Source organism: Plectropomus leopardus, chromosome 14, assembly GCF_026936395.1.
Source record: "Plectropomus leopardus strain MGB_pleo_1.0 chromosome 14, ASM2693639v1, whole genome shotgun sequence".
NCBI lineage: Eukaryota > Metazoa > Chordata > Actinopteri > Perciformes > Serranidae > Plectropomus > Plectropomus leopardus.
The window spans coordinates 34715810-35004167 of record NC_142189.1 but is presented as its reverse complement, the minus strand read 5'-3'; the positions used below and the strand labels follow the sequence as shown (position 1 = coordinate 35004167).

General features: G+C 39.9%; 3 protein-coding genes and 1 pseudogene across 3 annotated transcripts; 1 reads left to right on the top strand and 3 right to left on the bottom strand.

Annotated features, from left to right (window-relative positions):
• The first annotated feature begins 62873 nt into the window (after positions 1 to 62873).
• LOC121953201 (neurexin-3a) lies at positions 62874 to 232603 on the top strand. The gene is made up of 20 exons (XM_088087962.1): positions 62874 to 63027; positions 69099 to 69400; positions 78105 to 78266; positions 113825 to 114118; positions 118819 to 118966; positions 119366 to 119749; positions 134286 to 134489; positions 136487 to 136513; positions 151097 to 151216; positions 151500 to 151620; positions 152349 to 152609; positions 160716 to 160906; positions 170195 to 170368; positions 180883 to 181002; positions 184426 to 184607; positions 190052 to 190223; positions 201199 to 201288; positions 202152 to 202459; positions 206347 to 206437; positions 230478 to 232603. The coding sequence occupies exons 1-20, from the start codon at positions 62874 to 62876 to the stop codon at positions 230780 to 230782; spliced, it is 3810 nt and encodes a 1269-aa protein (XP_087944088.1). The 3' UTR covers positions 230783 to 232603.
• LOC148187575 (uncharacterized) lies at positions 212536 to 223204 on the bottom strand (annotated as a pseudogene).
• A 21892-nt stretch (positions 232604 to 254495) lies between the features above and the next one.
• Positions 254496 to 255983, bottom strand: LOC148187574 (uncharacterized). Its single transcript, XM_088087961.1, has 3 exons — positions 255215 to 255983; positions 254805 to 254939; positions 254496 to 254644 (listed from the first exon to the last, which is right to left on the bottom strand). Exons 1-3 carry the CDS (start codon positions 255303 to 255305, stop codon positions 254496 to 254498), a joined length of 375 nt encoding a protein of 124 aa, XP_087944087.1. The 5' UTR covers positions 255306 to 255983.
• On the bottom strand, positions 255469 to 273929 carry LOC148187573 (uncharacterized). The gene is made up of 6 exons (XM_088087960.1): positions 273514 to 273929; positions 273089 to 273245; positions 272494 to 272586; positions 272075 to 272383; positions 255789 to 255847; positions 255469 to 255472 (listed from the first exon to the last, which is right to left on the bottom strand). The coding sequence occupies exons 1-6, from the start codon at positions 273927 to 273929 to the stop codon at positions 255469 to 255471; spliced, it is 1038 nt and encodes a 345-aa protein (XP_087944086.1).
• Between the last annotated feature and the right edge of the window lie 14429 nt (positions 273930 to 288358).

Sequence of the window (288358 nt, the reverse complement as noted above, 5' to 3'; positions counted from 1 at the left end):
AGTAATGATAATAAAATATTATGCAAGTAACAAAAATCTTATCCCCCAGAATAGTTGTAATATTGAGCTACTTCTGTATGTCACAAAAATACCAGTATACATAGGCTATTCATATTTGGATTATATTGGAAGGAGCATGGCTTATACTATAAACTGGTTGAAATTGTCCTGTCTGTTTCATAGTTTTCTCATACACAAGTGAACACCATGAACCTGAATTTAAAATAATAAATCGGAATTTGTATTTCAACCCCACCTTTAAAATAGGAAACATAAGTTTACACTGAGATTTATTAAAAGCTGTAAATGTTAAAGGTCTAGGTGGAAATCAATAGTAAAAACAGAACAGCTAGTCAGTAAAAAATTACAAGTAAGAATTGTACTGGGCCATATTTATGATGGTATATCACTGTCAATAATCGCAAACAGAATATCCCTCCTCACATGCTCGAAAATGATATGCACGTGCATAGAATTAAGAACGCACGTGAGCGAAAAAGAAGATCCACAGGCGCAAATACGATCCGAGGGCACAGAACCATGTTTGCACACAAAATATCTCTGCTTACTAAAGCAACATTGCAGCCTGAGAGGAGAAAACCATGTTTTGAGCATGTGCAGAATCTGAACAACCGCTGGCAATGCTCTACTGCTCTTGAGTTTCACCTGCTTGCTGGCAAGTGTTTTTTCTTTTTGACAGTCAGTGGGCGTATTTTTGACAGTGAGAGGCCAGGCTCAGTCATAGTAGTAGCCCTGAATAATGAATTAAACTAAATAATAATAATTTAGAAATAATAATAAATTATATAATATATATATAATTATAATCTAAATAATTAAAAAAACAATAAAAGTTAGTTTACCGTCTTTTCTGATTGTCTGTTGTGATCTGGGCAAGGTCAGTGCCACTGAAAGGGGATATTTATCGTAATATTTATCCAAAAACATCAGATATAATATTTCACTCTACTATCAATACTTTCCTAATCAAAAGTACATTTTAAGTTGGCCATGTTTTACTCATGGTAAGCGCACACTATCATAATATTATCATCACTGTGAATATAAGAGCATCGCTATATAAACTGTACTGTATATTGTCATATCCACCTCATGTTCATGATTCTCTTTCATTTTATAATTATTCCAACACTCTTTGCACTGTGAACCACTGCACCATTGTATTACTATATAATTGTGTCAATTGTTACACTTACCTTTGTTCAGCTATAGTCGTTTTTTTAGCTGTATGCCTGTTTCTGTGTACACTGAAAAAGTAGAGTCAAATATCATATATGTGTGCATTCACACTTACTAAGCCACTGAAGCTGATACTGAAAGTAAGGTTTTTAGCGCACAGCTTTTACTTGTTGTAGAGGATTTTCACAGTGTATTAGTATGTGTAGTTAAGTAAAGGATCTGAATACTCCTTCCCACACAGCTCACATCCTAATTTTATCTTAAGTTAATGCATTTACTTAAACATGCATAACATCTGAGTATCAATGAATGCCAGTAACTGCTCAAGAAATTATTTTCATCAGTTATGTAAAAACACAAGAGAACCAGTTGCATTCCACAAAACATTATATTTTAATATGTCACTGGTGAGTTTAGATACATTTTCTTGAATGAGCAGAAAATTCAACTTTCTGAGAGAGAGAGAGAGATGGCAGAAAGCAGGCCAGGAAAGGCACACACGTGGTCAAAGTAACTATTTTATTCTTCCACCAGCTGCTTTTACAGCAAGGTCCATTTCATAGTTAAATTATGCTGTCAGAAAAGACCACAGCTGAAGTCTGGTGATGAATGAGTTTTCTAAACCTCAGCCCTGAAGCCCTGAAGCCTTGCAGCCCTGCACTGAGGTCCTGTCTGTTCCTCCACCTAGGTGGTGGTGACAGATGCAGTTCTGCTGTCACCACTGCTGACAAACCTCAGACTGGACACACAGACACACACAGACACACACACACACATACACACACACACACACACACAAACATATACACACACAAGTCATGATATAGTTGAAATATCCCAAGGCCAGGTCATGGGGGCAACAGGCTAAGCAGAGCACTCCATGGATCCCTCTCCCCAGCAACGCTTTCTAGTTCCTTCTGTGGGAGACCCCGAGGCGTTCCCAGGCGAGATATGTAATCCCTCCAGCGTGTTCTGGGTCTGCCCCTGGCCTCCTACTAGTAGGACGTGCCTGGAACACCTTCAGCAGCGCCCAGGAGGCATGCTGATCAGATGCCCAACCTCCTCAACTGGCCCCTTTCCACGTGAAGGAAAGGGTCTCTAAGGCTGAGCCCAGCCACCCTCCAGAGGAAGCTCATCTCGCCTCTTGTATCCATGATCTCATTCTTTCGGTCACTACCCAGAACTCATGACCATAGGTGAGGGTCAGAACATAGATGGGGCCTTCCGGCTCAGCTCCTTCTTTACCACAACAGTCCAATGTACCTCTGGCATCACTGCGGATGCCGGACCAAACGGTCTGTCCATCTCATGCTCCGTTCTACCCTTACTCTTGAACAAGACCACAAGATACTTGAACTCCTTCACTTGGGGCAGCAGCTCACTCCCCACCCAGAGGGAACAGTCCATCGTTTTCCGGCAGAGAACCATGGCCTCAAACTGCCCCAGTTCATGCTGGAGGTGGGGCCCCCCGGCCGTGCCAATCTTTAGCGTTGCAAACTTGTTCTAGGGATGTGGAACGTTACCTCTCTGGCAGAGAAGGAGCCGGAGCTGGTGCGGGAGGTTGAGCGCTACCAACTAGATATATTCGGGCTCACCTCCACTCACAGCACTGGCTGTGGAACCATACTCAGGAGAGGGACTGGACTCTTGCCCTTCGCCCAGTTGCCCAGGGTGAGAGTATACGTGGTTGTGGGGATACTCACAAGCTCCCAGCTGAGCGCCGCTGTGTTGGACTTTACCCCAGGGAATGAGAGTGTCGCCTCAATGCAACTGAGAGGAGGAGGTTTCTGACTGTCGTGTGTGTGTATGCACCCAACGTCAGTTCAGAGTACCCGGCCTTCTTAGAGTCTCTGGGTGGTGCGCTGGAAAGGGAGATCTTTCCCCTGACTCCTCCGGAGGAACTTTTCGTGCATCCCGGGGGAGGTTGTGGACATGCGGCATTGTACAGGCGGCAGGAGCTGTGGTCAGAAGGTCGTCATTGCCTGTCGTGGCGGCAACCGAAGACCTGCTGGTGGACACCAGTGGTGAAGGAGGCCATCAGGCTGAAGAAGGAGGCCTTCTGGCCTTTGTTGGCCCGTGGGTCCCCAGAAACAGCAGACAGGTACCGGTTGGCCAGAAGTGGCAGATTAGGAGGTCACCAAAGCAAAAACTTGGGTGTAGGAGGAGTTTGAGGAGGCCATGGAGGAGGACTTTTGGTTGGCCTCAAGGAAGTTCAATCAAGAGAAAATCATGAGACGTCTCCTAAAGGGGAAGTAGGGCTTGTCTCAGTCTGTCCTCAGCAGGAGAAGAGAACTGCTGATCTGGACTGGGGATATTGTCAGACGATGGACACTTTGAGGAACTCTTAAACCCTGCCTTCACATCCTCTGTGGAGGAGGCAGAGTCTTAAGACTTGGGAGAACCTTCAACCATATCCCTGGCAGAGATCACTGAGGTAGTAAAAAAACTCCTCGGTGGCAAGGCACCTGGTGTAGATGAGATTCGCCCTGAGATGCTGAAGGTTTTGGACATTGTAGGGCTGTCTTGGCTGACACGCCTGTTCACTGTTGCGTGGAGGTTGGGTATAGTGCGTGTGGAGTGGCAGTCTAGGATGGTGGTCCCCATATTCAAAAAAGGGGACCAGAGGGTGTGCTCCAATTATTGTGGTATCACACTACTTAGCCTCCCAGGGAAAGTTTACTCCAGGGTGCTGGAAAGGAGGCGCCATCCGATTGTCAAACCTTGGATAGTTGAAATACAAACTATTAAACTCTCTTGCAGACCTATCAGTGCTTTTGGTAGAATATATCATTGCATAAATTTTACAGAAACAGCATTATGTCAGCAGCTATAACCGATACAATAAAAAGAAAAACAACCAAAGCTGGCTACATAAAAGAATCATACCAGGTCTGCGTATGCACTAAAATGTTTCAAAATGCAGTCATTTCATTAACTTACCTGTGTGCATGCCTCAGGATCACTGATGAATTTGGCTCAATACTTGAACTATCCCTGTGTGATATTCATACTATTGGGAGCTTCATGACCCACACGACTTCCGCATTCTAACGACCAATCAAAAAAGACGGTAAACTAACCAATTAGTCAGGGCTACTGCAACTGGACCCGCCCTCTCACTGTCAAAAAATATGCCCACTGACTGTCAATTAAAAAAAAGCACTCGCCAGCAGAGATATTCTGTGTGCAAGTATGGTTCTGTGCGCTCGCATCATATTTTCACGTGCAGATCTCTTTTGTGCACAAGCGAGCTTGAGTCTGTGCGCGGATCTCCTTTTTGCTCGCACCTGAGCTTGATTCTGTGTGCACAGATCTCACTTCCACACACGCGAGCAGGGATATTCTGCTCGCGATTATTGACAGTGATATGCCTTCATACATACTGCATGATTTTTTTTAAAAACTGGAAGATGTGTACTGGGTTAGGTTTGTTCAAAAATAAGGGGGAGAATATTAACTCTGATCTTTACGCATATATTGATTCTCTGTACTGGACCAAGTTTGCAATTATGGCTTTCTGCGTAGTCAACAAGCCCAAACTGAGATAATGCTATTTATTTAGACTATGCAGAGCCATACTGACCCATACAGGACTCATCTGTTGATTGGGTGGTTGTCTTTAAAAACTATGTAGACTTTTTCAATGGCACTGTCTGATTTATAAAGCTATTCTTGGCCTACTTCCAGCATATTTAGCAACTGCCAATTTTCCTGATCGAAATCCATTGACTGGATTTAGCTGCCTTATCTGACATTTCCCTCACTGTCTTCCTCAAACTCTGTCCCTGCACTCCCAGTTCCCCCAGGAGTGAGACAGCTGATCCTGCTACAAATCCCCTACATCCCACTTCAACTGGGCGAACCCTAGCTTTCCATCCTTTCTGCTCAGCTTCTGCCTGTAAGTCTGTGTACCTCAGTTTCTTCCTTTCACAGGCTTCTTCCACTGAGGCTTCCCAAGAGACTGTTAGCTCAATTAAATAAACAATCCTTTGACTCACTAACCACAGCACTATGTCAGGCCTGAAATTAGTACAGACTATTTCCTGGGGAATAACAAGCTTTCCTCCTAAATCTACCTGCATTTCCCAACCACAAGGTACTTCTAGGCAGCCACACCCCTGCCTCCTCCCTAACTTACTGCCTCTATGTTTCTCCCAGGCCCCCAGGGATTGCGCCACACTCTGCAGCAAAATTTTCAGAGTGGCCCAGAAAGACTTTTCCCCATTTGCTTAACATTGGGAAAGAGACCTCCTTAAATCACTGGATATTTTTTTTTGAGACATGTCAACTTTTCAGAACACATTTTTTAATAGCCATAATTAAACACATTAAGTCCTAAAGACGTAAAATGCGCCATTTTGTTGATTATGTCAGCAAGTATACCGGCCCTGTGACAAACTCATTTTGCAGCTCGACAAAATATGTCTTAAGATTGTATTACCTGAACACAATGGGCATGATGAGTCGCCATTTACCCAAAACTTCAGGTCTTGGGGGGATCAGAAATCTAATGCGGTTCTCCTCCATACTCCACAGGTCCCTCCAGCTAAACTCTCTACAGCCTCTCTACACTTTTCCAATTCAACCACTGTCCCTGCTTAGCCTGAGGCACTGCCTTAGCACCCCTTACAGTCTCCTCCTGCCTATGTACCTGTCCCACTACCAACTTTCTTCTATCCTTGGGGCCTGCTGTATTCCACACCAGTTTGCCTGGCCCAAGCCACAAGCCTCCCCGGCCAAATTGAACATTACCCACTATCTCTGCATGTCTAAGAGCAGCCGCTGCGTCCTGAACTGGCACTCTTGGGTTCCATTTTCTCCCCTTGGATGGATTTGGAACCATGCTCCTAACTATTACGTCCTTACTCCCGGCTAACAATGGCTCTGCCCTGACCTTGGTGCACTTAAACTCCTCTGTTATGCTAGATACTGGCATCGGAAGTATCCCTTTCCCATACAATGCCACACTACTTAGACACCTAGGAGAGCCTAACCACTGCCTAATATATGAGCTAACCAACCTTTCCATTCTCTCCATGACAGATACTGGGACTTCATAGACTGACAGTGGCCACATTAACCTAGGAAATAACCCAAACTGCAAACACCACAACTTCAACTTTCCTGGGAGCCCTGACTCATCTATTCTATCTAATTCTTAAGCAACATCTTTTCTAAATTGCACAACCTGCTCATCATCATTCAAATCCACATTGTGCCACCTACCTAGGCTCTTCACTGACTTTTCCGTAATTGTTGGAATTTCCTCATCATCTATGATAAATTTCCTATCATTTAATTTCCCTCTACATCATGAAATACTTCTAGACTAAATTGGCTTGGTCTTAATGTGGGCCAGCATTAAGATCTTGAGGTTCTTATTTACCTTCTCTAATAGCCTCTTTTTACATGGCACTGTTCTAGTTACTAGTGTCAAGTCATCCATGTAAGCCCTAATTGGTGGAAGACACATCCCATTCTGCCATCTCTCTCCACCTACAACGCACTTGAGAGCCCTGATGATTACTTCTATTGCCATTGTAAATGCTATTGGCAAAATTGTACACCCTGCCATAATACCTATCTCTAGCCTCTGCCAGCCTTTTGTGTCTGCCATACTAAACACAATCTAATGTCCTGAAAATAGGCTTTCACTAAGTTGACAACTATTCCCTAAGATATTCAAAAGCACTCCAAATAAGGCTATGTGGCTGAACCAAACAATCTACAAATACTACATGCAGGTCTCTTTTCTTTGTCTTAGCTGCCTGAATCTGGTGCCAGATCATGCTAGTATGCTCTAAGCACCCTGCAAAACCTGGTATACCTGCCTTCTGCACCATTGAGTCTTTTAAGCCATTCCTTTCTAAGTAACCATCTAACCTCTGTACTACCACACTAAAAAAAAAGTTAGTACACATGTCTGGCCTGGCAAAAAATTTCGTATTTTGGTGGTTTTGAAAACGGGCATGGCAAAATGGCTCCACAGCGCCCCCTAACAGGGCAGCGTCAATGGCCGGTTTCACCTACAATAACATTAAATTAAATGAAATATGGTATATTTATGTATCATGCCCAGGCATGCAAAAAAGCCTTTTGGACCCACCCCCAAGCCCCACAGGAAGTCAGCCATTTTGAATTTTGTGCTCAGTTTTGGCGATTTCGGGCCTCGTGCCTTTGCCATCTTGTCCTACAGGATTAATCCGATCAACTTCAAATGTGTGCCCATTCTCAGCCCCTTGATGATTAAAAGTTATCACAAGTCCATGCAAACCTTTTACAGTTTTCCTGTTACGTGGTGTATAATTTTGATGTCTCGCCATAAAACAGGAAATTGTTTAACTTTGTCCGATCTGCCTGAAACCTCATAGATTTTAGGGTCCAGCTCTGAACACATCTGTGTGACAATTTTCACTAGTCGTAATAGCGCCACCTACAGGCAACAGGAAGTAAGCCTAGAGGAACAATTATCATTGGATTTACATGATATTTACATGGTTTGTCTATCAATGATGTACACCAAGATGACATGGAAATTGTGTCCCCTCCACAACCACCTACTGGCCGCTGGAAGTACTACACCATGTGAAATATCTCACTCCAGGGTCCGAACTCTCTGCATGCATTATCTGACTTTCACAGATATAAGTGACTGTGTCAGTCAGAGTCCCGCAAGGAACCCCGACATGCATGGGGGTGCAAGGGCCCTTTCATCGCTGCTTGCAGCTTTAATTTCATTTTGTGTTCTTTTTGTGTTTTATATTGCTTGTTTTTGGAGTTGCTTATTTTAGTTCTATGTTGTCTGTCTGTAACTTTTATTGCTGCCTTTCTTGGCAAGGACACTCTTGACGAGAAGATTTGTAATCTCAAGAGGTTTTTCTGGTTAAAAAAAATTAAGTAGGACTCACCTTAACGAGTAAAATATTCTTAATTTGTAAATATATATAGGCATTTGTGGAGGTTTGCATGGATGAATCAAAGTTCAGAGATAGAAGTGAGTATCAAGTATTTGTATTATACATGTATGATTCACTGTACTCAATATATAATATCAACAAACTATTTAAATATAACAGAGGATATAGAATGTACAGCATACTAAAAGCTTGACATGTTATTCGGACCAAAGCTGCTCTTGGCAAGCTGTTTACACCCGAGCTGTTCATGCAGTCCCATACTGTGCCGTGCCCCTTGCTGGCAGAGATCACATGCCAACAAACAGCAGTGGCAACAAAAACAACAGACCCAGACAAAACAAAAAGGGCACTGACAAACCACACTCTTAATTTGTCCACCAAGTCCTTCCCTAGGACTCATCTCTTCTTCCATCTTTTCTTTTTTTCTTGACTACATAATCTAATAATTCGACTGCTAATGCTCAAAATTACCATTCTTAGGTATTTGAGGGTAATTGAAGCAATTTGTTGGTTTACTTTTTTAAATAGAGATATTACATAATAACCCTGACAAGGGTATGTGAAATCTTATCAAACTGAAATATTCCACCTTAAGGCAACAATGAATAATATATGTTGTGGTATTGGTATTACTTTAAGGGTTCTAGTATTGATATTGGTATTGTAATTTTTTTTAACAATATCCAGCCCTGGTATGCACCATCACACCCAGTTCACAAAATAATTCTGCCTGTTGGATAATTGATATTATTAATCATAATGTAATCATTTGTAATGTAAGGCAGATGGTTGCAGATAATTACAAATTGATGCTTTTGAAACAATAACACTAACTGCATGACGGCAGCTGTGAATAGCAATGACATCAGTCTTGTGTTTGGACCCTCTTTAGCTCCGTTTATACCTTAATGATATAAAATGGCAAGTTTAAACACATTCTGAATGCATCATTCAAAATCTGATTTTTCTACAGTTCCTGTCACTATTTTATGAAATGTTTAGCTGACATCACCACAAAAAAAAAAAAATCCATCAGTTTTTCAATTGATTATTGGAACAGTGTAGCTGTGTCTGTCTGTAAGTGTGCAAGTGTGAATGAGTGTGTGGTAGAAAGGATCAATGTTTCCTGGTGAGCAACGATGAACTCACTCATTGGGTAATGAATTGTGGCAGCATTATGCAAGTAGTATGCTAATCAGCCAATCTGATTTGATTGCAATACAGAGGTGTGCACTCTCACTAACCTTGAGGAGACATTGATAATCAGGAGATGATGAGCCCTGGGAATTCTCTCCTTCTAATTGTGAACATCTCTCTCCCTATCTCTCTCTCTGTATGTCTCTCTCTAACTCATACACAGACATACAGACAGACACACACATACAAACACTAATACACAGATACTAAAGTCAGTGCAGTGGAATAACGCAGGTGTATAAAGCTTGCTCATGGGAAAGCCTATTACTTTTAGAGCCTGGTTGATGCCATATTTTTAAAGGGGTGGGGGGGAATGACTGAGCTGAATGAGTTTTAGGTGGCAGGACTGTATAAGGTAATCAGTATGACACTAAAACACAATTATGAGGACTTTTAAGTAGTACTTTCTGACTGGCTGAAGTATCTGGTGATTATGAAGATTATAATAGTGAATTAGGGTTTTGCTGTCAGTTAGCAAGTGAGCTCACCCAACCTACACTTTGTAAATAAAAGTTATAATAAAAAAAAATTAAAAAATCACTGCAACTGATTCTGCTACTGTATCAACTTATTACACATTATGTCCACCACTTATACCCCTTTTCCACCAAAATTTGTGTGGGTTTTTTTTTAACACGGGTAAAGATGGACTGTATTTTGTGGTAGATCGCACAGGTAAGAGGGCTAAAATTAGCACGTACATCTGAGTGTTGTATTTCCCTCAATGCCAATCAGAGTCTGAGCTGATAAATACCCTTCACAGTTGCAGAGTCATTTGATGTGAATGTCAATTGTTACCTTTCCTATTACACATTAAAGCCAGATGTAGGAGGTGTTAGTCTTTTTTGTGCAGTGCCAAAGGGGCTTTATAAAACTATATAATACTTGTTATAAGTTGTCATGCATAATATCTTATGAATGTGCTTATAATGCATTTGAGACATGGACTTTATAGAAAGTGTTACTGAAACATTTAAAATGATCCCTTAAATTTGCCTCATAAAGAATTGGAGCAAGAACAGAAACTAGAAAAAATAGCAAGAAGCTTTGACTGATGTAGGAGGTGTTAGTCTTTTTTTTGCAGTGCCAAAGGGACTTTATAAAACTATATAATACTTGTTATAAGTTGTCATGCATAATATCTTATGAATGTGCTTATAATGCATTTGAGACATGGACTTTATAGAAAGTGTTACTGAAACATTTAAAATGATCCCTTAAATTTGCCTCATAAAGAATTGGAGCAAGAACAGAAACTAGAAAAAATAGCAAGAAGCTTTGACTGTGTACCTCCTCATGCTAAGTAAATTTTAAGATCAGTATATGCATTACTGAGCTACATAGGCCACACACTGTGTCTGTGTTGTCTACATGAACTACATACTATCGCTACTAGGCTTACATACTGCATAGCATCAGATGTTTACAAAATAGTTAATACTTCACTATAGTCAGGCCTTTTTCCATGTGCCCTGAAAACTGCAGTAATTAGACCTCTTTTAAAGAAACTGAGTCTGGATGCCTCAGTTATGAATAACTACAGGCCTATATCAAACCTGAGAAATTATATATATTGAAAAAAAAATCTGAGGTGTTTGGGACCAAGTACAATAACTTCAGTTTTGTCTGAATTTAACATCAGGAGATTCCAGCTCATCCAGGCTTTTATGTCATTAAGACATGCTTATAATCTAGATAACTGATCAGTTTCATCTGGCTTCATAGACAGATACAGTTGCTATCATCGGCATATGATATGCAACATATGTGATTTCTAATAATGTTGCCTAGGGTAAGCATATATGGTGAAAAAGATTGGTCCTTAGTATGCATGGAGGACTGACCATTAATATGAAAAAAGTGAGCGCAATCTGATAGTAATATATAGATAGAAGTATATTTTAAACTAGTTTAGCGCTGTTCAAGTGTTCCAGTCTGTAAAATAAGATTTGATGGTCAGTGGTGTCAAATGCAGCACTGACATCTAATAGGATTAATACATGAGCCCTTTATCAGAGGCAATCAATAATTCATTAGTAATTTTTACAAGCCGTCTTTGTATTATGATGCACTCTAAATTCTAACTGAAAATCCTCAAATAAACTGTTTTCTTGGAGAAAGTCACAAAGTTGAGCTACTTCCTCAAAGATTTTAGAAATAAGGGGAAGATATTGGTCTATAATTTGCTAAAACCTCTGGATCGAGAATGGGCTTCTTTAGAAGGGGTTTAATTACAGCTACTTTAAAGGACTCTGCTACACAGCATGTCAATAAAGACACATTGATTTAAAGTCATTCCCAGTAATGGGAAAAGTTGAGTCAATTAAGGGTAAAACTTAAAAGTCGCCTAGTTGGGATGGGGTCTAACAGGCAGGTTAATGGTTTGGATGCAGAAATAGTAGTAATAGCAGTAGTTTTGGTAGTAGTATAGTAGTAGTAAAGTGACTGATTGACTCTTTTGATTGGCCTTCAAGCTATTGAGTATGAATATCTGCAGGTTTAGGTTCAGGTTCCTTTATTTGTAACCATAGGTAAATTTGGTTTACAGTATAGAGTGAAAGGCATCCATTTGACACAGTTTTCAGACACCACTGACAACATACAAGATAAAACATCAAAAGATAAAACAATTTAAGTGCCCCAGTGCTAGATCAAAATGTTAAATATGTCATACATACCAATAAAAACATGAAACTATAAAAACCAAACCATCAAATAAAAACAATCTAAAAACAAATATGTATATGTAAATATGCAAATATATAAATCATAAACACAGGCTCCAAAATGATCTTGCGCAATTTGCAATTTTGCAATCTTCCAACAGCTTGTTCACAAGTGTGATGGCAGTCAGAACAAAACTGTTTTTATATCACTTAGTTTTACACCTTGGGACTAAAAACCTCTTCCCACAGGGGAGAAGCTGAAACTCACTGTGCAGAGGATGCAGTTCATCATTTAAAATTGGCATTGTCTAACCGCTGTAACTGTCTGGTATACAGGGATGCCAAGTTCAGCTGGGGCTCACTGATCAGCTTACTTGACCATTTCACAATCTGATTGAAAGAGTTCCAGTTCTGTGTGGAAGTAGAGCAGTTTCCTCAGACAGTGGGGTCGCTGGTGTCTTTTTTTAAACACAGCTGCACAGTTTTCCTCAAAGTTCAATTTTGAGTCAACGACAGTCCAGAGATATCTGTAAGAGTCCACACATTGCACTGACTGGCCATTAATGGTTGTGACATCATGGGTGTGAGCATGTTTTCGAAAATCAATAATCATATCTTTCGTTTTGACTATGTTCAACTAAAGATATGATTCCTGGCACCACTTCACAAAATCCTCAATAATCGGGCCATTGCCACTTTCATTATTCTGGAGCAGACTTACAACAACAGAGTCATCTGCATACTTTACAATGGTTCTGTTCTCATATTTGCTGTGACACATGTTTGTGTAGAGGATGAATAAAAGGGGTGTAAGCACACATCATTGTGGGGAGCCAGTAGAGGAGCAGAGCTGATCAGACAAGACTCCATTCACCCTCACTCTCTGTATCCTCTTTGTTAAAAAGTCAAGAATCCGACCCACAAGATTAGTGTTCAAATTAAATTGTTCTAACAGCCGATTGGCCAAAATGTGGGGTTGAATAGTGTTAAAAGCAGAGAAGTCAACAAAAAGAAGTTGACCATGCCCTCCAAGTGTTTTAAAAGCAAGTGAAGCAAAGTAGCCATGGCATTCTCTACTCTTCTGTGTGGCCTTTATGCAAATTGCACAGGGTCAAGTGCATGCTCAGATTTCCCCAAGATTTCCAACCTCACCAATGTTTCATCACAATTGATGTGAGAGCAATTGGTCTTAAATCATTAAGCGTTTCAGGGCCGCTGAATTTAGGGATTGGGACTACAACAGCATCCGTAATAATTAATGATAATAATAATAACTTTCCATCAAAGTGTTGTACAGGTATTTTAAAACAGATGTTAAGACAAATTAACACACAGACTAAACAACTGAGACACATAGTGCGGATACCTGTGATATAGGTGTTTTGTCTTAATGCTGCTGCTAATGGTTCGATAAAAAGTGCAAATAGTGAAGGTGAAAGCAGACATCCTTGCCTGGTGCTTTATTTATAGAGTGTGAAGTTTTGTGAGATGAAATTGTTGGTAATGGTTGATGCCTTCAGTTTATTATATAATGTTTCAATCCAATTTATAAATGACTGTCCATAACCAAATTTTGTCAGTTTTAATGAGAAATGTCCAGTTTACCTTGTCAAATGGTTTTTCGGCATCAAGTGAGAGGATTGTGGCTTTGGAGTTGTTCTGGTTAGTGATATTTATCAGATTTAGAAGATGGAGTGTGTTATTTAATGAATGTCTGCTTTTGATAAATCGTGTTTGATCTGGGTGAATTAAAGTTGAGATAACTGATTCAATTCAGGCTGCAAGAGCTTAACTGATGATTTTGATATTGGTGTTTATTAGAGAGATGGGTCTGTAACTTGTGCAGTGAGCTGGGTCCTTATTTATATAATAAAGGATGGATTTGTTCTTTCTAATCTTGTCTGCCATTCTGGTGAATAGTGGTGATAATATTTGCCAGAAGTCTTTATAAAATTCAGTGGGAAATCCGTCTAGTCTAGGGGCTTTATTGTTTGACATTTTTTTAGTGCTTTTTCGTATTCTATGGATGTTAATTTTCTCTGTTGGATCTTTGATGTTTGAGATGAGTGATTTTTCCTTATTTCATTTAAGTTGATTTGCTAAATATTTGCTGGATTTGTCATTCTGTTCAAAATGGTTATATCTTAGTCTTAATAACATGAATGTCCAGTTGGAATTTGGCTTGTCTTATTTCTGTAAATGTTTTTTCTTTGGAGTTGGCTGCATAGGAATTATGTCATTGTTTGATTTTGTCTTCCAATTTGTTTTCTGCTTCTTCTTTCTTTTTTTATATGTTGAGTATGAGATGATTTTTCCTCTTAATACTGCTTTAGCTGTTTCCCAGATGAGTATTGGTGATGCATTGGCTGAGTCGTTTGTTTCCATAAATAATGTCCATTCTTTCTTGAGGTATGAGTCGAATTCTTTGTCTTGGTGTAGGGATGTGTTAAATCGCCATCTTGGGTTAGTTTTGGTTTCTGGTTTTTTGTGCATTATGAAGCTAATTGGGACATGGTCAGATATGATTACTGAGTGAATTGTGGGGTCTGAGATATCTGCTATGGAGGAGTTTCTTGTTAGGAAAGAATCTATTAGTGAAAATGACTAATCGACTGGGGAGAAGTAAGCGCATTCCTTAGCTAAGGAATTGTATGATGCCATCAGCAGCAACATCACCAAGCAACCAGATGAAATTTTCATAGTAGCTGGTGATTTTAATCAAACAGAACTTAAATCTGCTTTACCTAAATTCTACCAGCATGTCCAGGGGGTATTCCAGAAAGGAAGTTCAACAAACTCTGAATCTAACCCTGAACTCTGAGTTGACTTACTCCGAGACGGAAAACTCTGAGTATTCGGTTCCAGAACAGCTGATCTGAATTAGTTCAACTAACTCGGTGTATGTTCACCCGGATTTCAGTGCATGCACGACTTTAATAAAAACCCATCATCAATGGAGCCCCAACACCTCGATTTACCATGGCAACCGCTGAGAAATAGATATCAAGCTACTTTACCCCATTGGAACTAGAGGTCCTCATGGCATCTTATCGCTGCTTATGGCAAATATGAGCCCATTTTAGAAAGAAAAGTAACACAGCTACAGCAGCTAAGGAGAGAAAAGCAGCATGGGAGAAAATCGCTGCTGTGTCATTTGTGTCAATGCGTAAGTTTGAATGCACGTGCCGATTGACTTAACATTAACGGCACTTTATTAAAATTGTGGCATGCAGGTGAAAAAGTGGTGGATTGAATACATTTACATGTATTACATATGTGAGGCCATGCTGCCTGACGAGCTGAACAAATTTTATGCTTGCTTTGACCTCCTCAAATTTACAGCTGCTGTAAGTCGACTCCACCTCCAGAGGACCAGCCACTCTCAGTGACCACAGCAGATATGAGAAAACTCCTGCTGAGAGTGAATATAAACAAGTCTGGTGGCCCCGACAACATTCCTGGACGCGTACTTAAAACTTGTGCTGATCAGCTAGTTAATGTTATGACTGGCATTTTTAACCTCTCACTTTCACAAGATACCATTTCCTCCTGCTTCAAGACAGCCAGTCTGCTCTTAATGCTCTGCTAGTCTTAATGACTACTGCCCTGTGGTTCTTACCCCCTTTCTGATTAAGTGCTTTGAGAAACTGGTTCTCCGGCACATCAAAGACTGTCATCCTTGACCCTCACCAGTATGCTTTCAGAACAAACAGATACACAGAGACTGCCATATCTACTGCTCTTCACTCACCTAGAAAAAAAGAACAGCTACATCAGGATGCTACATCAGGATGCTGTTTGCACCGAACGGTGCGAGGACCCTCTTGAAACTGAAGGAATTCTTATTAGGGCCCGCGCACCGAACAGTACGAGGACCCTCTTGAAACTGAAGGAATTATTATTATTATTATTATTATTATTATTATTATTATTATTATTATTATTATTATATATTTTTCACTCAAATGAATTGCTGTTTTGAGGGCTTTAACATATTCAAAAAGTCATGAAACTTTGCAGACTTATCAGGTCTGGTGAAAAATTTGATATTTTATTTTGCTGTGAATTGTCCAATATGACCCAAACGTCACATTTTTGATAGGAGCCCCGACCTGAACATATCTATATGACAGTTTTAAATGATAATAAGAGTGCCACCTATTGGCAGAGGAAAGGCAAAGTTTTACACTAAGACATCCAGCCCCTAGCAGGTTGACTCAATAGATCTCAATATGTTTTCAAAAAACATTTTGATGATGCTTGAAAATGAATATTGTGAGTTTTCGTTGAAAACTGTGATGGGGTGGACAATTTTGATGTTTCGACATGACATCACAAACTGTTGTAACTTCACCCCAGATGGTCAGATCTTTACAAAATTTCACAGATTTGATAAGAGTCTACGCCTGAAGACATCTGCAGTGCAATTTTGAATCATAGTCATAATGCTACCTATTAGTAGCAGGAAGTTCCTTTTTTTACTCTTTGATTTCCCCCCGTAACAGGTTAACTCAATTCACCTTGTTTTCAATAAGAATACTGTAAAGACCTTCATGATGCACAGAAATTAAACTTTTGAGTTTTCATCAAACGCTGTTGCCCAAGGTTATGCATTATTCGCCATAAAACTGGAAGAACTTTTTGAGGGGCAAGACATGAACCAAAACTCACCAAAGGTGGCACACACATCAGAAGATGATTTTTTTTTGGACTGGTTCCAAAATGGCTCTGAAGTGCCCCCACCAGATTTCATCGAAACAGCCCCTGTGGTACATTTCACCTAGAGCTACGGAACTTAGGAGGCATGTGTACCACCCCAAGACCTAAAAAAAGGCCTCTTTGACCCATACCCTAAACCCAACAGGAAGTCTGCCATTTTGAATTGAATGTGCAATTTTGGCGTATTTTTGGCCGTTTTCAGGGGTCGTCATTTTTTGATCTTCTACAGATTTCATCCAATTGACTTCAAATTTTACACATCCTCTCAGAAGGCCTGGGACACCAAAAGTTATTCAAATTGTGAGTTTTTGTCACACCTTGTGGGCGTTACTGGGCCAAACATTTCGATGTCTCACCATTAACTAGGATGTAAACAGGAAGTGGTTTATAACTCTGAGGGACATAGTCCAGTCTGCACCAAACTGACTGATGACAGTCTCGCCTATGTCTGTAAGGCTATGTATATAAGGTAAGGTATGTCTGTTCCTTCAAGGTCCTCCCAAACAGCTTTAGTGCTGTCTCATAGATTCTCCAAAGCTGTGCCTGAAATCACTTCCTTGTGCACTCATCCACTAATCCCTTGAAAAGGAACACTTAATACTTTGCTCAGTAAGCAGTAAATTCAAATTTTAGACGTATGATCATTTTGTAACATTACTGACAGCTGTAGAGTCGCACAGTTGAATGGCATTGTGGGACTTTGAGTGTATATACATTACAAGAACATTGGCACCGGACAGAAACAGGTCCTTGGCCCACCACGACATCCTCCGTCCCTGGATCTTCAAATGGGATATGGAAAAACTCCCCCTGAAAAAAGCCCTGTACATCTTGCTTAGCCACATATTTTTATTCTTCTGTTGCATTTTCCTGTTGTGATGCATTCACATCATCTGCTGGACTGTCCTTTGTCCCATCTACTCTGGCATTGCCATTGCATGTGTGTAAAGGTGCAATATGGAAATGTGTCTGAATGTTGTGCATGTGTAAGTCACTGGCAGTGCCTTAAAAGTTAATTTACTGGGAACCAAATATGAAATAGGCTAAACTGTGTGGGCAGTGTTAAGGTTTAAGATGTGTTGTGTAGAATGTGTTGTGTATGATAAGTGCATGATTTCTCACAGCATGTGTTCAAGTCCAGAGTTAATTTCTCAGAGCAGTGTATAGACTCTGATGGGATGATATTTTGTGATGACTTCTGAAGGACGGAGTCACTGGTTGAAGCTTCAATCAGCACACATTTAATAAAAGTAAAAGTATAAATAAACAATTATGATTACAATTACAGTGAACATGAGTACAATAATCCAGTACAATATAAATGAAGATGAATACAAAGATGAATACAAATATAAATACAATGACAAACTAAGACGAAGACTACAACGAAGACAAGTACAACGAAAACGAGTGCCGGGGTCAGCCCAGACAGAGACAAGGCTAATTGCGGACTAACTGACACAGAACATAGAAAGCTGGCTGACACCGATCACGTAGAAAGGCAGTAGTATTTATACAATGCTGTGACATAGATGGTGGTATCAGTTACTAACATGTCAGGTACTAGACGTCTTTTGAGGAATGAGGCATGTATTTGTGTTGCTAAATTTACTGGCACTGGTAGAGCTCAGGTATCCATGGTCAAACATAACTTGCAGGCACTAAGACTTTGCCATATATAGGCAGGTATTTACTTGAGGTGATACACAGTTCTAAACTACCAATAGAGGATGCATAATCAGAAAAATACATACTAACAGACACGAAACTCATTATCATCTCACCAATTTATGTTTTCAAACCGTAACTAGTAGAGAATAAAAATCAGAAAGTCTTGACTCTTATAAAGGACTATCTTAAAATACTTAATGCTTAATGCAAAACATGGGCATGAACATAAGCATCTCCTATAGAATCTCTTCTTTTGTGTCCATGATGTTCAAACTCAGTCTTCAGAAGCCACAGCAGCATTTATTTGCCAAAAAATGCAGCTGAAAACAGTTGCAAAGCTATGCTGTATTGTCACACAGACCCACAATTTGAATAGTAGCCAGTTTAGCTGAAGATGTCAACCCCAATAGTCCAATTGCCCCAGAGCAAACACATTTCGGCTGCAGAACGCTCCCTTGACGACATTTCAAAGGAGAGGTTGTGGGGGTGGGTGAGTGAGAATATGCTTCAGGGGAAGAAAAACATGGTGTCGATCTGGGAAACGATTAAATCCACATTCCTACCAACAACATGACTCCCACCACCACCACCACCACCACCACTCCCCACCCCCAGAGGGAAATGACATGGGTAGCGGGACAAAATGAAAGACGGAGGGAGAGAGAGATGGAGAAGGAAAGAGAGAGATTATGTGCGAGAATGTGCTGGTTATCTTAATTAAATGGAAGTGCATTTTATCCTCCTCCTATTGATTTCTGCCAGGGGCAGTGTGTGTATTTCAAAGGGAAAGTCTGCTCTGTAATGCTGGTTTAGAGGCTGTATTTTTTACTCATGGCTGATATGACTATTGCAACAAACTACTGAGATAGTCATCAAAAGGAACAACAAAGCTGAGCACTGAGAAACAATGTATAGCTGCCGACTCAATTTGGCTCAGGCCTCAATGCTGCATAGCCCATGTACAAATAGATGATGTATGATATACATGACAGAGGAAAAGAGAGGAGCAGGTACCATGTGTATATGTGTGTGTGTGTGTGTGTGTGTGTGTGTGTGTGTGTGTGTGTATAAGTATTGTATTTGCCAGCGCCAGTACCATCCCAGTGACAGCAGCCAGGCCACACAGGTCGCAGATAGAAAGCAATTCCGTTTGATTTCCCTTCTCTCCACTTCTGTCCTCCTTCCATTCAATTTGATTTTGGAAAGTTAATGTTACAGTTTTGTCAAGTGCACTGTGCTCCAGGCAACACTGCTTATGTGTATCTTTTGTAATTTAAGTGACCTGCTTTCTAGCAGGGACTTTTCCCATTACTGGGAATGACATTTCATTTAGACTCCATCATTCATCTTTCCCATTTAAAGCCCCAACTCTCTCTCTCCTTCTCTTTTTCAGTAGTTCCTTTCTTTCTCCTGTACCTCTCTGCCTTTTCCCTTCATCACTCCCTCACTTTTACCTCCTGTTTATGTTTTACACCTGTATTGTTTTACAGTAGTTATAGTTTGTGGTCCATCTCTCACTCTCTCTGTTTACATGTTTGACACTACATAGAGAAGTGTTTCTGTTACTACCCTCATAAATCAAAATAATTGAAACTATTATGAGAAAAGCAACAACTCCTCATATATACAGTTCATGTGAGAAGCTGGAAACACAAAATGTTTTTGGCATGAAAAATGATTTACACAATGAAAGACTTGCTTGCCAATTAGTCTTTTTAAGTAATCGACTAATTTTTTCAGCTACGCTATATTTTCAGGTTTTTGCTTTGTGCTCAAAAATCTTAATTTGTAAAGTCTATCTAATAATAGTAGTGGATAAAAACATTTCCCTCTGAAGTGTAGTGGAGTAGAAGTGGAAAGTGGCATGAGATAAAGATACTCCAGTAATGTAAAAGTATCCTCAGATTTGTAAAAGTATCCTCAGATTTGTACTTAAGTACAGTACTTAATTACAGTTCAGGACTAGTCAGCAGAGAGATGCACAGTAAGTGATATTACAGTAATTGGAATCAACAGACTGAATATAGCCGTATCCATTTAGCCCTGAAATTTCATAGTTATAGTCATTATAATTCCTCATAAAACCCATTTTATCATTTGATTAAATTACATTAATGCATTTCTTAAATGTTCCTCAAATATAAAACTTATTTGTACTTGTGTTGGACAACAATTTGTGGACTGTAAAAGCAATTAAAAGTAAAAGCAAAAAAAGTAAGAGAACATTTGTTTGTATAGTTTGCATGAGGCCCGTTGTATCTCAGTCTGTCAATATATTTGTAATTAATTCTGACAAACCCTGTTGTAAATTCTTCCCTGCCATGCTGGGAAAGAAAATATCTCTGAGTGATCAGACAATGACTCACACTCGCTATCACCCTGTGAGATCTGGAGACTTCCCCTCAGAAACCTATGCTTAATGTCAGAGACGTTACAGTCCTTTCTCTAACGATGCAGTGTGTTTGTGTGTGTTCTTTTGAGTTGATGATTTCTTTGGTGTATATTAACTCACACTTTCAGGGACAAGTTGAAAAAGAAACAGACACAAACAATGAAATTTACATGTTATATACACTCATATGCTTCCTCTAGGCAACATAATTAGAAAACATTCCTTAAATTTCCATTGTTATGCTGATGATACGCAATTATATCTATCTATGAAACCAGATGAAACTGATCAGCTATCTAGACTTCAAACATGTCTTAAGGATGTAAAAGCCTGGATGAGCCGTAATTTCCTGATGTTGAATTCAGACAAAACTGAAGTTATTGTTCTTGGCCCAAAACACCTCAGAAGCTCCTTTTCCAACAATTTAATTTCTCTAGATGGCATTACCCTGGCCTCTAGCACAACTGTAAGGAACCTCGGAGTTTTATTTGACCAGGATTTATCCTTTGCCTCCCATATAAAACAAACTTCAAGGACGGCTTTCTTTCACTTGCGTAACATCGCAAAAATTAGACATATCCGATCACAAACAGATGCTGAAAAATTAGTACATGCATTTGTCACCTCTAGGCTGGATTACTGTAATTCCCTATTATTTGGTTGCCCAAACAAATCTCTTAGGTCTCTCCAACTGGTGCAGAACGCTGCTGCTCGTGTTTTAACGGGAAGCAAGAAAAGGGATCATATTTCTCCTGTTTTAGCTTCTTTGCACTGGCTCCCTGTGAAATCCAGGATTGAATTTAAAATCCTCCTCCTTACTTATAAAGCTCTAAATGGTCAGGCTCCATCCTATCTGTCACAGCTCATAGTTCCTTACCAACCCTCAAGATCACTGCGCTCTGAAAACACAGGGTTACTTGTGATTCCCAAAATTTCCAAAAGTAGGTTAGGAACCAGAGCCTTCAGTTACCATGCTCCTCTCCTATGGAACCATCTTCCATTTTCGGTCAGGGAGGCAGACACCGTTTCAACTTTTAAGGGTAGACTTAAGACCTTCCTCTTTGATAAAGCTTATAATTAGGGCTGGCTCAGGTTGCCTGGTCCAGCCCATAGTTAAACTGACATAGGTTTAACCTGCCGGGGACTTCCTCTGCTACGCTGAGCTCCTTTTCTCCTCTCAATGCTGCCATCAGAAATCATGCATGTCTGTTTACTGCATTGCCATGTGCAAGCTTAACTTAGCTCTGTGATAGCCATGTGGTACTCTCACCACCTGGGGCTCGCGATTACAGAGCCTGGGTCTGTTGAACTGCACTACGCTAATCCCATTGCCTCTCGGGAGCGTTCCTGCTCCCTTGTTTCCTAGTTTCCCTGGATCCTGGCCGTAACCTTGACTGTGCCTGACCGTGGTGATAGCTGTGCTGATGCTGCGACCCTGCCTTTGGTTGTGCTCGTGCTGTGGCTGTACTGATTCTGTGCCCCCCGCTCGCCCTGATCATGGTCTGGTCCTGGTTGCGCCGATGCTGTGATCTTGCCTTTGGACAACTCCCTTTCACATATGCATGAGACTGTTATCATCTCTATCAACATCATCATAGAGAGCAATTACTAATTTCACACCTACCATTATTGTAATATGACATGCATCTGTTTCTATTATTCTGTGCCCCCCCCCCTCTCTTTCTCTTTCTTTTTTGCCATGATTGTATTTCACTTGCTATTTACGACATCTATTGCTCGTCTGTCCGTCCTGGAAGAGGGATCCCTCACTATCCTCTACCGCTCTTCCTGAGGTTTCTTCCTCTTTTTTTTCCCCGTTACAGGGGTTCTTTTTGGGGAGTTTTTCCTTGGGTGATGTGAGGGTCTAAGGGCAGAGGGATGTCGTACACTGTAAAGCCCTCTGAGGCAAACCTTGTTTTGTGATAATGGGCTATATAAATAAAACTGACTTGACTTGACTTGACTCAAGTCTGAAATGCACACTGCACAAACAGGGCCCGAGCAGTAGAGTTTTGGTGCCTTACTCAAGGGCACCTCAGCAGTGCCCAGCTACCAGTCAATGCCCCATACTTTGTCTGTCCTGGCTCTTGAATCGGCGACCTTTCGCTTCCCAAGCAAGACCCTGCAGCCTGAGCTAATGCTACTCCCTTCTACAAATTTCCCTTTTGACTTGGCCTTTAACTTCAGAACTTTAGACTTAATTTGGACCTGCTCCTAAAAGACAGCTTTGATGTTGTGAAAGTCAGCATTACTTGAAGCAACATTATGTACCAATTCATTTCAGTGCACTTTGGCGCCCCTCTGTGTGCACCACTGTTGCAAAACACACGCAAACAACATGCATTTATTGACAAGCTGAGGGTGTTGTGCTGACGTGCTCTGTGATCGAATAGCATTTCCCACAAGCTTATGCAAGCCCCTCCTTTGTTATTTTTTAGGGCGTAAGGGGTGGTGCATAAGGGTAAGGCATTTAAAAAAAAATCACTGGGAAGGGACTTGTGTTTTTTATTTTGACTTAGGTGAGGGATATACAATGTCAAAATGTAGCATTTTCCTTTAATTTAAAAATTTTAAATACTCAGGTAGGGTGGTTGATTTGGAAAAAACATGTAGCTTTTATAGAGGTCACACATAGTGATGGGGAAACAGTCTTCTCCACAACACCGGCAACGATGTAAGAGGCCAATCATGTCGATCAACAAGGTACAGTAATATCATCAGACTTTTCTTGCAGTGCAACAGTCAAAGTCTGAAAAAAAAAAAAAAAACACCACCCTAAACTCTAACAAGTAGCATGCATAATGTTCTGCTGCTAACATCAGGCTGGGACATGCTACCTGCTAAACCTTTATTATCAAAACATAACAACTTCGGGTGTTCAGTTGGTAGAGTAGGTGACCCATGTACAAAGGCTCTATCCTTGCCACAGCGGCCACAGGTTCAAGTCCGCCTTGGCCCTTTGCTGCATGTCATCCCTTCTCTCTCCCTCCCCCTATCACACTATATCTGTCCTATCAAATAAAGGCATTGAAAAACACCAAAAAATATATCTTAAAAAAACAACTTGATAACTATGATAACAACAACAATAAAATGCAACAAATAAAACACAAAGTAACAAGTATATTACTCATTTGTCCAACAGCAAAACAGTCAGCTTGGTGTTGGACTTGCAGCCTACTGTTCGCAACTGTCTTTACTGCACACAAAATCATTTAGCAAAATGCATACAGATGCATTGGAGCAAAGTGGCTTCTTTTTAGCTTAAGGCTGGTGTGTGCTGTACTTTTGCCGTGTGACATGAAGTTGTACGCACTTCGCCAGAGACCTACGGACCGCTGGCCAATTTCCACAGCGCTGAAAGCAGGTGACTTGTCGCTGTGGAAAAGTCTGAGTGGAAAAGACACCATTCTCCCTGTCAAGTCAAGTCAAGTCAATTTTTTATAGAGCCCATTATCACAAAACGTGGTTTGCCTCAGAGGGCTTTACCAGTGTATGACACCCCTCTGCCCTTAGACCCTCACATCACCCAAGGAAAAACTCCCGAAAATGAACCCCTGTAACGGGGGGAAAAAAAAGGAAGAAACCTCAGGAAGAGCAGTAGAGGATGATGAGGGATCCCTCTTCCAGGACGGACAGACGAGCAATAGATGTCGTAGAAATGAAATACAATCATGGCAAAAAAGGAAAGAGAAAGACAGAGGGGGAGAGAGGCACAGCAATAATAGAAACAGATGCATGTCATATTACAATAACGGTAGTTGTGAAATTATTAATTGCACTCTATGATGATGTTGAGGGTGATGATAACAGTCTCATGCATATACTGATAGGGAGGTGTCCAAAGGCAAGATCACAACATTGGCGCAACCAGGACCAGACCACAATCAGGGCGAGCGGGGGGCACAGTATCAGTACAGCCACAGCACAAGCACAAACAAAGGCAGGGTCACAGCACCAGCACAGCTATCACCACGGTCAGGCACAGTCAAGGTTACGGCCAGGATCCAGGAAAACTAGGAAACAAGGGAACAGGAATGCTCCCGAGAGGCAACAGGATTAGCGTAGTGCAGTTCAACAGACCCAGACTCTGTAATCACGAGCCCCAGGTAGCAAGAGTACCACATGGCTATCACATTGAGAGAATGGCATTGAGAGAAGGAAAAGGAGCTCAGCGTATCAGAGGAAGTCCCTCGGCAGGTTAAACCTATGTCAGCCTAACTATGGGCTGGTCCAGGCAACCTGAGCCAGCCCTAATTATAAGCCTTATCAAAGAGGAAGGTCTTAAGTCTACCCTTAAAAGCTGAAACGGTGTCTGCCTCCCTGACCGAAACTGGAAGATGGTTCCATAGGAGAGGAGCGTGGTAGCTGAAGGCTCTGGTTCCTATCCTACTTTTGGAAACTTTGGGAACCACAAGTAACCCTGCATTTTCAGAGCGCAGAGATCTTAAGGGTTGGTAAGGAACAATGAGCTGTGACAGATAGGACGGAGCCTGACCATTTAGAGCTTTGTAAGTAAGGAGGAGGATTTTAAATTCAATCCTGGATTTCACAGGGAGCCAGTGCAAAGAAGCTAAAACAGGAGAAATATGATGCCTTTTCTTGCCTCCCGATAAAACACGAGCAGAAGCGTTCTGCACCAGTTGGAGAGACCTAAGAGATTTGTTGGGGCAACCAAATAATAGGGAGTTACAGTAATCCAGCCTAGAGGTGACAAATACATGTACTAATTTTTCAGCACCTGTTTGGGAGAGGATATGTCTAATTTTAGCGATGTTACGCAAGTGAAAGAAAGCTGTCCTTGAAGTTTGTTTCATATGGGAGGCAAAAGATAAATTTTGATCAAATAAAACTCAGAGGTTCCGTACAGTAGTGCTAGAGGCCAAGGTAATGTCATCTAGAGAAATTACATTGTTGGAAAAGGAGCTTCTGAGGTGTTTGGGGCCAAGAAAAATAACTTCAGTTTTGTCTGAATTCAACATCAGGAAATTACAGTGTTTTCTAATTATGTTGCCTAGAGGAAGCATATATAAAATAAAAAGGATTGGTCCAAGCACCGAACCTTGTGGCACTCCAAAGCAGACCTTAGACCTAAATTGGGAACAATCTGGTAAGTATGACTTAAACCAGGCTAGTGACATTCCTTTAAGGCCAATTAAGTTTTCAAGTCTGTGCAGTAAGATTTGATGGTCAATGGTGTCAAATGCGGCACTGAGATCTAATAGGATTAAAACAGAGACCAGACCTGTGTCAGAAGCCATAAATAAGTCGTTATTAATTTTTGCAAGTGCTGTCTCTGTACTATGATGAACTCTGAAGCCTGACTGAAAGTCCTCTAATAAACTGTTGTCTTGGAGAAAGTCACAGAGTTGATGAGCAACCACTCTCTCAAGGATTTTAGAAATAAAGGGGAGATTAGATATCGGTCTATAGTTAGCTAAAATCTCAGGATCGAGAGTGGGCTTCTTTAGAAGAGGTTTAATGACAGCTACTTTAAAAGACTGAGGTACATAGCCTGTTACATCACATTGATTATATCTAATAAAAAATTGTCTAATAAGGGCAAAACTTCCTTAAGGAGCTTAGTTGGTGTTGAAGGTCAGTGTACTAGATCGACTTCAGAACAACTGATATTTATTAGATGAAAAGGCTACACAGTTTTGCTTTAAAACATGAGAAAGAAAGTCTCGACTTTTTAAACCAAAGTCGCCATCTTTTCCTGAACTCTGCATGTCCACCCTGACCACCTTCATATGGCCTCTGTGCAGTATACCCACCAACTTCCCGACATGTATTCACATCTGTGCTTGCTGGGTGTAACAGCTCCTCTTGGATAAGCTTTGATGTGCTCTAAGAAATAGATTCATTATCGTTCCATAGTTGATCCCCATATTTGCTCTGCATCTATTATGTATCTGCCGGGAGGCTCGTCCGATAAGCAGTGTGGAGTGATGTAACACTCCCCAGCTTGATGAGTGCTGAATTGAACCTCAGTATTTGGCACAAAATGAGCCCCAGTGTGTTTATTGGTTCATAAAAGACTTTTTTTTTGCCATACCTGTCTAGATAGAGATCTATGAATATGGTATCTGGGAGATGACGATTGTATCAATAAAGAGATACAGGACTGAATCAATTCTTGGAGTGTCTTCAGTTGTCAGTGAGAGTGAAAAAGAAACATTTGCTGATGTCTTTCAGCCATAATTCATTTCCACTGAGGGCGTGATCATGAGGCATTGAAAGCTGCCTCACTCACTGCCAATGCACCAAGATAAGGTTTGCAAAGCACACATCTTTGCTCAATACTTGATAGTCAGAGTGTGTTGTCCCTATCTTTTTCCAGCTTTTGCATCGCTCCACATAGCTGGGTTCCAATAATGATCTGATTGCCTTTACTCTACAATAACTGCAGCAATTATAAGGTTATGACACAGAGATACTGCCCCTTTTTGAGAGAGAAACGCTGTAGTGTTTTGCTGTTCTTTGATATTCTTAGAGTCTAACTGGTTGCTATGGAAAGCATTCAGGCCCACAGGTGAATTGTCACTGTAGAGGTGATGAAATGAAAAGGAAAAACTGGAGGAGCAGTGTTGAAGGTGACCTCCGATCTTCTGAATTATGGCTTGGCAAATTAAAATGTTGGTGCTATCAGATGGAGGAAGGCTAAGCGGATATACATACTACATCAGCCTAGTTAAACATACGTAGGAGGTGAATGCCTTTAGCTGATTGATCTCACTCCTAGATTACCCCATCTCATGTAATTCCCCGTCAGCATAATTCAGTTTATTAAATATTCTGTTTAGCCTTTAAGTTAATGCAAATTCCCAAAGAGGAAGATGAGCGGAAAACATTTGTGTTGTGTACTCTCCTTGGAAAAGAGATGGTCTTTTTTGTGACATCACAGGGCTTTGTAACCACGCTCCCTCAGCTTTTCAACATTTATAGGCTTAGATAAGAGAAGTCCATTATGTCTCGTGCAGAATGCTTATTACAGTGAAACACTTTTCTTTGATGCCTCAAAAAAGATTATTTTCAGAGGTCAATGTAGAATCAGAGTATGATCAGATGATTGGTATTGCTGTATCCTCTGTTTTGGAAGAAAAATTCTTACACATTTTTCCATATTGTATAAAACTGTATATTAATTAGACTTTCCTCCCCAGATACACAACAGCATTAATCAGTTTTTCAAACGCTTAGAGGTCTCTACTGGTTAAAGCTAGCAGTTAAAATGTTAGCGAAGCGTTGCCTTATAGCACCACCAGCATATACGGTGTAACATTTGCATTAATTTGAAGTTTATGACCCACTAATGAAGGTAAATCTAAAATGTACTTTTCTTTTAGCTTTTTTTTGTCTCCACCCTAGAAAACTCTCTCCCTGGTTCTTTAGCTACTAAATGTTTTGTCTATCTGCTGTTTGGTACTGGGCTGCAGGTGCTCTGCAGGTAGTGTAAACTGGGTTTATCAGAACCTTTTCACGGAACAGTTTCTCTGGTGTTTCTGGAAATGTAATTAATAACTTTGTGAGCTGTCAAAAAAAATCTATGAACAGAAAAATGCTTAAGTGCTCTGTGGAGCTGCGGTTCCAGCCACTTCCAGTAGACACACTTCACTTTACACATAGTAAGTAAAATAGTAATACAATGTGTTACTAATTGGACTTAATACATTTTGTACTAACTTTACAAATCAACTCACACATTGCTATATATATATATATATATATATATAATATAATATATAATAAGGGTTTATTGTTTTCAATTTTTCATTAATCCACAACGGCAGTTCCACAAGTTTTCAACCAGAATAAATATTTCATGAAGGTTTTTGCGGATTATCATGTCATATAGGCAGGATCATAAAAGGGTGCATGTGAATGGCACATCTGAGTGATGAAAATAGCAGGAATAAGGAAGGCTGGAAGGGCCGTGTTGGATGTGTCCTCATCCTCTTATAGACTACTCTCTCTCTAGTGCTGTTGTAGCTGACCGGGAATCCACATCCAGGACTTCCAGATTTGGTGTTTCATTTGTACTTGTCATGGTGTCACTGACTCACAAAGATAATTTCTCTGCCTTAACTAATCATTCTTTCTTTCTTGTTGGCTCACTTGCTTGCTGAGTAGACTTTGTGGTGGGGCAGGAACCTAGGTTGCCAGCAGATGGTTCTTGTGCACATTACCTCCAATGCTGACAATGCCCCTACATTGTTCCATTTTGTTTTATAATGGACATTTGTAGTTAGTTACCTGCAAAGGTAAAACCTTTTGTTTATGCTGCATTTGGCCATACTTTCCATGCCCTTTGTATCATGCAGTAAGTGCTTTATTCTGTTTGGCTTTCTCAATCTCAAACCCGTCTAAGTAAGCCTAAAATTTGATCTCAAACATACAAAATTATATCTCGTATGTACAAAACAAACTTGACATTGCTCACAAATAATAATAATAATAATAATAATATGCACCTTTGTTTCCCCCTATGCATGTGGTGTTTCAATCCCATATGGGTAAGATGTCTATGAATAAATGCTGTAGCTCCTCAAGACCCAAGTAAAGTTCTTGCATTTTGCTTCATAGCTGCTGGTTAAAGTGAAAGGTGTTAGCCCTAAAATAAACATCAACTAAGCAAAACAAAGTCCATGCTTTGCAACCCCAAAAACAATTTTAAAAAAAGTTAAGATCAAGAGCATGACATGCAGAGAGTGCCCCGCGTGGAGGAGAGGATCAAGGAAGCCTGGAGGTACATCAGTTAGCTAACAGAGGTACAGAAGGGGGTCATGACAGACAAGTCCTAAATAAATAAGAAGTGCAACAAGATGTCCAGAAGTAAGGCTCTAGAGACTGCTAAACAACTACACAGAAACATTTTCAATTAAACAGTAATGGTGTAAAAAATACAATTTGTATTTTTTACCATTTGTATGTGACTTGTACCTCATCCCCATGAGGTTTTTGCCACACACTGCCATTGCCAGTATAATGTTATTTCCCCATTTCTAATTTGCCATCCAACTGTCTTTAGACTGCAGAATACCAGCTAACAGAGTCCTTGTGGTCCGTCCAAAGTATTGTGACCACCGGTCTGCATGGCAGTGATCCCAAGCTTTGAAGCCTCTCATATTTTCTCCTCCATTAGCCAATCAAAGGCCAAACAGCAATGAACATTGGATTTGTACTGGGAAACATCTTCTTATCACTAACAGAGTAAATCAATCTTTGACAAATCTAGTCAGAAAAAGGGCAAACAAGTATTTTTCTACAATAAACTCTGCAAGTGCAAAACACCAATCGAAATACATCTGCACCACCTTTGAAAGGGGGCTTAATAAGTAAGAGATAAATAATGAGAAGAAACCCCTGAAAAGTTTTCAAAGACCTCTGCTTCTGCCATTGTCTACTGTTTACCTGTTCTGACCTGTACCTGACTTCAAGAAATCCTACTAGTGATGAGAAAAGGCTGGCCTGATGGACAGCACAGAGGCCTTGATCATGGTAGCACAAGAAAAGACCCTGAACATGTAGAGGCAGGGGTCTACCATAGCAGACAGGACCCCCATTGCACGCTGTGCAAAGAGACCCCTGAGGCAGTCCAGCAAATAACAGCATGATGTAAGATGCCAGCTGGGACAGAATACATCAAGAGGCAAAACCAGGTGATTGGGATAGTGTAAAGAAACATCTGTGCTGAGTGTGGACTACAAGTCCCCATGTCCCGAAAAGTGGTTAAGAACAACAGGGCTAGGATCCAGTGGGATTTCAAGTTCCAGACAGACATAGTGGTGTTTGACAAGGCACAGAAAAGAGCAGTTGTGGTAGAGGTGGCAATCCCAGGGAGAAAGAACATGAGAAGACAATGAAGTACTATATATATTTATATATGTGTGTGTGTGTGTGTGTGTGCATCCCTCTCAACAGCCACAGTCTTGTTCAAAACACAACAAAACTACTCTGATTTTGGTGATAAATCACAGATCCTTAAAAGAGAATTAATTCATTTTCTTCACACACACACACACACACACACACACACACACACACACACGCACACTGTTGTGCTGTTGTATTTCAGGTTAGTGAAATGAAATGTTTACTGCGTCTGTCTGCATGTGTAAAGTTACACAGTGCTGTTTGGTGTGTGTGGATTGTGGAAAGCTGTGCTTTGCTGGCTTTGGCTCCTCTTGTGTTGCTCAGATGTGGGTGTGTGTCACGGTTGGTGAGGTAATACAGCATGAACATAAAAACTGGAACTAGTGAAGTCTGGGACCCTTTCCAAAACCAAACACACATACAGACACACACACACACACACACACACACACACACACACACACACACACACACCGAGTCTCTGTACATACTTCTGGGCAGCTCACCAAGCAGAGGGTCGTCCCTTCCTGTCTCATATATGCAGTATTCATAGCAAAAAAATACAGCAAATGTCTGTGTGTGTGTGTGTGTTTGTGAAGGGGGTGAGGGGTGTGGGGGTGCTGCTTGTTGTGGTTATGCTGCATCACTGTGATTTGTATGTAATTTGTTATTGATTTTGTCATACATGCTGGTTAAAGTTTTCCAAACCTAGGTTTTGAGCATGTCAATGATTTAATACACAGTTCTAATAGTAACCAAAAATTTGGTTATGAAACACTTCACATACCTTTTTTCATTTCAAATGATTGTATGAACGTATGTATATTATTTATTGACATGATATAATTACATTTTTTACCAACCATTGCCACATATTTGATATTTAATTGGAACAAAATGTAAAAAACATTCCAGTATACACAAAATTATCACTGTATGTTGTGCACTTTAAATACAAGTCTGTATCTATGTAAATAATATATACGTAAACACGTTTTTTGAAACAAGTGAGTAAGTCCTTCTTATGCTTGCTAAAAGTCTAGCACGACTTAAATGTTTGTTTGATTAATGCACTGAATTACTGAAAATCACCTTTGGTTTTAATAAAAGACAACGAAGACTGATCTAGTGCTCTATTTATTTCCTACCACAAATCATAAAATAAAAATGAAAAATCTGTCAGCCTCATGTGGATTCTAATTGTATTGTCTGGATACTGCTTTGCCTATGGTCACAGAAAATTCTATAGACATGTTTGAATTCTATCATTTTCTCAGCATTTTAGTTGATCATCCCAACAAGACATGGCTATTTTAACAACATTGCAAGAGTCATGGTTATTATTTCCACTGGTAATCAGCACTCTGGGGCCCAACTGTGGTTAGGCCAGACTGCTAATTAGTGAGGAATTAATTCTTATGTCTGCTGAAGTAATGTCAAGTTCTGTGCCTTTGACAAGCCTCCCCCAAACTATGGGGTTTGATTTTTTTTTTTTTTTTTTGGTTTGTTTTGTTTTTTTCCCCAAATCCATGCATTCTCTTTTTAAATGACCTGCCAACTGACAGAATGATAGAGTGGTGGAAGCAATGGGCATCTCTCCCCAAAAGGCTAAATAGTACCAAAAAAGTGAGAAAAACAATTACACGTTACAAACATGTTCATGTGAAATCATTGAATGACTTTCCTCTCTGTATTCATATTTCATAATGTTGACCTTATTTTAAGAAGCATTTAAAGGCGAAACTTTGATAAAGTGTTAAATAATTGACTTTGGGTGTGCTCTGGGATGGGTCCAGCATGGGAGTATGCGTGTACATTATTCCTCTTTATTTTCTAAAGCACTTTGTCTTGACCTTTGGTAGAAATGTAAAAATATGTGTTTTGGCGCACATTTTTTGAAACCTCTGAAAGCAGAAATACTTTTCTGATGTTGCTGTTTTTAGTTTGTTTACACACTGACCTGTTGCAAAGTGAGGTTAGAGGTGAGACACAGCCACATGCAGAACCCAAGGTAGAGCCAGCAACTGCACCATGTTTATAATGATTAGAGGGATTCTCTTTTAAATATCACTGTGATCAGAAGTAACCCAGCTTTACATTTCAAACCATGAGTCTCTGCACTGACACAGGCACCGTGTGGAAGTAATTCACCACTGCATTGAATATGTATATATACTGTATATATATATATATATATATATATATATATATATATATATATATATATCACTGTCAATCATCTCCAGTAAGATACTGAGTGTGATACTATGTGTGTGTTTTAGTGTTTTCTCTGACACATGCCATATTGTGTATGCACACAACATGCCCTCAGGCTGAAACTGGCATTACAGAGTACAACATATTTATTAAACATATATGTTTAAGTATCTATCAGAGTGCTCCTGATGGCTGTTGCAATGCTGTGTGAGGTCAGGTGGCACCGTATGGTAGCCTCAGTCACCAATATATGAATGTCTGTGTGAACAGGTGAAAGTGCTTTCATTGGTTGGAAGACTCTAAAGGCGCTATATAAATGCAAGTCACAGAATATTTGGTAATACTGCACTGTATGAGCATTTTTTGAATATTCTTTTCCAATGAAATTTCCTTTAAACTATGTTAAAGTACAGTTTTTCAAATTAACCATGAGAGTATAAGCAACAAAAGACCCTTGATGTGAGAAGTGATTTGGGGGCCACTACACTGTATTACGAAAAAAAAAAAATCTCAATAAATAAATCACTAAAATTATGCAAAAGGCATTTTGTCAAGACTAAGTATTGTGGTATAACAAACAGGAGAGCATTGGGTGCAGTATAAGAAATCACTCAGGGCCCCAGAATGTTCAGAATTGGCCCTGGCTAACAGGTCCTAAGGCTAGGGGCTGCATACTAATGAGCTCAGCCAGGTAACTTGGTAGCTTAAGAGATATGATCATACTTATGTGATTTAGTTTAAAGTTTGACGGCTGTGTTTTCAAGTCATGTAATCATGTTTTGGCTAATTCGTGTAAACACAACACTCCAATAATCCAGATGATAAGTGATAATTGCATGAATAACTCTTTTAAGATCATTAAAGTTGACAGAGGATCTAATTTTAAAGATATTTCTCAAATGGAAAAAGCACGACTGAGTTATCTTTTTAACATGAAATTGAACTTAAGATTGAGGCTGTGATCATAAACACCAAGGTTCTTAACATTAGGTACAGAATGAATGTTCAGCAAGAGTGCCAAAACTTGACCACAAACGTGCCCAGGGCCTATGATAAGGATTTCCTTTTTGGAGAAGTTAAACTGCAGAAATTGAGTTGAGTATTATCTGCATAAAAAAACAACTGAAATATAATTCTGTATGTGTCCCAAAGAGAGCAAATGTTTTTTTGTTTTTTTGTGTGAATTCTTCTATATTATGAATTTTCTTCAGTAATGTTTTTGAAAATTCCCATGACATGGTACATTGTAGAAGCATGGAACTTTCACCAGTGATTGGAAGTTGTGTGCAGATGCTGGCCATGAAATTTGATCCCAATCTGCCTGATAGTAGCGCTGAAACTGAGGCCCAAAAATTCTATTTTCAAAAGGCTGTGCCCCTGACATTGTACATTAGATTGACTTCAAATTCCACACACATGTCCGGCTCAATATGCTCCCCTAAAAAAAGGGAGTTGAGGGGTGGGGGTGGGGGGTGGGGGGGCTCTACTGTGTTGTAGAACCAGCCTCTCATAACACTTCATGATTACTGGTATGAGTGCAACCTGTCTGCAGTTGTTTGAGTCCATTAGTGACTGGCTTTTCATGAAAGGCATAATGGTAGCAGATTTTAGGCAGATGGAATGGTGGTTTGCGTCATAAATAAGATCTTTATGAAGACCCCATTGAGGTGGTCAGCACATACTTAAATACATAAATAGTATTTGGCTGGGTACTCCATCGGGGCCCAGGATATTTTCATAAATTGTTCACATGCATTTCTTCAACAAGTAATGCACCCAAATTCGTACATATCCCACACTCTCTTTACTGGGTCGAATCCCCTGACCTGAATGCAGTGTTGTAGTTTTCAAGGAGTGTCTAGACCGCCCTTTTCTTCCAGGGTTTCTGGTTGGGAAACATCTGTGTATTTCTCAAAAGTGACGTTGTCAGGACAATTTCTGATGTAAGAGAGTGTCTGTGTATACCTCCAAATCGCTTTGTTCAAATAGATCTCAAGCTGTTTGTTCAAAGCAGTCCGGCAGCTGAGTGATAGCACCCTGGGGCCCAGTTTGAGTAGTCTTTGAATCTGACTGTGTTTTCCTGTGGGGGGTATTGTAAGCTGGGATCATGAGCAATGAGAGGTGATCAGACAGGCCAAGGTGTGGGAGAGGTGCAGCTCTATAAGCATACTTTATGTTAAAATTGACATGGTCCAGTGTGTTTTACGCCTTGCTGCAGAGTTCATATGCTAGACAAATTTGGGGAGTATAGTCTGCAAGCATACTTGGTTAAAGTCACTGGCTATGACAACATGTGCTCATCCCAAGTTGTCACATATTGCCACTTTGCAGTGGACTTCTGTGTCTATTACGCTGTACGTTTCCCTGACATCCCTGCTTCTCCTCCCTATGGGAGAAGCAGGGATGGTGGCCATTTTGTTTGTTTCTCCACTGTTGTTTCTGGTTCAACTGTACTAGATATTATAGCCGATAGAGTCAGTTATATCTTTGTACATCAAACATTTTTTGATTTAGGCGGCTGTGGCTCAGAGGTAGAGCAGGTCATCTTCTAACCTGAAGGTCATTGATTCTATCCCCGGCTCCTCTAGTCAACATAACATAGCATCCTTGGGCAAGATACTGAATCCCAAATTGCTCCTGATGTTGCACCATTGGAGTGTGAGTGCATGTGAATGGTTACTGAGTAGCAGGTGGCACCATTTACAGTAAATTTGGCGACCCATGTTTGAATGTGTTTGTAACTGTTTGTTTGAATTAGTAAATCTGTAGTGTGAAAGCCCTTTGAGTGGTCAAAAGAATAGAAAAGCGCTATATACAGTCCACCAAGCAATGTTTCCTAAATGTTATTGTTGTTGTCATGTTTTACAAGTTGTAAACACTGAACTGATGTTGAACGGGGGGGGGGGTGATTGATTCATGATAGACTCTGTGTGAGTTGTGTAATCAGATATTACATATATGGGTGAAAATTTCTTTTAACCATAATAACCATAATTTTTTATCATATTTTATTCATATTAAAACATACACAAGTTTTACGTAGTTACATAATTACATAGTTTAGCTCAAGACCACTTTATAACAGTTAGTTCCATGTCCATAGCTCCTTTTTCTGACAAATTATTGTTGCAATAACAACTGGTGCAAACAAAAAGTTTATTTGGAGCAGAGATGAATGTGGATGCAAGGTGCCCTATGACTTTTATCCCCCTCCAAAGAATGAGGAATCAGTTTGCCTGTGGTTAAACACTTTAAATGTGAAGAAACTGCCAAAGCAGCCATATGTTTCTTCTTTTCACTTTGTCCACAAAATGCCTTCGGAGGACCATCCGAAAAGCCTCAATAAAAACTCCAAGGTGACGTCTTGTTAAGAGATAAAGAAGCGCAAGTAACAGACATTTGAATGACTAAGCTAGAGTTAGCAAATGTTTACTTTTGTTGGTCATCTCGGTTGATGTCCCTAATGACAGTTAACATACAGCATGCTCTCACATTAAGCTTGTCCAGCCTGTCTCTAGGTTTATCCTCCCATGCTACTGTTTATTGTTTATCAATGCTAGCACAAGGCATTTGTAAACTTTGGGAACAATATCTTATCATTTAATGAACTCTAATGTGGGCGTTGCTTTTGAAAGATTTGGAGATATTAACTTGGTGTGTTACTTTCTGTCAATAGTCTTGATATGTTTTATATTGTGTGCCACAGGTCTTGGTGTTGTTATGTTTGGCAGACTTAAGGCATTGTAATAAAGAGGTTGACCAGACTGTTCCATTGTCAGTCCATTGGTTGTCTGTGGCATGGATAATTGATTAGTTGATCTGGTCAGAGCTGTTCAGATCAATGGATGAAAACCAAGGCCAAGTGGTGTACCAATCCAGGGCAGAGTGGTGTTGCTGCCTGGTAGGAGAAAAGCTGAAGTGCGTTTTACCTGGACTGTGGTAATTGTGGAGAGATGCATGACAAGTTCATCCTTTTTTCTCAGTTCATCTCGCAAGTTAAGTATGTCTTGAGTTAGGCCTAGTTGTGAGTGGACAGGCAGACAATTCTTGCACATACCATAGGTAAACCAGTCAGCTATCTTGGCTAACTTGACAGACCATTTAAAGACAAGCCTAGCTAAGCCAACAGCAGCAACAATAACTTCAGAGCAAGGTGTGGTTTTTGCAAACAGTCACCCACAATCACTTGTACTCCAAAAAATATGTAAAAGTTTTAAAAAAGCTTAACATCCAATTAAGTCCATAAAATAGCTAAACACTGATGACCTGCTAGCAAAACCAGTTGGCTAAAACAAACCAAGCAAGCTGGCATTAGTCAAAGCAGTCCACATCCAGCTGAGACCCAGCTTATAACTTAAGATCCAGAGGTTATGACCAACATCTTTAACGTTGTTAAAAAAATATAGGCAAAACATTTTGGATCTAAATATATAGCGTAGGATAGTGGGTTAAAAACTGGATAGAATGTCAATAAATGACAGAGCTTCTGGCACACGAACAAAACGCACATGCACAGAGTCACATATAAGAGCATTTTTATCTTAGTAGTTCATCATTGTTCATCATTAGTTTGTATACCACTGGGTAGATTGGTAGCAGTACTGCATCATGCCATATAAGCATATGGAATTGTTTTTTAGGTAACAAGTAATTATAGCTGTTGAGTATGTGTGTGTGTGTGTGTGTGTGTGTGTGTGTGTGTGTGTGTGAATATGTAATAGTCATTGTCACATAACAGCCTGTCAAAATAATGCAGGCCTGTGTGTGTGCGGGTTTGGTTTGTCTGATGGTCAGTGCGGAGTGACAGGCTAGATAGATAGATAGATAGATAAGTAGAGAGATTCATATTTTCAGGGATTTTTTGGCAGTTGTTTAAATGTGTAAGTTGTGGTTGATTGAATTTTCTTGTATTATTTGTATGTTAGAGACTAAAGAACTGAGAGATAATTTTTGCATAGTTTTTACTGAAGGCAGTTTTTAATTAAAGAGAAACTGTTTTATTATATAAAACTATGACAGTTATAGTGCTGCAATTATCCGCTCTTGAAATTAATATAAAAATATTTGTCAAAATTTTGCCAAATTAGCAAGAATATTGTTTTTGCAAAAATAACCTGAAAGATATATCGACCACCCCACTGCAAGCATTAAACGTTCCTCAAAACCCATCTCTTCAGACTATATATATATATATATATATACAGTATATATATATATACACATATATAAAAACACAACGATCATGTAAACACTTAAGTCAGTCTCATCTGCAGTGATACATACTTTGGTATATTATACACACAAATAGATGCAAACCTTTTACAACTTATTGCTTTTACATTCTTCAGCTGTTATGTCATTTTTACATGTACAAGATATCTGATTTTACATTTAGTTAAATACAATTTGAATGTTTGTTTGCATTTTTTTTTGTCTTTTTCATCCATTCTGGGATTAAATGAAAAAGAAAACTTCTCGTCCACTCTAACTGCCTTTTTACCAAGTCTGTTATCTTTAAACAGCCCTTTTCATCCCTCCTTATCTTGTTTTTCTTTCCCTTTCCATGTCCATTGGTCATAAAGGGAGTGAGGTACAGACAACAGAGGAGTCAGGAGGAAAACACAGAATAGTAGGGAAAAGATGCCATGGGGTGGGGGATGGAAAAAGAGCCAATCAAGGTGGAGTGTGTGTGCCGTTACACACGAGTGACTCCCACTTCAATACTGACCCCTCCCTCAGCTGTTCACACACGTGCACGCACACACACACACACACACACACACACACACACACACACACACACACACACAGCTACACAGGCACTGCCACCTATACCCTTTTCCTACGAAATCGGCACGTGTGTGCTGGTTTTTCGAATGTTGGAACATCTGCTAAAAATAGGCAAAACATTAATTCATTCCCTATTACCAGTAAGCCAGAACTGCGATACATGGATATGTGTTTTTGTTTGTTTGTTTTTTAACGATGTGTTTAACATCATAATTGTGCCAGAGGGTTAGCAGCATGGAGGCCAGTGGAAATGTTATGGCGGTAACATCTTTTATGTATATGATGGGATGTGATGTGATGTGATATGAACACATCTACATGCAAATATTTAGTTATACCATTGTACTACTACTAGCAACAGGAAATTACATGTTTTCTTTTTACTTTTTATATACTCCTCCAAGCTCAAATGATGCACCCATTTTTGCTCAGAAAAGCCTTAAGACCTTAAGAAGCTTTCTGATAAAAACAATGAGTTTTCATCAAAAAAGTATTTCTGTGGAATGGTGGCCATTTTGTTTGTTTTGCCATAAAGCAGGAAGCTATGGTAACTTGAGTATATACCTGCCTAAAATCTGTCATGAATGATAGGAGACCTGGCCTCATTACATCACTGTGCCAAAATTGAGTTATAATCATAGCGCCACCTACTGCAACAGGAAATTACATGTATTTTACCTTGACGTAAACCTTCTAACAGGTTTGCCACATCCAGCCCAGATTTTGTAAGAAAAACCCCCAAACCTCGATGATGTGACCCTGTTAAGTAAACAAAGTAAACACCATCTCATTCCTGCTTGCAGTCTGATTTTCACAGAAAACAAAACTTGCATCAAGCAGCACACTGCCTACACCTGAAGTGCACAAGTATGCGAGGGCCCATTCATTTGCTTGCTGCTTGGTTTTCCTGTCTTTCTTCCTCAATCTTCCCTCTTCCACTGTGCTTATTTCTTCCACTCTTTTTTGTCTTTGTTTCTTTCTTCTTTCTTTCTCTGTCCCTTTCTTCTTTTCTACCACTTAAACAATTTAAAAAAAAAAAAATCCATGTAATCACCTCAGCTCCTCTTCCACTGCCAGTCACCATTTCTGTCTAATTTGGTATCAGGCTCGTCTGATGGATGATTTGTCCTTTACCTCAAAGACATAATTGTGTTTTGAGAGGGACAGATGACATGAAGGGCCAGATTAATCACAGTGCTAAACTCATTTCTGAAGGACAGTTGTAAGGTGGTGGGCGATGATTCCACACACCGTCTCCAAGCAGGAGTGTTCATCTCCAACAATGAGATGTGGCAGGGCTAATACTGCACGCACGCTGTGGCCTAATGAGAGGACACTTAAGTCAGGATGTTGAGACACCTGTCAGCCTCCACACAACACTGCAGCATCCTCTCAAGAGGCAGGCTCTGTCACTCTGTGTGTGTGTGTGTATGTGTGTGTGTTTTGGGGTAGTTGAAATTATGAAAAGATTGCTTTCTCCCTTTTTACTATTGGCCATGTTTCCCAACATTTCCCAACACTCTTTAATCATAAATTTCAGTCACATTTGTTAGTTTTTTTCCCAATAAATTATCAATGAGGTTCTTTAGGTAACACAAGTGATAAAACTCTGCTATTTCAGGTCTGTGTTACCTGTTTAGTCTTCTGTTTACGCTGCATGGCAAATAATAATAATTATCGATTATCATGTAATGAAAGCTTAACCCTCTGGGATCAATAAATACCATTAAGGCCATTAAGGACAAAAATGTCCACTTTCAAAACCTTACATAAAAATACTATATAAATCCCTCTAAAAACTATCAAATGATTAAACATTGTTGGTATTTTGGTATTTTAACCCTTTAAATGCTAGTTTGAATAGATGATGTCACTGCCTTTTTGACAAAAAAAAAAAAGAGTTATTTTCAATACAATAAATGAGGGGAGGCTGGGAAATAATTTTTTTTTATCACAGCCTTGGATTTGTCAAAAAAATAGCAACAGCATTGATCTTGATGCATTTATAGTTTTTTTGTACAGAGTCAGATTTATAATTTAGGACCTGTTAAAGCCACTAAGGACAAAAATGTCCACTTCCAAAAACTGCTATAAAAATATTACAGATTCATATTTTTTTTCCACTTTTTGGGGTTTAATCTTTTCATCAACTTCAGTCCTGATCAAAACTACCAAAATTTATTTATTTTCAAGATTTTAACCCTTTGAATGCCAGTCTGATTACATGATGTCACTGCCCTTCATGAAAAATACACACAAAAAATGAATTATTTTCAAAAAGATAAATGAGGGGAGGCTGGGAGATTTTTTAAAAAGTCACAGTCTTGGATATGTCAAACATTAGCAACAACATTGATTTTGATGCATTCATAATTTTTTGTACAGAGTCAGATTTATAATTTAGGACCCGTTAAAGCCACTGAAGTCAAAAATGTCCACTTCAAAAAACTGCTCAAAAATATTACAGATTCATATTTAAAGGGTTAAAATCCTGAAAATAAATAAATGTTTGCTAGTTTGATCAGGACTGAAGCTGATGAAAAGATTTAACCCCAAAAAGTGAAAAAAAATATTGTTATTATATTGTAATATTTTTATAGCAATTTTTGGAAGTGGATATTTTTGTCCTTAGTTGCTTTAACGGGTCCTTAATTTTAAATCTGACCAGATCAGTGTTGTTGCTAATTTTTTTTTTTTTGATAAATCCATGACTGTGATAAAAAAATCCCCCAGCCTTCCCTCATTTATTATATCAAAAATAACTCTATTTTTGTCAAAAATGGCCCCGCATGTATTTAAACTGGCATTTAAAGGGTCAAAATACCAACAATGTTTAATCATTTGATAGTTTTGATTAGGACTGAAGTGATTAAAAGATTCAAACCAAAAATTTTGGGAACATTTTTTTTTTTATTATGAAAAGTTTTGGAAGTGGACATTTTTGAAGGGTAGTACATTTATTCACAGTGTATTACAGACCCAGTACAAAAATTAAAATTTGAATTTTGAAATTTATTCAAGAAAAAAAACTTCCTTAAAAAAATCAAATCATATGCACCAACAAAGCCAAAATGATTGCAAAAACAAATGTGAAAAAGTCCATTTGGACAAAAATGTCCATAATGATCCCAGAGAGTTAAATAAATAACATCCACATCAGGTTTGTTTATTTTTTTGCCACATTATGTTATTCTCCTCAAATATATTTTATGGATTGCCCAATGCTGGTGTCACAAGGCGGAAGTGTTGATTTTTCTGGTTTATTTACTGCACATTGTTTAAGCATGCTTTTGTATTTTGAGTTTATTCATGCTATGATTTTAGTTACCTCTGATTTAGTTTTTATTATTTGCCACATTTTGATTATTTTTGTGTTATTATTATTGCCCTTGGTTTTATGCACACTGTTAGATGTGGAATGTGACTTCCTACTTTGAATGTGACAGATGATGCCACATTACCTGCACCTGTGTAGCTCTGCTTTAAGTGATTGACAGTTTTTACATCCAATGACAAAACCAGAATGTAGCCGCTGCTGTCTGAGGGGAGGGCCCAATGATGGCCTGAAATACAATGACTGGAAAGAGCACATACAATGTGTACTGGGGTCACAAGAGTTATAGCCAGAAAAAATTGTGTTGGGTACATTAGCTGGGGAAGCTAAACGGCAGGTCAGTGTTTTAGAGGAGAATAAGAGGGACCAGGTCCCTAAAATTTTTTTATATTTTGACTTTTTATGTGGAGACAGAATCCACCAGCCCTGTTTTTTTTTTTTTGTTCTTTCTACGTTAGATTCATTTTGGTCATGTTTGAAAACTACCTCCTGCTCCTGCTCCTCCTCCTCTTCTTCATTTTAAACTAATTATTTATTCATTTTTAATTTCAACTTTTATGTAGAGTTTCTTTGTAACTGTATAGGTCTGTGGATTTTGCTTTTATATCAGCTGTGTGTCTGTGAATGTTATTCTTTCAAAACTTGCATTTAACTAAAGAACTGAGTCCAGTTTTCTCAGCAAATCTTGGGGCAAAAGCTTGTGGCTTGCTGAGATTTAGACACAAATACTGATGATGATTTACTTTTCATCAAAGGTGATGATGAACCTTTGCCAAAACACAATTGCATGCTATTGTAAACATTTGCCTTTTTACAATCTTGTTTATCTACACACACGTAAAGCTCTGTGTCAGCATGACACTCACAGCGGGGTACAATGGGTTGAGGGGAAAAGCGAGTGATTTTAGATCGCAGCAGGAAAACCCATCACTCACACACACCCCCAAGCTGTGCGCACACACACACACACACACACACACACACACACACACACACACACACACACACACACACACACACACACACACACACACACACACACACACACAATGGGCCTCGGCAGGCCTTCCTGAGGCTAAGTGGCGTTAACCTCCTTTTCTCATGGGGCCCAGACAAAAGCCCCAGAGGAGTGCTAATAATCACCACTCTATGTGCCCCCCGTCCACCACCACCACCACCACCACTACACACCAGCTACACTACCGCATTATATGGGAACATTTTTTCCACAAAATTGTATGAAACCCAGAATGAGCCCATCCATGTTGTATATATATATATATATATATATAGAGAGAGAGAGAGAGAGACAGAGAGAGAGAGAGAGAGTTTGTTAATGTATGACCCCTGTAAACTGCAAAAGCTGCACTACAATTGAACCATTACTTCAAAAATGATGGACTTCCTTTCAGATTTAGCGTTGGCTCCATGAGACTTTTGTAAAAAGTCAGGACATGAAAAATATGCGTAACAAAATTTCATTCGTCAGTTTTCATCACTTGTGATGCATGTGCAAATTTTAATGAGTTTTGGAGGTAAAAAAAATCACAAATAATAACAATTAAAGTGACAAGCAGGGATGAATGGGCCCCCACATCTTTGCACATGTCAGTGGTACTGGCAAGTAGGGGGCAGACACAGCTTTTCTTTTCTGTGAACAGGGTCCTCACAGCAGTTTGTGCTTGGGCACTAGTAGTAATTCCTTGCATTACAAAAGAGTCCTCACACATCCTTCAAAGTACATTATTTGCCTTGTTATCAAGAAAACTGGTTAATTTAAATTCCTTTTTTTTCATGACTCCTTGTCAAATACTTGTTAAAAACAGTATATTTAATGTCTATTGTGCTGTCCTCTGCCATTGCAGCCAGTCTAAGCACAAATGGTTTGTCTGTTCTGTTCCACAAGCAGTAAAAACAAATACATCAAATTAGATTTAGCATTCAAATACCTCTCCCCTTGTCTGTTTTATCTCTATCAGATTTCACTCTTCTCTCTTTTGAATACCCTCATTCCCGCCTCCTCCTCTTCCCCCCCTCTCCTCCTCCTCTTTTCTCCCGTAACCATGGCAACCGTCAGCTGAGAAATGGCAGCCGTGGCCCTTCATTAGGTATCAACATAGGCTCCAACAGCCCAGATAATAACCAACAAGAAGTGTGTGTGTGTGTGTGTGTGTGTGTGTGTGAGAGAGAAAGAGATGGGGATGGGGGGTTTGGAGATGTGGCATTGTGTAGGGCAGTAAATGAAAGCCCCCAGGGATGAAGCCACCCTTGTTGTCATGCTTCAGCACACACTATAGCTGTGTGTGTATGTGTGTGTGTGTTTAAGAGCGGATGAGATCGTTTTCCTTTGCATATGTGGGACGATGTTCACATGTGAATGTTCACACACGTACCATGTTACCATGTGCATGGACTCACACATCCTGTCTAATCCTATCCAAGAAGTGGATAAGGAACATGGAGAGACAATAAAGGTCTTTTGTACAAGCTGCTTATTACGACCCATATTCAGTTTTATTGTCAGGTGTGGCCCTCTAGTGGCCATAGTAATTATAATGGGAGCAAAACAAACACAGGGCTTTGACCCAGGGGACACTGTTATTGTCCACCAAACAATAGTTGAGTCCAACCAATTGTTTGTGTGGAGTTGTTTAACAATGTGATATAGTTAACACCATACTTGTGTCACATAACTTAATTTAAATGAAATTAACAAACCCAAACCATGACTTTTTTTCTTCTAGTAAGGGTCAAACATTAAAAAAAACACACACACAAAAAAAACATGCTCTAACAACTGATTTTGCCTTTTATGGTAAAGTAGTGAAGCTGAGCTACTGAAACAAAAATCGAATATTTGTTTTGTTTGAACATGTAATGCTAAATCCTGTTACATCTTTAGGCGTCGAACGGAGGAATTGAGTCACCAAGGTTACTGATGCTCTGTAGATGAGAACCAGTGATGTTCTGGGCAGTTTTAATCACCCTCTGTAGAGCCTTCCTGTCCTGGGCCATGCACAAACCATGCCAGTTTGTGATGTTTCTAGTCAGTATGCTTTTGATTGCTTCTCTGTAAAAGTTAAACAGGATCTTGCTCTGGAATAAAAGTTTCCATAGGAAGTAGAGCCTTTTCTGTGCTTTTTTAACCTGGATGGTGATGTGCAGTGACCAAGACAGGTTCTCAGTGATAGTAATTCCAAGGAACCTATAGCTGCTCACCTGCTCCACCTCAGCTCCACTGATGTAGAAAGGAGTGAGTGTCTTTGCCTCCTTCTTTCCAAAATCAACAATCAGCTCCTTGGTTTTACTGACGTTGAGCAGTAGGATATTCTCTGTGCACCACTCTGCAAGATTGTTGATTTCCTCCCAGTATGAACTCTCATCGTTGTTTGTAATATGGCCCAGTGAGTTCTCCTGATGTCTGGGAGTGCAGTCATGGGTGTACAGTGTGAACAGGAGGGGGCTGATCATACAGCCCTGGGGGGCTCCGGTGTTAAGCACTAATGTAGAAGAGGTGAGACTGCCAATCTAAACTCTCTGTTGCATGTGAGGAAGTCCATTATGCAGTTGTAGAGTGTTGTACTGAAGCCGTGAGTGTTAAGTTTTCTAATCAGTTTCAAGGGAGAGACTCTGTTGAATGCTGAGCTGAAGTCAACAAGCAGCATCTTAATGTAGATGTTCTTATTCTCCAGGTGAGTGAAGACTAAGGGAAGAGCACTAGATATGGTATCCTCTGTGGATTCGTGTGTTCTACTGGTAAGGATCCAGGCTGGCAGGCATGTTATCTTTGATGTGCTGGAGAACCAATTTCTTAAAGCACTTCATTAGGATGGGGGTAAGAGCCATAGGGCGAAAGTCATTAAGACTAGACACAGCAGAATTTTTAGGTACAGGAATTATGATGGCTGTCTTGAGGGAACAGTCTCTGGTGAGAGTGAGATGTTAAAAATGTCAGTTATAACATCAACAAGGTGAACAGCACAAGTTTTTATTACTCTTCCTGGAATGTTGTTTGGGCCTGTGAACTTGTTTATATTCACTCTTAGCAGGAGTTTTCTCACATCTGCTGTGGTCACTGAGAGTGGCCGATCCTCTGGAGGTGGAGTGGATTTCATATCTCAGTCCTTATTAAGAAGGTCGAGCGAGTGTAAAATGTGTTCAGCTTGTCCGGCAGCATGGCTTCACATATGATGGGGGTGCTCCTGCTTCTTTTGACATTTTGAATCGCCTGCCACATATCTTTAGTGCTGTTGTTGCTGCTCTTAGCCTCCTTGATGCCAGCTCTCAGCTCTCAGTGCTCTGGCGATGATGTATACCTCCTTGTCCCCTGACTGAAAGGCAGCATTTTTAGCTCTGAGAAGAGCCTTAACCTCCCCATTCATACAGACTTGTGATCACCATGTCATCAACACATTTGCTGATATATAATGTCACAGAAGATGCATATTCTGCAAGATCTTCTTCTTCTTCTTCTTCTCCGCTTATCCGGGGTCAGGTCGCAGGGGCAGCTGCCTAAACAGGGAATCCCAGACTTCCCTCTCTCCAGCCACTTCATCCAGCTCGGGTATCCCGAGGCATTCCCAGGCCAGCCGAGAGACATAGTCTCTCCAGTGTGTCCTGGGTCTTCCCCGGGGTCTCCTACTGGTGGGACATGCCCTGATCACTTCACCAGGGAGGCATCCAGGAGGCATCCTAATTAGATGCCAGAGCCACCACAACTGGCTCTTCTCTAAGCGGAGGAGTAGCAGCTCTACTCCGAGCTCCTCCCAGATGATTGAGCTTCTCACCCTATCTCTTAGGGAGAGCCCAGCCACCCTACGGAGGAAGCTCATTTCGGCCACTTGTACCCGCAATCTTGTTCTTTTGGTCACTACCCAAAGCTTGTGAACATAGGTGAGGGAAGGAACGAAGATCAACTGGAAAATCGAGAGCTTTGCTTTTCGGCTCAGCTCCCTTTTCACCACGACAGATCGGTGCAGACTCCGCACTACTGCAGACACTGCACCAATCCGCCTGTCAATCTCCCGCTCCATCCTTCCATCACTCGTGAACAAGACCCCGAGGTACTTAAACTCCTCTACTTGGGGCAGGGTCTCCTCCTCGATCTGGAGAGGGCACTCCACCCGTTTCTGGCTGAGAACCATGGCCTCGGATTTGGAGGTGCTGATTCTCATCCTGGCTGCTTCACAACCAGCTGCGAACCGATCCAGTAAGAGCTGAAGGTCACAGCCTGATGAAGCCAACCGGACCACGTCATCTGCAAAAAGCAGCGACCCGATCCTGAGGTCACCGATCTCGACCCCTTCAACAAGCTATTCTTCAAGATTGATCTTGTTATCTTGAGTGGCAGCATCTTTGAACATTTGCCAATTTGTGCATTCAAAACAGTCCTATAGAGCTGCTGTGGCTTCATCTGTCCACAGCTTTAACTGTTGGTTTGAGCTTTCTTATCAGCTGACAATATGTCAGCAGCAGGGGCAGAGAAATTTGATCTAAGAGGCCAAAGTGAGGGTGTGGGAGGGCTTTGTAGCTGTCAGGAATATTTGTAAAGTAGCAAGAATTTGAGGAGCCACTGACTGCTGCATCTGCATGCGCTGCCGTCATCATAACAACATATATATACAACAGTTAGTTCTGACCATGCAATTTGATTGGTCAAGAGGTATTCCATGAGTGATGATTTACAGTATAACATCACTGGGACTGTTAACTTTTAACTCTGCATGTATCACTCCGCTTCATAGCTGTTCTAAATCTTATTTGGGCATAGCGGTTGGCAGCCTAGTTATCTTACAGCACTAATTTTAATGCTGACAAACATACACATATTTCCACATACAACATTTGATTTAAAATACTGAATGCCAGTCTTTTTATTGTTGGAATTTTGCTTTATGATCCAGTCAATGCATAAGAGGAATTGGAAAGAAAAAAGCAGGCAGCCCTGTCTTATCCTGGTGAACACTTCAAACTTTTCTTGAGCATATCCCTGGTGGAGTACTTGGCACTGCTTGGCCTAATACATGTTCTTGGTGATGCTGATGTATTTTGGGGGATTCCATAATTTGCCATGACCTTCAATAGCAGCTCCTGGTCTATGCTGTCAAATGCCTTTGCAAATTCTGTGAAACTGATATGGACAGGTGTGTACCATTATATGAACTGCTAAATGAGGATGCTGAGGGTAGCAATTTGGTTGCTGCACGACATTTCATTTCTGAAATCAGTGTGGTTTTCTCTGTTTTTCTTGTCAGTCTCCTTGTACAGTCTCTCCAGGATAATGTGATTGATCACTTTTCCAGTTGTTAATAGCGGCAAGATCAGTTTTACACCTTTCGTGGGCAAAGTAGCAATGGCCCCATCTTCCAGTGTATGGACCTGGGAATTCCACATATAATTCATTCATTTGGACACGTGTAACATGTCCTGTGAGTTCTTTCTGCAAAATGGCGACTGTTCTCTTCTTTGATCCTCAAACAAAGAACAGCCATTTGAACTCAATGTCCCAGAGTGCCTCAGGTTCTGACACCTGTGTGTTAGATTCTCCCACTGATCCGTCTTCAGACATGATTGGTCCACTACTTGGATGTCACACAGCCAAGAAGAAACTCATCTGCTGATCCTCTAGCTCTCCCGCCCAAACCTCCTCCGAGGAAGGTTGTAGGTTCTGGAGGACCTGCACGACCCTTCCCCCTTCCACACCTAAGCTCTTAGCAGGAGCTGCAGCCTTGTCTCAGCTCTACTTTGCAAGTTTCAAGGGACTTTGCAGAAGTTAGAAAGCCACAGCTGTCTTCTCAAGCCAAAGGAGAACAGGGGTCCGTTCAACAAACTCTGAGTGTAACCCTGAACTCTGAGTTGATCTACACTGAGATAGGAAACTCTGAGTTTCCGGTTCCAGAAGAGCTGATTTGAGTTGATTTAATCAACTCGGAGTAGTTTCACCTGGAGTTAAGCGCGTGCACCACAACTATAAAAAGCCAGCATCAATGGAGCCCCGATTTGACGAGTCACCATGGCAACGGGGAAGCGGAGGGCTGCGTTCTTCACCCCACTCGAATTGGAAATTTTAATGCGCTCATATGCGGAGTTTGAACACGTTTTTAGAAGTGCAACACCGCTGGAGCTGCAAAAGAGAGGGAGACGGCGTGGGAGAACATTGCTGCCCGGGTCAATACGTAAGTTTAAATGTAGTCCTTTGCAATCACAATACTATTACAGGGGAAAACTGTTTGAAAGGTAGCGTATTAATTTATTTCATTTTATTTCATTTAGGTGCAATCCCGCGGGGGAGAAGCGCACGTGGGGATGGGGATGGGGATGTGTGTGCCATCTATGCAGCCAATCACACTGGAAAATCCCAAAAGAAATTAAAATTACTAATCCCAGTCTGAGGTTGCAGCACAATGTCATTAACGGAATATGATTCAAAATTAATTTAACAGATCTCTACATCATTCACCTGCAATCCTGTGGAACTCCTCCTTGATGGCTCTGACAGGTTTATGTCCAGGGAAAACGACAAAGATGTGTAAAAGTCGTTTCAGGGCCAGGCACACTTTTCTGACCGCCCTTCATACAGTTGCCTTGCTTAAATGCTCTGCATCTCCGACATTATACAAGAAACTGCCATTTGCAAAGAACCGCAGCGCAACACACAATATCTGATGGGATGTGAGAGCGTGACTGCGGTTGGTAATGTTGCAAATGTAAGGACGGATTAGGTTGTGTATGTATAATATGGACTGTGATTTGAAACGGTACCGCTCAAAAAGATAACTGTCCGGAAATGCGAGAACATCTATCCGCGGTCTGAAAACAATCTCCCAACGAATATTTAGGCCTAATTCTCTGCGCAGTAATGCTGCTCCTTCATCCACTGGATCATTAATGAAAGGGCATGCCATTTTGACAGATGGCAGAACTATACTCCGACACTCGCCTGCTGACTGAATGAATGAATGAGGAAATCAAATAGCGTATGTGGCTGAAAGAGGGCGGAGACTGAGAGAAACTTGAGGTTCATTGACAAAAACCTGGTCCCAACCAGGTTAGGTTCATAGAGTCTGTTACTATGGTAACTGACCGAGAGCTTAAGTTACCCCTCTCTGTGAAACAGGCTAGAGTTACACTTCTTTCTCTGGTTTGAGTTACCTCCCTTTTTGAAACGGAAAACTCAGAGTTTCCCTCATTTCAGGGTTAACAGACTCAGCGTTTTCACTAAACCTGCTTTGTGAAACGGACCTCAGAACCAAGAACAGTGATAGCACTAAACTGCTATCACTGTAAGGACACCAGGACCAGCCAGCCTCCTCCTGGATCCTTGGAACTGCACAGAAGTGACTGAACCGGAACCTCATTTCAGCCAGCAACCCAAAGAACTCTTCTACCACTCCTGGATTGGCAAGTAACATCTGGGCATAGCGTTAGGACATAGTAAGTACAGGCTGGGCAAGACTGTTTACTTTGTCTTTTGCCATATCATGTGTAACATGTATTGATGTTAATGCTATCGAAAGAGTCATTGTTCTGATATCTTTGTTATTGGGTTATTGGTTAGTCTGGAATTTAGTTTGTTAATGCCTCACACAGACAGGGTCTCGCATGCAACTAAACATCATTTTTACTAACCAAAGCACCTTTTATATATATTAGTTCACATACATGCACTCAGAAATTGGGTCTCAACAGAAGGACATAGAGAAGAAACCTGAAGTTCCCGCCTTTTCTTTGTTCCTTTGTCTGACCAACCACATGGTCGGCTAAGGCCTTCTTCGCTCTGCGGCCATCTTTGATTCAGCATCCTAGATCTGGTATCTTGTTGTAGCTTCTGTTGTTAGTCAATCCACCTCTTGGCGTGTTCACGCTTACACCAACACACTCCTTCTTTTTGTCTCTCTCTCTCTCTCACACACACACACACACACATTTACACATGCACACTTGTATATTTACTTGTATATATTAGCAGTTAGGATATATTGTGCATTTTGTTTAGCATTGCTTTTCTTGTTGAGTAAATATTTTTGGAATCATACTGTCTGCTTAATGTTGTACAAAAGTGAGTAAATCGCCAACTACTGTATCAAGAGCTCCAAAATCCTTCACTCTTTACTATCAATATGGTAATTTTGGTTAGAATTATTAATTTAATTATTGATTAGAATTCCAAATTGATAATTTCGTGTATTGTATGAGACTGTTTTTATTGATCGGCGATCATTTTCCCTTTGGTGCCCCTTTGGTGGAATGGTGCTCCATGAGGTGATTTAATGTAAAGTCAAATTATTTAACATAATTAATGATTATTTTTAATAATCATTAATGCACACATGCAAGAACAGCATACCATATCAAACTTTAAACAAACATGGGTAAGGCAGCTTTATCATCAATATTTTAATACTAGGGCAAGATGAGCAGCACTTTTAATTCACAAAAAGATACAATTTATCCCTGAGGATATATCAATATGTGACCCAAAAGGCAGATTTATCATCACAACTAGCTTTTTTTAACACTTCAGTTATTCTTACCTGCCAATGTGCTCCTAACTGGGATGACACCACTTTTATGATGCCTGTGCACAAGCACAGATGAGATGGAGGGGAAGAAAGGCGTAGAGCAGTTTTTTTGGCCATGGCACATGCACAAATGCGTTAACCCCCAGCAGGGGATTGTCTTGTGGCACCAGGGAGAACCATGGCTGGCAGTGGAGTGTTGTGTTGGCTGGTACACAGATCCAAATCCACTTTCCAGACTTAACGCAGATCTGGCTCAGAACCTTGGGATCAAGCCTCCAATTGTTCAATAGGGGGCTGCCCCTCAAAATGAGGTCAGCAGCCCAACTCAGAATTACAAAGACACTTCAGAGACAATGCTGCTCTGAGGTCCACGACGACAGACTCTCTGCCATCCTCAAGGTGTAGTGGATCAAACTAACCCTTCTTGTTGATTTAGGCCACCGGGGTGTGTTTGTCGAACCCTACCAACACGTGCGTTCCCTGTGTTAGGGCCTGAAGTGTTGAAGGACCAAAAACATCACCTGTAGCTCAAGGAGGTTGATGTGTCAGACCTCTGTCAGAGGCCACACAACAACTAACGCGCTCCCCACGTAATTAGAGATGTGGACTGTGAACCCCTGTTACATAGAAGGTCACTCGTTTTAGCCATGCTCCCTACAACGGGTGTTGTAAAGACCCCCATGCCATGAATCTAAGTTGACAGTTGATCATTGCACCAAAATGCAGATTGCAAACTGCTTGCCGTAGGGCTACAGGCTCTGTGCGTCAAGCACAGCCCCTACTCACTCCACATTTGTTTGGTAGGGGGATGCTCTTCTTTCAGTTGCAAAGCCACACATTTGGTGAAGGGACTATCTTAGCAGTCTGTTGTGCAGGTAGGCTATCCCCTAGAAGGCGAAATAGCTGTGTTTTGGAGCCACCTCGACATGAAAGTCTGTATCCTTGAAGGTGACAATGGTGGGCCAGTTTCAGTAAACACTTGATGGTTAACATAAAGAATGGGTAATGCATCGGGTATAGGATTTGAAGATCCACAACATGTCTGAAGTCTCCTATTTACTTTGTGAGTTGTGAGTTGAGATGACTGACACAGCCTGTCTCTAACAGGTCCTGTGTCTCTGTTGTGAGTTATCGCCTTCTGGTAGGATAGATTCAGCTCCTTGATGCCCATGAATGGAGAAGGGATGCGGCAGAACTGAAGAGTATAGCCCAGTTTCAATGTTAGTGACCATTCACTAACATTGAGGCGTGGGTCTTAGGACCTGTACTGCAGTCAGAAACCAGGGGGTGATCAAGATTGAATAACCTCACTTTGGGGGAACTGTCATGTCGTCCATCTTTATATACAGTCTATGATATTTATACACGATATGTAGAATCTTAATACTTTGCACTTAAATGTCAAGAGTTGGACCTGAATCAATCAACAACACTAAATACCTATATATTGCTTTTCACTGAAAAAAAAAAAGTGGTTTGGGGCTTTAGTTTTTCTGTTAAATAAGTATGCAATGAGAGAGAGTCACTTTGCAAGGCTCAAAGCCATAATATGATGTCTTAGCCCTCTACAATATCAGATATTCCACAAATGGAATACTGACTGTTAGGAGGCCAAAATGGAAATTACAAGCCAATTAAGACATCCCTGAACATATCACTCGCAACAGTGAATGTTCTGGGCCATGTTGAGGTCAGTAAATGTATCACCACTGACATGGAAAGTTTTCAGCTCTGGAGGGCCGTATGAATGCATCAAAGTTGACCTGTAGCTGATAGCATGTTACTGTTTTATCCTCATGTCTCCTGTGGACCTAGGGAGGGGAAAAACACAGAGCATGATGTTTATAAGTGGACACAGTGCTATGATGCCACTGGCTTCAACTGGTTACTCAAGGGTAAGTTGTCCTCCCTCTTACTTCTGGAGTTTGGTTGGGGTGTGTGTTTGCTAGCACAGTCAGGAAGTGTTATCTCAAAACAGCTACAAGCCGAGTTCCATGATAGTGAAACTGGGGAGGTAGGGAGCAGAGGAGTGTAATTTACTTTAGTGGAGAGCATTTTTCACATTACCAACATGAACCTCAACACCAACACATTGCTGCCATTCACGCCGTTTAAAAAGGATGTGGGAATTTTGCCTTCATATATATTATGGGGTCCTCACATATTTGGGTAGGCACGTCCTGATTGGTCAACTACATTTATGCTTTTCTTAGTGTGCAAATGGGTGCTTGTGAAAAGAAGCGTTTTACCCAAAGATAACAGTGGAGGGCAGAGCATGTGTGAGATAGAGCATGCTATAAGAGGGTCAGCTCAAAGCTTCCGTACAACATGGAATCCATTAATATTTTATTTTGAAAGGCTTGAGATACTTCCTCAGAATTAAGCATGACACTGAGTGTAGTGATGAGAACTGTAGATAGATCATATTTATTTGTGTTAACTGTAAGTATGTATGCACTGTATATTTTGTTTTCTATGTGTATGCTAATTTGTGTGTACAGCCTTTTAATTGTATAAGTTTATGTGTCATATGCTGTGTATATATATATATATATATATATATATATATATACACCTGTATATATATATTTAAAAAACATATAATGAAGCACATCAGAAAAAAACAGTATTTAGCAGTTGCAGAAGACAAATGATGCTTAATCAGCATTCATACAAATAAAGAGCAAAGACTACAACAGTAACAATAGAGTGCTCATCCATTTAGGTGTAGAAATTTGAGACAGCTGACACTCAAATCTATTGTGCAGATGATTCCATGTTGTTTTTTTCCAACAGGCATATTTTTTAGAAATGCATTTTCAAAGTGTTGGGCCTGTCACTACTAATTGAAATGACGGTGTCAGTATTGGTATTTTCCTGAAGAAACTGGAGCAGGACAGGGCCTGTCTCTGACACTTGAACTCCTGAAATCCAGTAGTGGACACAACAAACTCATATTATCAAGGTTTATCCTTGTGATTGTGTGTGTGTGTGTGTGTGTGTGTGTGTGTGTGTGTGTATGTGAGAGAGAGAGAAAGAGAGAGGGAGATAGATTGATAGATAGATAGATGGATAGAGAGAGAAAGAGAGAGAGAGGGAGAGGGGAGAGTGAGGGAGTGTTAAGAAGCCATTGTCTGAACAGCTCAGCCTCCACTCTCTTGACACCGTCAAAATGGCAGCACCTCTTCCTTTCTCTTCTTCAGAGCTATTGCCTTAGTGGCTCCATCCCCCTCCCGCCGCTCTGTGTTACAGTTCCACACTGCCATTTGGTGCAGACATCTCAACACATCATTGGTCAAGCCACCAAACAAATGGAAATCTGCCAGCACGCTGAAATTACTGATGGTTATCTCCCCCTACCCCCTTCACAGCCCAACCACCACTCTTACTGACTGCCTCTCTTCTCAGCCATATCTCTTTTGCTTCTGTCTCCCTCAGCCATCCTCCACCACGCCCCTCCCCACAGTGTGCAGGGGGCTGAGGATTTTTTTTTTTTTTTAATGAGGTTTTTTATTTTTGTTGCCTTGGTTCATTAACCCTTCTTCCAGATGATTATGTTAATTCACAGCTATTTACAACAGAGATGCAGGCCGTCACCACAGATGATCAGCCTAGATCATATACAGTAATGCTTTGGGTACATGCACATCATTGCATCTGCTATAAATTTGGTCATTTTAACATGAGTGTCTTTGGGGATTTACTTTGTTTTGGAGGCAGCCTCAAGTGGCTGTTTGATGTACTGCAGTTATTGGCACTTTGGCATTGGCTTCATTTTTCATACTCAGGGGTTTCTACTTTACTTTACACACATGGTACCTTGTAAATGGATGCAAAAAGGCATTGTTTTAGACATATATAGCTGCATTCTTGTAAAACACACACACACACACATTGCATTACCTTTGTAATGTGGCTTTTAATTCAAAGTAATATTATAGCCTTAATTTTGCATTTTAATCAATGGCGTTATATAATATTGTATGTACTGTATAATATTTTATACCTAGTATGTATTTTATTGTAGTTTATTCTCTTGAAAAGCCTGTGTAGTGTTATTCTTCTTTTGTTTTTGTTTGTTTGTTTGTTTGTTTTTTATGTTGTATGAAAGGTACCATATAAATATAGCTGAGTTTTAGATCAGGTTTTATGGAGTTTGCCTTATCTTAGATTTTCAAGTTTTGGCCTCAAATTCTCTGACTTTCTTTTTATGATCTCAGTGTGTATGTGTGTGTGTGTGAGTGCGTGCATATGTACATTAGGCACCAATATTAACATCCACATCACAGGCTTAATGTGGTTATTGTGGCTATCATCTGCATCTTGTACATTGCAGTGACATTTTTTTGCCATCTGAGCACCAGAGGCCATCAAGCAGTAGGTGTGAGATCATGATGCGCTCGCTAGGGCACATAATAAATTCGTTGTTGTCTGTCTACTGCAAGTGTGTGTATGTTTGTTTGTAGGTGTGTGTGTATACACACTGCTGGTTGAATCATCTATTGAGCTACATCAACATCATCCAATGCAAAGCTGCTTTTGTGGAGTACAGCTATAGTTTTCTCTTCATGTGACTTGTGCTGATGTTTGGAACTCGTATTGCGCCGCTGTCTCTCTTTTGGATTTCTCTCCGTTATTAGCTGGCCTTTTTGTCCATATTGTTTAATACTGCCTTTCCAACAATAAAAACTAAACAACACTCCTCAAAACATGTTAATCACACTTTTTAAAAAAAATTTAAGTCCCAGAGTAGGTATAATTACACTACTTAGTGGTTGCTTGTAAGTTTATTGTTGTTGATTTGACCATACAGAAACAAAACAAAACAAAACAAAACAAAACAAAAAAATTAAAATGAATTAAAAAAAAAACCAAAAACAAAATAGATGACTGTCAGGACATGTCCCTTCCCACTGTGCCACTGTTTGTGGAAACATAAAGAAGAAATTGGACACTAAAAGACTGTGAGCTAGATTTGCTTTAAAAAAAAATGGCATTATGCAAATGTAATCTGCAGATTTCATTGAATTTGTGGTTACAATCTGTATGAATTCGGGAATTGATTTTTTCAAGACAATAGCTCATTACATTCAACTGTTTGATAAACACACACTAAAACATTTACAGCAATCAAATGTTAATTAATAAGATCTTATTAGGTTCTTTTCTATTTTTCTTTTTCTAACTATTATTCTGTTTTAAAGAGTAACTAAACCACCCAATTTTGGTCTAAGTCCTTCTTCCCTGGAATTTGGGGAAAAAAAGTATAAAAAATGGGCAGGGCTGGGAGGGGGGCTTAAACATGCCCAGTCACCTAATCATGCCACCCCTGATCCACATTACCTCTGTGCTCCCCATGCACACACAGTAGGGGGTTGGTGAGAAAAGGGTGACAGGGCGCTGACAGGGTACTCTGTTGTTTAAGCAGGCTCCACCTACCAGGAAAGGCCTACAGAAAAATTAAGTTGCCAGAGCAGATTTCAACCTTTAGAGGGCAGTCACTATGAATATTTATCATAGACTGAAAACAAAGATGGATGACGCGCCCCCACTTACCCTTGTTAAAAGATCCTGGATACGAGCGTTGCTATCTTGCGAGGGTGATGTCATTCGGAGCCCCGCATCTGCTCAGATATCGGTGGTGGGGCAGTTCCTGCCCGTCAGACCAATCGTGACCATTGAATGTGAGCTCACGGATTGGCTGTCACATCTGTCAATCATGGTGCAAAAGCCCCCTTTTGTATAATTTAATTACTCATAAAAACCCAACTTAAAATGAAAACAAACTCTTAAACAAACATTAGGGTAATAAGAAATACCTTCTTACTTCAGAGACAGAGAAACTTTGTTTGGGAAAAATTTATTTGGTGTGTACATTGACTTTTTATTTCAGCCTATGACCAACTGGAGAGTATAGCCCAGTCTCAATGTTAGTGACCATTCACTTACATGGAGGGGCGGGTCTTAGGGCCTGTACTGCAGTCAGACACCAGGAGGCGATCGAGATTGAAAAACCTCACTTTGGGGGAACTGTCATGACGTCCATCTTTATATACAGTCTATGAAATTTATACACAATATGTAGAATTTTAATACTTGCACTTAAATGTCAAGAGTTGGACCTGAATCAATCAGCAACACTAAATACCTATTTATTGCTTCTCACTGACAAAAGTGGTTTGGGGCTTTGGTTTCTCTATTAAATAAGTATGCAAGGAGAGCGATGCACTTTGCAAACACTTGCACAAATAACATGCAAAAGTGGGACTCCAGCCCAGTGTATCTGTGTCGATACAACACGTGTGAGGGGTAGAATGTGTCACATCCTCCCTGAAAAACCAGACGCTTTAGTAAATCTGGCCCTGTGACTTTGGAGGATACTTTATTAATTTATCTAATTGCATCCCATACTAACATCAGCGGAACAGAAGTATTTTTACACAAAACTGACTTCCATTTGAGTCACACTATGGAGGGATCACTTCACCGCCAGTATGAGGAGAAAGGATCATTATAGAAGCCAATAATACTTTGAATATGTGTAAGACATGTCTTAAACTTTATGGAAGGATGGGCATAAAGACATTGCTCTTTGAAGAAAAGAACAGTCTTTCTTCCAACATGTTACTGACAAGAGGTCATGGTTAACTCCCTGTATATGTGCTATATCACTGCTAATACTCACCTGAGTTTTGGAGTGATTGTGTTAGGGTTAGGTTTGAGTTACCCACTCCTCCCCACACACCACCACCACCCCCCTTTCACCTTTGCTTTGACACAAATTGAAAAGTCAAAATCAAAACAGAGGGAGAGTCAGAGTAAAAAAAAAAACTGCAGGGAACATTCCTATGCAAAATTTTCCAAATTCTAATCCTGAACAATCAAATCCCCTAATGATGTGATGAAATCCCTCATAGACATGTGTACCCTTTTTTTTTTAAAAAAAAAAAACAAAACTTGCAAATAAATCACATTAAAAAAGCTAAGGACTTTGCGATCCCCCTACTGAGAGTTGTACCATGAAGCAAGTTTGCCAGAGCCAGGCTCTCTTTGCCTTAGCTGGCCCTGAGGCACCAGTCACAGATAAATGGTGCCACTACTGTGGTTATCAACATGTTCTGTTCACATAGGCTTTCTTCCTCACAGTCTGTGCGTGTTCCCATCAGATGAATCATTTGACTCGTTTGATGGATTGCATGCTGCCTACTTCCTTTGAAGAATATTTTTAAAATAATTATAGTAAAAAGCAACACTGTTGCTCCAATTAAGGTGAAAGGGGATTGCTGCCAAAAAATGCTTGTAAATTCAAATATATTTATTTTAACACTCTTTATTTCTATTGTGACAACTGCACATCCTTCAGTTCTTCCACTTGATGCAGCAGATTACTTAAGAACTGCATTTTGTCTAAGTATACTGATGCTGTCTCCTAATGGATACATGGTTTTGGTCAAATCAAAATGAAATTCAATTATCTGTGATAAATGAAAAATGACTGATCAGTTTTAAATCTGTGTTTGTTACCAGCAGTGTAAAACAGACTTCAGCCAATCAGGACCAAACATACAAATATAATCTTAAGTGGAAACTCCATGGTAAGGTTTCATATTCAAGTAAACATCATCCTGAGCAAGAAGATAGTACACTATTAATGCCACCTGTGATTTGATGGGAGGCTTCTTTTAGAGTCAGTGTGGACATTAGTTCAGTGAGAGCAACAACAGCCCTGTGAATACAATTAAAGAGCATTCTTGCTAAGGTTTTTTTGCATCACTGATATACTGTAGTCCTTATTCTCTCAGTTGAGAATCTATATTGTTCATAGATTTACTATTGACTGTAGTGATGGCATTTACAAAGGAACTGATCAATAAAAGACACTTTTTGGGCAATTTCAAGCTGAAACTGGGAACATAAACTGGCTCATATCAGATTAGCTCTGCAGACTAGACTGTTTTCCCCCTCTGACCTTCACCAACGCTCTACATTGATTTCTGCATCCAAGCCATCAACATGTCTGTTAGACCCCATCCCAGCTAGGCTACCATGAAAAAGTTTTACCCTTAACTGGCAATTCTTTGTTAGATATAATCAATGTGTCTTTATTAACAGGCTATGTTCCGCAGTCCTTTAAAGTAGCTGTCATTAAACCCCTTCTAAAGAAGCCCACTCTCAATCCAGAGGTTTTAGCAAACCATAGACCGGTATCTAATCTCCCCTTTATTTCTAAAATCCTTGAAAGAGTAGTTGCTAATCAGCTTTGTGACTTTCTTCAAGATAATAGTTTATTCAAGGATTTTCAGTCAGGATTTAGAGTTCTTCATAGTACAGAGTAAGCACTAGTAAAAATTACTAGTAACTTATTGATTGCCTCTGATAGAGGACTCGTCTCTGTACTAACCCTATTAGATCTCAGTGCTGCATTTGATACCATTGCCCATTAAGTCTTACTGCACAGACCCGAACAATTAATTGACCTTAAAGAATCGGCACTAAGCTGGTTTAAATCATACTTATCAGATCGTTCCCAGTTTGTTCATATTAATGATGAATCCTCCATGTATACGAAGGTCTGCTTCGGAGTACCACAAGGTTCTGTGCTTGGACCAATCCTTTTCACTTTATATATGCTTCCCCTAGGCAACATCATTAGAAATCAATTTCCATTGTTATGTGGATGATACACAACTGTATCTAGCTATGAAGCCAGATGAAACTGATCAGTTATCTAGATTACAAGCATGTCTTAAGGACATAAAAGCCTGGATGAGTCGTAATTTCGTGATGTTAAATTCAGACAACACTGAAGTAATTGTACTTGGCCCTGAACACCTCAGAAACTCTTTTTTTCAAAGATATATAATTTCTATACATGGCATTGCCTTGACCTCTAGCACAACTGTAATGATATATATTATCTTCGATCAAGATGTATCTTTTGCCTCCCATATAAAACAAACTTCAAGGACAGCTTTCTTTCACTTGTGTAACATTGCAAAAATTAGGCATATCCTGTCTCAAACAGACGCTGAAAAATGTATTACTTCTAGGCTGGATTACTGCAACTCCCTATTATCAGGTTCCCCAAACAAGTCTCTGAAGTCTCTCCAACTGGTGCAGAACGCTGCTGCACGTGTACTAACAAGAACCAAGAAAAAGGGCTGAACCCCGAATTGCTCCCGATGTGGTGTCATCGGAGCGTGAGTGCGTGTGAACGATTACTGAGTAGCAGGTGATACCTTGTACAGTAGCCTCGGCCCCCAGTGTGTGAATATATGTGTGAATAGGTAAATGTGACATGTAAGTGTAAAAGCACTTTGAGGGGTCAGTGGACTAGAAAGACACTATATGAGAGCAGGTCAATTTACCATTACCATTTAAGTTCCTTACCCATTTTTGTTGTTACACTGTGATTTAAGATGTCTGAAAATCTTTCACGGTACTTATCATACATAATTGAGATGATGCATTGTAATAGGAAAAAAAATATTATAAATGTATGTTATTTTGCCTGGCTGAAGTTGTTGAACTCCACATGATTTGTTGTTTTAACACAATTTAAAGATTATTTCTATTCACAAATAATCCGTGTTTATGTTATGCAAACAGAATTATGCTGAAAATTGAAGTGGGATTGATTCAAGCAAATTAAAGCTACACTGTGAAGAAATCATGACAGACCCCCAAAATAATTCAGTGTTTCTTTTCTGGATATAGCAGTAAGAAAACATTTTACATTACCAATTCTTTCACGTGTCTCACATCCCTTCTCTCTCATCCGATGTTACAGTGGTCTATGTTGTGTGGGATGAGAAATTGAAGCCAGGGGTATCTGTGTTAAGGAGATGAAAGCATTGACCACCCCCACCCCCTTGTCAGTGTGGGGTGTCTGTGGGTCTTTGTTGCAGAGGAATAGAAAGCACTCATGCAGCAGTGTGCATGACGGGATGCATGCAGATCCCTGTAAGCTGCATTTACACTGCCTGTTCAAGGCTGAAATGATATGCCTCGTCACTGTTCTGTGTATAACCAACAATTTTGGAAAGGGGGACAGAGTGGTTTGCTTATGAGTCGGGACCAAAGGTACACTGCAAAAATGGCCTGTCAAATTTAAGGCCAAACACCCTAGATTTAAGCATACTTGCACTTAAAAGAAGCAAATTTGGCTGCCAGTGCAGTAAGCAAATTTTGCTTGTTAAGATGTCTTAAAACCAGTAAAACTGTGTGACTCTCATTATAGCCCATACAATCTTGAAATATGATCAAAAACACTAATTTCAAGCAATTTATTTAAGCCTAGTTGGACATACTAGTGCTTAAAATAAGGTTTCTATAGACCTGAAGTGGATGTTTCCAGACTTGTCTCCTGTATCTAGTTAAAAATAACTCAGAAAAAGACAAAGATGCTTAACAAGACCAGGCAAGTGATATTTACTTGAATTAAGTCAAATAATCTTTCCTAGTCAGCACTAGATAATCCATTTATACTTAAAACAAGACTAACTAGATTATTTAATCTAAATATAAGATTATTCACTTGGTTAGATCGGCAGTTTTTGCAGCGTAGTAACAGTCTTGAAACGAGATTTGTAAAAGCTAGAGAGACGTGGCCATGAGTGATTAGAGCCTGATGCTTTGATGACAAGTTATTAGTGCGACCCACTAATTGAGACTTTAAAAGTAGCTGTTAGCAATCAGTGACTAATTCAAAGAAGAACAGTGGCTGCAAATGTTCACCAATTGGGAAGACAATCAGTAGGCTACGTTTTCATGCACACTTACGGTTATAGCTCGATTAAGGCCATTTAATGGACTACTGTCCTTGTCCCAGTATACAAGCGCGGCGGAGAATCCATTTATTGATGAAGTATGTCCAACTCTGCCACAGTAGGTGGTGATATGCCCCCTTTCAGGCAGTTGTTATTGGACCGTCTTTGGGTTGACTTATTATGTCACATAACCAAACAAGTTATCGAGCATCAAACAGGTTGCATGTTGAATGGTGCCAACATGGATAACTTTTCAGTGCTGTACTTTTGTACATACTCTATTCTTTACTTGGTACCTTCATCTTGTTTTGTTTTCTTCCCTTCTTCTTCTTTTGTTTTAACCAGTTTTGCTTTATGAATTTATACAGTTCCACTCCCAGGTCAAACCCCAATGCAGCGACTATGGAGCAGGTGCAGAATGCCCAGGTCCAACAGAGGCATACACGTGAAAAGTAAATTGACCCCCAATCACATGTTTACATGTATTTAAAAAAAAAAAAAAAACAACGGACTAACACGGTCATACAACTTTTCCTTACATCACCTAAACTTACTGAGTGAGATTTGAGAGCCCCGATCAGACACCATATAACAGGACCGATAAATGACGGTTTTGTCCATAGACTATAAAAAAGATGAACGACGCATCTCCACTTCCACCCACTGTATCAGAGTGTGGTCAAAATATCCTGGATACAGGCATTGCCATCTTGCAAGGGTCATTGAGAGCCAGAGACTGCGCAGTAGCGATATCCACGGTGAGGGAGTTCCTGTTGAAACATCCATCAGACCAATTGCGAGCAACTCCATTGAATGTGAGCTCATGGATTGGCTGTCACAGCCGTCAATCATGGCAGAAAGGCCCCCTGTTGTATCATTTAATAACTCATTAAAACTGAACTTTTAAAAATAAACACTTGAACAAAAATCAGGGTGATAAGAATTACCTTCAGTGACAGAAACCATCTTTGGGAAAAATTATTTGTTGTGTATTTTGAGTTTTTAGTTTGGCCTATTTTCATTCACTCATACAGAAGGGTGGGCCTTATGACCTGTACTGCAGACAGACACCAGGGGGCGATCAAGATTGAAAAGCCACATTATGGGGGAACTGTTATGTTGTTCATCTTTGTATACAGTCTATGGTACTGACATGTTAATGCCATTTTTGTAGTTTAGAAAGTGCTTCTGAGGTTCAGGTTTTATGTCATACTCGAGGCAGATGCTGTTTTGTGACACATCATGTCCGTCATGCCTCTTTTAAATCTGCAAAACAGCAATGCAATGTGTAATCACACTCTGGAGAGGAAAGATGGTGGTGTTGTTCTGGTTCTGTGTAAAAATGCAAAGGAGTCATAAAGAAAAAACCTTGGTAGTGGTTCGAAAGCGGGATCAATGTGTAAAAAGGGTTGTAGTGTCTTTGTGGCTGATAGATTATTGTGTTTGGAGTGCCTGTGATCCATTGGACGTGCTGATGGACTGCAGTAAGTGTGATACCTCACTTCCAGTGTATCTCTACCTCTGGTAGTGTTTCTGTGCTGCTCTTCCGAGCGATTCCCAGCTAATCTTCTAACTTGCTCCTTACTTCGGCTGCTTCTTGTCTGTGATTAAAACTCACTTAAGTTTTACACACTCACCACTGTCTCCTCTCAGCGGTTTTTCCTGTTTAATCACACAGCCGCTCACTCACTGTTAGCTCGTTAGCTACTTTAGCTTTAGCTCTGGTTAGCGATGGCTTCTCCCTGCTCTTCTCCCTCTTCTGCTGCTCTCTCCTGCTCAGTGTGTCAGATGTTTGGTTACTCCTCTTGCCTCCTTAAACGACAGCGGTACTTGTAACAAGTGTTGTTTATTTGCTGTGCTGGAGGTGAGGCTTAGCGATCTGAAAGCGTGGCCCCGCACCGTGGAAAATCCCTCCTTAGCTACGATAATTAGCAAGCTGGGAGGCTGGGTGACTGTCCGAGCGAAGCATAGTAAGCCGCAGCCCACGGTACACCTTCCACCCCCCCCCTTCACATTTTAAATAAGTACTCCCCGCTCAGCGACACACCGGCTGAGGACACAACCCTGGTCATTGGTAGCTCTATTTTGCAAAACGTGAAGTTAGTAGCACCAGTGGCCATAGTCAAATCCCTGGGGCCAGAGCGGGCAATGTCGAGTCAAATTTAAAGCTGCTGGCAAAGGATAAACATAAATACAATAAAATTGTTATTCACGTCGGCGGCAATGACACCCGGTTACGCCAGTCGGAGGTCACTAAAATTAACATAGAGTCGGTGTGTGAGTACGCAAAGACGATGTCAGACAAGAAATCTTCTCTGGACCCCTCCCCAATGTGACCAGTGACGACATGTTTAGCCGCATGTCATCACTCAACCGCTGGGGAATTAAATGCAGGCTCTTTAACATTAGATCCCTATCAAACAAAGCTCTTTTAGTCACTGATTTAATATTGGATAATCATATTGATTTATTATGCCTCACTGAGACTTGGCTTTGTCCTGATGAGTACGTTAGCCTGAATGAATCCACTCCTCCTGGTCATATAAATAGTCACGTTGCGCACGACACTGGCTGAGGAGGGGGAGTCACTGCTATTTTTGATTCAAGCTTAGCAATTCACCCTAAAACTAAGCTAAACTATAGTTCATTTGAAAGCCTTTTCCTTAGTCTTTCTCACCCATCCTGGAAAACTCTATTGCCAATTCTATTTGTTATAGTGACCCGCGCCCCTGGCCCATACTCTGAATTTCTATCTGAATTCTCTGAGCTTATATCAAGTTTAGTGCTTAAAACAGACAAAGTAGTCATCGTTGGGGATTTTAACATTCACATGATAGTGATAGCCTTAGTTCTGCTTTTGCCACGCTGTTGGATTCAGTTGGCATCAGTCAATGTGTACATAAACCCACTCATCGCTACAATCACACCCTAGATCTTGTCCTAGCATACGGCATCAATATTGAAGATTTATTAGTCTTCCCCGAGAATCCCGCTCTGTCTGACCATTATTTAATAACTTTTAATTTTTTACTACTCGACTACAAGCCTCTCAGCAAGAGTTACTATTCTAGATGTCTATCTGATTCAGCAGTGGCTAAATTTAAGAAACTGATTCCTTCTGCATTGACATCATGACCATGTGTTACAGTGACTGAGAATACTCTTACTAACTTAAGTCATTCTCAAACTGATTGTCTTGTTGACAATCCCAGGTTTCTTTTCAACACTGTAGCTAGGCTCACTCAGAGTCACAGCTCTGTAGAGCCCTGTATTCCTTTGGTCCTAAGCAGTGACAACTTTATGACTTTCTTTAATGATACAATTCTAACTATTAGAGAAAAAATCCATCACCTCTTGCCCTTAACAACCCCGGACTCAGGTAGCTTGGATATGGCGGCAAGGCCTGGAATTTATTAGGACCATTTTTCCCACATTGACCTTCGCCGACACTCTACTTTGATTTCTGCATCCAAGCCATCAACATACCTGTTAGACCCCATCCCAACTAGGCTACTTAAGGAAGCTTTAACCTTATTAGACAATTCTTTATTCAATATAATCAATGCAATGTCTTTATTAACAGGCTATGTACCACAGTCCTTTAAAGTAGCTGTCATTAAACCTCTTCTAAAGAAGCCCAATCTCGTTCCTGAGATTTTAGCTAACTATAGACCGATATCTTATCTCCCCTTTATTTCTAAAATCCTTGAGAGAGTGGTTGCTCCTCAACTCGGTGACTTTCTCCAAGATAATAGTTTATTGTAGGACTTTCAGTCAGGCTTTAGACTTCATCATCGTACAGAGATGGCACTAGTAAAAATTAACAATGACTTACTGATTGCTTCTAATTCAGGTCTGGTCTCTGTTTTAATCCTTTTAGATCTCAGTGCCGCTTTTGACACGATTGACCATCAAATCTTGCTGCACAGAATGGAACAGTTAATTGGCCTTAAAGGAACAGCACTAACCTGGTTTAAGTCTTACTTATCAGATTGTTCCCAATTTGTTCACATCAATGACCAATCGTCAGTGCATACTAAGGTCTGCTTCGGAGTGCCACAGGGTTCTGTGCTTGGACCAGTCCTTTTTACTTTATATATGCTTCCTCTAGGCAACATTATTAGAAAACACTCCATAAATTTCCATTGTTATTCTGATGATAACACAAATTTATCTATCTATGAAACCAAATGAAACTGATCAGCTATCTAGCCTTTAAACATGTCTTAAGGACGTAAAAGCCTGGATGAGCCGTAATTTCTTGATAAATTCAGACAAAACTGAAGTTATTGTTCTTGACCCCAAACACCTCAGAAGCTCCTTTTCAATCGATGCAATTTCTCTAGATGGCATTACCTTGCCCTTTAGCACAAATGTAAGGAACCTCTGAGTTTTATTTGATCAAGATTTATCTTTTGTCTCCCATATAAAACAAACTTCAAGGACTGCTTTCTTTCACTTGCACAACATTGCAAAAATTAGACATATCCTATCCCAGACAGATGCTGAAAAATTAGTACATGCATTTGTCACCTCTAAAACCTGGATTACTGTAATTCCCTATTAATTGGTTGACCCAACAAATCACTTAAATCACTCCAACTGGTGCAGAACGCTGCTGCACGTCTTCTAATGGGAAGCAAGAAAAGGGACCATATTTCTCCTGTTTTAGCTTCGTTGCACTGGCTCCCTGTAAAATCCAGGATTAAATTTAAATTCCTCCTCCTTACTTACAAAGCTCTAAATGGTCAGGCTCCATCCTATCTGTTGCAGCTCATAGTTCCTTACCAACCCTCAAGATCTCTGCGCTCTGAAAATGCAGGGTTACTTGTGGTTCCCAAAGTTTCCAAATGTAGGATAGGAACCAGAGCCTTCAGTTACCATGCTCCTCTCATATGGAACCATCTTCCTGTTTCGGTTAGGGAGGCAGATGCCATTTCCACTTTTAAGGGTAGACTTAAGACCTTCCTCTTTGATAAAGTTTATAATTAGGCTTGGCTAAGGTTGCCCGGACCAGCCCGTAGTTAGGCTGACATAGGTTTAACTTGCCGGGGGACTTTCTATAGGGGTCAGAGAGCAGTGGGGACTAACACTGCTCTCTGACCTTTATATTTATACCATAATAGCAGTTTAGTGACCCTAGTTTCTTGTGCACAAGTTTCTTGTGCTCAGTTGAAATCCCCATCTGTGTGACGGGGAGGAGGGAGAGGTGGCAGAGCTTTCGGCCTGATCCAGTGGGAGTGGTTTTGAGTACGTTCAGACCTGCCACTCTGGCTCTGCTTCCTCTATCTTTCTTTCTGGCTCTGCTTCCTCTCTCTTTCTTTCTTTTCTATTACTGCTCTCTGGCATTCATATTTAAGTCGTAATTGCTGATCAATGACTCTAGGATCCTCATTGAGTGCTTATCCTTTTTACTGCTCACCACTTTGGTGCTGTTGAGCTGCACTACCCTAATCCCATTGCCTCTCCGGAGCATTCCTGCTCCCTTGTTTCCTAACTTTCCCGGATCCTGGCCGCAGCCCTGGCTGTGCCTGATCGTTGTGATATCTGTGCTGGCGCTGTGGCCATGCCTTTGGCTGCACTGATACTGTACCCTCCACTTGCCCTGATAGTGCTCTCGGTCCTGGTTGCGCCGATGCTGTGATCATGCCTTTGGACACCTCCGTATCAATATATGCATGAGACTCTTATCAATATCATCATAGAGTGCATTTGATAATTTTGCACCTATCGTTATTGTATAATGACATGCATCTGTTTACATTATTGCTGTGCCTCTTTCCCCCTCCCCCCTCTCTCTTTCTCTTTACTTTGTGCCACAATTGTATTTCATTTGTTATTTAAGACATCTATTGCACGCGTATCCGTCCTGGAAGAGGGATCCCTCATCATCCTCTGCCTCTTCTGGGGTTCTTTTTCGGGGTTTTTTTCTTTTTCGGGAGTTTTTTCTTGGGTGATGTGAGGGTCTAAGGGCAGAGGGATGTCATACACTGACCCTCTGAGGCAAACCATGTTTTGTGATAATGGGCTCTACAAATAAAATTGACTTGACTTGTTTTGTGACTGAGCCCACAGTCTAGTATTTTTTTCTTAAACAACCCTGAGTTGATTGAAGATGATCTCACAGGTCTCACTCCTGACTGGACAGTTTTCCTTTTTTTTCCCCTTATTTCTGGAAGGCTTAGTCCTCTTTTTGTTTCAACACTACCCTTTTTCTGTGGCGTATTTCTTTTTTACCAAGATTAAAATAATAGAGTGTGTACGCCCTATCCTAGCTTCTCTCTGTGGCTTCCCTCCCATTGCTGCTTCTTTCTGTTTCATCACAAGCATAACCAGTGTGTCCCAAGATGGCAGTGAAATGGCCATATCACAAGATGAGGCCTTTGATGCTGATAAATGAGAGCTTTCTGTGGGCTCCCTTTACTTCTCCCATTGCTGCATTTCTTTCTTTCACTTGATGGATATTGGTAGCTCTGATTATTGAAATGTGTTAAATTATTCAGGAATCTTTACGTACCCAAAAGTACGTTTTAATCAGGAAGCTTGCAATTTCTTTATGAGGACTTGTCACTCGATGTGGACCTCACAAAAAGCACTTGAGATTAGATTTTAGATTTGGTTTGACATGATTTGAATCTTGATGTGGACATTCACAAAAAATATTTTAGAAGAGCTCTGGTTTCAGCATTGAATTGAATTCATAATGTTTTTTTTATTGATGCACTGTTCATTAAATGGAAATATTGTAGATGTCTCTGGGCTTAGTGTGAATTTGCCGTGCCACTGGATGACTGAAAATATACTGTTTTTTTTTTTTTTCTCACCACAGCAAGGGAAGAGAATGTGGCCACTTTCCGTGGCTCCGAGTACTTCTGCTACGATCTCTCTCAGAACCCCATCCAGAGCAGCAGCGACGAGATCACGCTCTCCTTCAAGACATGGCAGCGCAACGGCCTTATCCTTCACACTGGCAAGTCAGCTGACTATGTAAACCTGGCACTGAAGGATGGCGCTGTGTCCCTTGTTATCAACCTGGGCTCTGGAGCCTTCGAGGCCATTGTAGAGCCAGTCAATGGGAAGTTCAACGACAATGCATGGCATGATGTCAAAGTGACGCGCAACCTCCGGCAGGTAAGGCACAGAGGTGGATGTGCAAAATAAGAACATTGCATTGATGATAATGCATAGCAGTTGATTTGAAATATACTACAGGGCTGCCAATATTTTTGTTTAGTTTGATAGTTTCATAACTCACTGATCCCCAGAATTTTGTTTTTAAGGTTGAGCATTCAAATTCACAATTTTCAAGCATTTACAGATGAAAAGACAAGTCAAACATCATGAGCATTGATAAGTATATAATTGATCAGCATACTTGCCAGCCTCCAGACATCATAGCCTAAATGATGTTGATGAATCACTCTGAGTGCACAAAGCTGAAACCACTAACTTGCTGAATTTTGTCTGGTGATTTACGATTCTTATTGATTATTTATATGTGACAATTGCTATTTGATGAAATGGATTTCCAAGATGGTTAATGGTGCTCTTGCAAAAAAAATAATTTATAAAAAAAGGAGCTTAGTTTGGAAATATGTTTGTTAGTAAGTTCTTGTTTCAGCAGGTATCTGTTCCATCTACAGTCTCTAACTTGATGTTGTTCACAGTCAGGCCACAATTACATATGGCAGATCTGCTGATTCAGTTTTGTATTGTAAATGTAGTCTTCCCACACATGGTTCAGCCCTATCAGCTGTTTATTTAAACATTATTATGTGCACTCATATCCCAGGCAGGCCAAGTTATCAGTTGGGCTGAAAAATTAGTGCTACTGGGATCATCCAAGGGTTCCAGAACGGCCCTGGCCAGTTGTCCAAATGGCTGAGTTTACCCAAGTGGGTCCCACATAGATAGTACTGGGGACCAAGTGACCAGGCCCAATATGGACATCTCATCTGGGGCCTATGGTTAAACCGACCCATGTTGGCAATTAGCATGGGGTCATTATAGAAAAATTAGACAAACCTAAATAGGGCCCATTTATTAGCCAACTTACTACCATCACATACAGATATTGTTGATATTGTCGCTGTTTAGCTTGCTGGCTTGCTTATTGTCAGTTAACTTATTTGTTTTATGTTGTTTCCTTTAAACATGTTTTGTCATATATATATGAGGGTTTTTTAAGTGAAGGAGCACCAATTCAGGTCTGATTTTCCCACTGTCATCTTAGCTCTTTCATTTCATAGTTGTAGAAGGCAGTTTCCTGCCTCTCTTTACCTTCTGTCTTTTTCCCTCCTTAAGTCAGTCAGTCAGTCAGTCATTTTCTGTAACTGCTTGTCGTGAGGGTCGCGGGGGGCTGGATCCAATCCCAGCTGTCATTGGGCGGAAGGCAGGGTACACCCTGGACAGGTTGGATAGTTAGCTGGATAGTTGCTAGTTAGCTGGATAGTTGCCAGACTATCGCAGGGTCGAAACATATAGACAGACAATCTTTCACGCTCACAGTCACACCTAAGGGCAATTTAGAGTCACCAATCAACCTGAGCTGCATGTCTTTGGACTGTGGAAGGAAGCGGGAGACCCTGGAGAGAACCCACACAGACACGGGGAGAACATGCAAACTCTGCACAGAAGGCCCCCCGCCCACGGTCCGAGCCCCATTCCAACTGGGTTTTGAACCAGGGACCATCTTGCTGTGAGGCAACAGTGCTAACCACGACGCCACCGTGCTGTCCCCCTCCTGACTAGACAGGGTCTAGTCATCCAAGACCGCTACTGATTACCCAAGATGGATCTCCATTCAGCTGTACAACCTCTCTACAACTTGTGTGTTCAGATATATACTTTATACCAACCTTAAGTTAATGGACTGATTTGGCCCACAAATCAATTTATAAAACATATAAATAAATCCAAACTGACTTTGTTGCAATCCTGTTCCTAATCCTGGTTGATTTGGTGACACCTGTGGCTACTGATGATAACAACAACAACAACAACGACAATTTAATACAACAGCAAACATTAGCTGAGCAGTCACTTTGTCAGAAATACACCAGAGAGCACCTGGTGGATGTATTTACAGTGCAGCCAAATAAATTCACAGTGTGAATAAAAAATCATTCAAAAATACCAGCTACCCCAATTTGATTTCATTCTGCAAATGGCACAAGTGATTTTCCACACAAGTCACAATAGGAGAAATAGTTGCTATGGAGTTGGTGGTGTGCAGTCTGTTGCCTGAAGCTCTTCATCTAACAGCTTTCTGTGGCTGCTCCTGACCCTTCCATTACTCCCTGACAGATTTACAACTCATAAAAAAGACCTAAAAGATTTGTTACGGATTTTTGATGAACAATCATGGCCAGCACTAATCTCAGTGACAAATACACCATGTTTCCTGTAATTGCATCACATTAAAAGCCACTGTATAAAAAGTAAGAACAGTAACACTGATTTACATACTGCATAGCTTCCTGTTAATCACTCATGTTTAAATCCTGCATGGGAATTATGGATTCTCCCACTAAATGTAAATTGCAATACAGTAGGATATTACAGGGTATAAATTCACTGAATGGCTATTGCTGAAAAGTGGTCAAACATAAATAGTATAAAAATGCTATTTGATTTAATCAAAACCGTAAGGATAATAATACAAAACATCCATAAAACATCAAGGCTGTCGTTATTATTTTTGTTATTGTCAAAGCTAGAGGTGGATTGGTCCAACAAACCTGGGCTTTGGAGCAGGAGTCTGGTGTTCCCATTTGAATGTGATGTTTTTTTCTACACCTTACCATGTGTGTCCTTGCCCTAAACCTAACCATCTGTGACTTTGTCGCCTTAACCCAACCATCTGTGCTGCTGTTGCATGTGCTGTTGATGTCTAAACACATCCACATGCCACATCATCCCATCATGTGCATTTGTTGACATCAGGTTGTGGCACCCTGGAGTGTAAACAATAGATGCAGAAGAATACCTAACTATGTAGACGCGGTAGTTCACAACAGATGGGCAACATGTTACACATAGGGATGAGATTGTGTTGGTTTGTTCACTTCTATCTGTACATTCAGTTTGTCCATTTTGTTGGTGATGGATCTGGTGTTCAAGAGAAAAATGATAGGAACTGGAACTTTTTTTGGCCGTCTATTTAAACGTGGTTGTATGTTGGCCTGGCAGCCTTATTTTGTCTGCAGTGTCTCTTCACCTTCACCTCCGCCTTCAGTCAACAATCCATGAAAAACCTGAAATCCTGAATATGTCCTCTGGTATGTCGTGTAAGTGGAGATATTCAGTTGTAACAGTCTGTTTACTTCATAATCCTATGCTCAGGGGATCCTGATGACTGTAGATATGATTTGCACAGCTGACTGTGACACAGACAACCAAAAAATACACACATCTCTATGCGCTGCAATTCTAATCTTTTCATGATGTTTAACAAATTATGAATGCTTTGCTCTCATTGTTGTTGAGATTTCAGCTACCATTTGTTTAAAGAATTTCACAAAAAATACTGAAACATGTTAGAACAAGTCCAGTTCAATTCAGTTCAGTACTTCTGAAGATGTACAATTTGATGCTGAAATTATGTTTCTACAAAGAATGGTATAAATGTCAAAATAAAACCTCAATATAAATAGCATATATAGCTACAAAATGCATTTCCTGTACCAAATGCATGTGAATGCTGACAGCTGAAATTAATCAAAAAGCATTGCTGAAAAACCAGAAATATGAATTAAATTGTATGAAAAATGTTTAACTGCAATTGCATTACACACACTATGTGTATCTGGAAGTTGAATTGTAAAACTGGCTGGGTTAGAAGTTGAACTGCCTTACCTACACTGTAATAAATTTTCCTGTAAAAAACAGTGAAGAACTAGCAGCTCAGTTGCCATTATGTTACCATAAAATTAACATCTATTTACTGTCACAAAAATTTACAGTTTTGTACCGTAAATAAAAAAAAACATTGTGAACTGTAAAAAAAACAGTAAAGAACTGGAAGCTGAGTTGCCATTATGTTGCTGTAAAATTTACATATTTTTACTGTTACTCAATTTACAGTTTTGTCCTGTAAATTAAAAATACAGTGTAAACTGATATTTACTGTAAAATTACTTTCACTGTATTTTACAATTAAATGACTAATTAGTTTGTATTATTTATACATTTCAATAATCTATCAAAAATATGATTTCACACAGTTAAAAAGGCAATTTTGTTAAGAAAAACATGTTACAAGACTGTCACTGACTTTAGGTATCACAAAATCTCTGTTTGAACCTGGCCACAAGCATGGAAGGCAAACCGTATTAAAATTAACCTTTTGATTTTTCAATCCTGTGAATAAAATGTAAGAGAAAAAGCAGCTTCTTATTGCACTTTACTTTTATTTGAATGTTAACATGACATGTAAAAAACCTCACATGCAGAACAGTTGCATGTTAAATTAATAATTAGTAAATTGCACTTTACTTTTATTTGAATGTAGATGATATGTAAAAACTTCACATGTGGAACAATTGTATGTTAAACGAATAGGCTAAATGGTAAATTGCACCTTACTTTTATTTGAATGTAAAGATGGCATGTAAAAACTTACCATGCAGAACAATTACATGTTAAATGAATAAATGGTAAATTGCACCTTACTTTTACTTGAATGTAAATATGGCATGTAAAAACTTCACATGCTGAACAAATTGCATGTTAAAAACAGTATTACATGTAAAAATTACATGTTAAAAACAGTACTATGAACATATAAAAGTAACAGTATTACGAACATACAACAGTGTTTGTGTGGAAGTCTGAAGAACATCAGTACAGTAAGTTGTCGAGATAACGGGCCGTCAGGTGTTTGTATTGAGCCTGTTGAAAGAGAAAAATGTTCATGGGTAGCGCGAAATGGAGGCTATTATGCTGGAATTGTGGAAATCATATGTGGGTCATATTGTAACTTAAGGCTGTCGCTGCACCTGCCCGTTCGTCACTATATTAACAAGTGAGAAGAGAACGAGTGGTTGCTTTTCCGCTGTTTTGTTTATTGTTTACAATGGGGCTGGCGAAAAATTAATCCATAAAGCGGTGGATAACGTTATATGACGTAACGTATTGTGTAGCCTTAACTGTCATAAAGATTGCGGAGAGCGTTTCTGTCATACAGTGTTTCAACTGGGTGTTGAATTAGCCTAATGTTAGACGGTAGGAATACATTAGAGTTCAGTTAAAAAAACAGTAAATGAGCTGTAATTTCACCGATTTTCTGTAATATTAACAGTAAAGCACTGTTTATTGAAAAAACACCTTAATACTGTTGAAATTCTGCTGTAAATTTACAGAAATTATTTACAGTGTAAAGAAGCGAAGTGCTCAAGTACATTGCTACAAAAGTTGTAAGCTTAACTGGAATGCTGTCAAAGGTGGAAGTCAAAACTGAATAATGAAAAGCTTGAAAGAAGAAATACTTTGCACTTTAATACAGATAAAGGGTAGAAAAAAGATGAATACTAACATTAATATCCTTACAAAGCATCACTTTTTTGGACATTTAAGGGATCATTGTAGCAGACAGTATGCAGAGGTAGAGTATGTTATAGATGTTATGTTGTTTGTTGTGATGCCAGTAATGGTGTTATTTTTACATATTGTCATAGCTAATGGTTTGATAAGTAAGGCAAATAGTCATGGCAAATAGAGAGGTCATCCTCGTCTGGTCCCTCTGCAGTGTATTTTTTTTTTTTTTTTTTTTTTACAGAAGATGGGTATGGTACCTAAACAACTACAGAAAGCCACTGGTGTGATAGCCATGGCAGCTGAGACTAGCTCAAGGTGGTTGTGATTGGCAAGAGCCTGCTGTTGGAGCACTTCTGCAGGGGAAGGCTGATGTAGTCTTCACTGCCCCACCCAGGCAAGGCATACAGGCTAAGGTGCGGAATGCTTATGACCCTGAGATACCTGCTGGAAAAAGAAGGGCTCCCAACAATATAATTGTTCTGACAACACAAGGTTTAGACTCACTTCTCTGCTTTTATTGATTAAACCTGGGCCATGGAAATAACATTGCAATTCTAGGTGGTATGTTCCTTTAAACTCTGTCAGTGTATGTGTGTGTGTGTTCAGGTAAGACACAGAACATTAACAAAAAATGTAAAGCCTGAGCTGCTAGTGAGAGAATTCATTGTACTAAATGTGAGACATCGATGCACATGATCAGATGATGCCTACCATAGTAAAAATTAAAAAGACAAATATGCACTGTTGATTAAATATGTTGGCCTATCGGTCACAATAACATATAAGGCTATACAGAAAAAAAGCTGTAGATTAAGACCTTATATTTTACAAGCTATAATGGATTGCCTGGAGTAGAAAGAAAGAACTGCTAAGTTGAATTGAATCTGTTAAATATGTCATCATTAGCCTGTTTCCTCTCTCAGATATACTTAAAAATGCTTTTGAGAAAGCCACCACCCCGATAAACTGACCAACATTAACATCTTTACCTTTGGATGATTTAGGGAATCAAAAGCCAAATCTGCTCTGATTTCTTTTGCATCCTTTTAACCTTGCTCCTTTTTCCACCTGTAAACTAATAACATTGTCTGTAAGTAAGTAGTGACTTAAGGAATTAAATTAACCATTCCTTCATTTAACATTGCTTAACTGTGTACTAATTTCCTCACCTCTCATCATTTAGGTTTGATTTGATTTTCTTTAATTCATTCACAAACACACCATTCACTTGTTAAATTTTGTTTCTTACCTGCCCCACCTGTCTGCAAAGAAAACAGGCATTGGATGTGCTATGGTAAACAGACTCCATTTCATGGTAGATATCATTGTTGTCATTTTTTGTTTGCTGTGTATCCCCCACCCCTCTAATACAAACACACAAAATAGGTTTTGTATTTCCTAGCTTTCATGTTTACTTTGCTTTTCTTGTCCATCTATCTGCATTGCTTTTCTGCTTTCCTTTTAATGTTAATTTAATCTAACTTTTGCTTCTCTCTGGTTCACCACATATTTTCCTGTTGCATGCATGGCCTTACACCAGACTCTCATTTTCATTCACATTCACAAGGGAATGTTTTTTTTCTGTTTACATGCAGTGGTGCATGTAAGTTTTAAAATTTCAGAGAGCCAAGTAAAGAAAACATTTATTTATTAAACTTCTGAATGTTTAAAAATAAGCATTATCAATGTATCATTACAATGTGTTTGCACTGACTTTTCCTGTGCAGTAACGTACAGTGAACCTACTTCAGATTGTACATGGTCACAGGAACAATTTAAGCAAAAATGCACTGTGGTTCTCAGCAAACCCTATACAGAGACTGCTTTTATCAAATTTTCCAATGGTTTCATTGGGTATAAGCAAAGAAAGAAAGAAATTACTGCAAAGATTTGTGGGGATTAGGATTGCTAACTGGCTTTCATTTCCATTTGAAAAAGGGGGGCTCCTAATTTTGACTCAACGGAAATGAATTCTATTATAGAAAATAATTAATTATTTTTGGCAATTATTATTTATTTATTTATAATTATAATCTGAAACTAAAAAAATATTTAAATTAATAACTACAGTCAAATGCACACCTAAAGGTTGAACAATTTGGAAATCTTGTGGTTGGCACCATACACTACAACATTCAATAGAAAAAAGTAACAGTATTAATTTAGATAATAAAAGAAAAAAGTAAGTATCTAATTACTACCCCACTTCAAAACAAAAGTGATAGCACACACATGAAGGTATGTGAGCTTGTAGGGTTAGGATTCTCCACCATTAGCTGAGGCTATTCACCTATGTATTTGTTTTAATCTTTGCCTCTTATGGGACAAAGTGGTATTTAAAATTCCATATCAGAAAAAGACACAGGATTCTAATTAGCACCGGAATTCTTTGAATACTGATACCATTTGAAATCCAGCAATACTTTCTCAGGATAATTCAGGTTAATTACAACTCAGCTGGAAATAAAAACTTCATGACCACACATACATTATCTGTATTACCAGTAAAATGTATTTAACTATTGAAAGTAAAATTACTAACTATTTCAGCTTGTTGTATTACCATGAAGCATCAGTGAATTATTGCTGTTGCATTATCATCGATGAAACATTTTATTTTTGTGGTTAATAAACATAGATTAAATGTTTACTACTTTGGTAGTTACGTAAAGTAGTGGTACTGTAACTAGCACTGCTCACTTCCAATGAGAATGTTGTCAAAGATCTAAGGTTTTTACTATTTTACATGGTTTCCAATCTGATTTACTGCAGTGCGGATACTCTGCCATTCTGTGTGTCCTGCATGTTTACATTTGATTTTGTGTGGTGTGACACTAACTCCGCTCCTTCTTTGGTTTGTCTTTGTCTGCTCCTGCATGCTCCTTCTGTTATCTTCATAAGTTTGAATATTTATATTTAGAAGAGGATCAAATAAAAACAGTGAACACCACATGATTTGTGCATTATTAGTGCTACACGAATACCAATTCATGTTTGTCAGTGTCTTGAGCTACATTAACCTTTTTTACGTCTTAGTTTTAAAATGTTACTATCCATTCAATAGATTCAACTCCCACATCATCTACCTGCTTATTTTAAAACATGAAGACAATTGTAGGCTGACAGATTTTCTGTTTATCTGTCCTGCCTGATCCATAAAACATGTAAACATATCATCAGTTCTAAGATTTATAATGCAGACGGACTTGTGTGAGCTCTGTTAACATGAGGCCACCTTCTATTTTGACAGTCCAAAAGAAACTTATTTCAAAACTCACTGTTTATTTCTCACTGTCAGGTGACAATATCTGTGGATGGGATTCTGACTACCACGGGTTACACTCAGGAGGACTACACCATGTTGGGCTCTGATGACTTCTTTTATGTGGGTGGAAGCCCCAGCACTGCTGACCTGCCTGGATCCCCAGTCAGCAACAATTTCATGGGCTGTCTCAAGGAGGTAAAGTACCCCATCAATTATTTTTAATATGAATTAAAATGCTGAAATATTCCATTCACCCTATTAATGTGCTGATTGTAGCTGTGGCTAACCCAATATCATTTCAATTACGAGAGACAGGTGAATACAATAAAGCTACTTGTTTAATACAGATTGCAGGTGTACAGATTGACAGGTGATCGGATGATTACAATTTGACAGAAAGTTCTTGGTGCTTGGACTCGCAAAGACAATTTGTAATTGAGCAGCATCTGAGCAGCAGCAAGAAAAATCCAAAAAAACGGGGTGCAAAAGAAAACACAGCGTTATATTTTCCCCAAAGAATATTTACTTACTGAGCTTAAGTGAAACAAGCCATGATTAATTAAACAAGGCTGGTATAATCAGCTAAAAGATTGAACACAATAGTAAAGTGACACTGGAATATTTGAGATGAAGGTATTAAATCAACAGTGAACCATAATAACAAGACAAATGAAACACATCCTGCAGTGGCTTTTTTAAATCTTACATCTTAGCCAGCAATGGCCAATGGTCAGCAATGACTTGCTTGCAATGAATAGGCTTTACCCAGCAACCATGCTTCACCAACAATGGCAAATGGACAGCAATGACCTGCTTGCAATGAAAAGGCTTTACCAGCCAGTGATGATAAATGATTTAATTTTTTTAACAGGCTTTAGCCAGCAATGGCTAATGGTGAGCAGTTACCTGAATGGCTAATATGTTTGAGCGTAGCCAGCCCAGCAGAGTCTCAGTTACCTGCTACCTGAAATACTGGATTCATTAAACCATGAATAAGTCAACCAGAATTAATCAATAACTGTCTTTGACTAAAAAAAAGGACAGCATTGACCTAAGCAGCTAAATAATGAAATGCAAAACCACTTACCACAAGTTATATGTAATTGTTTTGCATAGTTGTTTAGGCCTGAATGGTAATTATAGAATTTCATCTATAGAGCACATTTCCAAAAAAAAAAAAGTTTCAGTTAAAGTTTAAGCTTTACAGGGTAAAAAAACGACAAATAGAATCAGTAAGTGTTTTATTAAAGTTTTATTTTATTAAGGTAATGTTTGGTTCTTCAGACAATGAGCAGTATCACCACCATTTAATGTATATACACAGACGGTTCATGAACGACCAGCAAACACCACTCTCCCTGTCTGAGCTTCTAGACCACCTCTGGGTTCTCATCGTTGCACCTACCATCACTCTGATGTCATGATGCATCCCATGGCTGAAGACATCTGACCAAGCTTCCTCTGTCACACCTCCTTCGTCTTCTTTTCCTAATTTCCTTTAAGTTTCACAAAAATAAACAAGCAAATCGTAGAAGGTAGATGGTAGAAGGTAGGTTTAATTTGTTATTTTTCTTAAAAGTGTTGTAAGTCTGACTTAAAAGTTTTGCTGGTTGCACCATGTAGACTTAAGACTGCTAAGACCAGGTGTAATCTTTTGCCTAGTCAGGAGCAGGAGTAAAAACAAAATCTCAACTGTTTCTATATATCAGCCTGATAGCCAGCACAAGAGCAACAAAAGTTTAACAGCAACCCATAAAAGCTTTCCTGCTAAAGTCTCCTTTTTATCTAAATAACAAACAAACAAAAACACACGTCTGTCCTTCACCTCAGCTTGTTGAACAAACAACTAAACAAACATTCACCAGTGAAAAGTGCACCGCTAAAAATAGCAAACTAATTAGCTGGTCAGCAGCACATTAAACAGCAATATATAAACTTACCGGCAACTGTCCATGTGGTTCATTTAGACACTTGTGTGGTCCTTATTTTTTAATACAACTGTTAATAGCATATTGTCTGTCCATGAGTTGTAAGCCAACTTTCATTACTTTTTCTGTCCTTTTACGTGATGTTCCACATGCCACCTGCTGTCAGTAAAACACAGGCACATCTCTCCTGTTCAGTTCTACATATCTTTGTATTTTGGCTTTGGTGAAATTTCCTTGTCTTTTCTCTGATTCTTCATACCAGTGTTGCCACAAATGATAAGCTACACATGAGAAAGACAGCAGGAGAAAGTTAATGTCTCCTAGCAAGTCATGCACTGCTCAGCAACACCTGCAATCGTCGGGGATTCACATGAATGTGCAATGCTAAGCTCAAGCATAGTTAAGACTCAGCTGAAGTTCCCTTCTAACGACGGACTAAGCAGCTTAGTTAAGACCAGTTGGTGCAACCAGCCCCAGATTAACACTGGTAATTACATTGATCTTGTTCAGTTACTAAATCCATCCACAAGCACTCCTCATATCCCCAGAGAGCTGCAAACCATGCTTGGCCCCATTAATCTCAAACTGCCATTCCCTATCTGTTCCAGTTGAATACTCTTTCCCTTCTCACTATCCTGTGACATCATTTGTTATGCCTTTCCCAACTCCAAGTCAGAGCTCGATGACAACTCGTCACTGATCCTTGATCTGGCCTTGCAGTTCAAAGGCAATGGATTCTACACCTACTACATTATTTTCGCACCCCAACCTGCTGGCCATCTCAGAAATTGAATGAGAGAACATTTTGGGAACATTAGGCCACAACCTAGCGCTCACTAGCGCATTTTCACTGCTCGCCCCCCCTTGAACTGTGACATGTGCTGCACCATCCCATCAAGCAACAGCATGCACTCTCACTGCTTCTAGACCCCACACCTCAGCTTCAACTTAACAAAGCTCTGCCGTCTTCTGCAGCATACCCCCCACAGCTGCAGTCCCTCCACCCTCCACCCAGCACCCCTAAACATGACAACAGCCAGTCAACCACTCTTGGCCCCCATCCCAAAGGTGTGGATTGAAGAGAAAGACTAGTCCTCTGCCAAAGCAGTAGATTCTAATTAAGAATTTTATTTCAATGACTTTTAATGCAACGTTTCAAGCTGTTTCCTCCATACTTGCTCCTTCAGCAACTGAGCCCATGCCAGAACAATTTTCCCCATGCCTTGTCTATGATCCTGACTGTGGCTGTGCCTGGCTTCTGGTTGCACTGATGCCGTGGTCCTGCTCTCAGCTTTATATTATATTAATATAATTGTATTGTTCTTTACAACATCTATTGCATGTCTTTGCATCCTCGGAGATGGATCCCTTCTCAGTTGGTCTCAGGAAGAGCAACTGAGGAGGGATCCATCTTCCAGGATGCTCAGGCTCAGGCTCAGTTGATCAGTTGCTCTTACTTTATATTTTTTTCTATTCAGATCTTTATCCAAAGCACTCTATTGGATCTTGACAAACGACCATAAAGCAAGTTATTTCTCTCCTGGATGACTTCCTCATCATCACCCCGCCTTCTTCACCCACAGCATACAACCTAAACACTCTGATGTCTGCATTCTATGAACTTGGAGTTTCTCTCACCCCAGGAAAAATGGAAGGTCCCAGCACCTCTCTAGAATTCCTCAACATCATCCCTGACCCTGAATCACTCCAAGCATACCTGCCTACTGAGAAAATCCATTGGATTTCGTTGCTTATTTCACACTTCCTTTAGGTCCACTAAAGGAACTACATGACCAGGCCAGAAGACATCCAGCTTTTGACAGGCGCAGCCCCTGCTATTGGCTCCGGGCAGCTACTACAGCAGCAGGTGGTTCTCTGCCAAATGGCTGCACGAATTCTCACCCCTTACTCCGTCCTCCACCATCTGCTAAATGTATCCAGTTGTTATAGCAACAATTCTTTGGGAGCACGAATTGTCTAAGAAGACCATGGCCATCTACTCTTACAACAAGTCCATCATTAACAAAGGACTGCCCCATTGTCCAGACATCATGCAGTTCATGCAGAGGATCACCCTAATTATGGCCCAACACCAATTTATTGTCAGAACCTCCCACATCCCAGGTCATAATAACTTTTGTGGGTTTCCTTCCTGAATTTCAGTTAACTGGCTCCAGCTTTCGAGCTTCCTCCAGCTACAGTCCCACCATTGCCAGCTTCCATCTTCAACTAACTCCACACCTGGAACAACTGGATACTGCTTTGCAAGATACTATTTCCAACAGCATTGCTCCCTGAATATTGTCTTAATATATCTATATCTAAATAAATGGAATTGCTCCAAAACCTTCCACTCCTTCAACCTTACATTCCTTTCACTCAATGTCCTAAACCTCTCTAGCATCATCACATTTACCCATTACATTCTCAAGATTAAATCTTCCACAATCAGTAGCATTATCTTCTTCGTAAAATTGTCTCCACTCACATATCAGCTTGTTAATCAAAGACTTCTGCAAGGCTGAACCATATCCCATGCCAAACAGTTTCCCATCAATTCAGACCTCCTTTGACTTTGCATCTGAACTCTCCATTAAGGCTGTCTGCATTTATAGACAAAGTCTTGGAATTCATGTTCCTATTGGCATTCTTTGGCTTTTTGCCCTGTTCAGAGTCGATTTCTCCTACCTTCACCTTCCATCTATTCGACACACCTCCTTGTCTGACATTTCCTTTCATTCATCTGAAGTCAAAACCAACACATTAGTACTAGACTTGCACCCAAGTTTGTATGAACCAATCTGTGACTTCTCAAACTCATGGCAAACCTGCACAGCTTCTCCATATGACCCTCCGAGAGGTTCAAGATTAAGAGAAATAGAAGATCAGAAGCTTTTCTGTATGCTGGCTTAATGACATCACAGATCACGTCACATGTCACATAACTTCCCAGTCACATTTAGTTGGGGGTCCATGGGCAGGACGTCACACTAAGGAGTCCATGAATGAAGGGAAAAGTTCTTTTGTGCTTCTTGCTGGTCAGATGTTTCTATTGTGGATGAGCCTGGCTCAAAGAAAAGGGGTTTTCAGTGCAGTCTTTGCTGTGCTGTTCCAAGGGTACAAGAGGAGGCTGGATACTCTCCATGTTCTACTAGAGATAGCAGCTCAATGCAAACTCAACTTTGTTCTCCTGATTGCTTGAAAACTTAGTTTGTAGACCCATGTCTGCCTGAAACTTCTCTGGTGTCTTCACATTTTGTGTCTGCTGGGAGCAGGCCACATTCATGGTGCCAGCCTTTTCTGCTGTGAGCAAACTTAACAGCTTTTGATGACTTAGTGCCATTTTAATAAGCTAACATATGATTGAGACCCACAGATGTACACACAATCACAATGGCCTTTTTTGCTACTTACTCAGCCTTAACATTTTATGGCTTGCCATGTCTTTTTTTTAATCACAGCTTTTCAGCATTTTTATGACATACTGTAGTGTGACTTTTTTTAATATACTATACAATGACTTTTTTATGAGACAAACTTTTGACATTGACAGTGATAGAGATTAAATTACACTCAAGTTCCACTCCAGTTTTCCACTTTTTAGCCTTGTACATATGAAAGTAGTGAAACAGAGACAGTACAGTATTTGGCATTGATTTTACCTACCAACCGCAGCTGAGCAATATCTTGTACTGTATTACAGCAACACCACTTAGACAGAAATGCATTAGACCTTTATAGAGCCAAAAGTAATGCTAATAGAACATTTTTTTATGTTTATTCATTACAGCTTCTTCATTTTTTGGTCATTTTGGGCTTTTCTTGGATTTTAAGTAAACAAAGTCTCGGCTTCCAGAATACAAAACTTAATCATCACATTCAGAGGATAAATATAATTTTGAAACTTGTACTGTAATGATGAAAAGCTGTAGACACTGTGACTCTTGTCCTTTTCAGTACCACTGTCCTCCCACCCTCTGTGTCTCTCTGAAATTATGAATAAAAAAACGAAGCATTATAGTTCATTGTGATGGAAGGGTACAGTGGCAAATAAAGTCTTTCAGACTCAGACATCCTAATACCTGCTGGTGATCCACTTCAGCTAGTGCTTAGCAGCTTAGCATCGCATATTAAACTAAAAAATTTTGGCAGAAATTTCGGAGGGTGCCTGTCCCTGAGGGGCCACTAATGCATAAGAGGAGGAGGAGGGTGGCCACACTTACATACAGGGCCACAAGGCACAAGGACCAATTAATGGCCATTAATTATTAACTGGCATTATTAACCCCCCTCTTAGGTCAGCTCAAAAGAGGTAGTTCAATTTGATGGAAATGTCCCTGTCAAACTCGTCCATTTCACAGCCATACTTTTCACCAAATAGTCAAAATATTACAACGGGAAGAGAAAGGAGGTTGTAACGAACGTAGCCATATTAATTTGTCTTGAAAAATATCTGCTACATATCCCAAATCCCTGTGTAAAGAAAAGGTTCAAGAAGCCAATCTCCAGAAATGTCTCATCTTAGTTTGTGTTGAAGTAAATGGGGAATTTCATGGGTCTCCCTTCCTTTTGAGGTCACATGAGCCAGCTGTGTTGGGTTGTCAGCTTTCAAACCTACTTTTATCTGACCACCACAAGTTTTCCTACGTTTTGATGTAGAAATTGTGTATATTCGCTACTAACTGTGGGAGTAGTGGCAGTTTGTTCAGGAAATTAAAAAAAAATATTTTTCAGCTCCTCACACTCTAGCGACAGAGTAGCTTTGATCTCTGATCCCATAAAAAACACTGTAAAATCTGAAACGTCCTGAAAAACATCATGATACATTAACTGTGAATTCATAAAAAACATAAAAGATATCAAAATTTCCATTTACATCAACACAGTCAACGGCCTGGTGAACCTTTTAAGTTTGAATCATTTCTTTACGTGAATGCATGGCGATGTTCTATGGCTTCAAAGAGTCATGAACTTTCTCTCTCTTGCTCTCTTGCTCTTTTTACGTTGATTTCTTGAGGCTCTCCATTTACTTTGAATGGGAAGTTATCTGCAGTTTGGGGGGATTTTTGGGAAAACCGCTTTGTGAAAGTCTTAGGAAAATCATAGCACACGATTCCCGAATTTTCCACACGTTTTGATGTATTTTTTTGTATATACAAGTAGTGGTTCAAAGTTTTGGCAGAAGATTAAGAATAAGAATAAAAATAAGTATGATGAATTACAGATACCGACGGCAGACTAGGACCACGATTAGCCCCCAGTGGACAGCCTGGAGGTACAAGTATACATGTTTAATGTGATCTAATGCTTTGGGGTATGTGTGCAGGCAACCTAATTACAATATAAAATGTTTAAAGTTTTGTCAATATGGACATGCTACACATCTTAAGTTTGGATCGATAATTCATAATTCAGTCATTCAATGCAATTTACAATTTACACATGTGCTCATATTGTGCTCATATTATATAAACATGACAGACAAAAAATTGTGTTGAATTTCTACCTGTGAAGTGGTCCTAAAGTCCGAATAACCATTTCTTCAAATTCGCGTTTGCAGGGGCCTCCTGGTCAAAAAAAAGGGTTTTTGCGAAAAAACATTGATCTATGTTATGAACATTGTCATGTGATGTCCAGTATTTAGTATGTATGCTAATTTAGCTCCATTAACAGGATGAAGATCAGTATTTTCTTGTCTTCCTTCACAGTATTGTTGGGTATTGTATTATTATGCTGGTTTTTGTTACCTTGCTGGCTATAAATTTAAAGAAGACCAATGTATCTGTGCAATCATCATACTATAAACTCTGAAGGCCTTATTCTCGACCAAACCCTTGGTGAGAATAATTTTGTAATATGACCTATTTTTCCTTGTTCAGAGTACAAACAATACTAATATCAATTAAAAGCTAAGAATCTCTGTTTTCCAACCATGTATAAAACATATAAGTTATTTTAATTAATTATTTTTAATTTTAAATGCCACATCTATACTTAATGCCCACGACTAGCTCTACACATCGTCAATCTATGTAAATTTTTGGTGTGTATTCAGAGGTTTAGTCTGATACCAGATGTCTCAGTAGGTGCTAGTCAGGCATTTAATGTTAGTGTGCTGAACGTGGTGTGGTGCAGGCAATCATGTGATGCTTTAATGTTGTGCTTAAATGAAACATATATCACCAGTGCCAAGTCTATGTGAACTAAAAGGTTAATGGTTGGAAAAATTGCGGAAGCATACACTATTGAGCTGTTTGAGGTGCTTGTGTACATGATTATTGGCATGTCCAAATACACCATACAAACACACACAAGCACAGAAATATATATTTCCCTCAAGCTGATGATGTCATATCTTGACACTTGACTGGAGCCAGTTGCTGCAGCAGGGAAGCAGGGACCTGGCTTTTTCTGTCACAGCATCATATGGGCCCAAGGGAGAGGAAGGAAGTTGCGAAGTAGCCATTTAATCCCCCTCTGGCCTACTTCCTGCTCTATGCCATGCTGGGCAGGTTTGCCATCCCATGTACCACCCCCACCCCCTCTTACACACACACACACACACACACGCACACACACACAGGCACACACACACAGGCACACCTAAGCATGTATGTAGATTTGTGTCCCTTATTCCCGTGCTATGACACACAGAGATATCACAGATAAAGGTGAAGTCAATTGTCAAATATATCAAATGCAAGACACATAAATGCAATTCTATGTGGCCTTTTGCATGCACACACACACATACACACACACACACACACAAAACAGAGATTACAAAAAATGACAAATAATAAATAATAATAATAAAAAAAGACGATAAATCAGAAATTGTTAGCCCAGTCATTACAAAACTTGCAGGATATGTGAAATCATAATATTTAACCATGTATGTAAAATTATGGTATGGTATTACTGGTCAATAGGAGTCGCCAAAACGCAATTTAGATTTAGACATATTTTTGACATCTCCGCCTTAATCATGGGTCCAGTGAATACCAAGTTTTCTATTAATTATCATTGGACACAAGCATGCACATATCTCATTGCATTTTGAAGATACTGACCAATGAACTTTAAAGGGGACATGGCTCCGCACAATAGACCATTTTCAATAACATTTCAGCCTCTCATCCCAACACTTGCAGCAATGTTAGCATAATCACATATCTCAATAGTTTATAAATCAGTATTTGTTTTTCCAAAAATTTAAAAACTTGCAGTATGTGTTAAATTATAATGTTGAACCGTGTGTGTAAAATTATTCTGTAATCGATAAATAGGGGCATGTCACCAGTTCCAAGAAAGGTGCATTTTAGTAAAAATTTATGCTAGCCTAGGGTATTCAAGTCATTTACAAATATTAGTTGTTTGTGGTTAGTTTTTGATAACAATGACAGCATAAAACTTTAAGCCATTCACCAGGATAAGGAAATCAATTCACCGCTTTGTAAATGTTTTCCTGCTGATTTAAACATATATATCAGAAGAAAAAATCAAGAAAATGATAGAACGGATGAGCTCCAGTTAAAATCCCGAATCCATGGACAAGCAAGACCATCTCTGTATCCATGTCAGCATCTGACGAGGCACAGAGGCAAACATGGAGGGATCAAAATCCTGGTTATATGAATGTTCTCTGCTAAAAATCATGCTATCCAATCTACAGGATTTGGATAATAAACTGGACAATTGCAGCAATGTGCTTTGTTTGATCGAAACTTGGCAAAATCCTGCTATAAAGCTATAAACCCACACCCCTGTCCTTGTCAAATGTTGACACATCCTTAGCAGGTGAGCTTAACAATTTTTATGCTGGCTTTGATAAGGTAGGTAGTCAACAAGAAAAAACAGCTGAAGCAGAAATTAATGGATGGATGGGTGCTCCTCTGACACCTGTCTCCCTCTCTAAGCCTGATGTCGGAAGGGGTTTCATGTGTCCTCAGGAGGAGTGTCCTCAAACTGTGTCCTGACCAACTATTGCTGCTGTTCACTACAATATTCAACCGCTCACTGGCTAAGTCTGTCAGACCCACCTGGTTCAAGAGGTCCACCATCTTTCCTGTGCCCAGGAAAACAAAACCAGCCTGCCTGATTGACTACTGCCCAGTGGCACTCACCTCTATAGTGATAGTGTTTTTGTAAATGGCTGGTCAAGGATTCCATCTGCTCCTAACTGACCAGCAAACTGGACCCACTAGGGTGGCTGTGGCTCAGAGGTAGAGGTAGAACGGGTCGTCCTCTAATCGGAAGGTCAGAGGTTTGATCCCCGGCTCCTCTGGATAACATTTCAAAGTATCCTTGGTCAAGATATTGAACCCTGAAGTGCTCCTGATAACGCATCATTGGAGTGTGAGTGCATTTGAATGATTACTGTGTAGCAGGTGGCACCTTGGCACTGGTAGCTCCAGCCACCAGTGTGTGAATGTGTGTGTGAATAGGTGAATCTGTCAATGTTGTGTGAAAAAACGCTTTGAGTGGTCAATAAGACTAGAAAAGCGCTATACAAGTACAGTCAATTTACCATTTACCACAGTTTGCCTACTAGGTCATCAAACTGATCCACAGAAGATGCCATGACACACATCTTCCACACTTCTACAAATGTAAAGGCACATAAAAGAAGTAGAGGATCTGACCAGCTGGTTTCAGGACAACCTACTGTTGAACGTAAGCAAAACTAAGGAGATGATAGTAGACTTTGGTAATAAGCAGGGAAGGAACTACTTCCCCCTTAATATCAATGGGTCCTTGGAGAGAGCGGATAGCTTGGGGTCCTCATCACTGAGAGCCTGACCTGGGTGCTGCATTCTGACTCAGTGGTGAGAAAAGAAAAGCAAAGAGTGCTTTACCTGAAACACCTGAGGAAACTCTGGGTATCCCCTCAAATACTGAGGACTTTCTACTCCTGCAAGCATCCTGATTGGGGGCATCACAGCCTTATATGGAAACAACACCAAACAGGACCACACAGCTCTGTAAAGACTGGTTTCTTTAGCTGAACACACCATAGGTGCTGCACTACCTGCATACAAAGTGTTTAAACCAACCACTGCAAAATTAAGGCAAGGGGCATCATGAAAGATCCCAGCCACCCCGATAACTGCCTTTTCACCCTTTTGAGGATGGGAAGAAGGCTCGGGAAGAACTTCTTCCCGCAGGCCACAAGAATGTCCACGAGTACTTTCAATATACCCCAAAGTTTCATTTGAATCGACCAACAAGGGGCACCAAAAATGGAAAAAAAAAGAAAGTGTGTCATAGTACAAATTAGTAAATCGGAAATTGGTTGTCCAATTATTACAAATATTGCAGGATATATTAGATAAAAATGGTAAACCATGTGTGTAAAATTATTTTGAAATCTGTCATTGATCTGATTGGCAATCAATGATCAATGACAGTCTGTCCAAACATCTCCACACTCGATGGGTATGATCACTTGGCCATGGAAGCATGTCGCTAAAATGTTACTTGTCTTTAATGCTGGTGTGGTAAACTGTCAAAGGTTTTGCTCCTACTCAGCTTTCAAGTTTTAAAGATCCTTACTGGCTTGTAGCTTTATTGGAGATTTTTTTTTACTCCACAAATGATTCTCATTCTGTCACACTGGTTGTTGTGAGGCCAATGCATAAAAGCTACAAAAAATGAAAATGGACTACCTTTAATTCTCCACAGAACAAAATGGTACACACATTTATGCACACTGGTCACAGAAACACTGTCTGAAAGACTATCATCATACCTTTTTCTCGCATACATTTACACACATTCGGCCCACCCACCCAGACATCTGCAGCATCCACCAGCTCCCTTTCGGTCTGCTGTCCAGCACCCTCTCGTCCTCCCCATCTGCTATTTGGGCTAATTTGCCTGCTGCCAATACTCTTGTCCTCACCATCCACAGAGCAGCATTATGGATAAATGTTTTGTTACCATGGCAACAGGTATTGGTCGCCCTTGGTAGCCCCTGAAGCTGCCTGGCCCATGATTATTATGCCTTTCATAAGCCAGCAATTACAGAGAAAGCCTACATCTCAAAACCTACAAAATACATAATGGCCTACAATAACACATAATTGCTATAATTTGTCATCGTCATTACACCTCCAACCACTCATATAACGCCGTCTGACTGTGCCTGTATTACTGTAACCAACAAAGAAACTCAAAAGATGAGTTCACAGAACACCAAGGATAATCAGAGCAGCGCTGACTGCTATTTTCACTCTCTTCCAGTAAAAGCAGTACTGCAGTCAATTATGTTTACAGAATTTGTACCACTTATTAGTGTTATTCTGTCTAATTTCTCTCCCACTAGATTAAAAAAAAAAAAAAGTTTTCCTACTTCCACTATACATCCAGAGGGAGATATTGTGCCTCACACTCCACTATTTTTCACAGCAATTGTAATTTTTTAAATGTTTTACAAACACAACATCATAAGATATAATGCATTGTTTTACTTTGTTTTGTCCAAAAACTAAAGTGATTTATACGTCCCTTTCATTACGGGACAGTGTTGGACCTAAATACAGTTCTTGATTATAATCTTTAATTCCACTGCATCAAATTTAAAGTTTCAGAGCTGCAGAATGTGTAGCTGGCACGTTTAAAATAATGGAGTGATATAGTGCCTAAATAGATCATCTATATTAACTTGTGCATTCACCATGCGCCATTTTCTGTCAGCTCTCGCCTTTATTGAAGCAACAGTGCCACAACAGTGTTCAAAGGGCGGAAGTAGGTGGCACCCCACTGAGTATTTTTAAGTGTTAAATGACATGCTGAACACATCATTTGACTAATTTTCTGTGATGAAGCAGAAAGCCTGAGTTAACAAAGAAAGCTGATAACCACCTTTGTGGTACCCTGTTAGCTCTGATCGAAGCTGCAGCGTTTGTTGAGCCAGCTCAGTCAAAGAGAGCCTGGCTCTGTTGAACTGACTTCGTAGTATACCCCCAAGGAGGTCAAAATAAACACAAAATAACAACAACAACAAAACCATGTGGGTCCCATAAATAATCAACGTGAAAGATGGAGATGCCAATAAGTGAAACAGAAAACAGGATAAAAGCAGAACATAACAAGACAAAAGAAAAGCAATATTAGTCCGACATTTGGAGGGAATTGTCAGATAACATAATTATGTACTAGAATGTGATTTTGCTATCTATTACTGACAAGCATAGCTTTCTATATATTAGTCCCCTGTGAGATGGGAGAAGACTCAGTCTACTGTTTATCAGTCTACTGTGTGGTCATATGGCCAGAATGTGGGAGCTTACACACACCCTGCCAGAATACCCGGGAATAGATAACTTGCTCTCTGGGAGTGATAGTAAGTAAGGAAGTTTGTAGATTAGTAGTGAAAGTCACCATCATTTTGACCACCTGCAACAGTTAAAGGGTAACTTAAGAATTTTTATACGTGGACCCTATTGTCTCATGTTTTTGTGTCTACGTGACTAATGGGAACACCAGTGTTTTTTAAATTGGTCAATTATTGAGCGATTGTTCTGCAGCCTTACCCAAAAATTATTAATGGGTTTAACAACAGAGTCGGGTCATTTTAATGTGAGATTTTCCACTCAGTGTAAGAAATTACCTTTCACAGCACACTGCAAAAACTGCCGATCTAGTGTAATAATCTTATATTTAGATTAAAAAATCTAGTTAGTCTTGTTTTAAGTATAAATGGATTATCTAGTGCTGACTAGGAAAGATCATTTAACTTAATTCAAGTAAATATCACTTGTCTGGTCTTGTTAAGCATCTTTGTCTTTTTCTGAGTTATTTTTTAACTAGATACAGGAGACAAGTCTGGAAACATCCACTTCAGGTCTATAGAAACCTTATTTTAAGCACTAGTATGTCCAACTAGGCTTAAATAAATTGCTTGAAATTAGTGTTTTTGATCTTATTTCAAGATTGTATGGGCTATAATGAGAGTCACACAGTTTTACTGGTTTTAAGACATCTTAACAAGCAAAATTTGCTTACTGCACTGGCAGCCAAATTTGCTTCTTTTAAGTGCAAGTATGCTTAAATCTAGGGTGTTTGGCCTTAAATTTGACAGGCCATTTTTGCAGTGCAGGGCTGCGGTCCAAATGGCAAAATATGATCAGTATGGGATTGTTTTGTGATGTGTTAGCTTAGCGGATATACTGTACATTTACAGTGCTTTGTTGCCCAGAGTGACTGCAGCCCTGTTGCTCAATACTGGAACAACTTTAAACATTGTTGCTCCTATGAGGCACAAAACATGGAAAAATAGACTTCAGTTTGAAAAATACTGATGTTACCTGCTAACAGCTTAATCAGTCAATCAATCATTTATTGTATTTGTCACATGGAATTATAAGTAGCAATGTTTTTCTTTTTCTTTTTTTGCATTGTAGGCTTTGCCTCTATAATTTCCCCCATTTTCCAGATGGTTTTGAAAATCCATCATTTCCATCATTTAACTGAAGTTTTGGCTTTAGTTGTTTCTGTTGCTTTACAAGTTAAATGTCAACAATATTATCCTGGAGCATGCTCCAGACTCTGGCTCCATCTCTCACTGGGGGCATATGTCATGATTTGTTTATATATTGTGACCTCATTTATGATGGCTGGATGGTCACTCCTCCCAAATGCGGGCAGCACCTCCACTCTGCAACAGTAAATGGAATGGACAGTACTTGTATAGCACTTTTCTAGTCTTATTGACCACTCAAAGCACTTTTAACACTACATGTCACATTCACCCATTCACACACACATTCACACACACTCAGTAATCATTCACACACACTCACACTCCGATGACACAGCATCAGGAGCAATTTGGGGTTCAGTATCTTGCCCAAGGATACTTCGACATGTTGTCCAGAGGAGCTGGGGATCGAACTGCTGACCTTCTGATTAGAGGACGACCCACTCTACCTCTGAGCCACAGCCGCCCCAGTCAGGGGACAAGGAGGCATACATCATGGCCAGAGCATGACTGAGAGCTGGCATCAAGGAGGCTAAGAGGAGACATCAGCAGAGACAGGAGAGAGACCTCAACAGCAACAGCACTAAAGATATGTGGCAGGTTATTCAAAATGTCACAGGCTACAACAGCAGGAGAGTCCCCATCATATGTGAGGCCATGCTGCCAGACGAGCTGAACACATTTTGCACTCACTTTGACCTCCTCAATAAGGACTCAGCTATGAAGTCTACTCCACCTCCTGAGGACTGGCCACTCTCAGTGACCACAGCAGATGTTATAACTGACACTTTTAACATCTCACTTGCAAAAGAGACTGTTCCCTCCTGCCTCAAGACAGCCATCATCGTCCCTGTACCTAAAAAGTCTGTTGTGTCTATTCCTAATGACGACCGCCCTTACCTCCATCCTGATGAAGTGCTTTGAGAAACTGGTTCTCCGGCACATCAAAGACAACATCTCTGCCAGCTTGGACCATCATCAGTATGCTTTCAGAACCAACAGATCCACAGAGGATGCCATATTCACTGCTCTTCACTCAGTCTTCACTCACCTGGAGAATAAGAACAGCTATATTCGGATGCTTGCTATTCGTTGTTGACTTCAGCTCAGCATTCAACACAATTTCTCCCATGAAGCTGTTTGGAAAACTTAACAGTACAACATTCTACAACTGGATACTGGATTTCCTCACATGCAGACCCCAGAGAGTATGAAATGGCAGTTACATCTCCTCTACATTAGTGCTCAACAACAAAGCCTAGGGCTGGGCGATATGGAAAAAAGTCTTATCACAATAACTTTTTTCATATCAGTCAATATCTATATATGTCACGATATACATCAAATAACTATTTCTGTCAAGCTTAAAGGTTCACTTTTATTCCTAAGGTATAGATATAAAGAGATATAAAGATATCATAAGGTTAATTTTGGTATAAATATTTCTGTCAGACACTGAACATGACAAATATACTAAAATTTCCTCCCATCAAAGGTCCGAACCTCATACCTAAAATCAGTATCATGATTAAACATTTTACTTCCATTACGATTAAAGAACAATTATTTTGCTTTTTGCTTGTTTTTTTTTGTGTATTTTTTTTTGCCCTCATAGTTCACTGACACAGATTCCTTTGACCATGGTGTGTTGGAGTGTAATAACCATATGATTTATTATTATTTATTAAACTTTCCACCATTATATGAAAATTAAAAGCTTTATCAAACAAACTAAATTTAAACACACTGTGCTGATGATAAGCCATCCTCTCCTGACTGCAGGACTCTGACTTGAACTTCTGTGCTATTAATCATTTTACTCAGGAAAAAAAACCACAACTTTTCAGTAGGCTTACGTCTCCTATAGCTGCCAACAGCTTGTCAACATTTCTAGTGAGAGAAAAGGTGAAAATAAGGTAATGTGTTTGTGGCCCCAGGCCCCCAAAACATTACATCTGCCCCTGGTACCAATAATGAGAGCTCAGCGTGAGCGGCTGGATAAGACATGGAGCAATGCGTCATGGTGTGTCTAAATAAATCCATTCAAAGTCGGATTAAGCCTTAAACTAACACAAAGTAATCTGTAGATGGCACTTTCCACCAAATCTGGTTGTTTCAGCAATTTTGGTGCTGGAGAAGCTCTGCTCTGTTTGTCTCTCTCACTGTGCTGCTGTTGGACCATCAGCTGTTTTATCTGCAATAATGAAATGCCGTGGAAGCACATACGACTCGGTTGTCAAAGTCATTCCCTGTATTTGGGACACCGCAGCGCTTTTCTTATTATCATTGGCTGTGCTTATTGTCTGTCAAAACATGGCCTGAATGCGTTGTATTGTCATTCTATTAACTACGTTTCATATTTCAATCGAGGAAAAGTTATTTTGCGATAGATATCATAATTGTTTAATCATCCAGTCCTACTGGAGCCCCCCAGGGCTGTGTGCTCAGCCCCCTTCTGTTCACACTGCACACCCATGACTGCACTCCAAGACATCAGGAGAACTCTATCGTGAAGTATGCGGACAACACCGCGGCCGTATTACAAACAACAATGACAGTTCATACCGGGAGGAAATCAGCAATCGTGCAGAGTGGTGCACAGAGACCAATCTACTGCTAAACGTCAGTAAAACCAAGGAGCTGATTGTTGATTTTGGAAAGAAGGAGGCAAAGACACACACCCCTGTCTACATCAGTGGAGCTGAGGTGGAGCAGGTGAACAGACATAGGTTCCTTCGAATTACTATCACTGAGAACCTATCTTGGTCATCACACATCACCACCAAGGTTAAAAAAGCACAGAAAAGGCTCTACTTTCTATGGAAACTTAGGAAGGCTAAATTCCAGAGCAAGATCCTGGTTAACTTCTACAGAGGAGCAATAGAAAGCATACTGACTGGAAACATCACAAACTGGCATGGTTTGTGCACGGCCCAGGACAGGAAGACTCTATAGCTGGTGATTAAAAGTGCCCTGAACACACTGGTTCTCATCAACAGAGCATCAGTGACCTCAGTGACGTAAGGTGTCTGCACAGAGCCCAAAGGATAATGAAAGACAGCAGCCACCCCAGCACAGTCTGGTCACCCTGCTGCCTGGAAAAAGATACAGAAGTATCCGCTGCTGAACCACCAGACTATAGAGCAGTTTCTTTCCCCAGGCTGTGAGACTCCTCAACTCCTCCTTCGACGCCAAAAAGATGTAGCAGGATTTAGGGTCAATTTCAATTTCATTTCTTCTTAAACCACGATTAAGAAACATGACAATAAATCTACCTTGTACCTTGTACCTTATGAATGGCATCTAGCTGTGATCCAGAGCTGAAAGCTGAACTTATGAATCAGTAAAAAGAACCCAACAAAATAATATTTAGCAGTATTGGTGGAATGCAACTGTACTTAAGTACAAATTCAAGCTCATTGTACCTCACTCAAATATTTCTTAATGCAACTTCATGGGTCCACTCCCAGAAATAAATAATGGTGCTTATTCTGACATTTTTCTGAATGTGTGTCAGGTTATTTTTCATATTTCTTGTCAGCCAAAGTAGCTCAAATTGCCGTGAACCAGAATGAGCTAGAAAGATGAAACTTCGGGCTTTAAATGCTTCCCAAGTAATATGACCACAATCGGCCAGATGAAGTTGCTGTTATTAACACAGAAATATGGGATTTTATAAAGGCCATGCCCGTTACACTATAAGTCTGACTGACTTGAGTTCTGGCAAACATATTATGCTCAATGTGCGCTACAAAGAAAGCCTCTTGGACTATAAAAGTCTTCAGTGCTGGATTTTTTTTTTGTTTTTTACTCTTTGGACACCAATTTGGCATGTACAACCTTGTAGGACCCATAATACATAATTCTATTATGATTGCTCAAGTAATATGTGCACCATGAATTGGGAAATAACGATAAATGATTTGTCCAATTATGATAAATCTTTATTGGAAGTGGGCCTAGCTAAGCATTTTGAGCTCAACCCATAAAGGGTGACACAAATACCAAAACTGTGTATGTCAATAAGCAGGAGACAGAATTTTACCAAATTTTGTGCACATACTCTTAAGTCAATCAGTAACCAAACTCTTCAGTGTCATATTGATTGGTGCATTTGGACCTGGCCTATTCAGCATTATTGTATGTTATCGCATTTTTGCATCACCGATCGCAGACCTGCAGGTAATTTAGCTCCCAGTAAAAAACTAAATGCCATCTTAGTTATAAGCGTTATTATTTAAATTATCAGAAGAAATAGAGGAGCACACCTTTGCAGGTGCTGTGCAAGCAACCTTTCTTTAACATGCTAAAGATGTCTATGACAAGTTATGGTAGAGCACATGCAATCTTGGAGGGTAAATTAAAAAAAGATTGGAGGGTGACTTTTACCCTGCATAGCAATCATGCATGGTGGGTTTTTTTAGGGCCAGAGCACTGAACAGTGCGAGGACCCTATTAAAATCCTTGGAATTATTATTAGGGCCCGAGCACAGAACGAGTGCGAGGACCCTATTGAAATCCAAGGAATTCTTCTTCTTCTTCCTATGAATGAATTGCCTTTTTGGAGGCTTTATCATACACAAAAACTCATGAAACTTTGCAGCTTTGTCAGGTCTGGTGAAAGATTTGATATTTTAAGGGTCTCAGGCACAAATTTTAAAAAATGGCTCAGGAGCGCCCCCTGTCACATTTGTGCGAAACAGCCCCTGCCTCTGCTTTCACCTACATTAACCAAAATTGGTAGGCACATGTAGCATCCCAAGTTGGATAAAAAGTCTCTTGTACCCATACGCTAAACCCAACAGGAAGTCAGCCATTTTGATTTGAAGTTGCAATTTTGGCGTGTTTTTGGCCATTTTTAGGGGTCGTGTCTTCTACAGATCTCCTACAGATTTCATTCATCAGATTGACTTTAAAATTGAAGCATCCTCTCAGAAGGCCTGGGAAATCAAAATTCGTGAGTTTTCGTTACACCGTGTGGCCGTTATTGGGCCATACATGTCCATGTCTCTCCATGAACCAGAAAGTAAAAAGTAAGTAGTTAATAACTCTGAGGGACATGGTTCATCCTGCACCAAACTTCACATGTTTGATGACAGTCCCATCCTGAACACATCTGCAAGATAACCGTTACCATTTCTTATAGCGCCACCTACTGGCAACAGGAAATGACATGTTCTTCTTTGATGTACATCTCCTACAGATTTCACCCAATTTACTTCAAATTTGGTCCATGAGACCTTAAGACATGTGACATAAAAACTGATTTAAAAAAATTGAGTTTTCATCACACCATGTGGGCGTAGCATGGTTTCCAACTTTGATGTTTTGCCATGAAACAGGAAGTTGTTGTAACTCAGCCAAACATCATCCGATCTGCCCAAAACTTCTCATGCTTGATAGAAATCCCAGCCTGAACACATCTGCATGGCTCAATTGAGTAATCATCATAGCGCCACCTACTAGAGACAGGGAGTTATATGTTTTATATTTTGATGTGCACCTCCTTACAGGTTGACCATATTCAGCTCAAACTTGGTAAGAAAAGTGTTGAGACCTTGACAATTCCTGGCTGTGATTTCAGAGCTTTTTTGTGAGCGTCTTTGCCATGGCAACATGGTCTTCGCCACCAAACAGGAAGTTGTTGGAATTTCATTTTGCATCAACCGATTGGCCCCAAATTTTACAGGTGTGAACAAGGTGCAGCCCTGAACACATCAAGATGTCAATAAAGTTTGATCATTACAGCACCACCAACTGGCAAAAGGAAGTAAGCCTCTTAACACAACTATACTTTGATTTACATTACATTTACATGGTTCGGTCTACAAATGATGTAGACCAAGATGACATACATTATGTGTGGTCTCCAGCACCACCAAGTAACCACAGGAAGTATTACCCCATATGGAATATCTAACTGAAGAAGCAGATCTCTCTCCCTGCTTGTTCCGACTTTCACTGAAATGAAAGATCATGGGACATCAAAAGTTATTCAATTTCTGAGTTTTCGTCATACCATGTGGGTGTGGTTTTCAACTTCAATGTTTGGCCATGAAACAGGAAGTTGTAGTAACTCAGTCAGACATTGTCCAATCTGCCCCACACTTCTCATGCTTGATGAGAGTCCCGGCCTGATAACATCTGCATGGCTCATTTGACTTATCGGCATACTGCCACCTACTGGAAACAGGAGGTCACATGATTTATATTTTTAGGTGCATCCCCTTGCAAGATGACCACATTCAGCTCAAACTTGGTAACAAAAGCTGCTTTAAGACCTTAATGATGCCTCCTTGTGAAGATCATTTCTTTTCAATGAACGCTGTTGCTGTGGCAATGCAGTATTTGCCACCAAACAGGAAGCTACTGTAACTTCAGTTTGCTTTAACTTAGCTCCAGCTTTTTAACAGGTGTGATCAAGTCGCAGCCCTGAAAACATCAACATGTCAATTAAGTATGATACTCACAACACCACCAATTGGCAAAAGGAAGTAAGCCTCTTAACAGAACTGTACTTTGATTTACATGACATTTACATGGTTCGGTCTAGAGATACTGTAGACCAAGATGACATACATTTTGTGTGGTCTCCAGTGCCACCTAGTGGCCACAGGAAGTATTATGCATATTAATGGGCCAGACGTGCCCGGACGTGCCTAGTGGAGTCCTGTTCCTTTGCGCTGCTAATTATTTAACAGCTGATAGCCCAATGACTCCGGTGAGTAGGATGTGCAGCGATATTTGTTTGTGCACATCTGGTGTATTCTTTCATTGAAAGATGACTGACAAAGTAAAGTGAGCATGAGCAAGTGAGTGTGTGCAACTGAGTCTGCACACACTCACCTCTCATGAATGATAGCCGAGTTAATGACACATGCTGAGTCAGGCTTCTTTTTGTTTCTATATGTTTCTTTTGTCTTTGGCCAAGTGCATTAGAGAGATGTATAATTTTACTGTCAGTTGCAGCGGTTTTCCTGTGTTTGTAGAGGCAATGAGGCATAGGCTATACTGTATGTTATTTCAGTAAAACTATGCAATGTAGCCTACATATACAACAATAACAATAGTAATAATTAGAAGAATTTGAATTGTGATTTTCTCAACCTCTTGTTTAAACATATCAGTACACTACTTGTTTCAAGTTGTATACACACATACTAAATATATTATGCATTAGTATAAAATGTAGTTTTATAAGCTTTTATAACTTTGCTGTCAGTCAAACTGAATGAAAGCCCAAATACATCTAAATACATGATTTTTATATCATTAGATTCATTTTTACTTAATTACTAGTGCTGCGAATCAGCACCATGGAGCAATTTCGTGTTGGTTATAGAGTATATGCCTTGAGAAGGTATGAAATGTCACTCTGTGTGTGTGTGTGTGTGTGTGTTTTATGTGCATCAGATTGTAGTTCATCTTCATCATATTTCATTCTGCAGAGATGCCTTGCAAGGAGAGGACAGTGATGTATGTTGAGTCCATGTTACATTCTTTACGAATATAGGTTGCTACCATTTAACCAGCTATACTGTAAGGTATGTTTCTCTATGGTGCTTCAAATACGTGCTCCATGTGCCCCGTTTAAACTTTGAGCACCTGCCCCTTCAAAGGTCTCTGCACGGCCCTGGACCTTAATGATGCCTCCTTGTGAAGATCATATGTTTTCAATGAATGCTGTTGCTGTGGCAATGTAGTATTTGCCACTAAAGAAAAAGCTGCTGTAACTTCACTTTGCATTAAACAATTGGCCACAAATTTTACGGGTGTGATCAGGTTGCAGCCCTGTACACATCAAAATTTCAGTCAACCATGATTCTCAATGTGGCACCTACTCGCAACAGGAAGTATACCTTGTAACACATTTATCCTTTGATTTACATGAAATTTACATGGTCTGGTCTACGAATGATGTAGACCAGGATGACTTAGATTTTGTGTTGTTTTCAGTGCCAACTAGTGATCATAGTTAGTACTACACCGTGAGTGAAATATCTCACTCAATGGTCCAAACTCTGTGTGCATTTTCCAGCTTTCAGTAAAATTAAAGATCGGGACAGTTGCAGTCGTGCCACTAACCCCAACTTGCGTGGGGGTGCGAGGGCCCATTCATCACTTCTTGCAGCTGTAATTGTTTGTTTGTTTTTGGTAGACATTGCTACGCTCACAAGTTGAGCTTCTTTGGGTTTAACAATATGCAGCATGACTTTGTCCTCACATGTTAGAAGCCCTGTGATGCTTATTCAATTGAGGGGTTGGCACTGCCTCCATGGGCAGGGGTTGTCGGGAAGAACAGGATAAAGGCCACCATCATGGATTTTTTTGCTAATTTGCATAATGTGAAAATCTGTAATGTGAGACATATTTTATTGTAACTGTATCAACATTGCCAGCACTGCAGCACTGAAATACACAATCCTACTATAAATGGGGAATATCTGTAAAAAAAAAAAAAAAAAAAACATCAATCAAAAAAGTGAACTGGAGACGTCTTTTACTCCAACTCTAGAATATAACCACCAAGTTTCGGTCACAACTGTTAAACGGGGAGCCAAGGGTAACACTTTATGGGCCACATCCACAAAAGGACTGTGCTGCTTTTGCAGCCACCAAACCTGTGCAAATGAGAGTAAAAGGTTTCATGAAATCCACAAAGCAAGCAGAAAGGGTAAAATGCACGCAAACTGCACTGCCAAGCAGAAAGCATTCTGGATGCACCTATCCGATTTGCATGTATGTAAATTAGGGAATATTCAAAATTCCAGCAACAAATTGCCCTCTTCCTGTGGAAATAAGCCTCATTGCAAATACCATCTAATTCACAAAGACCAGCATTAATTGCCACAGGCAGACAGTGGTGCCATTTAAAGCCAGTGAGACCCGTGTATTGAATATGCACAATTTCTCTTTTCAAAGCTTGTGAACTTTGAATGACATTGGATTGATATTGAGTGATATAATGGGCCAAAATCTACAGCCAGAGGGGGGAATCAAGTGGATTGTGCGCTTATATCAATTTTGAAATGAAACAGTTGTGATGGAATTTAGGATTCATCCGTAATGGCTACCTTATTACAAACATTCTGACCGTATAAACCTGGGATCTGCGTGAAAGCTGACCTGTGTGGATGTGAAGCAGAATACAGAACATTCTGGCTGATCCTCTTCATGAGGCAACCACAGCACCAAGGTCTAATTTTGGAGACACATGTACAGTGTCAGCTGTTGTGAGATATTGGAGCAAGATGCAACACACATGCAACTTTGGAACACTTTCCGCAACATTTTGTGCTCTCTGCATTTCGTGCTCTTTGTGTTCTGAAAAACACAGAAAAGCCTAAACATTGGAATTCACGATAGAAGATTTGTTTACTTAATTAAACGCAAAAGCAGAGCAAATTGCGCTCAGCTGCCAGACTTTGTGGGTGTGTTAGCACCGGCATATACTTAGTGCAAATTCTTTTGAAGATAGGGTCCTAAAATGGGGAAGATTGCCAGTGCTAATTCTGCAAAAATCATGGTGCTGTTAGCGGGAGCAATCCATTATTTGTGGATCTGGGCCAAAGTGCACAATTATTAAAATGTAATTAAAAAAGTTATAATGATTAAACATTAAAAATGGTATGGTTGGTCTCTCTCTGTCTATAGACAAAATTAAAGCAGCTGATCTGACTTTGCTCAGCTTTGTGACACTCAAAATGGCTGTTGGTTTCGGCTTTGACTTTAGCAACTGAGTTGCTTTTTTTCTGTTGGCCAAGAAAGGGCTCGAACCCATATGGCTGCTTGTGGCTATATTTACAGTTAGATTACAAATTACAATTTGTCATAACCTTACCATCCAGTGGAAAACATATATTTCCAAATTTGCTGATTTTGAATTTGAGTGAAATAAAATGATGAAGTGTTCTTTTATGGATTGAAAGAAATATTCTATTTCCTAAGAATATAAATAAAGTGTTTAAAAACTTCTTGCATCATCTGGAAAATGCTAGCTTGGTGAGACCATCCTGATGATGTGAGCTCAACATTCTGTTTCTCTCTCTGAATCAGTCTGGACTCTCAGCTACCCCAAGCACTTTCAAGAGCACAAAATTTGGCCGGGCCAATCAAGGATTGACTCTCTAGCTGAATATGTTGGCAGTCAATCGGGGGCTGCATTGTTGGTGATGACGTAGCATGCCAGCTGCTGCTTTCAAAACAGTAATGGCGGCTCCCACAGCAACAAGGGCTAACTCTAACATTAGCAGAGTAAACACATTTGAAGTTATTTCAGTAAGAGAGTTGATAACAACAATTAAACAACAACAAGAGGATGCACTCGCAGAGTCTCTCAGAGGGACGTTTTATTGACTGGATTTGGCAAAAGCTTGATTTACTAACTGGCTCTGTTGGTGATGAAGAAGATGTTCCCCCGCACAGGCCTGTCATTACCAGTCTCTTGAGCCATGACAGTTATGAGAAACCCACCATTTTTAAGAATTAAACAAATTTATTTTTTTCACAAAAATAACAGAACTTGCAAGTGCATTGAAAAAGACAAAGAGTGGGATATGAATTTCAGTAGGATCAGTGATGTAGGGAGAGCCTGCAAAGTCAGGGTGGTGTGGGGATGCTGTTGAGTCAAAAACAGCAAAAGTAAACTAAGGATGACCTACAACTGACACATCACCAGGGAGGCTGCCTTCTGATGAGGAGAGACAGAGAGCACAAGAGAGAGAGAGAGAGAGAGAGAGAATGAGTGCAAAGCTTAAGTCAGACTCTGAGAGCACTGGACCCAGGTGCCACAGAGGGCATTGATTAAAGGCCCATCTCACACTCACAGTTCACCAAACAGCAGGAGTCACCAAAAAAAACCTGACAGTGCTATCAGGGGTTAAGTTGTTATTTTGAAAAGTTTAGTAAAAACTTGACAATTTTGCACATCAAACACGTACAGAACGACATTGTCATCTCATTAAAGTCATGTTTGTGTCCACCTGCATAATCACTCCAGTATTCACAAGTCCAGTATTCTTTTTTTTTAGCTCTGGTTGGGTTCCACCAACTTCTCTTAGGCGCTGAGCAGGTAGTGTACAGTGAGTTTAGCTATTAAGCAACCACTACTCAAAGACAAACTTTGATCATCTTGTGATGGACAACAAAGGTTTTTTGATATATGAGTTAAAAAAAAAATGCTGTCTGCTGTTGAAAATGAGATTGATGTTGTAATGTTTCAGGTCCGAGACACAGAACATTAAGCTAAAAAAAAGACAAAAAAGCTCCATAGAGCATGATGGAAACTGTAGATTTGAGAGTAATTCTCTAAGGGTTGGCCTAAACAAGCAACATCTCTCATATTGCACATGGGCCTTTCATCCATTATTTAAACAGATTACTGGCTGTGGCTTTAGAGGAGCGGGTCCTTAGCTTGTCAGAAGATCACATTTCATTACATTGTATGTATAACTGGGTAAGGTACTGAACTCCAATTTGTACTAGATGGCTGTGCCATCAGTGTGTGAATGCGTTTGACTGTTTAACTGAGAAGCACATTTACTGGTTTGGACTGGTAGCCTTGTCCACCAGTGTGTTTGAATGTGTATTTGAATGGGTGATTGTGGCATGGAGTGTAATACTGCTTTGAGTGGGCAGAAGTGTCACATCTGCTCCACTGCAGCCTCTTCTCACTCACCTCTCACCTAATCAGGGTGATTTCATCTACCTGCGGTGCCTCCCTCTCTCTCCCCCTCTGCCTGACTGCACCTTCGTCAGCAATAATCACCTCCACCTGTTGCTCATTTCCTCCTCCGCTATATAACCTGCCTTGTGTCTCACCCTCATCGCCAGATTGTTCTTTGTGATGAGAGACGTTCCAGCATTCCGGTGCTGCCTGCCTGTTGCCAATTCTGTCCGTCCCCGACTAACCTGCTCTGTCTCTGCCCCGGTGATCCGACCTGCCTTCCGAATCCCGATCCCAAGTTTGATCTGTGCCTTCCTCCATCCTGCTCCCCGAGCAAAGGAGGAACTCAGTGAGCCTGCTCTCCAGTGAGATCCGCCATCGTTGGAGTGGATTCTACTGCTCGACTCGACTCACCTGCTCTGCTCTTCCGGCGGGTTCCTTGCCCGAACCACATTATCGGTTCGGCCCCCTCTGAGGTTCGGCTCGGTGGATCACCGAAGTGGACATTCATCCTCTTTGACAGTGTTGAGACTGTGAATTGTTTTGCTTTTGTTAATAAAGCTTCTGAAAGACTGTGTCCGGTCCCTGTGTTGCTTTTGGGTCTTATAACTAGCCCTGACACAGAAGACTAGAAAGGCGCTCTGAAAGTGAAAGTCCATTCACCAGTACTGCAGCTTTAAGGTTTTACCTCATGGACACCTACTAAGTAGTTTTGATGCAACTGTCTCTTCACCATTCTAAATAAATACACTGACTACATAATAGTTTCAGCCTCTATCCAAGAGGAGCAAAGGAGTTAGTTAAAGCTTCTGTTTACAATTTATTTACAACACTGAGTGTCGTCCCTTGTCCTCTGATCACCACAGGATGGAGACTGTAACACATGCTGCATGTACTACACTGACCCTCTGAACTTCAGCAATTATTTCACATCCCACTCACTATTCAACTTGTTACTTGAGGCTGTGACTGACACTGACATTACACATGGCGTGTCTTTTGATCTTGATATTGATTTGTGGACAATGACATGGCTGGATAGCTAGCCAGTCTTGTTGTTAGACTGTCAAATTATATTCACTGTTTGCCAACCGAGCGCAGTGTTGTTTACTTTTATTGTTGCTGGCATGACGTTAGCTCTCTGGCTATAACTGCGCAAAGGGGTTCTATGAACTTAGCAGACTAGAAATATCTCCCGCTGCTATGTCATCGCTCAGGTTCATCCTATTTACCAGAGTAGTGAATTACATTTCCACTGAATAAGAACCATAATACGCTGCAGTAATGATTGTTTCAGGTTATATGTGAACCCTCAGGTGTTGGGAAATACCTTGGCTTGTGAAAAATTTTAGATTTTGATTGCAAAAACATATTGAAGTGGATATTTCAACACGTTCTCATCCCAAGTTGACACATTTTGCCACTTTGCAGTGGACTTCCACATCTATATATCAAACTCTGCTGTTGACATTCTGAGATGCCACTATGTCAACAAAAGCACATGATGGGATGCACGTAGCTATGTTTAGACAACAAGCACATGGTAACCAATGCCAGGACTTCAAGAAATGCATGTGCTGGTGTGGATGCTTAGGATTAGGCAAGAGAAGCACATGGTAAGGTGTAGAAAAAAAATATATCACATTCAGACTTGAAGCAAACAACTGACTCCTGTATTGAAGTCCACTGTTTGTTGAATCCATCCACTGCCCCTCCTCCCTGTCCTATGGGGACCTTTTCGCTCCTTATATTACAATATTACCGGCAGTGCTTTAACCTGATGCCTTCCAACAGTGTATCATGCGGCTGCAACAGGTTCCCTCAGACCACGCTTTTCACTGGCCATTGCCGTTCATTTATAATGCTGCCACAGCAGGTGCTGTATGGCCATCTGCCATTGTATTAAAACATTGCAAGTGGTTCTGTCCGGCTGCACGCCATCCAGTGGCATATTATAAAGCAACACGTTCTCATCCCATATCATCACATATTGTAGCCTTGCTGTTTTTACAAATTTAGTGCAAGAAGTTTGCCTTAAAAAACAAATTGTGAATTGAATGATTGAAGACTTGTAGGAGTTAACTTGATTACATGGTGTACCTGAAGTATCTTCTTCATACCTGGTTGCCTGAGAATATAGTATAATAAAGAAGGCACTACACCAGAGGTCGGCAATCTTTACCACTCAAAGAGCCACTTGGACCCGTTTCCCCCAGAAAAGAACACACTGGGAGCCACAAAACCCTTTTTTGATTTTAAAATGAAATAACACTGCATATACTGTATGTATACATGTATGAAATCACTGAACTCCTGCAGAGAAAACGAAATTACATTTCTGCATGCAACAAAAACATTTTGAACTTCGAAAAAAAGACGTTGGGTTGAAGGTTGCTTTCAAGTAAAATACTCAATGTCTAATCGAGTCCTTGTTTTATGAAAAAAACGCCGAACTTAGATTATCCACTGGCAGCAAACCAAAAATGCTGTCCTCTTCTGTGTGCCATCACTGGCGCGTACAGTCAGCTGTCCACTTGAATAATAAAATGACTATTTCATTGAACAATGAAAAAATATGAATATATGCAAAATAATAGGCAATGGAAATATTTATCATACTTGGTTAATGTGATTTCTGCTCCTGGACCTCAGCGCACAGCGTCTGGACATCAGGGCAGTATGACGTGCTCCTGTGACCTGCTCACATACATATGTGGATCTAAAGATCGACAGGACTCCAAGCGCATACTTTTTCATGTTCACATAAATGTCGGGGATAGCATTCCATGTTTCGAACACAAGTTTGTCCGGTTTGGGGAGGTTTTCAATATCGCTCCATTTGTGATTCTGAGCAAGAACAGCCTTCTGACGAGCAACATCTTCAAGATCAGCTGTCAACCACTTAAACTTGGACACCCATATGTCTTTGTCGGCTATGTCGGCCAGTTCCATCTTAAGATCAGGTTGACTCACACCTGCCAATGCAGTCGTAGTCAGTTGGGATGGATCGATGCTTAAGGGAGTGACAGGGAAGGATGTGGTTTGTTCCTCTCTGAACTCACAGAACCGTTTCCCAAACGATATTTGCATTGCGATGATTGCAGAGTGTTAATACTCAAAATTTATCATGTTGTGAGTTTGTTTGAACTCCCTCAAATTGGGGAAGTGAGACAATGTACTTCTTTGTAAATCTCTGGCAAGTACTGTCAACTTGCGCTCGAAAGCCAAAACGTCCTCCAGCATGTGCAGGGCTGTGCGTCCTTTCCCCTGAAGAGCTGTGTTCAGCGTGTTCAGGTGCGCTGTCATGTCTACCATGAAGTGTAGCTTTTCCAGCCACTCTGGCTGTTCCAGTTCAGGAAAGGTGAGCACTTTTCTGCCCAGGAAAGTTTTCATTTTCCAGACACGTGGCAAAGCGTTTCAGCACCTCACCTCTGGACAGCCACCGGACTTTGTTGTGCAGAATACGTGCTTTCCACCTCGTCCAGGAACAAACGGAACTGACGGTGATTTAAACCTTTTGGCATTATTTTATTGACAATCTGAATGACAACATTCATTACTTCTGTGCATTCTGGAGGAAATGTTTGAGCACACAGTGCCTCTTGGTGCAGGATGCAGTGAAAAGTCAGCAGCTTTCTGTCCAGCGACTTCTGCATTAAAGCCACAAAGCCCTTCTGTGCTCCTGTCATACATGGTGCCCCATCAGTAGCCACTGATACCAGGTGGGTGGTGTTTATTCCTTTGGCTCTTAAACAATTCAAGACAGCCTCACAGATGTCCTCCCCCCGTGTTTGGCCTTTTAGTGGTATCAACTCAATCATTTCTTCCTGTGGCCCAGCAGAGTTTACATACCGGCAAAACAGCGCTATTTGTTCAATATCACCTTTGTCTTTAGATTCATCACAGGCAATTGAGTACGCCACAGCTGAATTAAATTCTTTAATTTGCTGTCTCGTGATGTCTTCTGCCATTTTCATGGTTCTGTCTTTGACAGTCTTTGCAGAGAGGGGCATATACCTGATTTTCTGCACAATTTCACTCTTGTTTTTAAAGTCCGTGAATAGATGTTCAGAAATCTTAATGAATGATTCTTTTATATATTCTCCGTCTGTGAACGGCTTCCCGTGCCTGACTATTTCCTGAGCATATGTAGTTGAATTTGCAGACTTCATCCACTTCTTGAAATGATTTTTGCTCAGATCAACCTTACGCATCAGTTCCGAAACGGCTTTTTTCCTCTCATCTCCATCTGGATGTTTTTGAGCAAAGGCTGCATGTTTATTCTGGAAATGTCTTGCGACATTTGACTTTTTGTTGTTTGCAAGTTTCTCATTACATATTAAGCATACTGGTAAACCAGTCTCGTCAGCAGTGAAAGCAAATGAATCTGCCCATGTAGCATTAAACGTTCTGTTTTCTTCAGACACTTTTCTTTTCTTAGAATTCTCCATAGTTGGCCTACCTGGGGTCGAAAAGTTCAAGAAATCGCGCACCGGCGGGTGTTGCACATTGGTGGTTGTGACGCATATTAAGAGCGACAAAAATCTTTAACACGTTTTATTTAGATATTACAAGATCACCATAACCTTCAAATTTAGAATTACATTATAAAAACTAACGATAAAATACATTTTAATGAAATATTCATTTTATAAATATTCATATTTTTCAAAGCCAGAGAGAGCCGCAGCAGAGGGATGAAAGAGCCGCATGCGCCTCTGGAGCCGCAGGTTGCCGACCTCTGTACTACACTGTCTATGCTACATATCCATTTATTTATTTATTTACCTCTGGACAGTTAATCCTCAGATACCCATTATAAGTTTTGAATATGTACATGATTCTTTTGTCATATAATAATAAATCATTTTAAATTTGTATCATAATTTGTGTTAACATTTTTAAATATTTGTAAGCAATGGGGTCAATAACTGTAACATACACTACACACACACACACACACATAGAGAGACGCCTTTATACCATTAAGTTACAGCTTGCCTTAATCTAATTAATCAGAGTATAAAAGCATCATTGACCTCTGTCAGATAATTCCCTCAGATGTTTCACTACATTGACTAAGGAGGACCCCATCTCTGTTTTCTGCTGAGGAAATGATGCCACTTTGTGGGCAAGACCACACACTGCAAAATCTCTGATCTTGCAAATGACTGAGACTGATACTAGTAAAACACAGGTGAAGTGCTCATTGCAGATGTGTCTACATTATGGTACACCAAAATTGATATACACTGTACAATATTTTTGTTTTGTTTTGCATTATTACCAACTTTCAGAGCTGTTTAATTTAAAATGTCCTTGTATCGGGGTGCCTGGTGACTCAGTGTATAGAGGCTGTGTCTTTGCCGCAGCAGCCATGGGTTTGATTCCGGCCTTGACCCTTTTGCTGCATGTCAGCCCCTCTCTCTCATTCCCTTTCACGCTTGTGCTGTCCTGTCAATTAAAGGCAAAATATGTCCGAAAAAATAATATCTACTCTAAAATGACCTTGTATTGTAATACAATGCAGGTGTGCTTGTGTAGACCCAGAGAGAATGGAAAACCTCCATTCTCTCTCACCAACACACAGGTGTTACTGACATTTGAAAAATGACCATTCTCACTAATTCCTGTCGCCATCAGTCAAAATAATTGCAAAATTATATATATATATATATATATATACATATATATATATATATATATATATATATATATATAGCTGTACTGCAGACATTTTCTGTATTAAAAAAAAAAAGATTATTATGTTTACCTGACTGTAACCAACTACTGCCAGTGCCTAAATATAGCCATTACAAAAACTTCACTAGCACTTTTGTAATATACTGTATGGCAAAATTGACATTTTGGCAGAATACATAACAAACATGTTGTCTGTACATATTTTACTGATACATTCTATATGAATATCTTTGAGATTTGCCAGAGAAATAAATGAACTATATTTACCCAGTATGTTATTAGGAAACATAATCAAGGTGGCATGTTTCATTGAAACGCTTTAAATCAGTTGTATATAAACTTCATAACCAATTACATTACAGTATCTGTGTGGCATAAGGGCTGATTTCCAGAATAATTGTGAAAATGTTCACTTTAAAATATAGAAAAATAAAATGGATGGATAACAATGCCATATGCTGTGCATAGTCTTTAAGAATACTTTTATTTTTTCTCATGTTCAACTCTCTACTATTGTGTGGGGCTAAATCAGTCTGAATCTGTCTTTTAGCATTTCTAAGTAGTGACATTACAATCTGGTAGCCATATTGGCTGGAAATCTAAAAGGGTAATTCTTCTCTAAATTAAGTCTGAGTCATATTGTGTTACATTGTTCAGTCTCTCAGTATCACACACAGACAACAGTGTGTGTTTGTGTGTGTGTTTGTGTGTGTAATAGTGTGTGTGATGGAGGCCTGATTGAGAAGATAATGCAGTGATGGATTTCTATCATGTCATCTGTCATTGTCAACATTTTGTGCTTTTCGCGCTTTCTGTGGCTCAAACTCTCACTCACTCACACACCAACACACACATGGGATACTTCCATATCTAGAATTAGTGTGTATTTTGTGTGTGTTGGTGTGAAGTGTGTTTTGGGTATCCGTCAGCTTTCTACCAGTCTCTACTAATACTTCATTCTCATGTTTACCTACAGCCTGCATCTGCAGCATGCAGATAAAGCCCCCTTTGCATGTTGAAACACCCTTTTGCTATTATTGTCTAGATGTGGCAGGGACCTGAAAGTGACTTGTCAAATTGTCAGCTACAGCCACCATTCTGACCTCCCCCCTCCTGCCATACCCCCTTTCTTTTCACATCTACAGCCACATTTCATATGATTTATGCTCCCTTTTATCAGCAAGCATGTGTACAGTAAGCACATCTAATTCTTTTGTGTTGATTTGTGTCCATTAGCATATACTATTTCTTATTTCCCACAAAAGGGACCATTCTATTTTTTGTAACAATACTGCAATTCAAGTCAAAACAATATGTCAAAAAATGCACCATAAAATCCTACCTTTTCTGCAGTGCAGTTCTGGCTCAGTTTTTGACAGCAATAACATATTGTGGGCAGTTATAGGCTATGATTGGGTAACATTTTAACATGTAATTCGATTTAATTCAATTGTATTTATTTGTCACATGAAATCATAAAAAGTTGAAATGTAGTATTTATCAGTTCTATCAATTTGTAGTAATGGTATTAAATAAATGTCAGGGTTTAGGATCGGGCAGGATCATTATTCAGTACCCTTGTGTCTTGAGGGTAGAAGTTCTTGCCTGATGCATCAGGTATTGTATCCCAGATCTCAACAGGGAGAAAAGGCAGTTATCTGGGTGACTAGGATCTTTAATTATGCTTATGGCCTGATATCTGCAGTGTCTGGTATCAACATGCTTTATGTTGGGGAGAGCAGTGTCTATGGTGTGTTCAACTGAACGAACCACTCTTTGCAGTGCCGTGTGGTCCTGTTCTGTTCTGTTTCTGTACCAGCAGTAATTCAATATCAGCAGGTCCTCGGTGGAGAGGGTGGACAGCTTCAAATACCCTGGTGTCTACATAACCGTGAGCCTGACCTGGGCGCTGCATACTGACTCAGTGGTGAGGAAGGCAGAGAGTGTTTTACCTGAAACACCTGAGGAAATTCTGGGTGTCCTGTCAAATACTGAAGAATTTCTACTTTTGCACCATCAAGAGCAACCTGACTAAAGAGGGTATAGTTCCTTTGCTGCTTCTTCTCCTTAGTTTAGCTGATGCTCAGCAGTAGCTTATTGTCCAGACACCAGCAGGTCAGGTTCTCTCCTTCTTTCAGGTAGGCCTTTTCATTGTTCTCTGTGATCAGGCCCACCACAGCGGTGTCCTCAGAAAACTTGATGATGGTGTTGGAGTCTGAAGTGGCTATGCAGTCGAGTGTGTACAGTAGGGAACTCAGAATGCAGCCCTGGGGTGCTCCGGTGTTCAGGATGAGGGTAAAAGAGATGTGTCTGCCCACTCTCACCTCCTGGGGTCTGCCTGTCATTATCTCTTTGGAGTGTCATGTGCTGTACTGGGGCCCCACCCAAATAAATTACTGATGTCCCATTAAAATGTATCTGAAAATGTTACTGGTCTTTGCTTTACTTTTGCTATTATTTGTTATAAATCAGCCCCCCACACCCCAAGTAATTATTGTTGCTTTTCATTTTGTAGGAGAGCAGTGGAACTGCTCGAGGTAATTCTGTTCAATCAGAGCAAGAGAAGGAACAGCTGTTTTTGTAGAGGTAGGGGAATAAGATGATTAATGTAGGGAGAGGACAATGGATGCCACAAAAAGAGAAAGAAAAGCAACCAAAAAAGAGTGAGAGGAGGAAAAGACAATTTTCCATCCAGTTCCCAAGCACCTTAAAGGATGAGTTGATTTACTGTCAAATCTTCTGGTGGATTATCAATAATCTCAGCCAGGCCTCAATCTACCCTCTATCAGCCACTGCTGCATTCTCAGACAGAACCCTGGGCGAGGAGTGGGAGAAGAGACATTAATATAAAAGAGAGTGAAATGGAGGAGAGGGTGCGTTTGTTTTGTGTATGGATATAGCCAGACAGAGGGTGTTTCTCTGACCAGAGAATTAGAGAGAAAAAAAAGCCCTTCAATTTTCCACTTGAGCGGACTTCAATTTACACACACATCCCCTGTGACTCCTCCCCCCACCCACCCCCACCCCCTGGTTGTTATTGATAGCATTTAGGGCAGCTGTGATAAAAGATTGCCCACTTAGTGTTTTCATTCATCAGCTTGCCATCTTTGGCAGGAGATTCACTACACTGTGTCTATAAAAAAAAAACAGTTTTATTGCAAGGGATATGAGGAATGTGTGTATGACAGATCTGTGCTTTGTCTGCAGAGTTTATTCAGTAGACTGTGGGAGAATGAAGATGGAGGCTGATAGTGCGCCAACATATCACGCAATTTTTTGTGACAGTTTTTTTTTATTTTTTTTTTATTTTTACACAAAATGCTTTACTGGAAACAATATGAGAGCCATTCTATGTCTAAAAGTAGAAAATTTCAACAAGCTGGGCAACACCAACCCAACTGCAAGAATAAATGTTGTCATAGTAAGGTGTCTCCAAATATGTTACACTCATACATTTTTTGTTGTGGTTACCTTGAAACTTTCCCTTACGTTTCAAAGCTGGTGTAGTTAACCTGTAGTTTGGTTTAGGCTCAAAAAACCAAATGTAGATCATGTTTTGGCTTAATATACCCATTTTTGATGGCATAACTCCCATGCAATAGAGCAGTGTCGTGGTAAAGAAACAACTGCTTTGGGAGGCACAATCCCAGCTGAAAGCTCTGTAATGTTTCAGTAAAAAACAATTGTTTTTCAGCTGGTGTTTTTATTTTTCTTAGTAAATTCATTGTCTTTAAAGTGGCTCTAACTCAATAGACATGATTTTAAATAAATGTGAGTTTAATTAGGAATCAATTTCCACAAATGTACATCACCTTTATCCTTAAAACACAGTGTGTGTATTAACCAATGTTAACCCGCACTCTATTGGAAAGAGTTTTATTAGAGTTACTTGGTTAAATGACAAGAGTAAATTTATTTATCTTTGACAATACCAAAATAGAATTATTCATATGCTATCTTTGCCCTGTCACAGGTGGTGTATAAGAACAATGACATCCGACTTGAGCTGTCTCGCCTAGCTCGCATTGTGGACCCTAAGATGAAAATCCAGGGTGAGGTGTCCTACAAGTGTGAGAATGTTGCTACGCTGGACCCCATTTCTTTCGAGACTCCCGAGGCCTACATCAGCCTTCCAAAGTGGAACACAAAACGGATGGGATCCATCTCTTTTGATTTCCGCACAACTGAGCCCAATGGTCTCATTCTGTTCACCCATGGCAAACCTCAGGAGCGTAAAGATGCTGCTCGCAGCCAGAAGAACACCAAGGTCAGTCTATCATCTGCAAGATCACTTGCTAATTTTAACTCCGCTTAAGAAATGGCATCCTAAGTATATCTGCGAATATTAGGTGAGAGGCAACCATGTCTGGCAAAATGTCTTTAAGACAAAACAGCAATTTCAGTGACGTTGTACTTTATATTTATATCTTATAACATATGACCTACATCATTGAGAACCTTGACAGGCATTAAATAAGTTACCTCCCAAAACTATTTTGCAAGAGCACTATCACTGCATAATTGGTTTGGTAATGCCCAAGAACATTATGATTGGTTTGTTTGAATGCAGTGTGGTCAAATGCAGCTCTGCATGCTTCGACAGCTGTTTTGTTTTGTGTTATGTTCTCTGGTTTTAGTATCTAATACACATCTATGGTGCAGTAGATTGCAGCCGCTTAAGGTAGTGGATTATAACGACTGCAAAGAGTGTTTTTACAACCGTATTCCATCAGAGATTTGACACTCTCCCGAGCTCAGTGGGATCACTGTCCTTCTGGGGATATAATGCAAACAGCGGAGACACCAGAAACAGAAGACGGGTAGGAGAGCAGGGCTACGAGCTAGGCTAAAGTCTAACCACTTCAGACTTGCCATCCCAAGTCTCTTTCTTGCCAACGGCCAGTCACTCAACAACGAAATGGATGAGATAAGATTACGGATTACCTCGCACAGCATGGATGGCTGTATAATGGTAATAACGATGGCAGTAACGAATAGAGACATGGCTGGAACACCCTGGATACGGCTATAATGCTAGCAGGCAGGACTGTTCATTCCTGTAAGAGCAGTGGAGGAGGACTGTGCATCTACATCAACAGCTAGTGTACTGACACCTGAGTCAGGCCAACATCTGTCCTACACTACTAGGGAGGGAACAGGCCATACAGCTACATCAACATCAGGTGAGATCCACCCTGCACAGATTTGACGTCAGCAAAGCGGCTGGACTGGATGGAGTCTGAGGGCCTGGGACCAACAAGCAGAGATATTTCCCACCATCTTCAACCTCTCCCTAGAGCAGGCTGTAGTCCCCACCTGCCTCAGGTCAACCACAATCATCCTTATACACAAGAAAACAGCAGTGAACTGTCTGAATAACTATGGCACAGTTGCTCTAACCCCCAACATTACAAAGTGTTTTGAGAGACTCATCCTCGTACACATTAAAGCTGCCATTACTGCTGACCTGAATCAGCACCAATTTGCATACTGGACCAACAGATCAACCAACCATACAGTTACAACAGCCCTGCACACAGTACTTACACATCTGGACCAGCAGAACAAATATGTAAGGATGCTGTTAGTTTATTTTAGCTCTGCATTCAGCACCATAATCCCCCACAAACTGGTTCAAACGTTGAGCACCTTGACAGTGAACTTGGAGACTGAACTTTCTGAGCAACCGATCCCAAAATGTCTGCGTGGGAGGCCTCATGTCCTAAACCTTGGTCCTGAACACAGGAGCAGGGTGTGTCCTCAGCCTTCTCCTCTACTCTCTTTTCACACCCATCTGCTCTCCCATCCATCCCTCCAACATCATTGTCAACTTTAATGATGATACCACCATAGTAGGACTGATCACAGACAGCAACGACACAGTCTGCAGGAAGGAGGTACAACATCTGGTAGAATGGTGCCTCTGTAACAACCTGGACCTCAACACGACAAAAACAAAAGAGGTGGTGATGGACTTCAGGAAATTATGTCACGCTGAGCACTCGGCCCACTGCATCCTGGGGGAGGAGGTTGAAAGAGTGGAGTGTTTCAAATTCCTAGGAGTCTGCACCTCGGCAGAGCTCACTTGGTCCACACACATCACTCACCAGGTGAAAAGGGACGCTGCACCCCCCCCCCCCACACACACACACACACAAAGCAGTTGGTTGGTGAGAGGGGGGCGACAGGGGGCCCTATTGGTGATGAAAGCAGGCTCTTGCTACAAGAATCAGCCAATAACAAAATTCAACTGCAAGAGCATGTTTCAAGTTTTAAAGGGCAGTCACTCTGCACATTCATACAAAATATGTAGAATTTGAATACTTTGCACTCAAATGACAAGACCTGAATCAATCAACAACACTACTGAACTACTTTTTAACTGAAAAAAAAGTGGTTTGGGGGTTAAGTTGCTCTTTATGTTGCTCTGTAATTGCCCAAAGTGAATAACTCTCTTATCATTGACCTCTGAATGTATACAAGTTACAGATTCTATTTTCTTTGGCTTACATTTGCAGCTTGACTTGATAGTGTATTTGTCAACGAGGGCATAGGTTTGTTTTCAAAATTGGTAGGTACACATATTAGTGGGGGCACTAAGGGTCCTCCCCCATGGAATTTTGAGCAAAAAACTCACCATTTCTGGTTAGGTTTTCGGCACCACTTTATGGTGGAAATGTCCTTATTGATGATAACCTATGTATTTAAAAAATAATTCATTTGAATTTATTCATAAACCCTTGGGCTTGAAAAGCTCATGTGTTTTAGAAAAATTTCTGCTCATGTCCAAAACTTTTTGTACATTAAATCCTAATTGCAACTGTATACTTGTTGTCTCCTTCAGAGAGAAACACTTTTACTTGACGGATAAATGCTTCCAAAACATGAAACCAAGCCCTGTCAATAACTAACAGGATATCACAGAACAGCGCACTGGATGAATGGAGATCCATGGAGCTGTAGGGACCTGGAAATCCCACTTATGATACGTTCATTTGGACACTTGACACTGGACGTGTGTCACATGTCCTATGAGTGCCTTCTTCAAACTGACTACTGTTGTCTTCTTTGTTCCTCAAACAAAGAACAGCCATTTGAACATTCCAGTGTACCCGATGTTCAAACACCTAAGTGTTAGATTCTCCCCTAGGATGTCACACAGCCAAGAAGAGACACAACTGCTGATCTTCTGGCTCTTGCTCCGAAACCTCCTCTGAGGAATGTTGCAGATCTGGAGGACCTGCTCTACCCTTCCCCCCTTCCACACCTAAGCTCACAGCAGGAGTTGCAGCCTTGTCTCAGCCCTACTCTCCAAGCCTGAAGAGACTTTACAGACTTCTCAAGCCAAAAGGAGAATGGAACCAAGCTAGCACTAAACTGCTATCTCTGTAAGGACACCAGGACTGGCCAGCCTCCTCCTGGATCCCTGGAACTACACAGAAGCAACTGAATCAGAACCTCTTTTCTTCAGCCAGCATCCTAAAGAACTGTTCTCCCTCTCCTGGATTAGCAAGTAATATCTAGGCATAGAATTAGGACATACGTACAGGCTGAGCAAGATTATTTACTTTATCGTCCATCATATCTTGTGTACCATGTATTGATGTAATGCTATTGAATGAGTTGTGTCTTTGTTATTAGGTTATCAGTAGGTTGGGATTTAGTTTGTTCATGCTTCACACAGACAGGGTCTTGCATCTAACATACCTTTACTAACCAAGGCACCTCATATACATATTAGAGCCATACATACACTCATAAATTGGCTCTCAGCAGAAGCACACAGAGAAGGAACTTAAAAGTTCCTGTCTTTTCTTTGCTCCTTTGTGTGATCAACCACATGGTCAGCTAAGGCCTTCTTCGCTCTTCGGCCATCTTTGAATCTAGCATCTTGTTGCAGCTTCTGTTGTTAGTCAGTTCACCTTTCCCTTTTGGTGTGTTCACACTCACACAAACACACCTTCTCTTTGTCTCTCTCTCTCTCACTCTCTCTCTCTCACACACACCCACATTTATACATCCACACTTGTATATATACATGAATGTATTAGCTGTTAGAATACATTGTGTGTTTTGTCTTGCATTGTCTTGCTTTTTGAATAAATGTATTTTGGAATCATATTTGCTGTCTGCTTAGTATTGTACAAAAGTGAGTAAATCACTAACTACTGTATCCTTCACTCTTTAATATCAATGTGGTAATTTTGGTTATGATTATTAATTAAATTATTGATCTCAAAATTGATAATTTTGTGTATTTTGAGACATAATTTATTGATCCCTTTCCTGGAATGGTGCTCCATGAGGTGATCTAATGTAAATTAAGTCACATTATTTAACATAATTAATTATTATTTTGAGTAATTATCAGTTATTTCTGATAGCCATACATTAACAATTGGTGACCTTTTGCGTGATGCCTGATCACAAAAAGGGTTGCCCCGTGTTGAAGCCAAATCCCAGAGCGATTTAATGAATTCCATCCAATGAAACCCCGAATAAGTAGCAGTTTAAAGAAGTCACTTTCCACCACTGAACAACTGTCAATTTAGACACTTTGGTGCTGTGAGGAAAAGCTTGGCTCTGGAGGTGGTAAAGCAAAACTAAATGAAACACTTTCAATCAGGTATAACATGGGATTGACTCTCAATAAAAAATTAAATGCACTGTCCGCTACTGAATCAATACGTGACGCAATTTTTCCTGTAGTTCTTTGCACAAGCCTGTTAGAATGCAAAAGAGTCCTCTCAAATATTGGTATGGAAAATTCTCTCTTTCCAAAGTTTTGATGTGAGCATGTCTTTGTTGTCCATATGCAAACCTATGCTCTTGTTTGCAGGACACTGTTCTGCAAATCAAATATCCACAGACAAGAACCACATCCTGCATTCCTCTTATTCTGAACAATAATTTTAACTTTTATTGATAGTTAATCATTTGTTGATATGTTTTTTTGACCTTGTCCAGGTGGATTTTTTTGCAGTAGAGCTGCTGGATGGCAGCCTGTACCTCCTGTTGGACATGGGCTCAGGGACTATCAAGGTGAAAGCTACCCAGACAAAGGTCAATGATGGTGCTTGGTATCACGTTGATATCCAGAGAGATGGACGCTCAGGTCAGTTGTACTGTCAATCAGTGAGGTGTACTAGCTGTAGTAGATTTTGAATAACAATTTTCTTTACGCTGTAAAAATCTCAAATCTTTTTTGTTTTGGATTTTTTTTAATTTACTTCCGTACAAGAATTGTCTTTACAAAATACAAAAAGGTGAAATCTTGTCAGATCTTGTCAAGTCAAAATTGCAAGTCAAATCTTGACTTATAAATAATAATTCAATATTCCTTAAATTCTACTGAGATTTTTTGACTTCTGAAGATGTTGCTGAAGATTTGTTGTTGCTTCTTTAAACAGCAAAAATTTGAATGAACTGAATTAATTCTGAAACGCATTGAACTAAAACAGTTACAGCAACCACACTCTGCACCTGATCTGTATTCCAACCATTCCCATCACAGGAACCATCTCCGTAAACAGCAGAAGAACCCCATTCACAGCCAGTGGTGAGAGCGAGATTCTGGACTTGGAGGGTGACATGTACTTGGGTGGGCTTCCCAGTGACCGCACCAGCCTCATTCTGCCCACCGAGCTCTGGACAGCGATGCTCAACTATGGCTATGTGGGCTGTATCCGTGACCTTTTCATTGACGGCCGAAGCAAAGACATCCGTCAGATTGCTGAGGCACAAAATGGCGCTGGCATCAAACCCTCCTGCAACAAGCAACAGGGAAAGCAGTGTGAGAGCTACCCATGCAAAAACCGAGGTGTCTGCAAAGAGGGCTGGAATCGATTCATCTGCGACTGCACTGGCACTGGCTACTGGTCACGTACTTGTGAGAGAGGTAAATGCTTTCTTCTCTTGCATAAACTTTAGGGTATACTGATATTATCTCCAAGGCAGAGGTAATAGTGTTGAAAACAACATACATACAGATGTACACAAAGTGGATCTAATCTAAGAATGCTGTTTCTTTAAAGAACACAGCTTACTAGAATTAACTTGTGTGTACTCCCCAAAGTCATGTTATTGTGAGGTCACGCCAGAGAGAACAATACCAAACAATCAACTAGTGTGAAGTAGACTTTGTTTATTGAGAATCCCAAAGAGCATTTGTATATATTTGTGTTCTCCAAATGTGGGCAGAAATGTCTTCATAACAAGGGATGTTGGGGCCACAGGGCAATAATCATTCAGTGTCTTAGGAGACCTGACCTTTGCCAATGGCACCACAATAGACTCCTTCCACATGCAAGGAACTTTGTGCTGTTCCAAGGAGGACTGGAGAATATATGACAAAATACCATCCAGTTGCCAGGCACAACACTTAATAATTACGCTTAATAATAACAACACTTAATCGGGAACACACAATAATTTTCCCCCTATGCCATCAGGACCAGGGCTTTTCCTCTCTTTAGTACGACTAAAAGATTTACACACAGTGACCTCATTAATTTTGGTTTCACATCCTGCAGGCCTATGTCTAAAATGAGAAAGCTCATCATTAAAATCATGAATATCATATCGAGAGTAGAATATGTTCAATTCTTCAGCCAGTACATCATCAGGCTTCCCAGGACTGAATACTCTCCTGTCCTTGTACTGCATCCCAAGCAGGCATTTTATTCCTTTCCAAGCAGACCTTGAGTGGCCTTTATTAAGCTTCCTCTCGACTTAACTTTTGTACCTGAGTTAAGCTAGCTTTATCTCTCTTTTTACAAGTTAGTTGGGCCGGTAATGTATTGGAAGAAATGTTTCAAGCTCTTGGTGATTAATCAGTGATTAAAATCTTCCATAATAAAATTGGGAGCATCGGAACATAAGGACTGAAGACGCTGCACAGTCTTGGACAAAGTAGCTGTGACGTTATCCACATTTGCCTTTGGGTGAATGTAAACAACTGTGACAAACAGTTGAGGGAATTCCTGGGGCAAGTAAAATGGGCGAAGTGAAACAGATATGAGTTCAATATCAGGAGTGCACATACTGTCCCGAACGACTACAGTTTTGCACCAGCGCTCATTTACATACAGGCATACACCCACTCCCTAAGATTTGCCAGGCAGGTGTGTGTCCCGATCCAAGGGCCAGGGCTGGCCAAAACCTTCGATTTCCAGATCAGTGCCCAAATCGTGGTCTTTAAGCCAGGTTTCAGTCAGAGAGATAATGCAACAGTGTTTATACTCCCACAGAAACGTTGCACTTGCCCGAAGTTCATACCTGTACAGCTGCGACCTGGACTCTTGTCCAGTGCTACAGTTTATGTTGTTTTATATTATTTTGTTTTATCCTGGATCTTCTTTCACCACACCTAACACTACCTGGCACTCCCATAAACCAGCGATGCACTGTTGGCTTTTTGTGCTGTGGGACCTTGCAATCTCCCAACCTGCCTAAGGGTAAAACTGCCCCAAGGAGAGACCCTCAGGGAGGGGAAAAGGATAAGCATTTCAGCAGCATTTCCCAATGGAGAGGAAAGACCGAACCTTCCCTCCAATCATCTGACTCAAGCAACACTTTCTGGCCCCTCCTGGAGGACTCTGAGGTGTTCCTAGGTCACATTAGATATATAATCCCACCATTATATTCTGTGTCCTCTTCAGGGCCTCCTACAAGTTGGACGTGCCCAGAACATCTCTCACAGGAGACACCCACAAAGCATCCTGATACAATGCGTGAACCACCTCACCTGGCCCCTTTTGACTCTACCCAGAACTCCCTCCAGATGTCTGAGCTCCTCACCCTATCTTTAAGGCTGAGCCTAGACACCCTAGAGAGCTAAGCTGCTTGTATCCGCAATCTCTTTCTTTTGGTCACTTTCCAAAACTCATGACCATAGATGTGGGTTGGGACATAGATGGACTTGGTATATTTAGAGCTTTGCCTTCTGGCTCAGCTCCCTTCTCACCACAACAGTCTGGTCCAGAGCCCACATCACCCGCCCCAAACCGTCTGTCTATCTCACACTCCATTCTACCCTCACTTGTGAACAAAACCCTGAGATACTTGAACTCCTTCTCTTGGAACAGTAACTCTCTCCCAACCCAGAGGGGGCAATTCACCATTTTCCAGCAAAGAACCATGGCCTCAGATTTGGAGGTGCTGACTCTCATCCCGACCACTTAAGCTTTCCCAAATCCATAAAACACATGTAGACTAGGACTTTCTTAGGTCATGGAGCAATCTTCCATGACCGCTACAGCAGCCTTGCAAGAGTAAAGAGCTGTCCACTCAGGATGGAATCTGCATTGCTCCTCCTGAATCTGACATCAGGAGGTCAGTTCCTCCTTTCAAGCCCCATGGAATAAACTTTCTCAGTTCGGCTGAGCAGTGATTAATGAATATATGCAACATAGAAAACCTTGTTGTTTTAGTACCCCTTGCCCTTAGGCAACAAACCACAGTCTAGCTTGGGAGGGGGAGGGGGGCAAATTTTATGATGGATATATTATCATAGACCCTAAGCTCCCACTAAATTGGGTTGTTCCCCAAAAAATAAAAAGTAATGCCAAAGAGCAGAGTTGTCAAATTAATTTTAACACAAGGGCCACATGCAGCCCAGTTTGATCTGGAGAGGGCCGAACTAGTAAAACCATTGCTTAAAAACTTATAAATAACAACATATTTGACTTGTCTTTGAATTTTATTATACAGAAGTCACTGTACATTCTTGTTCACAATGTAAACAAATAATAAAAATAATTAATAATAATGCAAACCATAACAGCCTGAGGTGTGAAGAACACGAATAAGTGCAATGTATCCTGTTTTGCACATTCAATAAAGTGCAACTGAAAATTTAACATCTTACAATGAAGAGGAACAGCCTGATATTTTATAGAAAAGGGATCAATTTAAGCATCTCAGTTTTCCATTTTCAATCAGTGTTAAGTACAAAAAACTAATGTGTCTATATCTGTAAATATGTTCAATCATATGACTACAATAACAAGGCCTATTATTCGTTGTTTGTTTTTTCTTCAGAGAACTAGGTGGAAAAGCCTCCGAAGCAGCATTTTGTACAAGTAGGCTAGACTACTGTTTTGCTTGTGAAACCTGGCACCTCTTAGTCTCAAGTCTATCAATTTGAGGTGTCATATTTTGAGCAGTAGTCAGTTTCAGAATGGCATTTAAGTGCTTGTGTGTAAGCCTTTTGAACACAGTTTTGTTTTGTTTTGTTCATTATAGAAAAAGCTTGTTCAAACTTTGGCAGGGCGGCACGGTGGCATCATGGTTAGCACTGTTGCCTCACAGCAAGAGGGTCCCTGGTTCAAAACCCAGTTGGAACAGGGTTCGGCCCTTCTGTGTGGAGTTTGCATGTTCTCCCCGTGTCTGCGTGGGTTCTCTCCGGGGTCTTTGGCTTCCGCCCACAGTCCAAATGTAACCATGCGCAGCTGCACTTTTCTGAAGCCGGCTGGTTCAAACCCAGACTCTGCGTTGTGTTGTATTAAATGATGGACAGGATACCCGCTTACAGTTCATGCTGTCGTTTATTCTGAACAGGAACAGGATATGTACTGGTCAGTCATGTAGTTTGGCTCAAAAGGCAGCTCACACGCAGCATGCTCGGTCACGTCTCTCATTAACTGGCCGTGTTCTCACAATACAAAATCACATATAAAATAAAATAACAATGAATGTGTACCTGAACAGGAACAGGATATGTACTGGTCAGTCATGTAGTTTGGCTCAAAAGGCAGCTCACACGCAGCATGCTACAAAAGGGATAGCGCCTGTTAGCACAAAGGCTAACTAGCTAACTCAGAAAGTGCATTATGCTGTTAAATGTACATTTCGGTGCGCAACAGTGCCGCGACTCACTCGTAACTCTTCACAAGAACATCTCCATGAGTCAGAGTGCATTTATGCTTATACAGGACAGTAACCAGACAGTAATACACTTAATTTGTACAGAGTGCTGCGTTCAACAACTCACCTCGGTCACGTCTCTCATTAACTGGCAGTGTTTTCAAGTAGCAGGAAGCATTTGTCAACTGCCTGAGAGGGGGGCGCCATTGAGCCATCTATCCTCATCCAGCCATTACAGCAAGTGGAAACAAACACTACATACAAACTCTGTTACACAAAGACATGCAGCTCAGGGTGATTGGTGACTCTAAATTGCCCTTAGGTGTGACTGTGAGCGTGTATGGTTGTTTGTCTGTATGTGTCAGCCCTTCGATAGTCTGCCGACCTGTCCAGGGTGTACCCCGCTGTCCGCTGGATGACAGCTGGGATTGGCTCCAGCCCCCCCGCAACCCTTATGAGGACAAGCAGTTACAGAAAATGACTGACTGACTGACAAACTTTTGCAGCCAATGCGGTCAGTTTGGGGTACCCTGGCAAGAGATACTGATAATTTGCCCGCCATTTGCGGCTTGCACTTTCTCTCTGAATTTTGTCACAACACCTGATCACTGATGGTGCACCATCTGTAGCCAAGCTGAAAGCGCGGGCCCAGTCCACCCCGATCCTGTCCAGCGCTCAAGCCAGACAGTAAAAAATGTAATTTGCTGTTGTGTATCTGTCATCAGTACCAACTCAACGAACTCCTCTGTGACAGTCAATGTCTCATCAACATCACGAATGACTATAGCCAGTTGAACAACATCTGTAATGTCTGTGCTCTCATCAATTGCAACCGAAAATGCAATAAATGATGTGACTTTGTCCAGAAGTTGGTAGTTCAAATCTCCAGCAAGATCTGAAAACCTGTTTGTCACAGAGTTCCTGGTCAGGCTGATGTTGGCGAAAGCCTGATGCTTGTCAGGGCACACAATTTCTGCAGCCTTCAGCATGCATGTTTTCACAAACTCAGCGTCAAAGTATGGCTTTGATGATGTTTCTATTTCATTAGCAATACTCCTTGAGCACGGTAAAGGGCTAGAAACATACCAAGCATACAGGCTTTCCATTTACCTCCATGAATAAACATGAACTTGTCCGATTTTCCCGAAACACCCGACACTCCACATCCACTTTTCTCCTCTTTGACGGAAACATTTTCCCAGTGCCTGCATTGACAGTAGCCTATATGCATTACCTTATGGCACTGAGTAGGCCTTCATGTAGCCTCCGCTTTCCTTCACTATTGCCCTCCAGCAGACAAATCGGAAACTACAGCTAAATTTATTTTAAAAAATGGAAATTATTTCTCTGCAATTTTCACACTTTGTGAAATCATCCAGCAGGCTGAACTGGAACCTCTGGCAGGTTGCACTGGAACCTTGGGCAGATTGGATCTGGCCCATGGGCCGTAACTTTGACAACCCTGCCATAGAGGGTTGCAGAGGAAAATGGATGAGCTGCAGATGACTGTGCCCGCTATGAGAACCATGAGTCATCTATTCCGCCACACTGCAAGTGCAGCCTCTCAACTTACTGACTGCATCCACCAGCAATGGCTATGCACCCCTGAGGGCCCAATTTTAATTCTAGAGGAACTTAATTAGTCGGATCGTGAACTGTCACTTCCTTGGCTTTAAACAATACATTAAATGCAAGACACAAGAGGACAAAACACTGATCCAATCAATGTTATGGCAATGTCAACAATGCTTACAGAAGAGCCAAACCTTTGCTGACAGAGTCATACCTCATTCCCACTGCAATTAGCCGGTGCATGCAGGTTTTTTAAACCTGCTAAATGTCTGTATTCACACTGCTGCATTTACCGCTGGAGTGCGAGTTGGCCTTTCTGTCAGCTGGCATGTGTGTGTGCGTGTGTGCATTGTTTCGTTGGTGAGTCGGTGCGATGTCACGGATAGGCAGGAGAACAGGTAAACAGTAGACAGCAGCAGGAACAGAGGTCTTTGACAACTTTTCTGTGTTTCTTCTCATTATTTATCTTATACTTATTATGTCCCCCTTTCAAACTCATTGCAAACTAATTTGAAACAATGTTTTAGCGCTGCTTCAGAGGACACAGACCGTAATTAGTGACAGTGCGCCATTGCATCTCGCTGGTTAAGGTGCTGAAATTACCGCGTGTTACCGCCCGTGTCTACTGCACAATCATTTGACCCGGGTGTGAATGCTGCCGTACGCATTCCCATTGCATTAAAAAGCCAGATGTCAACAAGTGTTAGCTGGGTTTTTCGTGCAGTGGGAATGATGCTTCAGACTATAATACAGTGCACCCAATGCCTTCTTACAGAACTATTTCCAAATGTAGTAAATCCCAAACCAAGACTGTGAAGGTTTGGACTAGTGACAGCATAAAGTCCCAAAAGGAATGTTTTCACTCTACTGAGGAAAGTATCTTTCAGGTGGATTATCCTATTGGGACTATTATTGACAATATACAGTTCTGTGTGATACCTCAAAAAGAAATAGCTGCGTACCAAAACAACAAACAATATGCCACTAAAGGTATTATTGATTGACTGCATCTTTTTTTTTTTTTTCAAGTGATGGGTTTTAAGAACTGGAATTAAGTGCAACCGAAAATTGTGCAAAAGTTACATGCTTTCTGAAGCTATGAGAAGAATAAAGGATATTGCAGAACACTCTGCAATGATCTCCATCAAGCTATGGGACCGTATGAATCACTAATTAATCACTTATCACAATTACTACTATATGACAAGTCTGGTTCACAGAGATGAGGACTCAAGAGCATGACATGGAAGACAGGTTCAGTAGGAAAATCTAAAATCAGCAAAAAAGGTCATAGCAAAGGGGAAGATAAAAAAAAAATCCCAATACAAGCAGTGATCTAAATAACCAGCAAAGACAGCTGAGGCCCATCAGGATTATGGTGATACATTTTGGTGATAAGGTCCAGGTACAAAATGACAATCTCACAATCCACCAGGTATTGACGACCTTGACCACACCGATGTACTGCCAGAAAACGCTTGACAGAGTAGGTAGGTTCCTTGTCAACAATCTTAGCGGTGGGGGTGGGGATTTGGAGGCAGGAACCTGTGAATTCTTCTTAAATGGCTTGAGGCAGCTGACATGGAATGTCTGATGAATCTTCCAGGATCTAGGGAATTTGAAACACACAGCCTTGGGGCTAATGACTTTAAGAAATGGGGAAAGGACCCACAAACTGGGGCCAACTTGGTGTTTCCACAGAGTCACAAAGGAAGGTTCTCGTAGGAGAGCCAGTTCGATAGTATGGATCCTGTTGCCGATCAGTCTCACTCAACAAGCAGAGGCCTTAAGTGCTGTAGTGCCAACCTACAGGTGCAGCAGCAGCAATGAATAAGGGCAAGGGCAGGGAGGGTGCTGACTCAAGTCTCCTGCTCTGGGAACATTAACAGTTGGTAAACATAAGCAAACTGAAGAGGATAGGGACCAAAAGCAGAGCACGGCAGTGTATCATGAGCATACTCAGCCCAGATGATGTTTTTGTCCAAGAGGCTGGATTGTGGGTGGCAAGGCAGCACAGGTAGGTCTTCAGCTCCTGGTTCATCTGTTCCATCTGACCATTAGTTTGTAGATGGTATCTGTATGTCAAGCTTACCGATGCAGTGGGAGATGAACCGGGGGCCCCTGGTGGGCACAGACTGGACAGGCTGCCACAAACTCCCTGACCTCCCATTCCATGTTTGCCCACCAGAACCACTATTTGATCACATAGACTGTCTGCTTGGTTCCATGATGGCAGGGAAAGAGACCTGTATGGACCCAGTGGATGTCCTAGGAGCAGACAGAGAGAGACACAAAGCTTGGTCCCTCTCTCTGGGGAGCAGCCATCCAGCACAGGGGTATTACCCACGGCCTGCTTGACTTAAGTCTCAATGTCCGAAGTGAGGGCTTCAACAACACAGTGTGAAGGAAGATACCGGGGGGAGAGTTAGCATGGGTACTGAACTTCTTCTTCAGCCTCCTGAAAGCTAGATCTGCTAGAAGGCATCGCTGAAACTTAATTCAGGAAGAAGTAAGGGCATGAAAAAGTGCAGCCACAGTGCTTAAGTTATATATGAATCTTCTGTAAAAATTAGCAAAGCATAAGAAGTATTGTAAGTTTGGTGGATGCTGCCAGGGCACACTATAAAGATCAGCATAGAAACAGTGGTATCATGAAACTCATTTTTCTGCCTTCACATGGTGGTTGAGAAGATGCTGGAGGACCTGGCAAACATGTTGCACACAAGTCTTTTTGTCCAGGGAGAAGATGAAGATATCGTCCAAGTAAATGAAGACAAAACAGTTCAGCAGGTCCCGAAGGGTATCATTCAGGTCTTGACTCGTGATTATCAAATCACATCATTCTTGAGAAAGTGTTGCATGGAAAATCGCCCCTCCACTCTCTGCATCCCAAAGACTAGATGCTGAACCTACACACACTCGCTAAGATCAGCAGACCTATATGCCAGGCAGGTCCACTCCAAATTTGTCATCCCCAGGAATATTTTTTTATATGGCTGGTGTGATAAGCACACTGAATGTTGAGGGGATATCCTGGGCATGGGCAACTGAATGTGGGCCCTGGAGTGATCCTTATGACATTTTTTCCTGCCCTGGTTTTCATATGATAACAAGTACCATGTTATTTTTCTGCTCTTTGACAAAAAATGTTTTTCTTTTACCTTGGGGAATTTCTTCTTCATCTAAAGATGAGTCATGCTCTCTGTCGTTCTCTTGTTTCTCCTGGACATCTGAAAAAATCTGATCTATGAGCCTGCTGGGCAGTGAAATGTGCACTCATGGCTTCAGTAAAGAGAGTACTGGGTGTGCTGTCATCTGCAGCACCTTAATAGCCTCTGACTGTATTGCTTATTACTAAACAATGCTTTGAAGAAATGTTTACTTTGTTCAATATTGTTTGCATTTTGTGATTGGAAAATAATTTTGTAACTGTCAAAAATGACCTCCAAAACAAGATTTTTACCCTGTTGGTGTATAGCTTTCATGGGAATATTAACAAAGGCAATGCTACACTTTTCAAGTATTGGGGTTGTTCTAGGAAAAGTCATGGAAATCCAAGTTGAAAAAAGTTCATTTTGAGGTTTTTTATGCTGTTAAACATTATGGTGGGTCATTTTTGAGCCTCAAGACAACACAAGAGCTAGGTATCCTTATGCATCTGTTATTTATGTTACGGGATGCCGCTACTGTGATGTTACACATGGGGGGATTACACTATATATGTTTATGTTCGCGCAACAGAGAGCACATAGCAACCAACAAGGGATGTCAACAAATGCACATGCTGGCACAGAGGGTTAGGTTTAGGGAACAAGGGAACGGATGGTTAGGTTTAGGAAGAAGGTGCATGGTAAGATGTAGAAAAAGGTGCTGTCAAGAGATGCTGTCTGTGCTCATACCAGGCTGCGGTGGCTGGTGCTGTCATATAATAACACCAGGACCAGTTTTGTCCAGCTGTGTTCTCAACTGAAGCTATCCAGACACAGAAAGTGGCTTATTGTCTCTGGATTCTATGCTGAAAGCACTGTCAAAGCGGCGATATGTGACAACTTTGGAAATGGAACAGGCTGAAAAGAGCTAGGCAAAAGGTGATTTCAAAAAAATAAAAAAACAACAAGCAGGGGTCTGAATAACCAGCAAAACAGGGGACAATGCTGGAGCACCAGATACAAAGTACTAAGACAAACTGGCAGACAGAATATACAAGGGAGTGGGGATAATTGGTCACAGGTGAAGAACATGGCAATAACGCATGGCATCAATTCTCAATTAAAAGTTACGGGCCTGGCAACTGTTTTTATGTCCTGCCCCTCCCAGTCCCTCGACAAATCACCTTGTTACAGCCGCCACAGTTAATGAACCCACCCTATCCTGACCAGTCTTCGTGGACAGACAGGTGACAATAGTGTCTTACTAAGCTTTCAAATTGCTTGCCACAGTTGTGAAATTAAACCACTATTACAACATCTCAATATAGCCAGCGTAATTAAGGTAATAACCCACAATTAAACTTAACAACTTGGCTTAAAATCACACCATGTCTCTCTGACTCTCTGGCTGATTCAAGTTTACTAACTGCCCAGTACGGGCAGACACAGACACCTTATTGCTTCACGTCTTTATAAACTGAAACTCAACTTGAAATAATGTTTACATCTTCCTGAACTCCATTTAAATAAATCTGGCATGTGGTTTAGAGCTGCAGAAACATGCTATGGTGTTGGCGAGGAGGCACGTGGAGCTGCAACCACCACACATGTCTGTTCTGTGGGATTCTTCAAAAATATTAAATAAAGACTGATCAGAGTTGGAAACTAATTAACACATCTCCAACCCCCACAAATTGCTCCTACTGCTTTTTAGCATATCAAATTACAGCTTTCTGACCATATCTCTATATCTATTTTTTTTCTCTTTCTTCATCCTGTGGGCCGCTGAATATTATTTCCCCCCTAAATCTCTTTTTTTTTCTTTTGAAAAGAAAAGTTGTAGGGCATCAGTGGACTATCTGATACGGAGTGTACATTTCACCTAGAATTATCTTTCAAGTGAAATTTCAATGACATTTTAAAATATAATTATTAGGAGCCAGAGATAGTCGAGATTGCATAATATCTTTTTAATTAATGCTGTTATTTGGCTTCATATATGTAGATGTATATGTGAACAATGCTTCCTTATGCTACATTTTCCTTTAGTCATTTTTGTAACAGTACAAAAATGAAGACAATATATTATTGGTGCCTAAAGGCTGTGAGTTTAAGTCCCGGGTTGTGCAGATTAAACATGCTTTTACCTCTTCAGACATTGTGCTGTGTGGGCTAGAAATACATGATTTCAAAGATATTTCAAGGATTAATGATATTTTTTTTGGCCCAGAATGTGCTACTGATGCATTCTCATGGGTTTGTTATTTATCTTTGTTGTTTTCTCCCTTTCCCTTTTCCTCATCCTACCTTTCCTCTGAACACTTTTAGCTATAGACTTTATCTTCTTCTTGGTCCTCAAAAAGAGGACCCTTTGCTGTGCAGCAATTACAGTTTTCCTTTTTTTAAAATTCAGAAATGTTTTTGTAAATTCCTGTGAGATGGTACATTGTAGACGCATGAAATTTTCACCAATGATTTGAAGTTGTAGGCAAAAGTTTAAAAAGAAATACAATGCCAATAGGTCAGATGAGGGTGCTATAATTAAGGCCCAAAAATTCAATTTTTGAAAGGACAGTCTGACTGGCTTGAAATTTGAGTGCAGCTTAAAGTGCTCTTTACACAAAAACCATTAGGTCCCATGGTAAAATTTTCCTACATTTTGAATTTTTTGAAAACACGTATTTGACATCTCCTCCTAAATCAGAAGTCAAATTTGTACCAAACTGTCTGTAGATCTTTGTTTGAAAGCTTGTTGATATCTCTTTGTATTTTGAAGATATTGACCAATACATTTTAGAGTGGGTGAGGCTCAACACTCTAATAGACTTAACTCTATAACTATTGAGCAAATCATCAGAAATCTTGCAGGTAATGTTTTCATCAATACTCGGAACATACCCAGAAAACTCAAGATCCAGATCATCCACTCCACCAGTACTCTATCGCCCTTCCCTCTAGTTATAGATTAACCATGTGCAGAAGGGTCTGTTTTAGCAAGAGCTTTGTTCTGTCATATGAGCTCTTAATACCTACACTGGAAACCATTTCCCTGTAAAAAAAAAAAAAAAAAAAAAAAAAAAAAAAAGAAAAACAGTAAAGAATTTGCAGCAGGTTTGCAATTATATTACCATATAATTAACTTTTTTTTAACAGTGAAAAAACTGTATGAGCTCTTTTCCCTCACAGTATTTTACAGTTGTTCAAAAATACATTATATAGCTGTTGTTTATCTATTTCATTTACATTTTACATTTAATTTAATATTTTGTTATATAGTTATATTTAGTATTTTTTTACACACTTTTATACAAACCTATTATTTTTACCTAAAATCATACTGACATGGCAAGTTTTACACATCTGAATACTCACATTACTACTCACATACTCGCATTACGTGTTGTAAGCAAAGGCTCTGTCAAAAGACAGCGCCAAGCACAGAATGCAAACTAAATCAATACATTCTTTAGGAATGACAAATGAGCTAAATCATTGATTTTTCAATCATGTCAATACAATACAAAGACAAAACAATGCACAGCTTCTTGTTGCACTTCACGTTGAACTGCACCTGCAAAACAGTTGCATGTTAAAGTATTGACTGACTTATGGCCCACTCGAAGGCACCGGTTCTCTCAATCCAGCCTGGGTAGCCCCTTTCACTGCAGGAGAGAGAAACAGAGAAAGACGGAGAGAGATGAGTTCCAAAATAACCTTCACTGCAACTTCTCACATAAAAAAATCAGTGCGTGTCCCTCATTTCCTGTTAATAATTGGGACTATTAACATGAAAATCCAATGAAAAAATATCCCAAGCCCTGAACTAACCAATCAGCCAGACTAAATATCCCAGCCTCCAACACTCATACTTTTATATTTGTAGTTTCAGAAACAGAACCCAAATAAGAGAGAGAAAGATAGAAAGGATACAAGGTGTGATAATAAGTGATGTCATGAGTGAAAGAATGATTGAGAAAAAAACATATATATATATCTATATATAATGAGAGACTGGAAGAGGAATTCAGACTTTCTAACCTTTAAGTGAGAGTGAGGAAGAGAAGGAGGGTGAGACTGAAAGGGAGAAAGAATTAGAGGAAATAGACAAGCTGGTGTTTTGTTAAATATATGTGAGTAATGGCATTGAGTAAACTCACCATCAAGACTCCTCAGCAGAGTGGATGCATGGGGACTGACTGTTGCTGACTGGTGACTTTGGAAGCTTTCCATGATATGATTTTGCCCTGTCCAGCCTTGTGCCTCTCTGAGTTTACTACAATGTAATAGTATAGTAGAGTTTCTTCAGACACTGAGTAGAAATCAAGTTCTGAAAGTTCTGAAATCTAATTTTTTTTAGGTTAACAACACAATTAAATGCAGCAGATGTATTGATGTGCAAAAGCATGTAGTGAAAAGATAATAAAAATACATGTTTTACTGATAATCTAACCTTTGGATGATTTGGAGTGTACATGGTCTTCTTCTTGGAGCTGGATCCCTCACATATGATGTGGCCCTCAAGACATTCCATCCAGCATTGAATACAGCCTCGCAACATTTTACCGGAAACTTAAAAGAATGTGTCAATTTTTTTTATCAATTGTGTTGAGTTTTGCAATGTGCAGTACTGGTTAAGAAATTGTATTGTTTTTAATTCATTATCAATGCTCTGTCCATCTATTTCAATAGTATCCCACACAAAAATTGATGTATCATGACCATGTGACCATGAGTCTACTTGTAAAAACTGATATACCCAATTGTGCTAATTTCTTCAACACATTTTTTAAAATAGATACTACCATTCAAAATACATAGTTGGCTTGATAATAACCTTTCCATACATTTTAAATCTGCACTGCTGGATTACCATCCAAAAACCAACGTGCACTGAAGTCTTACTCTCACTTAAACTGTTGAAGTAACTTTCTTAGGCTGTACCGTAAAAGGTTTACTAAGTCAAGACTTGTAATGTGCTTCATGAATTCACGACAAAAAACTTGTGTGCACACATTAAATTAGATGTAAATAACAATGAGCTTCATTTGTTGTCTGATAAACAGGCAATCATCTTCGAAATTCTAGCTGCTTCATCCTTATGTCATGACGTGCACTTATTTAGATATACAAACAGAACTGTACACTGATCTGTGAATAAAATAAAATTGCTGCTCACCAAACAATTAGTAAGATGGAGATGGATGAAGAAAAGAGTGTATCCAGCTTCACATGTGCAGTTTGGGTGAAATGGCTCCTCCCCAAATTCAAAAAATACTGCATGATACCTTGGACGAGCGCTTCACAGTAAAGCGCTGTATTTTAGGAATACACTGCAGTTCTGTATAAAACTGGTCATTGGAGCGTAATTTAACAAATTTTCATAGTATATTAACAGTAAACCATTGTTTTTAAAAGTAACAGATTAATACTGTGAACTGAAAATCCTGCTGTAATTTTACAACAAAGTCTATTCTTCTATCTGTCTATCTACCTACCTATCTATCTATCTGTCTATCTATCTATCTATCTATCTATCTGTCTGTCTATTTATCTGTCTATTTATCTATCTATCAAGCCCTGAGGCTGTAGATAAAAAGTAAAAGAACCACCAAAGTTATTACCAATTATTCTCTGGAGAACATAATAGTCTCTCCAGTGTTTGTTGGGATATTTCCTTATTTCATGTAGTCGTAGTCTGGATCAAAGTTGTGGACCAGCCCTAAAGATATGGGCATGGCTAACTGTAAATATGCACAGACTATCAGGCCCCAGCTTGTAATATGGTTATATGTCACTGTTGACATAAAATATGGCTTACATCTCTCTATGCTTCTGACTCTCACACAGAGGCTTCTATCCTCTCCTATGATGGCAGTATGTACATGAAGGTGGTGATGCCAACTATCATGCACACTGAAGCTGAGGATGTCTCCCTGCGTTTTCGCTCCCAGCGGGCCTATGGCCTCCTCATGGCCACCACCTCCAGAGACTCAGCCGACACGCTCAGGCTAGAGTTGGATGGGGGTCGCGTCAAACTCACGGTCAACTTAGGTATCGTATGAGCTCTACTCCCACCCCACCATTGCCCCATCTACCTCCACATCTCCACCTTCACCGTTGAGCGGTGACCTCTCCTCTCCTTTCATTTCAATCTTCTTGTGCACCGTCTTTTCATCAGTTACACATCACTACAGCCCCTTTACTGGTTTCACCAAGCTTCAGAACATAGATCAGACACTGTTTCTCTTTTATGCATGGGTGTTAATGCAGTTTTTGCACACCAATAACCATGGACTGCTTTCTGAATACAATAGTTTACTAGATAAGAGCATAGGTTACAACATCATAACTTATTGTATTGCAAGGGTATATATGTCTGGCCCATCTTTGAAACAGACAAACCAAAGTCATATTCATATTCCTTTTTACAGACCTTTTGAGACAGTCACAGCACAATAACCAGAATATACATTATAATGTACAGATACTGGGCTGTAAAGTCTGGCTGCTAATAAAGTCTTTTATAAGAACAAAGTGTGCTGAGACTTTCTAAGAGCTGACTTCCACCAAGTATGCCTACTGATGTTCAGCTCATCATTTGACAGGACATTAGAAGAACCTTTTCTTGTCTTTCTCAACAACCTCATTTTTCTGTCTGATATCAAGTGATTTCTCTGTCACCTTCCTCTTGTTCTGGGTGGTTGTTTTCTAAGCTAATGATGGTATCTTTTCTGTAAGTCTATATTTTTTTAGTGTTTTGTTTTTATGTTTACCTGTCAACTCCATTTTCCATCATGCTTTGTCAAAAGATGGTATTCACCCCTTCAAAGGCCTTAAGCCTGCGGCCCGTCAGGCGAACAGCCCGAGAACAGAGCCCAGCAAAACCTACAGCTGGCTGCGACCCCAAAAACTTACAAGCCTGTCCACGCATAATATGTAAAAGATTAAAAAATGAGTCCCACGCCTCAATATATATTTTGCACATACAGTATGTCTAGTAAAATCATAGAATATAAGATTAATGGCAATGTAGACAGATGTTAGCTGGTTTGCCAAGCCATATTCAGATAACTTACTTACAGATTATATGAATTCATGTAAGTCATCCCCTAGATTTCAGTCAAACTGTTCAGTTGTGCAACTCTAATTTTCTCAGTCTCTGAGTTAATCTTTGTGATTTTCTACAGAATTCAAAACATTTTTATGTTTCCCTCTGATGTAGCTTAGTGACACATGTAGGCAAAGGCTAGTACTCCACATCTGAGGATTGGGGTTCCTGTGCCTCTGCATGGTGCTGGTGCTGATTGGATCGTGGCTGTTTGCTCCCACTTTTCTGTTGCGGTTGACGACACATGAAACCACCAGCCACATGGTGACCAACCCTCACTGTCTTCACAGCTGCATACAGCAGTTATTCTGGCCTCAGTAGGACTGTTAGGATCAGATTTTGACTGTCTTTCACACTATTGTCTTACAAATTTAAACTTTTTGCTGTTTCATTTGCAAACCAAACTTTGTCTTTCTTGACTTTTCAAAGACCCTTGGCTCTAAAATTGATGGCTACCACTGCCTTGCTAGTGCAGAGGTGTTGAAGCCATAGACTTTGACTTTTTTTCTGGATATTTAAACCTAAAATGGAACAGTCAGTGTTTGGTTGGACAACTCATGTAGCTGGTACCACAAGTGGCCATTTTACTGTTAATACCGTGCCTGAAAAAAATTACAAATTGAGCTCTGGTACTACAGGTAACTAAAGAACACAAGCTCTAGAAAAGCAGCTTTTTTTAAATCAACTAGCACATTTTTACAAATCCATCCATTATCTTATTTACTATTAAGTATGTTTTTGGAAATCTTTAATATTTATATTTTATTTAATGGTAATCTAATTTTATTTTTTATAAAGTTAACTATGAATATAAATGAATAAAATGGCTGCCTTCCTGCATGTGTACGTCCCCGGAAGGGTGGACTATTTGTTTTTGGATGTCTGCAGCAGTAACCTTGAAGGATGCAATTTCATCTGTCATTTATTCTCCCCCATCTAGACTGTATCAGGATAAACTGTAACTCCAGTAAGTTAACACTCAAGTTTCATTTTGCTTTCTATGTTGATGGTATGCTGATGTTTTATTGTTGGTTACTTTTTTATTTATTTAAGGAAATGTGTTTTCTAAAATGGGAGCCCTGCTCTGCCCTGCACATTCTCTTAATCTTATAATGAGGGGGATTTGGTCAGTTGGCTTGTCTACTCATAATTAAACAGTAACCAATAGAAATAGCCTTGGTCAAATAAAATGAGTGGTAATTTGTATACTGTCCCATTCTCTATTTGCCATCAAAAATACAAACTTTTTCACACAATTTGCCTTGATATGGCAGTAACAGTGTGCGTAAAATCGTGAATTGTCTCTTTGCCAGAATTTTTAAGTAAGCTAAGTAAATCCCCATTCTTCACCTGTATTGTATTTGTGATGGCATTTAGTAAATATAATCTGACAGGTAGGTTATTGCAACTGAGTTTAGTTTTATTGCCACATCGCTTCACTATCCAACTTTGAGGCTACAAAAAGAGCAAAAAAGAGAGTGATTCTAAATAAATGTAAAACTGGAAAAAATTGGTCCCATTAGCTGACACTCTAAATATAGATAGCTCACTGATGATTTTAGTCCAGTGTCTGCCTATTTGGTGGAGCTCCACAAGCCATATAACCTTAACCCATGACCCCATTTTTAATCCTGTGCAACCCCCCTTTTCTAACACAAACAAGTTACATAATTCCTTCTATCCAGTAGTGTTAACTGTAAAAAAAAATAAAAAATGGTATGAATAATGGGTAAATTCCATTAGTGCATAAAACAATACTTCCTTGCAAGACCCCACTCCAACTAAGAACAACATAGATGGAGCTCAGTCCACAGTCTAACTGCATGAAATAAATGCAGGACATCTTCTTAATATGGCTGCAACAACAGCACACAGTAGGTTACGTCAATAAATGTAGTCTGGAGACAAACAGCATCATGTGGACACACTCTGATTGAAATGAAAGTTACACATTGTTTGTTGGGAACTGGTCCACACCAAAATGATCCCATACAGAAAAAAAATGTCTTGATCATCAAATACTTTGTAGACATGACTACTGCGTACATTAATATTAAATATGAGTATGACGACGGTGGTCAACTGTCAATAACCAGATTTAGGGTTACTAACCCTTGACATGACATTACAGTAACAATAAAGTAGCAAAGTTATTTTTTTTTTTGACACAGTTAAGACATGTTCATTATAAATTGCTGTAGACAAGGCACAAATTGTTACAAAAAAAATCACCAGAATAAAATAACATGTTTGCTTTTAAACATGTTTTGGTGGAGGACCCCCCAAACTCCCTTTTTCATGTGGCATCCACAAAATGAAACAATATCTACACGTTTGTCTGAAACAAAAAGAGACAATGTGTCAATGTGTGACAATGTGTTAGGTTTGATTGTAAACCATAAGCAACATGCATGTTAATTGATGATTAATTAATTGTGTACATTCCTATCAAAATGTTTCACACAATTGGATATTTTTTGAATAACACTTTATGGCAATTTTTGTGATGTCCAACTCAATATCAAATTTGGACTCAGCAACTACACAGAATACACAGGATGGTTCTGTATTGTCTGAAAAATGTGCTATATCCAACAAATTATTATGTCAGGTCCTGTGCAAGTGTGTCTGCTGCATTTACAACCTAAAGGTGTTTATAGTGTTTCAGTTGAATAGCCATTTTCAGGCTTTCAAGAATCATTATGGATTGCTTTTACTCATAATGAGGCCATGGAGATCTTTGCCTTTCATCTCTCTCTCTGTCTCTCTGTCTCTCTCTCTCTCTCTCTCTCTCTCTCTCTCTCTTTATATATATATATATATATAAAAGCTGAAAAAGCAGAAATATAAAAGATCTGAAAATCTGACACAAATTGCTGAACAGCATCATTTAAAGAAGCAAATAGCTGAAACACATGCAGTAAAACCTCAAACCTAAGCTGTAGTTACAGATGAAATTATTTTAAAAATTCAGTCAAATTGCAACCTCTTTGACCAAAGCCACCATTGTGAGCTGGTTGGTAGAGCTGAAAGAGATTGAAAGAAAAATGCAAAGCTAAATTATGAAAAAAGCACAATATTTAAAAAATGTGACGCGAAAAAAGCACAGCAGAATTGTCCTTAAGACCTGAGCAGTTTTACATTTGAATGATAACTGCAGATGTGTATGAGACAAAGAGAGAGAGGTAGAGAGACAGAGGGAGGGGAGGGAGAGAAAGATTTGCTTTGAAAAGGACCTTTATTCCAAGGTGCCTCCTGCTTAGTTGTCTTCTCAAGAAAAATTACAAACCAGAAAGGAATTAAAAAACACAGCAGTGAAATGCAGAAAAGACATAAGAAGCCTCGCCAAAACACATCAGAAATACGGAGAAAGATAGATAGATAGATAGATAGAGAGAGAGAGAGAGAGAGATGGACAGTGATGTAGGCCAATATGAATATACTGTGGAATAAATTAATGTACTACTAAAAAAAACAAACAAAAAAAAAACATACAAATTCAAAAGCCATGCATTGTCTTACTATGTTTTTTATCTTCACTTTGAGCAACTCAAGACTTTTCTGAAGACACAGACATGCCGGTTGTGTGGATAAAATTCACAGTTTAAATTCTCTATTTGTTTTTTTTTTTTTTTTTTTTTGCTCAAAACATAGTGATGAGAAATAACATTACAGCTAAAGGGACAGGTAAGGTATCTTGTGTTGATTTGAGGCAGAAGTTTAGAAAACTAGTCCTATTGCTTAAATGGACGCATCATTGAAAAGAAGAAAAAAAAACAACACTTTAATGTATAAATTTTGTATGAAGACTGAAAACTGTGGGTGTTACAGAATTTAAAGTCAGGTTATTTTAAAAAAGCAGAAAGGCAGGAGGTTTACATGGTAAATAAGGTCAATGTTGTTAAAAATATAAATGGCAGAAAGACTGCCTTGCGGTTGTATGCCTCTGTGCACCAGCCAAGTTGCAACAGTTACAGGTAGTTACATACATCTTTCCCCTGGCAGCACAAAAGATCTCTACAATCAGCAGTTTCAAGATGGACACCCAAGATTAGTGTCACCAATTCAGCATGTGACCAAATGTCTCCCCGTCTATTTCTGAGATATAATGATGAACCAGAAAGGGGTTTTTTTTGAGTAACACTGTGATGTCACAGTAAATATGCCTGTTCACCTTTTGGATATGAAATGTCATCACTTCATCATTATATCCTATTAGACATTTGTATGAAGTTTTGTTACAGTGACCTTGACGTTTAACCTTCGACCACCAAATGCTACTCAGTTCATTCTTGGGTCCGAGTAGACATTTCTTTCAAATTTGAGGAAACTCCCTCAAGACCTTCTGGAGCTATTGTATTCACAAGAATGACATGGATGCAAGGTCACAATGACCTTGACCTTTGACCTCTAAATTCTAGTTTATCACTGAGTTCAAGTGAATGTTTGAAGAAATTTCCTAAAGGTGTTCTTAAGATATTGCATTCACAAGAATGAGACAAATGCAAGGGTGTGGGTGTGAACGTTGTGCCAAATTTAAAAAAATTCTCTCAAGACATGAGATATCATGTTCACGAGAATGGGACGGGTGGATAGGCAGACAGACGTACAACCTGATAACATAATACCTTCAGCCACAGCTATCACCCCCATGGAGGCATAGAGAGATGAATACAGACATAATGTCCTCTAAGAGTTGAACATTTGAGTATTTGAAAAGTGTCTGTTGCTGATAGTGTGCAGAAGTGGTCCGAGTCCAAAAGAAGTGTTAAAGAGTCCTAAAAGAGAATGTAATTTCCAAAGAAATGGTGGGTGTGAATGCCTGCATTGCTGGCTCAAATGTGTAAGAATAAGCTGAGACAGGTAGTTTGTTAAAGTGGGAATAGCTTTGATAATGAAGGTCATCACAAAGTTTAATTTCCGTGATATATTCACTTTTTTTTAAGTGGAATATTTCAAAGATTTTTGAAGAGCTGACACTCAGCTGAAATGTTTGCTTTAAAAGTTAAGTCATGCCCGCAATATATGGGAGATGTTGAGCACTTTATTGTATGACTGAAGTTTGAATCTGAGGGTATGAGTAAGTAGAAGTGAAGACTTGAAAAATGCCTTTAAGAAACTGGAAAATGTCATGAGCTTGGGCCCAGAGAGCAGGCGGCATTTCTGGGTGTTGTTGATATATGGCTTTTGCTTTGCATGGTAGATTCTTAACTTGCATTTGTAGATGTTGCGACAAACTGTGTGAACTGACAGTGGTTTTCCGAAGTGTTCCTGGGCCCACGTGGTAATATCCTTTACAGAATGATTTCAGTTTTTAATGCAGTGCCGCCTGAGGGATCAAAGGTCATGGGCATTCAGTTTTGGTTTTTGGCCTTGCTGCTTACATGCAGAGATTTCTTCAGATTCTCTGAATATATTGATGATATTATGGACTGTAAATGATGAAATCCCTAAATTCTTTGCAATTGTACATTGAGAAATGTTGTTCTTAAACTGTTGAACTATTTGCTCACGCAGTTGTTCACAAAGTGGTGAACCTCGCCACATCCTTGCTTGTGCACGACTGAGCCTTTCGGGAATGCTCCTTTTATACCCAATCATGACATTCACCTGTTTCCAATTATTCTGATCACCTATTGAATGTTTCAAACAGGTGTTTTTTGAGCATTCCTCAACTTTCCCAGTTTTTTGTTGCCCCTGTCCCAGCTTATTTGGAATGTGTTGCAGGCATCAAATTCAAAATGAGTGAATATTTGAAAAAAAAAAAAATTTATCAGTTTGAACATTAAATATATTGTCTTTGTAGTGTATTCAATTATTATTAGTATACAATTATAATGCATTCATAGTGCTTCATGAATACACTCATAAACACACTGCTTACTGATGCACTATATCAATAGTCATAAGCCATTATAGATTTGATTTATAATGATTTATAAGTGACAAGGGTCTTATGGATGTTTTTGACTTGTTATAAACTGGAGATTGAATGCTGAGGCTTACAATGCATTATAAATATTTATACTTATTCGCACATCAACAATCATCTGTAGGACTCATAGTGTGATATAACAGTTTTACATTGTTTCTTGTTGACAGACAAGTATTAAAGAGCGTTAAATTTTACCTTGACATGTTTCGACTGCTATCATCCTGCAGTCTTCATCAGAAGAGTCACATGATATTACTGTGACATGTTTTATCAGCTGTTTAGGAGCAGGCGTGGACGACCTGTCTGGTCCTGGCAGGTCGACCACGCCCTCTGTCCAACTGCCTCTTGAGGATGGTGCCCCAGGTGTGAGGCAGCATGTTGGCCCCTTCATCCCTGTTAACAGTCCTGTTGGCATGTTTCCAGATCTCAACAGCCTCCCTGATCAAACAGTGGTACTTGCTGTTCTCTGATCTGATGACCCTGGTGCTCCTTTTTACGCGTGTTGAATGGTTTTCCTGTTTATATACTATATGTTTTATGGCATGATAGACAGGGTATTTCGTAGATGACGTTACATTTCCTTTCCTGATCTATTTTGTTCTTTTTCATGTACAAGTAGCTGTCGTAGTCTGGTGAATGGTTTGACTGGTGTGTATATTTTGTGTTTTTTCATTGCTCTCTGAATGCGTTCTGTGATGCCTCTGATGTATGGAAGTGTGACGATGCCTGTGTCCATCATTTTTGTTGTGTCTTTCTTTTTTCCCTGGCTGCTTGTTTTCTTTTCTTTGTACTTTTTGTTTTCCTTTTTCTATGGCCCATTTTGGGTATTGGCAAAATGTGAGTGCATGTTGTTTGTGGGTCCTGACTGTCGATAGTTTATGTGCTGTTGGATGTTCTGATGTCCATAATAAGTATTGGTCTGTGTGTGTGGGTTTTCTGTATATTGTGATTTTATTGCTGCCATTATTGTTGTGGTGGATTTTCATGTCCTGAAAAGCTATGGTGTTTGTTTCTATGATCCATAAGTTTCTGTGTGTGTCCTGCGTTGACTTTTTCAAGTATGTCATCCACATACCTTTTCCAGAGAGTGGGTCTGCAGTGTGTGGGTGCCATTGTTATGGACACCATCCTCAAGAGGCAGTCAGACAGCAGATGGCGTGGTTGACCTGTCAGCACCAGACAGGTCGACCACGCCTGCTCCTAAACAGCTGATAAGACGCATCAGAGCAACATCACATGACTCTTCTGAGGAAGACTGCAGGATGATAGCAGTCGAATCATGTCAAGGTAAAATGTAACACTCTTTAATACTTTTCTGTCAACAAGAAACAAAGTAAAGAGTATATTAAGTGAAGAAATTATGAATTTGTTTGGACTATGTATCCTAAGTTATCACTGTATGTGTTAAGTAAAGTGAGCTGCATATTGATGCATTTATAATAATTTATGCTTTATCATAATGTTTCATCGTAGTTGTAATCATTTTCATGCATATATAAGAATAAATGCCGCATCATAAGTGAGTAATGGGTACCATTCACTAGAATACTTTGAAAATACATTTAGAGGAAGGAATTCTGACAATATATCAAAGAGTTTTTAGCTACAGAATTAGATTTCACAAAGACTGGGGATCTTACAGTGTCAGAGATGCACAGAAACTGCTGCAGCCCTTGAAATCCACAGTGAGTATGCTATATGCTGTAGCTAACTGGCTACTTAACCACTGTGCCCATACCAAACAGGCTATTTGCAAGCTAAGTTAGCCACTGGGATGTTTGCTATTAGCCTACAAGCTAGGCTATTTTAGCTGAAGATTGCTAGCTCCACTCATATACATGAATAGATGATATGATTTTTGAAGCTAGCAGTTTTAGGTTCAAACATACAGTTAGCTTGCAGGCTAATAGCAAACAATCCAGAACCTAATGTTAGCTCACAGGTAGACCCTACAGTGGTTTGCTAGCTAGCTTACAACATAAAGCATACTTACCAGGGATTACTACTAGCCAATCACAGCCCAGTAGTGCGGGAGCAGATGGCACATGCCCGCGTTAAGAAGAAAAAGAAGAAAAAAAATCTTGATTCTCATGTGGAAAAGGGGGACAAAGTGGATTTGAGCAGTGATAGAGTGCCTCCTTGACATGGCCTCCCATTTGTACCACTAAGGACTGGAGAAGAAAGAAGTGGACAGAGTTACAGCTCTGAAATCAGTTAGTGAGCTAACCACAGCAGGGGCCTCTGCAAGCTAACTTTATCTACTGGATTGTTTACCATTAGCCTGCAAGATAACCGTATGGATCAAATTAAGATCACTAGCTTCAAAATTCATATATCAAGTAATCATGTATTTTTGAACCAGGCAATCTTCAGCTAAATCATATGGTTAGCTTATAGGCTAATAGCAAACATTCCAGTGGCTAACTTAGCTTGCAGATAGCCTGTTTGGTATGGGGACATTGGTTAGCTAGCTAGTTAGCTACAACATATAGCATACTCACTGGGGATTTCAAGGGCTGCAACAGTTTCTGCCCACCTCTGACACTGCAAGATCCCCAGTCTTTGTGAAATCTAATTCTGTGGCTGAAAACTCTCTGACACATTGTTAGAATTCAGTCTTTTAAATGCATTTTCAGGGTATTCTGGTGAATGGTATGCATTAATCACTTATGACGCAGCATGCATTCTTATAAATGCACGAAAATGATTACACTTTACTTAACACCTACCACGAATCATTATGATAAAGCATAAATTATTATAAATGCATTGATATGTACCTCACCTTACTTTACACATACAATGATAACTTATGATACAGCATGGATTGGATCCTTACTATAGTTAAGTGAGTATAAATATTTATAATTTATTATAAGCCCTTGCCACTTATAAATCATTATATGTCAAATCTATAATGGTTTATTATTATTGATATAGTGCATCAGTCAGCATTATGTGCTTTTATGAGTGTATTCAATTCCTGGACTCAGAAGTCACTCTTTTTGAGGTGCTCTTTGGGTGGAGATATGCTAGGACTTGAAAAACGCATTTCATCTGGGAGTCAAACTCAAACTCTTGACTACCTGACGAAGGCTTGTATGCCAAAACAGGCAGGGGTGTGTTTTTAAGGTCCTTTATGACCATGCTGTAGAAATAAAGGAATTTTAACATTTTAAAAGAGAGTGCCTTGGAGTTTTCATTCTGATTACTCTTTAGGTGGACTGGGATGACAGACCCTTGGTGAAGCACTGATCGTCAAATGCCAAAACACAGTGATACAGTGAAATTTCTAACCTTGTATGATGATAAGACTATCTGTTTGACAAGGCAATGACCACCATAAATTATGATACAACAGAATGTAATTTCTTTTAAAGCTGACTTCACTGTTTGTGTTGTAGGGATATGCTTTCATGCCACTACCACAAATGACATCTTGATGCATGCAGAAAAAGGTGAATTCTCAACTTTAGTTCTATTAGACTTATCCGGTGCCTTTGACACCGCTGATCATACTATCTTATTTGATGAATCAAATGAACTGGGTAGGCATCTCTGGTACTGCTCTGAAATGGTTCACCTCATACTTATTTGAAGGACACTTCAGCGCTTACATTAACAACTACGTCCTCCTCCATTCCCCTCCTATGTGGTGACCCTCAAGGGTCAATATTGGGTCAGATTCTGTTGTTATTGCTACCTCTTTGTGATCTGCTAAACTCTGCATGTGATACTTCTTACCATTGGTATGCGGATGATTTGCAGCTGTATTTCTGGTTTAAACAACCTTAACAAATTTAAACACCTTTCATGACTGTCTAGCTTCTGTTACAAACTTGATGTCTCAAAATTTCCTCCGTCTCAGTTCTGATAAAACTGAGGTCCTTGTGATCAGCTCTGATTACTTTAGTAAGGAGGTTGGTCATTACATGCCGCCCCTCACCAACAATATCAGGTCAACCATTAAGAATCTCTGTATACTGTTTGACCAACATTTGAACTTTGAATCCAACATTACTAAACTTGTCCAGTCCTGCTTCTTTCAGCTGAGAAACATCGCTGACCCACTAACCACTAACCCACGTTAACAGCCAAACACATCCAACTCCTTGTACTCCTTAATCTTTTCTCATTTAGACAACTGTAGCTCCCTGATTACAGGCATCACTCAGTTCTCATGAGCTCGACTTTGACTGTTCTAAAATTCATCAGCTAGGTTATTAACAAATAGTGGTCGTCTGTCACATATCACCCTAGTTCTTGCCTTACTTCATTGGCTTCCAGTAAAACACAGAATCAGTTTCAAAATTTTATTAATCACAGACTCTGTGTGGTCTGGCTCCTGCTTATATAACAGCCCTTATTCCAGTGGTTGTCCACTCCAGTCATCTGATTAGGGCCTTTTATCTGTTCCCTGCTCACATTTCAAATCCAGAGGTCATCGTGCTTTTGGAATGGCAGCACTTAAACTTTGTAACAGCCTTGCCCAGTCCATCAGATCTTTAGAATCTGTGGTGTCTTTTTAACAACAGCTGAAAACTCATTTCTGTAGGTTAGCCTTCTTATAAATCCTCCCAGCTTTCCCTCACTGCACTAATTAGTATGTGTTTGAATGGGTGTCAAACACATACAGTTAAGTCCTTTCTTTTCTGAAAGTAACTTTACTCTCTGTCCATATTGTCACTTGCAGGTCTCATTACTCCCTCATTACTACTTTTGAAGACCAAAAATGTTTGGAACTTGGAATTTTTATGTTCTAAAAATGTATTATATTATTTTTGATACATTAATTTTCAATCAATTATCATGATATGTTACAGATTGTAATATTTTATCTCTATACCAGTGCTGAATTTTGATTGTTGAGAAGGGAGTACCACAAGGGTCATCTCTAGGACCTCTCCTTTTCTCCATTTTTATTAATGATCTTTTAAAAAGATGTTCCATCTGTCAAGTACATTTATATGCTGATGACATAATAATTTATAAATCCAATGTCCACAGATCTGTCATTGAGATATCTTTACAATGTGAACTTGCCTCCACTCAGAAGCAGTTCTGATCCAACAAATTATTACTGAATAATTCGGTTACAGGCCAGGGGTCTCATTTACAAAACAGTGCATAAGATTCATACTAAAAGTATACATATGGACAAACTACAAAAATTGGCTTGCCAAAAAATATTTTATTTATAAAACAATGCATACATTTGCAAGTCTGGAATTTCCTTTTATAAATCCCAAATTAACTTGGAATCGTCCACACGTCTGTCTGCCTTATATCCTGCCCTCTACACGACACATTCAACCATAAATGGTCAATGCAAAGCAGCTTATTTATGTGAACAATCCGGCTGATCAAAGGGTCTTTACTGTGTCACCGCAGTTTACAGCAATCATACTGATTGTTTCCCAATATTATCCATGGTATCCGTGGTATCAGTGGTGTCTTCGGCCTTGGGAGGTCATTTCAAATAAGAATAGAATAATATGATGTGTATACATAACCCATAACCCATGTACAGGTGGTGAAGGTGAGCTTGGTAAGGTGACTGAAGAAGGCATTGTGTCTGTGACAGCCACAACAGTGTCTCCAGTGCGTCCTGTGCATGTACAGTCATTATCATTGCAGCAAAACATGAAAATAAAAGCTTTACTTGGTAATATTTATTTACAGTTTTAGAGGATATTACTGAATACTGCTGACACTCTGTTTTGTAGTTATTTAATGCTGTTTGATGCACATAATAATAATAATACTAATAATAATAATAGATTTTATTTATAATGCATTTTACATTTGAAACTAATTTCAAAGTGCTTCATGATAAAATGATAAGCATAAAAAAACAGATTAAAAAAAACCCAACCAAAATAAAAATAAAAGCACATTTCGCTTCACAGCTGTCTATGAGTGTCAGCACATCGCCCCGCTGTCTCCTCTGCGCACAGGGGGAATTTGATGATGAGACAGTGGTGACAAAATAATAAACGGAATTCAGTGAGATTTGAGTTGGCTTATAAATTACGGCTCACTAGCACAAATACATAACATGGCTGGACTGAATGTGTATGATAAACTAGATCTATAAGTAATGTTTGAAGTGAGAACAATGAATGCATATGTATGCATATAATGATGCCTCTTACATTTGATTTCTAAAATCTGGCTTCAATTCATCACCTTACCATCTGCTTCACCAATTTCCCCCATCTCCAAAGTGCACTCATTGGTGAAATTTTCGAACAGGCTCCCACATTCTCCTGGCAAGTTTGTTTTTATAGATCCCAACTTTTGCATGGGAAGTGGCATGCACCTCTTTCAGGCCTTGTTTTGTGTATATGCAATGTTTATGACTCCTCAGAATTAACTACTTCTTTTTGTGATGGATAATCAGGTGACCTCTGATCTAGCACTCTCCTTTAAACGTCATACTGAGTCAATAATGTACAAATTAGGCTGCAACCTAGCTATACTGTACTGTATTTAATTTTCAAGCAAGGACAAGAATTGTTACACAGTTGGTACTGTCTATTGGCATATGCTGACATTGTTTACCAGAACACCCTATAAAACATATCTTCAACCCCTCAATCTCATTTACAATAGCCTCTGTAGATTTATTTTAAAGTGTCCCAACTAAACTCATTGCTGCTCAATGTGTAAAACTTTGAACTGGTTACCACTGAATGCTCGAAGACATTACCATTGACTCCAGTGCATTTTTAAATGTATTAATTTTAATTACCTCTCTTATTTAAAACCATGGCTAACACCATATATATCCTCATACTCAGACATACTCAACAACCTTGGCAGGTTCAGGTAATTTGTCATCAAATACTAAAACATATCTGAAAGCATGCAATACAACCAAGGCAATAAAACACATCAATAATCACAACATGATAATAAAAACTAAATCAGGAATAACAATGTGTAATAAATAAACCAGTAAAATCACATCTCTGCCTTGACATGAATAACTTATTGCTATCCTTTCTTCAAACATCATGTTACTGTTTCTAATGGTGATGTCTTCCTGCCCTCCAGTGTTGTGAGGCACACTACTACTATTAGTAGTATTATGATTAGAAAACCTTGTCTTGTCAATTTGTCTTTATATGAAGAGGCATACAACCAAAGTGGTGTCTGCAAGGCTGCTGTGGCTCGGATCTCCCTAGTTTTTCTAGTACAGTGAGGATGGGTCGGTAAATGAGAGCCATGTATGTATGTTGTGTGTTGTGATTGTGTCCACTGTAATGTAATGTATTGTTTGGTGTATTGCTTTGGTGTATGTAGTGTTTTGTGTTGGACCCCCTCAAAAAAGAGATGGTTCATCTCAAGGGGCCATATAAGTCCATATGATCGTCCCTAGACACCACTGTCCAAACACCAAGGTAACCAAACGTATTGACAGGAGACACTTCTGACAAATACAAATCTGAATTCAGTCTTCAGTCTGAATTTGACTTTACCTACCTGTAGCTTCAACATCTGAGTCCTGTTGCATCTCATACTAACAGTCAAAGCTTTTATTTCCCCCCAGACCATATATATATATATATATATATATATATATATATATATATATATATATATACACACATATATATATATACATAAATATACACACACACACACACACACACATATATATATATATATATAACTTTAACTTTAAACTCTCCCTTTTAATATGAATACATTAACATTTAAAATATATTAAATATATTTGTACTAGGGCTGTCAAACTATTTTTTTAAAATCACGATTGATTGCACAATTTCTTTAGTTAATTGCCATTAATTGCATTTTATTATCACATTTTCAATGACATTATTATACATTTAAAAACAGTTTTTAAGTTCATATTGACAAGGTAAAATAATTCTTACCAGATTGTCTTGATTAGGAATCAAATGACAGTAAAAAACTACATGGGACTAGCATAAAGTGGGCATGTCTGTAAAGGGGAAACTCATGGGTACCAACATAATCCATTTTCAGTCAGATATCTAGAAGTCAGAGCTCAAGAGACCCTCGTAAAATGGCCATGCCATTTCTTCCTTACAAAAAATTATCCTTAATGTGAAGCATAATCCAGCCCCATTCCTGACAAACTACACATGCTATGTAGCTTGTGTAGCTACATAGCTACCACAGGATTCCTCAAGTCTTCTAGTTTCAGAGACCAGTATCATCACTGTAGCTTTAAAACTCAGCCTATAGCCTCTATAAAGACAGGAATGTTGGATGGCAATAAGCATGATTGAAAAAAATAATAGATTATATATAGATCTTTATTGCATTGCAATTACCACAGTAATGCTGATAGCCCACATTTATACATTATCATATTCACTTGCACTGACATGTCAGCAAACCGCCTCTCAATTGAGCAAACATAGATAATGTTACAAACAGGCCAATGACAATTTATATTGTACTGGTGTCTGATGTGGCTCAGTTACTGTGGTGTTTTTAGTTTGCCTTTCATGGTCACAAAAAGTAATGTTGACAGAAATAAAAGGAGGGTTAGGAAGGGAAGAAGTGAAAGGAAAAGGTTTCCATATGCCTTTGATGAGTAAAAGCAATTTTGTCCTATTGTAGTTGCTCTTTCTTTGTTCAAACTATCTGAGAGCTACTCTGTTCTGCAGCAGTGATCAGCTGTGTTCTATGAGTATTGCAGATGTCAAGTATTTTGTTTTATTTTCAGTGTATTTTACAGACTAAACCAAACCTTTGTTTCAAAAAGGTATAAGAACTAGTCTGAAAACTACATTCAAGGGCACAGTGTGTAAGATCTAGGGGAATATGTTGGAAGAAATGAAACATAATAACTATGTTTTCTTTGGTGTATAATTAATTGAAGATAAGATTTCTTGTATTTGCATTACCTTAGAGTAAGCCTTTTATATCTAATAAAGATGCAACTCCTTATGTACGGAGATCGTCATGTTGCACCATCATGTCTCTACAGCAGCCCAGAACACACAAACTGAACACTGGTTTTGGATAGGGCTATTTGCATTATTGTGTTGCTACTGTACTAAGAAGTCCCTCCACAAAAAAAATGTCAAAAAAAACCCAGATTTTTAAATATAAAATTGCTGTATTGTGTGTTTTTACTGAAAAATTCAGCTTGCTGTAAAAAATCCCTGAATGTCTGTATCTGAAGTTATCAGAGAAAAAAAGGTGAGCCCATATTAGCAGGTGCTAGGGTAGCAACCTGTCTAAAAAACAAACAAACAAACAAAAAAAAACAAAACTGTTTTATTTTGTGGTTTTACCAGTTTCAATCACCCGGTCTGTTTGTTTTGGAAAGGAAAAGACCTTTGCGGATAAATTGGTTTTCTGGTAAAGACCTCCTGAACAATGAAAAAGGAAGGAATCCTAACTTGGAGAAGTTTCAACTGGTTGCAATCTGAAATTCTCACCACTAGATGCCACTAAATCCCCCTAAATCGTACACACTGTTCATTTGAAGCCATTTTCATGCTACTAAGTTACTTTTAGACTCTCAGTCATTCCAGGCTAGGTGGGAAAACAAAGGTTTGGTTATTTGCTTAGGATGTCTTTAACTTTGTGATTGACCATTGTCCTCAGGCAAGGGACCGGAGACCCTGTATGCTGGGCAAAAGCTCAATGATAATGAATGGCATACAGTGCGAGTGGTGCGTCGTGGCAAAACCTACAAGCTAACTGTTGACGATGATGTAGCAGAAGGTACTTACCTGCATCAATTTGATTCATGCTTGAAGAAATGTGCTTGGTGTTGCTTTGTCAGTGGTTTTACACCATACTGTGGTCTGTTGCCATAGATATTAATAGCATCTGTATATGACATAGAGATATTTGACCTTTAGAGACAGTTTGCATTCATCTAATACTGTTAATGCAATTTTCTCCTTAAATCAGCCCTTTTGTGTTAGTGTCAGACAGTGTTCTCTTTTCTTTTCGTTTTTTGTCTTTCTTTTCAACCCATCCCCTCCACCCTCCCCATCTTCAGGCCAAATGGTGGGTGACCACACTCGCCTGGAGTTCCACAACATTGAAACAGGCATCATGACAGAGCGTCGATTTGTTTCCAGCATCCCATCCAGCTTCATTGGCCATCTGCAGAGTCTCAGGTACTCAGAACAATTTCTGTTGTATATTAAATATGATATGTATATTACATGTTTTCAGTTATAAATGTTTTCATATTGGCAATAACTCAAATGACAATATAACAAATCTACAGAGTAGTCACCTAAACTCTGTGAAGTCAAAACAAGTCAATGTCTAAGAGGGCTCTGGAGCTCTAAAGAATGCTATTGCTTCTTTTAGGTAATTATTATAAGCATATGCTGATTGCTAAAGTCCCAGAGCTCTCCCCATACACAGAAACAATTTCAGTGTGTGGCTGGTGAAGAACATTGAGCAACTAAAGAGCCAGATATTTTTCTCAGGAGTTGGTGAGGGCCAAACCGTGTGTAAAGTTAATGTTGAACTTCTGTTTGTCTGGTGGACATAAGCACAAGATAAACAGTGTTAAAATTAATGTTCATATTGCTCTGTGTCTGTTGAATGTGCAAATTCAAATACTTAAACATCTATATTACATATATGTGTAAGACATTTGATTTATCAGGCAGTGTGTTTCCTGGCTCATGTGGAGTTCTTCTGCCCCCAGATGACTACAAAAAGACAATGACTTTGGCTTCATTTTCTCAAGAAGCAAACAAAGCATCAACTGGAGATTTATATCCGAAATCTGGTGTCTTTACTCTCGACCATTATCTGGTTTCTTTTAACTTCGAAGAAAAAAATATTTTAAGACAATCATTTAAAGTGTTTGTTCCTGTCTTGTCCTCAGATTTAACGGCATGCTCTACATCGACCTGTGCAAGAACGGTGACATTGATTATTGCGAGCTCAATGCCCGCTTTGGGATTCGATCGATTATCGCCGACCCTGTCACCTTCAAATCCAAGAGCAGCTATCTGAGCCTGGCCACCCTACAAGCCTACACATCCATGCACCTCTTCTTCCAGTTCAAGACCACCTCCCCAGATGGCTTTATAATCTTCAATTCTGGAGATGGCAATGATTTTATTGCCGTAGAACTGGTTAAAGGGTAAGTTTTATTTTGAAAGAATGCTTGCTTATTTACCTTTTGTACATTGAAATCTTAGCAGTTTATCAGTAGCATTACTTGTTTACAAAATTCTAATAAATATTGTCATAATTTGTACGTATCAAATGACAATGTGAAAGGTGTTGCTTAAAATGACGAATCTACAGCAAATTATCAACGGAATCTGCAGGTCCTCTTAGCTTTACAGAGTGTTAGGCCGGAGATATAGTTACTGTTAACTACGTGTACACGTACATATGTCATGCATCCCCTGCGTCATTTTGGAGGATAACCTGTGCGCGACCTCAAAAATTAATACCACGTAGATACGGAGATGCAGTATGTATATATACAGCAGGGCAGTGTAGAACGGTAGCAGACATGCAAAAAGTACTACTGTTGCTTTTCATCATCAGTTTCTTGCATTTGCAGCACAAGAGACACATACTCCCCAGCGTACAGATGGTCCTGATTTAGAGGCCTTACATACCACTGACGTTGTCACCTTTTCTGCCATGATCTCGGGATTAACGTGATAGCCACGTCCTTGAGTGGCGCCATGTCTGTTGTTTGCATCCCACACATCTGGTAGTTGTATACAGCCTGAGCTCTCCCCTGTGCCCTCTAGAGGTCTCCTTCAGTAACAGGCATCATGTATGGGCAAGTATATATTAAAAAACACTCATGATGCAGTTGGATGCATATGAGACCCCAAGATTAAATAGTAAGTATATCTCCGTCCTTACGGTGACTTCCAGCTCATTGTTTAATTGTCTGCAACTTCAACTGGTTTGGTTCCCTCCTGCATCATCAGCAAAAAAAGATCTATAGACCCACTCCACTCTACCTGCACAGCATTTGACAGACACCATGAGCAAACAAAAACAGAGCTATAACTAGAGTCAATAATTGACTTGCATTTATCAAGTGGACACAGACACCACTCCAAATGATGAGTGGCCAGTGGTTAGACAAAAGAAAGGAAATTGTTTTTGCTGCCACTAACTGGACAAGAAAATGGTCTGCTCTTGGATTTTTTTGTGCGACTACCCTGTCAAACTTCCTCAACCAATAGAATGCCAAGTGCCAATTCCCCAACAACTATAATGCCAGGTTTATTGTTGACCAATCTTATGAATAAGTGTGTGTGTATTGTGCGGCATTTTTACAACAATGTTAAGTAGCTATGCTGTTCGCTAAATACTGTTTGATAAATGTCTTAATTTAGTGTTGAAAGTTTTTAAAAAAATTAGAATAGTTACAATAACAGGAAAATAAGGTCTGACTACAGTAGAATCTGAAGTCATACGTCATCCATGCTTCCACAGTTGCAGTCATAACCTCTCATAAACATCGTTATAAGCTAGCCAGTCAACTTGTAATTCTTCATAGTATGATTGTCGCATAATAGCCTTTGTCATATGTCTCTGTGGAGGGGTGTCTTTTAATCTGTCTGTTGGTCGGTCTATCTGTCTGTCAGTTGGTTTTCATGGTTAGTTAGGTGTAACATTGGTCACCTAGCCTAACTTATTGCATTAAATAACTGAAAGTCTTCAGTTTTCTCCACCTGCACAAACGTACTTAGTTGTATTTTCACAGTGTCATTTTACAGCCTATGTACGGTAGACAACAGCAATCAACACAGTGAATCAAGTTACACAAAATCCCATCGGCAGAAACGGCACAGCACACCGACAGCCTCTCTCACTCTCTCTCCTCTTTACTGTCTCTTGGCCACCACAGGATGGATAGACATGTTACGGAGTCCCATCTGTAGTATTATGTGAAATACCAGGTCGGAACCTTAAACCTCTACTGTGTTGCCAGGGGGAGCTTAATAAAGAAATTATAATTAATCATAATTAAAGTAAGCACTTTGAAAGATTTTGTATCGCCTCTGGTTTGGACACACAAGCAATGCATTCATCTACACAGAGGATATATTGGTTTCCTTGCACCTGAGTCTCAAGGAAGCGAGTGGGTACAAGGCAGTTAAAGGAAAGCTGGACACACACTTTGTGGCTAGAAGAAATGTGATCCTCGAGAGAGCAAAGTTTAATCAGCGGCACCAAGAAACGGGACAGTCGGCTGACAGTTTTCACACAGCATTGTACTGCCTCGCGGAGCACTGATACAGGGCTCTGCATGATGAGATGGCGAGAGACAGATTTGTTGTGGGTCTGAGAGAACACTTATCAGAACAATTACAAATGGATTCTGAACTGACTTTAGAGAGAGCTGCAAATAAAGCTTGACAAAGTGAGCGGGTGAAAAAGCGACAAGAAATGCTTAAAGTAACTTTAAAGCGGACATGGTCACAACGCAGTTCGACAGCGTACATGCGCAGCAGCGTAGGAGGTGCGTCCGAAGCAAGCCAAGCAGCAATACAAACAGACAGACAGACACAATGCAAAAGATGCAGAAACATGAAAGGACATAATCAGCAACAATGTCCAGCGAGAGAGGCTGTGTGCAATCAATGCAAAAGGACATTACGCAAGGATGTGCAGAACAAAGAAAATGGTTGAAGTGAACATTGCCACAGTGTATGAGGACAGAGATGAAGATGTTGCATCCCTGAGCTTTCTGCCATGTGATCCAGAGGACAGTTTATGGTTTACAGATGCAAATATGGACAATTATAGTGGTTTAAAACAAGGTTTAAAATCAACACTGGACCCGATGTAACTGCAGTCTCTAAAACACTGTACACCCAAAGCCAATTCAGCAGCCTTGTTAAGACAAGAAAGGTTCTGCTGGGGCCAGGAGGGACACCACTTAAAGCAAAATGGAAGTTTACAGCCACTCTCAACAAAAACAATAGATGCACTATGGAGAATGTGTATGTCGTTGAGGGGCTGAGCACGCCACTGCTAAGCAGTAAAGCAGTAGTAGCACTGAAACTGGTTGCAAGACTGGATAACCTTAGCCTGGACTCCAAAGAGACTGTAAAGAAAGAGTTCCGGAAGCTCTTCAGCAGTCTAGGATTAATAGAGGGTGATCTCACAGAAGTGAATAAATCTGTAATGACAGAAAAGCGCCCACTGCCCTCATTTGAACACACCTTAGGACAGCTTGCTGGAGCTGTTTTCAAAGCTAGATGCTAACACAGGATTTTGGTAGATCCCATTGTCCAAGGGGTCTTCACTGCTGATGACCTTCATTACTCCAATTGGGTGGTACCGATACAACCGTCTGTGCTTTGGAATATCATCGGCACCACAACATTTCCAGAAACACAGATGGACGATGTGCTTATCTGGGGAGCAACACAAACAGAGCATGATGAGAGACTGCAGAGAGCACTGTCATGACTGCAGGAGGCAGGTGTCATACTCAGTGACGTGCGAGTTATCAAAGAGCAAGATAAAGTTCCTGGGACAGGTCATTGAGGCATCGGGGTCAGCACAGACCCTGATAAACTGACTGCATGGAAATTAATGATTGAGCCGAGAAATGTTAGTGAGGTGAGACATTTTGTGGGTATGACAAACCACCTCGGGAAAGTTCTCCCACAGAAAACGCGTCCTCTCAGAGATCTGCCCAGAAAGTCCAACATGTGGGCCTGGGGGCCATGACAGCAGCAGGCCTTTGAGAGTATTAAAGCAGAGCTGACCACACCCCCAGGACTGGCACTGTATGACCCCAACACTGAAACGCTTGTTTCTGCAGACTCATCCTCATATGGGTTGGGTGCTGTGCTTCTTCAGCAACACAAAGACGCAGGTTGGAAACTGGTGGCGTATGCTTCCAGAGCCCTCAGCAGCACCAAACAGCGATACACCCAAATTAAGAAGGAGGCACTGGCCTCCACATGGGCCTATGAGAGGTTTGCAGAGTTTCTCACTCTGCAGCTGTAACACGTCAGCACACTGACAGAGGGCCAATGTGCTCTATGGCTATTATCATACTGAATGTAGCTAGCTCTTATAGTAAAAAGTACGGATCCTGGCATGTTTACTAACTGCTGTCTGATGCCAGAAGTTGTTGAGATAGTGTGGGGAGTATATTTTTGAAGCCCTGGAGGGCGGGAGTGGATGAACAGTACAGGGTAGCTATCTGCATGGGACGCTCTAAGAAGTAAAGCGACACACTTGCAATGAGGCAGAGATCATTTTATTGACGTGTAAAACCTGACAATTCTATAGGCTGGTGGGCTTGAGAGTGAAAACGCACAGTTTGAACAGAAGCACAGCAAATCTAAATGCATGCATGGGATACCTGAGTGCAAGGGCAGGGTTTTATGGATAGAAAACAAAAACTGAAATTAATAAATCTTTCTCTCAAATTAAAAAACCCATGCTCTTGATTAAAGATAGGAATAAAATTCCATACCACATGCTCCATGGTGGTAAAGCTGTATTATATAATATTGAGATCATTATTTATCACAATTATTCATTGTTTTTGGGGACAAAATGTTTTTAGTGTACAATTACATTTTAGCAAACATTGCTTTCACTTCCATGTTGTGCTGCATTCCCACTAATGTAACTGCATCAAAATAGAGACTTTAAATAAGGTTTATCTTCTACTAAAGGGCATCTCTCCTAGGGGCAAAATATAAATAAAACTGTATCGAAACTGTGTACCCAAAATTGCTACTACTGCTTTCACATTCACATCATGCTATATTAACAGCTAGTTAACAGATCTTTGCATCAAATAAGACTCATTGTAAGGGTCCTTGTCACCTAAATCCAGCACTGTAGCATTTCTGTTAATGTCTGAGTTGATGTTGGACATGGATGGGAATTTGTTACGGTTTCAACAGGGACCAGACCCAAGAACACGACACTGATCACAGGAGGCAGATTAAAGTCAATATTTATTTCGACACAGTGATGAATGAGCTAGGGGGAAGGGGTGATGAGGTGTCCCAGGATCCAACACTGGCAAGTGTTCGAAGTGTCAGTGGAATTGCGGACCCGCGTCACCACGTGGTCGGCTCTCAACAAAGAGCATGTCCTAGTGATGAGGTACTCACAGTAGGAACAGTTGATCAGGCAGGAACACAGGCAGGCAACGTAGCAGGCACGAGCACAGGCTGGAGCAACAGGCAGGCAAGAAGGCAGTGAACACAGTTACATGAGAAAAGCCAGGATATACTTGTTGACGGACTGATCTGGTGATGAGTGGATGGTCTTCAATGGATTTGTTTAACCCCTTCATGAAAATACTTTACAGAGCCCTGTCGTCCCACGCCAGCTTGGCAGCTAAAGTACGGAATTCAACTGAGTAATTAGCAGTGCTAAGGGAACCCTGCCGTAGACTAAGCAGACGGTTGCTAGCTACACTGCTTGAAACGGGGTGGTCGAAAAAACAGAAAACATGTCAGTGGTAAACTCAAAAGTAGCATTAGCAGTGTGTGGGCCATGCCAAAAAGTGGTCCCCCAAGACCTAGCTCTCCCCATTAACAGCCCTAACATGTAGGCTATCTTAGATCTGTCACTAAAGTAGGTCAAGGGTTGCATTTCGAACACCAGTGAGCATTGAAACAAAAATGACCTACAGTTAGCTAAATTACCCTCATAACATTCCGATGCTGGGACAAAAGGCTCAATAGGATGAAAAGTGCCCACTGGTACTACTGGGGGTGGGGGCTGGAGACTGGTGCTGGTGGAGGAGGAATCCACAGCTGCTTCTCTACACGAGAGAGTCCGAAAGTTAGGTCCGACAGATAAATCCATTATCCCACGGAGGGTCTGGTCATGTTGGCCAAGCATAATCCCTTGATTAGCCACAGTGTGTCGGAGGCTTTTTACCTGCAGACTTGGATCTGTGTCAGCTGGGTCCATGCTTGAGCACGACACAGACCACAGGAGACAGATTAAAGTCAATATTTATTATTATATATATTTATTTAGCAGTTGGCTCTCAACAAATACTGTGTCCTAGTGATAGGTACTCACGGTAGGAACAGGTGATGGCAGGAACACAGGCAGGCAGGCAACGTAGCAGGCATGAGCACAGTACAGGCTGGAGAAACAGGCAGGCAGGCAGGCAGGCAACACAGGTACACAAGAAAAGCCAAGCTATACTGGTTGAAGGAACGATCTAGCAATGAGTGGATGGAGTCTTTATAGGACAGGTCTTGATTGAAAGGCTGATTCATTCTCTCTTCAGCCTCTTTTAAATTGCCTGGATGACCTCAAGGCCTGGATGGCTCTAAACTTTCTGAGTTTTAATGAGAGAAAAACTGAAGTGTTGGTCTTTGGTGGCACTTCTGTGACCCCCCCAATTGATCTAGGTCCCTTGACACAATACGCCAAACCCATCGTTAATGATCTGGGGATTATAGTGGACGCAGATCTTAAATTTGACAGCCAGATCAAAGCTGTGGTGAAATCAAGTTTCTTCCAGTTAAGGCAGCTGGCTAAAATAAAACCATTTGTTCACAGACAGCACTTTGAAACAGTGATCCACGCCTTTGTAACTAATAGACTGGATTACTGCAGTGCTCTGTATTTGGGGGTTAGTGGGTCCTCCATTGCTCGTTGGTGCAGAATGCCGCTGCACGTCTTTTAACAGGCACAAGAAAGTTTGATCACATTTCACCGATTTTAGCTTCACTTCACTGGCTGCCCATCCATTTTAGAATTCATTTTAAGATTCTTTTATTTGTTTTTAAATCTTTAAATGGTCTTGCCCCACCATACCTCTCTGAGCTTCTGCACCCCTATACACCCAGCCGGTCTCTCAGGTCAGCTGACTAGCTGCTCCTGAGGGTGCCCAAGACAAGGCTGAAGCTCAGAGGGATCGAGCGTTTTCTGTTGCGGCTCCAAAACTTTGGAATGAGCTGCCGCTGCACATTAGACAGGCCTCCTCACTGTCTGATTTTAAAACCCTTCTTAAAACCCATCTGTTTTCTTTAGCTTTTAACATCACGTAGGGTTGTTGCTTCACATTAGCCTATTTATTAATTATGTTTTATTGTTTATGCTGTTTTTAGTTCTATTATTTTATTGTCCTTTATTATTTTTATTATTTTTATTTTTATTGTCTTTGTACAGCACCTTGGTCGACTCTGGTTGTTTTAAAAGTGCTTTATAAATAAATCTGATTGATTGATTGATTGATTGTGGGAATGAGTTCTACCTGGCACTGCCTGAAAACAACAGAAAAGCCACACCCACATACTCACACACAGAACACAGACAGGGGAGAGAAACATGAGGATGAGACAGACAGGGATCAACAGACAACACACAGAGGAGAAGGAGGGGCTGCCATGATGTGAATCATGACAGGAATTAATGGTAACAGTACAGTTACACTAGCGCCGTTATTTTTCTTGGACTTCATCCATGCATCGTACAACAGATTGTGGTGAATTCTATCGGAGGTTTATCGAGTTAGTTATGTTTCTTTCTGGCACAGAAACAAGCACCATGCACTTTTCGCATTTGATTTGCTCTTTCCTAAATCTGAAAAAAAACTTCCAAACAACAGATGATAATGGTTGATGAGGGATGATTTTCGTCCTGCAGTTGCAACAGTCAGTAAAGTTTGTCGCAGGCTCTGCTGCAGGGTACACGCGTAGCAGCATGACAGCTCCTTAATTGGAGGCTGGTGGTGGTTTAGGGAGCACTTGATTTGATATGCCCCAGAGTTTGTTTTTTTTTAGCACAGCACACATTTTAAAAGTCAATATTGCAGTCAATCATGTTCAATCAGTTGGGAAGCCAAAGTCAAGATTTTGATTATTTTTTGATTAACAGCCCTAAATGCTGGGCACAATGGGAAAATCAGGTAGCTAGGGACATACCAAGTTATCATATTGTTGTGCTACTTTTTGCACTGTCATGAAGACAAAGCTCATATCATATCATGATCTAGGGAATATACAAAGTAAGAGTTTTAGCATACCCCTCATCAAAGCTTTGTTTTGAGTGTTTTGAGAAATATTATTGATATTTTTGGGTGGCAAAGAATTTCAGAAAATTCCACCTGAAGGGAATGGCAGAAAGCTGCAAAGCCACAAAAACTGACTGGAGTTGCACAACTAATTCTTTTGACCACTGATTACATGATTCTCATTCTATTAATAAAATTCCACTCACATTTTAGTACAAGGCTGCTGAAGATATCTGTGTTCTCTTGCAGATATATCCACTATGTCTTTGACCTTGGAAATGGGCCCAACCTCATCAAGGGCAAAAGTGACAGGGCACTGAATGACAACCACTGGCACAATGTAGCCATCACCCGGGACAACAGCAACACCCACACACTCAAGGTAGACGCTACAGCCACTAGTCAGAGTATCAACGGGGCCAAGAACCTGGACCTGAAAGGTATGCAAATAACAAGACACCTGTTTACATATTCCTGTGTCCAGCATGTGGTGAAATACTAAAAACCACACAGTGACTTTCACCGTACATGAAATGTGTCTTTTTTATGGCATTGACCCTATATATTCTTTGACCCCTGTCCTTTTTACATTTAACTTAATTTATGTGTTTCACAACAGTATTTACTATGGGAGCATATTTGGACTTTGTAGGTTGTTTTTATGATCTATAATTCAAGGGATGGTATTGAGAGCTCACATTCTTTGCGTCTGGTGGAGCATGGAATCTCACCTTGTTACTGAGAAATAACCAATAAGGTCAACTAAAAAGTGTGAACATAAACCAGTAGAGGGAGTTTTGACCAGTAGAGGGCAATCACTATGTATTTTTATATCACCATATGTAGAATTCAAATACTGCACAAAAATGTCAAGATTTGGACCTGAATTCATCAATATCATTAATAAATAACCTTATACTTTAACCACAGCTGAAAAAGTTTTTTATGAGATTAATTTGGTAACACTTGAGGATAAGCAGCAGCAGCAGCAGCAAAATGTTACAAAGGTAACGCTTTACACACAAAAGTTATGCATGACAGTTATTAGGGCCCGAGCACTGAACGGTGCGAGGACCCTCTTAAAACTGAAGGAATTCTTATCAGGGCCTGAGTACTGAACGGTGCGAGGACCCTCTTGAAACTAAAGACATTATTATTAGGGCCCCGGCACCGAACGGTGAGAGGACCCTCTTAAAACTGAAGACATTCTTATCAGGGCCCGAGCACTGAATGGTGCGAGGACCCTCTTGAAACTGAAGGAATTTTTCTTCTTATTATTATTTTTCTCTCAAATGAATTGCCTTTTTGAGGGCTTTAACATATTCAAAAAGTCATGAAACTTTGCAGACTTATCAGGTCTGGTGAAAAATTTGATATTTTAATGGTCTCGTGTGTGGGTGGGAGATAATGTATCAGTTGCACCACCTACTGATTTTCAACGAAGCAGCTCCCGCAGCACGTTTTACCTAGAGCTGTGAAACTTTGGAGGCCTGTGCAACACCCCAATACCTACAAAAAAACAACAGGAAGTCGGCTATTTTGATCTGAATTTTGGTGTATTTTTAGCCATTTTCAGGGGTCGTAATCTTGAAAACTTGTCCTAGAGCTTTCATCAGATTGACGTCAAATGTCATAGCTGCCTTCATAAGACCTTTGACAACAAAAGTTATTCAAATAATGAGTTTTCATCACACCGTGTGATCTGTATGAGGCATCTAATTTGCATGTTCTGCTATGAACCAGGAAGTAAACAGGAAGTGGTATGTAACTTAAATCCTTAAGATGTTGATGGTGCTTGAAAATGAATATTATGAGTTTTCATTGATAGGCGTTCCCCCAGTGAGGTGGACATTTTCGATGTTTCAACATGACATCAAAAACTGTTGTAACATCACCCCAGATGGTCAGATCTTTACAAAATTTCACAGGTTTGATTAGAGTCCACACCTGAAGACATCTGCAGCGCAATTTTGAATCTTAGTCATAGTGCCACCTATTGGTAGCAGGAAGTTACTTTTTTTACTCTTTGATTTTTCCCCTGTAGCAGGTTAACTCAATTAACCTAATATTCAATTAGAATACTGTATGCACAATACTAATGCACAGAAATTAAACTTTTGAGTTTTCATCAAACGAGATTGCCAAAGTTACGCATTAATCGCCATAAAACTGGAAGCACTTTGTGAAGGGCAAAGCATGCACCAAAACTCACCAAACTTAGCACACACATCAGAAGTGATATTTGATATGATATGATTTTTTTTTTTGCACTGATGTGCCAAAATGGCTTTGTAGTGCCCCCTACAGATTTCAACAAAGCAGCCCCTGTGGTACATTTCACAAAACTTGCGAAGCATGTGTAACAGCCCAAGACCTACAAAAAAGCCTCTTGGACCCATACCCTAAACCCAACAGGAAGTCGCCCAATTTGAATTGAATGTGCAATTTTGGCGTATTTTTGGCCATTTTCACGGCTTGCAATTTTTCGATCTTCTCCTACAGATTTCATCCGATTGACTTCAAAATTTAAAAATCCTCTCAGAAGGCCTGGGACATCAAAAGTTATTACATTTGTGAGTTTTCGTCACATTGTGTGGTTGTTACTGGCCCAAACATTTCCATGTTTCACCATTAACCAGGAAGTAATTTATAACTCTGAGGGACATGGTCCAATATTCACCAAACTTCACATGTTTGATGACTGTCTTGCCCTGAACACATGTACATGACAACCGTTACCATAACTTTTAGCGCTCCCTACTGGCAACATGAAATGTCATTGAAATTACATGCTTTCTTCTTTGATGGAATGCTCCTACAGATTGTATACGACTGACTTCAAATCTGGTGACAAAACCTTTAAGACCTTAATGATGCCTCTCTCTGAAGTATAGGCTTTCCATGAACGCTGTTGCCATGGAGACCCAGTGGTGGCCACCAAAGAGGAAGTTGTTGTAACTTCACTTTGCATCGACCAATTGGCCCCAGATTTCACAGTTGTGGTCAGGCTGCAGCCTTTATCACATCAATAAGTCATTAAACTATGATACTCACTGGGCCACTTACTGGCAAGAGGAAGTACGCCTCGTACCACAACTATCTTTTGATTTTCATGAAAACGTTTGGTCTACAAATGATGTAGACCAAGATGGCGTAGATTTTGTGTGTCCACAGGAAGTATTCACCGTGTGAAATATCTCCCTCAAGGGTCTAAACTCTCTGTATGCTTTTTCAGTCGTTCACTGAAATGGATGATTGCTGCCCTCAGAGTCCTGCCAGTAGCCTCAACTTGCATGGGGGTGCGAGGGCCCGTTCATCGCTGCTTGCAGCTGTAATTTTAGTATAGTGCTTCTGCCTACTAGAAAAGAAGTGTGTGCAGAGCCCTGAGGTTCTTTAGAATTCATTTACTCATATATGAACTCGGACTCCCAGAGCCAACGACCTCAGCTTTCCTTTACTGTAGCTTAACTTAAATAGTTAGTGCTGGTCAAGTTGCTTTTACAACATAATACATTACATAATAGTAGTTACCTTTATTTGAAGGTAATAAGTTACATTACAATATTACTTTCTGTGTAGAGCAATGTGTTACACCAATTTTGCATTACTTTCATCAAAATTACCCCTATGATGAGGACTTCCCGTGACGTTGTAAATGGAGCAGCACCTTGATTCTCTAGCTGCAAGGAGAACTCTTTCCAAAAATAAACAGCCAAAAAGGTATAAAACCCGAAATAATCAATGCACACTGCTGAAAACAAGAAAATGTCTGTGCTGAAGAAAGATACAGAAAAGAAAGACAATGTGAACAAAAAAAATGAGAAACGAGACCAAGAGGATCCCTTGCCACGCATGGGTGACACATGCACAGAAAGCAGTGCTGACAGCTACAGAACCTATGGATACACAGAGGCTTCCAAAGACACGAAAGCTACTCTATCTTGAGTTAAAGCTTCCTTCACTGATGTGTTGGAGCACAAAACAAAAGTGGTCGAGCAGAGAGTGACCCCTAATTTCCACCAGATCCGTGTGCGGTCTGGCTCCGCTCCATCACGGCAGACGGAGCAAATAGATTACACTCTAGTCTATGTGTTAACTTCCACTGGCTCCACTGCATTATGGATCGACTCCATCTCAGCTCTGGCAGTCTGGGGGCTTGCAGATCAGATACGCAAGCCTCCTATTTTTGCTGGACACCGGAGCACTCCACATAAATTCAGCCGAATTTAAAACAGAGCAGACAGGAAATCAGACAGCGACACAACATTAAAACATCCAGTTAATTTTCAGAAACACTCCATGTTTACGTCTGATCGTATTTCACTTAACTACATCAACAAAACGTCACAATAAGCGGAACCAGGCCTGTATTCATCAGGTCAGAGGTTTTCAGAGGTCATTGAGGAGAAGCTGATTATGGAGGTGAAAAATCACAAAATTATTTTTGACACCACACATCCTTTTATAAGGACAACCATAGAAAGGAAATGGCGTGGAACAACTTATTGGGAGTTATGGGAGTGAATCAACTTCACTATATTACATCCATGGAGTGAATGGAGTTATTACTTTTTCTTCTGTACTGATATAATATGCGTGATTCTGTAATTACCAAGGGAACTCCTCAGTCTCGCCACTCCAGCTGATCCGTCACACTCAATACGCAACCGGTGGGAATTGACGGATGACGGAGCACGGAGCAAAACCACAGCGGAGCCATAACGCAACACACATGCAAGTGGTGGAAATCCGACTTGAGTGACATGGAAGATAAAAGACTTCAACTTGATAGAACCACCAGCTTTTTACTCCACAGAGAAGCAAGACTGTTGGCCAAATGCGAAGATCTGGAGTCAAGAGCACAACAGAACAATCTGCACATATATGGAGTATAACACGGCGAGGAGGGGAACAATATGATTTACTTCATAAAAATCTTGATGCGCAGCTCACTTTATCTGCCGAAAGATATGGATTTGTGAATGGAAAGAGCACATGGCTCACTGATGCTTCAGAGTGCACAACTTTACAATCGGCGCTCCATAGGTTCCTGGTCAGCTACAACAGCACCAGAGTAGCAGATAAGACGAGGATGGTGTGGACCATTTTTGAAAGGGGGACTTAATAAGAGATAAATAACAAGAAGAAACCACTGAAAAAGTTTTCAAAGACCTCTGCTTCTGCTGCTGTCTACTGTTTACCAGTTCTCCTGCCTGTCTGTGATGTTGTACAGACAAGACAACACACACGCACACACACACACACACACACACACACACACACACACACACACACACATACCAACTGACAGAAAGGTCGTCTTGCTCTTCAGCGGCAGTGGGAAGAAAGCCATTTAGTGGATCGTGTGCACCTGCTTATTGTGATTAGGTACAAGAGAAACAGCAACATTTTTCCACATTTAGCTCTGAAACATGATTAAAAAGAGGTGTGAATTTTTATGTGATATTTTAATCAGATTTAGAGCAATATTTGCAAACTTTGTCAGATTTATTATTTTGTGAAAGAATATGTTCAAGATAATGTCAGTGTAAAATTAAAAAAAATCTTGAATGTTTCATATGATATCTATCTATCTAATGATCAGATTGCGATCTTTGTCTGCTATCCATCCTTGTGTGCAAGGTTTTTGATTATTTAAAACTGGTGTATTTATTATCATATCATTACACTGTATTGGTTAGTATTAGAGGGCTATTTTAATATCAAGTGGTTACCACATGTGGATGCATGAATGAACCACATCTGAGCACTGAATGAGAGCCTTTATGTGCTATAATATCTCCTTCCACTGGATTGATAATGAAATGCAATAAACTTGAGCTTTGTGCTTTGATTATCAAGCCTGGCGAGACCATCCTGATGGTATGAGCTCAACATGGTCTCTCTTTATCAGTCTGGACTCTCTGCCACAACAAAAACTTTCAGTGGGCGGGAGTTCTTGCTTTGACAGACAAACTACCTTAGCCAATCCTTATGTTAGCACAAGCTTATACTATCGATCTATACGATCTAAAAGATGTTTATTTATATTTACCATTTGTACGTGACATGTTCCCCATGAGGTTTTTGCGATACACTGGCGTTGCAGTATATTTCAACAGTTCTCTTTCAGCAGTCAGCCACCTCTAGACTGCTGAATACCAGCTGGCAGTGTCCTTGCTGTCTGTCTGAAGCACCGTGACCAACGATCTGCATGGTTGTAATCTCCAGCTTTGAAGCCTCTTGTATCTGCTCCTCCATTAAATCTAGTCAAGACAATTTTATTCATAAAGCCCATTATTGCAAATCACAATTTGCCTCAGAGGGTTTTTCAGTATACAACATCCCTCTGTCCTTAGACCCTCACATCAACTGAGGGAAAACTCCTCCCAAAAAACCCTGTAACGGGGAAAAAATGGTACAAACCTCAGGAAGAGCGACTAAGGAGGTATCCCTCCTCCAGGATGGACTGACATGCAATAGATGTTGTAGAAAACAATTTTATTACAGTTGATGACAAAATTATACATAGAGAGAAAGAGAGAGAGAGAAGAGAAAAAGAGGGAGGGAGAAAGGGGGAGAGATGCACAGCAACAGTAATGGTAACAATAACATAACATATAACAATCATAATAGACAAAAATAATAAATGTAATTTTTGATAGCATGTAATGTTACATGCAAATATTGTAGCTCATGTAAGTAGCAATAACAGTCCTGTGTGTATATTAATAGTGAAGGCATGACTGATAATAATGGAAGTAGAAGCTGAAGTTGAGTAGGATTACAGCATCAGTGCAACCAAGACTCACGATACAGGCGGACCCACAACACAGGCGTAGCCACAAACAGTAACACAGTATTAACACCATGGATGTATTATGAAATCTGGATACAGCCGTGCGGGCGGGGCCTTGTTCATTCCTATGAGAGCTGCTCAGTGGCGCATGAAGCAGAGAAAATTATTTTTCTGGGTTTAGAAAAGTGCAAAATACCTGGATGTACTGGCCCATAGAGCATGTGTAGAAGTAATTAATGACAGCCAAACGCGACCAAGTGCGACCAACTGTACCCGAGCACTGACTCCGACTCACTGGTTCGCTCATACAGATGACCCGAGTGTTCGAGATGAACAGTGCTCACGAGCATTCGTCTCATAGTAGCTTACCTTATTAGCAACAGCAGCTATTCAGCAGTACAACGATAGCGGTGCTATCGGTTTTAATATTTACATGATAATCAGATAATGGTATATCTATCTCTCTATATATATACACACGCACGCACACACACACACACACACATACATACAACTTATCAGGGAATCATATTGTAATCACGACCGGAGAAATCAAATTAACAGAATTAAAAAAAAGTACTAAAAGGTGGTGCCTTGTAACATTGCCCCGTGTATTATTACACAGCTCAACTTTAAGTAAATACTAAGTTCAGTACCATTTAATAACTGTCACTAGTCCGCCGCGCTGCTTCCTGATAAGCGGTTGTTTGAATACAGACCGTAGACTGTATATACTGTATCTGATACAGACATGGTAAGATGTCCTTATTACAGGCTTTACAGCCAAGAGCATATGGATGTGTTGTCAAATGGTAAAAATGAGGAATTATGATTAAAAAACTACAGCTGGCAGGAAGCCTGTGTTGTTTCAGGGGTGGAGTCCCACGGGTCCTTTGCACGTTCATTTTATGTCTGGAGATATACCTCTAGATTTGGAAAATGCCGCATTTTATGTCTTTAGGACTTAATGTTTTTAATAATGGCTATTTAAAAATGCGTTCTGAACAGTCAACATGTCTCAAAAAAAATTATCCTGTGATTTAAGAACATCGCTTTCCCAATGTTAAGCAAATAGTGAAAAGTCTTTCTTGGCCAGTGTGCGTCACGTGACGCTGTAATTCCACTTTCGGCCACTATGTAAATTTTGCTTCAGAGGGAGGCGCACTTCCTGGGGGCTTGATTAACATAACCATGACCAAGATCCAGGTGCAGCCATGCTCCGAGATGTCTACGGGACAAGGTTGCACAAACCTGCCGGAGAAGAAGCCATGTTAGTGTCATGTAGTAGTAGGACATGGGTGTTTGCAAATGAAGAGAGTAAGAGAAGGAGAAAGGAGCTCTGTTTGTCATAGGAGGTCCCCCGTCAGACCAAACCTATGCTAGCCAATCAGTGGGTAAACAACAATAAACAATGGATATGTACCAGGGAACATCTTCATCATCAACAGAGCCAGTTAGAAAATCAAGCTTTTATCGAATGCACTCAGAAAAATGGCAAAAAGTATTTTCCTCTAAGAATCTCTGCAAGTGCATCCTCTTGGTCTTGTTTTGTCACGCTGGGGACTGGGGACCCAAAAGCAGACGGACAAAATAGAGTTATTTATTATGATAGTGGAATATGCAGGAGAGTGATGGACTGGATGACTGGCTGAAGGTGAGAGGTGTTCTTGTGGTGTCTTCGGCTGGAGGTGTGGGCAGGATGACTGGCTTGAAATCCTGGCAGAGATCACAAAGAGATCTTAGCAAAAAACACAAACAGGCAAGCAGGCAAAAACTGTTAATGGTAAGAAACAGGGCTGGACTTGCAACAAACTGTGTTAAGCAACAATCCAGCAGGGAATGATTGTAGAGCGGGCCCTTTTGTTGTTACAGGCTTGATTGCAGTCAGGTGTGATGATCAATGAGTGCCACCAGGTGTGCAGAGTGAAGGAGTGCAGACAAGGGCTTGGGGAGAACAAAGGAGAGACAAAACCAAAATACAACAGGCACCCATCAAACACACAACACACTCAAAGTGACTGGAAAAAAATAAACCACAAAAATCACACTCACACAGACGCGCAGGAGTCAGCTAGGGCTGGTTGTGACATGTTCAGTTTTTGTTATTGACTAACTGATTGAACTTCACTTATTGCTGTGTTTACTCAGATGGTAGAGTTAGTTACCTGCATGTCATGTAATTAACTGCAATTTGTTGCTGATTGGCTGCTTACATTGTCAACTATGGTGCAGATCCCTGATTGGCTAGGACTGGATTGTAATTTCTGGAAAATGTTTGGGGTGGCAGAGAGTCCAGACTGATTCGCAGAGTAAAACCAGAATGTTGAGCTATGTACATAGGACAGTCTCACCACTATTGACATCATGACCCTCTTCCATTTTATAATGCTGATTTGGACCTCTACAGTTCTTCTGGTGAAAATAATGCAAAAATAGTGTATTCAGTAAAGTATTTCTCTACATAGGCAGTAATATTGTGGAGGATTGCTCTCCAAATAAAAGTAACAAGTAATATCAACACATTCTCATCATAACCCGTCACATGGTGCCGCTCTGTCAGTGACCTTCAGGTTCTACTTATATAGGTTTTCAAGGGGTCCGGAATGCTGAAAAGTAAAACCATGCCACTACAAAAAAAATGTTTCCTGGGGGTGTGGTTTGCATCATTGTATATTTACTACTTGATAGAATACCTAAGAATATAGTTTAAAGAAATAAAGAAATGGATTTTAAAAACAGAATTTATTATATATATATATATATATATATATATATATATATATATATATATATATATATATATGTGTGTGTGTGTGTATGTGTATATGTATATATATATATATATATATATATATATATATATATATATATATATGATAAGATTATATTGTACTTGTCCTACAGTGTCTCTCTGTGTATTCCACCCCAGGTGATTTGTTCATCGCAGGACTGGGTCCAGGCATGTATGGCAACCTGCCTAAACTTGTGGCTTCCAGGGAGGGCTTCCAGGGCTGTTTGGCGTCAGTGGACCTCAACGGTCGCCTGCCCGATCTCCTCAGTGACGCCTTGTTTCGCAGCGGGCAAATTGAACGTGGATGCGAAGGTACACTGTCCCTCAAATCCGAGCCTGATTTAGACTACTACAACACAAACTCCAACTCCAACTTCAACTCAAGCAGTCCTTTCTTCCTGCTCAATGCAAACAGTAGCTCCACAGCCCTGCATCCATACAGAGGCACCTCCATTCTGTTAACTGTGCTTATTGCCTCACTTACCCACTGCTAGGTCCAGGCCAAACACCTCCTCACCTACACCACCACATTATCGGCCACATTGGTCACCCACTGACAGTGATATTGTGCTCACCATCCAAGCGTTTTTTTGCCAGTGTAGTTTCATAAAATGCAGCAATTTTCTCTAATACTTTTTTTTCTGAATTCTGTGAATATCATAAACAATATTATCATATAAGAAGGTACTACAGAGCTCCTTGTGAGTGGCTGGTTCAGGTGTGCTGGTACAACAGCACATGTAATAATTTGATTTTACAAAGATACATTCATATCCAGGGCAATTTTTTTAAAAAATATTTAAAAAAAACAGTAAATTCTAATGTCTGTTACATATGTCATTGACCATTTCATAAACCTTACCCCACTTGCTTATCAAACTTATCATTCTTGTGCTGCATTTCACAATAACAGTCAGTAAGGTTTACATGATGCTACAAAAGTGAAATTATCCAACCAAAACTGGACTTTTATAATACATGTTAACATGTCAGTCCAGCTAGATTGTACTAAGCTGAATTTCTTGAAGTTGGTCTAACAAACCTAAATATTGCAGATGGGAATCGAGCTACTCTTTCATGTATATGCCTCAACGGGACCTGAACTGGTCTAGGCATTCTGCAAAGGCTCCATAGTCCCCGCATTAGGCTTTCACCTGGAAGTCGAACAGCATAAATTTGTAGAAGAAAACTGGGAAAACAAAAGAAGAAGAGGAAAGGAATAAAACAAAACAAGACAAAGGTACCAAATAACAATGACCAATAAATGCTAACTTGTTTGGTATGTGACGTCAAAGGTCAACCAGGAGAAAGTCTAATAGCCACAGCTGAGAGGGGGCATATTGCCACCTACCGTGGAGGAGTCGGACATATCTCTGTCAATGACTTGATTCTCCCCCAGTACTTGTATACAGGGACAAAGACAGCAGTACAATTAAATGGCCTAATCGAGCTACAACCGTTGCTTCATTTAACTGTGCATGGAAACGTATTGAGTGGTAACATACAACACGTATTAGGTGACATACCACCTAAAGTTTGTTGTAATTTAGATTAATAATGGATCTTTGGCTTCTGACAGAAGACGACAAAAGCAGCCTCTCCCTTTCAGTTGGCAAGTGGTTATTTTGCTTGAATAGCAGCTGCCACTGGCAGATTTTATTAGCTACATCCAGGAGACAATTTTACCCCCACTTTCTCTCAAGTGTTTTGAGCGCATGCCAAACACACCTTTGGTAGTTGTGTGGCCAGGCTCCCTTGGCACAGCTGTGGCACCCTTGGATATGGGGTGGGATCATAAAGAACACATTATTATAGATTGGTACATTAAAAGCTGCTACAGTCATGGCTTATTACACTACTACTACTTTCACACTATTAAATCACAGAGCTCTCCGTGTCATGATGTACTGACAGTTTGGGAACCTTGCAGGGAGTTGCCCTAAGACGCAGTGCATTCACCCTGTGTAGACCTGGCATCAATCACAACTGGATAGCGCTAAATACATTTACATTTAACATATAACATTTAGATTTAACATTTATATTTAACATACAACATTTCCATTATTATAACAAAACAGTGACATTATCTTGAACAAATTTTTTTCATGAAAGAATAAATCGGACAACGTTCGCAAATATTGCTCTAAATGTGATTAAAAAGTGACTTTGAAAAATTCACACCTCTTTCAAATTATGTTTTAGAGCTAAATGTGGAGAAACATTGCTGTTTCTTTCAGACAACTTTACAATCGGCGCCCCATATTTCCAATCTGATCATTCGAACCACTCGCTGAGGTGATCTGAGACACATTTGACCACATATGTTTTGTAGCATAAACGCTAAGGCCTCTGACGAGGACTACATCATCAGTACAAGAGGTGGTGGTTGTTTTGGTGACAGCTTAGCTTACCCATTTTACATTGAGGAAGAAAAGGTGTTGCGTGACCGTCCCTCGTTTTCACCTATGGACAGGGCCATGGTGATTTCTGCTGGCAGCCATATTTTCAGCTGTACTGACACAACTGCAAACAGGAGAAGTAAGCATGCTAAAGAGCAGCTAGCAAAAGTATGGACGTAATTACTGTCCATGGATCAGTAAGAGAATCTGAACACAAGTGTTCAGCTGGAGACGCTTGAAAGGAACAGGTGATCGTCGATATGTCTCAGCTGTCCACTTGTGTTTGGTTGACCGAAACTCATGCTAATACCAGGGCTAAACAGGGTCATTGTTGTCTGGCACATAGCACAAATATTCTTTCAAAACTTAACTTTGGAACATCTACCTGTAATGTAAATGTAGAGCTCTGGGCAACATTTTGGCCTGTCTTGTTTAAAAGAAGATGATCTGCAGCCGTTAGATGCATTTGATGTGCACACAAGCACAGTGGAGTCTTTGGTTATTTTACAACAGTCTGATGCTGGTTACACAAAAGGCAAACAGCAGATTTGTTGTGTGTAATTTTGATTTGACAGTGCCCAGCATCACTTCAGTAAGCGAGTGCAGATGGACAATTCGAAACCCCTAGCCAGCGCCTATGTAAATGGCCCTATCTAGAGCCACAATTAAGTTTGTCCGTCTTGGGCTACTGCAGAAACAACATGGCAGAGGACCTGCTCCATGTATAGATGCAAACAGCTCATTCAAAGGGACGAAAACGCACAAATTCTTATTTTCAGGTGATTATACAATGAAGTAAAAAAATAGTTAGGATTCTTATAACATCAAAAATCCCACACACTGGACCTTTGCTACTTAATAGGTCTCAGGGAAATTAAATCAGCATTATTACCAGTTAATGATGCATGATGACATAGAGATACGTTTAGGCCTAATCCTGTATCCTAGGTAGCTTGTTAGTCTTACATAAAAGTGCAGTATTATAAGAAAGACTGCCTCTTTGTAACATAACACCATTCATGAACATAAATGACAATCTTGAAATTTCTGATTTCCAGTATAAATGCAATGCAAGCTTCTTAGTATGTGTTGTGTATTTTTAGGCTAAATGTTTCATTTTTATGATAAAATGTTTTGGAGAATGAGGACTAAACTTTGAGTTAGGCAAAACTGTCTCAGGTAAACTTAATGTGGGGCAACTTACATCTTCCATGCAATGGATGTTTCAATCCTCAACAGGGCTTTTTTTCTGATATAACCTTTAAACCTTTTAAAATAATGTAGTTAGATGATAATATGCTAGCAACATGTCTACAGCTAAGAAATGACCATCCCAAGTCATTACATGTTGCCGCTTTGCAGTGGATTTCTGCATCTACATATTACGAGTTAGGTATCCCTCTGCATTTTGTCTTTATGTTCCGAGATCACCCAAATGTGATGTCAACAAACACACATGGTGGGATGATTGTGGTTTTGTGTAGTCAGTAACAGTACCTGGCAACCCACGCAGAGACGTCAACAAAGGTACATGCTGGCAGAGATAGTTAGGATTAGGGGAAGGAGGCACATGGTAAGATGTAGGAAAAAACAAAACTAAGCACATTTAAACAGGAAGTAAACACCAGACTCCCACATGAAGGCCCGGGGTTTGTTGGACCCATCCAGCACCTCTTCTGCCTGCCCTATAGGTGTCCTCACGCTCCTTATATTGTGTTTAAACCTGATGCTGTCCATCAGCGTATAATGAGAACGCAACTGGTTTTGTGCGGCCTCGTTCTCAACGTATGCTATCTAACAAAGCAGTTGTAACCTCTTTTATTTACTACACAGGCGAGATTCAACCACACTATTAAGTGTTGGTCAGCCTCATTTTGGCAGTTCTTGGAGCCCAACATACAACTGCTGTAGGTACACACGTTAAACTAAAATAAATTGTTCAAATAACATCTGTTATTCACATTTAAAAGAGCAGTAACACATAGAGTCTGTTCATGCTGACACGACAAACAATGATGCGTTAACAAATTAGGTATAGTTTTTTTTGCTTTTTTACTACAAGGTGTGTTGAAACACAACCTCTCATCCATATATGGTCCCCTCTGGCTCAAAAAAGTGGTGCTGCCAACATGCCAAACTCAAGTCTTTAAATGGTAGTCTACAAACCATGGGTGGCTACATCCATTATATTTACACAGTTTGCTTTCATAAAAATTATTCTCTTTGTGGTGTAGGAACATGCCGGTAACAAGTGTTTCAGTAATTTATGCACAACGGGCTCCCTGACATTATTGGTGCAACCCTCCTTATGAATATGTAATAGTGCCTTAATTCAGGGTCCCGCTTTGACCACTTCCAGAAAAACACATTAACACAATTCAAAAATAAAACAGCACGTTGACATGACCAAACTCTACTAATATGCATATGATTGTTGTCTGAACACAGAAGCTCTACAACATTATTTGCACAAACAGCCACCCATACCCTGGAAAAGACACTAGGTTACTAATCTTCGTAACTGTGCTCAGCAATGACTGGACAATCGGTTTGGGGGTAGGGGTTAAGCAAATGATCAATTACAGGGGGAGTACAAAAATAGTAAATATAAAAAGAGCAGGGTCAGCAGTTCTACCAGGCCCTGACATCACAACAGCAATGGAAGTGTGTATTAGATCATACCTGAGCTCCATGACTGGGCTCCATACAGTTGGTTCACAAAGCAAAACTCAGGGTTTAATTTGTTTTGTGTTGATTTCCAACTGTTCATGCACATTGTACATAGCTACATCAAAATGGGCTCTTGAAACATTTTGCACAAGCAAGCAAATGTCACTGTGGACAAAATGTTTCCATCTTCTTGTGAAAGTCCTGCATTCTTTTCTGGTTGTTTTTGTCATTCTCTTAAGGTTCTGGGCTTTCACAACCAGTAGCATGGCAATCATTTTCTGTCCAGCTGTTTATTCTTATGCCTGCTACATCATTCAGTGGACATTAAGTGTAATGTATGCTGCTGTTTTTTTATAATTAACAATTCCTTACAGATCTCCATGGTAGACAAATACACATGTTGGTTTATGTCTCATTTCAATCCAAACAGACACTAACGTTGTGTATTGTATGTCTTCCTCACTGTGACATGCTGAATGGGGTTTGATAGCAATGCTTTTATGTATGTACTGCAAGAAGGTTGACTAATTTCTTTTCAAAATAAAATGTCATCAATCACAGTTTGCTGGTCTTGTCCATGGTACTGTGTCTCATTTTTAGGTGTGCTTGTGATTGTTTTTTCTTTTCTTTTCTTTTTTTTTGCTGATGTATCATAATATGTTGATTGGTCATTTCAGCTACATTGCCATGTATTGCCTGCTTTTCATGACAAGCTTTCATAACATAAAATTCATTTGTTTTTTAAGCCAGTGAGTGCAGTGAGTTTCTGTACTGTCAATAGATGGCAATACTGCACTGTTGCAAACATTTACCAAAATAGCATCAGCAAAACAGGAATTAGCTTTTCACTGTTGCTACAACATACATTAAATCCTGAACCAGATCAGTGGATCAAGTGCAGGATAGCCCTGCGTTGTAGGTCACTATAAGTTCCAAAACTCCACCCCCTACGTCAACTCATCATCTGCTCACCTGGTCCTGAACAGCTCCTTTAGCAGAGCAGCTTCCATCAGCTCACCGGGTAAGTCTCCGCTCAACACAATGACTGATTATAGTTAGACGAGATTATACAGACTGACAGTCCCTCTGCTGTTATAACGAAGTATGTACATTAAAGCAGAAACAGAGAGGAAATAAATTTCCTGTTGAGAAATTTCACATAACCACAATAGAAGCAGAGTAGGGATTTCATGCACAACTGATTCCAAGGTTTATGGAGAGAGAGATCCAAAGAGGAAAACTCCAGCAACACTCATAGTGTGCTGATCATTGTTAGACAAACAACTTTCAGCTAATGGACTTCATCAGGGTCAACTTACACATTTCAACTGTCAACACAACACAGTACAAAGATCATTTACATAGCCTTGGTGTGGAGCAGAAAAAGATTTACTGAAAATTTAAGACACAACCAGTCATATCCACCCCTGTATCAGCACACAGGGCGCATATACATGGGTTGGATATATGGTTATATTTCCATACTGGGAGGGAGGTGAGGGGAGTGCCCAATAAAGGACATTGGGAACCAACATATTTTGTACATTGACAGCAGGAAGTTAGCCACTAGGTGGCACTGTCAACAAAGTAAACAGGAGCTGCCTACCAGTGGTGATTAGAATAGAGTGCAGCATTTAAACATTTGTAATACAAATAAACATGCTGTCACTTTCACAAACAATTATGTTAACATTAAACACTTAAGACAGGCAAGGCGCTGTTAAGCAGCTTTATTTGTAAAGCACATTTCATACAAACAGGGCAATTGAAAGTTCTTCTACAGAGCAATAAATATAAAACACAATACAGGATACAGATTTACAGTAAGAGTAAAGAGATAAGATTTAAGGTAAAATTGATCACTAAATGATTTTAAAAAATGTAATAATAAAAATTATTATTTAAAAAAATTAAAATAAAAAAGTGCAGATAAGACATGCAAAGGGGTAGTCTGACATCATCTGGGAGGTTATTCCAGTTCTTTGCTCCATGAGAACAAAACACCGTTTAGTTTTAATTCTACGGATGCTCAGTAGGCCAACCATAAATGTCCTGAGGGTCCTTGAAGGGAAACTTTGTCCTCCCTTTCTAACTTGTTTTGTCCGACAGTAGTTATAGTTTATGCAAGTCCTATCCTCTGGAGCAGAGAAATCCACTGGAACAGACTGATCCATGGCAGGATTTTAGTGCATGTTCTAAGGGTCATCCAGCCCGCCCACAGGACAACTGCAGCTACCAGCCAGCAGCAAAAGGCACATTATGTTTTCAGAATCAGAATCAGAATCTTTTTTTTTTTTTTTTTTTGCCAAGTACATTTACATATACAAGGAATGTGACTTGGTGTTTTGGTGCAAAACAATTAACATAAAGAAAGAATAAAATAGTGAATTTAAATAGAATAGAACATAAGATAACAATATAGAAGCAATTTAAATATATAAAATGACAAAATAGAATATAAAGGACACAAAGTATATACACAAGGTGCAATGGAGGGATTGTACAGTTTTTCGGAAGTATAGTTACAGTGCAAATATCTCAAGTTTAAATAATCAAATTGACCTACAGTGTACATGTAAAGAAATCCAATCAAGTGTGCGTTAATGTAACACATAAAAAATGATTTAGCATAACATTATTGCAATGTTTTCAGATTCTGGGGCTGGATTAGAGCCTGTGTCACGTGGGCGGTGGGGGAGGGCCGGAGTATTGTTCATGATGGTGACAGCAGAGGGGAAGAAACTGTTCTTGAGTCTTGAGGTTTTGGTCCTGATGGACCACAGCCTCTTGCCAGAGGGGAGGGTCTCAAAAAGTCCATGTCCGGGCTGTGAGGGGTCAGCCACAATTTTACCTGCATGCGTCAGGGCCCTGGAGGTGTATAGGTCATGAAGAGATGGCAGGTGGCAGCCATTCACCCTCTCTGCAGCGTGGATGATACGCTGCAGCCTGTTCTTGTCCCTCGCCGAGGCTGCAGCTTACCACACTGTGATGGAGGAGGTGGGGATGGACTCAATGATGGCAGTGTAGAAGTGCACCATCATTGTCTTTGGCAGGTTGAATTTCTTAAGCTGCTGCAGGAAGTACATCCTCTGCTGGGCTTTCTTGAGGTCCTGGGTGATGATGGTACCCAGGAGGCGGTAAGACTCCACAGTGAAATCTGGGGAGTCACAGAGGGTGATGGGGTTGGGGGCGGCAGCGATCCTTCTGAAATCCACTACCATCTCCACTGTCTTCTTCTCCACTGTTTTTCTCACTGCACCAGGTCACCAGATTGTTAACCTCCCACCTGTAGGCAGACTCATCCCCACCAGAGATTAGTCCAATGAGGGTGGTGTCGTCCACGAACTTGAGGAGCTTGACGGACTGATGACTTGAGGTGCATCTGTTTGTGTACAGGGAAAAGAAAGAACACAGTCTTGAGGGGAGCCAGTGCTGATGGTTCTGCTGTCAGAAATATGCTTTCCCAGCTTCACCTGCTGCTTCCTGTCAGACAGGAAGTCTGTGATCCACCTGCGGGTGGAGTCAGGCATGTTCAGCTTGAGGAGCTTGTCCTGAAGCAGAGCCAGAATTATTGTATAAAAAGCAGAGCTGAAATCCACAAACAGGATCCTAGCGTAGCTTCCTGCTGAGTCCATATGCTCGAAGATGAAGTGGAGGGCCAGGTTGACAGCGTCGTCTACAGACCTGTTGGCTCTATAAGCGAACTGCTGGGGGTCCAGGAGAGGGTCCGTGATGTGTTTCAGGTGTGACAGTACCAGGCGCTCAAAGGACTTCATCACCACAGAGGTCAAGGCAATGGGTCTGTAATCATTGAGTCCTGTGGTCCTTGGTCTTTTTAGGGACAGGGACAATGGTGGAGGCCTTGAAGCAGGATGGCACGTGGCATGTTTCCAGCAAGGTGTTAAACATGTCTGTAAACACTGGAGACAGCTGATCGGCGCAGTGCTTCAGGGTGGAGGGGGAGACAGAGTCCGGTCCAGCTGCTCTGCAGGGGGTTCTGTCTCCTGAAGATCTTATTAACATCTCTCTCCAGGATGGACAGAGGTGTTGCTGAGGTGAGGGGGGAGGGGTAGCTGGGGTGGATGGTCGTGCTGAGTCCTGGGAACCTGCTGTGATTGGGGCAGTGGGGGTGGTGAGCTGTGGGGTGGAGTCATCATGGGGTATGGTTCCAGGACTGTCCCTTTGTCTTTCAGAGCGACATTAAAACTCGTTCAGGTCGTTGGCGAGGCGTAAATTATTCATAGAGTGGGGGGTTTTGGACTTGTAGCCGGTGAGCTGTCTGAGGCCCTTCCAGACTGAGCCAGCATCTCTACCTGTGAACTTTTTTTTTACAGTTTCTCAGAGTAGAGACGCTTGGCTTCATTCACCGCCCTGCTGAAGGTGTATTTAGCTTTTTTGTAGCCCTCTTTTTCCCCACTCTTAAATGCCTCCTCCTTTGTCTGCCTTAACCGCCTGAGTTTGGCTGTGAACCAGGGCTCGTCACTGTTGTAACTCACCCTAGTGCGTGATGTTACACACAAGTCCTGGCAAAAGCTGATGTATGACATCACCGCCTCTGTATACTCATCCAGACTGTTTGTGGCAGTCTTGAAAGTATCCCAGTCAGTACAGTCCAAGCACGCCTGTAAATCCTCCGCAGCTGCACTGGTCCACTGTTTTGATGTCCTCACAACAGGTTTGCAGAGCTTTAATTTCTGCCTGTATGCGGGAATCAAATGAATGATAGCCTGGTCAGAGTGGCCCAGTGCAGTGAGGGGGACGGCATGATATGCGTTGCTGACAGTGGTGTAGTACTGATCCAAAATATTCCCCTCTCTGGTCGGACATTTAATAAACTCACTATATTTTGGAAGTCTGTGACTTAGATTCCCTTTGTTAAAGTACCCAAGGACAATAACTAAGGAGTCCAGGTATGTCCGCTCCACACTCTGTATCTGGTCAGCGAGTGTGCGCTGTGCCTTGTGCATGTTGGCCTGCGGTGGAATGTAAACACTGACCAGAATGAATGAAGCGAGCTCACGTGGAGAATAAAATGGTTTGCAGTGAATGAAAAAAGTTTCCAAACCAGAAGAACAATGCTTTTGTATCATCGTCACATCAGTACACCAGCCACTGTTGACATAGAAACAGATTCCTCCACCCTTTGTCTTGCCGGAAAGTTGTGCGTTTCGACCCGCTCTGAAGAGTTGGAATCCTGCCAGCTGCAGCGCAGGGTCCGGTATCAGGTCACACAGCCAGGTTTCTGTGAAGCACAAAACACAGGATTCAGAAAAGTCTCTGTTTCTTCTCATCAGCCGCTAAAGTTTGTCAGATTTGTTGCACAGTGAGTGCACCTTGGAGAGAAATATGCCCAGGAGTGCTGTGCAAAGTCCGTGCTGACGGAGACCCACGAGCTTCTGTTTACTGTATTGACGCTGCCACCTAGTGGCTTCCCTGCGCCATGGCAACATACACGTTCATGAGCAGGTGGTAGTATTTTTTTACATAATGTTACATAACCTATATATATATTTCTGTGGATGAAAAACAACATTTTATAATGAAGCATTTTCCAGAGTCAGTCAAGAGGCGGTGAGTGAAGGTGTATCACGTTCTATCAGAGTTCTGAACTGAACTAGTCTCCCCTTTAGTCATGTACTGATTATGGCTAAGTCTCCAGTGTGTGTGTGTGTGTGTGTGTGTGCGCGCGCGTGTGCGTGTGTGCGTGTGTGCATGTGTGCGTGTTTGGGTGGGTGGGTGTCTGGCATTCCACAGGTCCTAGCACCACCTGTCAGGAGGACTCCTGTGCCAACATGGGTATTTGCATCCAGCAGTGGGAGAACTACACCTGTGACTGCTCCATGACCTCCTACACTGGCACACAGTGCAATGACCGTGAGTACTGATCTCACCATTCAGATTCTATATCATGATGATATATATATATATATATATATATATATATATATATATATATATATATATATATATATATAAACCACAGAAAGTAGAAAATATCACACTCACTAAACACATCTTTTGTGCCACTGTGAGTGCTTAGAATGCTAATGAAAGTGAAAGTAAAGCTAGTAAAAAGTAAACCATTTTTTGAATACATAGCATTTTATGCTAGAGTCACAGCTAGCATCAGTTTGTGACTAAAAAAACACAGACTGCACAACCACTTGAAAGTTTAAACATTTATGACAAAAACTAATTTTGGCTTATATGTGGCTGCAACTTTAGGATCATACTGTCCCGCCAGCAAACCCACATCTTTGTTCACAGGTGAAATTCAGGCATCTGCATTGACATTTACACCAATCTATGTATCAGCAGGTTCTGCAATGACACAATATGCAAAAAGTCAGATGTGATTCTTTATGTGATTTGATTTGACATCCAATGTGTCCATATATGTGACCATACAATAGAGTAGTATGTCCTACCATAGACAGTGAGAGGACATCTCTTCAGTGTGCTCTTCTCTGCCATCCTGTCAAATATTTCATCAGTGTCCAAAGCCATAAGAATATATTTTTCTGTTGCCATGAGCATGAATGCTTCAAGATGCTCTAGTGATGTGCACTTCTTAATCTGCTCTTAATGAAGTTGAAAAGCCATGTTCACATGCAACTTGTGTAACAGAGAGGGTCAGGAGGAATTTGTATCCCAGTCCAATAGGGTGGAAGGTATCAGTCCATAAACTGTACGGATGGAGGACCAAGTAACATCATACTGGGCAGTTTTTGCATGAGGAGCAAGACTTATTTACCAGATCCCTCTCTCCCTCACCTTGTCCCGGCCCATTTCCAACATCCGTGTCCTCTGTGCTGGTTCTTACCACATATTCATCCAAAACGGACGACTTCAATCTGTCCCAGCGGGAAACCAGGCTTTGCAAATCCCCTTGCAAGGCCTCAGTAGTGGCTCTGCTGTCATATATGAGAAGCTGTTTACTTAGTTGTTCAAGTTGCAATGCATGAACGCCTTCACTTTGTATTTTAGCAAAAGTGTGATAGTCAAGACGACAAAAATCTGAGTACAGTTTTTTGTTATTTTCAAACCATCTGCTAATTCTCTCAATGACTGTATTCAGAATGGCATTGTGAATCTTAATTTTGTTTTCAGTAGTTGCATCAGCTAAGCTCTCTTCTTCTCCAAATTCACCAGGCATCCTCTTCTTCTTCCTTGATCTTTGACAAGGCAGTGCAGGTTGAACCTCAACCCCCACTCCACAGTCCTCATCTTGCAGTTTGTTGTTTGCCCAGGCAACAAAGTTGTCTGCTGACCCCTTTAAAATCCCTGGCGTATTTTCTGAGGATCCTTGTGTGCCAGTAACAAGACGACGGGCTGTCACCATATTCATTCCAGTTGTCTGGAGATATTTAGACAGGGGAGATATCAGTTCAAAGATGTGCAGGAAGGTTTGAGCTGTCAGAATGGTTTCATATTTGAGCAGTGTCTATTAATATGCCTTTGCCTTCATACCCTAAGATGGTTTCATGTTAGCTTTTTTTAGTGATGGTTGTAAGTGTCATCACAAGGTCAATGTAGAGACTCTTTTTCTGGGACACCAAAAGATCCAAACAGATTGCCCAGTGCTGCATCTTTCGCCTGCCAACGCTTCTCTCCAATGAGTGACAGGCGCCTGTGATATGTGTCCTGTGTCACTTCTTCACAAACAACCATTCTCTCATAGGACTCTTTCAGGAATACAGCAATGTCATTTAAAACCAAGAAGAGCGATTCACTTTCAATGACAACACCTGTGGCATTGGCCAGCACCATATTTATAACATTGTCATAGCAGTAGACATACTCCTGCCCTGGAGCTGACAAGAGAATTGAAATTCCTCTGTATTCCCCTTGCATGGTGCCCCGTCTTTGGAGTTAACTGCACATTTAGTGATGTCAAGTTTCATTGTGCTGAGTACCTGCTGCAAAATACTGACCAGAGGATGACTGGCAATTTACTACTGCAAGCAGTCTCTCATGAATGGCATCCATCATTCATCTGATTATTACTGAGCACTGGTCTTTGCATGAAATGTCTTGCATAGTGTCTATCTGAATGAAAACAGTACAGCTTGCTTGACCTTGACCTCATTAGTATTGTTTTCTTGTAGAGGATGTCCAATAGTCTTTATGACTGCGTTGACTGCTTTTTTTGAGATGAGAGTGTCATTGGACCCTCTACCCTTGAGTGAGCTTTACTCATGTAACGTGAGCTGCTTCTTTTTCTTTTTGCTTTGATCAGTGCGTTAACATGCTTTTGCAAACATGTATCAAATTTGCTGTGTAAAAGAAAAGCTCCAAAAATGTGCCATGGTCTATTGCAGTCTCTTTCAGACTATATACAGCTTCTGTCTTCCCTCCTCCTCGCTAACTTAGTCCACGCTTGACTTTTATTATGTCAATAACCCACTCCATCAACTGTTGCCTCTGAGGTATCTTTTCTCTCACGACAGCCATTTGATTTTCATTCAACAGGCACTTGATTTCCTCTTTGCAAGTCCACAATAGATATGTCTCTGATCATTCACAATGAAGTGCACTTTTCTCATGTTTCTCAGTTCATTGATGAATGTGTCTCCAGTCATTCATTCCAATTGTGAAGGGTTCTCTTGGGTGGCAAAAGCTAAACATAATAAACAATACACAGCATGTGTGTTTTCTCTCTGTCAGCAATGAACATTTGGTGCACTGGAGCATTGGAACAGTTTTCTTTACAACTATATTTTTTGAGTTCTGGTTTGGATGATATTTTAAGAACAAATTAAACTCGACTGGTTTGGGGCATGCAGATTATTTCATAGCAGGCTCCTCTGTAAGACACTGATGTTGCTAACTTCAAGTTACTCATCAAGTTCTTTTTCATGAAACTGGCACTTTGTCTGCTCTTTGAAACATACCACAACATCTTCAAAGATAGACAGCATGCACATTTCTGTAATCGTTTCTGGGATGCTTCTGAAAAGTGCTGCCCTGCATCTGCTGGAATTGCAAGAATTGCCACAATCAGCCTGGGCAGCCGCTTGGCCCCCTGGTAAAGATCTGCAATCTTCTGACTGTACTTTTAAAGTTATTAGTATTATTACAATAATATTTATCTCTGTAGATCAGTGATACCTGCTGTTTAATATTTTATAATATCTTACTTAGCTGTTACAGCTCCTTACAACCATGACACCATCACCTTTGCTTGCATTAGCCTGCTAATATCCAGTGTATTCCTGGGCTTTAATGTGAATTTTTAAAGTTCAGATGATATTAGTTCAGCTCATTATTCATATTTTCTCCTCTTGTTTTCTCCAGCTGGGACAACGTACATCTTTGGCAAGGGAGGAGGCCTCATTACATTCAAATGGCCAGCCAATGAAAGGCCGAGCACCAGGACAGACAGGCTGACCGTTGGCTTCAGCACCTCCCTGAAAGATGGCATCCTGGTCAGAATTGACAGTGCTCCTGGTCTGGGGGACTATCTAATGCTGCACATAGTAAGTTCTCACACACACTCTGCTCATCTCATGTAGGCTTGGTAATGTATGTTCTAAGTATTGGTTTCTAACTACTGTACCTTTGCTGTGCACAATGGGTGTAGTCGACTCGATGCTATGTGAAGCAGCCAGTGTGTAGTAGTGAGCCGGGGAGGTGCCATGGATTTTAGGCTTCAAGGAGAAAGGCTGGTCTGTTGTGCTGGCTCTCTGTAATGTTATATCTTGTTTCACTTATCTTGAGTGCACAAATGAACCAACATTGAGGGAATGACTTCATCAACATGCGGAAATGACTGGACCAAAGCAAGTGAATTAATTAACCAAAACAAGTTGACAAATTAATCAAAATGAGCTAACGAAATGTATCTTGAGGCCACGCAATAGCATCTCATACACTGGATTTAGTGAAACGGGGCCTCAGTTTTTTGGGGGGTTTTTTGTTTTGTTTTTCTTTCTATGGCACCTCCCGGGCTCCGTACTGAAGCGCAGCAGAGTAGGAAGAAGAAGAGAAGCACCTGGCACAACAGTTTAACAAAATGTTAAATCTTAAGATGTACGTTTTGCCTCTACTTTGTACCCCAGGATGCTTCTGTAGCGGTTATTAATAACTACGTTAAAATTTGGATTTTGCACTCGTTAAAGTAAAAGGGGCACCATTCTCCATTCAGGAGAAAATTAAATCTTAAATTGTGACAGTGTTAAGACATGTCATTACTTTAATCAGTCTCATAGTCTGTACCGTTTATTCTGTATACATTGATCTTGTTTCTCTCATGAAATAATATCCACAGACAACGACTTGGCGATAAATGAGGATAATTTATTTAGACTAATAAAATGAAGAGTAAATAGATGAAATAATATGACATATAAAAAGACAGAGAATACATAAAAGGGAACCTACGTGATGTATGTTCAGGTGATGTAAATAATTAATTATGGATGATAGTGGAGGAAATACGTGACCGTCTAAAGCGTGGATGCGCACTGAACGGTGACGTAGAATTTAGAAATTTGGCATTAAAGCTTCGCTATACGACATCAACTCTGATCACTAGAAAATGTTATTCTGCCTACTTTTGTCGACTTGATTAGACTTCTCCGGGGAGGTCCAGGTCCTCGCGTCACTCGCGTCAGTCCAGGGGAGAGCTGCGGCGCGTGTTCCAGACGAGGTGACCCGCTGAAAGGCGGCGGCGGCCGGGCAGGTGGAGTCGGTGTGCGGCGGTCTTTAACTGGCCTCGGTGTTCGCCTCAGCGAACCGGTTAAAGTCTTTAAACAAAGTCCTTAAGGGCAGGCAACGGATGCTGATAGTTTGGGCAGCAGGTGTTGCTTCTAGATCGGTGGCAGAGTTGATGGCGAATCGCGGAGTGTCCTTCTCAATTAAAACTCGCAGAAATACTCAAAGTAATCCCACTGGTCTGAGGGAGTCACTTTAAATTATTGATTTGATTTCACTTAAAAACGAATTACCAAAAGTGTCTTTACTGACCAAAAACTGGTATAAAGAAAAGCGTCAAAAAAGATTTAAAAGAAAATGGCTTCAAAAGTTAAAGTTCAGCAAAGCTCTGGTGAGCTGTTGCGGCTCCGCTTATAAAATTGAAGAAAAGAAAAGTTGCGAGCGCGGATGCACGAGACGCACCGCGGTAAAAAGGAGCGAAGAAAAACTTCAGAAGAGAGAAGAGGAGAAGCCTTGAGAAGAGTGAGCTTAGAGAGAGAGAGAGAGAGCTCTGAGCTGACTTTAGAGAGAGTCACTCAGTTTTTATCTTTCGATTTGGGGGTGCGGATGGAAGGCGGAGTTAGCGAACTTTTGCACCGAGCGATCGCGCATCTGGTATAAGTTTCTAAAAGACCTAATGTAATTTAGGAGACATTTATGTCTCTGAACTTTATGACGAATTACGCGATCTAACCCGTGGTGTATAAATTCACGTATCTCCTCATCACTATAGTCTCATCACAGTAACTTCAAATGCATGTTAGGAGACCTAAAAGTAATTTATAACGTAACACATGATTCTGAAGATCCTTTGCTCAATTTTGTGAAATATGTGACCACACATAACATAACATTGTACCATGGATCCTAAGAAACTTGTGATTACTTAGATATAGGATTACTTTTAACATTATACAATGAATTCAAAATACGATATAATTACAAAGTTGGTTATGAGCTTACTAATAACCAAGACCACTAGATGGCAGAATAGCTCCATTATAACAAAAGGGGAATAAAACGTACTTTACCTAACTCATTCAAATTACATGAGATGAAAAGAATGGGAGGTGCTCCTATCTGTTTACTGAAGCATGGAGACAACCTCACCCCCAGTCACAAAGACTAGGGAAGAAGGGAAATTTTAACTTACAACCTTGGTCCAAGTCATTCTGTCAGATGTTTATCACAACACAGGGTTATATAATGACTTTACCCAATGTTCGACCAGTTGGTCATCTCAGCAGGGGAGGCAATACGATGGTTGTTTGGTATTGCTTGGGTGATCAGGAGGTCGTTCAGATGCCTTACATCCTGTGGTATGCTGATGGGACCTTCGGAGTGCTTACCTTCCACCATATGTCAGGAGGGAGGGTGTCAGATACTAACACTTTCCCGTGGCTTAAGAAGCCAGAGCGTGTTTGCAGACATCCCCAGGGAGAGTATAAGTTAAGTTAATTAACAACCCTCTGTTGGATGTTTTGGGTTCGTAAAACAGTGTCTCTTGACGTGTCCCCCACTTGCCCAGGGGACATTGAGCTCTGGAGTTCCTCAGAGGGACAAATGTAATGACCACGCCAAGGCAGTCCACTACACTTCATTCACATTCACATTTTCTATCGTAATTTGATTTTGCAGGCCTGAGTTGCAGACGTTACATACACTATTGTAGACAATGGTTTCATATTAATAGGTTTATTTTGCTCTTATTTTATCCTTACCAAATTCAGCATTCTAAATAACAAGTTTTCCTACTGCAACTTTGCGATCTGCACCTGCTTACCAGCGGACAGAGACTTATTGGTAAATGCCTTATCCCTTATTTGCTTCTCACCTGACCTGGAAATTGTTGAGGAGCCAGAGATGGGTTCATGAGCAATAACTGTTGAGACCAGACTTTATGGAAGTCTTTTAACAAATTGACCAACCCCCTTTTTGGAAATCTCTTGATGCAGTATTTCTGACAATTCTAACAATTACAAAAAAGACCCACAAGATTTGTATCTTAATTATTTGCTACTTTAACTTTTATGAATAATATTACAGCTGGGAAGAGGCATAGAGTATGTTGTTTTTCAGCCCAAAATCCTATTTTAATTGTATGTCAACATTTCCAGTCAGTTACTTGTGAGAATGAAAATCCCTAATAAAATTGAATAAAAGTCGACTTTCCTTAAAAAGTTTGGGCTAATGCAGTTTTCCTTTTTCTTGCTTGAACACATTCATCCATTCAGAAATTACATTTTGAAAACAGTTCACACACAGACCTAAGTTGAAAGTCTCTGTCCAAATTGACACATATGTTTCCATCAATACAAAATACAAAATACAGCTATCAGTATAAAGCAGTACGGCACTGGTTTGTGCTATATGCCTGCACCATTTCTTGATACTTTACATAGTTATAGTATGTGCCCAAATACTATACCAAAGGCATTTCACAATACGAATTGTACCCAAAGATGATTTGACTAAAGATGGGTTGTTGAAATACAGTAGAAAAAATGACATTTTCTAAGAAAAAAAGAAAAAAGTTAAACTTTTAGCATTTTGTTCATTATTAATTTGTCTGTGCCTTTGACCTCTTTGATTCATTCATGCAACTAGAAACACAGAAATGGCATCTTAGATGGATGTGGACTGCTGTTTAAGGGATTGTGCAAAGAAGTTTCACAGGGTTGCATTGGAGATTTAAAATTATGCTATTTCTATCAGCTGTCAACAAGTGTCAAAAAGGCAGCATATCACATCACAACTGTATTCTTTTCTCCAAAGATGATTTTACTAGAAATAAAAAAAACAATGCTTCACTGTGCATATTGAACTCTTTGATCCATGCTTGCAACTAGAAACACAGAAATGGCATCTTTAATAATCGTGATCAGGATTGATCACTGATCAAAGTATTGTGCAAAGAAGTTTTACACAGATTCTTTGGAGATTTACAGTTATGCAAGTCTTTTCTATCAGCTGTCAACAGGTGTTTCCTTTTGTTTAATACAGTTATTCCAACAGAGTTCTGCGTCTTTCAATGAGATCAGTGTTCACTGTTTTGAAAAAAGGTGTGAAAAATGTGTGAAACCAATGGAAAACTGTCAACACATTTGCAAGAAAAGATTCTGCTGTGCTGAGAAGGTGATGATGAAAATCAAGTTAATCCCACTTTCACTTATTGTGTTTTAGCAATCAAGACAAAACTGTATCTGTTTTGAAAAAAAGGGGGGTGAGAAATGTGTGAAACCAATGAAAAAGTGTCAATACATTTGTAAGAGAAGACTTCTTCTCTGCTTAGAAGTTGATGATGAAGATCCTCTTTTTCTTGCATCTTTCACGCATCTTCCAGTTTGGGGAAATGTAGATGCAATTATAAGGGAATTGGTAGCTGTTTGTACCCGCAGTCTCGTGCTCTGCCTGCAGCCAAGCAGCAAAACAGTTAAACAGCACAACCAAACACAGCAGCCAGAAAATGCCTGCTCTTAATGGATTGGAAAGCCTGAGCATTTACAAAACTCTTTGTGTTCTGTACTTGTTAAACCTTTGTCACTGCAGCTTCAATTTGTGACATCCAGATGCGTCCTTTTCTTACTGCTGGAGTTAAATGATTTGACAAACTTTGAAAAAACAAACAAACAAAAAAAATAGTAATGGAATGCCAGCACAGCTCACAGATGAAAGTGAAGTTTGTTCAAATAAATTGTAGTATATATGAATAAGTTTTACTTCAAGAATGTCGAATTCTGAAGAATGCACTAGTGATTTTTAAAAAAATTTTTTTATTGAATTGTATCAGACATCCGGACAACATTCAGCAGCTAGTTACATGGTACATTACTGTGCATATAAACATCATGAGACATTATATTACATTTTTTAAAAAAAGTAAACTTAAACATCTACATCTACATAAACCTTTAGTGAATAAATAAATAAATAAACAAATAAATTACAATTGGTGACTCGCCAAACATGAATTCATTAAAAAAATCAATACACCTTAGTTACATCATAGTCCAGCTCAGCAACCGAGCAGGTGTTCAACAAACATAGTTTTAGTGCTTTTGATGACATTTTGTTTCCATCTAGTGATCAAAGTTCTCAAATAGAAACATAACTCACTGCTATTTCCTCAACCAGGGCAAGTGAATACAAAAAAAAGAGTGTGTTTGGCTGACAAGTTCAGGGGTCAGTCTGACTGATACAAATGAAAAATTGTGTTTTCTCATTTCAGCAACAAGGCAAAATTGGTGTGACATTCAATATTGGCACAGTGGATATCAGTGTGCAGGAGAGCAGTACCGCAGTGAATGATGGGAAGTATCATGTCGTTCGCTTCACCAGAAATGGTGGCAATGCTACGCTGCAGGTGGATAACTGGTCGATCAACGAACACTTCCCAACAGGTACACTATTAATCAATCTAGAAATAAGCAGTGTGAGATTAAGGGAGTGGGCAGTTTCCATATGCTTTTTCTGAGCTATGAAGAGACTACAAACATGTAGTGCACCAAATCCACTTAGATCTCTAACTGTTTAAAGGGTAGGGGAACTGCAACATCCAGTCTGTGGATGTGAATTTAGTGGGTCAAAGCCAACATATATATAAATATATATATAATGATTAGAGATCTGGAGATAAGCTTGTCTCACTTTTGTTCTTGTTCTTTGTTATTGATTTAAGATAACATTGGGGTATCTATGTATCTCTGGTTAAGGCTGGGCTGCCAAAGCACAAGACAGGAATTCTTTTTTGGGGGCACTACTTTTTTCTTCCTCCAGATATAAACCTACCATTTCATAAACCACATCTTTCAATGTCATCACCAAAAATTATCATCCAATTGCAAAGCAAAGCATGTCAACTACTTTCTGCACCGTAATCCTAGTTGTAACTTTAACAGTGTACTCAAGACCTCCCTCCACTCATTGCCCTCTCTGTTGTTTACTCATTCTACAATTTGGTAATACAGCTAATGAAGACACATGAGACCAGGGAGGAATTGTAACTAAGCATGTATTTAGTTTAACAAGGTCTTATGCAGGTGACGAACAGGGTTGTGACATTATCTTGAAAGGGACAGACTCAGGCAGCTGATACACAACATCTTCCTCCTTTTTATGTTCCCTTAAGAAACTAAAACCTTTAATTAGGGCCCGAGCACCATATGGTGCGAGAACCCTCTTTAAACAGAAGGAATTTTTTATTAGGGCCCGAGCACCAAACGGGTGCGAGGACCATCTTGAAATCCTTGGAATTATTATTATTAGGGCCTGAACACCGAACGGTGCATGGAATCTACATGTTTTGGTCTACAAATGATGTAGACCAAGATGGCGAAGATTTTATTGTGTCCAAAGGAAGTAATTCACATGTGAAATATCTCACTCAAGGGTTCAAATTCTCTGTATACTTTTTCAGACTTTCACTGAAATGGATGATTGCGTCACTCAGAGTCCTGCCAGTAGCCTTGACTTGCATTGGGGTGCGAGGGCCCGTTCCACGCTGCTTGCAGCTTCAATTAGGGCCCCGAGCACCGAACGGTGCGTGGACCCTCTTGAAACTGAAGGAATTCTCATTGTTATTATTATTTTTCTCTCAAACTAATTGCCTTTTTGAGGGCTTTAACATATTCAGAAAGTCATGAAACTTTGCAGACTTTTCAGGTCTGGTGAAAAATTTGATATTTTAATGGTCTCGTGCGTGGGTAGGAGGAAATGTATCAGTTGCACCTCCTACTGATTTTCAACAAAACAGACCCCACAGCATGTTTTACCTAGAGCTGTGAATCTTTGGAGGCCTGTGCAACACCCCAGTACCTACAAAAAAACAACAGGAAGTTGGCCATTTTGATCTGAACTGTATTTTTAGCCATTTTCAGGGGTCATAATCTTGACAACTTGTCCAGGAGCGTTCATCAGATTGACTTTAAATGTTATGGCTACCTTCATAAGACCTTTGGCAGCAAAAGTTATTCAAATCATGAGTTTTCATCACACCGTGTGATCTGTATGAGGCATCTAATTTGCATGTTCTGCCATGAACCAGGAAGTAAAAAGGGGGTGGTGTGTAACTCTGCTGTAAAGGGTCCAATATGACCCAAACTTCACATGTTTGATTGGAGTCCCTCCCTGAACACATCTATATCCCAATTTTAAGTGATAACAAGAGCGCCACCTATTGGAACAAGAAAGGCAAAGTTGTACAGTAACATGTCCAGATCCTAGCAGGTTGACTCGATTGATCTCAAAATGGTCTCAAAAAATCTTTATGACATTGGTGATGCTTGAAAATGAATATTGAGAGTTTTCGTTGGAAGGCGTTACCGGAGTGGGGTGGACAATTTTGATGTTTCAACATGACATCAAAAACTGTTGTAACTTCGCCCTAGATGGTCAGATCTTTACAAAATTTCACAGATCTGATAAGAGTCCAGGCCTGAAGACATTTACAGTGCAATTTTGAATCTTAGTCATAGCGCCACCTACTGGTAGCATGAAATTACTTTTTTTACTCTTTGATTTTTCCCCTGTAGCAGGTTAACTTAATTGACCTCATATCCAATTAGAATACTGTAAAGACCTTCATGATGCACAGAAATTACACTTTTTAGTTTTCATCAAATGCTTTTGCCAAAGTTACGCATTATTCGCCATAAAAATGGAAGCACTTTTTGAGAGGCAAGGCATGCACCAAAACTCACCAAACTTAGCGCACACATCAGAAATCCTAAATTGTGATATTTGATGAGAATTTTTTTTGCACTGATGTGCCAAAATGGCTTTGTAGCGCCCCATACAGATTTCAATGAAGCAGCCCCTGGAGCCCCGGGAGGCATGTGTAACAGCCCAAGACCTACAAAAAAGCCTCTTGGACCCATACCCTAAATCTAACAGGAAGTCAGCCATTTTGAATTGAATATGCAATTTTGGCATATTTTTGGCCATTTTCAGGGCTTGCAATTTTTCGATCTTCTCCCGCAGATTTCCTCCGATTGACTTCAAAATTAAAAATCCTCTCAGAAGGCCTGGGACATCAAAAGTTTTTACATTTGTGAGTTTTCGTCACATCGTGTGGTTGTTACTGGGCCAAACATTTCCATGTCTCACCATTAACCAGGAAGTAGTTTATAACTCTGAGGGACATGGTCCAATCTTCACCAAACTTCACATGTTTGATGACTGTCTTGTCCTGAACACATCTACATTACAACTGTTACCATTATTTATAGCGCCCCCTACTGGCAACATGAAATGTCATGGAAATTACATGCTTTCTTCTTTGATGGACTGCTCCTACAGATTGTATACGATTGACTTCAAAACTGGTGACAAAACCTTTAAGACCTTAATGATGCCTCCCTCTCAAGTATAGGTTTTCAATGAACGCTGTTGCCATGGAGACCCAGTAGTGGCCACCAAAAAGGAACATGTTGTAACTTCACTTTGCATCGACCAATTGGCCCCAGATTTCACAGTTGTGGTCAGGCTGCAGCCCTTATCACATCAACAAGATTTTTAACTATGATACTCACTGGGCCACCTACTGGCAACGGGAAGTATACCTCGTACCGCAACAATTTTTTGATTTTCATGAAATCTACATGTTTTGGTCTACAAATGATGTAGACCAAGATGGCGTAGATTTTGTGTGTCCAAAGGAAGTAATTCACTGTGTGAAATATCTCACTCAAGGGTCCAAACTCTCTGCATACTTTTTCAGTCATTCACTGAAATGGATGATTGCGTCACTCAGAGTCCTGCCAGTAGCCTCAACTTGTGTAGGGGTGCGATGGCCCGTTCATCGCTGCTTACAGCTTTAATTATTATTATTATTTCAAATGAACTGCCTTTTTGAGGGCTTTATCATATTCCAAAACTCATGAAACTTTGCAGACTTGTCAGGTCTGGTGAAAAATGTGATATTTTATCTCATGCGTGGGTGGGAGGAAATGTATTAGAGGCACCCCCTACAGATTTTCAATGTTGCAGCAATGTTGAGCTGAGAAACTTTGGAGGCCTGTGTAACACCCCAAGACCTACAAAAAAGTCTCTTGGGGCCATACCGTAAAACCAACAGGAAGTTGCCAATTTTTATTTGAAGTTTTAATTTTGGTGTATTTTTAGCCATTTTCAAGGGTCGTGATTTTTAGAACTTGTCCTAGAGCTCTCATCAGATTGACTTCAAATTTTATGGCTACCTTCATAAGATTTTTAACACCAAAAGTTATCAAATTTGAGTTTTCATCACACCGTGTGATCTGTATGAGGCATCTAATTTGCATGTTCTGCTATGAACCAGGAAGTGAACAGAAAGTGGTATGTAACTCTGATATGAATGGTCCAATCTGCCCCAAACTTCACATGTTTGATAGGAGTCCAACAATGAACACATCTATGTGACAATTTTAAGCGATAATGAGAGCGCCACCTATTGGCACAGGAAAGACAAAGTTTTACACTAAGATGTCCAGCTCCAAGCAGGTTGACTCGATTGATCTCAAAATAGTTTCAAAAAGTCCTTAAGATGTTGATGATGCTTGAAAATGAATATTGTGAGCTTTCGTTGAAAGGCGTTACCGTAGTCGGGTGGACAATTTCAGTGTTTCAACATGACATCAAAAAGTGTTGTAACTTCGCCCCAGATGATCAAATCTTTACAAAATTTAGGGATAATATTTCCCACCTGGCGTGTGAATGCCTCAGGTCCCCAGGAGGAGCTGCAAAGTATTGCTCGGGAGAGGGATATCTGGAGTACTTTGTTCAGTCTGCTGCTCCTGTGACCCTGCCCCAGATAAGCAGATGAAAATGAATGGATGGGTGGATGGATAGATGCATAGATGGTTATTTAAACACTTTTTGTAGCTTCTTTGCATTTCACCATGAGGTGTGGATAATTATGTGGTATGATTTTGTTGTTTGGTTGTTTTATTGTAATCCATTCTGTTTTGCTGTATAGGTTTGACCACGTAAATTTGTGTCGAGGCAGATTCTAACCCATCTGCCTCAACTAGAAAGCACTTTGGTTCAACATCTGTGGTTTTCGAATGTGCTATATAAGTAAAAGTGACATGACATTTTGTGACTATATTGTCTAATAATTCTTAAAATTTATAATACCCTCATTACATGAATACATGTTCATTTATAAAAATGGAGGAACTCACAACCAAAAAACCGTGGTACAAAAGATCCAGGTCCAGGCACTAAGAATGGTTTGAAAACCATTTAAGGCCTTTTATTCATAGGGATAGAAACATTGAAAGTATACTAACATGTATCAGTTTAGACCTGCTTCAGGGTGTAGTGACACACCTTGACAAAGAGAGTGATTATAGCTGCAGTCACCACAGGTGCGCATTTGTGAAAGCTCACAATATCTTTTTTCTGGCCTCTAGGGACATAAGACAATACACACAACAGTTTCAAAACTGCAAATCTGAAAAGCAAGCCCTTGTATAGACTATGAAAGTCCTTACTAAAACATCACCTTTAAAATGTTGCATTCAAAGCAATTGCATGATGTCAATATTAGAAATGAAATCAAACAACAAGAAAAAAGAACTGCATATTAATATGGAAAACATGAGAGGCCAGTAAAAAAAAAGTTATATCATACCAACATATTTTAAAAACAGAGGGAAGAAAACTAATAATACATATAGGCTATAAAAAGGATGTAAGGTCAAAGTAAGTAAACTTAGCCTTCCTAAGTTTCTGCAGGAAGTAGAGCTTTCTGTAGAGTAGAGTAGAGCTTTCTGTGCTTTTTTAACCTGGGTGGTGATGTGCGATGACCTAGACAGGTTCTCAGTGATAGTAATTCCAAGGAAGCTATAGCTGTTCACCTGCTGTACCTCAGCTCCACTGATATAGACAGGGATGTGTGTCTTTGCCTCCTTCATTCTAGAATCAACAATCAGCCTCTTTGGTTTTACTGACGTTGAGCAGTAGGTTGTTCTCTGTGCACCACTCTGCAAGATTGTTGATTTCCTCCCGGCATGAACTCTCATCGTCGTTTGTAATACAGCCGATGATGGTGGTGTTGTCTGCAACTTCACAATAGAGTTCTCCTGATGTCTGGGAGTGCAGTCATGACTGTACAGTGTGAACAGGAATGGGCTGAGCACACAGCAATACACTCAGATGTCGAGCATTAATGTAGAGGAGGTGTGACTGCCAATTTGAACTCTCTGGGGTCTGCATGTGAGGAAGTCCAGTTGTGTTGAATGCTGAGCTGAAGTCAACAAACAGCATCCTGATATAGCTGTTCTTATTCTCCAGGTGAGTGAAGACTGAGTGAAGAGCAGTAGATATGGCATCCTCTGTGGATGTGTTGGTTCTGAAAGCATACTGGTGAGGGTCTAAGCCGGCAGGGATGTTGTCATTGTCATATGTTGCACATAATTTACAGATGCCACTTGTTTAGTAAGTCTTCACTGCCCAAAAGTATATCTTCTTCATCAATTGAGGCCCACACTGTAAAAAGAAAATCATTGGCTCAACTTAAAATACTTCAGTTGGTAACACAAAAATATATTAGGTTTTTACAACTCAAAATTATCAAGTTATATTAATACTATTGCCTTAAGTCAGAAAAAAATTAACTATTTGATTTCTTTTAAATTAACAGTTTTCACAAATTAAACTTCAGGCAAGTCAACTTAAGGTTTACAATATTGAATATATTTACAACTCAATTATTTGCTTTAAAAAAAAAAAAAGACTCAAATTTGTGGTTGAAATGGACTTTATCATCTAAATGTACACTTGAGGACAAAAGTATTAGCCCCCTTAGGAAATTTTAAGATTTTTTCAGAATTTTCACAAGTGTTGTTAACCAGATCATGGAGTCTTTAACACAGCTTTTCCCAACATCCTAGTTTTATTTTGTATGCTTGAATCATTTTAATTTACACACAGAAACAAAATTATTTCACAAAAACCAAAAACTACCATGGTCAAAATTATTAGCCCTCCTGATGCCAATAATCAATTGTTTATCCTTTTTGCTGGATAACAGCATGCAGTCGTTTGTTGTAGTTTGTAACAAGTCTCTGACACATCACCTGAGGAATCCCAGCCCATTCTTCTTTGGCAAATCTCTCAAGCTCCTCCAGATGTGATGGTCTTCTGGCATGGACCCTGGTCTTCAGGCCACCCCACAGATTTTCAGTGGGATTCAAGTCAGGGCTTTGTGCAGGCCAGTCAATAACATTCACTTTGGTCTTTTGGAGGTAGTTCTTCACCAGGAGCGACGTATGTTTCAGGTTGTTGTCATGTTGGAAGACAAAGCGATGACCCAGACAGAGTTTTGCTGCTGACTGCTTGAGGTTATCTTTCAAAATCTTCACATATCCTTATTTCTTAATGATTCCTTCAACCTTGACGAGATTCCCAGTTCTGAAGCATCCCCACAGTATAATACTCCCACCACCATGTTTAACTGTGGGAATGGTGTTCTTTGGGTTATGCGCCTCTCCCTTCTTTCTCCAAACATAAGCAACGTCTCAATGGCCAAACAGCTCTAGTTTGGTCTCATCGGACCAAAGGACACGTTTCCAGTATGCATAATCTTTCTCCAGATAGTCCTTAGCATACTTCAGTCTGGTTTGAAGGTGTCTCTTCTGTAAAAGTGGAGTTTTTCTTGGTCTGCATCCTAGCAGTCCATTTCTGTGCAGGGCTCTAGTGACTGTCTTCTTTGACACTACTATTCTTGACTTGGCTAAGTCATTAACTAGAGTTTTGATAATTGTTCTAGGGTTATTAGACAGATCTCTCACTAGTTTTCTTGCCAGAGTCTTTGAAATCGTTTGCTTCCTACCTCTGCCAGACTGTACTGTGTGGCTCTCTTTAAATTTCTTGATGATACTTCTCACTCCACTTCTTGACACTTGGAAACGCTGTGATAACTTTGTATATCCTTCTCCTGCTTTGTAAGCATCAACAATTCTTTTTCTCAAGTCTAAAGTGATTTCTGCTGTTTTTGGAATGATGCTTTCTCAAGTGACAGGTCAAATCCTTACTAAAGTTTTTATACTGTGTGTAAAGTGTTGGACAACCCTCAGTTTTAACTTGATTGATTGACTGATTACAAGCTGTAAGCATTACAAAGTCAAAGCACATGATTGCACAACAATGGCTTGTTCTTTGGCTCAATGAAAAGGTCCATTCTTAGGGGGGCTGATAATATTGACCCTTGTAATTTGTCTTTTTTCTAAAATTATTGTGTTATTGTGTGCAAATAAAATTATTTTATGCTTTCTAAAGAAAGCTAGTATGTTTACTAGTGCTATGTTGAAAATCCCCTGCTCTGTTAAAAACGCACTTGGGAAAATTTTGAAAAAAACTTAAAATTTCATAGGGGGGCTAATAATTTTGTCCTCAACTGTATATCAAAATACTGTTATGGAAGGCAGGGCAACATGATATCATGCAAAAATGCATAATATACATAACAGTCTCAACACATAGTGTTATAAAACTGGTATGAAAGTGCAAAAGAGAGTTGAGGCAAACTTATTTATATTTATTTATATATTTTACAGAATCACTTGTTAACAGCCAGAGACAGTGAATGTCCTGCAATTAAACAGCGTAAATGTGCATTTGAGAGGGGGAAAAAAGGGTTTAAATAGAGCCAAAACAAATTGGACATTTTCCCACGTTCATGTCAACCAAAGGTTTCAAATAATGGCAAAGCAATTAAAAAAATGAACTGAAGTCTGGCTTAAAATGTGACAGTGAGTAAACAAAGTAAACCATCAGTCAATTTTTACATGCTTCACAAAAAGTTGTGCTAATGGCAGTGAAATTAAGTAGCACCGTTTTCAATAACCGATTAATTTTTCAATAAATTAAGTAATTTTCTAACTAAAAATACCAAAAATTCCCTTCTTCCAGTTTTGTTTTGCAAAGTTGTGACTAATATATTTTCAAAATATTCAGATCCTTCACAAATATCTGAGAAAATATTATGCAGATTTGTAGTATGATTCACAGAAAAAGAAAAAACAAAGTCAAGCAAATTTCAAGCCTCTTTATGGTAACTACTTTACTACTCATTGAAACCAATAACTTAATGGAGGGAAGGAAAGTGTGTTACATATATGCAAGTGCCATGGTATGCTCTTGAAAATTATTAGCCCACACTGCAGTAAACAGATATAACACAGAAAAACCAACATTAACATCACAGTGATTCGTTCTTGTGAGGTTCTGACAGTGTGCTGTGTAGCTGTTTTTTAGAATTTGTCAAAACTGACAGCACAAGCCAAGGTGACTGAGGTCAGTGCAATCAACACTCCCACACCTTCAATGACAATGCCAATGTCTTGAGGTAGCTCTTCCCGTGCTCCCCCTTCCTTTCAAATGACAAACATGGCCATGGTGTGCTGCTGCAGGTCCTTCTCCCCAAATCCCGCTCTGGAGTCCTACAAATGGATACATGACACAAACACAAAAACATCAAAAGCATCACTTTGTGCTATTATGCAGCAACCATGTACTAGTAATAATATTGTGGGACTGTGACAATATCTACCATGCATGGTAATTTTTCTTGTAAAGCTTGCAGATTTAACAAGGGGATTCAGTATGTAGCTAATAAATGATTAATTTTATTGTCATTAATTTATTTTTTTTTAAAAAGGACTGCTATAGGCTGTTTTGTTTTGCTATTGTACATAGATGAATCATTCATTGTCCAAGACAATTTAAGGCAACTTTTGCACATATTTTTTGTTATCGAGAAAATTAGAGATACTTAAAGTAAAAACAACTTTTTTACCAGTGGTAAACACTGTACAATCCAGATTATCGTTAAGGGATATTGTTGTAGTCATATTTATCTTAGATTGTTTATTTTATTTTAAATATTATGATAACTATCATATCATATGACTACGAATTTGATAATATTGTACCATGAATTTTGGTATCATTACATCACAGCTGGTAAAATCTCCCTTTAACTGCATGGCTACACATCTGGGATATTTCATATGTCAAGTCATACCCACAAACTTATAACAGTAAGACTCTTTCAATTCATTTCTATTATATTATTTGTCCCAGAGAGCACTTTGTGTTCCAGCAAGTGTAAAAAGATAATAGAAACACATAAAGCACGAACAGTATGACACAAAACCATACAACAGTTGACATGAACCTGTACACCTATACACAAGCTGCTATATTCAAGCTGCACAGGTGCAGATTACTAAGTGTCCACCATAACTCCATAGAGCCTATAATAATTCTACAAGTGACAACATCTCCAATAACGTAACAATTTCCAGTGTAATATACAACACCATCAGCAGGTCACATTTACAATAATGCAGCATCAGGACCAGCACCATAAGGCTGATGCTGCAATACAGCTCACAAGTACAATGTGTACTGTTACTGTCGCCATGTCATCGTCATCAGCATCATCATACTGCAATACAACATGTACTGTTACTGTCGCAATATCATCGTTGTCATCATCATCATCACAGGTAATGGAAAACCAAAGCAGTTACCTCCCTCTGCTGTTAGTGTTTAAAAGATGAATGGAGACAGGAAAGAAAGAATTTTTATACTTATTTTTTGGCAACAGGTCTGCTTGGGCGTAGTGGTGTAACCTGTAACTAAATATATTTACTCAGGTACTCTTTTCCTCTCATGCCACTTTCTGCTTATACTACACTACTTTTCTTTGACAGCTTCAGTTTCTGGCTTCTTTCTAAATTAAGATGTTTGCACACAAAACCTATGAAAATGGACAATTGAAGCTGGAACTATTAGTCACTAAATGATTAAATTGGCAACTCTTTTAAAATAATTTAAGCCATTTTTTAATGAAAAAAGAAATCATGGTTAAAAATGTTTGCTGCTTTTTCTTTTTTAAATTTATTTTTAATCACTCTTAATTCTTCTGTGATATCTATTTCCTTTTTTTTCCTTTTGTATTTATAGTCATATAATCATGATTGTGCATTACAGTGCTGATGTTTCACATACATTTTTAGAAAAGGAGACAAGGCAAACCAAAAACAGAGGAAAACTGGCTTAGATGTCTTTAAGTTATGAAATAATGTAAAATTATCTGTTGTAATGCTTGGAGTGGGGTAATGTTTACATTTCATCTGCTTCATGTATTTAACAATTACAAAGTTGTTGATAATTTAACGTGAATATTATGTATCCTTTTTTGTGCATAAATACAGACATCAAGATAGTAATATTAGTTATACTGTCACAAAAAAAGTTTAATAAAAATGTAATCTTCAGCTAAAATCATTTAAACGTATTGTAAATGTTAGAGGGAAACATTTACGGTGACATGATGCTGATGATCAATAAATGTCTTTATAAATGTCTGCTTAAACTTTAAAGGGAACAGTGACATTGAACGCATTCAAATGGCCAATAAGAAAATTCCTTTCAAATACGCCAGACCAGTAGAGGAGTGGCTACAAGAGAAAGGTAATTTGTTTTTATGCTTATCTGTGTTCACTGAACTGATGATGTGTTAAAACCTCATCTGGAATATAATGAGAGTGTGCTCACTTCTCTGTGACGGTTTAAATGATTTGTGTGATTGAGTTTGAAATGAAACATTTGATTTCAGTTCTTGTTTTCTGTGATACTCACTTCAACCGTGAAGATAGCACATTAATGTAGGTCTTTCTTTTGACTTTATCTGACCAAATTATTTTTTTCATTTTTTAAAAGTTTTTAAGGTAAACTTAGAAGCATGAACATAAATGTAAACCAACGCATGCAACTTAATTTGAAATTTCATGTGGACTAAAAATTCATAACTACCTAATGACCAAAATAAATGTAAATAAATGAACCAATAAATAGTAAAATAATTTAACATATAATGAAAAGTAGTATTATGAAATGCTTTTATAAATGTACATGCATCGTACACGTGGAACAACCAGCGCAGAGATTATGTGCGTGTCTTAAAGCTTTATTGATTCAGCAGTGCAAAGTGCAAATATGCTGACCAGAAATAAACAATAGTTAATGGATAAGACCTAATTTTCACTGAAATACCAACAACTGGAAGCCTCATTTGCATGATCTTCCCACATGGTTGCACTTCTCCTACCGCCTGCGCACCATGTGCTGGGCATCAAAACCACACACGATCAAGAAAAATGTCTAGGTTAGCGGAACCAAAATGTTACCAAAATGTTAAAGTACCGCCTGCGCTGGTCATTCCACAAAAATAACACTCTTAGTCTTGTTGTAAATGTGTAGTGAAGTTAAAAAAAAGTATATGCGAAGGTGCTTTTCCCTGTTAAAAATATCTTGCATCTGGATGTCTCTTGTAGGACGGCAGCTTACAATTTTCAACACTCAAGCAACAGTGGCAATTGGTGGTAGTGATCACGGCCGACCCTTTCAAGGTCAACTCTCTGGCCTTTATTACAATGGCCTCAAGGTGCTGAACATGGCTGCTGAGGGCAATCCCAACATCAAGATTAATGGAAGTGTGAGGCTGGTAGGGGATGTGCCCAGTGTGGCAGGCTCAGCCAGGACCACAGCAATGTCTCCTGAGATGTCCGCTACCTTCGTTGAGACTACAACCATGATGTCAACCACCACCACACGAAAACACAGATCCTCCTCAACTGTACAGGTATGGACACATTTTCATAATAACTGTACACAGATATAAATACTAATGTGCACAGGACCAAAGAATTCTCACTCTCTGACTCATCAGATACTGATTCTTAGTCAGTGGTCGTTTACGGCAAGCTATGATGCTCTGGTACATCTGCAGTGTAAGTATTAGACGCTCGGGGATGACATGTCAGTTTACACTACTTGTTACACACATTGTGTTTTTTTTTCTTTTCTCTCAACACATCCCAAGTCATCAGATATTGCAGCTTTGTCAGTGGACTTTTGCGTCTGAATATTATGTTTTAAGTATCTTTCTGCATCTGTTTATGTTCCAGAATGCCGCTACTGTGATGTTAACACAAACACATGGGATGATGCTGCACTTAACTATATTTACTCAACAACAGCACATGGCAACTAACACATAGGATTAGGGGAGGGAGGCACATGGTAAGGTGTAGAAAAATCCCCATCACATTCAGATGGAAAGCAAACACTGAACTCTCGCATCAAAGTCCAGATTTGACCCATCCACCTCGCCTCCCACCGACCCTATAGCCATCCTTGTGCTCCTTTTTGGAGCAGCTGTGGCTCAGAGGTGGAGTGGATCGTCTTCTAATCAGATGGTCAGCAGTTAGATTCTCAGCTCCTGCGGTCAACATGTCAAAGTATCCTCGGGCAAGATACTGAACCCCAAATTGCTCCCGTGAAAGTGCTTTTAGTGGTCGAAAAGACTAGAAAATTGCTATAAAAGTACAGTCCATTTACCATTTATATTATGTGATTGTTGGCAATGTTTCAACCTGAGGCCATCCTTTTGCGTTTCATGTGCACACAAGTTGTGTCCAGACGTGTTCCAGCCTGCCCTACACACACTTTCTTGCTTTTTATCCTAAAAATTGACATTTTTTAGACCACCATTCAGGCTAGTCGAGGCACTCATCCGGAAGTCAGTTGCTCCGCCGGCAAAAGTAACCCGCTCGGCCGCACCTGGCCGCGTTTGGTTGCCTTTAATCTTTACTACACATACTCTATGTGCTAGTAGATCCGGGTATTTTATATATTTCTAAACCCGGAAAAAGAGCTTTGTCTGCCTCATCCTAAACCCCCAGGAAGTGTGCGATGTGTCGATGCAAAATTTACATAGTGGCCGAAAGTGGAATTACACTGTTTGAGTCAGTCACATGATGACACTGGCCCAGAAAGACTTTTCCCCATCGACTAACATGGGGAAAGAGACATCTGTAAATCAGTAAATCATTTTTTGTGAGTGCCAAAACCCGCCAAGTCTTCTATCCCTGTCTAGATGCAAATCATCCAGTTCTATTTTTAGACCGCCATTCAAGCTAGCCGAGGCGCTAAACTGGAAGTCGGTCGCTCCGCCGACCGAGGCCCCACCCCAATGGCTGTATCCAGACTTCACCATCCATGTTTTTATCGCCTCCGACTCCAGCATCTATGGGAACACAGTACGCAGGTGAAATGGTAATATCAGCCCCTAACTGGCGAGATGCAATGATGCACCGTCACTCATTACGGTCTGTGTCCTCTGATGCAGCGAAAAACCACCGATCCAGATACATCTGCGCCGAGTTTGAAAAGTGGACATAATAAGCAAAAGATAAATAACAAGAAGAAACCACTGAAAAGTTTTCAAAGACATCTACTTCTGCCACTGTCTACTGTTTACCTGTTCTCCTGCCTGTCTGTGATGTTGCATGGACAAGACAATGCACACAAACACAGATACACACACACGCAAGCTGACTGAAAGGCCGACTTGCTCTTTCAGCTGTAAGTTCAGTGGCCGTGGGAATAAAACATAAATAAATAGATACTAATCACAAACTATACAGTGAATGCATTTCTGGACATTCACAATATCCCCTGCTGTTAAAAAAAAAAAAACAAAAAAAAACACCTTTCACTTGGGACAGAGGTGGCTGCTGTGTAAAGGTATGCTTTTGCTAGAGGGGAAAGCAGAGAAGGCGAGTTTGAAGAACTGAGTTGGTGATTTCCCACTCCTGGGTGACTCGTGTTTCTTTGGCACTTGTATTCATTTGGGTGAGCGGGATTGCAGCTTGTCACTGTGGTTTGGCCATGTAGTTGCTGTTAAAGAGGAACATGTGTATGCAGGGCTGACCGGAGCTCCTCACTATGATGCCGGCTCACATGCTGCATCATGTTAGTTGTACGCTTTATGCAGTTCAACACTCTCTTGCAATATTTCTCTGCGCATCTTCCGGTGCATCTTCTCTTTCGATATCACCTATCGCGGAGCGGACGTTGAATACGTAGTGACGTGGAACGTCGGTCAAGCAAAGTCAAAAGTAAATTCTGCCCTCTGCTGTTCAAAAAGAGTATTGCGGTTCATTTTTCATCTCACCAATTTGAATCTCAACATATTTTTTATCAATTTTTAACGGCCTCACGATGCATCGTTACATCCCTAGTCAGCAATGAACCAGGGAGTGGTCTGGGCAAACGAGACTGTAAGTTTTCCGGGAGGCAATGACTGCGAAGGGAGAGGAGAGACAATAATGGTTTGATTCACAGAGTCAGCTGGGTCAGAGGTAATCAGGGTAGTGAGGTCTGTAGTGTTGTTATTTTTAATATTTTTAAAGAGATAGTCAGATGCTTTTTAGCTTAGAAAAATGGGATGTGAGCCAGGCTTGGGCATTTGTAAAATTTCAGTGAACAGCACACTTAAACTCTCAAGGAATGAGGATATAGCGACTTTCAGCCTTTTAGACTAATCAATACACAATAGAAACCCACAAAATGTTAAGAAAAGTAATATTTCTACATTTCAACACCCTTTTGGAGGGAAAAGCAAACAGGGAGAATAATACATAATTACAGAAATATGAATACATTTTAAAATGAATAAATAAATATGTAAAATGGAAAATAAAATTTGAAATTAAATAAATTGGGCAATTAATGTGCAAAGTGGAAAATAATATATAAATAAGCAAATAAATATTAAAATGAATAAATTGATAAATAAAGGGGGAAATTAAATGGGAAATTAAAAAAAATCAGCATTTTAATTTATTTATTGATACATACACAAACTGGAAATCTTTTTTCCCTAAAGATTTTGACTTTGAAGTTTAAAGAGGAAAATATTATTTTAAAAAATATATATTTTATTGTTATCACAATTGATCAATAAGAAAGTGCACATTAAATGCCACTGGACAGCGTCAGGTGAGAATGCAGCCTGACAGAACCAGTTGTAGTGTGATTATATGCCAGTGGATGGCCAGAGGGCAGTGGTCGTATCCACATGAAACACTGCACGCAGGTGTCAGGTTGAAATGCTGCCAGTAACAATATAATACAGGGGCTTCAGCACCTATTAGGTGGGTGGAAGGCGAGTTGGATGGATCCAACAAACCCTGAACTGTCATGAGGAAGTCCGGTGTTCACTATCCGTCTCAATGTGATGTGTCATCCCACCATGAGCATTTGTTAACATCATGGTAGCGACATCCTGGAATATAAACAGCAGATACAGTAGGATACCTAAAACATAATATGTAGATGCAGAAGTCCACTGCAAAGCGGCAACATGTGACGAGTGGGGATGAAAACGTGTTGAATAATTTGGTCACGTCTCAACAATTGAGCGTTCTCTATGACAACTGAGCGAACTCACATCAAATAAGGGAGACTGTGAGATGCAGGAGAAAGCACTGATAAAGAACATGAATAAATGAAAAGTTTAAAGCTTTTACTTAACTTTAACTACTGTTTACAAGGTTTCATGCTCACCTTCTAACTTGTGTATGTTTCCCCTTGTCTTTCTTTGTCTTCTTTGTTTTTTTGTTGGTGTTTGGGGTATCTTTGCTGTGTCTGTGACCTCTGATGACCGACCTTCTACTCATAAAGCATACGGCAGATGACATTGTCTCATCTGCAGAGTGTTCGAGTGATGATGAAGACCTGGAGGAGTGTGAAACTAGCCATGCAGGTGGGCTAGGTTAGTTTGCATTTGCTTGCCTTTTTTTTTGTGCTTTCACTCATCTGCACCAGAGGATCAAGGTATCCTCAGAGCATCACCCCCCCATGGTTATCAAAGTGTAACTTCATACAACCAATGCAGTAACAGTCAGCATAACTGCACTGCACATTACCCAATAGGAGGAGCTGGATTATTAAATGCAAGGCACACATTTAAATTAAAAAAAGTTGAACTGGCTCATCGGTTATACAGATTCAAATTCATTTAGTTTCATTCGGTAACCCAGAGAGCCATTAATATCATGAGCTATACTTGCACATGGGGTCTTCCAAAGTGGTTAACATTGTCACCAATATACATACAAATTTTGTCTGCTTAGAGTAATAATTAAGGTTAGTACATATCATCACAAATGTGCAAAATTTGTATGATGGTGAACCATGTTCTCTGCACTGATGCTGCAAAATGTTACTCATTGTGTTTGAGTCCACTGCTCCTGCCATTCTCTGCTATGATAATTGAAACAATACATTTTGACAGTCTTTTTCTTTTGTTTTTTTTTCAAATTAAATGCAGAGCGTTGTCTAGACTACAGTGATGTTTTGTTTTCATTTGAGTTTTTCCATATTGGCTCATGTTGGTTCATGTAATAGAGAACAGATATCATTGAATTTCTGTGTACAAGTTTTTCCTTTTTTGAGTCATACTTTTGCTTTTAGGTGTACTTGTTATTCTGTCTTTTTTGTATCTAAATATTTAAAATTCTTAAAGGTTTAACTCTTGTGATAAGTTAGAGAATAAGTTTGAAAGAATTTGGGAATTTCCATATTTTGGTAACATTATTAATGTTATGTGGTCATTTCCACAGTTAAACAGTCAGACTGTCACACACCTTTCTGAAATGTATGATGTTTGGAAACTTTTTAGAAATGTTTCTCAATCAAATTTTGTTTCTGTAGCCCATACAAAAAAAAAAAACAATACAGCAACTCTTCAAACATAACACTTATTTGAATGGTCTCATATTAAATTCATGATATCCCCTAAAACAGCAAACACAACGCCTTTAAAATGCTGCTGTTTGATGTAAATGGCTGTCAGCTACAGCATTATGTTCATGTTAGAAAGAAGACAAGCTGCTCGTGTCCTGTAAAAGCCTTTACAGCAAAACACTGGTGAATATTATACAAGTAACAATTAAAACAGTAAAACATTTACACTGACAAACTTGCTTATATACTACATTGTCAGAAAACAATTAAGTTTCACCAGACGTCTAGCTCCCAGATAATTGCAGTTAAAATGTTGGTGAGCTATTCTGCAGATCAAAAGCTAGGTGCACTCAATTTAGGTGAGTTCTGCTCTATGACATTTCACAAAAAGCAAATCTTTTGCTTTCTTTCAAGCACAAACAATAGATTATTCAATTTTTGTAGTCTAACAGTGTGTTCACGCTGAACGTGAAGTGAGCACTTTACATGTCCATCCCGGAAAAGGGCGCTTCCCTCCTAATTCGCTCTTTCTGAGGTTTCTTAGTCACTGAGATGGTCCAAGGACAGAGGGATGTCATATGCTGTAAAGCCCTCTGAGGCAAATTGTGATTTGTGATAATGGGCTGTATAAATAAAATTGAATTGAACTGAATTGAACTGACACACATTCGTCACAAAATCCACACAAATTCCAAATGGCAGTTGATTTCAAAGCATAAAAATGAAAAATCTTCAAACTTGTGGAGTTGTCATTTTCTGCTGTAAATGTACTTTAACAGTATACAGTTAAATAGAGTGTTCCGACCTATCTGACATTTATGCTGTACTTATTTTGTGTAATTTGCTGCTTTGCTATCATTGTTGATAAACCAAAACTACAACTACTACCACTTTTTCTTGATGGGCCCTTTTTTAATAAGGCTTAAAATTAACCACTTCAGGCAGCATTTGCTAAGTGCTGTTTGATTTTATATATGTGGTGCCAGTTTTCCACCCAGTTATCGTAAATAAACATTGTGAAACAACCTCTGAGGCTGAAAAATGAAGCCAGTGCAGAAGGGGCAAAAACTGCAGTTCATCAAATGCCCTCCAAAGGCTGACTCCATTATAAAATGCCCAGCTTTACAGCAGACATAAACATGATTACACCCTGGTGTAAAAAACTGGTTTGGTTTCTGTCAAATTCCAACATTCATGATAACATTCATGACAACTGTAAAAGGAGTGAAAGTCACCTCTTCACATTTCATTAAGGTCCAAAGTTACGCATATTTAAGGATGGGCCACATGAGTGACAGGCTATCTGCAAGGCATTGCTACAGCAGCAGTCCAAAAACTAATTGGTGGCCTTACAATGGCTAAGTTCATTATCTATACAAAGTTAGCTGCCTCCCCTAATTAGTTAGTAAAACCATTAGCACAGCTGTCAAGGGCAAACTTTCACCAAAATATGCAAAATACTCCCAAAGCACTCCAGAGGCAATATTTGTATGAGTAATTTGATGCAAACATTAGCTTCTTTTTCGGTGTGAACACAGCGCAATTCCTAAAAGTTAAAGGTAAAATTCCCAATTCTTCTGCGGCCTACCAGCAGGTTCTTCCTTTTGAAGGTCATTCCCATTTTTTTTCAAATAGCATGTCAACGATTAGCATTTGAATTGGTTTAAAACTGTTATGTGTATCCTGAAATTCATGGGAATTTGTGAAGAAAGACAAAGACAGGGCCCCGGTCATCCACTCATGTGTTTACACAGAAATTCACACCATTCTAACCTTAACATCACTTTAACTTTGACAGAGGCATGCTTTGATGTAAAATTTCCTTTGTTTGCTATTTCCAATTTTGTTTTTTTTTTTCTATATTTTGTTATCAAGACATCATTCTCATCAATTCGCCATTCATTTAAAAACCACTGTTGTATTTTGGCCTTGTGCAGTATGACATTTGGTGGGTGATAATTGTTTCCTCATATATGGGGTACCATTTGTGTCATGCGGCTTTAATGAAAACATCCATCATTTGGTTTTCAAACCAAATAATGTGCAAAAAAATCTTTTCTTACCAGCACCTTTAGAGTCTTGAAAGGGAAAAATTACATAATAACCACAGCTGTATATGAAGACTGTTGTACCCTCCTAATTTGTCAGGTAGTCTTCCAGTCCCTTGTCTTTCTCTACCACCTAACTTCCTTCCAATGCTATATTACCTTTGAAGTTAATGTTATGTAAATGGCATAAAAAGATTTTTTTGTCAAAACTTCTAATATTTTACACTTTATTTTTTCTCTTAAGCAATCATTGGTATCACACACTTCAAATCATTCTCTTCAGGGTGACCGCTGATCATTTCTTTGCATGCTTTTTGATCCTTGACTCCATGCCTCCATATTTAAACTAACTTGGTTGCTTTGTCTGAATTTGTGTTTAAGTTGTAAACCGTTGTTTTTTTGGTCCCAGCATCACCGAATGTCATCTGTCTTACCCAACACCATCTTTATTTTGTCATTGTGGCTGTTGTCTGTCTGGTTTGTGTGGAGAATTTATCAAGTGATTCTGTTCTCTGTTGTAATTCTGTCGTCTTTTCCTCCCCTGTCAAACAATTTCATAAGATGGCAAGTAGAAAGGTCTCTTGAATAGCTAAAACTGCAAACTCTATAATATCAAGTTATGCATATATTTTGGAGACCATAGATATTGTGACTCATATGACACTCATACATAAACACCCTATTAGCAATAGTTTTCCTGCTGATGTTCAGGTTAATCTCTTTTATGAACTCAGGAAAAGGTGTGAGGTCTCCATCACTATAGAGTCTCTGAAACTTTGCTGCCTCCTCTGGCCTCTTCTACTCTTACTTTTCATCAACTAGCTCCATAAATTTTACAACATCTGCTTAAAACATAGCGTTTAAAAAATAAAAAAATAAAAAAAAACAGTGCCAAATTAATGGTGGAATTGTTGTCTAAGATCTGTCAGAATAATTTTCTTAATGAAATAACAAATGGCAGAAGGATCAGATGGTTTAGATTAAGTCTTCAATAATAGCTAACAGCTAACAGCTAATTTTAGCATGTATGACAACTGTGTGGAGAGGTTGGGGTACATTTTATTAATGCATAAATTTGCACATATTTAAAAGCAGGAACACTTGAATGACAGGCTGTCTGTGAAGTATCGCTATAGTCTATAAATCAGATTCACCCCTCACTCCTCTACAGATGTGTTGAGTATATGGACAAAGATTTCAAGAAGAACCAGATGGCTCATAGCAATGACCTTTGTACCCCACATTTTTTACGCAGTACCCCCACAGGACTCTCCAGGGGACATGGGCAAAAGCTTACTCCAAGTCCACAAAACATGTAAACTAGACAGGCAAACCCCCATGACCTCTCAAGCCCTGCAAGGGTAAAGAGCTGGTCCACTGTTCCACGACCAGGACAGGCTTCCCTGTCTTCATCATCTTAACTTTGACATTTAGTTGGAACTTCTGTTCCAGCACCCTGAAATTAGCTTTATTGGGGAGACTGAGCAAGGTGATACTCTGATAAATGAAACACGCTCTCAAGTCCTCTTGGCCTGAAAGGCCTCAGTTGAAATTCTACTTCACTATTAGTGTACACCAGGGAATTAAGTTAAAGTTGGAATAAAGTTGTTGCCATGACAGGTACCAACGACCTTCCAAAGACCTTCCATAAACTTTGATCCCGTAATAAAAACCAAAGCCAGTTCCAAAATTTTCACCACCTTACAAAAAAATAATAAATTTAGGACATGATTTCTACTAACACATTCTGTGCAGGCGTATTTTGGAGGAAGACAGTCTTGCTTATTATGTCAAATCAGCCGTTGTTCTAAACTGACCCTCTGCCTCATATCAGCATTGAGATGACTGTAAAGAAATAAAACAAAGATCAAAACTGAATAAACAAAAAAACAAAACACTATATCTGACACATGTAGGTCTTTGTTTTTTGGACCACAGTAGCAGAGACAGACACAATTGAACCATGAAAAGAAAACAGGTTTAATGTTCTGGTGGTTCGGTCAGTAAAACGGGTAAGTAATAGAATCTCCAGAAATACTAAACACAAAATGGTGGTGGCTGGAGACAGGCTGACCACGATGAAGCTGGCAACACTTGGTCTCCATTTATTTTCTAGTCAGACATGCCATCTTATGAAATTCCCTTTTGATTGTATTTTTACTTACATGAAAAAACTATCTGGGTTGCATTAAGCAAATATATAATCATATGTCAAAAGACACTATGGGGTTAAAGCTGGTATACGTAACATTTTTTGGTCAATAAATAGTCTGGGTCGTGAGGTTATCGTAACATATAGAAACCACAGCTGTGGTTTGACAGTGGCTCTTGTTTCAAACTAGAGGGCCTTTCCATTAGCACTTTTGGTTGTGCCAAGTCAACCCATGCTGCCTTGGTTTGTATTTCCATGAACAGTTTAACATGCCAAGTCATGCCTGAGATAGACCATCTCTGGGCCTGGGCCAAAACACACCAGACCGCCTCCAGTCATGTTGCAGTCACATCAGATGGGCTTCATTACTATTATTCAACATCAATATTCAGTGATGTTTCAGCAACATGTTTAAGTATACTGCTATGCTGTTGCCTGGCATAGAAGACACTTCATTAGTTTCAACTGTGTCTCACTGTGTCTCAAAAAATCCCAAAGACAGTGATTCAGCCATACATGTTTAAGCCTCAGTCAGAATCGCACTCAGATAATGACTCTGTTGTGTAAGAAAAATTGGCGACTACAAGAGTATCAGAATCGTAAGCGTAGTTAGCATCTTTTATTTATTTACGTTGTTAGCTTGTTAGCAGCAGTGGTTGACACAAAGTAAATGGTTGTAAAACATTTATTTGCTACAATGTTACCGTGTGTTTAAGTTGGTCCGGTTTACATTCCCAAACTGCACATAATACCATATATAAAAATCAGATAAATAAAACATAGAAAAAAATTAAATAAAATTGGATTCAATTTTCTACAACAATTTTGGTCATCAAATCATTTTTTTGTCTTTTTATCTATAAGTGTCTTTTCTCTAATTTTCTAGTTGTGGAATGTGGGATTAAAAAACAAAAGCTCAAAAAAAAAAAAAAAAGATTTGTCTCTCCGTGCCGAACTCACTCTGACTGGCCGGTTAATGTTGCTTGTCTCGCCTATCATCTTGTCTGCATTCAAGGATTACGCCCTGTCATTGTCTGTTGTCATGGGGAAGACTCTGGGTTTATGTAAATCTACAGTATATAACTTAGGAGCCATAAATAATGATTTTACCGTATTGCCCAGGATGAAAAAACTAAATATACTAGCCTTTATAGCTAATGTTAGCCTTGTTATGCAGTGATTCCATGCTTTGTAACGTCAGTTCAGTCACGTGAAACTGATCCAGTGCACATGTGGCCTAAACTTTTAAATCTTTGCCATTTTAACTTGTCCCTTTTAACTGGATGTTGCATTGTAGATATCGGATGCTTTGGTTTCAAATGATTTAAATCATAAGTGTTCAGAACTACAGCTGACAGCGTGAGAAAATCCCCATCATCGGCTCTCCCCAGTCTGAAAGCCTGGGGAAATTCCCAGTACCTGCTTTCACCAGCCTGCCTCCGCACAACAATAAATGATGAAAATGACGCCAATTTGGAATTGATCTTACCGGGGTGATTCATTCACAACGTCATCTTTGGCCCTTGGTGGTAAGTCTCCCTTACATTTCTCGGTGTTGGTAATTTGCTCTCTCACTGCTGCAGGCTCCATATGGAGCCCAAGCGAGTAAGTTCACCGTTTTTCTGCTCACCATACTGCAGCCTACAGTTCAGCACGGCTCCTTGTCTACTTTTTCTTGGTTGCTGGCCCTGGTCTTCTCTCTACTTAAGCTTCATTGGTAGCTCCCACAGTAGTGATCACTGAGCTAAAAACTGAACTCCAGTCGATTGAGCAGCTTACTGAAGATCTCCTCCAGCGGCCGACAGAGCTATGTTCCCAGCTGAACCTTCTTGAGCCAGTGGGTTGCCAGTGGCCTGGTACATCTGACATGGCAGCAGCTCCTGGTGATGTTCCTTGGCCTAATTTCACCATATTCCCCCTTCTGGGCGTCCGTGGTTGATCGAAAAAGGCTCTCTCTTCCTCCCTATGACTCTATAGGTACCGGTGAAGATGACCTTCCACTCTTCAACTTCTGCTCCCCTCTGGCTGAACTGTTTGAAGATGCCCTCCCCTCTATACCACTTCCTGCTGGCAGAGCAGTCCGTGACCAGCCAGCTGTACCCTCTACCTGCAAACATCCCTGTTTATCTCCCGTGCAGAACTCTCACTCTGCATCAGTTCTTGTATCATCTTTATCAGGCACCCCACAGCCACCTATCTCCAGCTCAGTGCCCCCCCATCCCTCACTATAATACATCCATACCCCACTCCTGCACACTTCAGTCCAGAGGCCCCTCCTGCTCTTTTGTCCTCTCTGCCTGTACCTGCACTGCTGCCCTCTACCATGTGCAGTAGGAGACCTGCTGCTATTTCAGCAGCAGTTCCTAATCCTCAGGACTATCCTGGTAACCTGGCCATTTATGACGGAGGATGTCTTGTCTCAGCCAGACATTCTTGTGATAGGCGACTCCATTGTCAGGTTCATTAAGCTTCCTTGTGCTGTTACTAACTGTTTCTCTGGCTACAGAACTTCTGATGTCACTGAACAACTTCCTGCTATTCTGGATCTTTACACTTCTGTCCACACTGTAATCACGAATGTTGGAGCTAATGATGTAATGTCCAGATAATTGGTCAAGCTTAAGTCAGATTTCAAGTCCCTGCTAACCACTGCTGGGAGCCTGGGAAAAAAAAAAATTCTCTCTGGCCCCATCCCATCGCTGGGTAGAGGCTCTGAGTATTTTAATTGCCTTTATAGCTTACACTGCTGGCTACAAAACTTTTGTATAGCTACTGGATTTGCTTACATAAACAGTGTAACTAAGTTCAACGTTCTCTGGTCTAGAGCTGACTTTTACAAAAAAAGATGGTATTTGTCCAAATAGACAGGAGGTGCAGCAGCTAACTTCAGGTTGTACTAATACCATAGATTCTCTGGACTGACAACTACCTACACTTGCATATAGCTTGTCTAAATGCTGTTCTGTCTCTGATCCTTCTTGCATACCAGAATCTGTGCCCGCAGCCTCTGAAAACACTAATACTGTTGCTACCTGTAATCCTGTTCATGTTATTAACTCTCCTGTTAATGATCCTGTTATTAATTCTGATCCTACAATGCCTCCATTCAGCCCACTTACATTTAGAAAGAGAAATTGATTGGGATTGGTTGACCACGCCTTCTCCTAAACAGCTGATAACACACATCACAGCAACATTATACGACTCTTCTGAGGAAGACTGCAGGATGATAGCAGTTGAAACATGTCAAAGTAAAATTTAACAGTCTTTAATACTTGTCTGTGAACAAGAAACAAAGTAAAGGTTATTGAGGCAGTTTTTCTATCCATTTTAGACTATGGAAATGAAATTTACAGATGCTAATTTATGCTGCCTCTTCTATTTTGAAACTACCTGACTCTTTATACCATTCTGCTCTCAGGTTTATCACTGGGGATAGCTACAGCACCCATCACATAAGGATGGGTCGTCCTCACTGGTGGAGAGACACAACTTTCACCGGCATCTGTCCATATACAAGGCCGTTATTGGTGATCTTCCACCTTATATGATGGTGGGATAACCACCACACTGTTGGACGGTCCTGTGGATCTTGCCATGCTCGTGACTGGCTTGTACCTACAGTACCTCGAGTTAACACTGAACTTTGTCGAAGTCTGCTTTTAGCTTCTCTGCCCCCCAAACCTTGGAACATGCTACAAACCACTCTCGATTCACGTGTATCCATTGGTCAGTTCAGATCTTTGATAGCCAATAATTCTGTCACAGTCTGCAACTGTTTTATATGATTTTCTATCTTCTCTGATCTCATTTTAAAATTTAAATATTTAAATTTATTTTAACTGTATTGCTGTAATTGCTTTTTAATGAATAAACACTTGCAGATTTATCCACTGCACAGATTAAGACACAAATTCAGATGGTAAAAGACTATCAGTGTAAAATTAATTAGCTAAGAGGTCCCTTCCTTGGCCCAGGTAAATGCAATCTTTGAGTCTTTGAGGAATATGTGTTACACTTCTCTGAATGTTTCTGTGTAATGTTTAGTATATCAGCAAAAACAGTTTGTCCTCAAAAAGTCCTGCAAAATTTATGAAAACATGGTTTCATCTTCTCAGCTTCTTCTAGGAAAATCTAGGGTTGCAAAGTGGCTATCTAAGAATGGTTCCTGACTTTCTGACATGAGAAACGGGTTTTAGCTATCTCCTCAATCTGTTCAACCATGCATGGCCATCAGAAATAACTTCTTGCTATTTCCTTCATCCAAACTTTGCCACTGTGTCCAGAGTGGAGTTGCTGCAACACTGGTTTGTGTAGTGATGGTGGAATAACCACCCTCCTCCCCAACAGCAACCATCCAGATTGCATTGACAGCACTGCCCCCGTGCACAGGGTATGGTTTCAAAGGGCTATCATGCTGCTGGAGAGGCTCTTTGCAGTAATGTCCAAGACAGTGGACAAGGAAGGGTTCCTGTGCGTAGCCTTTCTCTTTTGTGTAGCTAAAACATGAGCATTATCCACCTGGCTGAAGTAAAAAATGTTGCTGTGTGCAATTCTGGTTTAGTGACATGGAGTGTTTACCTTGATAAACTGTCAGTGCTGCAATGTGAGTCTGCCTTAGGATATTTCTTGTCGTACAAATGTGCAGACAACAGAAGCACCTAGAGTTGTAGACGGCTTGCAGCAAGATCCAGTATTCTTGTGTGTGGTCAGAGTATGGTTGTTGGGGTTTGGTGATCATTTGGGAGCATACATATCTGGCCATATAAGTACTGATGGAATTTACCAATCTTGAACATGATGCTAAATTCTTAATGCTCAAGCTGAGCATAGTTTGCTTCTCTTTTGTTATGAGTTTGTGAAGCAAAAGCAATGGGTCTCTTGTCCCTGTTTTGCATTAAATGTGAAATAACTGCACCCACTTCATATGGGGATGCATTGCAGGCCAGCTGAATTGGGAATGATGGAGCAAAGTGTGTCAGAACCTCTGACCCCACCAAAAACATCCTTTGCTTTCTGCAAAGACTCTTGATACGCTTCAGTCCATTTCCATGTTTTGTCCTGGTAGAGTAAGTCATGTAGTGGTTTCAGTAGTGATGCCAGGTTTGGAATGAATTGGCTCTAGTAGTTTATCAACCCCAGGAAGGAAAGCAAGTGGGGTGGCGCACGCATAATTGTTGGATTTTGGATGGAGTTGTGTGCAAGCCTTCATCATGAAAAACATACCCAAGGTATTCATTGGAAGACTGGAAAAAATCACATTTTTCCTTGCAATCCCTGATCCTTTATCTTTGAAGAGAAGCATCTGGGTAATGAGGGTGTTCTTCATTAGTGGCTGCAGTGCAAAGGAGATTGTCCAGATAGCACTGTACTCCCGGCAGTCCTCTTAGGATTTGGTCCATTGCATGTTGAAATAGTACTGGCATTGAGGTGATGCCAAAAGGTAGCCAACGGTACCTGAAGAGACCTTTTTGTGCCTTAATAGTGAGAAGTTCCTGTGACTCTCACCTATATATGCAGGTAAGCCTGGCAGAGATATATCTTGCTAAACTTTTTTTCCCCTGCTAAGCCCAGCAAACAGATTATCAATATAAGGGAGTGGATACTGTTCTATCGATAGCACAAATTTAAATCTTACCTTGAAAACCCGACATGTCCAGACTCCTCTGTCCTTCTTTAGCACTGGAATTGACTAGAGTATCCAAGTCAGCTTCCACATTGGGTCTGATAGCACAGTACCTGTCTGGCCTTCAAAAACACTGGCTTGCTACCAGGTTTGACATGCATCTTGGAAACACCTTATAATGCTTTTCTAAAACAAGCCTGCAAGTCTGTGCAACCTTTTGATATCATACCTATAGAGTGGTGAAGGGATGACGTATTTTTGTAGGTCAACCATCAAAAACCTTATGGGATTTTGGAATGGGATTTTTGATTATCGCCAAAAATAAGCTCTGTAACGACCACAAGTTTATGATACTTACACGTTTTGTTCAGCATGATAATCTTTACAGATGAACACCACTTTTGTGTGTTTTGAAGCATAAATAAAATCGCCAGAAGCAAAAAGCTATTGTTAGGCTATAAACAAACTACATCATGGTCGCATGGCTTGAACCTCACCACCCCAAATCGATCAACTTCACTGTAAAAACAAGTTAAAACACAATTGAATATATTATAAACAGATAAATCTACAAGTTTGAGTGCAACTGTTGCTGTAAAGCTGTAAAGGTGGACGAGTGCGTTGAATGAGTTACGTCCCCGATAAACACTGAAGTCCAATTTAGCCACTTATTAGCAACCGCCTTTTTTAAGATGGGTAAAACCTTTAAAGTTCAAAAATTGCGTTTGCACGGATGTATTTTCTGTTGCAGAACAAATGTCTAAATATCTTTAGCCTATGTTAACAACAGATCTTATTTAAGGCATTTTACCAAAACCCATTCAAAAAACCCATAGACTTTGAGATGAGGGAACTGGAAGTTTTTAGGACCGCTTTTTAGGACTCATTACTTTACCACTCTATTGTTTGCCAATCCAGTCTTCATTTCTTTAGCCAGACATGTCCTATTATGGAAGAGTAATTCCCTTTCGCAACATCAACAGGACTTTTTTTCAGTTTGGCAGTGGTATTACAGTGATGTCAGTCATCTCCTTGGTGGGTGACGGCTATCCTGTGTCTGTTTTGAACAATGTGTCAGATAGTCGCAGTAAAATGTGCCTTGAAAATTTCTAGTACTGTTTAAGATTATTGAGGTCCTTGATCCAGTGTCAATTTGTATTTTTACTGGATGTTCCTCCAGCCCAGACATGGCTCAGTAGCCATCTGAGCCCTCATCTGCATTTAGTACCTTGAGGATTTATTCTCACCCCTTCCTCATTAGAATCACTATTAGCTGATTTATGTCATTGTTCAACTGTATGTATTTTCCAATTTCTTGTTTCCAGACTTTGATGGTTTCTCTGTGCTTTTTATTCCAACAAGCATACTCTACATGCCCATTTTTGCCACAATGATGACAGTTTATGTCATAACATCAGCATGCAAATGCAGGATGCCCTGTTTTTCCACAGCAAAAACACAAACCTTGGTCATTTTGCCTATCACTACTGATCTGACGCACTCAGCTTGTTGCATGTAACTGCTGTGCTTCCTTTGATGCCATTTCCATAGTTAAACAAATATTTATGGCTTTCTCTGACGTCAAATCACTCTTAGTAAGTTTTTTTTTCTGCACAGCCTCATTCCTTAAACCACACACAAACTTTTGATCGATGTGTGATTCAGTGTCTCTCTGAATTCAGTGTTCAGCTCATTTCCATTATGCTGCAACAAACATGATGACAGACTCAAATTCCTCTTTGCTGTGTCTGTGCGCAGTTACCAGAAGTTTTGGTGAAAAATGGTGGTTCAGTGTATCAACCATTTCTTTGTAAGTTTTTGGTGAGTGGCTTCACTAACTACAGCAGGTTGTGCAACAGATTAAATGTTTTTGGGCCCATTAGGCCTACACTTGTGGGGAAATGTGGGGACTATTTTGTCATCAGCAATCAAACTGGCGCTGCAATGAAGTAGTCAAAGCACTCTGTGTAACAGGTCCACTCATGCTGTCATCAAAGGGTTCAATATTGCCGATAACTCCAGCCGTTTTCTTGGCTCCTAGTTACATTCTGGCTTATCACCTTAAAACTTAAACTTAACAGTCAAGTTAGCCCTCTCCTCCGATTCGCAACTGGATTTCTTCCTCCCATAGCTGCTTCATGGCATCCTTGTGAGCAAGGCACTTTAGCAGGATGATGTGCCTCATCCATGCTTTAAATGAAAGGTTTGCCTGCTTTTCTTGGGGTTCTTGTGAACCTATCACCTCACGGGGGCACTCTATAAAAGGGGATAGTCACAGCCTCCCCCTCCCTCTGGCCACTTCCAGGTCGCCTCGCTCCTCTCGCTGTCACCGATGCAGATGCTCCCTTTGGCTGCAAACTAAGCTAGCACTGCTAGCACAAGCCAGCAACAGCACCAGAGGAAAACAAACCGTCCATTGCAAAAAACTTGCCGTTCTCCACTCCAATGACATGCATAGATTAAGATGTCCTCGCCAATTTGTTATATCCTGAGGACTTTTAGCCCCACCAGCTTAACAGTTATTAGTCAGACAACTACCGTGAGTTCGCCATTTCTTTTCAGTCTTTAAACTTGTCATGGACACACACTCACATCAGTCTTAACAGTCAAGTTAGTCCTCTCCTCTTATTTGCAAATGGATTTCTTCCTCCTATAGCTGCTTCATGGCATCCTTGTGAGCAAGGCACCTTTAGCTACGAACTAAACTAGCACTGCCAGCAGAAGCCCACAACAGCACCAGAGGAAAACAAACCGTCCATTGCAATAAACTTGCCATTCTCCACACCAATGACATGCATAGATTCAGATGTCCTTCTAACCAATTTGTTATAGCCTGAGGATTTTTATCCTCACCAGTTTAACAGTTATTTTTCAGATAACTACCATGAGTTCACCATTTCTTTTCAATACTTAGCTAACTGCCGTGCAACATCTTATAGCATAACACTTACATTTCAAACTACATAAAGCAGCAAAGGACAAATACACCAAATATACTTGAATAAGGTAGTTACTGTAAACACTTGCCACAGCTTCTGTAAGACAATGCAATTAATAAAAATGTAATGCTGCCTTCATTGCTGTCTATCATCTTGTTCTGAGTCCAGTACAAAAGTAAGGTTAAATTAGAAACACAGGGATACACACAACAGGGATACTTTGCTGACTTTCAATCAGCTTTGTATTAAAACAGTGTGAGTAGTATGATTAACTATAGTAAACCTCCCTTCATCTAACCAGTGGGTAGAAATCCAGTAGCTGGGTAAAACTCTGCCAAATGACACAAACTGATGTTTTGCTGCTGCCACCACTCTGTCTTAGTCGGACAGAAACCTGAACATTCACACACTGCTGGCACCTCCACAAATCAGTGCAAGGCAGTCTTGTTGACACATAAGAACATCTGTCTGTTTCACATTTGCCTTGCTTTCAACTGCAGTATATCATGTCTTACGTTTCTTCTTCTGTGGTCCCAGTAACTGTTGCAGTGGACTTTGTCAAGAACCTGGTGAACTGACGGTAACAGGACTTGTGATATCGAATCTCCATGGCCATGCAGTCTTCATCTTTAATATGCAAAAGAATCCCAGTGTCTTCCTTCATCTTGGCAGCTTTCAGCAACAGACCTTTAATGAATGAAAATAATTACATGGTGTCTGTCTGTATTTGTGTGTATATACAATATGCACACTCACACATGCTGCATATAGAGTTATAGCTACAGCTAATTTTCAAGTCCTGTCCCTGTTTGGGACAACACAACATACAAAATTACAATCCTATAAAAACACAATATACTGTACAAGTATTCTATATGGTAACAAGTACAACCTAGCCAACAGAATTACGTCAAAATCATCGCAACTCTAAACAAAGTGGAATAAACTTACAGTCACACACAAACACTATATATAAGTAAGTCAGTGTGTAAGAAAGAGGGAGAGACAGATTTTTTTTACACACCTGCTGATAACGTCTGTGCCACTGAAAGATGATCCTTTGTGCGTTTGCCTGAAATGGTGATGTATTTATCAACTTCCTGCACAAGGCAGGCAGAACAGGACCAGAGGAAGCCATAGGTAGACCCATCCTGGACCTTAGTTTCTTTCTCGGGGATTCACTTGTTGATCCAAGGGTGCTGCCAGCATCACCTGTTAGCACTGACTCGCCTACCTGTGTTTCTTTGTCTGGATGCTCTCTTTTATGTTTCTCTGCTGAATCCAAGAGCTTTTTATCAATGAATCGTCTGTAGCATGTTGCGTGAAGCCCAGCATCTTGGGGAATATTGTCAAAATCAATAGTGATACTGTGTTTATAAGTTTCAGCTATGGTCCTGCTTTCACCACTCAAACAAAGCCATCGTTCGACGCACTTTCTGTTTTGTCAAAAAATCCTGTATTACTTCCTTTTTGACGGATATCAGGTGCATATAGCATATTTCTGAATGATTTTTTAAAGTTTTCGCCGTGTTTTCCTCCTCTGAACTGCTGGAAGACTGCACCTTGGTCGCTACCATCTTGGATGTTTTGTGCTCTCCTATTTGACCAGCAGGTTACATGTGACTCAAACCACAGCACACATGACAACAATATCATTACGCAAGTAACTTAAGTAGTACTGACTTCAAACACTGATTTTATAAAAACTGCAGGATTACAAATGGAGAACTTTTGCCCTTTAGCTTAGGACCAATACATCTTTGTAACTGAGTAAAACGATCGTAGTGGCCCACATGTCGGAACGGGATGAAACGATACGGCTTTCACCTTATGGTCTATAAAGCAGTCAAACTAGCCAGTGCTAATCAAATACAAATTAAGATTCTGTTAGCGTTTTGCCTATTTCTCTGCTAAAAATGTTTTCAGAAACATGTTTTAGCTTAATGTTTAACTGTAACACCAGACTGTTTTTTTGCTGGCCGGCCACCATTGTTTCACGTTTGAGTTCGTATTACATCACCACTACCCAGCAGGAGCGTTTAGTGGTCTGCTTGTGGGGCACTGCATTCCGGTAGTTTAATTGTAGTAGTGAGTATTTTTATATTCCAGCATTGGTAGTTTTACTTCAGTTAAGGATGCTAGTACTTCTTCCACCTCTGGACCGAATGTTACAATGTTTGGCTTGTCAGTAACACACAGAGACATTCATCCATGATGGGCACACTGCATAACAAGAATAACAATAGCTACAGGCTTGCAGCATCCTGGGTAATCAATTTATAAAGCTCCCAGCATCTCTGCTTTATAAACACAGTCTTGAGTTGGTGTCTCTGACAAACATGCATTTAGAGAAAAAAAAATGAGACCCTTCTGCAACAGCGGGATCTGTGCATGGCCATGACTGAATATAATCCTTGAATGCAGGTGTGACGCCAATCAATCAGACATAAATAGAGTTCAGGGCTTAGCACCCGCTTATTCAAGATGCCCAACAAATGGAAATTATATTGTTCTGTTTCTCCAGTTCTCTATTTTCTATCCAAAATGCCACGAATAGAAAATTCAGACAACATATCTCAATTATGAATTTATCTGACAAACAAATACAGTTTTAGAAAATAAAGTTAAGTTTTCTTAATTTTCTGCAGTGGTTAGCATTGTAATCTCATAGTAACAGGGTTGTGAACCTGCTGCCCAGATGGAACCCCTCTGAAGGGTTTTGCATTTTCTCCCAGTGTCAGTGTGGTTCTCTCCTTGTTCTCCTGTGAGTACCTGTCTCTTGCCCAAAGTCCGCTGGGACACATAATGAATTAATACATTTTTTTTTTATAAAGAAAATTTTATGGATAAGTGAAACAGGGACAGTGTTTGGTTAAAGTGCAGTCCCTTGTTTTTTTATGTTTTTGCCCGTATTAGACCATAATTGGCTTTCATAAAAGTCAGTACGTTTCCATGCAGTGGAGCTACACCTATAGCTCAATTAGGCCATTTAATTGGATTACTATCCTTGCCCCAGTATTACACACACACACACACACATGTATATATATATATATATATATATATATATATATATATATATATATATATATATTTATATCTATATATATGTGTGTGTATATTCCCTCTTTCAGCTAGTGGCTACTGGACCTTCTTCCAACTGACCTGTTATATCACATACCAGTCAAGTTAGCAAGCAGCAAATGGGTTTGTTTCCATCTGTGACAACATGGATAATTTTTTCGCACTATACATTTTGTACATACTCTACACTTTACTTGGTACCTTTGTCTTGTATTGTTTTCTTCCTTTCTTCTTCTTCTTTTGTTTTTCCCGCCTGTCTTCTCATATTTATGCTGTTTGACATCCGGGTCAAAGCCTGGCGCCAGGGACTATGGCGCATGTGCAGAACATCTCAGCCAGTTCAGGACCAGCTAAGGCATATAAACAAAAGAGTAAATTGACCCCCAACCCATTATTTAGGTGTGTTAGTCTGACTACGAGAAATGTCATTTAGTATGATTTCAGTTGGACTAACATGTTTACATGACTTTTAAAAGTCTAGTTTTTACCTGACTAACACAATAATTTGACTTTTTTCTGACATCATGTAAATGTACTGAGTGACATCCCTGAGCTAGCCTAGCCAAGGTGCATTTGAATCTGATTTTCGGAAAATGCAAAGACACCCCCCCCCCTCCAGTGAAAACAGCTCTCTATGACTACCTTTGCAAAGATACAGGTCGGTATAGTCAATGTTGTGGGACATAAGCAGAAGAAGCACACATTTTTGAGTGGAGGTTAACTTTAAATGCCAGTGTAAAAGCACCCATGGACCTATAAACTGCATTTGAGAAATACCGTTATATTGTCATAGCTCATCAGTTCACATCTGTTGATGGTTGACAGTGCCAACAACTGAGGTGTCCCTTTTAACATGTTTGTATTTTTACATAAATTCAACTGCTTGAATCCATCAGTGATGTTATGAGTTGAAACTTTAGTCAGATGAAACAAGTTTTGCTTCAGCAGGTTCAGATAAACTGCAGGCTTTTACACCACCTGCTGCTGACACCTTTCACCACTGCATAGGGCCACAGCATTCACAGTGTTATGGACATCAGCTTTAAGCTTGTCTTTTGACTCTTTTTTTATACTTAAATCCTGATTAATTTGCATTTCATAATAGCACATGAAAAAAATAGTATTGATGTATGTTTTGTGTTTCTGTTTTGTTTTTCTTCCCCTCTGCTATTAGTTCAACTTGAGCTGTGTCCCAATTGCAAACTACACTATCATTTTAAACATTTTTTGTTGTTGTTGTTGTTGTATGTGTGTGTGTGTGTGTGTGTGTGTGAGTGTGTGTGTGTGTGTGGGGGGGGGGTGTCAGTTGAGTGTGATGATGATGCACATTGTAATGCAACAGAAATAAAAGTGAATATTTGCCGGCAGCTTTATGAAGCTGCAGTTTCATCAACATCTGTCTGCATACATGTTGTATCATGAGTATCACATGTTGTTTCTTGCCAGTACAAACAGACTATTGGTTGATAGTATGGGATTGGGACACAGTCTCTGTCTCCTATTTTTCTGACATTGGTCAGTCTTACCTGCTCCCAGTTTGCTGTGTTGTTTTTTTCTACTTTCCCTAAATGCAACTTACTTTAAGCATGCATCAACATCCTGCAGTAAGACTAAAACAAAACCAAATAATAATAATAATAATCCATTCTCAGCCAATGCCATCTCCCTCTGACGTACACCCAGACTGCACGGCCGCTTCATGTTTAAAGACTAACATTACAGATCGATTTGTCATGAAGAAACACATGAGAGAGGCACCTGGCCACCAGTCGAGCGCCTCTCTCAGCAGTGTCTGTTTTATATTGTGTGCATCTGGTTGTAGTGTGTGAAAAATTTTGGCTCTGTTCTTCCATCTTAACATTTGTCATTTGATAGTTTTAACTGGTCATATTTTTTGTATTTATCCAATTGATCACCGCCATTTTGGTTCTGATTATGGTTTTTGGCTTATTACGTATGTTTGGTTTGTTTTTTTGTCAACCAGATACTATTCAAATCAAAGTGTGATTTTTTTTTTATAGAATTAGACTTTTTTTGGATTTGGAACTACTTGAGTGACTAACTTGTGTGTTTTATTTCCCACAGAATGTTTTCCTATCAGTAATTTTGACTTTAAACAGTAAACATTTCAGTTGCACTATCAACTCAACTTAAGGCATTTTATAAACATATGCAAAAGCCCACAAATTAGTGAAGCAGTTTCAGATCCACTTCTTACATATCTTCCGTTTTCCAGATTTTTTAGTAAATCTATTTTTACAAAACAAATTAATTTTTAATTAATAATATTTTGACTGTAAGACAAAAAACAAATGAATTGCATGGCTAAGAAGTTGCAGTTTAGGGTTTGTCAGACTTGTCAGTGTTAGAGTTCTTCTGTTCTTTTCTGTAGATGGGCATGTATATTGCTCATTGTTTGTATATCCCCATCCCTTCCTTACAGCCAAAAGCTCTAATGCCGCCCGACCGCTTCGTACTGCCTTTACATGGACATGGCAACTGACTTACACTGTCACCCTCATCACCCTCATTTCCTATGTAGTATGTTCATAGGTCCCACCCCTTCTTCACCTTCTCCCTTGTCTCTAGAGATATTAAAGTATAATGTCATCCATGCATTCTACAGATCAAATTACAATTTAAGCAAAAACTGTAACATGAATAGATTTTAGATACTATTGAAGTCTATTGGAATGAAAATACTTTTTTTTGTAAAAATGAATTATTTACCAGGAAAAAAAACAAAACATAAAAAACAGAATTATGGTGTTTATTTTTTATGTTATGTGTTGTGGATGTATGTGTTGTTGCCTCCCTGTACCGTCGTGTTTCAAGATAGAACACAATCTACAATGAATTAAAATGATCTGTAACGGTACCAAGTGGCTATCCAACATTCTTACACACCTTTTCTTTTGAAAATTCCTTTCCTCATGCCTGAATCATGCGGGCAATTTGTTGATGTAAGTTGACAATACACAATTTGTATGTTTACACACTGACTTTTTTTTTCTTTGGAGATGCAGTTTGTAAAATGTGTCGAGTGGGACATCTTGAAATGTTTGTTCTTGTGCTGCTTTCAGACACCTTTCACAAGTATTTAAGTATTTAAGCCTTGGAACCCTGAGCAAATTGATTTAATTAATTAATTTCTTTCAAAAACATACTCATTGCTTTCTCAAGTTTTTAAAGAAATCAAGCCTATTTGCTGAGGTCTCAAAGGGATAAAAGCAAAGTAACTGATGAACATGATAGGTGCTATATGTTGCAATTTTCACATCACTGAATTATTTAAAGCTAAAGAAAACACCAGTCATTTAAACAAAGGCCGGTGCTAAATGTTGAAAACCGTCAACAATGCAGCAGTGACGTTGCAACAACGCTGCATTTGTGAACACTACAAGCATGAAACACGCTGCAGTTAGGTGAGGCTGCCTTCACGCAGTGCTGTGTGAAAAAGACCTATAGCTTACAAACTGCATCTCTAATCACACTGTGGGGTCTTTGATGGTGTTTTATTGTTTTGTAATTGTAGAATAAAATTGCCTTTGTTTGATCTACAGAGTTGTGTGCTTGTGAATGTTATATGTTAGTGTTTGTGATAGTGAGTTATTTATTAGTTGACTTTAATTGATACACAATGTGCATCATAGACAAAGTATGCACATGTTGATGAATATCTTCCATGTCAATGGCATTTTGAATGTTCATTTCTGTGATACCAATTTGACTTCACATTCCCATGATAAATGAGTAGAACTCTTTGCACTTCTTTCTAAAAAAATAAAAAGAGGCACCCTTGTCACCAGATGATCTGCTTAATTTGCTCAAAGGTCCTGTGTCACTTTGAAACTAATAGCACAGATGTCACAAAAAAGGAAAAAAAAACACTATTGCAACCAAGTGATTGGATGCCTCCCAGTCAAGTTGCAGTTACACTTTACATCCATGTCTCTCCAGACTCATTTGTAGTCATGACAGTAGACATTGTCACTACAAAGAAGTTACATATTCTAAAACATGAATGCTGCATACACATCTTCCCCTGGCAACACAGAAGATCTATAGAATTGGCAGAGTTTCAAGGTGAATACCCAAGATTAAAGTCACCGATTTAGTATATGAGCAAATGTCTGCCCCTTTGTTGAACTGTGATGTTTTGTGAGGTCACAGTGACCTTGACCTTCGACCGTAAAACACTAAATTCTAATCAGTTTGTTTTCAAGTCTAAGTGGATATTTGTGCTATGTTTACAGAAATTATCCCACAAGAAAGGGATGATTGTACAGATCAATGGACAGACAACCAAAAACCCCAAACCCATTTTAAACATGGTACTGCTGCATGGCATGGAGAGATAAAAATAATTTGTATTTTATTATCCAAGTTGTTAAACACCTCATAAAGACACTGTGCAGAGACTTAAGAGCTACAGATACAACTTGTAAATGGGGAAAATACAGCACAACATGATTACAGGGTACGTAATATGGTCATTTGAAGCCTTTTGTTGTTACTGAATTGCCATTCTGGGTAAATAACTGAGCCCAGCTCTGTTAAAGAGGATTTCAACTGTAAAGTAGCCGTGCCTCCATGTTACATCCTCTGTTTTTAATTAATATTGAAAAAGCAGACAGTCTATAGTTCACAGTCCACAGCAATTTAAATGGAGTACAACTAATAACTGGCAAACTATTCAAAGAAGACAATACGTATATCTTACAGTCATATGTGTTGAGATATTTGTTGTGATGTAATGATATTTCAGATATTATGGTGCAGAAACACATCTGTACTAAGCCTGGGCGGTATGTTATGTCATATCTTAATACTTTATTGAAGACACACACACACACACACACACACGTGCACGCACACACGCACACGCACAGCCCCACACCCCCACCCCCAGTTGAGTGAGGTACTCACTTTCAGCTTTTTAGACCAATAAATACACGGTAGAAATCCACAAAATGTAAGAAAAGGAATATACTCGCTCTGATTTTTCCTACTGAACAGAGAAATACAGAGTCACAGAAGACTGATGAAGCTTAATTGTTTAATTAACTCATCATTAAACACACCTCATTCAAACTTGACAAAAATAAAAGAAAAACTCAACCAAACCGTTTTGGTTACTCTTGTCATTCCAATGTTTCAACATTCACCAGCTCCAGTTTGGTCAAGATAAATTCTTAATTTACCAAGTAACACGTAAAAAAACATGTCATTTTTCCACACAGTCTCTCTCTGTCTGCTGCTACTGGAAAGAGGAGTGCTTGTATTTATGATGGGACTGAAAAACAAGAGGCTAACTGCCAAATTACGATGTTGAAAACATTCACTCAGTACATGGTATGACATCTTTGACTCAGGCTAATGGTTCACAAAGGGTGAGCATTCAGGTGACTTTGCTCTGCCATTGACATGGTGTGAATTTAAAGTGATGATCATTTGACAGCTTTTTCTTGGTCACAGAGCTGCTCTTATCATTATCACTTGTTGAATAAAAATGAATTATAAATACATTTTTGTTCCTGATGCCATCAACATTTGGATGAGAACTAAAGTAAACTAAAATGATCAGTGTTCTCTGTTATGTGAGAGAACCTCTTTGTAATCTAGGTAGATAACTAGTCTGTTGATCTTTCACTATCTGGAATACTTTTTCATAAAATATCTGCCCAAATTTGAGCCTGACTTGTTGATGCAGTAAAAATAAGTAACTAGAAATGACTGTTTGTACAAATATTGATAAAACTAATATGCAGAAATGTTATGGTATCTTATTTTTATCTTATTCACTTTTGTACAACAGTTCAACTATTTAACATCATACATAACCAACTTTTCTCTCACTGAAACTGAACCTGAACTGAACTGAAACTGAAACAGGCTGAGATTACTTACCTCCAGAACAGCTCTGTATCTGAGTAATGGCTGTAGAAGTACAACTACAATGACCACAGAACAGCAAAAGGTTTAAGATGACTGAGCAGTGACACTGCTGTCAGTCAGACATTTCTATTGTGATAGAATCTGTTGTTTGAATCATTCCTTTTACTTGATCATAATTAATTCACATGCTGTGAAAGGAAATGTTTTTAAGTATTAGAAGTTTTCAGTATTGTCAACAATAGTTGGGGACAATAGGTTATCAATAACTGTACTATCTTTTGACTGCAACAAGTCTGCTGAATACATTTTATTCGATTTATTGTATTTCAGAAAAAAAAAACATTTACTAATTTGATAGTACTTTCCATTAGAAATGTCTTCAGTGATATTGAGAAAGAATCAAGTACTTCAACATAGCAAAGGAACTAAATTTGGAGCAAATTTTGCTCGAATTTTGCCTCGTCCTTGCACATACATCTTAAACCTTTTGAATTGTATATCAGATTTAAACCAATTTTCCTTTCTTTTGTCTTATTGAGCAGTCATAAAGTGATATACCAAGTTTCTTTTCATGGATTTGGGTTTAGCTGTTGGCTGTTTTGTTGTTCTGTCCAGTTGTGTTTTGTTAAGTATATTTCATAAATCCTTGCCCTGCCCTCTAACATGCCTGTCTCTCTCCAATCCTAGGAGTTGAATTAGTCATCCCAGTACTTCAGGATCCATTAGCACACCCCTCTGTAGCTCCTCGTGCACCCTTCATTCCCACTCCCTCAACCCACCACCCACTCTTCACCATTATTGAGACCACCAAAGAGTCCCTGTCCAAGGCCACTGAGGCGGGGGTACCTTGCTTGTCGGACCGAGGCAGCGATGATTGTGATGATGATGGCTTGGTGATATCGGGGTATGGCTCTGGGGAAGCGTTCAAGTCTAACCTGCCCCCTACTGATGATGAAGATTTTTACACGACCTTCTCCTTGGTAAAAGATAAGACCTTATCCACGTCAAGCTTTGAAGGTGGCTACAAAGCTCACACGCCCAAGACTTTTAGACCTAACAAACCATCAATCTCCAGACGCGGTAGGACTACCACTACCGCTGTACCACTAACCGCCGACCAGAGCCGCACCACCGCCACCTCTGCCTCCACCGCAACCCTCCACAATGCTCCGGCCAAACAGCCGGCCAAATGAATTACCGCGAGCTAAAACCCCAGCCCGTCCTAGTGTTGCTTCCATTGCCCACATCCTTTGAGGTAGACAGCAGCAAACTGAGGGGCCCATTAATAACCTCCCCAATGTTCCATAATATACCCACAGCACTTCCCACAGAGCCGGGCGTCAGGCGAGTTCCAGGGCCCTCGGAAGTGGTCCGTGAATCTAGCAGCACCACCGGGATGGTCATCGGAATAGTGGCGGCCGCTGCCCTGTGCATCCTCATCCTTCTGTATGCCATGTATAAGTACAGGAACAGGGATGAAGGCTCCTACCAGGTGGACGAGAGCAGGAACTACATAACCAACTCAGCTGTGCAGAGCAATGGCGCTGTGATAAAGGACAAACAGCAGAGCTTGAAAGGCAGTAACAAGAAACAAAAAAATAAGGATAAGGAGTATTACGTGTGACTGTGAGACTTTTGTGAACACGAGAGAGCGAAGAAAGAAAGCACTAAGAGAACATTTACAAATCAGTTTCCTTGCAAGGAGCTATGACAAATGATGGTATAACATGGAACTTGAATAATCTCATACTGTGCTGAGTAGTTGAACTGAAGATATGTACTGTAAAATAAAGCACACTTACTATTGTAAGCATACTGACAAGGCTAAATAGCAACTTTAGAGACCTTACTCTTCTATCTGGTCAGAGATGTTATCAGTATAGAAATGTTTCACAGCTACATCATTCTCCTAAGTGACTTTTAGAGCTATGTGATCCTTGGCATTCAACAAAAAACTTTTTTGTAAAATTGTTAATTACAAAAGGCTCATAATCTTATACATTTTCAGCATGTAAGTAGTATTAACAAGAGGGGGTCAGGCACACCATTATTGTTAAAGTAAAAAAAGGACTCTTGTTGTATTCGAATATGACAATTTTCTATGGTTTATACATAATAGAAGTGTGGTGTCTAACTTATTTTTGCTTTAAGCAAAAGGGGAAAAAATGACAAAAGAACAGCAAGTGAAGAAAACTGTCTGTGTATAAAATGATCAAATCGCCATGGGCAAATCTCCGATAATCTATTTGCTCTGGCATCTGATTCACCCCAATTATTCTCACTGTTTGACAAAGTGACTCACTTTATGGAAAGAAGTGGTCGGTTTTCTATTAAAAAGCAACTGATAGTAAAATGCATGCCATACTAATTCTACAGTAAAGTCCAGTACAGTCAAAGTCCAGTGTGCAGTGTTCGACTTGGACCATGTTCTCTTAATTATTGCCAAACAGTTCTTCATTATCAGATCCAAACGTTGCCCCTCTCCTCTTTTTGAACCCCTCAAAAATGTTAACGATGGAAAAAAAACAATCTGTTAAAAAAGGTCTATTAATGATGCACAGCCAATGGTGGTTTTATCTTTTTGCAAAACTGTATGTGAGTTCATTGCCTGTCGTTCTCTTTTTCTATGGAGGTGTCAGGAGGAAGACGAATGCAGTACTACAACACTGTTAACAAATGTGTATATAGAAATAAATCAAATGTTGAAAGTGTGGATTCTATCTGCTGTCACAGTCAGCTGTTAAAAAAAAAAGAAATTTGTTTACATATTTTATTAAATGCTAGCTGTTGTACTTTGTAGGTAGGAAATTGTACATATACCATGACAGTTGTAATTTTTAGTACCTCTACTGTACAGACTGAACATAATGGTTTATCAGCGTATTTCATGACAGAATCTATTAACTGTTAATTTACATGGAGAAAAACTTTAATCAGAATGTGGAAAATCATATTGATATTTCATAAAGAATAGAATGTATTGTTAGCCTAGAGATCTAACCAGAGATGTTTCTAAAGTTGCATGAATATTTAACTACTTGCACTTGTCCTACAAATACAAGGTGCCCTTCCCTCTGTATCATGGCTTTCTTGTTCTGGGTTACACTAGTGAAATTTCTATATGAAAGAGAATAAAGTCAGAGTTGTGACAAATACAGAAAGACAAAGAGGCTACAATGGGTGAGGGTTCACAGTCTTAAAGAGCTAAAGTGGTGAGGGTTTTTTGTTCTTTTTTATGTAAGACTGGTCACCTCAGATCATTGTCTTGTCAACTTTTTTATCATGAGTTACAATGTTTATTGTTCTTTTATGTTTCCGTTCTTCCATGGTCATTTATGGACGAGGAGGTGCAGTGTTCTTATGCCTGAAATTCACATATTTATGTTTCATGACATTTTTTTCATCGGTTTCATAGATAATAAAACATTCTTTTTTTTCTCTGAAATCATATTGTAGTCCTTTGATAAATCAAATTATCCATGGCAATATGGTACCACTTTGAGGGAAACCTCATTCTCACCACAGAATCATTTTAGAGAGCAGAAAAGAGAAAAGGAGGCAGCTTTAGAGCCCCTGAAAACTTTCAAATCTCAAAACATTTAACAGTAATGACTAAATTAGCAACAATCAGTGTTTAGCTAATCTGCTTCATCAGGATTATAAGGCTGTGGTTTGGTCAGATATGTATGAGACCGAATCACATTGTGATATGTGTGAATCTCTACCAATTAATCTCCAGGGGTAGATGGCCTCCTTGTAATTTTAAATTTAAGGATTTAACAGTCTCTTTGTACTACCTTTAATCAAGGTACTTGAACAAGGCAGAAAGGACCAATGTTTTCCAGACTCCTGCTACCAAACTATTATTACAACAATTTACAAGAAAGATCCACTAAAATGTGTTTCCAACAGGCCAATCTCTCTCCTTAACACAGATTATAAAATGGTCACTAAAAGGATATCTAAGAGATTGGAGATATATCTCTATCTCCCCTGCTCGTAAATCTGGATAAAATTGCCACTGTAATTCATAGATTGTCCTCAAATAATTTAATGTGAGTGTTTAACATATTAATTTTTCTAGTAGAAATGAAATACTAAGCCTGGCAGTTTAGCTTAGTACTGAAAAGGCTTTTGATTTAGTCTAATGACCAGTATTTCTCCATGTGTTATTTGGTTCTGGGTCTGTGTTCTTTGATATGATAAAATGGATGGACCCCAGGAAGGGTAGCTTTCCCCAATATTTTTTCATCTCTATAGGATCCAACCCTAAGTGAGGTTGTTTAAGGCTGACCCTGTTACTGTTACTGTTTTTACTGATGACATTATCCTATAACAAACTTAATATTTAATATAAGGTCAATTTTGATAAAAATGCAATTCTGCCACTATCTGTATGTAACTGTAATAATGTCAAACACAGGTTCCCTTTTTTGTGGTCTCCTATGGGCTTTAAATGTTGGGGTAACCTAAATTTAAAGCAACTGTGAAAACCTTTACAGTTTTAACTTGTTGCAGATGTTGGGAAAGAGTCAAAAGATTTGCCACTTACCTTAGTGGGTAGGAATCAATGCTATGAAACTGAAAGGCCTGCCTAGGTTCTTACATATTTTTCAGTCACTTTCAATCAAAGTCCCATCAATATTTTGTTTTCCTCTCTCAACAATTAATCAAACAGTTAATCTGGAATCGTGATACTCCAAGAGTGGACAAATCAACTCTAAATTATGTCCAGGAAGGGCTGAAACTCCTCACTTTCCAGAGTATCACCATGCCGCTTAATCCAGTTTTTTGGCACAGCTGTTTACTAAAGGCCCTCTTCCTTATGGCTCAACCTTGAAAGAGATTAGAGATTAGAAAATAAAAAAGAGATTAACACTACAATAGGACACCCTTTAATCATGCAGTCAACTCAAATTTGATAGACTGTATTCTGTATTATCTGTTCAAATAAAAGGGATTCCTTTCTCCTAAAACTCCTTAATGGAGAAACAGATTGCTACCAAAGAGCTTTTAGAATAGTAAATTCAGATTATGGTCTGATGAAAGCATTAGTTTCCTCAGTTACTGCTATGAGGAAGGAATCTTTATGGCATATGGAATAGTTTAAACAAAGATTGACAAATAAAGATTTCTTCTTTCTTCTGCAACTATGTGACTTTATTAGTGTCAACTACAGGGGCCGGTGGAATTTAGTCTCTATGACACCTGTGGAACATCTGTGCCATGCTGACCTACCATTCTTAAAAATGATCTGTAATGATGATCTGTAGTTATTCAAGCTCTTATGTTGAAACTGTTAATACCTGATTTGGACAGGTTCAAACTTTGAAGATAAACAGATCTGGGAATAAATCTGGATTGGAAACTATTGGGTGGTTTGTGCAGAGATGGTGTTTTAAACTCTATTTATGGATTAATTCAGTTTAACTTTCTTCATTGGCTCTCTATCAGCCCATACAGACTTCACAAATATAAATCAATACCATCCCTTCATTTTAGATGTATCTTAGATGAGAGAACATTTCTACATTCTTCTTGGGAGTGCCGTAAACTTCAGGGGCCATATTCACAAACATTCCTAGAATACTCTCAGAGAGCTCCTAACTTAGCATAAGTCATTTCTAGCGAGGAGCACCTCTAAGAGAGGGAGAGACAGAAACCTATACCTTTGTAAGGAGGGGTGGTTGACCCCTTTGCTGGGTATGACACATTGATTTATTAGATATGATTGGTTGCCCTTTCGTGAGCCTGTGAGGTGTGGATACCCAGTGGAAATGAAATGAACGCCATTGCAATAAGAGACTTTAATCAAATCAAATCAAATCTTTATTTGTATGGCACTTTTCATACAAAGAGTAACACAAAGTGCCTCACAGAGATTAAAAACAATAACAGAAATGAAAAACATCAATGAAAATCAAGAAAAATACAGACAGCCTGACCCTCCCACCCCCACCTAGACGTACGCAACAACACACACACAATCATGTAGAAATTCCCAAACATATTCATAAAGGCACCCGAACATCCACCCTTACCACCCACACACACGCACACATACACCAACACACACCAATTGTTACTAAAGAGACATGGCTAGGCACTGAGACCTGAGGCGGGGAGAAGCTACCTTTGAGGCCAACCTCACTGAGAGAGGTCACGGTCCAGCACCGCCGGGGCGCCGCCACAGAGACCAGCCCAACCCGGGCGGACAGGAGTGCCCGCACCAAGATGCCGAGCCCTCTAGCCACCCGGGCCGAAACAGTCCACGGTACAGCACCCCCAATGGTGGACCAGAGACCACTCCCAGTCCGGTAGGCCCCGATGAGGAAACACTGGAGCTAAAAACTAACACAATAAAATAAGGTAAAGAACATAAAACCTAAGAACGTAAGGGACTGAAACAGTAAAATAAGACAAAGAATACAAGTGCACAGTAAAATAGATTAAAGGTTATAACCGCTAATAATTAGATAGATAAATAAATGGGAGACTAAAACAGTGGGATAAGATAAAATAAAAAAGGAGAATAAATAAATAAATAGTTAGTTAGTTAGTTAAAAGCCTGATTGAAAAGATGGGTCTTGAGCCTCTTTTTAAAAACAAGCTTTAGTTGTTATTGTGATCTCTGTGCTGATGGCAGGTTAAGACAGAGCCAAGTCATCACTGCTGCACTGTTGCATTTTTCCAGTTGCCCAATATCTTAGAGTTGTGATCACTTCATTTATGGTGTTGTCCTGTTATGCACAGCTGTTTGCTGAGTTTATTATCATTAAATTGCCTGAAAATGACACCAGGGGCCGTATTTACAAAGCGTCCTCTTACAAAAAGTTGCTTGTAGTGACAAAGTTCTATAGAAATTCTTAGAATTAGGACATTTTCTAAAAAAATCCCCTTTAGAGTTAAGACTAGGTACTGCTAAAGATAAAAGTAATTCACAAAGCATCTCAAAGGAGAAATTCACTATGTTGTAAATGGAATGTCCCATCAGTGATGATGATAAATGCAGTCAGTTGTAATTCTACAGTGTGTGCTGTATTGACAGAGAATTTCCTTCTTGCACAGCCTTCAATGCTACACAGTGCCTACATTTGCACGGATGCATGCATCTGAGCTCATGGCGCTCAACTCCCAAATATTCCCAAACCTGCCCCTGGAGGTGGCCGTCTCCAGCATGGCTTTGCTTACAAAAAGTAAAGGCGTCCGAAATGTATTACTTCAATGTTCAATTAGAACACAGGAAAAAATGACAGAAATATAATAACACTAATGCACTTGTAGCAGTATGGCTGTAGCTGTGCGGTGCCTCTTAAGACCTAGCGTACACATGCGTGGACATCACATTTTAGGTGATATTACCATAGTAGTTAATTCTGCTTACTTGGGGCCTTATGGCCAAGTATGTGACTACTTACGCTACCACCCAGTGGTGACAGGAGAGTACTACACACTACCGGAAGAATTCAAAATGGCGACAAGCACGAGGAAAATTTCTGCGGGTCACTCCAAAACAAAACATCGACAAGGTAAGAAGTCCAATTTATATTTCATGTCTTATTTTTGTTAAGATATGCATATAAGCATTGTAGGTTTGCCATGGCATGCAAATTTGACAAAAATTAATAAAAATAATGATCTAGAATGATGCTAAACATGATGTACACGTATGTGTACAGAGGGACTTAGCTTGGTTAAAAATGCTAATCCGTTAGCAAAAATGCGCCCAGGAATAGCAGCTATAAATATGCTTATAGCTAATTCCAGTGCAGCTAAAAAACTGTACATTGTCTCAGTGAAATAAATAAACAAATAAATACATATATACATAAACTACATGGATTTGTGTTTGATTTTTTCATGATTTTATTTTCAGAGCGTTTTTCTGTGGAAAGAGCACTGGAGCTAATCTGGCTACTTGATGGAGACAAGTCAGATTTGGATAATTTGTCTGACAACGATGATGCCATCCTGGATGCTGATTATCATCCCCCACCACAGGTTCAAAGCAGCAGTGAGGATGACAGTAGTGATGAAGAAGACCCCATTCCCACTGAGCACAGCAGGGGACGTAAACGTCTCCGTTGTGAAAATAATGGTTAGCAAAGACCCAGTGGATATTAGTTTACTTTAGACAGTTGCAGCTTCAAGGCTAGGTGAAGGATTGGGCGGAAAACATATAGACACAGCACCATTCAATGTTTGTAGCAGTGTGCTAATTTACTTCACTTGTTGACAGATTCAGGGACAGGGACAGGGAAAGGTACAGGTTCAGACTATGACGCCAGATCCCACACTCCCAGACGTCGTCGTCAAACACAACGGATTGAACCTGATGACTCAGATAATGGCCCAGAAGAGCCAACACCAGGACCAAGCTCTCAGGGACAATCCAATAAAGGTATTTGTTTTTATTTTGGCACACCTTGAAGATAAATCTTCAAATTTCTTAGAAACGTCCACTCAGATTTAACTTTGTTATGCACCAATACACCTCAGTGAATTGCCTGCATGGGTAAATGTGTAACTTTCTTTGCACTAAGTGCTATTTTTATTCTGATTCTGATTATGCAGGACGTGGAATGCGCTGGAGGGCTACTCCATTGACGCCAAACCTTGCCAAGTTTGAACATGAGGACGATACTGAGCAGGACAGACATGGCTGGTCCCCACTAAACTATTTTGAACAGTACATAGACAAAGATTTGATGAAAATTATTTCAGATTGCTCTAATGCTATGTCACTAGCCAGGAGTGGGGACCCACTCAACACATCAGTAGATGAGATTTACCATTTTTTTGGTGCCTGTATTTTGATGTCCTGTGTCCGATACCCAAAAATCAGGATGTACTGGTCCAAAGCCTTGAGATTCACTGCCATCACTGATAGATTCACGCGCGACAGATTCTTCAGACTGAGGAAATCATTAAAAGTGCTAATTGATGATGATGTGCCAGAAGACCTGAGGAGGAGTGACAAATTCTGGAAGGTGAGGCCTTTTCTGGATCGGATTCTGCAAGGCTGCAGGTCTCAGACTCGACCTGAATGCGTATCAATAGATGAGCAGATGATACCTTTCACAGGAGCCTGTCCATGTAGACAGTATCTGCCAATGAAGCCAAACCCAGTTGGCATAAAGAACTTTGTTTGTGCTACAGCAGATGGTATTGTGCTGGACTTTGATCTGTATCAAGGTGCAGGTGCACTGCTTGAGCAGGTTGAAGAACCAGAGGGTCTGGGTTTGGGAGGCTTAGTCATGGCTCGTCTGTGTCAAACTCTGCATCGTGGCACAAAAGTGTATTGTGACCGGTTCTTCACAAGCATCCAGTGCGTGGAACAACTGATGAAGAAGGAGCTGTACGTGACTGGTACAGTAATGAAAAACCGGGTCGCTGCAGCAGTGCAGAAGTTACCGGCTGACATAACCATGAAAAACACAGGAAGAGGTACTTCAGCAGAAGTTTCCACTGAAGATGGAAAGTTGTGTGTAGTGAAGTGGTACGACAACAAACCAGTACTGATGATGTCTGCTGTTCATGGTACACAGCCCGAAGACACCTGCCAGCGCTGGGTCTCGCGACCAAGCATTGTCCGTGAGTATAACCTCAAGATGGGTGGAGTTGACTTGGTTGACAGAATGATCAGCTACTATCGCATTAGCGCTCGTACTAAGAAGTGGACAGTGCGAATGCTTATGCACTTCACAGATCTGGCTTTAGCCAACAGCTGGATACTGTACCGCAAAGACCTCACAACATGCGGTGCACCAAAGAAGAGCATCATGCAGTTCCTTGAGTTCCGTATGGAAGTAGCTACCACCCTCTTGGCCCAGCATCACAGTCAAGAAGACGATGCAGAATTTTCAGAAGAGGAAGAGGAAGAAGACAATCCAAAACAAGGGAAAAAACGTCCAGTGACTACAGTGCCCCATGTCTCAGTCCGCAGGAGGGCTAATGCACATCTCCCTGAAATGATCAGCCTGAAGAATGCAGCGCGCTGCAGAGCAGCAGGCTGCACTGGGAGAACCAGAGTGCGTTGCGCGACCTGCAAGGTGTTCTTGTGCTTGCAAGCCGATCGCAACTGTTATACAGCCTTTCACACATAGTTGTGTACATGTTTCTAAGGGAAAAGGGCGTTCTTAGTTTTTTTCTTGTTTTTTTTTTTACATTGCAAATGCAAAATGCTTTGAATGTTTTATACTTTGTTATAGGCATATGATGTCTTCCTGAAACTGTTTGCAGCATTTCAAATGAGCCATATTGTAGCTGTGAGTGTCCAAAAGGGGCATTTTTTGTTTTATTTTGTTTTTTGCACTATGATGTTCAAAACATGTTAAAAATATGTTTGTATGTGTTATTAATATGCAACAGTGACAATGCAAATGCTTTGAATGTTTTATATTTTGTTACAAGCATATGATGTCTTACTGTAGCTGTGACTGTCCAAAAGGGGCAAAAATATTGTTACTTCATTTTGTTTTTTACACTGTGATTTTCAAAACATGTTCAAAAATATGTTTGTATATGTTATTTATACATGCAAAGGCAGTCAGGGAAAAAAATGCTGTGTTCAGGGTGGTAATAAAAAATTTTCCACTCTATTACACAAAGGTGACTTTATTGTGTTCTAAGGAAATTCGGACCTAGTGTCCACATATGTGGACATCATTTTTCTCTAAAACTACACCATGTAAAAAGATGATGATTAGTTTTTATACTTATCAGGGTCCAATAAGCCCAAATAGCAAAGAGATATAAAAAATGCATATCAAACAAGAGCTCAGGTCTTCCTCTCCCTTGTCGGCGTTAATCGCCGGGCGGTGAGTGTCTCTCTCCTGCACCTCATCTCGCGTGCTGCAGCGTGGGAGAGTGATCTGCGGTCTGCCACGTTTGTAATTATGCCACTGTGGCGCAGAGTGCTTCTCTTCCTCACTTTGTGATGCTCATTCAACTCCTGACGGTATGTAGACATCGTGATGCCAAGTTACTGGCATAGTTAATTTTTAGATCCTAACATATGTCTTTCAATGGCAGGGTACACGTGTGTGCGATCCTCTCCACCAGCTCTAACTCCACCTCCCTCGCATGCCCCGTCGGCCTGCTGCTGTTTTGCGTGCCTGTTTGTGTGGCGATTGTTTATTCCCATTCATCCGACTCTACATCTCCAACCGTGCTGTTGCTGGCACTCATTAAGGTGATTGCTGTCCCTACCCTGGGCTGTGCATATCTTAACCTTTTACTAAGCATGGACTGATGTTTATTAGTAATAGTTTCTTTTTCTTTACTATTGTGTTGCATGTGTACTGGGGTTTAGTTACTTTTGATAGTTGTTGTTTTATTTCTTTGCTTTATGTTTGGGTTGTTTTGCATGTTTATTTTGGTTTACTTATCCTTGATTATTTTTCTTTGGTTGCCTTGCATGTTTATTTGGGTTTATCAGTTTTGATGAATTCAAGATTATTTCTGATTATCTTTGTTTGCTTTGGGTTGTTTGACAGTTTTCTTTTGTTTGCATGTGTTGGGTTTTGTTAAGTTATATGGGTTCATTAATTTAACCCTGATGTAAAACCCAATTTAGTTATTTGCCTTTTTCTTTGTGTATTTTGTGGGGTTTGCTTAGGGGTGAGTGCGTGCGTGGTGTGTATGTGTGTATAACGATTTTATTGAACTGTGTTAAGCAAAATAATATATTGTTAAATAAAAATTAACTTAATTTTTTACGCCGGACCCGGTCTCAAGCTTTCATAGTATAGTATAATTCTCCAGGTGAAATTCCTGGGGTGGCATTGTCGGTAACTGATAATCAGTTTGTCAAATACTAATTCCTCTAATAGCGGTTTGGGTGTGGTTGGCCTGATCAAAATTCTCTTCAAAAGAATTATTAAACAGCCCCCCCCCCCCGTCTCCACACACTGTCAACAACAAACATGCCTTATTGTAAGCTGTGTGTCACCACTGCAGCCAAGAGCTTTGACTGTTGGCCAAAACTCAGCGTTAGGTGACAAAATACTCATTCAGTGATCATCTGTCCTCTCAGTCAGCTGGTTGTTTTTTCCATTTTATCTTCAGATCCTGAAGAAAGTCTCCAGTGTGTTTCCAACCGCGACTGACTAGTGTTTCCCACAGAATAACAGTGCAACTATGGCTGTACGTGTGTACATGTGTGGCAGTACATGTGTGGCAGTACATGTGTGGCGGTACGTCTGGCGGTACATGTGTGGCGGCACATGTCTAGCGGTAGCTGACAGCTATCATATAATCATATCATTCTGTGGTCTCACTCTAAAATTGCCAATATCCAACATTTTTGGGTTACCTGAATGGAGCACAACAAGAGTTTCCATTACTTCTTTTTTTCTTCCGCAGTAACTTTCACATTAATCATCCCTTCACAGCTGATCAGATCACTAGTGGATGAGAGGAACTGTTTGCAGATGTTTTTAAGTGAAAGAAAAGTTTTAGACCCTGCATAATGAACAGTTAAGTTGCTCTTTCAGTACTCCTGACATTCTGCTGAGATGTCTCTGCCTCAAGTACACTATAAATAACTCAACAGTAGCCTATATATATTGTAACAGCGCTCTTGATTTAGAGCTCAGCTTCAAAACTCTAGTTGTGGTGCCCGCTACAAACAGATGAATGTTAATGATGCAAAACTTTCATGCATAGGAACATGCACACAGACTTTCTCCGGTGCATGACTGAGTCAGCCAGCACACTGTAAAAGATATCCTGCTAAAAATATCTGCACTCATAATGAATGATGCCATTCTCACCAGTTGACATGCAGCTGGTTTGTAATGCAAGACAAGAAGGAAGAGTTGTTTTTGGATGCGTGCAGAGCACGGCCCCTGGATGCACAGAGGTGAAGACTAGAAATACAAGCTGAAATAGCTCGTAGTTCTATAACGTCTGATTGTGGAGAAGGGGGGCAGAGTGATCTCACCTCTGCACCAGGACAGGAGCTAGTAACAACGCCATAACGAGGTCAATGTAAAACGTACAGCCAGAAAGATGTGACAATGGGCAGCAGGGGTGTGATGTTTTGACGATGTGTTTGTGTATGACCCACTGTGGCTTAAAAAGCACCTGACAGTATAGTGGATAATACAAAGAAGAACAGCAGCGGTAAATATCTCTAAACTGGGAAAAGGGAAAAGAGAGCTCCTCATCCTGGGAGTGGAGGACGAGATCAGCTGCCATATCACAGAGATGGTACATGATTGTGATTGACATGTTATGCCAGGTCAAGTCAAGTCAATTTTATTTATAATGCCCATTTTCACAAAACACGGTTTGCCTAGAGGGCTTTACAGTATACGACATCCCTCTGCCCTTAGACCCTCACATCACTTAAGAAAAAACCCCTGAAAAAGAACCTTTGTAACAGGGGAAAAAAGGAAGAAACCTCAGGAAGAGTGGCAGAGGACGATGAGGGATCCCTCTTCCAGGACAGACAGACGTGCAATAAATGTTGTAAATAACAATTGAATTACAATTATGACAAAAAGGAAAGAGACAGAGAGAGGGGAAGAGAGGGGGAGAGAGGGGAAGAGATGCATAGCAATAATGGAAACAGACGCATGTCATTTTAAAATAAAGATAGGTGTAAAATTATGAAATGGACTCTATGATAATATTGAAGGTGTTGATAAGTATTATATGTATACTGATAGTGGAGGCGTAGCTCATAAGTATTTTAGTAAGTACTGGCTACCTACAGGGTAATTTAGAGGAAACATGTCTGAAGTTATCTTCTAAGTCTTTTGTGAAGTTTATTTTCCTCTAAAGTACCCCGTAAGTACTGGGTACCTACAGGGTACGCTATATGGCTATATGGTCTGCTGGCAAGAATTATTTATTATATTATATTTATTTATTATTTTTATTTAATTATAAATGAAATGTAATTCAAGTTTAACTGGTTATGTAAGTGTAAATTTAAAACTGGAGCACACAAGACCACCAGATGGGCTACTTCTAAATAAATACTATTGTAATTTCTTAAAATCAATGCAAGTCTCCTCTGTTCCCTTTTATTGCCCTGTACTTACAGAGTACTTACCTTGTACTTCCGAAATACTTACCATTTACTTACACAGTATTTACAGGGGCGCGGGCTGGATTATGAAGTGTCCACTGTTCCCCCTTCATACCCTGTGATTATATAGTAACTTCTCTGTACTTACATAGTACTTACAGGGGCACGGGCTGGATTATGGCGTATCCACTGTTCCCCCTTCTTGCCCTGTAATTACATATTATTTACACTGTACTTCCACAGTACTTACAGGGTTGCAGGGTGGATTATATAATATCCACTGTTCCCTTTTCTTACCCTGTAGTTACACAGTACTTATCCAGTACTTCCACATCATTACAGGCTGGATAGATTATCCACAGTTCCCTGTTCTTTCACTGTACTTACATAGTTGTGGGCTGGATTATGGAGTATCAACTGTACCCTTATCTTACCCTGTTATTACACAATTTTTACTTTGTACTTACAAAGTACTTTTCCTGGAGACTCTTAAATCTGAAGAATCTTGTGTGTGTTTTGTAACCAGCCTGGAGGTCATCAGAGTACTTAAATATATTAGGACAAGTGTCTAGATTTGTAGGAGGGATTGAAAGAGAATGACAGACGCATAAATCAACTGGAGTCACAGGGTGCACTTTCACTTTAAAGTTGGCTATATTAAAATGTAGGCAAAAATCAAAGGGTCCCTCTTTAATCAAGAAAAAATAAATAAAGCTTCTTGCGGTAGATACCATAGGAATGCATTCAGTACATCAACAACTGTTTAAACAGTGCTTCACAACCAGAACACATAACATAAATCCAATTTAACTGGTTGTTTGACATAACTAAATTGCAAGTAAGGAAAATTGTCTCCAAGAGTTCAGGATTCCTGCTTCCGGTCCTTTAAGTTCAACTATGGTCCTTTATTGCAGTCAGTTCAGCAAGCTTCAGACAGAAATGGTAGTGTCAGTTTCAGTTTTAATTTGTCAGTTTTTCATCAAAATGACAAATGTGACCTTCAACAGACCTCCCAGGGCATAGAATGGGTGGTTCCCTCCTCCAGCAAAAGATGATCTCCAGCTCCTCTGAATAAGGAATTGGTCAGGTTGAATGGTGGCTCGCCATCTCCTTCGTCAAAAAGAGTTCAAAGTCCAAAATCTAACAATGTCTCCGGGCTATCTCAAAACCTAGCCTGTGTAAAAACAAGGCTGTTACTCCTTTGATTCATCCCATCCAAATCCTCTATGGCATACTGAATATCACATCAAAATTCTCAAAAACTACTGTTACACAATAACGATATATATATATATATATATATCGTTATTGTGTAACTACATATTGTGTATTAACTACACAGCATCTCTTGTGTGGAACATTTCATCCCTTTTTATATCAATCATGAATTATGTTTAGCTTTTTTACCACAAAATATGATTATTTAACATTTTAATATCATTTAAACCACAAATTATGACTATTTAACATTTTAACAATGAAAGTGACATGTGTTTCCTTTAAAATCATAGTCTGAATAACAGCACCAACATCATGTATCTTGTGCACGTAACACACACATTTGTATATTTAGTTTTAGGTGCACCTATTCAGGTTTCTCTTTTCTTAAACACACTATAAATTATTAGCATACAACTTGTTTTTAATGATTTCAGTCAGGTTATCAATGCAGAAATGTGCAGCTTTCAGTAGAGCTTTAACACTTAATATCACAGCAGTAAGTATAATGTGCCCTTCAGTGAGGAAAACAGAGGTTTTCTGCAGCGCCGTGTGTCTACAGACAACACTTGTTAAGTAGTTAGCCTCCGTGCTAGCTCAACTCACCAATATGCTGCCAAACACGACACATTGCTGGTGCACAGGTCCTGGTTTACTTCCTCCACTTCACAAATGCCGCTCAGTATTTCTAGCAAAATTATCCACCACAATTACTTTCATCTGGTTTCGGACTCACACAGCACTCATCCAAACTTAGTGGTTCTCTGTGTACAACCGAACTACATGGATGGGTGGGACTTATTTTCCCCCTGTCCAATAGGAAAACTCTGTTGCTTCATTTAATCAATGAGAATTGAGAGAGAACTCTGTTATTTAATTTTTATTGCCACTATTATTTATTGTTTAATGTGTCAGTTACAATAACTTTGCTCACATTTGATTCTCATAAGTTAAATGAAGCAATGCAGTTTTCCTATTGGACGGGAAAAATAAGTCCCACCTATCCACCTTCAAGTTGGGTTGTACAGAGAGAATTCCCATGTTTGGTTGAGTGCTGCGAGAGTCAGAAACAAGATGAAAGTAATGAGTGGTGGTGGAGAATTTTGGTAAAAATGCTGAGCAGAACCAGAGACGACCTTTGTGAAGTGGAAGTGAACCAGGACCTGTGCGCCAGGAATTCACATCACTTTTGGCAGCAAATTGGTGAGTTTGGCTGAGTGGAGGCTTTACCCTCCACTGAGCATCACATTACCCTTACTGCTATAATATCAAGTGTTAAAGTTCTAGTTAAAGCTGCATATTTCTGCATTGATAACCTGATTGAAATAATTAAAAACAAGTTGTATGCTAATAATTTATAGTGTGTTGAAGAAAAGAGAAACCTGAATAGGTGCACTTTAAACTACCTTGATTTTCTTTAAACTGTAAAGATTAACAGATTATCTTTAACCTTAGATATATTTCTCATACAGGATAATAAACAGTGAACACGTTTAATCCTGCATTGTACTTCTATAGAGCAATTACAGTAACCACTTTTTAATTTCTGGGGGTTGTTCGCAACACAAAGTCTCCAGTCCACTCAAGTGCTCTTCTGCGCCTTATCGGTCTGGCAGGTGGTGTGAGCGCAACCGTTTGTGGATTAGCAGTTGCAGTTTCATAGTCCAGAGGCAGCAGCTTACTGTCATTTCCCTCCCCCGAAAGAGAAACTGGTGCAAGGTGTGAAGCATTCCTACAGCACCCGTTAGGTATACTGTCCTCTCTTATCCACTACTCTGAGTGGTCTGGAAAACTTGCAGTGAGTTTTCGGTAGAATGTCAGGTTTCCTCACACTCGAAAGACACACTTGTTGTTGTTTTTTCTGTTGCTCCTCAACTCTCAAACCAGCTTGTCTTGATGACAGAGGACACAGTTGTGGAAGCGTCACATGAAGTTTGGTGCGCATGGGGTGTGTAACTGTGCAACAGTTTTGCTGGTGAATGTAGAGTTATGGAGTGGGGCATAGTACGATAGATGTAGAGGAAATCCCTTGTGAACTCTTTCCATGGTTTTCCTTCTAGCAACGCAGTCTGTAAAGTGTCCTTCAAGCTGCAATTAAAACGTTCAATCTCACCATCAGCCCTTGGATAATAGAGACGACTTCCTGTGCACGATTTCCCGGTCCTGTAGAAATGTCTCAAACTCCTGTGACACAAACTGTGAGCCGTTATCTGAAACCGGTCACTTTCTATGCTGAACACTGATGACAAGAATTGAATTACAGCCCATGAGGTGACATGTAACATGTTGCCTCAGAGGGTTTTACAGCATACGACATCCCTCTGCCCTTAGACCCTCACATCACCTAAGGAAAAACTCCCGAAAAAGAACCCTTGTAACAGGGGAAAAAAAAGGAAGAAACTTAAGGAAGAGCGGCAGAGGATGATGAGGGATCCCTCTTCCAGGACGGACAGACTTGCAATCAATGTCATAAATAACAAATGCAATACAATTGTGGCAAAAAGGAAAGAGAAAGAGAGAGGGGGGAGGGGGAGAGAGGCACAGCAATAATGGAAACAGACACGTCAATAAATACAACGATAGGTGCGAAATTATCAAATGCACTCCATGATGATATTGCGGGTGTTGATAAGAGTCTCATACATATTGATATGGAGGTGTCCAAAGGCATGATCACAGCATCGGCGCAACCAGGACCAAGAGCACAATCAGGGTGAGCAGGGGGGGTACAGTATAAGTGCAGCCACAGCACGAGCACAACCAAAGTCATGGTCACAGTTCCAGCACAGATATGGGACAATCAGGCACAGCCAGGGTTGCAGCCAGGATCCGGGAAAGCGAGGAAACGAGGAATGCTCCGGAGAGGCAACAAGATTAGCGTAGTGCAGTTCAACAGAACCAAGGTGGTGAACAGTAAAGATAAGCACTCAATGAGGATCCTAGAGTCATTGATCATCAATTACAACTTAAATACAAATGCCAGAGAGCAGAAATAATAAACTAAAAGAGAGTGGAAGCAGAGCCAGAGTGGCAGGTCTGAACGGACTCAAAACCACCCCAGCCAGATCAGGCCGAAAGCTCTGCCACCTCTCCCTCCTCCCTGTCACACGGACGGGGATTTCACTAATCAGCTATTATGGCTTAAATATACTGCTCTGACTAGAGCAGTGTTCGTCCCCATTGCTCTCTGACCCCTATAGAAAGTCTTTCGGCAAGTTAAACCTATGTCAGCCTAACTATGGGCAGGTCCAGGCAACCTTAGTCAGCCCTATTTATAAACTTTATCAAAGAGGAAAGTCTTAAGTCTACCCTTAAAAGTGGAAATGGTATCTGCCTCCCTAACCGAAACTGGAAGATGGTTCTGTAAGAGAGGAGCATGGTAACTGAAGGCTCTGGTTCCTATCCTACATTTGGAAACTTTGGGAACCACAAGTAATCCTGCATTTTCAGAGCGCAGTGATCTTGAGGGTTGGTAAGGAACAATGAGCTGCTACAGATAGGATGGAGCCTGACCATTTAGAGCTTTGTAAGTAAGGAGGAGGATTTAAAATTCAATCCTGGATTTTACAGGGAGCCAGTGCAACAAAGCTAAAACATTATTACAGTAATCCAGCCTAGAGGTAAAATGCATGTACTATTTTTTCAGCATCTGTCTAGGATATGTCTAATTTTTGCAATGTTGCACAAGTGAAAGAAAGCAGTCCTTGAAGTTTGTTTTATATGGGAGGCAAAAGATAAATCTTGATCAAATAAATCTCCAAGGCTCCTTACTGATGTGCTAGAGGCCAAGGTAATGCCATCTAGAGTAATTACATTGTTAGAAAGGGAGTTTCTGAGGTGTCTGGGGCCAAGAACAATAACTTTAGTCTAGATAGCTAATTTGTTTAATTTGGTTTCATAGATAGATACATTTGTGTATTGTCAGCATAGCAATGAAAATTTATAGTGTTTTCTAATAATGTTGCCTAGAGGAAGCATATATAAAGTAAAAAGGATTGGTCCAAGCACCGAACCCTGTGGCACTTCGAAGTAGACCTTATTATACGATTGGTCATTGATGTGAACAAATTGGGAATGATCTGATAAGTAAGATTTAAACCAGGTTAGTGCTGTTCCTTTAAGGCCAATTAACTGTTCCATTCTGTGCAGCAAGATTCGATGGTCAGTGGTGTCAAAAGCGGCACTGAGCTCTAAAAGGATTAAAACAGAGACCAGACCTGAATTAGAAACAATCAGTAAGTCATTGTTAATTTTTACTAGTGCCATCTCTGTACTATGATGAAGTCTAAAGTCTGACTGAAAGTCCTAAAATAAACTATTATCTTGGAGAAAGTCACAGAGTTGATGAGCAACCACTTTCTCAAGGATTTTATAAATAAAGGGGAGATTACATATCGGTCTATAGTTAGCTAAAATCTCAGGATCGTAAGTGGGCTTCTTTAGAGGAGGTTTGATGACAGCTACTTTAAAGGACTGTGGTACATAGCCCGTTAATAAAGACGCATTGATTATATCTAATAAAGAATTGTCTAATAAGGGTAAAGCTTCCTAGTAGCCTAGTTGGGATGGGGTCTAGTAGGCATGTTGATGGCTTAGATGCAGAAATCAAAGTAGTGAGTCGGTGAAGGTAAATGGGGGAAAAATGTTTAATTTTCTTTGTTTCATTAATTTCTTCTTGAAAGGTGCAACAGAGTCGAGAGCTGACCGCAATGAGCCAGTAGCATTATCGATGAGACAGTCAATTTGAGAATGACTGAGAATGAAGTTCGTAAGAGTATTCTCAGTCACCGTAAGACATGGTAATGATGTCAGTGCAGAAGGAATCAATTTCTTAAATTTAGCCACTGCTTAATCCGATAGACATCTAGAATAGTAACTCTTGCTGAGAGGCTTGTGGTTGAGAAGTAAAAAATTTAAAGTTATTAAATAATGGTCAGACAGAGCAGGATTCTTGGGGAAAACTTATAAATCTTCAATATCGATGCCGTATGCTAGGACAAGACCTAGGGTGTGATTGTAGTGATGAGTGGGTTTATGTACACACTGACTGAAGTCAAATGAATCCAAAAGTGTGGAGAGAGCAGAACTAAGGCCATCACTATTAATATCCATGTCAATGTTAAAATCCCCTATGATAATTACTTTGTCTGATTTAAGCACTAAACTTGATATAAGCTCAGAAAATTTAGATAGAAATTCAGAGTATGGGCCGGGGGCGTGGTACACTATAACAAATAGAATTGGCTTTTCCAGGATGGTTGAGAAAGACTAAGGAATAGGCTTTCAAATGAACTATAGTTTAGCTTAGTTTTGAAGGGTGAATTGCTAAGCTTGAATCAAAAATAGCAGCCACTCCCCCTCCTCGGCCAGTGTCGCGCACAACATGACTATTTATATGACCAGGAGGAGTGGATTCATTCAGGCTAATGTACTCATCAGGACAAAGCCAGGTCTCAGTGAGGCATAATAAATCAATATGGTTATCCAATATTAAATCAGTGACTAAAAGAGCTTTGGTTGATAGGGATCTAATGTTTAAGAGATGTATTAATATTTATGAGATTTTTTTTGTACAACTCCCCTTTTATTTATTTTAGATTTAAACATATGAAGTGGTCGGGGGACAGACACCGTTTTTACATTTACATTTACATTATGGGTGTGTGACTGTGCTAGAAGCTCAGAGAAGCGTGTAAGACTTCGACTCTGCACCCTGGTCCCAACTCTGGGATGTCATGGCTTTTAGCCTCTAATAAATTCGGCCAGATTCCTAGAGAGTAGAGCAGCTCCATCCAAAGTGGGATGGATGCCGTCCCTCCGGATAAGACCAGGTTTCCCCCCCCAAAAAATGGGAATTATTAACAAAGCCCACATCATTTGCTGGACACCACCTGGACAACCAGCGGTTGACTAATGACATGCGGCTAAACATGTCATCACTGTTCACATTGGGGAGGGGTCCAGAGAAGATTACGGTGTCCGACATCGTCTTTGCTTACTCACACACCAACTCTATGTTAATTTTAGTGACCTCCGATTGGCATAACCTGGTGTCATTGCCATTGACATGAATAACAACCTTACTGTATTTACACTTAGCCTTAGCCAACAGCTTTAGATTTGACTCGACATCGCCCGCTCTGGCCCCAGGGATGCATTTGACTATGGTTGCTGGTGTCACTAACTTCACGCTTTGCAAAACAGAGCTACTAATGACTAGGGTTGTGTCCTCAGCTGGTGTGTCGCTGAGCCGGGAGTACTTATTTGAAATGTGAAGGGGGGGAAGGGAGGTGTACCGTGGGCTTCGGCTTACTATGCTTCGCTATGCTTCGCTCATCAGTGCATACAACTCAGCTACTTGGGCAGAGCTTGAGGGTGGCAGGGCAGCACTCTCAATGATTGAAAAATTGTCACAAATTGCATACCCTGGGGGTTGGAGGGTTGGAAAGAGGAGTTTCTGAAAAATCAGGTTGTGGTTTAGATGAACATAAGGATAGAACATAAGTTAAAGTTAAAGTTAAAGTGTTATATGTGGAGCGGTGAATGTTAGTACATATCTTGCCTCTCTAGTCCCTGTTACATGCCTGCGTGCCTCTCTGGTAATCAGTATGAGAGCGTCATGAGAGATCATGACTGTTAGTTAGTAACCTTACAGTGCGTACCCACCAAACGCGATGAAAATTATTTCATCGCGCCTCAAATGAAATCGCGTCGCGCTGGACGCTCCAGTTTTGACGCTCATACAAAAACCCCAAAATGGGACTCGACGCGCGTCGAGCCCGCCCAAACAACAACATTTCTTCCGCCATTTCATTCTCTCGTTGACCATGCCTGAGATAACCACGAACGCTGCACTGTACCTGCTCTGGAGAAGTTCCCAGCGTCGTCTGCGCATGGGTGCATGCTACCCTACGGAGGCGGCGTGAGCTCGGCGAGTTCCACCGTCTTCTGCAGGAGCTGCGCCTGGACGACGGCCGGTTCCAGCGGTACTTCAGGCTGACTGTTGCCCAGTTTGAAGACCTGCTAGCCCGGGTTGGTGCCAGGATCTCCCGCCTGGATACCAACTATCGGCGCTCCATTCCAGCTGCAGAGCGCCTTTCCATCTGTCTCCGGTGAGTTTCAGTTTATCGGTTTGTCAATTTCAATCAATTAATATTCACTCTAGTTAGCAAGAGTCCGACCGGTACAGGACGGGGAAGTTTAGCTAGCAGCTAGCTAAACTTCCCCCGTCCTGTACTAGCTAGCTAGCTAGCTGCTGCTCTGCCCAGAAGTGGTGCTTCAGCCGGCCATAATCTCGTCGTTATGGTAAACAATAGGCTTTATGCCCGTAGGGGTGTACTACGAAGCGAGATTAATGTTGAAATGTAGTTAAATGTAATTTAAATGTAATGTAAATGTAGAAATCTGACATAGTGCCACAGCAGCACAAACTGTGCATCACGCTGTCATGGTAACCTCTGTTTGGTGATGGAGAGTCATTTTTCTCGTTTGCTTCAGGTCATATTAACACTTTAAATTTAAAACGTATATAATCCACACACTAAAATAATGATGAAGCAACTACAGACACTAAATACTTTTTACTTATTGTCCGTTTTGCAGCTCAGAACACTGATTAGAAAATTCATCATCATTTATCACGGAAAATCTTAAATTAGTTTACACTCACTGGTCGAAAACTGCAGTGATCTCCACATCTCTGTCATCACAGGACAGTGACTGACAGCATCATGTTAAAATCTGCTATATGAAGTTGTTTAATGTGTAGTTTTCGTGTCAGAAATAAACATCAGCATTAAGATCGCATTTAGTTGATAAAAAAAAAGTTATGTGTTGAAAAGTGTTTGTGTGTGTGTGTGTGTGTGTGTGTGCACCCCAACTTTATTTATGGGCAATATTGTGACAATCTATCATTGTGCAACACTGTGTAGGGCACAGATTAAATTAAATGTTGTCTATGCTGCAGATACCTGGCCACTGGTGATTCCTACCGGACCATCGCCAACAGCTTCCGCGTTGGCGTCTCCAGTGTGTCCAGGATCGTGCCAGATGTGGTCTCCGCCATTTGGGACTGCCTTGTGGGGGAGTTCATGGCTGTGCCCACCACAGAAGAGTGGAGGTCCATCGCTGAGGGGTTTGAGGAGCGGTGGAACTTTCCTCTCTGCTGCGGTGCTGTGGATGGGAAGCATGTCAGGATCAAAGCTCCTGACAACTCTGGCTCACAGTTTTTTTTAATTACAAGGGGACATTCTCCATTGTCCTCTTGGCTGTGGTGGATGCCAGATACTGCTTCCGGGTGGTTGATGTCGGGGGTTACGGGAGGACCAGCGACGGTGGGATCCTGGCCAACTCTGGCTTTGGTCAGGCCCTTCGCTCTGGCACCCTCCAGCTGCCTGCTGACCGCCTGCTGCCCGGAGCTGACCACAGGGGACCCCAGCCACATGTCTTTGTGGCTGATGAGGCTTTTCCTCTCCGGAGGAACCTCATGAGGCCGTTCCCTGGTCGCACCCTTGCCAGAGACCGACGGGTCTTCAACTACCGCCTGTCACGGGCACGGCTGGTAGTTGAGTGTGCCTTCGGGATCCTGGCATCTCAGTGGCGGCTGTACCACCGTGCTCTGGAGGTCCAGCCAGATGTTGCTGAGAGGTGCGTCAAGGCAACATGTGTGCTCCACAACTTCCTGCGGATGACGACTTCGACGCCAACGGCGCCGAGGGGCGTCATCCCAGGTGGTGATGTGGAGCCGCTGCCAGGTCTGGGCAGAGTTGCAGCCAACAACTCCGGACGAGAGGCCATGAGGGTGCGGGAGACCTTTGCAGCCTACTTCTCCACAGAGGGAGCAGTTCAGTGGCAGGTCAACGTTTAGTGCACGAGCACTCCTCCAACGGCTCTTTTAAGAGCCACCCACACATACTAGAGCATACGTCCTACAGTATCACTATACTGACAGAAATAAAATGAAATGAATGCATGTATATAAGCACAGTATACTTTATGCACTATATCCAGTGCATAAATAGTAGATGTATTATAGATTGTTATAATAGCTATAGAAGTATTTAAATGTGTATATTATTGTACTGATGAGTTGAATAAAAACAATGAGAGATTATTAATTCGCGATAAGTTATCTTTCAACCACTTTGTGACTGTCAAAACTTAATTTTGCTTTGTTCTCTGATGTCCACTGTCATTGCAGAAACATCGCAACCCTCCTCAGCTGAGTCTCCTGCACAGCAGCAGTGGGCATGACGCCTCTGAAGTTTGTCCCACAATCATCCACACCCACTCATCTCTATCTTCCAGATCCACTCGCCATCTCCGGCACTCCACTCTTCATCTAGGAATCCCTTGCACATGTATCAATAAAAAATTGTCCTGCAGCTTCTGCATATGCCTGATTATTGATTAGTAACCTCCATGTAGACCGAAAACTCACATTAAAGTGCAGAGATTTAAAAATACTTTTTCTTTTTAACTTTCCAGCATCTTACCGAAGACAGAGCCAGGTTGAGCAGCTGACCGCCTGCAGTTTTACTTTAGTTTAACTGGTCAGGAATTTTCCTGAACACAAATTCACCCTTCAAATTATGAACGGGGTCATGATGGTCTTGTCTAGAGTTTGAAACACTACAGATTGTTGATTGTGGGGCAGTGGATTCCTCATCAAATCATCATTTTTTGCTGTCTTAACTGTATATTTAAATATTCAATGTTAATATGAAAATTGGTTTCAAATGACATTCTTTTGTTTACTTTATCTTAATAAGCTCTGCAGAGCAGGAAGCTAAATTTACAGTGTTAAATGTTGAAGGTGTGCAACAAATATATACACATGCATATCTTAAGTTTGATAATTGTCTGGTGAGAGAAGATGAAAGACAAGATAATTCACTTTTTGAAAACATTTATTTATAAAAAAAAAAACACTAAATATCATATAAAAATATAATTTACAAAAACAAAATATAATACATAAAAAAAAAAAAAGTGGAAGAGCCTCAGGGACAAACGAGGTCAGTATTCCTCGATAGCCTGGTCGTTCCCTGCAGACATTGGTGCCCCATTAGCTAATAAGCTACTCGGCACTCTCCAAATTGAGGAATAACTGATCCTCGGAGCGGGGGGGAGGTGGCCGGGCCCGCAGGGCCTCGAGGAGCAGGGCCTCAATTTCTTGGTGGCGTTGCTCCCCTGCCTCCCTCGCTCTCTTCTGGGTCTTCTTTCGTCCTGTTTATAATAGAAACACCATATTATATTATACTGCATCCAACAAATATATATATATATGTGTGTGTGTGCATACATGTGTCAGGCAATGATCAGGCAACAGATAAAAAGTCAAGTCAAACATTAAAGGTGATCACAATAACATTTGTCATATACGTACTAAACTGTGGTCTTGCCAAGGCAGCAGGGGCAGCAGCAGGGACAGCAGCAGCAGGTGGGGAGCCGGGAGCTGAGGGAGAGACAGCAGGTTCCTCCTCCTCACCCTCAGCCTCCTCCTCATCCTGATATTCTTCTTCTGTATTACTGACAAAAATGTATTAGTTTTATGTTTGTACATATGGTGTATTCACTGTCATTTTCAGTGTCAAAAAGCATTGTACAAATACACTCATAAATCATACAGTTCAGGCATAGTAATACCTAATTTCCCAACAACACTTTTGAAAATGATGATTAGTTGAGGCTGTGAAAAAGAAATATATTTGCAGAGACATCTATGCAACTCAGTAATCTTCCTATCAAAAATATACATATTTTACATTATGTGTTTATCTTCATTTCTCAACAAACCTCTCTGTGATGGACCTGCTGTCTCTCCCTCGTCCTCCACCGACTCCCTACTCTGCTCTGGGGTCCCATCTTCCTCGACCCCCTGCCCCATGTTCCCACTAGTGAGTCTTGGGGCGACAAAGGGGTCGAGGAAAGACAGGACCCCAAGATACTTCCACCTCTTGGCTGTCCCTGCTGCTGCCCCACTCCTTGGCACTTTTCTCCTCTCCCTAATGTAGGTGTCCCTGAGGCTCTTCCATCTTTTACGACACTGTTCAACTGAGACAACACAAGTAAATTAATTAAACGTTAATTAATTAACCTGACTTCACTGTTGAACCAGAACTGGCTTTATGCACAGGTGCACTCACAGTCTGACCTCACAGCAATGATCAGAAACACCTGGATTAATCAGGTTTGTCCAATAATGACAGACAGGGAACACAGGAGCTGGCTGAAGTTCACAAAGTACTGCAGCTATGGTTGAATGAACCAGACAAGTATGCTAGTAAAGCAAGCTATGCTAACTGGGGCTATGCTAGTGCACACGTCAACCAATAGCTGCAATCAAACAAGAGACAGATACAGAACTTACCAGATAGTCCACACACCTCGCTCACGCTCACCCAGGCCTGGTCTTTCTTGTTCCTGTCCCTGCACAAGGGACAGGAACTGTCGTACAGCTCTGGGTGAGCGGTGACGGCGACGATAAGCTGCTCCTCCATTGTTTCTGGCGGTTTGATTAGATTTTGCGAGGGAACACCAGGACGTCCATACGTCAGCACGTCGATGACGAGCTCAACGCTGATAGGCTGTCGCGGCGCGTCTTCACGCGACGACGCGTGTTCAATTATTTCAACTCGAGCGTTGGACGCGATTGTGCGTCGTGCATCGCGTCGCCCGGCAAAATGAGGCGTCAAATCGCGTCTTTGCATTGACTTTGTATGTAATCTTGAGGGGCGATCATTTTTCATCGCGTTTGGTGGGTACACGCCGTAAGGCACTGCAGAGGTCAAGTACAGTATAGTGACAGGCAGGTATTGAAGACGGAATTGTGGTAGGATTTGGAACTAAAGGAAAATGGGGGAGCACCACTTAATTGATAGCTCGTAGGTCTTGTACAAATCTGTATTCAGGTTTGCCTTTTTTACAGGTAGTATAGGAGTGTTGCATGGGCTATTGCATGACACTTTTATTACTTGGTTTAAAAGAGACTGAATTACAGGACAATGCCTTCTCTCTTTTCCCAAGAAAGAGGACATTATGGAATCCTGGGCAGGGAGGCGCTGGGTTTAAGTAATATCTGTACGGGCTGTATTTTATCTTTCAGATGAGATGGTAATGTCAACTTTAGCAGCTGCATCATGTCAGGCATATGTGGATAGTAGCTCTCTTCGGCTCGAAGGCATGTAAACAACATCTTTCCCCATTGTGATCAGTGGAGCCAATGTTTCAGAATTCATTAGGGCCTGAGCACCACACGGTGCGAGGACCCTCTTGAAATCCTTGGAATTATTAGGGCCCGAGCACCGAATGGTGCAAGGACCCTCTTGAAACTGAGGGAATTTTTATTATTATTATTTATTATTTCTCAAATGAATTGCCTTTTTGAGGGCTTTATCATATTCCAAAACTTATGAAACTTTGCAGACTTATAAGGTCTGATGAAAAATTTGATATTTTAATAGTTTGGTGCGTGGGTGGGAGGAAATGTATTAGTTTAGATTTTCAACGAAGCAGCCCCTGCAGCACGTTTTACAGAAAAAAAGTCTCTTGGAGCCATACCGTAAAACCAACAGGAAGTCAGCAATTTTGATTTGAAGTTTTAATTTTTGTGTATTTTTGGCCATTTTCAGGGTCGTAATTTTTAGAACTTGTCTGGGAGCTTTCATGAGATTGACTTCAAATGTTATGGCTACCTTCACAAGACCTTTAACACCAAAAGTTAGGAGTTTTCATCACACCGTGTGATCTGTATGAGGCATCTAATTTGCATGTTCTGCTATGAACCAGGAAGGAAACAGGAAGTGGTATGTAACTCTGCTGTGAATGGTCCAATCTGCCCCAAACTTCACGTTTGATGAGAGTCCCACCCTGAACACATCTATATGACACTTTTAAGCAATAATGAGAGTGCCACCTATTGACACAGGAAAGACAACGTTTTACACTAAGACGTCCAGCTCCTAGCAGGTTGACTCAATTGATCTCGAAACGGTCTTAAAAAAACTCAAAAAAGTCTAAAAAAAATGTAAGGTCGATCTAAGGTCCCAGGGTGACAGGAGGAGAGGACTATTAACGTGCCAACATTATCCCTATTTAGTGATTTTTTGGACCCTCTCATCGGCGTTGTAGTTAAAAAGCAACAAGAGACACATTTAGACGTATTTGGATTATCAGGGGACAAGGAGGAAATATATTGTCATTTACTTACTCCATTGTTAAACTACTCTCAGCACAGAGTGCACAGCAGAGCAAAGTGGAGCAGCGTGTTTTCACGACAAGCCACATTAAAATACATAGGGATACAGATAGCAGGGTTTCCAGTGATAACTGCAGTGACATTCCACAAGGTTTAGTTAGTTAGTTAGTTTAGTTTCAAATTTTAATTGTCACGATAACTGCGTAATTGCGGTGCTTTAAAATCATGGTAAAAACTGACGGCGGGGTCCCAAATAAACACCCGCCGAGCACCAAATGTGATCAAATCTCTGAGGCTTATTCACCACACTGGCAAGTCAATATTTATGCCAAAATAGTCATGTATAAAACTCTGCTGAGAATCTCCAATGCGTTTTTACGGGCACATGGCATTGCTGCTCTGTGCCGCCGCTCCTGTACCTGTCTCTGTGTCACCTGCGCGGTGTGCCAAGCCGTCTCGAGCACTACTCGGGTCTGCGGCTCTGTTTACAGCACAAGACATCAGCTGATCACTAAACTATCACCAGCAGACGGACAACAGAAGGAGCTAACGCTGCGTGCATACTGATGAAGGTTATTAGATATTAAGACAGAGGCCCCATAATTTGAACCATCACAGCAAACTCTTTTTGGCTCTCACATTCGTCCATTCTTACCTTTCTCAGTAAAAGCCCTAGACAGATACACAGCATCACAGCTTGCCAGAGGGAGCGCATTTATACACAGAGGTTGTGGTGATGAGATGATCATAATATTTAAAACTTTTACTTCAGATTTTGCTCTGACCTCTTCTTTCAGTTTACATATTATCTCAATTACATTTACTTAAATAAATGTAAATATGAGGATAAAAAGGCTATTTATTATTTTGTCTGGAAAAAAATATGTTTGGCTCGTAGATTTTTTCTTCCAGCCAAATTGGCTGATGAATCAAAAAATTAATTATGAACACTGTCAGCTTTAGCGGGCAGCAAATTTAGATATTCCATAATAACACAGCTGTCATTTGACTTTGCATGGTCCAGTCTTACTCAAACTTCATATCCTGCTAAAGTCTCACAGCCTGAAGACATCTACATCTCAGTATTTGGCTATAACTCCACCATTTTACAACAAAAAAAACAGACATCTCCAGCCTCAACACTACATGGAGTAAATATTAATTCACTGCTGCGTGGAGTGTTCCCCATTCTCAGAGAGACGCGGTCGCATCAGTCAGCGTCCTGCCAGAAGCCCTGACGTGCGCAGAGGTGCAAGGGCACATGCATCGCTGTTTGCAGCTTTAACCTATATGACAATTTTAAGCGATAATGAGAGCACCATTTATTGGCACAAGAAAGGCAAAGTTTTACAGTGCGATGTCCAGCTCCTATCAGGTTGCCTCGATTGATCTCAGAATGGTCTCAAAAAATCTTTAAGACGTTGATGATGCTTGAAAATGAATATTGAGAGTTTTCATTAAAAGGCGTTACTGAAGTCAGGTGGACAATTTCAATGTTTCAACATGACATCAAAAACTGTTGTAACTTCGCCCCAGATGGTCAGATCTTTACAAAATTTCACAGATTTGATAAGAGTCCAGGCCTGAAGACATCTGCAGTGCAATTTTGAATCTTACTCATAGCGCCACCTATTCGTCAGTTACTTTTTTTACACTTTGATGTTTCCCGAGAGCAAGTTAAACCCAGCGGCCTCGTATTCAGTCATAATACTGCAAAAACCTTCATGATACAGTGAAAAAATACTTTTGTGATTTCATCACACGCTGTTGCCATGGTAACACACTGTTGCCATAAAATAGAAAGAACTTTATGAGGGGCAAGGCATGCATGAAAACCCACCGATTTTTTTTGGTTCCATCAGAAATCCTAAAATGTGATATCTGATTTTTTCGAATTGATGTACCAAAATGGCTCTCCAGTGCCCCCTACAAAAATTTCAGTGAAGCAGCCCCTGCGGACCATTAAACCTAGAGCAATGAAACTTGGGAAATATTTGTACAAGACCAAGACCTACAAAAAAGCCTTTTGGAGCCATGCCCTAAACCCAACGGGAAGTCAGCCATTTTAATTTTCATTTTCATTTTTTTTTGTTATTCTAGCCGCCTTTGAAAACCAACTTGTCCTACAGATTTCATTTGATTGACTTCAAATCTGGACAGCAGTATTTCCTAAAGTTGGTGACGTTAAATTGTGACCAGTTTTTGATTTCATCAAACGCTGTTGACGTTCTGCCACGTTCTTCGCCATATGACAGGAAGTTGCACTGTGAAAGCAGCAGATTAGAGGAACTACAGCCTCCTTCAATCACACAAGCTTTCTGCCTCTTTGTTTCACACCTCTGTCAGAGAGAGAAGGAGACAGAGTGCGCTACTACTCCATTGTTATACTACTCTCAGCACTAAAGGACATTGTGACAGAGAGCATTGCAGAATAGTGGACGGTGTTGCAGTCAGTCAGAGTGTTTTTACGGTAAGCAACCTTGAAATACATACTGTTACGTTAAAAAACAATGGCCTCATCTTTTTGCAAATGAACAAGATGATCTAAGGTTCCAGGGTACAGGAGGAGAGCATTACCAACCAGCTGACTTTATTGTATTTAGCAATTTTCCAGACCCTCTTTCCAGCGTTATATTTAAGCAGCAACGAAAGACACATTTAGGGACTTATTTAGATTATCAGGAAAGATAATCTAAAGGAAAGATTTGATAAGAGTTTAGGCCTGAAGACATCTGCAGTGCAATTTTGAATCTTACTCATAGCGCAACCTATTAGTAGCAGGAAGTTACTTTTTTTACTCTTTGATTTTTCCCCTGTAGCAGGTTAACTTAATTGACCTCATATCCAATTAGAATACTGTAAAGACCTTCATAATGCACAGAAATTCCACTTTTGAGTTTTCATCAAACACTGTTGCCAAAGTTACGCATTATTTGCCATAAAAATGGAAGCACTTTTTGAGAGGCAAGACATGCACCAAAACTCACCAAACTCACCAAACACATCAGAAATCCTAAAATGTGATATTTGATAGTTTTTTTTTTTTGCACTGATGTGCCAAAATGGCTCTGTAGTGCCCCCTATAGATTTCAACAAAGAAGCCCCTGCAGTACATTTTATCCAGAGCTACAAAACTTGGGAGGCATGTGTAACCTACAAACCTACAAAAAAGCCTCTTGGACCCATACCCTAAACTCAACAGGAAGTCGGCCATTTTGTATTGAATGTGCAATTTTGGCATATTTTTGGCCATTTTCAGGGTTTGCAATTTTTCGATCTTCTACAGATTTCATCCAATTGACTTCAAAATTTAAAAATCCCTTCAGAAGGCCTGGGACATCAAAAGTTATGACATTTGTGAGTTTTCGTCACATCGTGTGGTTGTTACTGGGCCAATCATTTCCATGTCTCACCATTAACCAGGGAGTAGTTTATAACTCTGAGGGACATGGTCCAATCTTCACCAAACTTCACATGTTTGATTACAGTCTTGCCCTGAACACATCAACATGACAACCATTATCATTACTTGTATAGCAACCCCTACTGGCAACATGAAATGTCACGGAAATTACATGCCTTCCTCTTTGATGGACTGCTCCTACAGATTTTATCCGATTGAATCTGATGACAAAACCTTTAAGACCTTAATGATGCCTCCCTCTGAAGTATAGGTTTACCATGAATGCTGTTGCCATGGAGACCCAGTGGTTGACGCCAAAGAGGAAGTTGTTGTAATTTCACTTTGCATCAACCGATTGACCCCAAATTTCACAGTTGTGATCAGGCTGCAGCCCTGAACACATCAACATGTCACTGAACCATGATACTCACTGCACCACCTACTTCCAACAAGAAGTATGGCTTCTCATTCAATTATCCTTTCATTGACATGAAATTTACATTGTTTGGTCTACAAATGATGTAGACCAAGATGACATAGATTTTGTGTGTCCAGAGGAAGTAATTCATCATGTGAAATGTCTCATTCAAGGGTCTAAACTCTCTGCATACTTTTTCCGACTTTCACTGAAATGGATGATTGCATCACTCAGAGTCCTGCCAGTAGCCTCGACTTGCATGGGGGTGTGAGGGCCCGTTCATCGCTGCTTGTAGCTTTAATTAGGGGCCGAGCACCAAATGGTGCAAGGACCCTCTTGAAACTGAAGGAATTATTATTATTATTTATTTTTTTTTTTTCTCTTAAATGAATTGCCTTTTTGAGGGCTTTAACATATTCAAAAAGTCATGAAACTTTGCAGACTTATCAGGTCTCGTGAAAAATTTGCTATTTTAATGGTCTCGTGCGTGGGTGGGAGGAAATGTATCAGTTGCGCCCCCTACTGATTTTCAATGAAACAGCCCCCGCAGCACGTTTTACCTAGAGCTGTGAAACTTTGGAGGCTGTGCAACACCCCAGTACTTACAAAAAGGTCTCTTGGGGCCATACTGTAAAACCAACAGAAAGTCAGCCATTTTGATTTGAAGTTGTAATTTTGGTGTATTTTTGGCTATTTTCAGGGGTCGTAATCTTGAGAACTTGTACTAGAACTTTAATCAGATTGACCTCACATGTTATGGCTACCTTCATAAGACCTTTGACAGCAAAAGTTGTTCAAATCATGAGTTTTCATCACACCGTGTGATCTGTATGAGGCATCTAATTTGCATGTTCTGCCATGAACCAGGAAGTAAACAGGAAGTGGTATGTAACTCTGCTGTAAAGGGTCCAATATGACCCAAACTTCACATGTGTGATAGGAGTCCCTCCCTGAACACATCTATATAACAATTTTAAGTGATAATGAGAGCGCCACCTACTGGCACAAGAAAGGCAAAGTTTTACAGTAAAATGTCCAGCTCCTAGCAGGTTGACTCGATTGATCTCAAAATGGTCTCAAAAAATCTTTAAGACGTTGATGCTTGAAAATGAATATTGAGAGTTTTCATTGAAAGGTGTTACCGAAGTCGGGTGGACAATTTTTATGTTGCGACATGACATCAAAAACTGTTGTAACTTTGCCCCAGATGGTCAGATCTTTACAAAATTTCATAGATTTGACAAGAGTCCAGGCTTGAAGACATCTGCAGTGCAATTTTGAATCTTACTCATAGTGCCACCTATTGGTAGCAGGAAGTTACTTTTTTTACTCTTTGATTTTTCCCCTGTAGCAGGTCAACTTAATTGACCTCATATCCAATTAGAATACTGTAAAGACCTTCATGATGCACAGAAATTCCACTTTTGAGTTTTCATCAAACGCTGCTGCCAAAGTTACGCATTATTTGCCATAAAAATTGAAGCACTTTTTGAGAGGCAAGGCAGTACCCCCTACAGATTTCAACAAAGCAGCCCCTGCAATACATTTCACCTAGAGCTACAAAACTTGGGAGGCATGTGTAACAGCCCAAGACCTACAAAAAAGCCTCTTGGACCCATACCCTAAACCCAACAGGAAGTCAGCCATTTGAATTGAATGTGCAATTTTGGTGCATTTTCAGGGGTCACAATTTTCTGATCTTCTACAGATTTCCTCCAATTGACTTAAAAACCTAAATATCCTGTCAGAACGCCCTGGACATCAAATGTTATGACATTTGTAAGTTTTTGTCACATTGTGTGGTTGTTACTGGGCCAATCATTTCCATGTCTCACCATTAACCAGGAAGTAGTTTACAACAGGGACATGGTCCAATCTTCACCAAACTTCACGTTTGATGACTGCCTTGCCCTGAACACATCAACATGACAACTGGTACCATTATTTGATGGACTGCTCCTACAAATCTCCTGCCAATAGTCTCGACTTGTGTTGGGGTGCGAGGGCCCGTTCATCGCTGCTTGCAGCTATAATTATTTTTATTCCTTGAAATGAATTTGCTTTTAGATGGCTTTAATATGTGCGAAAAACTCATGAAACTTTGCAGCCTTGTCAAAACTGATGAACTTGTCAATATTTTATAGGTCTTAGGCTTGGACCTAAAAAACTGGCTCATGAGCGCCACCTAGACAGTTTCTACAGAGGAGCCTACAGATTTTGATTCAGATCTGATTGACTTAAAAATTTAAACATCTTCTCAAAAGGCCTGGGACATCAAACATTAATGGATTCATGAGTTTTCATCACACCGTGTGGGAGTTAATGGACCAAACATTTCCATGTCTTGCCATGAACCAGGAAGTAAACAGGAAGTAGTTTATAACTCTGAGGGACATGGTCCAATCTGCCCCAAACTTCACATGTTGGATGACAGTCCCACCCTGAACACATCTACATGATAAGCATTACCATTTCTTATAGCGCCTCCTACTGGCCACAGAAAATTATATGAAAATCATGTGTTCTTCTTTGATGTATATCTCCTATAGATTTCACCCAACTGACTTCAAATGTGGGACGTGTAAGACAACAACAACAAAAATTGAGTTTTCGTCACACTGTGGGAGCAGCTTGATTTCCAATTTTGATGCTCACCATGAAACAGGAAGTTGTTGTAACTTGCCCAAAACTTCTCATGCTTGATAAAAGTTCCAGCCTGAACAAAGCTGCATGGATCAATTGAATAATCATCATTGCGCGTCCTACTGGAGACAAGGAGTTATATGTTTTATGTTTTGATGTGCACCTGCTTACAGGTGACCATATTCACCTCAAACTTGTTAAGAAATGTGTTGAGACCTTGATGATTCCTCCTTGTGATTTCAAAGGTTTTTCATGGCCAAACAGGAAGTTGTTGTAACTTCACTTTGCATCAACCAATTGGCCCTAAATTTTACAGGTGTGATCAAGGTGCACCCCTGAACACATCAACATGTCAATTAAGTCTGATAATCACAGTGCCACCAACTGCAAAAAGGAAGTTAGTCCCTTAACACAACTATACTTTTATTTACATGACATATACATGATTTGGTCTACAGATGATGTAGACCAAGATGATGTACATTTTGTCTGGTCTCTAACGCCACCTAGTGGCCACTGGATGTATTACCGCAAATGAAATATCTAACTGAAGGACTGAAACTCTCTGCCTGCTTGTTCCGAATTCACTGAAATGAAAACTCCAGCGACATGGAAAGTTAAACAGTTTCTGAGTTTTTGTCACACCATGTCGGTGTGGCTAGGTTCTTAACTTCAATGTTTTGCCGTGAAATAAGAAGTTGTTCTAACTTAGCAAGACATTGTCCAATCTGCCCCAAATTTCTCATGCTTGATGAGAGTCCTGACCTGAACACATCTGCATTGCTCATTTCACTTACTGGCATACTGCCACCTACTGGAAACAGGAAGTTACATGATTTATATTCGTAGGTGCATCCCCTTACAAGTTTACCACATTCAGCTCAAACTTGGTAACAAAAGCTGCTTTAAGACCTTCATGATGCCTCCTTGTGAAGATCATATGTTTTCAATGAACGCTGTTGGCGGGGCAATGCTGTTTTGGCCACCAAACAGGAAGCTAATGTAACTTTACTTTGTATCAACCAATTTTCCCCAAATTTTATGAGTGTGATCAGGTGGCAGCCCTGAACACATCAACATATAAATTAACCACGATACTCAATGTGCGACCTACTGGCAACAGGAAGTATACCTTGTAACACAATTATCCTTTGATTTACATGAAATCTACATGGTTTGTTCTATAAATGATGTTCACCAAGATGACATGGAAATTATGTCCCCTCCACTGCCACCTAGTGGCCACTGGAAATACTACACCGTGTGACATTTCTCACCCCATGCATTATCTAACTTTCACAGAGATAAGCGGCTGTGTCACATGGAGCTTTGTAAGGAACCCCTACATGTGTGGGAGTGCGAGGACCCATTCATCGCTGCTTACAGCTTTAATTGAATTTGTTTTTCTACATTTTCTTGCTAGGACTCACCCCTCTTCATCATCCTGTGTTGTCACTTTAGATTTTGGGCACTCTAAAACCCAATCCTCATCACTGCTGTCATCATCTTCACTAGGTTATTTTATCTCTTTTACAGGATAGAGGTTTTTAATTTGATCATTTTTTGTGTTTTAGTGGTTTTAGAGGATGCATGAAATTGGCTGTCAAACTTCATTTTTGTCTGCATTGTGTTTTTACTTTCTTCCAATTGAGCCATTAACTTCTTATTTTGATCCATAAGTGAGGCTACTTGGGATTCTACATTTCATTGTTGACTCGCATTACTCCAAAGTCTGAGAGACAAGAAGTGCTTGTTTTTATGGGGATGGAAACTCAGTTTCTCTTTTAGATTTCTGGTCTGGTCAAATGTCCCGTTTTGGAGAAATTTAAGAAGACCATCATCTGCAGTTATTTTAGCCCATGTTGCAATGAATTGAGTGCTCTCAGTACCATAAGTTTTGTACATGTACTTTGCAGGACCACTTATTTATTTCTCTGACCTTCTACAAACATAACTTCCCATTTTCTTTCTGTATGATCTCTCCAAAAACAAAACTTTTATACACTTACTTTTACCAGCATTTCACTTTCCAGATCCTTTCAACCAACATTTTATCTCAGAAATATTTCATTTTTATCTATGGGAGACAAGGTCAATCCTTAAAAATGGAATATTTCTAAGCAAACCATCACTCCCCAGTCCTGCATAGGCCTATTACTTACTTAGTGTTCCAAACACTGCAAACCGGTCTCTTCAGAATTAGGATCATAATACTTGTCTACCTGGTCTTTTCTAATTCCCAATGGCCAATTTCCTATTCCCTATCCTGCTGTCTGAGATACTATACCTTTAGAAGAGCGAATCGGATTCTAAAACTAGGAAGAAGCAAGAAAGCGTCCCTAAACATCTTATACAAAGAAAAGAGAAATACCCTACCACAACCACACAGCATACTTACTTAAAATCTTGGATGCCGTCAACTTCTTTGGGACTCCAATTCCACAGACCACAGACCAGACAACACACAGTACCAGTAATTGGGTTTTCAAAAGGAGCCCTCACCTCTAGTGTAATTTGTATTCACAGGTCACAGGTGTGTCCTTGGTCTGGAAAAGGAGTCTCCATGGATGCCTTTTGCCATCCGGGTGACGGCACCAAATTTTTGAAGAAATCACTCAAGTCCAGCTTAGGAGTTTGCTGTGGTGGTGTGAGTTTATTGAAGCATGCCGGCACACTGGTGAACTTACAGACACAGAGCGGGTCTGAGTCCGTGAGCTGACCCAGATCAAAGGAAGTGGAAGCACTTATATACAATATAACAAGACAGTGATCTGGAGACATGTGAATCACAGGGTAGAGTTCAGACATGATGCAATGAAGAAAAGGCAGGAAAGGGACAACAGAAACAAAAAGAGTGGGGTGGGATGGGGGAAGGGAAGAAAATGGGTGCAGACCTTTGAGGAGGTTGGGGCACACAATTATCAGGATATCAAATTAGCACATTGTAAAAAGAGGGGCAGGAGACAGGAAGATCACACATTTGGCACATGCTAAGATCAAGGGCCAGACCAGTGGGGTGCTAGAGGCTGCATCCAGACCAGGTGATGGCCAAGTCTGCAGTGCCCATATGCGTATTTTGCTACATCACTTGACACTACCCATTCTGCCTGAAGCTAGCTGAACTGACTGCAATAAAGGACCAAAGTTGAACTTAAAGGAACGGCCGCAGGAATCCTGAACTCTACTGCACTTGGAGACAATTTTATTTCCTTGCAATTTAGTTATGTCAGACAGCCAGTTAAATTGGATTTATGTTATGTGTTCAGGTTGTGAAGCACTGTTTAAACAGTTATTGATGTACTGAATGCATTTATATGGTATCCACTGCAAAAAGCTTTATTTATTTTTTCTTGGTTAAAGAGGGACCCTTTGATTTTTGTTTTATGCCTACATTTTAATATAGCCAACGTTAAAGTGAAACGCACCCTGTGACTCCAGTTGCTCATTATGTCTGTCATTCTCTTTCAGCTCCTCCTACGAATCTAGACACTGGTCCTAATATATTTAAGTACTCTGATGATAGGGTATAGGCGGGTCACAAAACACACCAAGATTATTGAGATTCAAGATTCTCCAGGAAAAGTACTTTGTAAGTACAAAGTAAATATTGTGTAATAATGGGGTAAGATAAGGGTACAGTGGATACTCCATAATCCAGCCCGCACCCCTTTAATTACTATGTAAGTACAGGGTAAATATTATGTAATTACAGGGTAAGTAAAGTTAACAATAGGATAGGAGACGAGGGACAGTGGATACTCAATAATCCAACCCCCACCCCTGTAAGTACTATGTAAGTACAGAGTAGTTTCTATGTAAGTACAGGGTAAGAAGGGGGAACAGTGGATACGCCATAATCCAGCCTGCGCCCCTGTAAGTATTATGTAAGTACAGAGTAGTTACAATGTAATTGCAGGGTAAGAAGGGGGAACAGTGGACACACCATAATCCAGCCAGCGCCCCTGTAAATACATGGTAAGTACTTCGTAAGTACAAGGTAAGTACTCTGTAGGTACAGGGCAATAAAAAGGAACAGAGGAGACTTGCATTGATTTTAAGAAATTACAATAGTATTTATTCAGATGTAGCCCATTTGGTGGTCTTGTGTGCTCCAGTTTTAAATTTACACTTACATAACCAGTTAAACTTGAATTACATTTCATTTATAATTTTTGGGGGAAATAATTCTTGCCAGCAGACCCTATAGCATAGCTACGTTTGATCCACGTTTATTAAGTCTCTGACATTGTTAGTTTACTGTATTTTGTTACTTTTCCGTCCCTGGATGACAACAGAAGCCTTCTAAGGAGCTGAGAAAAGGTTGGTTTGTTTTCACTCCAGCCTGTTCCTTGCGTGTTGCTGCGTGTTGGATGAATGAGGGGTCCATTCAATGTCCACCAGCTGAATACCTGTATGATTTATATGTTATGTTCAATAAAGAGGAAAAAAACCTTGGTGTGTTGTTCATTCAGACAATATACCATATGATGACAATGACAAGTAAGATAACCAGAGAATAAAACTAAAAAGTATAATAAGTCCTAATAATTATCAATATAACAGAGAATTGCATTATTGCAGGATCCCATTTTTGTAAATCATTTGGATTTGTAAACCTGTACCATACCCAGTAGTTACCCAGAACTAAGAAAACATTTGGAGGACAAATTCATTTATTTTCCTCTAAAGTACCCCGTAAGTACCCAGTGCTTACAGGGTACTTTACAAAATAACTTCAAACATCTTTCCCCTAAAGTACCCCATACTTACAAAAAAATAGGAGATAACTTCAGACATCTTTCCTCTAAATTACCCTGTAGGTGGCTAGTACTTACAAAATACTTAGAGGATATCTTCAGACATCTTTCCCCTGAGGTACCCCATACTTACAAAAAACTAAAGAGATAACTTTAGATATCTTTCCTGTAAAGTACCCTTCTATAGTACCCTGTGGGTACCAGGTACTTATGAACCACTTAAGGGATAATTTTCAAAATCTTTCCTCAAAAGTACCTTGTAAGTGTCACATAAGTGTCATGTAATTACATCGTAAGTGCCACGTAATTACATAGTAAGTTGTGGGCTGTATTATAAAGTACTACCCAAAATTCATATGTACTACAAAGTGTTTGCTATAACGTGATTTTTCCTCTGTCTTGATACTGGCCTGTTTCTAGCTTCAGAGAGTCAAATTCCTGTGGCAGCAAACCTCCTGATCCTGGCTGTCCACTCATCATCATAACCATTATTATTAAATAGCATTTATAATGACCTTGCTAGAAAATGCTGTACAGTTTTTGTTGCAATAATGTCAGGATTTTTTTCACGCACTATTGACATTTAAACATTAATTAATTACATTTCTCTGCAAATGTTTACAATAAAAGTTGTAAAGTAGCTAAATCTTAAACAAAAGCAGATAAAAACCTTTCTGTAGCCAATTGATAGCTATGCTGAATAAAGGATTTGCAGCTACAACCTTTAAGTTTTTGTGAAGAAGATGCCTTATGAAAATAAAATTATTTAAAGCAGCAGAAGAAATGCAAAAATAAATAAAAGGGTGCCATTTCTGAACTTGAGAAAATGCATTTAGCTCATTTACTAGTCAAGTTGCATCACACTGTGAATGGAGTTTTTGTCCCCATGAATAATCTTTGGCCGAGTATAAAACAGTTCATTTTGGCCTGTCACCAAGTTTCTCATGGAATTGCGATTAAATAGAGTCAGCTAGTAAGTGTCATTTTAATAACTGAAAGCGGCAGTAAGTGCCTGTAAAATATATAAAGCTACCTCTATGTTTTGGACAGTGCTCCTTGCTAAAATGAAAGAGAGAAAGAACATTTTAAATTTGTTGGAACATGGTTAAATTATCACATTAATTAGAAATTGTTTTCAGACATTATATTAACATAATGACTGTAAGATAAAAGTAGAAGAGAGTCAGGTTTGGAAATTAATTAATTATTAATTAAATTTAATGTGAATATCAAAATCTACCACCCTCAGCTATTTGTATATTTTGCCAGCATTTGGCTGGAGGCTGGTGTTAATTTCCATCCCTGGAGTGTAGCCAGCAGACCCTCCTAAACTCCTTTGTCTCTGTTATAAAGCTATTACAACAGCCTATCTTGCTGCCAACACACTGATAAAAATAAAGTGCTTGATCTACTTAAAAAAAGTAAGGCAACTTTTTGCATCATTTTATCCTGTAGATCAAACAATAGTAGTCTTTGTATGTGCAACATTCATTTTGCAAGTACAGTCAACTTACTTTTGCAGGTGATGTCAACTTACTTTTGCAAATAAAGTCAACTCAATGGTATTAAGTTGTCTTGACTTGCAAATGTAAGTTTGTTACTAGCAAAAGTATGTTGATGTTAGTAGCAAAAGTAAGTTTATGTTACTAGCAAAAGTAAGTTGACTGTACTTGCAAAAGTAATGTTGTGCATACAAAGACTACTCTTGTTTGATCTATGTGATAAAATGATGCAAAAAGTTGCCTTACTTTTTCTCTGTAGATAAAACATGATGTATTTTTGTTATGGTGATCTACTTAAATTAAGCATGAAGCATCAAGCGTGTTGGTCAATCTGCCCAATATAATAATTGACATTTTGGCCTCATGGTGCTAGGAAAAAAATTACGTAAAAACAAAATTAAGAGGGTGAATTCCCTTTAAATCATAAGTACACTCAGCAAATTGTGTGAAAGTTCCACTAGAGGAAAGGTCAAAAAGGTTAAAAAAAAAAAGGGGGGTCACCATAATCAAGAGGCCATAAGTCAACAAAATTGACATGTTTTATTGCTGACAAATTCTCGCAAACAAGCAAACTCATGTCAATATACGTATACTGCCATTGAACTGGGCAATAAATGAGTTTACTGTATAGAGCTGCAACTATTAGTTGTTTAATTTCTAAGTTTCCTATTACTCAATTTAAGGATTTTTAATTGTTAATTAATCTTTGAGTCATTTAATAAAAAAAAAATACAAATTCAGCTTCTCACATGAGAATATATTAATATTGGTCGGGATTAAACAAGACATTCTAAGTTGCATCTTGAGCTTCGGGAAACAGTGATAACACATTTGTCACAATTTTCTCACATTCCATAGCTCAAAGTATTCATTGGAAAAAAAGAAGACAGATTGTACAATAATGACAATTACTGTTAGTTGCAGCCCTAATACTGTATACTCTGGAAAAATGTCCACATTATTCAAACAACATCTGGTATTAATTATCAAACTTAACAAAGGGGCTTGTTTACCTTGTTTAACAATAGTTACAGTGTTGCGACATTTTAGTGTATTCATGACATGGAACATAGTATATAACAAAAACACTTTGATAAGAAAATAAGACCATAAACTCCATTATACTGACAACATTGGAAACACTTAAGATGCTACCGCCAGATGTGCTATAAGACAATGTTAATGACCCAACACATAACTCATGGGATTCACATCCTATTACATAATGGAAGTGAACTTTGGCAAACATGTCCAACAAAACAAACATTCATTATGTCTACCCTGAGGAAGCACTTGCAGGGATGAAACCCCACCGACAGCCTGACCTTAAAGGTTTGAACATCCTAAGCAAATGACAGTTACATTCAAAATCTGACCAATACATTGATAATGCAAAAAACACAGCACCTCACAAAATATAAAACTGTACAGCGTTTTCCTGTTCTGTGAAAATCTGCCTCCTGTAGCAGTACCTGAAAAGCTGCTTGACCACCTATGGTCACTTAAAATGATTCCCTTGAGCTGAGCTGAATTCTATCAGCCATTTAAAGTGACATCTGACTGATATCTGATCTGAGTTTACACCATAAAACAAATTTAAGCAGCATACACATGAGCTTCAAAAATGTAACCTGAGGAAGTGCTTTTGGAAAGTGCAATGTATAACCAACAACTGTAAACCTTGACAAGAGGGAGCTTCAGCAATGTCTGTATGGCCTTTAGGCATGTAAACTGACCTTCAGATCGTGGACCTTGGAGGATACCTTTTGGTTGACATCCTCCAGCTCTAGGAAGATCTTCTGAAAAACCTCAAAGGTGTATTTCAGTTTGTTAGGGTACCTTAGTTCCAAGGCGTAGATGAGGCCCATCAGGTAGCTACAAGCATGTGCGACATCAGGGATACCAAAAAGGACCTCTGCTCCCTCAACGGCTATTCCAGCCTGCTTCTGGAGATCTCCATCTCTGGCTTTGCTGACCACAAATATGCTCAGGACATGTGTAGTAAGGGCCTCTTGTACAGTCATAACATCATCATCATCAAAAACCTGTAAAAAAACACCAGAAAAAATAAAACCCTCTTGTATACTAATGTGAAGGATGCATACAGTATAGCTCTCTTGGTGCTCGCTCTTTCTTTTGAAACAGTTTTCTTTACCTTGTAGTCCTTGATTAGCTCCTCCGTCTTTTCACCAAGGTAGAGAACGAGGCCTCTGATGACAGCTTCTCTTCTGGACTCAATGCTGTTGTCCTACAAAAACAGAAATGAGATCATGTTAAGCACAGACATCAGAATGCCAATATATATAACTGTTTAACTGTTGTACACAGGGTTAAAATTTTTCAATTGATTCAAAGATTTCAAAACAAAAAGGGCACTCAGGCCAGTTAAGTGTCTATTGTTCCCGTTCGGAAATGTGGAGGCATATTCTGGAAGTGTGCCCCCCTTCTAAAATCCAAGAAAACAGACTTAAATCAACAAGCCAACCATGATGATGTAGCGACTACCGGCACTGCTGAGAACTTTTAAAAAAATTAAATAAAATCTGACTCATTCCTTTATTCCACACCAAATTATGTTAATATTGCAATGATATGTGTTGAAAATGCTTATAAGTGTATTATAGTAATGAGCAAATTGAAAAATACACAAAAAGGCTATTTATAATTTTTGGCCAGTAAAAAATCTTTCTGACCAGTAGATTTGAGCCAAAAAGTTAAGTTTGAACCCTGGTTGTACAGTAAGTACATGCCTCATTTAACATGTCCAGGGTCTCGTCAAGTTTCTTCCCAACAGCGCCTCCCTTCCTCCTGTAGAGGCTCAACAGTCTGGGTGTGAATTGGTCCAACTTCCCCAGGAATGTGGAAAGTGGCTTCAGTGTGATCCTACGGAATTCCTCCTCGATCTGCAAAAGAGGTCAGAGGAGAGATAGAGAAACATCATGAAATACAAGGAAAAAATAATTACAGAGACACAGGGCAACAGACACAGATCAGAGGTAGAAAATTGACCCTAAGGCTACACTGAAAGCAACATTTAAGTGGTCATGCGTTTTGCAAGGAATGTTACACCAGAACAAGGCTGTAACTACAGCTGAGGTTTTTTTTCCAACCTAAATGATTGAATAAAATGAAAATAAAAATAAGACGACACAATTCAAATGTACAACATAGCTGGGAAAGCTCAAACAGGGCAGGCCATCGAGCTTTGAAGTCAATCGCAGCTGGTTTATTAAGGATTACATCATTTCGACGTAATGAAAAGGTTTTCGCCATCTTTTCATTGATGATTTTGGTGTTGTCTCTCTTCTTGTACTCATAGAGAAGCTCTATTCTCTCCTTTTCAAGGGTTTCATCAGTTTCACCTTGAGGATGTGGTGGGAGATAGTTAACCTCAGATTTCTTTGCTTTTTTCAAGCTTTTAGTTGGAGGTCCATCTGCAGCTGATTTTCTCTTCCGACAGTTTACATTTAGTTCTGGTAATCCAAGGTGTTTCACCTTTGCTCTGAAATTGCCAACCTTGTATTTCAGGCTGTTCTGCCAACCATATATACCATTGGATGACACTGGGTCCCTCAAACAGGGGTGTTTCATGACCAGGGCCTCAGCAACCTGCTCCCTTTGTGCTCGTGAAGGATAGGCAGTGTAGACAAAGATGCTGTCTGCTAGTCTAGAATGTTGGGTTTTACTGAAGGGTTGCTGAGTAGGGTTCCATCCCTTCTGTAAGCTTCATTTGCAGCTTGTAAAATGAGCTCTGTGTCAAAGGAGAAGGTAGGAATCTCAAACTGAGCTGGCAAAGACGAAGAACGAAGAGAGGAGGCGCTCTCTGGAGAAGACTGAACTATGGTCTCTGGAGAAGTCAGAAGTATGGTATCACTGGATGGATGGGAAGAACTGGAACGGACATCTTCTGATGACTCAGCGCAACTGCTATCAAAGCTCTCCTGGAGTCCTTTGGTATTCAAAGAATCTTCAAATGTTAGTGTGATCAATGGTGAAGTAAGAACCACCTTGATGGTGTCTTTGTCTTTTACTTCATTTGTTTCCATTAGAGTGAAAAACTGACCATCAAATTCCTGGTCCTGGAACTGCAAACTAAAATCTTGTTCAATTGCAAATGTGTCCCGTACAATATGCTTCAATTCCTCCATGGTCGCTGGGATTCCGGAGGGCAAGGAAAGCTTGCGAATTTCCTCTTGTAGTATGACTCGAAGTCTGGCAAACATGTTGATTATTCTATAAGAGGGGGGATGAGAGGAGACAGAAAAAAGCTTCTGATGAATTTAGGCATACAAACAATAAAATTACATCTTATTACAAAGGGATAAGTAAAACCTTCTATCTCAACCCTCCTATTATGTTAGCTTCTCATCAACAACAATGAAGTTCGTGGGTTAGGGTTAGGGTTGGGGTTGGGGGGTGAGAGGATTTAACTTGATTTTTTTATTTTATTTTTTCCTATTTTATTTCTATTTTATTTCTTATGTTTTGCAAGCGCTTTGAGACTTGTTCTTCAGGTGAAAAGCGCTCTATAAATACAATTTATTATTATTATTATTATAAATTGAGAGAGAAAGAGAGATAGAGGTAGGTGGAGAGAGAGACAGTAACAGACGGACAGACAGAAAGACACAGATAGACAGACACAGACAGACAGACATATAGATGGACAGATAGATACTGGATTTGAAAATGATTTGAAATACTAACTAATGACAGTGGGTTGAATAGTTAGAAACAATTGAAAATATTTCAATATATACTGTATTTAATTACCTAATCTTGAATGGGAATGTGACGCTTCAAGGTGACAAATCGCCTTTGCTCAAAAGCATATGCTGCAAGAGGGTAGGAGTCTGTTAATTCCTGTTGCTCAAGGATTGTCACTTGTCTTGTGGATTCCAATTCAAAAGCCCTAAGGTGCTCCCAGTACCAGGAATGAAGACACTTGACGGCAAATGCAAGCTGACCATGCATGATGAGGATTAGATTTAGTTCAACAAAGTCTGGAAGCCCTCCAGTTGATCCATAGGGCAAGATCATTCCCACTGAGTAACAGGTGCCATAGCAAGTCACTGTATTGGTCACCTTAACACACATCTCTCCAGGAAATTTTCTTTGCACTGCTTCCTGTATGTTTTCCTTGAGGACATCCACAGGCACTGTGGACAGATTTGAGACACTGACACACTCAACTGTTTGACTAAATCAGAGACTTCTAAGTCATCAAGCACACAGTTATGTTTGCTTAAACATGAGTTTACAGTTTTTCTTATGGCAGGACCTGACACCACAGAAGATAAAACCTGGAGCTCAGCTACTACTTCAGTAATGCACATGCTTGGCACATTGTAAATGCTCTCTAATTTCAATAAAAGGTGGCCCAACTTCAGTTCAATTTCTTCTTCTTTCAGTTCTTCAGGTTCATATTCTCCTGAACAGTCATGTGCTCTTGAACACTCGTATGCCTCAGAGCAATGTGCTTCAGCAATATCATCTGTACTATTTGACTGATCTATATACTTGTGTACAATTTGGGCCCGGAAGTCATTTGAAGAATGTGCTGAGTGTTTTCGGGATCTGTGTGATGCAAAGGTTCCAAACACATTTGTAGAAAAATCACATTCTCTGAAGACACAGTGCACAGTTTGATTTTTCCTAAGATGAACTGCAAGATGTTGGAAAAAATCCTTCTCAGTTGAGGAGCTAGAACTGCAAAGTTCACAACTGAAACAAATCACTTCTGGTGTTGACTTGTTAGTTGGATGTTTCCTTGACAAATGTGATTTGAGGGTATTCCATGTTTTGAAGGAGCAGGGGCAATCAGCATGTAAACAGGGAAGAAATTCACTGTGGTCGTGCCTTAACCTGTAGTGCCTCAAAAGTTCATTTGTTTCAGGGGCAACATAGGTACAGATCTTGCAAATCCATCCCATAAAGAAAAAAAGCCGGAGTTTAGATCCAAGTACATTCAGACTTTGATGGAGGAGCAAAAGGGGTGGTCTCTTTGGAGGAGGTCAGGATAGGAGTCACCTGGGAGATTCAGTGAGACGCCAATTTAGGGGCTCGGCTTCTGTTAAGTAGCAAAATCTCCCCGTCTGTTCTCAAAAGTAAAAAACAAAAAGAAAAAAAGTATTTTTCACGACATCTTTGCGCTCATCTTAAAAGAAAACTGCACTCTGTCTTTAGAGTGTGTGTGAAAAGGTGATTTTTAAACAAATGTGTATGGAACCTTTGCATCACACAGATCCGGCAACACAGCACGTTCTTAAGAGCGACTTTCTGGCACAAATTACACATGACCGTATGAACATCAGTCAAATATTACAGATGATATTGTTCTGATGCATATGAGAGTTCAAAATCATATGACTGTACAGGAGGATAAGAAATTGAAGAATTCAAAGAAATGGAATTTAGGCCACCTTTAATCTGGCGATCAGGTAAATTTATCTTTTATTCTGACAGCCTGTATCAAAATAATATACTGGTAATTTTTCCACAGGTAAACAGGTAAGTTTATCTTTTGTTACATTTTGGACTGGGCTGTCACAACAATTTTCTCAGTGAAAGACCAACTGAATCTCTGCCCCCACTATGATATGATAATCCATAAACTACCTGAAATAATCTAACATTTACTTTCCCCACAACAATTGCAACTGTCTGTACATACCTTTATCCAGCGTGCTTGACATGATAAATCACCTGGTAAGGATACAATGACATAGTTAGTAACCTACCACGAAAAAAAACAAAATCAAAATAAATAATTAATCTTTTAAATTACCAAACATTTGCAAACACGTATCTACTACAATTAGGTTAATGAGAATGATGTATCTCTATAAAGTCGGCTTACTGTTTTCAGCTTTATAAAAAAAAGTAGCCTATTTCCTAGCTAATTCAAGAAGGATTGTACTTTAGTTTAATCAATTTATTGAACATCTTAAGAAGAAAACAAAACATTGTAAATAATTTAACTCAGAAAGTAGGAACATTTTCTCAACCCATAAATAAACACTTCATCTTTGGAAAAACATTGTTTTCACTGGACAGGAAGACTATGAAAAATTGTAATCTCAAAAGTAACTAAAGCTGTCAGACAACTGTACTATGGTAAAAGTACAAGTACAAGTACAAGAAAGCTAAGACCTTAGAGATTACTACAGGACTATCAGAATTAAGGCCATGTGTTACTGTCTTAGAGTAAATTCATCAGAAACACAGTAGAAAATGTAAAAAAAAAAAAAAAAAAAATCTCCACCTAGAAAAAAACTCATTATATAGATGCAGGGGTGTCAAACTCAATCACAGAAGGGGCAAAAATTTAAAACACAGTCTAAGTCGTGGGCCAAACAGGATTAAGATTTATTGAACAGTCTAAAACTGACTGTTTTATTCAGAAATATGAATGTGAATAGCCAGACTGCAACAGCTTTTTCCTCAATAAAATAAATAAGATTTAATTTTTTTTTCTTCAACAATAACAAAGGAAAAGAGAATATTTCAGCTCAGAATATTTAAGCTCACATATCCGGGTGGGAGTTATATTTGGAAATGCTTGCTTTTTGTCTGGACACAAGATATCGCACACTTTAAAAGTAGATGCTAAAAAAGTGAACCTAGGCAGTTTTACAGATGAACACAGATATGTCCAGGGGGAATTTGACCTTTTTCAGGTACCAGACTGGAAAACTAATTATACAGTATTACATTTCAGAACAACTAGCTAGCTAACTAGCAGTGTTTTTCGAGCTTGAATGTATTCTTTGTTTCGTTTGGGTGGCACTGCTTGGTACAGGTATTTAGCTGAGTTTCTCCCCGTCATTTATAGGCTACATGTTATGACTGGTGAAGGGGGCTCGGCGCTGTCTATCACATGCGGCTGTGCTCGCTGCATTTCAGCGGCTAACAAGCAGAGCTAACTGCCTACAGCCACCGCTGCGACCAAAAACCTCCACAAATTAACTCACAAGCGCGGCCACCCACACCCAGACACACACGGGTGTTTATTTATGGCCGACTTGCATCTTAAACCCCTTGCTAATGGCTAACCCCGCACAGGTGTGTTAGATAACGCGGCACCCGGCGCCGTCTACATCCCTGCTTACTTCAAATTACAGCCGCTTGCAAACATGAGCTTCACATTTGAACAACGGACTTTAGTGTTTAACAAACTACATCACTAACATTAACTTTATTCTTACCGTAAACGTCAGTCTCCAGTCCTCCAGTTTCGCCTTCTGGAACTTCTCCCCTCCGCGGTCCTGAGACTGGTTTGAACTAGTTTGCTATACCCAGAATGCACCACACGGGGCGCAGTCGGAGGCTAGTAAATACAACGAGCAAATTGTTTGTTTTGTGGGTCTGCATAACAAGATTTGTTGAGCCACTTACATAAAGCTTGTTAGGAAAAAAAATCAAAATGACTTGTGTTTTGAACAAATTTAGTCTAATTCACAACTTGATATATTCATGTTAAAAGACTAACTTTGTTTTTTTTTTGTTAATATCACAGACTTAATTTTGTTACAATTACATACTCCCAGATTTACTTTTTTCAGTGCATTGCTCCTTCACAGCTTCTGTTGATTTTACTACCAGAACTAACTCTGCTGTTAACTTGATACCATTAGCTCTTATACTTAGCCCTTATGCTGTACATCATACAGCAAATACTTCTACAACATAAACTACCATAAGTATTATTACTGTTTCCATGGAAGCAGTAGATCTCTATACTGAGACTGAGGTGACTTTCTATTGTTATGCTGATGATATGCAACTGTAACTATCTGTGAAAACAGATGAAACTGATCAGTTATCTAGACTTCAACCACATCTCAAGGACATAAAAGCCTGGATGAGCTGTAATTTTTTTATGTTAAATTCAGACAAAACTGAAGTTACTGGTGTTGGCCCCAAACACCTTAGAAACTCCTTTTCTGAGGATATAATTTCTCTAGATAGAATTACCTTGGCCTCTGGCAGAGCTGTAAGGAACCTCAGAGTTTTATTCGATCAAGATCTATCTTTTGCCTCTCATATAAAACAGACTTCTAGGACTGCTTTCTTTCACGCACATAACATCACAAAAATTAGACATATCCTGTCCAAAACAGATCACGAAAAATTAATACACGCAATTGTTACTTCTAGGCTGGATTACTGTAACTCCCTATTATTCGGTTGCCGCAAAAAATCTCTGAGGTCTCTCCATCTGGTGGAGAACGCTGCTGCATGTGTTTTTACGGGAACCAAGAAAAGGGACCCTATTTCTCCTATTTCAGCTTCTTTGCACTGGCTCCCTGTAAAATCCAGGACTGAATTTAAAATCCTCCTCCTAACTTACAAAGCTCTAAATGGTCAGGCTCCTTCCTATCTGTCACAGCTCATTGTTCCTTACCAACCCTCAAGATCACTGCGCTCTGAAAATGCAGGGTTACTTGTGGTTCCCAAAGTTTCCAAAAGTAGGATAGGAACCAGAGCCTTCAGCTACCGTGCTCCTCTTTTATGGAACCATTTTCCATTTTCAGTCAGGGAGGCAGACATCGTTTCCACTTTTAAGGGTAGACTTAAGACTTTCCTCTTTGATAAAGTTTATAATTAGGACTGGCTCAGGTTGCCTCGGCCAGCCCCTAGTTAGGCTGACATAGGTTAATCTACAGGGGGACTTTCTATGATACACCAAGCTCCTTTTTCCTTCTCTTGTTCCCCCAATCTGAAAACGCTCATGTGTGTTTACTGCATTACGTTAACGCCATTGCCTCTCTGGAGCATTCCTGCTCCCATGTATCCTAGTTTTCCTGGATCCTGGCTGCAATCTTGGCTAAGCCTGATCATGGTGATAGCTATGCTGGTGCTGTGACCCTGCCTTTGGTCGTGCTCGTGCTGTGGCTGCACTGATACTGTATGCCCCCCCAATTGATATTTACAACATCTATTGCACGTCTGTCTGTTCTGGAAGAGGGATCCCTCATCATCCTCTGTTAGGTTGCGAGTTAAAGTTTAACTTAATTCTCTAATCCTTCTCTTTGTAGGTAAGAGTTTGTCTATGTGCTTTGATGAAGTAGGACCAACTCCCATTCTTTTATCATTTAATTTGAATGATTTAGGTAAAAGCATGTTTTATTCCCTTTTTGTGATGGAGCCCTATTGCCATCTAAGTGACCTTAATAATCATTAATCTCGTAACCAACTTTATAGTTACATCTTATTTTGCATTCATTGTATAATGTTAAAAGTAATCCTATATCTAAATAATCACCAAGTTTGTTAGGATCCATGGTACAATGTTATGTTATGTGTGGTCATTTCACAGAATTGAGCAAAAGATCTTCAGAATCATGTGTTATGTTATAAATTGCCTTTAGGTCTCCTAACATGTATTTGAAGTTACTGTGATGAGATTATAGTGGTGATGAGATACATGAATTTATACACCACGGGTTAGATCGCGTAATTCGTCATGAAGTTCAGAGACATAAATGTCTCCTAAATTGCATTAGGTCTTTTAGAAACTAATGCCAGATGTGCGATCTCGGTGCAAAAGTTCGCTAACTCCGCCTTCCATCCACATCCCCAAAATCCAAAGATAAAAACTGAGTGGGCTTCTCAAGCTCTCTTCTCTTTCTCTCAGCTTACTCTCTCTCTTCTTGTCTCTTCTCAAGGCTTCTCAAGTTTTCACTCTTCTCAAGTTTTTCTTCGCCCCTTTTTACCGTGGCGCGTCTCATGCATCCGCGCTCGCAACTTTTTCTTTTCTTCAATTTTATAAGCGGAGCCGCAACAGCTCACCAGAGCTTTAACTTTAACTTTTGAAGCCATTTTCTTTTAAATCTCTTTGACGTTTTTCTTTATACCAGTTTTTGGTCAGTAAAGAAACTTTTGGTAATTCGTTTTAAGTGAAATCAAATTAATAATTTAAAGTGACTCCCTCAGACCAATGGGACTACTTTTGATTATTTCTGCGAGTTTTAATTGAGAAGGACACTCCACAATTCACCATCAACTCTGCCACGGATCTAGAAGCAACACCTGCTGCACAAACTATCAGCATCCGTTGCCTGCCCTTAATGACTTCGTTTAAAGACTTTTACCGGTTCGCTGAGGCGAACACCGAGGCCAGTTAAAGACCGCCGCACACCGACTCCACCTGCCCAGCCGCCGCCTTTCAGCGGGTCACCTCGTCTGGAAGACGCGCCGCAGCTCTCCCCTGGAGTGACGCGACGATCTGGACCTCCCCGGAGAAGTCTAATCAAGTCGGCAGAGTAGGCAGAATAACATCTTCTCGTGATCAGAGTTGATGTCATATAGCGAAGCTTTAATGCCAAATTTCTAAATTCTACGTCACCGTTCAGTGCGCATCCACGCTTTAGACGGTCACATATTTCCTCTACTATCGTCCATAACTAATTATTTACATCACCTGAACATACATCACGTAGGTTCCCTTTCATGTGTTCACTGTCCTTTATATGTCATACTATTTACTCTATTTACTCTTCATTTTATTAGTCTAAATAAATTATTCTCATTTATCGCCAAGTCGTTGTCTGTGGATATTATTTCATGAGAGAAACAAGATCAATGTATTGTAGCAACTCTGCTGCTATGTTAATGTTGGATGCTGTTACGTGCAGATGTTCTGTAAGTTCCTACCTCTCTTGTTACCTGAATGCATCTTGAGAGCTGAGTTAGGCATGTGAATGGCTGAGAGGAGAGAGGGGGCGGGGTAGGAGTGAGGAGGGGAAGAGTCTGTGTGTGTGAGAGAGAGCAAGCGTGAGGAGCCAGAGAGCAGCCAAGTTGATCTGTGCCTGTATTATTTTATTTTTGTTTTGTGCGTGGTTACGGCCTACAGTAACCAGTTCAGTAATAAAGTGGCGTACTGATAAACCGTCGCCTTTCTTTCCAACGTCTTGCCGGACGTTACAGTATACAGAATAAACGGTACAGATTATGAGATTGATTAAAGTAATGACATGTCTTAACACTGTCACAATTTAAGATTTAATTTTCTCCTGAATGGAGAATGGTGCCCCTTTTACTTTAACGAGTGCAAAATCCAAATTCTAACATAGTTAGAATTTGGAAATTCCAAATTCTAACATAGTTAGAATTTGGATTTGGATTCGGCTACAGCAACTTATTCATAATCTTTGTTTATTTTTTTTGCTTTATTTGCACATTATACATTTGCACTCTTCTCTTCTTCTTCGTAGTGCAACTGTTGTACAACAAATTCTCTCTGAATAAACAAATTACTATCTTTTTACCTTCTCTATATATCTGTATATATTTCTTTCTTTCTGCTGCTGCAACACCTGAATATCCCCTCTGGGAGTCAATAGGGGCTTATTGATGGACATTAAATGTAGAGTAAATTATCAACAGGTTGTTTAGCTAATCACTTTGTTTTTTTTTTTTAATTTATTTTTTATTGACAATCAAATCACTTTGTTTGTAAATGCAATGCATCATTTTATCCGGCGATTCTGGCAGCAGCAGCTGATCAGCACAGAGACACACAGACAGGTGAGCTGCAGGCTCTCAGGTGAGCTCTGATGTCATCAGCTACATTCAGACTGAAGGAAAAACACATTTGTTTCTCAAATCAGATCCTGAAGACTGTCTACACTGTAATCTGACACTAATCAGATTTAAAACTACAGGAGCCAGTAACTAAGTGCCATGTTCCATCAATTTGCCCTCCAAATAATTTATTTTGACTGAGTGATGTCACAGATCTGATTGTAGCATACCTGTTCTACCTCACCTTTTATTGCTTGTTATTTATTTGATCACTGGCTTTACTGCACAATATTTGCACTTGTTTTTATCTTTCTTATTCTTATGTTTCCGCACGTTTTTAGTTACACACCCTGTATAAAAGGTACTCAATAAATAAAAAGTTGACTTGTTTTATCATTAATTATCTTCAGCACGGCTAGTAAATTTTTGAATACTTGTCAGTATTTCGTCTACAACTATGCACAGATTACTTTTGTGTTTTCCTCAGTTTAGTGTAAACCGTTTGGTCTGCTAATGAACTCACTTTATTGTCTGAGTAAAAGAAGCAAAGGGCTTTAGGGGGGTCTAACCCTCCCTAACTCAAACCCTTTGGCAATGTTCCATCCAAATATCTGCTTCCTGTTGTTCAAAATACAATACTTGTAACAAGCAAAACAGCCAATCAAAGTGTTCTTTACAAGTTTCAGCCACAAGAGGTCAGAGGTGCACCGTGCAAGCTCCATAACAGGTTTCCAGTGGAGTCACTGGTCACTGGTGGAACTTTGGAGCATGTTTTGATCACTGCGCTCCAGTTTAGTTTATGTCTTGTGCTCTACTAGCATGTGTAAAAGGACATATATGTACGTGAATGACCCGATACATATTTCTATTGTCCACAGAATGTAGCAATGAATATTACTGACCTGTTGTGTAAACATGGTTAGAAAAAATGCAAATTTACCGCAATCAATTATTCAGTCCTTAAATATATCATAATATCCAAATGAGCATTCTCTGTGATGATGATTACTGAGGGTGACAAGACTTGGAGCTGTTTATTTAGTCTCAAAGTCAGCTGCACAGCTCAGTATCCTGATTACATTCACAATAAACTGTTAAGACTGAATTCTACAAAGAGAGATTCTGACAAAAGAGTGTTGTGGGGGCTATGATATTAGTGAATGAGACCTGTGATCTCCTGACCTCTTGTGGCTGAAATCAGACAAACATCAGATCAAATACACATTTGTTGTATTATGGGAAATTATTTCTGTTTAGTCATCACATTAACATAATGTAGTGTAGGAAAAACAGTTGAAGTGGAATAATGCCAGTAGACCCCCCCTAAAGTTCCTTGACTCTTTTTTTGAAGTCAGTCTTCAGGTGTCTATTTCTGTAGAGTTTTTAAATGATTTTTCTACTTGTAAAGTGATTTCAGATTGATGACTTACATCTCAGTAAAAGAATAGAGTTTCAAGTTGTACAGATATTACTTTATTATTAGAATAACAAAAAAATATAATATTATTAAAACCTTTTGGTGATGTTCTATCCAAATATTTGCTTCCTGTTGATCACACACTAGGTTTACAATCTAACACTGGCCTGTACTTTTTACTGTCTTTAACAGAAAAAATAATAATAAAAATAGCTTTTATCTTTCTTAAGAAAACATAGAGGGGAAAACTTGTTGGCATAATTACTATTATTTATGTCAGATCAGAATTTTATTAAGACATTCATTATCTCCATTTTTAAAGATTTTGTAAAATAAACATTTCAAAAAATATGTGTAAAGAAATTAGGTATGTTTTATTAATGATGTATATGCTAATGCTTTTTAATTGTTTTTGTAGATGGGTTGTAACTATTGAGTAACAGTTATAGAAGTGACAGAAGAAAGACACTGTGAGTGGGTCCAACCCACCATAACCATGACTTACCATGACTCAGTAACAGTAACAAGAGTAAGCGAAGGAAAGAGCTTGTGAAATGTTCCATCCAAACACGGTTCTTTTTGTTAAGACAATAATTTGCTGTCAAACACTAGTTTATATTTTCTGGAAATTGGTTTCAAATTCTCTAGTGTAACAAATAAGGATATTGTAAATAAAAGCATTAAAAGAATTATATCGGCTCAAGTAAAAAGGGATTTGAATGGAACATTTCCTTAAGACCTTCCCAAAGCCCTTTCCTTCTTTTACACTCTTTTAATGAATATATATTTTAATATATATGTTTAATTAAATTTAACTAATAAGTTGAATGAATGAATGATTTTATTTTTGTGTCATGCCACTGCTGTGACCCATCCTATGGGATTATATGACACTAATCAACAAGCAAATCAATACCAGGGTAGTGCTTGGTGATCAAGAAACCCTGAGCAGCACTGGTGGAGAGACAGAGGACAGCCTATCTCCCTGATTGGCCACCCAGCAGCACCCTGACCCCCGCGCACCTCCCCATAAACACACAAAGTACATACAGATCCTAGCTTTAAGATTTTAGAATCTTAACAAAAAAAAAAAAAGATTCTAAAATCTTAGTATTTACTCACAATCAATTAATTAATCGAATTAATGAATAACTGAACTAAAAAGATCTATTTGGCCAAATTAACTTAAAGAGGGTAGGCTTCTGAATTGAGAAATTTTATCTATTTATATTTTATTAATTTAGCCTCTACCAATGAAAAATATTTTAGGTTCTGGGGTCAACAACCACAAGAGCGCAGCTACCAAGGTAGCACTTCACTTTTCCAGTTGTTGACACCCATATCAACAGATCAGTTAACATATGTGTATATGTGTGCATGCTTACATGCATCTGCAATGCACACATATATATACACACACATGTACACACATATACATATACACATATATACACATACACACATATGTACATTTATAATCACCATGAATATACCAGCCAGATTATTTTCGGATTCCGGATTTTAGCCCATGCTATAATTGAGCAGCCCCATTACACAGCCACAGATATACCTTATCTCCTCAGTAATATATTGCCTTCCTCCTCATCAACCAGGCCTTTTCCAAGAAAGTAGCAAATGCATATGTTTCATATTTAAAGAGTTGTTTTACCTTTTTCAGAGTCTTCTAGCCATACAAATTCAAAGTTTTTGTCTATCAAAGGTTTTGCCTGATAGGGTCATACAAAGGGCAATAGAATACAAAATGCATTTCATTTTCCACCTTGTGGAGATCACATAGACTACACAACCTATTGTCCTCAGCTGTGCCCACATATCTACCTGTCTCAATATGGAGGCCAAGAATACCATCTCTAAGTTGAGCACACAGAGAACGCTTTTTCTTTGACATGTTATACATAACATAATTATCTAGATCGTAAAGATGTTTTATCTCACAATACGTAAGAGTTTTGGCTTATAACATACTGTATTTCCAATGCCGCTTCGGCCAACAAAGTACTACCCTTCAAAAAGTCTACATGTTCATCCAGAAATAAACCAAGATATTTATAATAAATTTTGTAATTTAACTTTTTTTCACCAAAATAAAATTGAAAATCCTTTATAAGCTCAGTTGGAATTCTGAAATGCATAATTTCAGATTTCTTTTCATTAATAGAAAGCCTCCACTTCTTACACCAATTATTGGCACGTCACCATATTCTGTAAATCAGCCCCTGTTTCTACCAGCAAAATAAAGTTGTTCTCTCCACAATTAACCCCACTCAAGTTGCTTGATTTAATTGGCTAAATCATTTATATATAGAGCAAACAGCGGTGGAGACAGAGCGTCTCCTTGTTTGACCCCTGATATTGTAGGAAACCAGTTGGTTAAAATATCATTTACTTTCACACAAGCTTGGTGGGCGCTATAAAGAGAGCATATTGCACGGTAAAAATTTCCATTTATACCCGTTTGAGATGATCTTTAGGCAAGGAGGTCTCTATTAACAAAATCAAAGCCTTTCTGGAAACTATATAACATGCAAATGTGGGTTTTTGATCATTCAGTCTATTTCTTACGATTGTACAAATAGTATAAATATGGTCAATACAGGCTCTAGCCTTACAGAAACCATTCTGCTCTTCTACCAGCAGCTGTTCCTTTTCTAGGTGAGTCTCTAGATCAGTCTCTCGTTCAATAGGGAAGAGTACAGTTTATAGACTGTACTCATTAAGCTGATTCCCCTATAATTAAGCAGCATCCTTGGGTCATCTTTCTGTGATTTAGGGATAGGGCTTATAATAGATTTTAGCCACACAGATGGTAGTTTACTGGACTCAAAACATTTTTTGAATAAACCAAACGGTGTTTGAGCTTAGGTGATTTCAAAAGTTAATTTGGTAGGTCCTCTATACCCACATCTTTTCCTACTTTTGCTTTATCTATCATCTGTTGTACTTCAGTCATTGAGATTTCACAATTAAAATCTCCATTAACCTGAAAATTAATTATAATATAATATAATATATATAATATAATTATCGACCCAGCATCACAGTGATAATTACACTAATAAAATTTTTGGCCTATAAAATCAACCAATAATAATAAGCATAAATTGCTTTGATTGCACCTGTTTTGCCCATGGTTTCACTCTGCCAGTACTACACACACTGCATTATGCTGCATGTGACATCAGACTGCTGCGCCTGCTAGATCAGTTCAAAATATGTCATTGCAGCCAGCAGCAGGGTTTCCCCCACTGTTTCTTTTTCTTTTCTTTTTTTTTTCTCTTTTCCCCCGAGATTTTCCATTAATCAGTGTTTTCACTGTAGTATAGCGGACACTGTTATTGTGCAATAGAACAACATTCCCACCTACAAAAACAAACAAGACGATCTAAGGTCCCAGGGTGACGGGAGGAGAGGACTACTAACGTGCCGACTTTATCGCTATTAGGCAGCTTTTCAGACGCTCTCAGCAGCGTTGTTTTTTAAAAATGCAAAAGGAGAAACATGACTTATTTAGATAATCAGGGAACAAGGAGTAAACATACTGTCATTTATTACCATGACCAATGCTCACAGCAACCGCTGAATACCGGTGTAAGCACCGCCGTCTCCCCCTTCTCTCTCCTGCTCCGTGTGTGTGAGACAGTGACATGACCCTGTGAGTTCAAGTGTAGCGAGTTTCTAGCTCAGTTGTGTTGAAAGAATAAAATGATATCTGATGTTTGATTCCTTCCAGCAACAAGCAGAACAACATATAAATACGCAGAGTTCAGCAAAGTCGTTAGGCCCACTTAGGGACTGTTCTGTAGCTGTGGTGCTTCCTGACATTTTGGGGAATGTTCCACTCTATTGTATAACTCAAACAGAATATTATTTTTGGCATTATTTTTGTACAATTCAAGTTCACATATGAAATTAGAGGGGGAAAAACAACAAAAAATCTAAAAACGAAATTGATTTTGCTCTTGAAAATGACTTTTTTCCCATTTTTTTGTCTGAAATGTAGTTTACTTAGATGTTGATGAAAAAGGAAAGGAAGATGCTAGAATTAAATGGGTTT

Bases quoted from the DNA above. Each gene is read 5' to 3' on its own strand.
- LOC148187574 (XM_088087961.1), bottom strand. From the start codon at position 255,305: ATGGGGCAGGGGGTCGAGGAAGATGGGACCCCAGAGCAGAGTAGGGAG. The intron at 254,940-255,214 runs GTTTGTTGAGAA...TCAGTAATACAG, and splicing joins AGCAGGTCCATCACAGAGAG to AAGAAGAATATCAGGATGAG. The intron at 254,645-254,804 runs GTACGTATATGA...TATTATAAACAG, and splicing joins CTTGGCAAGACCACAGTTTA to GACGAAAGAAGACCCAGAAG.
- LOC121953201 (XM_088087962.1), top strand. From the start codon at position 62,874: ATGACGGTTTTGTCCATAGACTATAAAAAAGATGAACGACGCATCTCC. The intron at 181,003-184,425 runs GTGAGTACTGAT...TGTTTTCTCCAG, and splicing joins TGGCACACAGTGCAATGACC to CTGGGACAACGTACATCTTT. The intron at 201,289-202,151 runs GTAATTTGTTTT...TGTCTCTTGTAG, and splicing joins GGAGTGGCTACAAGAGAAAG to GACGGCAGCTTACAATTTTC.
- LOC148187573 (XM_088087960.1), bottom strand. From the start codon at position 273,929: ATGAAACACCCCTGTTTGAGGGACCCAGTGTCATCCAATGGTATATAT. The intron at 272,587-273,088 runs GCATGTACTTAC...CTGTTTTTGTAG, and splicing joins CCCTGGACATGTTAAATGAG to GACAACAGCATTGAGTCCAG. The intron at 272,384-272,493 runs GTAAAGAAAACT...GTTTTTTTACAG, and splicing joins AGCTAATCAAGGACTACAAG to GTTTTTGATGATGATGATGT.